The 283,336-nt window shown below is 40.3% G+C and overlaps 9 protein-coding genes, 95 non-coding genes and 1 pseudogene across 110 annotated transcripts; 9 read left to right on the top strand and 96 right to left on the bottom strand.

Annotated features, from left to right (window-relative positions):
* Positions 1–30,549: 30,549 nt before the first annotated feature.
* Positions 30,550–43,599, top strand: ogt.1 (O-linked N-acetylglucosamine (GlcNAc) transferase, tandem duplicate 1). 3 transcript variants are annotated; one of them, XM_088343342.1, is made up of 22 exons: positions 30,550–30,924; positions 32,309–32,489; positions 32,843–33,086; positions 33,160–33,228; positions 36,292–36,408; positions 36,513–36,592; positions 36,721–36,916; positions 36,997–37,137; positions 37,228–37,328; positions 37,525–37,678; positions 38,235–38,336; positions 38,440–38,619; positions 38,738–38,896; positions 39,014–39,103; positions 39,220–39,345; positions 39,914–40,084; positions 40,168–40,284; positions 40,415–40,585; positions 40,665–40,817; positions 41,641–41,893; positions 42,878–43,001; positions 43,108–43,599. In XM_088343342.1, the coding sequence occupies exons 1-22, from the start codon at positions 30,888–30,890 to the stop codon at positions 43,286–43,288; spliced, it is 3,147 nt and encodes a 1,048-aa protein (XP_088199468.1). In that variant the 5' UTR covers positions 30,550–30,887; the 3' UTR covers positions 43,289–43,599. The 3 variants fall into 3 exon arrangements, with proteins under 3 accessions (XP_088199468.1, XP_088199469.1, XP_088199470.1); XM_088343343.1 differs by having other exon boundaries at positions 30,551–30,924; positions 32,339–32,489; XM_088343344.1 differs by lacking the exons at positions 30,550–30,924; positions 32,309–32,489; positions 32,843–33,086; positions 33,160–33,228 and adding an exon at positions 33,264–35,052.
* Positions 43,600–45,879: 2,280 nt separating this feature from the next.
* atp5po (ATP synthase peripheral stalk subunit OSCP) lies at positions 45,880–52,849 on the top strand. The gene is made up of 7 exons (XM_088344061.1): positions 45,880–45,986; positions 46,238–46,288; positions 46,382–46,492; positions 46,566–46,695; positions 47,647–47,759; positions 47,856–47,942; positions 52,587–52,849. The coding sequence occupies exons 1-7, from the start codon at positions 45,960–45,962 to the stop codon at positions 52,695–52,697; spliced, it is 630 nt and encodes a 209-aa protein (XP_088200187.1). The 5' UTR covers positions 45,880–45,959; the 3' UTR covers positions 52,698–52,849.
* A 3,818-nt stretch (positions 52,850–56,667) lies between these two features.
* On the top strand, positions 56,668–58,948 carry LOC148359906 (UPF0461 protein C5orf24 homolog). Its single transcript, XM_088343341.1, has 2 exons — positions 56,668–56,859; positions 57,068–58,948. Exon 2 carries the CDS (start codon positions 57,071–57,073, stop codon positions 57,740–57,742), a length of 672 nt encoding a protein of 223 aa, XP_088199467.1. The 5' UTR covers positions 56,668–56,859; positions 57,068–57,070; the 3' UTR covers positions 57,743–58,948.
* A 5,150-nt stretch (positions 58,949–64,098) lies between these two features.
* Positions 64,099–90,682, top strand: LOC148359905 (histone-lysine N-methyltransferase, H3 lysine-36 specific-like). Its single transcript, XM_088343340.1, has 23 exons — positions 64,099–64,422; positions 66,863–67,620; positions 73,351–73,486; positions 73,566–73,738; positions 75,105–76,668; positions 76,750–76,874; positions 77,146–77,368; positions 77,445–77,545; positions 78,664–78,756; positions 78,832–79,008; positions 79,112–79,204; positions 79,386–79,509; positions 80,761–80,961; positions 82,090–82,269; positions 82,464–82,620; positions 83,422–83,627; positions 85,784–85,896; positions 85,972–86,241; positions 86,319–86,435; positions 88,233–88,374; positions 88,434–88,540; positions 88,733–88,931; positions 89,609–90,682. The coding sequence occupies exons 2-23, from the start codon at positions 66,880–66,882 to the stop codon at positions 90,271–90,273; spliced, it is 5,907 nt and encodes a 1,968-aa protein (XP_088199466.1). The 5' UTR covers positions 64,099–64,422; positions 66,863–66,879; the 3' UTR covers positions 90,274–90,682.
* A 3,582-nt stretch (positions 90,683–94,264) lies between these two features.
* slu7 (SLU7 homolog, splicing factor) lies at positions 94,265–110,662 on the top strand. The gene is made up of 15 exons (XM_088344060.1): positions 94,265–94,412; positions 94,600–94,762; positions 96,125–96,278; positions 96,360–96,440; positions 96,505–96,669; positions 96,750–96,815; positions 97,936–98,067; positions 98,149–98,246; positions 103,046–103,113; positions 103,220–103,359; positions 103,824–103,985; positions 104,065–104,166; positions 104,239–104,316; positions 109,538–109,678; positions 109,760–110,662. Exons 2-15 carry the CDS (start codon positions 94,608–94,610, stop codon positions 109,937–109,939), a joined length of 1,722 nt encoding a protein of 573 aa, XP_088200186.1. The 5' UTR covers positions 94,265–94,412; positions 94,600–94,607; the 3' UTR covers positions 109,940–110,662.
* Positions 105,010–108,845, top strand: LOC148359904 (uncharacterized). Its single transcript, XM_088343339.1, has 2 exons — positions 105,010–106,083; positions 106,665–108,845. Exons 1-2 carry the CDS (start codon positions 105,279–105,281, stop codon positions 108,077–108,079), a joined length of 2,220 nt encoding a protein of 739 aa, XP_088199465.1. The 5' UTR covers positions 105,010–105,278; the 3' UTR covers positions 108,080–108,845.
* On the top strand, positions 110,546–120,247 carry c1qtnf2 (C1q and TNF related 2). Its single transcript, XM_088344377.1, is given in 6 exon segments — positions 110,546–110,549; positions 111,667–111,822; positions 111,825–111,900; positions 115,548–115,926; positions 115,929–116,114; positions 120,008–120,247. Coding segments are annotated over 6 exon segments (1,041 nt in total).
* Positions 120,040–167,849, top strand: ccnjl (cyclin J-like). 3 transcript variants are annotated; one of them, XM_088343335.1, is made up of 7 exons: positions 120,040–120,329; positions 123,819–123,927; positions 135,235–135,445; positions 153,944–154,243; positions 154,322–154,481; positions 157,478–158,170; positions 164,730–167,849. In XM_088343335.1, exons 2-6 carry the CDS (start codon positions 123,859–123,861, stop codon positions 157,977–157,979), a joined length of 1,242 nt encoding a protein of 413 aa, XP_088199461.1. In that variant the 5' UTR covers positions 120,040–120,329; positions 123,819–123,858; the 3' UTR covers positions 157,980–158,170; positions 164,730–167,849. The 3 variants fall into 3 exon arrangements, with proteins under 3 accessions (XP_088199461.1, XP_088199462.1, XP_088199463.1); XM_088343336.1 differs by lacking the exon at positions 120,040–120,329 and adding an exon at positions 120,766–121,007; XM_088343337.1 differs by lacking the exons at positions 120,040–120,329; positions 123,819–123,927; positions 135,235–135,445 and adding an exon at positions 141,140–141,218.
* Positions 167,850–173,439: 5,590 nt separating this feature from the next.
* LOC148359900 (gastrotropin-like) lies at positions 173,440–175,220 on the bottom strand (annotated as a pseudogene).
* Positions 175,221–180,398: 5,178 nt separating this feature from the next.
* On the top strand, positions 180,399–283,100 carry LOC148359804 (uncharacterized). Of its 3 annotated transcripts, XR_015851254.1 has the most exons (17): positions 180,399–180,662; positions 185,894–185,935; positions 187,297–187,563; positions 187,673–187,738; positions 189,922–190,191; positions 247,211–247,474; positions 248,187–248,477; positions 249,383–249,626; positions 254,359–254,416; positions 254,565–254,659; positions 257,355–257,572; positions 258,244–258,506; positions 258,589–258,717; positions 259,970–260,099; positions 260,285–260,332; positions 262,746–264,963; positions 281,719–283,100. XR_015851254.1 is itself a non-coding variant. In XM_088343333.1 (16 exons), the coding sequence occupies exons 1-16, from the start codon at positions 180,431–180,433 to the stop codon at positions 263,021–263,023; spliced, it is 2,895 nt and encodes a 964-aa protein (XP_088199459.1). In that variant the 5' UTR covers positions 180,399–180,430; the 3' UTR covers positions 263,024–265,553. The 3 variants fall into 3 exon arrangements, 2 of the variants coding, with proteins under 2 accessions (XP_088199459.1, XP_088199460.1); XM_088343333.1 differs by lacking the exon at positions 281,719–283,100 and having other exon boundaries at positions 262,746–265,553; XM_088343334.1 differs by lacking the exons at positions 185,894–185,935; positions 281,719–283,100 and having other exon boundaries at positions 262,746–265,553.
* On the bottom strand, positions 192,323–192,404 carry trnal-cag (transfer RNA leucine (anticodon CAG)). Its single transcript has one exon. It is a non-coding gene; the product is annotated as a tRNA-Leu (tRNA).
* trnal-aag (transfer RNA leucine (anticodon AAG)) lies at positions 192,666–192,747 on the bottom strand. The gene has a single exon. It is a non-coding gene; the product is annotated as a tRNA-Leu (tRNA).
* Positions 194,014–194,095, bottom strand: trnal-aag (transfer RNA leucine (anticodon AAG)). The gene has a single exon. It is a non-coding gene; the product is annotated as a tRNA-Leu (tRNA).
* trnal-cag (transfer RNA leucine (anticodon CAG)) lies at positions 194,356–194,437 on the bottom strand. Its single transcript has one exon. It is a non-coding gene; the product is annotated as a tRNA-Leu (tRNA).
* Positions 195,392–195,473, bottom strand: trnal-aag (transfer RNA leucine (anticodon AAG)). The gene has a single exon. It is a non-coding gene; the product is annotated as a tRNA-Leu (tRNA).
* On the bottom strand, positions 196,081–196,162 carry trnal-aag (transfer RNA leucine (anticodon AAG)). Its single transcript has one exon. It is a non-coding gene; the product is annotated as a tRNA-Leu (tRNA).
* trnal-uag (transfer RNA leucine (anticodon UAG)) lies at positions 196,784–196,865 on the bottom strand. The gene has a single exon. It is a non-coding gene; the product is annotated as a tRNA-Leu (tRNA).
* trnal-aag (transfer RNA leucine (anticodon AAG)) lies at positions 197,126–197,207 on the bottom strand. The gene has a single exon. It is a non-coding gene; the product is annotated as a tRNA-Leu (tRNA).
* Positions 197,468–197,549, bottom strand: trnal-aag (transfer RNA leucine (anticodon AAG)). The gene has a single exon. It is a non-coding gene; the product is annotated as a tRNA-Leu (tRNA).
* trnal-cag (transfer RNA leucine (anticodon CAG)) lies at positions 197,810–197,891 on the bottom strand. Its single transcript has one exon. It is a non-coding gene; the product is annotated as a tRNA-Leu (tRNA).
* Positions 198,152–198,233, bottom strand: trnal-aag (transfer RNA leucine (anticodon AAG)). Its single transcript has one exon. It is a non-coding gene; the product is annotated as a tRNA-Leu (tRNA).
* On the bottom strand, positions 198,494–198,575 carry trnal-aag (transfer RNA leucine (anticodon AAG)). The gene has a single exon. It is a non-coding gene; the product is annotated as a tRNA-Leu (tRNA).
* On the bottom strand, positions 199,178–199,259 carry trnal-cag (transfer RNA leucine (anticodon CAG)). Its single transcript has one exon. It is a non-coding gene; the product is annotated as a tRNA-Leu (tRNA).
* Positions 199,525–199,606, bottom strand: trnal-aag (transfer RNA leucine (anticodon AAG)). The gene has a single exon. It is a non-coding gene; the product is annotated as a tRNA-Leu (tRNA).
* On the bottom strand, positions 199,868–199,949 carry trnal-cag (transfer RNA leucine (anticodon CAG)). The gene has a single exon. It is a non-coding gene; the product is annotated as a tRNA-Leu (tRNA).
* trnal-aag (transfer RNA leucine (anticodon AAG)) lies at positions 200,215–200,296 on the bottom strand. The gene has a single exon. It is a non-coding gene; the product is annotated as a tRNA-Leu (tRNA).
* Positions 200,557–200,638, bottom strand: trnal-cag (transfer RNA leucine (anticodon CAG)). The gene has a single exon. It is a non-coding gene; the product is annotated as a tRNA-Leu (tRNA).
* On the bottom strand, positions 201,260–201,341 carry trnal-aag (transfer RNA leucine (anticodon AAG)). Its single transcript has one exon. It is a non-coding gene; the product is annotated as a tRNA-Leu (tRNA).
* trnal-aag (transfer RNA leucine (anticodon AAG)) lies at positions 201,602–201,683 on the bottom strand. Its single transcript has one exon. It is a non-coding gene; the product is annotated as a tRNA-Leu (tRNA).
* Positions 201,944–202,025, bottom strand: trnal-aag (transfer RNA leucine (anticodon AAG)). The gene has a single exon. It is a non-coding gene; the product is annotated as a tRNA-Leu (tRNA).
* Positions 202,286–202,367, bottom strand: trnal-cag (transfer RNA leucine (anticodon CAG)). The gene has a single exon. It is a non-coding gene; the product is annotated as a tRNA-Leu (tRNA).
* trnal-aag (transfer RNA leucine (anticodon AAG)) lies at positions 202,633–202,714 on the bottom strand. Its single transcript has one exon. It is a non-coding gene; the product is annotated as a tRNA-Leu (tRNA).
* trnal-cag (transfer RNA leucine (anticodon CAG)) lies at positions 202,976–203,057 on the bottom strand. The gene has a single exon. It is a non-coding gene; the product is annotated as a tRNA-Leu (tRNA).
* trnal-cag (transfer RNA leucine (anticodon CAG)) lies at positions 203,665–203,746 on the bottom strand. The gene has a single exon. It is a non-coding gene; the product is annotated as a tRNA-Leu (tRNA).
* trnal-aag (transfer RNA leucine (anticodon AAG)) lies at positions 204,368–204,449 on the bottom strand. The gene has a single exon. It is a non-coding gene; the product is annotated as a tRNA-Leu (tRNA).
* Positions 204,710–204,791, bottom strand: trnal-aag (transfer RNA leucine (anticodon AAG)). The gene has a single exon. It is a non-coding gene; the product is annotated as a tRNA-Leu (tRNA).
* trnal-cag (transfer RNA leucine (anticodon CAG)) lies at positions 205,052–205,133 on the bottom strand. Its single transcript has one exon. It is a non-coding gene; the product is annotated as a tRNA-Leu (tRNA).
* Positions 205,399–205,480, bottom strand: trnal-aag (transfer RNA leucine (anticodon AAG)). Its single transcript has one exon. It is a non-coding gene; the product is annotated as a tRNA-Leu (tRNA).
* Positions 205,742–205,823, bottom strand: trnal-cag (transfer RNA leucine (anticodon CAG)). Its single transcript has one exon. It is a non-coding gene; the product is annotated as a tRNA-Leu (tRNA).
* trnal-aag (transfer RNA leucine (anticodon AAG)) lies at positions 206,089–206,170 on the bottom strand. Its single transcript has one exon. It is a non-coding gene; the product is annotated as a tRNA-Leu (tRNA).
* Positions 206,431–206,512, bottom strand: trnal-cag (transfer RNA leucine (anticodon CAG)). Its single transcript has one exon. It is a non-coding gene; the product is annotated as a tRNA-Leu (tRNA).
* On the bottom strand, positions 207,134–207,215 carry trnal-aag (transfer RNA leucine (anticodon AAG)). Its single transcript has one exon. It is a non-coding gene; the product is annotated as a tRNA-Leu (tRNA).
* Positions 207,476–207,557, bottom strand: trnal-aag (transfer RNA leucine (anticodon AAG)). Its single transcript has one exon. It is a non-coding gene; the product is annotated as a tRNA-Leu (tRNA).
* Positions 207,818–207,899, bottom strand: trnal-cag (transfer RNA leucine (anticodon CAG)). Its single transcript has one exon. It is a non-coding gene; the product is annotated as a tRNA-Leu (tRNA).
* On the bottom strand, positions 208,165–208,246 carry trnal-aag (transfer RNA leucine (anticodon AAG)). Its single transcript has one exon. It is a non-coding gene; the product is annotated as a tRNA-Leu (tRNA).
* Positions 208,508–208,589, bottom strand: trnal-cag (transfer RNA leucine (anticodon CAG)). The gene has a single exon. It is a non-coding gene; the product is annotated as a tRNA-Leu (tRNA).
* On the bottom strand, positions 208,855–208,936 carry trnal-aag (transfer RNA leucine (anticodon AAG)). The gene has a single exon. It is a non-coding gene; the product is annotated as a tRNA-Leu (tRNA).
* trnal-cag (transfer RNA leucine (anticodon CAG)) lies at positions 209,197–209,278 on the bottom strand. The gene has a single exon. It is a non-coding gene; the product is annotated as a tRNA-Leu (tRNA).
* On the bottom strand, positions 209,900–209,981 carry trnal-aag (transfer RNA leucine (anticodon AAG)). The gene has a single exon. It is a non-coding gene; the product is annotated as a tRNA-Leu (tRNA).
* On the bottom strand, positions 210,242–210,323 carry trnal-uag (transfer RNA leucine (anticodon UAG)). Its single transcript has one exon. It is a non-coding gene; the product is annotated as a tRNA-Leu (tRNA).
* trnal-aag (transfer RNA leucine (anticodon AAG)) lies at positions 210,584–210,665 on the bottom strand. The gene has a single exon. It is a non-coding gene; the product is annotated as a tRNA-Leu (tRNA).
* Positions 210,926–211,007, bottom strand: trnal-cag (transfer RNA leucine (anticodon CAG)). The gene has a single exon. It is a non-coding gene; the product is annotated as a tRNA-Leu (tRNA).
* On the bottom strand, positions 211,629–211,710 carry trnal-aag (transfer RNA leucine (anticodon AAG)). Its single transcript has one exon. It is a non-coding gene; the product is annotated as a tRNA-Leu (tRNA).
* On the bottom strand, positions 211,971–212,052 carry trnal-uag (transfer RNA leucine (anticodon UAG)). Its single transcript has one exon. It is a non-coding gene; the product is annotated as a tRNA-Leu (tRNA).
* On the bottom strand, positions 212,313–212,394 carry trnal-aag (transfer RNA leucine (anticodon AAG)). The gene has a single exon. It is a non-coding gene; the product is annotated as a tRNA-Leu (tRNA).
* Positions 212,655–212,736, bottom strand: trnal-cag (transfer RNA leucine (anticodon CAG)). Its single transcript has one exon. It is a non-coding gene; the product is annotated as a tRNA-Leu (tRNA).
* Positions 213,002–213,083, bottom strand: trnal-uag (transfer RNA leucine (anticodon UAG)). The gene has a single exon. It is a non-coding gene; the product is annotated as a tRNA-Leu (tRNA).
* Positions 213,344–213,425, bottom strand: trnal-cag (transfer RNA leucine (anticodon CAG)). Its single transcript has one exon. It is a non-coding gene; the product is annotated as a tRNA-Leu (tRNA).
* On the bottom strand, positions 213,691–213,772 carry trnal-aag (transfer RNA leucine (anticodon AAG)). Its single transcript has one exon. It is a non-coding gene; the product is annotated as a tRNA-Leu (tRNA).
* On the bottom strand, positions 215,763–215,844 carry trnal-aag (transfer RNA leucine (anticodon AAG)). The gene has a single exon. It is a non-coding gene; the product is annotated as a tRNA-Leu (tRNA).
* Positions 217,149–217,230, bottom strand: trnal-uag (transfer RNA leucine (anticodon UAG)). The gene has a single exon. It is a non-coding gene; the product is annotated as a tRNA-Leu (tRNA).
* trnal-aag (transfer RNA leucine (anticodon AAG)) lies at positions 217,852–217,933 on the bottom strand. The gene has a single exon. It is a non-coding gene; the product is annotated as a tRNA-Leu (tRNA).
* trnal-aag (transfer RNA leucine (anticodon AAG)) lies at positions 218,194–218,275 on the bottom strand. The gene has a single exon. It is a non-coding gene; the product is annotated as a tRNA-Leu (tRNA).
* Positions 218,536–218,617, bottom strand: trnal-cag (transfer RNA leucine (anticodon CAG)). The gene has a single exon. It is a non-coding gene; the product is annotated as a tRNA-Leu (tRNA).
* Positions 220,593–220,674, bottom strand: trnal-uag (transfer RNA leucine (anticodon UAG)). Its single transcript has one exon. It is a non-coding gene; the product is annotated as a tRNA-Leu (tRNA).
* Positions 221,296–221,377, bottom strand: trnal-aag (transfer RNA leucine (anticodon AAG)). Its single transcript has one exon. It is a non-coding gene; the product is annotated as a tRNA-Leu (tRNA).
* trnal-aag (transfer RNA leucine (anticodon AAG)) lies at positions 221,638–221,719 on the bottom strand. The gene has a single exon. It is a non-coding gene; the product is annotated as a tRNA-Leu (tRNA).
* trnal-cag (transfer RNA leucine (anticodon CAG)) lies at positions 221,980–222,061 on the bottom strand. The gene has a single exon. It is a non-coding gene; the product is annotated as a tRNA-Leu (tRNA).
* trnal-cag (transfer RNA leucine (anticodon CAG)) lies at positions 223,009–223,090 on the bottom strand. Its single transcript has one exon. It is a non-coding gene; the product is annotated as a tRNA-Leu (tRNA).
* On the bottom strand, positions 223,712–223,793 carry trnal-aag (transfer RNA leucine (anticodon AAG)). The gene has a single exon. It is a non-coding gene; the product is annotated as a tRNA-Leu (tRNA).
* Positions 224,054–224,135, bottom strand: trnal-aag (transfer RNA leucine (anticodon AAG)). The gene has a single exon. It is a non-coding gene; the product is annotated as a tRNA-Leu (tRNA).
* trnal-aag (transfer RNA leucine (anticodon AAG)) lies at positions 224,396–224,477 on the bottom strand. The gene has a single exon. It is a non-coding gene; the product is annotated as a tRNA-Leu (tRNA).
* On the bottom strand, positions 224,738–224,819 carry trnal-cag (transfer RNA leucine (anticodon CAG)). The gene has a single exon. It is a non-coding gene; the product is annotated as a tRNA-Leu (tRNA).
* On the bottom strand, positions 225,085–225,166 carry trnal-aag (transfer RNA leucine (anticodon AAG)). The gene has a single exon. It is a non-coding gene; the product is annotated as a tRNA-Leu (tRNA).
* On the bottom strand, positions 225,428–225,509 carry trnal-cag (transfer RNA leucine (anticodon CAG)). Its single transcript has one exon. It is a non-coding gene; the product is annotated as a tRNA-Leu (tRNA).
* On the bottom strand, positions 225,775–225,856 carry trnal-aag (transfer RNA leucine (anticodon AAG)). The gene has a single exon. It is a non-coding gene; the product is annotated as a tRNA-Leu (tRNA).
* trnal-cag (transfer RNA leucine (anticodon CAG)) lies at positions 226,117–226,198 on the bottom strand. The gene has a single exon. It is a non-coding gene; the product is annotated as a tRNA-Leu (tRNA).
* Positions 226,820–226,901, bottom strand: trnal-aag (transfer RNA leucine (anticodon AAG)). The gene has a single exon. It is a non-coding gene; the product is annotated as a tRNA-Leu (tRNA).
* On the bottom strand, positions 227,162–227,243 carry trnal-uag (transfer RNA leucine (anticodon UAG)). The gene has a single exon. It is a non-coding gene; the product is annotated as a tRNA-Leu (tRNA).
* trnal-aag (transfer RNA leucine (anticodon AAG)) lies at positions 227,504–227,585 on the bottom strand. The gene has a single exon. It is a non-coding gene; the product is annotated as a tRNA-Leu (tRNA).
* Positions 227,846–227,927, bottom strand: trnal-cag (transfer RNA leucine (anticodon CAG)). The gene has a single exon. It is a non-coding gene; the product is annotated as a tRNA-Leu (tRNA).
* trnal-uag (transfer RNA leucine (anticodon UAG)) lies at positions 228,193–228,274 on the bottom strand. The gene has a single exon. It is a non-coding gene; the product is annotated as a tRNA-Leu (tRNA).
* On the bottom strand, positions 228,535–228,616 carry trnal-cag (transfer RNA leucine (anticodon CAG)). The gene has a single exon. It is a non-coding gene; the product is annotated as a tRNA-Leu (tRNA).
* Positions 228,882–228,963, bottom strand: trnal-aag (transfer RNA leucine (anticodon AAG)). The gene has a single exon. It is a non-coding gene; the product is annotated as a tRNA-Leu (tRNA).
* Positions 230,971–231,052, bottom strand: trnal-cag (transfer RNA leucine (anticodon CAG)). The gene has a single exon. It is a non-coding gene; the product is annotated as a tRNA-Leu (tRNA).
* trnal-caa (transfer RNA leucine (anticodon CAA)) lies at positions 231,674–231,755 on the bottom strand. Its single transcript has one exon. It is a non-coding gene; the product is annotated as a tRNA-Leu (tRNA).
* On the bottom strand, positions 232,021–232,102 carry trnal-aag (transfer RNA leucine (anticodon AAG)). The gene has a single exon. It is a non-coding gene; the product is annotated as a tRNA-Leu (tRNA).
* Positions 232,363–232,444, bottom strand: trnal-uag (transfer RNA leucine (anticodon UAG)). The gene has a single exon. It is a non-coding gene; the product is annotated as a tRNA-Leu (tRNA).
* On the bottom strand, positions 232,705–232,786 carry trnal-aag (transfer RNA leucine (anticodon AAG)). The gene has a single exon. It is a non-coding gene; the product is annotated as a tRNA-Leu (tRNA).
* Positions 233,047–233,128, bottom strand: trnal-cag (transfer RNA leucine (anticodon CAG)). Its single transcript has one exon. It is a non-coding gene; the product is annotated as a tRNA-Leu (tRNA).
* Positions 233,394–233,475, bottom strand: trnal-uag (transfer RNA leucine (anticodon UAG)). Its single transcript has one exon. It is a non-coding gene; the product is annotated as a tRNA-Leu (tRNA).
* trnal-cag (transfer RNA leucine (anticodon CAG)) lies at positions 233,736–233,817 on the bottom strand. Its single transcript has one exon. It is a non-coding gene; the product is annotated as a tRNA-Leu (tRNA).
* On the bottom strand, positions 234,083–234,164 carry trnal-aag (transfer RNA leucine (anticodon AAG)). Its single transcript has one exon. It is a non-coding gene; the product is annotated as a tRNA-Leu (tRNA).
* On the bottom strand, positions 236,155–236,236 carry trnal-uag (transfer RNA leucine (anticodon UAG)). The gene has a single exon. It is a non-coding gene; the product is annotated as a tRNA-Leu (tRNA).
* trnal-aag (transfer RNA leucine (anticodon AAG)) lies at positions 237,200–237,281 on the bottom strand. Its single transcript has one exon. It is a non-coding gene; the product is annotated as a tRNA-Leu (tRNA).
* Positions 237,884–237,965, bottom strand: trnal-cag (transfer RNA leucine (anticodon CAG)). Its single transcript has one exon. It is a non-coding gene; the product is annotated as a tRNA-Leu (tRNA).
* trnal-cag (transfer RNA leucine (anticodon CAG)) lies at positions 238,231–238,312 on the bottom strand. The gene has a single exon. It is a non-coding gene; the product is annotated as a tRNA-Leu (tRNA).
* trnal-cag (transfer RNA leucine (anticodon CAG)) lies at positions 239,261–239,342 on the bottom strand. Its single transcript has one exon. It is a non-coding gene; the product is annotated as a tRNA-Leu (tRNA).
* On the bottom strand, positions 240,306–240,387 carry trnal-cag (transfer RNA leucine (anticodon CAG)). The gene has a single exon. It is a non-coding gene; the product is annotated as a tRNA-Leu (tRNA).
* trnal-caa (transfer RNA leucine (anticodon CAA)) lies at positions 241,009–241,090 on the bottom strand. The gene has a single exon. It is a non-coding gene; the product is annotated as a tRNA-Leu (tRNA).
* Positions 241,356–241,437, bottom strand: trnal-aag (transfer RNA leucine (anticodon AAG)). Its single transcript has one exon. It is a non-coding gene; the product is annotated as a tRNA-Leu (tRNA).
* trnal-cag (transfer RNA leucine (anticodon CAG)) lies at positions 241,698–241,779 on the bottom strand. The gene has a single exon. It is a non-coding gene; the product is annotated as a tRNA-Leu (tRNA).
* Positions 243,782–243,863, bottom strand: trnal-aag (transfer RNA leucine (anticodon AAG)). Its single transcript has one exon. It is a non-coding gene; the product is annotated as a tRNA-Leu (tRNA).
* Positions 244,124–244,205, bottom strand: trnal-aag (transfer RNA leucine (anticodon AAG)). The gene has a single exon. It is a non-coding gene; the product is annotated as a tRNA-Leu (tRNA).
* On the bottom strand, positions 245,838–245,919 carry trnal-cag (transfer RNA leucine (anticodon CAG)). Its single transcript has one exon. It is a non-coding gene; the product is annotated as a tRNA-Leu (tRNA).
* Positions 283,101–283,336: the final 236 nt, after the last annotated feature.

Here is a 283,336-nt window from a genome sequence, read left to right as displayed (position 1 = left end):
TGATTGCACAATGATTGATCAAATCGATAAAAATCGCTGACCTAAATTGCAAATTATCAGACGCAGCAGGACTCAAACTCCTGTAGTAGCAGGAAAAGCTTAGGGCTTATCTTATTTTCATACTGTTTTTACTTTCGGTGTCAGGAACACTGATTTGTATAGTGCATTCTGGTGGGTTAAACAGTAACTCCACTTCTTCACCAATGAATGTTGAAGAATGGAGAAAACAGAAAGTCTTTCAACAAAATACTATACAAGCTCGTTTACGTACCTATACATACTGAACCGGGAGGTTAATGACGCACAGGTGAAGAAGTGGAGTGACTGTTTAACCCATCAGAATGCACTATGCAAATCATTGTTTCTGGCACAGTGAGTAATATGAATTTGATAATGGGATAAGCCCTAATTCCTTTTTGTATGTAATTTGTACCAATGGTGGTCTAATGTTGTAATGTCAGCACTCTCACTGCCACTCCTCCCGTTTGATTACCTGTGCATGTTTTGCGACCATGGTCAGCGACGTATACTGACAGATCAAACATTGCATTAATGTGTATCGTAGTGTATGAAGAGCCCTAAGGTTGCACGCAAATACACACAGTAGCCCTTACTTTCGTCTCAATTTCATGCACCTTTTAGTCTTAATGTGTGAAACAAATATGACCAAAGACTATTTTTGGGGGGTGCGCCTTATAGTGCGGACAATACAATACATTGCTTCCACCGAATTGTGTGGACGGGCCGCTGCTAGGCCATCCGGAGAGAAAATGAGGGCCCTTTATAGCTGAGGTCATTGAAACATGCAGGGCCTCACGCAGATCAACCACTTTGCTGCTTTAGAAACGCCGCGATCGCCTCCAATTAGCATTATTATCCGCCTTGACTTGCAATCCCACTCCCTGAGCCTTTAGGAACCACTCAAGCCTGAGAGGATCTAAAGAACTCAACAACAGACTAAAGGGAAACCTGAAAAGATGCGAGCGATGTTGACAAATGTAGAGCATAAAAGGGACAGAGTTGGATTAAAAGTTATGGGGGCTGTACAGAGTTTGGAACTTCTTTACCTGCTGCCACCATTCCCTGGCTTATGTTGTCATTTCAGCCTCAGTCAGCTTGTTAATGATGTGGTTGCAAGTAAGGGCATTTCTTAGCCGCGCTAGAATAAACTTTTCCTTTTCTATCTTGGGGTTTGGGTTGGCGCGTGAACTCTACTTGAAGCCCTTTTTTATTTTCACCATTTTCATGTGTGACTATCAAATATAAATAAAACAATAAAGCCGCAGGTGCGAGCATGATGTAACTCTCCAGCACTCTCACCCTCCCTCCATTCCTTCTACCTAATGTGTTCCGTCGTGCTAAAATTAATTGTAAGAAGATAGGGGTGGTTGAAAAAAAGCATAAGTGCTCTTTGAACTCAGTTGGACATTTTTAACATATATGACAATATATTTAACATTGAATTTTTTTAAGCAAACCTCAAACACTTTCAGGTGATTATAATTATTGAGGTATTCATCATCATGTATTCATCGTATTAATGTCATGTATTTTAAATCTGTTGTTTTTTTCTGTGAAAAAAAAAAATCTTGTTTTTAACTTGTGACCTCCCTATCGCAAGTTTGAGACTCCTGTCCTAAATAGAAAAAAAATGTCGATTGCTGTCACGAGTGCTGAAAACATGAAATAAGGCCTGGCATAAGTCCGATATTGACACTGGGTTGAATACTTCCCCATTCCTGATAAAAGAAACTCTTCATATTAGCCGTTTCCACGCGGCCATCTACAGTACAGCTTATATCCCTTTATGACTTATATACAGAAACAAATTTAATCCTTGTATAAAGCATCGTGAGCCCATATAATACTGCATTGAGCGTAGGTACCATTTTTCCTGTGCATGAGAGACTGCTAGCTAAAAGCAGATGAGAACCACATACACAATCCTAAACATCTATTGATGTTTACTCCTTGCATGTAAGCCACACCAGCCCCTGGCAAAGTTTTGTAAAAACACTAGCCGGGCTCTAAAGGAAACAGACTAACTGGATTATCTCATGATGCCCCTGAAACCCAACCGAAGAGAGGAGAACCAGAGACATAAACAGAGAGAAAGAGCAAAATCGAGAAAGTCAAAAGAAACCTTTCCAAATATGCACGGCGAAATCCCTTGAGGCCAATATTTTGTTTGAAGAGCCCCAAGGTTGAGGTCAAATGTCACAGGTTAGGCTTGTAAGGTTATCACAGTTGGATAGGGGTTAACTGAAGTTACTTCTTCGGTCGGGTGGATTAACCCTGCAGAGGCTAACATTTTTGTTGCTACCCAGAGTGTGAGGGGAATCAGCGGGGAGCAAATGTGTTGAACCCTGTTGCCACTACTCACACCTGTCTGTGGTCGCCAGCTGAGAGCAGAGTTCACTAGGAATGTTTATTTTGATTGGGTCTAGTTTATCACTCCCTCACCAGAATAAATAATAAAAATGACTCATTTGTGATGTCAGAAAAGTCAGCGCCGATGCCCAATCCCCATAAATTTGAAAGTACGCCTTACATAACGCAGGTTAAATTGGAAAAGCATGCAGTATCTATAGACGTGGCTTTATAATATACTACCATGTTCAAGCAATGATTCATTAATTGACAATTATAGCTCATTGTTACTGGATTTGAGCTATAGTCATGATGGCGAGTCAAGTCAAGTCAAGTCATTTTTATTTGTATAGCCCTAAATCACGAAGAGTCTCAAAGGGCTTCACAGATTATTACACTATATTACACAGACTATTTTTCAGAATATTATTATACATTCCCCTGCTCCAGAGCCGACGAGAAGAGTAGGTTATTCATATGCTATAGAGTAGAAGTGAGTTTTAAGCTTAGATTTAAACATTTCCACTGAGGTTGCAGATCGGATCTCCAGGGGAAGAGCATTCCACAACACCGGTGCCCGGATGGAGAACGCTCTCGAACCAGCAGAACACTTCTTTGCTCTTGGGCTCACCAGAAGACCGGCACTCTCAGATCGTAGGCTTCGGACCGGGACATAGGGGGAAATCAGATCTGAAAGATAAGAGGGAGCAAGTCCATGTATGATTTTGTATAATACTAAGAGAACCTTGAAATCACATCTAAGGCTAACTGGGAGCCAATGCAGGTTAGCCAAAATTGGTGTGATATGATCAGACTTTTTTGTCCTAGTTAAAAGCCTCGCTGCGGCATTGGGATGCCAACACTTTACAACAGGACCAATAGTGGCACAGATTAAATATAAAAGGTCATTAGAGCTTATCTTATTATCACCCTATTTTACTCAGGGCTAGAAACACTGATTTGCATAGTCAAGTCATGTTTATTTGTACAGCCCTTAATCGCAGGAATTCTCAAAGGGCTGCACAGACCACAGACTATTAGAGACAACAGACTATTATTAAACCATTGCCTGATATAAAACCTACATAACGGCAAGAAAAAACTCAAAAACCTCAACATGAGGAAAATGAGGAAACCTTGAGAAGGGGCCGCACATGAGGTGTAATCCCTCTTCCAGGATGACCAGGCTGCAATGGATGCTGCAATAACAAATATACAAAGAAATGTTGTTCTGAATTCGGATAGCTTCAACAGTCTCTCCACTTGCTCACCTGTGCGTCAATAACTTTGAGAAAGACGGAAACAGGAAATAGAAAGTATTTCAACCAAATACTATATAAGCTCTTTTACATACGTATACATGTTAAACCGCAACGGTATTGATGCACAGGTTTATGTTATCTTTACCACCGGTGGTCGAGTGGTAACGTTTTGGCACCGTCACCCCTATGACACAGGTTCGACTTTCGTTGCAAACAATGTTTTGCAATTTTAAACAGGGACATTTACTGACTGATCAATCATTGCTCTATTATATGCTGTTTGTATAAAAGTAAAAGGAGCCCAAAAGTTATACATTAACAAAAACACGATAACTTATGGAAGGTTCAATATTATGCGCCTTTAGAGTCCGGTTCACATCATGTTTGAAAAATGTATGACAAAAGACTAATTTTTGTCTTTGCACCCTATTATCTGGTGTGCCTTTTAGTGTGAGGAAAACGGTATATTTATGTGAATGCCAAAGCTTGTGTTTGACACCTCCCTCATTGAGCATGACGGGGGATGGACTACTCCGCATTCTAAATGGTCTTCCAACTGTGACCCGAGCAAGACACGTAGGAGGATGGGGGCATGCGGGGGCTGTGTTTAAAAGAAAACCTTCATCCCTCACTGGTGCACTTCCAAAACGTGTTTTCCTTGTAGTATCGCAGATGGTGCCGTTTTGTGTTTGCTTTATGTGAGTGCAGATGGATTCCGTCTTCTTTCACTGACAGTGTTGACAGTTATTATGTCTATCTATATATACAACACAGCGAATCGCCTTCGCAGTTTTACCAATTAATGATCTTATTTATGGCTATACTTTCAAATGTTTGCATAGATTTCATAAGTAAAGCAAATGTCTTTTTCAATAGTAAATACAAGGGCGTAGATTTAGCTCTGGCATTGGTGGGGACATATTTTTAAGTGATCATATAATGATGGGGACAAAACAATGGTTGCACATTATTGGTGGCGACACGTCCCTTCAGTCCATGCTAAGACTAGGCCCTTGGTTAAAAATGTAGGACAAGGATGTGCCACTTATTTATCTTGTCTTAAATATGTCTTCAGCAGGGCAACTTCAAAAGCAAATAAACTTTTGAACTTCACAACACTTTACCACAAAACCAACATTGGGACTGATGAACTACAAAAGGTCATTAGAGTTGATCTCATTATTACCCTATTTTACTCAGGGCCAGAAACACTGACTTGCATAGTCAAGTCAAGTCATGTTTATTTGTATAGCCAGAAGTCGCAAAGGGCTGCACAGACCACAGACTATCAGAGACTACGGACGAATATCACATTGTTGCCTGATCTAAAACCTACATGAGAGCAAGAAAATTGGTTATTTTATTAGATTCAAGAGTGTGTGTGTGTAGCTAAATTGAATGCCCTCCACTTTAATTTAATTTTACTCACAAATGTATAAAATCAACATAATTTTGGTGGTAAAAATGCTAGCTGCGTCCATATTGGTAGCATAGCAGTTTGCGGGGGCTCCCTGTCACTTTCTTGTCATTAGATCAATATTTGTCTTAGTGAATATTTGCTTTAAGTCCCTGGGTTTCTCACTAGCTAGCATATGTAATAACTACCCCATGTGTGTTACTTGCTAGCTAGTGTGGCGTGAGAATCATTGTGCCTGCTTCAAACTGCACATGTGTCTAGCCCACCAAATACCTTTGAGGGCTGTGACTGTGGTTCATCTTCTGTGTCTCAATTTTATTATTAAAATACTTTTCCTTAGGCACTCATTGCAAGTTTCATGTTGTACTGTAAACTGATTTCAAGCTCAGACGGACGTAGTCTCCTTTTCTGCTACAACTACGCTGAGAGTCATAGGAAGGTATTTTTGAAAGAATACTTAGGGTTTTTTGACCCATTCTGTTACGCTTTGCAGGGTGGATCGGAGTAAAGAAAAGCAGGAACTGAGGCAGAGGTGCTCCAAATAAAGATGGTATTTGAAAAGAAATGCAGGAAAACAAGTAATAAACAAATAAGGGGTCTCAAAATAAATATTATGTCCAACCAAAACTTGACCTGACAACATCCAAACCAAAAAAACACAGACCGTAAACTGAAATGCAAGGAACAAAGTAACAAACTAGGTGTCACACAACAAATCACATCTCCAAATAAAATCAAACCTGACAATGTCTAAACCAGAAACAAAGACAGACACCAGAAATGAAAATGTAATGACCCAAAGCTGTGTGCTGTCCAAGCATTCAAAGCCTTGGTGGGGATGGAGTCCGGTTTGGGGGCCTCAGCATTGCGTCACTGCTTTTTGCAGATGACGTGGTGCTGTTGGCTTCCTCAGGCCGTGATCTTCAGCTTTCGCTGGAGCGATTCGCAGAGTGTGGAGCGGCCCGGATGAGGATCAGCACTTCTAAGTCCGAGACCATGGTACTCAGTCGGAAAAGGGTGGCATGCTCCCTCCGGGTTGGGGATGAGATCTTGCCCCAAGTGGAGGAGTTCAAGTATCTTGGGGTCTTGTTGAGGGTGGGATGGAACAGGAAATTGACAGACGGGTCGGTGCAGCGTCTGCCATCATTCGGACCCCGTACCGGTCCGTCGTGGTGAAGAGGGAGCTGAGCCGAAAGGCAAAGCTCTCGATCTACCGGTTGATCTAAGTTCCTACCCTCACCTATGGTCACGAACTTTGGGTTATGACCGAAAGAACACGACCCCGGATACAAGGGGCCGAAATGAGTTTCCTCCGCAGGGTGTCTGGGTTTTCCCTTAAACATAGGGTGAGAAGCTCAGTCATCCGGGAGGGACTCTGTGTAGAGCCACTGCTCTTCCGCATTGGGAGGTGCCAGTTGAGGTGGCTCGGGCATCTGATAAGGATGCCTCCTGGACGCCTCCCTCGGGAGGTGTTCCGGGCATGTCCCACCGGCAGGATGCCCTGAGGGCGACCCAGGACACGCTGGAGAGACTGTGTCTTTCGGCTGGCTTGGGAACGCCTCGGGATCCCGTCGGATGAGCTGGAGGAGGTGGCTGGGGATAGGGACGTCTGGGCTTCCCTTTTAAGGCTGCTGCCCCCGCGACCCGTCCCCAGATAAGCGGAAGATAATGGATGGATGGATGGAAAAAAATATTACTGAACCTACTGTGGTTAGTATAAAAATGAAATTATCTATAACCAATTGGGCACAGTGCTTAGTCAGTAGATACAAAAATCACCAAAAATCAAGGAAACATTCTTTATCCCTGTTAACCAAGAACAAGCTCATTAGCAGCAGTAAAACAGTGAATAAAAGAAATATTATGAGCATTTTGTGAAGTACATTCAGTAATCTACTGCAAAGTCTGTAACAAAAGTACTTAGCAATTCTCAATGGTTGGAAATCAAATGGTTTTAACAACCGATATTAGTTTTAACCACTGACCTTTGTACTTCAGACTAAATATATTCGTTTTCAGGCACCATCTGATGTAACTTTTAAGCTCTCTTTCATAGTGAATTATACGCATATTAAATGTACAATGCATGCCATCAATACCTCATTGGTTTGAATGTTACTTGAAGCTGACCAGAGCGAGTCAGATTCAGTTTCGTTCAACTGTCCAACATGCTTTCTCTTAAAAGTTGGTGCATCACGGAGTTACTGCCATGATACGCAAGGTCTGGTTTGCAAACTGTGCAAAAAGTCTTTTTTTTCACCGTATCTAGGCTAAAATGTTCCCAAATTTTAGAAGTTTTGGTACGAGGACTAGATATTGATGCAGTCAGTTCTGTATGTTACCGCTTCAGACAGGGACGCTATTCTACATGAGCGACTCTCAGCAAAGATTTTATCCATGTAGAGATAGATGCCTTACTCTGTGGGTAAAAGTGGCTAGTAACAATGGTCGACAATGGAATTCAACCATTATTTTTGTCGACAATGTCGAGTAATCGTTGCGGCTCTACTCGACAGAATATACTTTATTGATTTGTAGTGTGCAACTGTGTGAGTGCGGTGTTTATGGTCATCTCCTTGTTCGCTCGTTGACCCTCACTTCTGAATATGCAATCCAGAAGATTTTATTACCATGTCTGCTTCCTGGATAGACCCTCAAGGGAAGCTTTCTTATGTTCAGACCTGCTAGGTGAAACTCGAGCCAATCTTTATTATACCATCCTTGCGTCCTGTTAGAAAATTACCCTAAGTTCACATTGACTTTACTCATGGGAGAATTCCACGGAATAACCCCATATAAACTCTTATCTGAGCTAAGCAAAGCTGAGCCCAGAGAAGTTCCTGAACTTGGCCCCAGTTTTGAGTTCACATTGTTTTCACTTTTCATTCATGCAGTCAGCAAGACCGCGTCCGCGTCGCCAGTTCCTCTAATTGTTTTCCCCAGAGATAACGGCAAAGGGATGTAATCGTGTCAATCTGCAAATATGCAGAAATCAAAATAAAATCGACTTCCTGTGATGTTTCGACAAGGAAGGAACCTTTAGATTGAGTACACTGTAACATAAAAGGGCAATAACCTCTGATTTCTTCCTGTGACACCAACAACATTTGCAGTGTTGGGACGAATGTGTTAGAAAGAAACGTGTTCCTGGAACGCAATTGACTGTCTCTGTAACAAGCACTTTAACACGTTCCCAATAACAGTTAGTAACTCTACCAGTGTTACTACAGGATAGGGAATGTTTATATTTACATACGAAGTACAAATGAATAGTTACAGCAGTGCCGTTTCAAGCACAAAGCATGAGAACACTGAATTTCTCCTCATGGATATATTGTCTCTACTGTGTATACTTGCATGTAAGCGGAATTTATAACTATAAAAATACATAAATCAGGGGTTCAGCTTCAATGCGCATATTTGTGTCATCAGTAGCAGTCAGGCAGCATTTGGGGGAGGGAGCGTGGATTATACATAAACAACAAACCAACAGGTAATCAAAGCAGAAAACGTGAACACAGAATGTATGGGACCTAGCCGGACAAAATTAGAGCAACCGCGACACCTGCCCCAAAAAATACAAAAAAAAAACACAATCGCCCACCTCTGAGCAGTAATGAGTGGTTCACTAAAATTGCCGTCTGTTATGTAGCTTGCCTTACATGTTGTGTTAATGGGGTTCACTAATTTTAAAGTACAGTATTGTGTTCCTTTTGTGATGCCACAGCTCTACAGCAAACAAGCCAGATGGGTCAACTCCGAGACTCAAGTATTCAAATTGTCATGGTTGTCATGGTGCCCAATTGGTCCCCGCCGTGTGGCGCCAGGTTCTGTCACGGTTGCCACTGCGCCCAATTGGCCCTGCCCATTGACACCAGCTGAAACGTGTTGACAGATTGCTGCCGGACTATTTAAACGCGGTCTTATGAGTCGCCTGGTGTCAGAGCGTCTGCGAAACTCCTGCTAGACTCAGTGTGATATGCCAAGTCCTGTGAATCTCCGTTTTTGCCTGTGTTTTGATCCTGTTTTATTTTTAGCCTGATCGTTTGATTTTGACCACTCCTTAGTTCTGATTTCAATCTACTTCCGCGACCATCGATCCCCGGATCGATTCTGCGCTCATTCTTCCTCTCCCCAATAATACCAGCTCGGTGGACTAGATGGTAGGGCGCCCGCTCAGAGACTGGGAGGTCGCTGGTTCAAGCCTCGGCCGAGTCATATCTAAGACTTACAACATTGGTACCCATTGCCTCCCTGCTTGGCGCTTGGCATTAAGGGTTGGAATTGGCGGGTTTGGTTACCTAATGACTCCCAACACAGCAGTTGGGTCTAAAAACCCGGCGTCGATTGAAGGCGATGAGTCACGTCGATAGCTTCGCGTGACAAAATGATTTCCGGTAGATATCATGTTGATGGTTGATACTGGCTGAATAATAATATGAAACTGTGAGTAACGTTACGCGATTGGGTTCTCATTCCAGTTTCCTGTCCTGGTTCGTGACACAAATCCCCCTGCGCATGGAATATTTTGCACCATTTTTGCCTATTTGTTCGGAGGAAAACTGCACGTTATGTGCCTAATTAAAAAAAAAATGTTTAGGAGTACATTTAAGAATCTCAAGTCAAAGTGCTTTTTCCTCAGTCCAACTTACAACTGTTACTTGAAATGTATCCGCTAATGTAGAACTCATCCCAAACTCTTGAATTGTGGGGCAGATGATTATTTCCTTTTAGGAGAGTTGTGTCTATTGCCTGTTGTTTTACTGGCCCCCCTGGCAAGAGTTTGGGATGTAGTGGTCAAATGGTTGCAGTTACGCCTTTTCCTCCCAAATTCTTCCCTCTTCCTTTCACAGTCTGGCACTGCTCAGGCCCATTTTGGACAGATAATGAACACATTTTCGCTCTTTGCCCTGATATTTTTGGTTCAAAGCTAGAAAATCATCCCAAATTCTCTGTCAACGAGTTGAATTAGTCTCGCCAACAGCAAGTCCTGATTTCCGTTGCTTTTCTGTGACTGTGAGAATCATAAACAGGATATCTGGAAAGGAAGAGAAGTGGGTGGGAAAACGCTGATATGATTTGATTTGTGAGAGGCTCATAGTAGGTTTTTTGATGTCTGGTTCATTTGCTTCCAACCGATGAAAGTAAATGACATAAATACGTTAGGTATAAAACACCAAAGATCGAAAAACAGCTTCGGGTCACTTATTACCTGTCATAAAGCTTATCTTTTCAAAGACTTCCTAATCCTTTATTGTGGCAAATGGTGCGGTTATATAACTTGAAGCTGCATCAATAAGACAGAAAGCGAACAGTTCTCACGCCGACATGAAGAGCGTTATTAATCGCTGTTGACATAAAAACCGTCGACCTGGACAGAGCGCGTTTGCTGTTTAAGGTATTCCCGAACGGAATTTTGCTTTCCAGTTAGTAGTGTTTCCCAAAATTGTGCAAATATGTTGCAAATTATTCCAAGCCCCGGGGGACTCGAGAAATGTCATCTCAAATGTTGACCCATCTGGCTTGTTTGCTGTAAAGTTGTGATGTCATTGAAGGTACACAACACTATCAAAATGGCGAATCCCATTAACACAACATGTGAAGCAAAAAACAGACAGTGATTGCATACCACTCATTTCTGGTTGTAGGTAGGTGATTGCGGCTTTTTATTTTGTATTTTTCGGCGTGTGTGTCATGATTGGTATACTTTCAGTCCGGCTAGCTCCCTGTTTATGCCGGGGCTGCCGAGGGCTATGCTGTTTTGTTTGCTTCCAGTTGGCACTCATTGGCTGTCCACTGTGTGTTGTTTGACCGGCTAGACTGTCGTTAGAGCCTGTTTTGCCATGTTCCTTGGTATGTTTATTCCCGGCCGTCTTTGTGTTTATCGCTCTAGCCGTACCCACTTTTCGTCGTTGGTTCCCGGTTAACCTAGTTGCTCACTGCATGTTTTTTGACCAGGTAGCCTGACCATAGCAACAGTTTTGCCATGTTTCGTGGTTCGTCTATTTTTGTTTATTCTCGGCCGGCTTTGCGTTTTTCACCGTAGCCGCTGCAACTTTTCATTGTTGGTTCCCGGTAAGCCTGCCTGCCCACTGTGTGTTTTTTGATCGGCCAGCCTTGCATTTTCCCACCAAGCCTGCGACAGCCTTGGTTTTTACAAACCCGGTTACATTTAGCTTTTTATCTTAATTGATCAATTATTTGTTGAAATAATTGATTGACCAGCCAAACTTCACTATAGCTGGTAGCCAATGGTTGTACCATTACTGAATCCACCGGCAACACAACACCAAGGCACTCTCCATGAAAACTGCATAAACTTCACCTTAAACACCCATCGCCTTTTTGACTAGTTAACGCGTAAACATGGCGACTGGTTTACTCAGGTGCTGGTGTTCCTCCAAGGACGTCACAGCTCAAGATGGCAAAGACAAGACATGCAGTCTTCAAAATGTATTGTCTTGGAAAAATATTGGAATACCGATGAAATATATATTGATTTTGTGAAAACAAAAAATGTACTATTTCCTCACATTTTGCATGTTTAAGAATGGTGGATTACCTTTAACGCACCCTCGGCCGCACCCTCACAAGCGTAGTACGAAGGTGAGGAAGGATTTTAGGACAACAAAGTGGCGTTTTTTGCTAACAATCAAGTCAAGTCACATTTATTTATATAGCCCTTAATCACAAAAATGTCTCAAAGGACTGCACAGGATTACAATTACAAAATTGCACAATTACCTGATCTTAAACCAGCAATCCAATAAGAAGCTGACCTTTTTTGCGGACAAAAACCCCACTTCCCTACACCCCTCCCGACGACTGACTCACAAGGTAGGGCCTATTGTTACGTAACCCACGAGAGGAGAGGGGCACCAACAGGGAAACGGGACCAGTGACGGATGGCCCGTTTTTCCGCATAAAAGGTTTTGCAACGTTTTTATCGTGGTTCAACATTCGTCCTATTTGCTCAGGGCTGGACGCCGTTCAATCGCTGTATGCTGTAACTGTTACCGGTGTGCAGGGTCACTTGAATTGTGCAGAAAAGCTCATAGAATTTGGCAAAAGGTAATATCGTATTCATGTTTCAGTAGTACCAATTTTCTTTTATATGCCCCAAACAAGTGTGTTCTTTGATCTTACTGAGTACAATAAATGTACCATAACTAGCCCGAAACATTGAACAGGTTATACATTTTTATTTCAAGGATTGGTCATGATCGAATTCATAAAAAAATCGTATTTTCGCACCTTAAAAATAAAAAATTGCCAGAAATTCAAAAGTATGCTTTTAATCCAGTGCGCCTTACAGACCAAGATTTTGGTAAATAAAATCAGAGATGTAAAATACAGTGAAATACTTCAACATACGGTTACCATTAATGCATGAATTAGTTTGGTTATGAAACTAGATAATCTAATATCCATGTTCTATGAATAAGTACTATTAATGCAACCCGTGCTTTTAATTTCATCCGCCTCATAGTCCGGTGCGCCTTATATATTAAAAAATACCTCTTAGATGAATATTTTGAGGGAACGCCTTGTGGTCAGGTGCGCCTTAGAGTCCAGAAGATATAGTATATAATTGTACGTACTGTGGAAAAGTTGTGAATGAGATAAAATGTGAAAATAACTTTAAACAGTAAATATTCAGTGACATTAAGGCTCAAATGTCCACATTCCAGTTCACAATTTTTTTGGCAGAGTCTCCTTGCAGCCATATTTTAAAAACAAGTTTTATATACAGCACTCCTTTGAAACCATACGTTTTAACTTTGAGTTTACATCCATCCATCCATTATCAGCACCACATAGAGTCGCGGGGGTGCTGGAGCCCATCCCAGCTGTCTTCGGGCAGTTGGCAGGGGACAATAGATAAGACAAAAAAAGAAAAGAGGGGGGTACTATTAAAAAATCATAAAAATCATATAAATGAAAAGAAAACATCAAGCAAACAGTTAAAAGGCAATATCTTAACACAGGATTGGTTTGGCGATAAAACTGGCCAGGACATGACTCAGTCTGTAAGTATAATTTTGTTTGGCGTGACAAAAGCAAAACAAAACGCAATTGGGGCTATGGATCAAATAACCCAAAACCAAGACTGGAAAACAACACTCGGATATGATGCAATGATCACATAATCCAATATGCCACATAAAGCAAGACCAAGCTTGTGCAATCGAATAAAATAAGATTGTATAACAGTTTACGAAACAGCCTAAGCAACACAAAAATCCAAAAAACAGCAAGTGATTCTTGAGCAATTTACCGTGTACCCCTACAAAGGCATACAGGAGCCCCTCTATGGCTCCAGGTAGCCTGAGGGAGTCGACTTTAATCCCTCCCCAGCCCAGACAGAATGTCTCTGGGATTGCGCGCCATCCGATGCTCCCTCGGGTGGATCTAAATGAGATCTGGCAAAGCAGGGATGAGAAGACTTTTCTACCCGGGGAGAATTTTTACATGGTAGATACAATCTGAACTCCCCCATAGGGAAGGCCGCAGTTTCCATTAAAAATCTGTGGTGTACCGTGTTAAAATCAGCAGGTCTGTGGTTGAGATATTATTCCAAAACAGGATGTGTGTAGGTGTGACGCAATGATTTCCAGGTAAAAGTTAGACAAGGTACTGAAGTCAAGTCACAAGCAGTGACTGACCGTGCATTTCACAATTAGGCCTTCAGATTCAGATTCAGATTCAGATATACTTTATTGTCATTCTAGTACACGTGTATACAGAACGAAATGTCGATACATCTGATCCGCACAGTTTCCTTGAATGTACAGATATAAATAAAATGTTGTATTGAGTTGGAGTATTGAAGTACTAATAATATACTAAATAATTATGGCTATGTATAGTATTATACAATAGTGCAAAGAGTGCAAGAGTAGCAGCTAACCAGATGTGCAAAATGGGCGGTCAGGTAAACAAGTCACTAGAGTAGTGCTACATCTGAATCAATCCCACCCTCAATAAAAAAAAATGGCTCTAAAACATTTACTGCAGCTATAGCTGCACAAAAAGCATCATTGATACAAGAACAATACAATACAGCAATTGAGACAAGAAGTAACTAACGTAAGATTTAAAATCTCAGAACCAGATTGAGACAGCATCGGCCAAATTTGTGGTTTTGCGAAGATGAAAAAAAAAGCTATTTTAGAATTTTTTTTTCATGTGTAACTGAAACAACAGACTAGGCTCAAATATTGACATTCCATAAATTTTTGACCAAATCCCTCTTGGTGATTTCAAAGGAACATGGTTGTGTCAACCATTTGACGGGATTGATAAAGGCTGTCGTCACCTAGAGTGTTACTGGACCTTTTGCAACCATACTCAAAAACAAGAGGAAGAAGAATGAGGATTAACCCGGGTCAAGAAGTCATGATGATGAGTGACTTGATGGGACACTAAGATAGTGGCTCAGCAGACAGGCCCTGACACCTCGAAAAGGAGATCTAAAAATCTCAGCTCTAGGTAATATCCGGTCAATGGCCCAAAATTGTGGATCCGTTTACACACTGATGAAATACATTCATTTGTTTTCTGAACTATTTATCCTCACTTAGGGTCGCAGAGCCCAACCCGACTGACAAGGACTGATTTCCAGCCAACCATTGGGCACACATACATAAGGATAATTTGGAGTCACCAATAAACTTGGGATGTTTCTGGAATGTGGGAATAAACTGGAGTGCCGACAGAAAACCCACTCGGGCACAGGGAGAACATGCAAACTCCACACATCAAGGCTGAAACCCGAGAACCCGGGACCACTGAACTGTGAAGCGGACTTGTTAAACAGTCGTCCGCCTTGCCGCTCAATACAAAGCATTTGACAGAAAATATTTTAATTTTTTGTGATTAAAAAAAATTATTTGAATAAACAATAAATATCCTGGGCAGCACGGCAGCGCAGTGGTTAGCGCATGTGCACAGTTCATGTCTTGGGAACCTCCTGCGTGGGTTCAAATCCAGCTCCAGACTTCCTATGCGGAGTTTGTATGTTCTCCCCGTGCTTGCGTGGGTTTCCTCCGGGCACTCCGGTTTCCTCCCACATTCCAAAAACATGCATTTCAGGTGAATTGGACGGTCCAAATTGTCCCTAGGTGTAAATGAGCGAGTGAGTTGTCTGTCCCCGTGTGCCCTGCAATTGGTTGGCAACCAGTTCAGGGTGTCCCCTGCCCACTGCCCGATGATTGCTGGGATGGGCTCCAGCACCCCCGCGACCCTACTGAGGATAAGCGGTGTAGCTAATGAGATGAGATGAGAATAAATATGCTTAAAGGAGCTGTATGAAATTTTGAACATTTTTTACTCACAGAGTTCTGCCATCTCCTGGCTTATGTCATTATTGCAGCCTCTGTCATGCTCCTTATGATGTGTGCGCAAGTGCATTTTTTCTTAGATGTGCTCTAATAAACTCTTCTTTTTCTTTTTGGGGGGATTTGGGTTGGCGTTTTGACTGTACTTAAAACCGGCCTTTTCTTACTTTCACTATTTTCATGTTACACTAATAAATAGAAACGTAAAAAAATGCGGAACGAGCATGAAGTCACTCTCTTACCTTGATGTGGTCAGCCCCGAACAGCTTTGCTAAAAGTAAGATACAAGCAGATATGCGCGTTGGAAAATACTAAAATAAAGGCTCTTGGAACTCAGTTGGGCATTGTAAATAGAGAAAGTTTTCTATTTTCAACTTTTAAGGACACCTCAATTGACGCACCCCACCTTTAAAAATGGTCAAATTGTCAAATGTAATTAATGACAGATCATTTTACCAATAGTTTCTAACAAAATTTTTTAAAAATGTTCAAATGAGCAAACGATCTAGAATCTACTAGTTAAGGCAATTCTGCTTATTTAAAAAAATAAGCATTTTATGAGAAAAATAAGTCAAAATATATTACATTTTTTAAAGCATAAACTTAAAATACAATACACAAAATTGTCCGTCAAAATGGAGAGCCAACAACACAAATGCTGAGCCAGATATAGATGGAAATTAAAATAAATAAACAAATAAATACATAAATAAATAAGGACCCGTTAATTTTTGCCCGGCTGGCAATTTATGTTTGCAAGACATGGTTTTTAGAGGTGGTTATTTTAAAATGACTCTTCTGAGAGTCATTGTTTAATCTTCTCATAAAAAAATGACGCTTTTTGGGATTTTGAGTAAGAAAGCCACATTTGAAGCAATGCACACTGTTTGCACTGATTTTCAGGGATTGTCGACACTTTTTAAGATCAATACCAATCAATTTTATTTCTTACCCCTTTTTACGACTTAGACCGGTCTCAGGTTAATATTTAATATTATCTTATTTTTCTATTTCATGTCTTCGAATATATGTTTATCCTGCAGTGCCACATCCAATCTTATAAACAATTTTCACCAAGTTGTTATCAATGACAATAAAGACAATTCTAGTTTAACAAACAAATGTTGAGGAGCTATCTATACCAAAACCACATGGAGATACTATTTGTCAAAACCCACGCAGTCGGAGGACCCAGACGCGTAACGTTTTCATACAAGCTTTATTTTACGGGAATGGGGCAGTCATGCGCGTGAACACAAATGCCAGGGATGCGGCGATCGCTGGGCAAAAAAAGTGAGACAGAGAAGTCAGAGGAAGACGAGATCGAGGCCGCACAGAACAGATGGGATTGATACAGAACGCACAGGTAGATAACGGACGGGACAGACGGGATCGATACCGGATACTGGAGCAAGATACCGGACAGGATAAGACAAACGGGATCGATACCGGATACCGAAGACTGGAGCAAGATACCGGACAGGATGAGACCGGTGGGATCGTTATCGGATAATGGAGACTGGAGCAAGATACCGGACAGGAGGAGACAGACGGGGTCGATACCGGATACTGGAGACTGATGCAAGATACCGGACAGGACGAGAAAGACGGGGTCGATACCAGATACTGGAGACTGGAGCAAGATACCGGACAGGAGGAGAAAGACGGGATCGATACTGGATACTGGAGCAAGATACCAGACAGGACGAGACAGACGGGGTCGATACCAGACAATGGAGCAAGATACCGGACAGGACGAGACAGGCGGGATCGATACCAGATACTGGATACACGAGCAGGATACTACCGGACAGAGTCAAAACACAAGTCTCGCAAGTGCACAGGTTTGTTGACGGACTGACAAGGAGTGAATGAGAGCACTGAGTTTAAATAGGAGGGAAGCCAATCAGGCAACGAGCCGCAGCTGGCGCCCAACGGGCGGGGCCAAGTAAGGGCATTGGGCAACCGTGACAATTATTAGTATGTAAAATGTTGTTCCCTCTGCAAAATAAATATGCAAAATGTGTAAATTTCAATAAAATATTTTCTCAATTCATTAATTTACAATAAATTTATGATGCCTTCAATTTAAAGTTCCTGAATGATAAATGGCCACAAAAAGGCCGACGATGCTCGTATCACTTACCATCGTGAGTAATGATAACTTAAAAACTGCATCAGCAGCGATATAAATAGCTGTTATCTGTACTTGCTCATCCTAACTGAAGTGAATGCAAGAAAAATGCAAAAGTCAATGGTGTTTTTTCAATCACGGTTAATCTTTTTAATTCAAAATCGAATCTGACGTGAAAACGACTGCATGCCAGTCAAGTCAAGCTGGAGTCAGACCTATTGCATAACTGGCAACATCAAATAATATAAAGTTTATTTTGGGGGGGAACACCCTAAATTTTCAACACAGATCTCTGCATTTTTTCAGTCAAACATCAAAGAGTCCAGCTGTTTACGGGGGAGTTGGGTTTGCACGTCCCATCACGACTTCTAAGTACGAAATGTGCAGCTATAAACAACAGTCTGCAGCCAACAAACGGTTCAAATAAAGGCCCGGAACATGAATCAAACAGCCTTAGATGATTCACATGTCTGGGGAACATCCGAAAATTGTTGTCTTTTTGCACATTTTTTAAGTATTTGCAGGTCTTGTGAATTATTTTTACCATTTGAAACTGAAAACAAACATAAGCATGATGATACAATTGATATATTGTCAAATGGTACTGAGTATAGTCTCTACTCAGAAATGCAGCAGTGACGGACTCATCGTCCTGAGCAAGATAAGTGTCATGATAAACAGAGTGATGTTATTCGCAAGAAAAATGGAGTAGCCTTTCATTATGAATGTCTTTTAATCTCTTTGTTACATGTCAAGATGACAGTTCATGTTAAAGTTGAATAAACAAATGGGGCAGATCAGAGTAGGGGTGTAAATTGCAGTTTATTTGATACTGTTATATACATGGGGTGTGAAACGATTAAAGACTGGGTTGGATTTTTCAAATGACGTAATGATATGAAATGAAATGATCTGCATTTATATAGCGCTTTTCAAGTCAAGACTTCCCAAAGCGCTTTACATTGTGCTTCACATTTCCCAATAGCGGCCGTGCAGCCATGTAAGGCGCTAACCTGCTTATTGGGGGTATTAGGGGTTCAGTGTCTTACCCAAGGACACTTCGACATGTAATACGGAGGAGCCGGGATTCGAACTGCGATCTCTTGAACCCAAGACGAGCGCTCTACCTTCTGAGCCACTGCCCCCCATAATATAATATGATATAATAGAATGAGTTTGTTTCAAGACTGGCTAAAACAAGTACCATATTGTGATAAAAAAATCTTTATTTTCCGCCATGCATTTAAAAAAAAGTCACACGTCACAATTCAATTGTTTTTAGATTGCTGACTATGGCAAAAACTCAAACATTCACTCCCAAAATATGTGAAATATCATGAAAAAGTATATTAGTAGGCTGTAAGCAAAAATCAGCAATGGTGGACCTTCGAGGCCAGCAAGTTCTTCTCATTAACCAAATATCATTATCACAAGTGTAACAAAAGTCAATTTTATCTTAAATGTATGTTTCCAAAATGTATACATTTTTATAATTATTCTCAATAATTTTTACTTTTCATTATATATTTGTGACACTCCGTCCAGTAGTTTTAGGTCACAGTTTTTGGAATTCAGCTAGCCTGTGTCGTTAGCCTGTATGAAATCTGCCCAAGGCCTTCAGAACCAACAGTGCTGGCGTCTGAGCCCTGTAGGCAAATGATACATGTAGCTGATATATTGTTGCAATCGCCAATCAGATCCCGCGATGGCATCGGTAAGGCCAGCTACAAGACCTCCTGTTGAATTTGACAGGGGGCGGTAATGCACCAAAATAACGGTACCAACTGCCGTAAAACTTGAAGAAGTGACATGTACGCGTCTTGTAATTGGATAGTTACATCAGTTACAAGAAAGCAGCAATATGCAGATCAACCAAAATACATCATAGCTTTTTTAAAGTTTGTCATGTTCACAGTTTTAACCCACTATGGCTGAAGGATATGACAACAAAGATTTGGAAGATTTGGTCGCAGATAGATATACTTGCAGAGCCATGATCAAGACAGACCTTTCTAGAGAAGCAAGATATCGTGAGGAATTATTCAATTTTAAATGTTTGCATTAATATGTATCGTGATGCATTTTAATTACTGACTCGGGTTTATTGGTATTTAAAATTGCCTGTATTGCAGACGATTAAGGCCATGTTACTTCCAGCAGTGCGCATGTGTGCATCTGTGTAGGATTTCTAGAACCGTGATGCCCTAAATTATGGTATTTGATTGTCTATTTGTTCAAGCTAGACTAAGAAGGACATGACTCAAGACCTGGGAGTGAAACGAACAGTCCACCACTGCCTTTTAACATTTATTTTAACAAATGAAAGACTATTTGTAGTTCATTGTATTCAAGTTTTCGGTATATACCACATAAACTCTCTCAACCCTCAAATTAACCACGTTCACAAACAAAACGAGGGCTAAAAAATATGGGTCATCGTGCTGCGTTAGATTTTATCTGGCGGGTTGAAATCGAGGCCGCCTATTGAGAGGCACCAATTAAGCTCTTGACATCTCCAGCCAATGCACTTTAAAAACAACCACCGAGCTATTGAAACACCCGCTCTCACGTGCGACCAAAAATAGCCCATGTGAATGCAAAAGAAAGTTGGGTTTGCTGCGGGGGTGTTAATTGTCCCCCTCAATCGACCCTCTGGATGTGCAAGAGAAGATGCAACAAACGGCAGGCTTGCACAAAGATAAAGGTCGTCGGATGTAATCCCCACATACACATGGCATGACATCATCGGGCGGCAGAGTAAAGAGTGAGAGCAAAGGAGTGGAGCGTGTGGAAAGAAAACATGAGCCCTGAAGCCCTCACATGCTCTAGGCACACATGGCAAATCCAACAGGGGCGATGATGTCATTTGCTTTCCCACTGGGGAACCATATGGGAAAATGGGGACACCCCTTTTTATAAATACACAACATAGACAGGCAGCTATGTTAACCGGCCCGGAGAAACTGATAAAATGACTCCAGAAAAAAAAATCTTAGCATGGAGAATTCTACTTAACGACATACAATACATCAACTTTATTTGACAGTTTACTTTTCCCTACTTTTCGATCTACATCATTAGCATAATCAATGAGATTTACGTTTTTAATGATGTACATTTTTTAAAAACAAAATGCATTGTTGGGTTATGACGCTACTTAGTATTTGTAGCAACAGGAAAAATTACTGCCGATTGGTGCTGGGGTCAAACGCTTGAAACACGCCAATGAAAATCTCTGCTCATTCCTCTCATTAGCTATTTACACAGTGAACAATATACCTACCACTTTTCAAAACACTCCAGAAAACCCATAATGTTCCAATTTTCATCTTGCTGAAATGTTTTTTGTCATGATTACTAATGTGACTCACCTGTGCCCGCTCATTTGGCGCCAACCACCGCGGGTTCTGATTGGCTCCCTGTCACTATTTGAACCCAGTCCTGTCTGTCCCGTGTTGTCAGTCCGCCTGCAAACCTCAGTGTATACTAGGCAAACCTTTTTCGACCCTGACTCCCACCTGTCCCGTTTTTGCTCCCGTCTGTCTCCGGCTACGACCTGTTTTGCTCCTGACCACGTCTGTTCTCCCGTCCCGGCTTACAACCTCTTTTTGTCACTGACTACATCTACTCTCTCGTTCTGGCTTATGACTCGTTTCCGACCCGACCATGCCTTGCTCTGCCAGCCCCGGCTACCGACCAGTTTTTCCGTCCCTGACACCGCCATCGCTCATTACGGAAGATCCACTTCCGTGTTTGGATCCCAGTCCGAATCCGAGAGCGACTTGCTTCCGGCGTTCAGTGAACACCGGATCGTTTCTCTTTCTTTCACTAAAACTAGTGGTAAACGTCACGCAATTGGGTCCTGTTTGCGTTCTGGTCCTGACATTTTTATTAACTAAGTTTGAATGAATTTTGTTGTGTATTTATCAACCAATATTGCTTGTTTTTCTTTAAAATTATTCATGAATTTTTCCAAATAAATGAACCTCTTACAAGGAATACAATAGAACGCTCTTTCAAAAACTAATATGAGACTGATCGTTAATCTGAGATAACTGCAATTTGACACCCACAAATCCTCAAACTACTTCCTTCGAAACTTAGATAAAATGTCACATCATCCACACTTAACCAGAAGTTTTAAGCCTTAAACCCCTATGTGGGATATTTGACCACTAGACGGCACTGTGTTGTCTGGTACGGTAAGTGGGGGAATCCCCGGTGTAAATAGAATACAAAATTCCAATGTTTTCTTATTTAAAAAATAACATTAGTAGGATAGTGTGTGTATTTTTGGCCAGTATTCAAAAAAATGTTTGCTTTTTTTACTGAATTAAAGTTTTTTTGTACAACCAGGCAGCACTAAATATTACACACTGTCCCTTTATGTTTTGTTTACATGTATTTCAATTTGAGTTTGGTAAGTGTTGATTTATAGTGCATCTATAACCAGTTAAAAGAACATTGTATATTGTTTTGTGCCTCTTCGGAGTAAAAAAAAACAATAATAATTTAAATATTAAGCAGAAACGTATGTATTTTCAATGCTTTTAGACCCCTTGTGCCAAAGTTGTGCACAGTAATCAACTCTCGTTCGGTGCGATGGGAAATGACCCCATTTACTTGCCTGTGCGATCCAACGACTAAACTATCTTTGGTTTGGATTTACTTTTACTGGAGATGCAATGGCACCAACTGGTGGTATACCGCGGGATTTTTTGCTCAAAAACGGTTGAAAAACATTGTTTTAATGGGGCAGAATGGAATATAAAAAAAAATACAAAATAAAAATATACAAAATATAGAAATATACCAAAAACATTAATTAATTACCTAAAAAGCATTGATTTGAATACGAAACAAAAATATACAGTGGAACCTCGCTACTTCGCGGTTCGACGTTCACGGGTTCAAAGCTTCGCAGGTCTAAGAAATAATAATAATAAAATAAAATAATCTAAAAAATAAATAAATAAATACATTTGGTTTTTTGGGGGGGGGTTTTTTAAGCATTTTTGAAGGGGCGTCGCTACTTCGTGGTTCCACTTTCGCGGGTTCAGAGCTTCGCAGGTCTAAAAAATAATAATAATAAAATAAAACAATTTTTTTTTAAATTTAAACAATGGGGTTTTTTTAACCATTTTTGAAGGGGCATCGCTACTTCGCGGATTTTCACTCTTCGCGGGTGGTTTTGGTCCCCATTAACCACGATAATCAAGGGATTACTGTATACTGTATGCCAATGTTTACTTTCATTTAAAAAAAATCATAGGTAGAGAAATTTGTATTTATTTTACTTCTTGTCATCTCTTTCTAGAAGTTGCCGCCATGTTTGTCTCAGGTCTCACTACTACGGGCACTCAAAGCAACCAAGACTCGCCATGTGTTTGTCAACGCTCCAGTCTCGTCTGCAACATGGAGATACTACCATGAAGAACTATTTTAGTTCCTTGCTCAAAACATTGAGTCGCCTCATTGTTTTATTCAACTCATGTTTTAAACATTGTTTTTTGACCGCTACTGCTAGCCATGTTATTAGCCACTTATTTATACTCGGCTGGTCGAAATAGTTTGTTTGCGTTTTGGAAGAAAACATTATACAACTTTATTCTGAGTATATGTCTTTCTTTCTTTGTAGTAGTTGTTCGCAAAGCTAAATTATTCAAGCTAATGGTCAGTTTTAACCTTGACGTTTGTTTGATCTTGACATTGCCTTTGTTTTACATGAACACAATACCTTGGACAACGTAATCTAGTCATGTTTTACTTCGTATGACAATCGTTTGCGTGTGAGTGGTGTATGTGGTGACATGGACTGTGTTTTCAATATACGATATCAAGGCCTCTGCATAGAATGATGCCCAATCTCAAGCAGGCTCATCACAATATGCCTCAGTGCCTCACCGTTCAACATCACAGTCGTCCAGGCCTTTGCACCAACCTTAAAACACAGTGACAGAGGAACTGAGGACTTTCATTCCCAGGTTCAATACATCATTGACAAAGCACCAAAGAAATATATCATTATCCTGAAAGGCAACTGGAATGTACAAATTGTTGTGAATGCTCATAGAGAACGAAAGAAAACAAGTGGAACAAGCTCTAACTACAACCAATGAAAGAGGTCAACGGCTTCTTGAACTAGCTAGCCACAACAACTTGGTGCTGGCAAACTCTCTTGGCAAACACAAGAACTCCAGAAAATGGACATGGAAACCTGGATGAGATCCAACATAGTCAGGTTGACTACATCACAGTTCCACAACGTTTCCATAGTGGAATCAAGACAGCAAGCACGCACACATATCCAGAAGCCCATGTGGGAAGCGATCACAACCTAGTCATGATGAACTTCCTTATTTTACTCCAGAAGGTTTAGAAGTCAGGGAACCCACGGATCAAGTTTGACCTGGAGTGACTGAAAGACCCACAGGTAGTCCAGAGATTCCAGGCCTTTATCGGCCGCAAGTTTGCTCCTTTGCTCGCCTTGGAGTAAGATGACAAAATCCTGACAACCAAGTTCTCAGAGACAATGACTGAAGCAGCAAAAAAAAAATTGTAGGAAAACACAGGAAGAAGATAAAGCCCTGGGTTACAAAAGAAATTCTTTAGCAGTACGACACGGGGCGAGAACTAAAGAAGAAAAGAAGATTGCCTCAAGAAGAACTATTCAAAGAAAGCCTTTCAGATTGTAAAATACCTCACACAAATAAAACAGCCAAAAGTCAGCTGCATTTGGGATGACGCAGGGAATAAGCAAATTGAAGAAAAAGAGATTATGAAAAGATGGACAAAATACTGCTCCTTATCAATGGTACTTATCAATGGTTTCATTGGATCGTGGTTTCGAACCCCAGTCTGAGACAAGGCTGCATTCTCTCTCCAACTTATTCAACATCTTCCTGGAGAGGATCATGTCCGAAGCTCAGGAGCAACATGAAGGTACAGTTAGTATTGGGGGACACAACATCACTAACCTCCGGTTTGGCAGGGGGACCAACAGGAACTCAGAGAGGTCAATCGCTTCGACAAAGCATCAACCCAGTATGGGATGGAAACCAGCACAGAAAAAACAAAAGTAATGACCGACAATCCCCAAGGTAACACCACAAACGTCACCATCAACCACAGAAAGCTGGAACCTGTTACCAAATATAATATCTTGGAGCTGCCATATCAGAAAAGGGATCAGAACTAGAAATCATGGCCAGGATAGCTCAAACAACAGCTGCACTTGCCAAACCCATCTGGAGGGACAAGAACATAGCAGTGAAATCAAAGATCAGACTCATGCAAGCGCTGGTTACTCCCATCTTCCTCTACACTCGCAAGACATGGACTCTCACAGCAAATTGGAAAAGAAAATCGAGGCCATGGAGATGCAATGCTACAGGAAACTTCTAAGCATTGGCTCCTTCCCAAGCCTTTGGTGCACAATAATAATCGCTGGTGGAGTGTCACATAACCACACCATTCCAAACAGTGGTGCATTCATAAAAGTTAAACCTTTTTGCTAAACAAGAATTAGTAAGAAATGTGGGTCCCATCGAAAGCGTTTATTAGCATACATTTATTTTCATTGCACTATTGTTACAGTGCACAATTCTTTTTTGCATTATTATCATAACTTGGGCCAGTTTTCTAAGCACTATGTTGTCGTTATACATCTTTTTTAGGCCTATTCTATTTTTTTTATCTCTTACTTCTTCAAAGTCCCTATATTACATGTTTTATCCTGCAGTGCCATGTCTAATCTCGTGGCATACAATGTTTCACAATGTTGATATCAATAACAATAAAGACAATTTGTGTTCTAATATACTTAACAACTGCCACTGTGAGTATACACATATTATTTAGCTTTAATATATTGTCTGTAATGGGGGTTGTTTTTAAATCCTTTTTACACATTTTTACCTTTTCAATTTGTTTTAATTGCCCAAGAAAGAGAAGCCCTCTAGTTTTGCTGTACTTGTATAATGACAATAAAGGACACTCATTCATCCATTATCTACACCGCTTATACTCAGTAGGGTCACGAGGGTGCTGGAGCCCATCCCAGCCGTCTGCCATCGGGCAGTCGGCAAGGGACACCCTGAACTGGTTGCCAGCCAGTCGCAGGGCACACAGGGACAGACAATTCTGTCGCTCATTCACACCTAGGGAGAATTTAGACCAGCCAATTCACATGACATTGTCACGGTTGACACGGCGCCCAATTGGCCCGCCCATGTGGCGCCAGCTGCGGCTCGTTGACAGATTGGCTTTCCTTCTATTTTAAGATCAGTGCTCCTTTGTCAGTCTGTCAACGAACCTCTGCCCCGCAAGACGTGGGTTTTAATTCGGTCCTGTTTCCTGTTGGCATTTCCTGTCCGCACACGCGCCAACCGTGCTGCCAAGGACACTCATTGATTAATTAATTCATATTGTTTGTTGTGACTGCCTGTTGTGATGTTTCTAGTCAAGTAAATGAATATTGGGGCATTCAATGACACACTTGCATGTGACCCAAAAATAGTGTTTACTCTGGATAAAAAAAAGGAATACAATATATTATATTACTCATATTTACTTGTTGCTTTAGAATTGGATCCAGGTAAACTGGAAACTGGGTGTTTATTTCTCCAACACAGCAGCTTGGAAAACCATGCTGGTTCCCCGATTCCATGGTGAGTCAGCCAGAAGGTAAATGTACGTAGATTTTGCGAACAAACCTAAGCGTATAACGAAGGGAAGAACAAAATATTTAATAGCCATATGTAAACACTATGAAATAAATCGTGGATGAAGTGTCAGGACCAGAACGGAAACAAGACCCAATTGCGTAATGTTTACCAGAAGTTTTATTGAAAAAAAGAGGAAAGGCTGCGCCCACGATCCGGTGTTCGCTGGACGCGGGAAGCAAGTCGCTCTCGGACTCGGATTGTGATACGAACACGGAAGTGGGTCTTCCGTAGCAAGCAATGGGGGTGTCAGGGACGGAAAAAACTGGTCGGTAGCCGAGACTGGGAGAGCAAAGCATGGTCGGGGTCAGAAACGAGTCTTAAGACAGAACGGGAGAGTAGACGTAGTCGGGATCAAAAATGGGTCGTAAACGGGGATGGGAGAGGAGACATGCTAGGGATAAAAACAGGTCGTAGCCGGAACAAACGGGGGCAAAAACGGGACAGGCGGGAGTCAGGGTCGAAAAAGGCTTGCCTCGTATAAACAGAGGTTCGCAGAAGGACTGACAACAGGGGATTAACAGGACTGGGTTTAAGTAGAGACAGGGAGCCAATCAGAGCCCGCAGCAGTTGGCGCCAAATGAGCGGGCACAGGTAATCGTGACATGAAGTTTTTGCGCTTTAAACCAAAATGAAAGTTTGCTTACAAATTTGAATATGTTGTAAACAGATCACTGAAAACCAAATTGTTCAATATGATGGCTTTCGAATGTATTAATAGCCAAAAACACCACTTTGCTAAATGTACAGTATATCATTTACTTTCTCAAGGGATAAATGAGTACTGAATGTGTAACAAATATGATACTTTGAAGTATGATATTTCAGGTTAGTTGGCCGGTCTTAATTCTCCGAGGGTATGGCTGGCAAACCGGTTGAGGGTGTCCCCTGCCCACTGCCCGAAGATAGCTAGGATGGGCTCCAGCACCCTGAAAACCCTACTGAAGATAAGCGGTGCAGATAAAGGATGGATGGACCATGCCTGTTGGAAAAAAACCATCTTGGCTAGACCCTAGAAATTGAGAAGGAAATCTTTGTGTGGGTTGAAGCCCAGTTCAAAATGGATATGGAGTGCCTCGGCTGTGTTCGTTTACAAAGATTGCACAAGCCAAGAGATATGAAGGGTTCACTGCTTTTCTTATATTTATTTTATTACGTGGCTATTTTAAAGCAGTTTTAGGGGGTCCACTTCAATGCGAGAATGTACAGTAATTTGCATCTACTGTAGATAGTTACTTTAAAAGTTACGCACTACTTTAGGTTGTCGGTAATCTGAGCAGTAACGGAATTACTTTTTAAATGAAGTAATTCGTACTTGTGTAACGGGTGTAATAATAACTTTTATTTTATTGAAATTCCTGCTAAAATATGTGTATAGTTTTTGGTAAATGTCCTGCAATGATGAGTCACAACATTAGCTTTTTCTGCTGGGTCTGATCTCTTTGATCTCTACAAGGGGAATTAAGATTTAGTAAAACAGAAACAAAACGAAAATAAACCTAAACAGCTTGACAATATCAATCACATTACTATGCATGGTGAGAGATTTGTCAGCTGGGGTTATAAAGTTTAAAATTAACTTATTTTGTGGAGCACCAAAAGATATGTCTTACCTTTGTAGTACTCTGGTTAAACTGACAAAACCCCGCCTCCTGGTCACATGTTAGAAGCCAAAACCAAACCCCACCCATTATACTCATCCATTTGCAGAACTGTAATAATAAAAACCTCATCATCCAAAAAAAAAAAAAAAAAAAAAAAAAAAAAAAAAAAAAAAAAAAAAAAAAAAAAAAATAAAAAAAAAAAAAATCATTGCAGGACATTTACCAAAAACTATACACATATTTTAGCAGGAATTTCAATAAAATAAAAGTTATTATTACACCCGTTACACTTGTAACAAATCACAGTTTTTCAGTAACGTTCCCAACACTAGTAGTGGGTTTGTGCCATTCGCTTTCAGCTGAACAAACCGCGCAGATAAATAATTTTATTTGTCTGGGTTTTTGATCTACAATTACAATGACACAAATTCCTTCACGAGAAATCAGGCAATACCCGAGGCCAAATGATTCACGTAAATATGTATTACTCTTACGAAAACATTTTTAGGCTATCAACTTTTGAACAATGGAGAGTTTTGTGTGCTTGGTTTGGGAATTCTATGACTCATGCAGCACTCTCACTTATCGTCAAACGTGTTGTTGTTTTTTCCCATTCATTGTTTTATTTATGACCCGGTGGGGCATTTCGTAATAATATATTTTTCATTTTGAGCATGCACGTCGTTTTTGATTCAATAGAATTTATTCGTTTATAAAGGTTGCCCTCTGTTGACCATAATGTTGTACTTCATTCCATTTGAACAAAAGAAGTCGATCAGTGTTTTACGATATATTTTAAAGGGGCAATGTGTATTATTCAACGCCTCATAGTGGATAACAATGTCAAGTCAAGTCATTATTTGTAAAGCCCTTCATCGCAAGGAGTCTCAAAGGGCTGCCCACACCACAGATTATTGCAAACTACAGACTATTATCACACCGTCCCCTGATCTAAAACCTACATGAGGGCAAGGAAAACTCATTTAAAAAATAATATTGATTTTGGATTTTGGATAGCAAGCAAAAATACACGGACTATCACATATCACATATTACTATTATTATTATTACTACTACTATTTTCATTCGGAGAACGCAAGGTGACCCGCGATCATTTGTTTATAAAAAATCAAATATTTCTGTATATTATAATCATTATTATTATTCCTATTATTACTCATATCATTATCATCATTATTTTCATTCGGAGAACACAAAGGTGACCTGCTAGTTCTTGTTAACAGCACGTTTTCAGCCCTTAAAGCAGGGGTGTCAAACTCATTTTAACTGGGGGGCCACACGATAGAACAAACTTTCTGTCGGGGGGCGTACCAGTATATTAAAGAGAAAGAAAAAGAGAGAAAGAAATAAGAGAAAGAGGGAGTGGAAAAGGAGAGAGGGCGGGACAAAGAAAGAAAAAGAGAGAGAGGGGGAGAGCATGAGAAACAAAAGATAAAAAGTCTGAGAGAGGGGGAAAAGAAAGGGAGAGGAAGAAAGAAATCCAAAGAGAAATAGAAAGACAGAAGGAGAGAAAAGAGAAAAGAAAGCACAAAGGGTAGGAAAAGAGAAAGAGAAAAGAGAGAAAAGGAAAAAAGAAGTTAGAGCAAAAGAGGTTAAAAGACACAGAAAGAGAAAGAGACAAAGAGCAACAAAGGAAGAGAAAAAGAGAGACAAAGAGAGTGAAAGAGACAGAGAGTGGGAGAAAAGGGGTGGAAAAGAAAGAGAGAGAAATAAATAAAAGTACAGTGTCTTAGTGAGAGGCACTTGGCTTTGGCAACATCAAGTGGACCTATTTCAACCTGCAGCTTGTTTTTCTCTTGCGCTTCTCTGATTTTTGTCTCGCGGGCCGGATTCAATCCTTAGCGGGCCTGATCTGGCCCACGGGCCGCCTGTTTGACACCTGTGCCTTAAAGGGACAGTGTGTATTATTTACCACTTCCTAGTGATAGAAAAAAAACGTTTTCATTCAATGAAACAAATATTGATTTAAATAATAAGCAAAAGAACTTGATCAAATAAAAATACTTTTTTGTATAATACTCATAGGTCCAAAAATTGTATTAATTTTGCATTACATGATGCTCACCCTGAGGGAGCGGACGTGTCTGTACAATGTTGCTGCTACCTGTACTCAAAAACCTCCAAAAGACTGGGCAGACTTAGCATAAAAAGATATGACAAATGGTCCATTTTGAGTATCCTTAGTTTGTATTGTTCCTTGTGTTTTTTTGCACTCATTTTATTCAAGATTCCGATACTATTTATTCCATTGTTACAAAAATGTAAATCAGACACTTGAATGCTTTGTGTTGATAAATATATTCGCTACAATACATTACACTAAGTAATTACTTTTACAACAAAACTGAGCAGGTTTTTGTGCTTGGATCTTTGTTTGAGCGTATTTGCATGTCTTATTTTAGACTGTCACGTGATCACCTCGCGCATCAGTTTTACAGGCGTGTAACTTCACTTTTCTTTACTGCGCTAATGTATACATCCGCGTATTACAGTTCGCTATTGTTCTTTTGATTATTTATCAGTGATGTGTACTTGTGACTTGTATTTACACGGTAACTATGATAAGAAAGATGCGTATCATTAAATGATGTTCAACCGATACAATCGTTTTGTTTTTATTCGCATCAAATCGGCAAGGACCGGAACTACTTTCTGTCCAAATTTTAGTTACACCCACTTCGCCATTTTCTACTCGATGAGTGCGCTGTCACGAAGCTATTGCTAGCGCTAGCCGGAATAGCTTTTAAAACGCAATTAATGTCTCTTCAAATACATAATACGTATAGACTAGAGCTTCAATGCTATTATTTTAACCGGACATACGCTGCAAGATTCCCGTAGGAGCGCTTGACGCGAAGAAAAACAAAGGTTACGGTTCGCCTCCTGGCTGGCAACGTGTTTGCTGTCCCGTTTGTTCGACAAAGACGACTCTCCGGTCGTACATTTTCCTTTTTAAACTGTAAATCTGCCGGCTGACACATTGACGTCCAACGTGAAAGAATCGAAGACCGAGGAGATGGCGAGCTCCGTGGGAAACGTGGCCGACAGTACAGGTTAGTTCCCTTTTAAAAATCCAAAATGGCGTACTAAACCAGACATGGTCCATTCGCGCTTGAATTTGACCAATTTGATCAAATAATTGGATCTGCATCCTGTATTTGATCGATCGATTGCTTAACATTTAGCTGATGTTTTTTTATCAGATTGTTATACCGACAACCCTATCGGTAGAATTGAGAATGGTTATATAATACACTTTACCCTGCTATTGTTAATCTTGAGTTATTTGTCCTTCTTCTGCAGGTTTTAATATTTCTGTCTCTATTACCACCATGACATGTCCCGGGTCGATGCAGAAAACAGCACTAAATCAGTGTCTCAATATGTGCAAATGAATGATGTTTTTGGTGCTGTATCCCTCCCATACTTGTTTTCACCACATGCATGTATTGTTTTCACCATGCAGTAATTATTTGTAAGGCAGCATGCGTCTTTGGTACAAAAACAACTATGAGCTGTCTTGCTATCCAGCTTTCTTTTGAAGTGCTTATTCGTGCATGGGAAACTGTTCTTCTATATATATTTATATATAATGGCCAATTAATAGTTGTTTTCACTTTAGTTATCCCAACTTGAATTGTAAACAAAAGAAAAGGACAACCCTCCTCTTTTTTAGTTTAATATGCTGTACTTATTTGTGTATAATGTGCACCCGTGTTTAACGCGCACCTATTATTATTATAAATCTGTATAAAATGTATTTAGCATTTTCTCAGTTCGAACTTTGCGGTTGGGTGTAACAGTAATTGAACCCGGGTCACAGTTGCTGAGTGCCTAATCCTGACCATTGTACTACCAAAGGTATAGATTACATGTGAAAAGGTAGTTGATTCCATCTCATTATCACTCTATTTTAGTCATTGTATCAGGGACGAATGTTCATTTCATTGTGCACTTCACATGTTAATATAATAAAAAATTATATGCTAAGATTTGTGACAAATTTATTGTCATTGTGACTTGTGATATGCACAAAAAATCTGATATTGTGACTCAACATAATGTGATGAGATAAAAGCTAATGCCTTTGAATCTTTTCTATATCTCTGGTGGTTCAGTGATGAGGATTCATTGCTCCCACCGCCACAACCCGGGTTTGATTCCCGCTGATCCAATGGTTTTCGATTTTGGTCACCGATGTTTTTCACCTGATCAATTGGCAAAATCTATGATGCTCACCTGAATTTTTGAGTTCCTTATTAGGTTAAAAATTGCGTTATACACAAATAAAAACAGTACTAATTTTGTGTTCTATCAGCTTTCTCTTATCACTATTAAAATTAGTTTTTTTATTTGTTTGCCATTTTCATCCATCACATCTAATGTATTGTTTCCCCCCCCTCATCCCTGGCTCCTTGGGCTGTGTTGGTGCTCAAGAACCGACAAAACGTATTCTTTCCTTCCAAGGGTTGGCTGAGCTGGCACACCGGGAATACCAGTCGGGAGAATTTGAGGCAGCAGAACGCCACTGCATGCAGCTGTGGCGCCAGGAGCCTGATAATACAGGCGTACTGTTGCTTCTGTCTTCCATTCATTTCCAGTGTCGAAGACTGGACAGGTGAGCTGGACAAATTTAATGTTACGCTGTTTGAGCACACACGGTGTATGTTTGTCGTTTAAAAAGCTTTTTTTCCCCGGCTATGCAAAGTCATCTTTTAAACATATCTTCCCTCGGTTAAAGCAGTGGCTAAGAGGTTTCTTAAACTCAGATTTGTATACTTTGAGCTAGCTTCAGTTAAATGTTTTGTCATTCATTACATTAATACATTAATACAAGAAATTAAAGATGTGATTCCTAATCTGAAATTTTTTTGACAAAATTTATTATTTTGGTCAGTTTTTTTGAATATTATTATAGTTTTTTTGCATTCTTCCTCTTAAAAAAATGTGCAACCATTTCTGGCTCAACAGGTCAGCTCATTTCAGCACTCTGGCCATTAAACAAAACCCGATGCTAGCCGAAGCATATTCCAACCTGGGCAACGTGTACAAGGAGCAAGGACAGCTTCAAGAAGCTATTGAACATTACCGCCATGCTCTGCATTTGAAGCCAGATTTCATCGACGGTTACATCAATTTGGCCGCAGCTCTAGTCGCTGCAGGGGACATGGAAGGAGCAGTACAGGCTTATGTGTCGGCGTTACAGTACAACCCTGTGAGTCTAACACAGTTGGATCAAAACAAAAGTGTCATTGGCAAAATATTGACTAGTGGTTTGTCTGGTTTAGGATCTTTACTGTGTGCGCAGCGACTTGGGCAACTTGCTTAAAGCACTTGGGCGCTTGGAGGAGGCCAAGGTATGTAAACACCCCCTGGCGTTAGAAATGATGTGGATTTACCATTGCTTTTTCTGTGTGCTTCCATATCCCTCCTACAAAAATCATCCTTACACCAGTTTTTTTTTTTTGTAAATATAGATAAATACCCTAAGCCTAATAAGTTTCCCAAGAAAACAAGCCTTTTTCCTCTCACAGTAGAAGTGTGCATTGCATACTTGTTAATACTTTTACATTTTTGGGCCATGAATTGTCTAGAACCCATGTGAGAGACACCAAAACAATTAAATTCTATGTTTTTTGTTATTAAGTATTTTCTTTAAACAATGTATACATTTTTAGTTGTTCCTAGTTTTCCTTTCTACCCCTTTTATCACCATTTGTCATTATTTTTGCTTTATCCTGACCCTGTACAAAAGGTTGCTCCCTCCCTTTTGGAAGAAAGGCTCTATTAAGGCTAACACTTGACATCATTTTTCCATGCATTTGGCAGTTGACTACAGGGGGAAAATGCTGGCTCGGTCTATGATTAATATATGAACTGATTAGTAACTAGTTAATATTTGCAGTGCTAAAGATAAGATGGTTTGTAACCTAATCACTGTACTCCAGTATTATAGCTAGTGATTAGACAGTGTACTCATCCTCTCTCCTACTCCCATTTACAGACAGCTTAAGGCTTTTTCTATTTTGCCACTTCAAATTCTTTTCTGCATCTATTTGCCACTTCAATTCTTTTCCGATTACATGGGGCTCCTTGGGTCAGGTCAAATCTGGAGTTATGCAGTTGTCACTGTGGTTACAGGTCCTCTTATTTTATGCTAGTTGGGGGGTTACAAGGAGTGGGGATGGAGTATCAGGGAGTTCCATGCTCCACTGCTCTGTCGCTCTACCCCCCGCGCGCTTGCTAAGGTTTGGTGGAGCACGCGCGCCGAGAGCTGTCTTCCTGACCTTTCACTCATCTACCAAAACAGCCAGAAGGCTTTTCAGTAATGCTGTCCATGCGGACAGTTTTGTTATCTCACTGAAATACTTTCTATTGCACACATGGGAAGTCAGCCATATACATGAAAAAGTACGAACTTGGTACCTGTCAGTAGTGCCCCCTCATTGGTGTCCGGCAGACAGCTCACATTCTGTATTCCACCGCCTGCGTCAGATGCGGTTCCCAAAAGGACAGGCGCGCGCAGCAACAGCGATGACTTCTTCATTTCAGAGCTGTGGAGACTTCTAGATCATAATAAACCACAGACCTTTCTCCCTATCCCATTGGCCAGGATTCAAGAGAGCTGCCAAGCACTTAAAGCATTCAAATATTAGACAGAAATTCAATGATTATTTTTTTCTATATGCTTCAGACCTGTAATTTCCCCCAAAGCAATTGGGTCAGTTCATGATGGTAAGATCAAGCCAGTAATTGCCCTCCTCTAGTGACAGAAAATTGAACTCATACAATTTTGCTCGAACTTGAAATTGTTGACACACAAAGCCTTTCTTCCCCCACTGCTACCCGAAACATCTTTTTGTTTTTCTTATCAAGTACATTTATTTATTTTTTTGCATGGATGAATGCTAAATCTAGAAGGTTGTTTGTTGTGTTTTGGAAGAACCTCCTAAATTTCCATTTTGAAAGACAAATGCTTTGTTTATCAAATTTACTAACCATGTGGTTTCTGATTTTGTCTCTTTTGGTTTTTCCTCAAATGAAATTATTGTATAGAAGGTTTCAGGTGGGTGACACTATTCCTGCGTAGGTGCCCGGCGGAAAGGAACACTAGGGGCAGCCTCAGTCTTCTCTTCTTCCAGCCAGCCGCGGCCAGCACTCTGACAAAGTCCGAAAATATGGTAACGGGTTTGTAGCAGCCAGCCAAAGAAAAAAACACCTCACTTCACGCTTGAGTTCCTCTCTTGTGGCATCTCTTGAAGAGCAAATGAAAAAAGTAGCTAAAGAAAAGACAGTAAGCATTTTTAAAATATGCTTATACTAATTACTGAGTTCCATGTTAATTATAAAGAAACTTGGATTTGGAAGTCGTAATGGCGAAAAACAAGTAAGAATGTTCTAACTCTTGTATAACTCTTGATTATTTTTCCAGTTTTTGTTTTGTTTATCCCGTCTTTATTGCGTTGCAGCGCTCTGATGATGCAGATATTGCGCTGTGAGTCTACAGTAGCGCATGGGCTGCGCAGCGATGCCCACCAGGCAACTAAAACGCAAAGCGCGCCAGCATGCGAGCGACCCTTTCCCCAATCCCTATGGCCTCTTAGTAGCAGACCTGTCTATCCTTTAAGCCAGCCTTGCTCCCAAATGCCCCAATTTCTCTGTAGTTTGGCCTTAAAATAAAACAAAAATTCCCTCTTTTTTGTATTATAACTTCAGCTCTTGAAGCTTAGCAAATGAGAGCCCAATGGCAATTCTCCAAAGAGAAAAAGGGGGCGAGCGTGTGCCAGTCTGGTATGGCAGGTTCTCTGCCAGGGGGTGTTGATCTGTTGCTATTGCAGAAGGCTGTTCCGCGAGCGAAGCGAAATGCCTCTGCCAGGGGCAAGGCCGCGCAAGCGCAGCACGTTGTGGTGTGACAATTGGTGCACCCCGCGCGCCTGCATAATTTTGTTGCGCATGCTTTTCAGGGACCTTCACCTGCACAATCAGTTCCCCATCGCAGGTTGTGAGATGTTGTATAGCAGTTTGGCTTGTAGTTAATCTATGGTGGGTTGAAGGACTGAAAAATAAATTTGCCACTTGGCTTTTACAATTGTGGCCGTAACTGGGCGATGAGGGCCAATGTGAAGGTGTCGGTTGGATCTGCGCAGCGTAGGAAAAAGCAATGCAGCTTTGCGCAGCAGACTTATGCGCATGCGTGCCCGTACTGTAGACTCACTTTTTGATTTCTTGGAAATAAGTCACTAACTTGTTTTTCTTTTCCCTTTTTGTTTTTGTTTTTTTTATTTGTTTCCTTTTTTTCTTTTTCTCAACCTTTTTTTTATTTTTTTACAATCCCCAATCCTCTCCTCAACTCACCCCACCTCCCCTTTCTGTCTATCCTCTTCCTGTTTCTTTTTTTTGTCCCCTTTTGGGAACTCAAGGCTTGCTACCTGAAAGCCATTGAGACTCAGCCCAACTTTGCAGTGGCTTGGAGCAACCTGGGTTGTGTGTTCAATGCCCAGGGGGAGATATGGTTGGCCATACACCATTTTGAAAAGGTCAGTGACGTTTGATTTTCAAATATTATGAACTTGTAAAATCTGAAATCAAAAATAGATTGTTGATTCTCCTTGTATGTGTATTTGTTTTTCAATTTTTAAAGGCAGTGACACTGGACCCGAATTTCCTTGATGCCTACATCAATTTAGGAAATGTTTTGAAGGAAGCCAGAATCTTTGACAGGTCATTAATCTCAAACCTGCCAATTTAATACCATTTAGACAAAAGTTAACAATTGCACATAGTTACATGTGTTCTATACAGCCTCACTATTATACATATACAGTACATCAATTATTCTGTGTTTCCAGAGCTGTGGCTGGATATTTAAGAGCCCTGAATCTTAGTCCCAACCATGCTGTTGTCCATGGGAATCTGGCTTGTGTCTACTATGAGCAAGGCCTCATAGACTTGGCTATTGACACATATCGCCGAGCTATTGAGTTACAACCTCACTTTCCAGATGCCTACTGCAATTTGGCAAACGCATTGAAGGAGAAAGGGAATGTAAGCGTGTGGATGATTTTTACAACTATTGCATTAGTCGACTAATAATTGACTAACGATTGCCTGGCAAATATCTGCAGGTGTCCGAAGCGGAAGAGTGCTACAACACAGCTCTGCGTTTGTGCCCAACACACGCAGACTCCCTTAACAACTTAGCTAACATCAAACGTGAACAAGGAAATATTGAAGAAGCAGTTCAACTTTATAGGAAAGCGTTAGAGGTACTGTTTGATTAGATTGATTCATATACTTTTGGATAAAATTTTGATGGCAATGAGGGTCAGAATGGTCTAATAAATGTTTGTTTCTAGGTGTTCCCAGAGTTTGCCGCAGCTCATTCCAACCTGGCGAGTGTCCTCCAACAGCAGGGGAAGCTCCAGGAAGCCCTCATGCACTACAAGGAGGCCATCAGGTTTGTAGTCTTAATATACTCAATATTAGTGATAGTATAAATATGCCATATCTAAATGTCTTATCTGGGATTATGAGTGCAAAATGTTTTGTCATACAATTTTGCCTTGATACATTGTGGCCAAGATAGGCTTACTCTAAACCCTGCTTCACATGGGTGTGAGAACAGAAACTCTTAACACTGTCTTTGTTTGCAGAATTAGCCCCACATTTGCGGATGCCTACTCAAACATGGGCAACACGCTTAAGGAAATGCAAGATGTGCAAGGAGCGCTGCAGTGCTATACCCGTGCCATCCACATTAATCCTGCTTTTGCTGACGCCCACAGCAACTTGGCTTCAATACACAAAGTATGTGATACCAGTCAAGTCATTTTAATCTGTATAGCACTTAATCACTATAAGTCTCAAAGGGTTGTTCTGACTACAGACAACTATTACACTATCCCCTGACCTTAAACCAACATGCAGGCAAGGAAAAACTAAAAACCTCAGCACGAGGAAAATAAGAAACTTTGAGAAGGGGCCTCACATTTGTTTATCCGCCTTCCAGGATGACCAGGTTGTAATACATTTAGCATTGGATAACAGTACATAAAGCATAGTGAACATCAATAAAAGAAAACAATAAGTAATATGTTGAAATTCGTCCAGAAAGTGGATGACAGCAACGACGCATCAGGCCTGTAAAATAGTCCAGAAAGACCATGACAGCAAATAAAACATACATGAGGGCAAGAAAAAAATTGCAACACCTCAGCTTAACAATATTTCTTTCAGAACTTTTCAACTTATGTTATTACAAAACATGATAATATTAAACTAAAAGTAGGTTGATTTCTATTTATTTAGATACGAACGTACCATGCTACAAATATTGAACTGTTCTGGGGCTTTTGTCTTTTAGGATTCTGGAAACATCCCAGAGGCCATTGCATCTTACCGCACTGCATTGAAACTCAAGCCTGACTTCCCTGATGCATACTGTAACCTAGCACATTGCTTGCAGGTTTGTATAGTTTTTTTTTTTGTGCTTGTTTTTATTTCATTTATGTTGTTGTTGCTTTTATGACAGCATTGTTTGATTTTTTTTTTCCCTTTTTCCTTTTTAGATTGTGTGCGATTGGACTGATTATGATGAGCGGATGAAAAAACTAGTTAGCATTGTTGCTGACCAGCTGGAAAAGAATCGCTTGCCATCTGTGCACCCTCACCACAGTATGCTCTACCCACTGTCTCATGGTTTTCGCAAGGCCATCGCTGAGCGCCACGGAAACCTTTGTTTGGACAAGGTACACAGAAGTAATATTTTAATACAGTAGTATATAATAAAACTTATTTTATTCATTTAAAGCATCTATAAAGGCATCCTCTTACTTTCTTATTTCTAAACGTCTACTTATTGAACAGATCAATGCATTACACAAGCCTGCCTATGAGCATCCTAAAGAACTGACTGCTAACGGTGGACGTTTACGTGTTGGCTATGTCAGCTCAGACTTCGGAAACCACCCAACCTCCCACTTGATGCAGTCTATTCCAGGAATGCACAATCCAGAGAAATTTGAAGTGAGTCATCTTTGCCATTTTCGCTAACTTCATCAGTTTTAAATTACAGCCGCAAATGATTTGCAATCGGGTTTTGTCCAAAAGAATTAAGTAACATTTTTGTGTATTTTCCTCAAGGTGTTTTGTTACGCGCTGAGTCCTGACGACAGTACAAACTTCAGAGTGAAAGTAGTGGCAGAAGCGCATAATTTCACAGACCTCTCACAGGTGATTTATCTGTGCCTTTTACTGACTATCTGCTGCAACCAACCGGTTTGAAATGTTTAGGAACTAGAACAAGGCTCCCAAAAGATTAATAAAAACCACAATATCTCTATTTGTAGATTCCTTGTAATGGCAAGGCAGCTGATCGCATTCACCAAGACGGGGTCCACATTCTTGTCAACATGAATGGTTACACCAAAGGAGCCAGAAATGAGCTATTTGCTCTCCGCCCTGCTCCCATTCAGGTTGGGTCACTGTCTCCATGGTCATTCTCAAATTTGTTGTTGATGTCATGAAGAGTCAATCCTCAGGGTTTGTGCGGGTGCTTGAAATCCTTGAAAATGCTTGAATTTTAATGTGTATTCAAGGATTGATAAGTGCTTGAATTTTGGGTGAATTGCTTGTAAATGTTTGAAATTGTTGCCATGTTTCTTAACAAGTCTGCTCAAAAGCGACGTAGACACTCTGGTAGTTTTGTTTTGACATTGCATTCCTTCTTTCCTCGTGATAAACTGCTGCTGTCATTACTTTGTATGACATTATCCTATTAAGCATATCGTCTACGCTACTTACTCAAAATCCTAAAACATGTTGATAAATGCACACAAGTATATAATGTAAATAATACATGTATTTGTGGCGCTGTAAAATCTATGATCTACACTGATTTTTTTTTTTTGTAATACTGGATAAATTGGAAAGTTGGCTATTAAAGTCCTTAAAAAGTGTTTGAATTTGATTTGACTGTAAAAAAGGTATACAAACACTGAACGCTGCTAGTTTTTAATCATTTGGTTTTAATCCCTACATTAGGCTATGTGGCTAGGTTACCCCGGAACCAGCGGAGCTCCCTTTATGGACTACATCATTACAGATAAGGAGACGTCACCTGCAGAAGTAGTCGAGCAGTATTCTGAGAAAGTCGCCTACATGCCACATACGTTTTTCATTGGAGACCATGCCAACATGTTTCCTCATCTCAAGGTTGGTCCTGTACTGTCATTATTTTTGACATTTCAAAGTTTAAATATTTTAAATTGAAATGGCTTTCTCTTTTTGTTCTAAAGAAAAAAGCTGTGATTGATTTCAAATCAAATGGACACATCTTTGACAACCGCATTGTTCTAAATGGCATTGACCTGAAGGCATTCTTGGACAGTTTGCCAGATGTTAAAGTGATAAAGGTACGGTAATTCATGTTTTGGATGGTGGCCAAAAATGTATCTCAGGATTAAGCCTTGATATCTGAAAAAGGATGAATTCATTTGTCATCTATTTTAGACTAACATTTTCCCTGGGTTTTTTTTGGGCCAGATGAAATGCGACACCAATCAAGAACCTGCTGCAGACACTAATGGAGCACTGTCGATGCCTGTCATCCCTATGAACACAGCTGCTGAAGCAATCATCAATATGATCAACCAAGGCCAAATACAGGTCACCATCAACAGCTTCACTGTTAGCAATGGCCTTGCCACCACACAGGTATGAGGTGATCATCCATTCATGAATGCTCCAATGTGCTGTACTTCTGTTAGGTGATAATGTTTCACCATGTTTTCAGATCAACAATAAAGCTGCAACAGGGGAGGAGGTGCCGCGCACAATTGTTGTGACGACCCGCTCCCAGTATGGTCTCCCAGAGGACTCCATCGTTTATTGCAATTTTAACCAGCTCTACAAAATTGATCCGCCAACTCTTCAAATGTGGGCTAATGTAAGTCAGAGCCACCTCTATTCTGCAGTAGGGATGCAACTAATGACTATTTTAACTAGTCACTGAAAATTTATCTAATAACTTTTTTTAGCATGAAGTTAATATAATTGTGGTAGATGATATTGACATAAGAAAGATTGGAACAGTAAAAAATGCATCTTTTCTTGAACAATCTGTAGATTCGTACGATAATTAAATAAGAATGCCCTATCTAAATTAAATTAGGCACAATGCTCAGTCAAAAGGGACATTAATTCATAAATAAACCTGTCCACTTTTTAGGGACAGGAGAAGAAACAATAAATTAAAACCAAGTAGACATTTTTTATCCCTGTGAACCAATGCTCATTAGAAGAAGTAAAACAGTAAATAAAACACATATGCATTTTTGTGAAGTACATTGAGTGGTCAACTGCAAAGTCTGTGACATCTGAGATTATGTCTTAGTTCTGCATGCATTTGTTTTAAATATGTTTTTCAGGCACAGTGGCATAACGCTCAGGCTCTCTTTTGTAGCGATATATACCGGTTTTAAATGTTCAATTTGGCTTGTACGTTACTTTGTTTCGTTCAACTGACTTTTCTCTGCAAGTAGTCTTTTTGTTGGATGTAACCAGGCTAAATTGCTCAAACCTTAGAAGTTATGACACACATACTTAAACTTGTCCGACAATTGAATATATTGTCTAATTTTTATTGTCGATTTTTGTCAACAACATTGACCAATTTTTGCGACCTTACTCTTCAGTACACAAGAATAATTATTATTTCATTTAGATTGTGTGTATATAACATTTAAAACAATTTTCAATTCTTTGAACAGATCTTAAAACGTGTACAAAACAGTGTTTTGTGGCTCCTTCGGTTCCCTGCCGTGGGCGAGCCCAACATCCAGCAGTACGCTCAGAACATGGGGCTCCCCGCTTCTCGCATCATCTTCTCCCCGGTGGCCCCCAAAGAAGAACATGTTAGGAGGGGCCAGCTGGCTGACGTGTGCCTCGACACGCCTTTGTGCAACGGTCACACTACAGGCATGGATGTTTTGTGGGCTGGAACGCCCATGGTCACTATGCCAGGTGAGGGTTGGTTATTTTGGAACGAAAAAATAATTGCAAGATTATTTTAAGAATTCCTATAGACTATTTGTCACTCAATAATATCCTGGCAGGCATGAAAATCTCACATTTTGGCGAAATTTGCCCATTTCGAAAACGATAAAGGTGACTAAAATGAATTATGTAAATCCGAGGAGTAAATGTTTTGAGGGAAAGGGTGGGGGTATCGTGAGATTTCCATGAGATTTTTCATTGACCATTAAGAAAGAACAAACTTCTCTCAAATGAATGGGAAATAGGCCTATATATATGCTATAGTACGCTTGTAATTACTTTTTTTTTTTTGTCCCTTTTCAGAATTTCAAAAACATCAATAATATACATATTCATAAAAGTTCTGATGGCCATTTCACAAGCTTCCTTAATTGGAAAAGCCATTAAACACATGGTCTGACAGCAACAAAAATATTACATTAATGGCTTCAAAATGACTCTTGCAATTAAGCAGTCAACAGAGGTTAATGACATGACAATATAACCTACATGTTGGATGCAGGATAAATAAAATGCAACATATCGAGAAAATCAAATGAAATTTCGTAATGCCCATTCTTTTTACACAAGGCGGTAAAAGTGCCAGATGTTTCTCTGGGGATAATCTTAGCTTGGCTGTTGGCTTGGTCAGGAGCAGGCTAGCTGTGGAGAATAAATCACCATAGTAACTGAGCTGAGCTAAATTTAAACAGCTTTCATGCAACCGACTTGAGGATATATTGGTAAAAAAAAAAATATCCTGGCTCAATCTCTTATCTTGGTTTCATGCAATACCCCTAAGATGTACTGTATGTACAGTATGTGTGCGTGACACCTGCAGATCACTGAAAACCAGGGTGGGTCGACAGCTCAATATTTTTTGGGCTGTACCGGTTACTGTTACATATTTCCTCCACACCCATCTCATCTTTTTAACCCCTGAACCATTTTCATGCATGTATCCTGGTGAAGGTGAAACCCTTGCATCGCGAGTGGCCGCTTCACAACTCAGCTGCCTCGGCTGTCCGGAACTCATCGCTCATAGTCGGCAGGAGTATGAAGACATTGCAGTCAAGCTGGGCTCAGACATGGAATAGTAGGGATTTTCTAAAATTTTGTGCCTCATAAGAACGTTTATTTTTTTTTTATAATTTGTCAACATTGCATCTGATTTAACGCTTTTTTTCCCCATTTCCCCTCAGCCTAAAGATGATCAGGGCTCGAGTTTGGAAGCAACGCATTTGCAGTCCCCTTTTCAACACCAAGCAGTATACAATGGACTTGGAGCGGCTTTACCTGCAAATGTGGGATCATCACAGCAAAGGCAACAAGCCGGAACACATGTTTAAAGTCCACACAGTAGAAACTGGCGACAGTGCCTGAATTGGAGGGAGTCCCAGCTTTATGGCAAAATATATCAGTGTTTCCTCCTGATCATCTGTAATCCAAATCGTGATGAGTCTCACGGACCTCTTCCGTAAATTGTTGTTGCACACTCTTCAAAATGGGGCTCAATGTGCCAGGAGCATGGACACGTTTTTTTCCCCCACTCCGAGTCACCTTTTTTTCTTTAATCACGCAATCGTGATTAAAATGTCAGTAGAAGAAAAAGCATGAGACATTCGAGTGACCACTGAACACTTTCAACTACTTGTATCAGTAGCAGTACTGTTTGCGCGCGCATGCGCGCGCGTGTGTGTGTGTGTGTGTGTACAGGACAAAGTGGAGCTTGTGACGCTAAAATCCGACCTTTATATTTGTTTTATTTATAAAAGGATCCACGATGTTTATTTTGTATGAAAATATCCCACCAGTGAAAGTTGTAAGTCTTACTCAAGTTCTTTCAGCTTTAAAGGATTCATTTGAGCTAGGTTTACAGCTGACCTCCAGTTTATCTGGGTATATTGTGGCATGCCCTCCGCGCAAAATTAGTCTCATTTCGATGTTGTTAAGACTACCGTACTAACGTTATCGGTCGCTTGGAGAACATTCTTAATTGCAGAAAGAGGATTTGGTCTTGTTTTAAATCCCATGGAAGGAACTGCCTTGGTAAGTATTTTCTTAGCAGTTTTTTTGTATAGTTAATGCTGTCAGTTATGCACTACTCTGAATATGGGGAAAAATAAACATGGCGATTTGACAAAAATGATTTTGTGAAATCCTTTTTCGGTGGCAGGGGTATCAAACCCATTTTAGCTCTGGGTCCACTTGGTAGGAAAAAAAGTTCTCACGGGGGCCGGATTTGTAGATTAATGTGATAAAAAGTGTGCCTTAGCTGGAGGGCTGGGGGCCTTTTGGGAGTTTCACCATTAAACTGATTCAGGGATATAATATTTACTTATAAAACGAGTGGGTATTTTTCCTCAATAGTTTTTTTCTTACCTAAAATTAAATGCCTTATTGTGTTCATCAACTATGCGTTTGTACAAAAAAAAGCAAATTAATTTCCACTACATTTTATTTACAGGGGTTGCACGTATATGCCTCTTTTTAGACGCGGTTGAATAAACTTTCATCTTTAATAATAATAATAATAATTTCCTTTGTATTGTCATTCTTTGTAACAATGTACACAGAACGAAATGTCGATACACCTGACCCGTTGTAGCGGGTCGATGCAGCCGCAGCCAGAGGGCGCCGCCATTATACCAATTAGGTATGTCTCGGTCGAGGCGCGAACCAGCGACCTCCCAGTCTCAAAGCGGGCACACTACCATCTAGGCTACTGAGCTGGGTTTAGGTTGGAATTTTGACTATTTTTTTTTTTCTCTCACCATTTTCCTCTTATAATTAAAGAAAACCATGACCATGTGCTTGAAATCACTTCCCCCAACCCTTCCGCTGCCTTTCCTCGAGCCTAATGCGTCCTGTGGCCTGAAAAATGATAACAAAAGTAAGAAAAGCAGCTGAAAATAAATATATAAAGGCTATTTGAACACAGATGGACATTGATAACACGTACTTAAATGAAAATGTTTAATTTTAAACTTTACCAACACCTCATATTATGCACCCCACATTTAACTCGTGGAAGCTCATGCAGACTTAAAAGTGACAAAAATGGCATACAATGATATGTTTTTAAAATCTGCTTTTTATTTTTTCATGAAAATGTTCACCGAAAAGTAAAACTTAGCTGTTTTTCATATCTATTATCGAAAAGAGCTAAAGCTTTTATTTATTTATTCTATTGCCTTAAATATTGCGTCTGAAACTATTTAAGTAAAATAACATCAAGATGGGTTTATCAAATGTTCTCTGGTTGATTAATGGTAGTCAGCAAATACAGCTACATTTTGCAAGTAGTGCCTGGCTTTGGTGACATCCAGAGGACACATTTAAAACTGTCACATGGTAGCTATTTTTTCTCTTGTGCTTCTCACCATTGTCTCACAGGTTGCATAAAATTATGTGGTAGGCCTTATTCGGCCAGCAATCTGAGTTTGGCACATGTTGCTTATGAGGAATGGGGAAAAAATTTAACAATTGCAGCTGTGTGAAAGGCTGCACTGGTGGGTAAGAATCTATGTTAGGGGGGTATTTTAATACCATGTCCTCGCCATATTTGAAATTTGAGTGCAATAACTTAAATGTCAAGTCTTGCAAAATAACATTTCAAGATTATTTGTAAAGGCATTAAAATGAAAGTAATATATTTATTAAACTTTAATCTTTCATGGCAGCTGATGTGGTTAAAGCAACGTGGTATGCAAAGTGTTTCGTTAAGAATGTTTTATAAAAGAAATTATAATTCAATTTTAAATCTAATATAATGTCAATGTAAAATATTTGTTGTGCTTACCAATTTGAGCTTATGCCAATTGTGCTGGCAATGGCTTTATGTGAAATATTTATTTCTTCAAGAAATAAAACTCTTCTATCCTAGATATTTTAGTCTAGCAGTTCCTGGAATGTAAATAAATATGCTGACGACTTTAAATGACTGCATTGGGACTATAATACGACATCAGGACTACAACTCCCACAAATATTCCCCTTTTATGACTGCACATGCGCAGTCTGTGTTCCCCAGTCTGGACAGCTGGAGGAGAAAATGGCAGCCCTCATGCTAGGACAGCAGGTAAGACGAGGAGTGATTTTGTACTAATGATTATATTTACGACAATGAAATCTCTATTTCTGGGTGACAAAGTCATCTCAACATACCAAAACCTTAATGACTTATTCTTGTTTGAATTTGACTGCCACAAATCTTTAGACGCCGCTTTGCACTTGAATGACTGCTAACGTGCTAGCTTACGCGTTAGCGCCTTGAGCGTGTTTTATGTCAATAGAATAATTTGATCATTTTTGTCTCCTTATTTCATTCAGGCCCGCCAATTTAGCTCATCAGCTGTTAGGCCTGTAGCCAAATTGATCAAGGTAAATGTTTATCCGAAAGCATACAGTGAGCGTGGCTGACACTTTATTATGCAAATGTATTAAATAGTGACCTAATTTTGAATTTCCTTCAAGCCACCTATCCAGGTTTATGGTGTGGAAGGTCGCTATGCTACTGCTTTGTTTTCAGCTGCCAGTAAGCAGAAGAAACTGGACCAAGTGGAGCAGGAGCTGGGTAAAGTGAATGTGAGTGTATAAAGCTCTTCTGTAAATGAAGCAAAACACACTTTGTCAAGTGAATGCTGCTTTTTCTTAACAGACCCTCATCAAGGACCCCAAACTTTCAAGTATTGTCATGAACCCTCATGTGAAGCGCAGCCTCAAGCAGAAGACCTTTCAGGATGCCCTTGTAAAAGCAAAAGTCTCCCCGATCACGATGAACCTCATCAGTGAGTTGTAGTTTGAACAATACGGTTATGTCTCTATATACGAGCACCTCTAAACACGAGAATTTCGATATACGAGATTTATTCTTAATCGTGCTCTAAATTACAACCCAAAATCCATGTCATGAGCATTTTCAGAGGCTACCACTAGAGACCGCTCACTGGTCGAGCCACAGCTCTTTCATCAGGGTTCCCGCAGATCCTTAAAAGTTTTAAAAGGCATTGAATTCATTATTCTAAAATAAAGCCTTAACTGTAATTATAATTTATTAGATCAAATTTTGAAAGTCGTAAATGTGATCTCATTAAATGGTAAATGGGCTGCATTCATATAGTGCTTTTCAAGTCAATGAAGACCTCCCAAAGCGCTTTACAATGTGCTTCACACTTACCCATTCACACACAAACTCACACACCAATAATATTTATATTTTTTGGGTTTAAACGATTTGATTACATTGATCAGTTGTCTTATTTTAAATAATTAATGGAGACAAATCAGCTTGGATGTGTTAATTTTTTTTTTAGAAAGTTTTAAACTGTGAAATTGTTATTAGCACAGCTAAATGGGTGAATGAAAGTGATGAATGAAATCACACTACTGTTACGGCGACTCCCTCTTAATAAACTCAATCTGATTTCGTTATTATCTTATTATTGTATTTTTGTTTAATTGCTAAAGTGTTTTAGGCCATCAGGAAGATGTATTTCATATCTTTTTATTGTTCATTTGCGTTTTGAGAGCTCAGGAACAGACCAATTAGTTTTTCATTATTTTATATCAGAAAATCCGGGAATAACCTCTTATGAAGCGGTACCGCTCTTACCTTGTCATACAATAAATATGAGAAACACTGCGTTAAAGTTTGTTTGCATTGTGAAAGTAGACTGGATTAGGAGTCTAAATGACTTGCTAAATATGTACAGCTTTTGATGTATTTTGTGTTTCTGCAGCGGTCCTTTCTGACAACGGTCGCTTGACTCTAACTGGTGACGTCATTGCCGCTTTTGGCAAGATGATGAGTGCACACCGTGGAGAGGTCATCTGCACAGTAACAACCGCCCAGGTGAGTCAAACACATTTTGTTTTTAGCTAATATTAGCATATTTTCAACAAGTATAAATGATGTGTCTTACATGAAAACAAACTATATTCTTTTCAGCCTTTGGATCAGGCTAATCTTGCCGAGCTGAAAGTCGCACTTAATGGATTCCTTCAAAAGGGCGAAACTATCAAGCTGGAAACAAAGGTAGAATTTATTTTTATTTTTTTGATATTGCGCTTAAGTTTAAACTAGAGACTCAAAATAAGAAGAAAAGATATCAAATAATTTTGCACTTGAAAGTAGGACAGGGTGAGAAACCTTCAGATAAGGAATTCAAACCCCGTTTTAAGGCCCTTCCCTGAGCCTTCTTTTCCTATTAAATCTAAGGTTTCACAAAGCAGATAAGCTGTAATTTGTGGAAATCAAAGAACGGCAACATGATTGGCTGATAACGACATGATGTAATGGTCAAAACTAAGGGCAGATACCGATTATTATTGTTATTATTAAGAGAGAGTGATAACCGATATTTGGAACAGATGTTAATTTGCTGTAAAAGCTTATCAATTGGTTTTAAGAATTTTTTAACAAAGCAAAAAGAAACAAAGAATGTTTGTTATGAATTCAAATAAAACTAAGAGCTCTGAAACCTTTTACAGTAAATAAATTAAAATTTCAGCACAACATGACTAATCTTTCCCAGAATAATACGTGAGGTATTCCTCTAGGGTTGGGATGATATGTTTTGTTCACTGTTCGCTTGTATCACAATACTAAGGTGTAGATTCGATTTATATCTTGATTATTGTGATTCTACAACTATTGCGATTCGATATAATTGATTGCAAAGCGCTCGTCACGAGATCAAGAGGTCACAGGTTCGATTCCCGGCTCCTCCGTGTCATATGTCGAAATTTCCTTGGGCAAAGCGCTGAATCCCCAATGCCTCTTGATGAATGCCGTGCATGGCTGATGCTGCTATCGGTTAGTGTGTGTAAAAGGGAAAGCGTGAAGCACCTTGTAAAGCGCTTTGGGGGTCTTCATTGTCTTAAAAAGCACTATATAATTGCAAAAGATTTACATTGCATTTTCATTTTATTTTCTAAAAAAAACAAGCAACTTAAATCATACACTTCTGGGACAATGAACCATGAATGCTGTTCAACAATGCACACATCAGTCTGAGTCAGTCAGTCCGGAAGCTGACATTTATTTCAAAAGAGACAATGTAAACATAACATGTACACTGTGCAACAGGTTTATGGCCACAAAATGTCGTGAATTGAAATTTCAACGTAACACAAATGTGGTCCTTTTATGATCTGATTTACAAATTAAACGGTTTGCCTCTTCTTTACACTTCACACCAACCATATTGAATGGATGCACGAGATATTAAACAATAAAAAACGTCAAAATTAGTAATATGTTTACACATGAAGTAGGAAGTAAAAGCCAGATTTCTTTGGGATGGATGCTGGGTGACCTCTCACAGGGCCAACACATTGCCGGTAGCGGCGGAAAGAAGCACTACAGTAATTTTCTGTCCTCAGGAAAAGGTGTACACAATAAAAAAATCTAACTTGCAGAAATGTCCAAATATTTTTCGACGTCCTGAAAAAAATGTTCATATCCTAAGTCGAATGGTTGTAGTAGGGGAGCGTCTATATGAGGGGGAAAATGAAATCTAGTCCGACTCGAATCAGCCCGAGCCCGACAGATTAACTTGATTTAAGCGATCCAGCCAGACAAAAAAAAAATTTTCACATTTAATTTAAGGGAAGGTGATTTTTGCAATCTCCGACAACAAACAGCCCAGTGCCTGAAGTGCGTACACTTTGAAAAGTGCAGCATTCACGCTACCCATCCGACCTTGCAGAAATGATTTTTTTTTTTTTTTTTTCCATTTCCGAAAATGAACAGCCCGGTTTCAGATTGCACGCTTCGGTTTCGATGGGCACGCTTTGGTTCCGACGGGCACACTTCCGAGGTTGTCAAGGTGTCGTGCATGCTGTGCAGATCCTCAACTAAGAAAAGGAAAGTTGGAAGAGATGACGAGTGTATCATTTAAAAAAACTGCGAGAGAATCCCGGCCCGACTTGATGATTGACATTTTATGCCCGAACCCGACCCCAAACTCTTAGCTCTAATAAATGCATATACTGGACTGTCTCAGAAAATAAGAATATTGTGATAAAGTTCTTTATTTTCTGTAATGCAATTAAAAAAACAAAAATGTCATACATTCTGGACTCATTACACATCAACTGAACTATTTCAAGCCTTTTATTATTTGAATATTGCTGATTTTGGCTTACAGCTGAAAAAAAATAAAAAATCTTATCTCAAAATATTAGAATACTTCCTCAGACCAAGTAAAAAAAAATAATTTTATAACAGCAAAACTAAATCAAACATTTGAAAATGTCCATTGATGCACTCAGTACTTGGTTGGGAATCCTTTTGGACGGATTACTGCATCAATCCGGCGTGGCATGGATGCAATCAGCCTGTGGCATTGCTGAGGTGTTATTGATGCCCAGGATGCTTCGATAGCGGCCTTCAGCTCATTTGCATTTGTAGGTCTGGTGTCTTTCATCTTCTTCTTAACTATACCCCACAAATTCTCGATGGGGTTCAGGTCAGGGGAATTAGCAGGCCAATCAAGGGCAGTGATGCCATGGTCAGTGCACCAGTTACTGGTGGTTTTGGCACTGTGGACAGGTGCCAGATCATGCTGGAAAATGAAATACTCATCTCCATAGAGTTTTTCAGCAGATGGAAGCATGTAGTGCTTTAAAATCTCTTGGTACACAGTTGCATTTACTCTGGACTTGATGAAACACAGTGGACCAACACCAGCAGCTGACATGGCTCCCCAAACCATTGCTGACTGTGGGAACTTCACACTGGATTTCAAGCAACTTGGATTTTGCTCTTCTCCAGCCTTTCTCCAGACTCTGGCGCCTTGACTTCCAAATGAAATGCAAAACTTGCTTTCGTCTGAAAAGAGGACTTTGGACCACTCTGTAACTGTCCAGTGCTTCTTCTCCATAGCCCAAGTCAGACGCTTCTTCCGTTGTCTTGAGTTCAGAAGTGGCTTGACCATGGGAATACGGCTATTGTAGCCCATTTCCCGGACACGTCTGTGAACTGTGGCTTTTGATACCTGGACTCCAGCTTCAGCCCACTGTCTTTGAAGCTCCTTCAAATTCTGGAAGCGGCTCTTCTTCACAATTTTGTTAAGGCTGCGGTCATCTCTCTTGGTTGTGCAGTGTTTCCGGCCACATTTTTCCCTTCCAACAGACTTTTTGTGGATATGCTTTGAAACTGCACTCTGTGAACAGCCTGCTCTTTGAGAAATGTCTTTTTGTGTCTTACCCTCCTGATGGAGGGTATCAATGATGGTCCTCTGGACAGCAGTCAGATCAGCAGTCTTCCCCATACTTGTGATTTAGTTTACTGAACCAAGCTTGTGTTTTTAAGGCTCAGGAAACCCTCGCAAGGTGTTTCGAGTTAATTAGATGATTCAGGTGATTAGTTGAATAGCCTACTTGTATACTTTTTCATGATATTCTAATATTTTGAGATAGGATTTTTGAGTTTTCTTAAGCTGTAAGCCAAATTCAGCAATATTAAAATAATAAAAGGCTAGAAATAGTTCAGTTGATGTGTAATGAATCCAGAATGTATGACATTTTTGTTTTTTTAATTGCATTACAGAAAATAAAGAAGTTTATCACAATATTCTAATTTTCTGAGACAGTCCAGTATATATATATATATATATATATATATATAAATATCTCATCGCAGTGGTTAGCACATGTGCGGCACAGTTCATGTCTTGGGAACCTCCTGCGTGGGTTCAAATCCAGCTCCAGACTTCCTGTGCGGAGTTTGTATGTTCTCCCCGTGCTTGCGTGGGTTTCCTCCCACATTCCAAAAACATGCATTTCAGGTGAATTGGCTGGTCCAAATTGTCCCTAGGTGTGAATGAGCGAGTGAGTTGTCTGTCCCCGTGTGCCCTGCGATTAGCTGGCAACCAGTTCAGGGTGTTCCCTGCCCACTGCCCGGAGATGGCTGGGATGGGCTCCAGCCCCCCGCGACCCTAATGAGGATAAGCGGTACAGCTAATGAGATGAGATGTTTGCAAGCAGCCAAGACAGTTCAAAACTGGCTAAATTACTTTTGCTTTTAACCTGGGTAGATAGTATTTCTTGTACTTTTTTTTTTCTTTTAGTAAAAAAGTACTGAATCTGGGCAGCACAGAGGGTGTGTGGTTTCTACAGTTCTGAGCTCAAGAGATCGAACTTTCCTGTGTGGAGTTTGCATGTTCTCCCCTTGTCCGCGTGGGTTTCCTCCGGGCACTCGGTTTTCCTCCCCCATTCCAAAAACATGCATTTCAGGTTAATTGGCCGGTCCAAATTGTTCCTTGGTGTGAGTGAGTTATCTGTCTCTGTGTGCCCTGCGACTGGTTAGCAACCAGTTCAGGGTGTTCCCAGCTTACTGCCCAAAGATAGCTGGGATGGGCTCTGGCACTCCCGCAACCCTCCTGAGGATAAGCGTTGCAGATAAGAGATGGATGGACTGAATCATTTTATTTTCTAATTTGCAGTTTTTTAAATAGTACAAAACTGAAGAGATATAGTCAGATATTCAAATAAGCAATGATTTTTCTAATTATGGAGATGAACGTTATTTGCTTTTTTTGTCTTCATTAAAACCTTTTGTCTTTTAAATATCAGATTCCATAAACAATGCACTCAATTATGTCTTCCCAACCAATTCAATTTCATCATAGCCGTTACAAAAGGAACATGTGTTGAAACGTTTTTTTCTTTGCAGTCCGATCCCTCAATCCTGGGCGGTATGATCGTCAGCATCGGCGATAACTACGTGGACATGTCCACCAAGACGAAGATTACAAAACTGACCAAGCTGATGAGAGAATCCTAAATCTTGCGGACTTCACTTGTTTGAGAAACCAACATCAAGATGAAACGTGATAATCACGTGTAAATCGCTACCTGTCTAGCATAGCCGTTGCTCCAGAAATCCAGTGTCTGTATTTCACTTCATATGGATGTTATTAAAAACTCTCAATAATATATATTGGTGTGTGTTTTTTGATTCAGTGGCTACGTAATGACCGTTTACAGAAACACAAGCCCTTTTTTCTGAAGCTTTATTGGAATTCAATTTAGAACACAGTCTATTGTGACTGACATGGTAAGAACTCTGGCATTTGCCACAAAACATGTTTTGTTTGAAAAGAGAATGGTAGATATTGATTATACAGTACTTTTTTAAAATTGAAATTAGTAAGTAACAGTAACTGATAGTCTTAAGTTGATCTTGTGTATACCGGTATACTCATGTGCAACATAAACATTATTTTCTGGGGTAATGTTCTATTTTTTTTAAGTATATTATGACTCTAGTGTAGTACTTTAGTGTAGTGCACGGATATTCAATTAGTTTTCCGCAGGACACTTCATAATTCTATTTTTGCCTATAAAAACATGCTATTGTTTGGTATCTTTGCCAACTTTCTGTGATCAGCCTGTAAAATTCATCCATATCAGTAGGTGGCAGCAACTTACCATTTTTTTCTTTTATACTCCATCTCCTTAGTTGGCAATAATGGTTAACATTTAACAGCGTGTTTGGTCTAAGGCCATTTAAAGTTGTACTGCAAAATACAGTAAAACATTGATAAAATGTGCATAATATTTTAATTTTACTTTTTTAAGAATAAAACAGCGTTGTCAAAGAAGACCGAATCAAAATTTGTCTACAAGCAGAGGTGGGACTGACGGAATGTTTAAAACGAAAGATGCTAATGCTAGTTGCAAAAGTGTATCTTACAGCTTGTAATCCTTAAAGTGATGCTAAATAATAAAAAGCTAACGGCTAATCACTGTAAATTGAAGTATGAACTCCGTTAAGGCTGACGACCCAAAACTCGATACTTAAAAGAAAAATATTTATTTGCTGTGGATTAAATTTCAAATACCCGATGTTTTAATTGAGAGGAATGATGCATAAAGCTGTCTTAGCAATACCATTTGCTAATGCTAATGCAGCTAGTAGCAGCCCTGTCTGTGATGTCAGCTGCTTGAGCAAAGCTTGTTGCTAATGTGCTCTGATAGCAGCACTGCCAATACAAATACAGAAGCTACGGGTTTACCTCTAAAGCTAAATAATTGTTTTTGTGATGTGTTTTATACATTCATTATCAATCCTCCATTTTTTTTAAATTTATATGATTGATGCCAGAAGCTGCTTCAGCAGGTATTTTATCCAGGCGCCATCAGTAACCTATGATTTCTGTTTTAGCAAAAGTGGGCTAAAGTGATTTCCATGGAAAAACAATAGCAATTTTCCATCACTCATTCACTGAACACTTTTTTAAAAAATTTTATTAGATTGAAATACAATATAATAAAGTCCCAAATTCTGTCAACCACAAACCACTTTTATAAAGGAGAAGAACAGTGAAAAAACAGCAATACCTGGTGTATGATACAGTGTATCAAGAGCATCTCAGTGGCCGTAGGAAACCTTGTCCTGGACCACATAATTTGACACTTGCGATAGAAGATTATTTTTGCTCATTTTAAATATGTATTTTCTTCAAAATGTCATCTATTTGTATACAAATGCCCCCTCAGGCTAGAGGCAAGAACACAGTGACATTCTTCAAACATTCATTCTCCTTCGCTTGTCCCAACCTGACACCGAACATTAATCCCACAGTACAACAATGGGTCAGTTTCTGTGCCATGCAATCCTTCATCAGCAGAGAGACTGGTTTACCCCTTCCGCATCATATGCGCCGATATTAGTCATTCCTAACTATTCTTTGCCATTCACATCTATCCCTAGCACACACTCTTGCATCCATTTAATTAACTGACCTCACAACCCGTTTCACCCCATCCATCCAACCATATTTAGAATAGAATAGAATATACCTTTATTGTCATTGTTACAAATGGGCTAACATATTGTGACAACGAAATTGGGCATGACACTCCAGTTTTACACATTCATAGTGAGGTATGAGCAAGAAGATAAAGGAACAGAGAAGATAATGTTATAAGACAAGGGGGATAAGGCTATAGTTATAATTTACATGGTATTTACACAAGAAATGTCGGCATGTGGGATGTTACATACAGGGTTGTCGTGATAACGATATTTGGGCCTTCCTCCCATTCTATTTCCAACCACTTCTGCACTACATACTCTTAGACATATGAGAAACAGTTACAATAAATTCAAATAACAGGTTAAAATAATGTAAACTCTAAAATTAAAGCAAACTTTTTAACTAAGATGTATTACCAGTATTGCCTTTTTTGCCACACTGACAGACAATTGGAAAAACATACTGTCAGTCTAAACTTGAAAAAGAAAAAAACACAAAACTGGAGCTAACAAATTTTTTAAATTTTTTTGACGTACTGTACTGATATTTTTTTTTTCTACTGACAAAATAAATTTTACTAGAATTGAGGAAGGTTGAACATCATTAGGTGCCATTCTTCTCATGGTTAGTCCGATTTCTCTTACTATTTATTTGTTGCCGCCAAAAACGAGTGCTAAAACTACTACAGAAGAAGACCAAAGACGGAGACTTAAATGCTTTATTAATTTTGAAACAAGACAAATAGGAAAAAAATACCTGATATAAAAAAAGGAAACAAAAGAGGACAAAAAAGGAGAGAATAAAAAAGAAAAATACAAAATATGAAGATATAAACAAAAGAAATTGCATTTTTTGTCTTTTTTCTCTGACTTCTTTCTTTTCCTTTTGTTTCTTTTTCTCCATTTACCTTTTGTGCTTTCTTTTCCACTTCTGTTCTTTTCCTTTTTTGTCTCTTTTTTTATTTCTTCTTCCCTATTTTTAGTAATTTTGAAAATATATATTTTTCCATTCTCTTTGTCTTTCTTTGAGAAAGGTTGGGTAAAAGTTAAAAGAAAAAGGGTGCTTTTTGCTTACTTTCAGTCTCCCTAATTCGTAGTTTTCCTTGGGCTCTTTCGTTTTTAGTTGCACTGCACACTGCAGCGACATCTGATGGACAAATATAAAACATTGTCCCATTACATCCATTGCAGCCTGGTCAACATTGAAAAGAGATTACCTCATGTGCGGTCGCTTCTCAAGGTTTCTTCATTTTCCTCATGTTGAGGTTTTTGAGTTTTTCCTTGCCCTCATGTAGGTTTTAGATCAGGGGATGGTGTAATAATAGTCTGTGGTTTGCAATAATCTGTGGTCTGTGAAGCCTTTTGAGACTCCTTGTGATTTAGGGCTATACAAATAAACAGGGTTGGGTAGGGTTACTTTAACCGGATTACTTTCAATTACTTTTGGATTACTCCAATACCAAATATGCTGATAAAAGACAAAAGAAACTAAATATGATGACTCACAATACGTGGTAAGCTTTCTCTCCTGGCTTTGATCTCCGGCAAAACTAACATAAAATGCGACAGAAACAAAATGAAAATAAATCCAAACAGCTTGCCAACATCATTTTTGCCGTTCCATGTATTCCGTTACTCCCCAAGCCTGCACAAAATTTAGTAATTGTATTCATATTTAGTTTCTTTTGTCTTTTATTAGCATCTTTGGTATTGGAGTAATCCAAAAGTAATTGAAGGTAATCCAGGTAAAGTAACCCCACCCAACCCTGCAAATAAACATGACTTTACTTTAATTTTTATTTGATTTTAACCACTGTGTGTGTTTGTATGTTACGTGTTTCGGTTGTTAGGTGCGGTATTGTATATCGAATGTGTTTAAAAGCACATTCAGTGACAAATTTATTGGCTGAAAAGTACTTAAGAAATCAATTTTACTTAATTTAACTTACTTTCTTACCGGAAATGGGACGTCACATAAACTGCGCATGCGCTGTGGGTCTATCTTGCTACATATTTTTTCCCTACCCGAAAATGGCTTCCTGTCTCATCTCGCCGACTGTCTGAAGGATTAACAAAAAGGCCATTTTTTAGCTTTTATTTACGGACATCTGGACGTTCCTTGCCGAGATGAACGTTGCTAACAATACTATTGTAACATTTTGCCGTGTGTTATCCTAAGACTGAGGTGAGTCAAACCGCCCCCCTCCCGCCCCCCTCTTTATCGTAGGTTAGCGTTTATAATACAGTAGTAAACTACGTTTCTCGCACATGCTAGCGCGCATTGTTTGATTCACAATTCGAGAATAACGTGTTGGATATGAAGTTTATTGTTTCAGTGTTTACATCCCCTACCTCTTTTTTTGGATCCCCCGCCCCTTTTTTTTTGCCAACAGAAAATGATGCACCAAGTGACCTGCAGCAGCAACAGCAGTAGCAGTGACTTCTGTATGAGCGGGCCTGCAGACGACCTCCATCCTGCAAGCCGTTTTGATTTATGCAGCCTCCAATCCAACAAGTTCTACCCCTGCTCCCCTGCAAACTCCGGTTTGCACCTGTCATTCGCAGGCCTGGCCCCTTTGCCACAGAACATGCACAAATCCATGGCGGGTCCGACTCAGGAGTCCCAGAACGCCTTTCAGCTCCAGCCGCTAAACGTTAACAGCGGGGAAATTCCTGGACCGGACGGGGCCAAAAAAAGTACAGGCAAAGTGAAATCCGGGAGGAGAGGCCGACCGCAGGGGACGACTAAGTTAGCCGGGTACCGTACTAGTACGGGACGTCCCCCCGGGACCACAAGGGCTGCTGGTTTTAAAACCAGTCCGGGAAGGCCGCTCGGTACCACCAGAGCTGCTGGGTATAAGGTGAGCCCCGGTAGACCTCCTGGTAGCGTCAAGAACCCGGCCAAGCTCAAGGAGCAGCAAAATGCTGGGGAAGGTCCCAAGAAAATCGACTTCACACCGACAAAACTGGACTTCACTGGCTGTGATCTTCCGCTGCTCGCGTACGCCATGATGGAAAAGAGAAACTTGTGCGAGCCTCTCATCAAAACAAACGAAAACAGCTCGTAACGTTGGAGTGCAAGAAAAAAAAATGACGCTTGTACTTCCTACTTGTGTACAGTTTTATTTACATGGGTGATTCTCAACTGGTCTGACTTCGGGTGCCACCATCCCACCCTAATCACAAGCCGCGACCCAAATTTTAAAAAAAATAATTTCTCATATTGATTGAATAAAGTATTGTGCAGTTTAAACCCGAGATAGTAGAATGTATTCACACTTTTAAAAAACAAAACAAAATGACAAGCAAAATCAAAAGAACATAATGTTCTCCTCAATGCTTAATTAAAAATATTTTCAAAGAATTACAAACTTCAGTGGCTTTTTCTTTAAAATAATAAAATCCATATCTTATTTATTCTCTGCTCTATCTGTGTAAATAAATTGTCTTTTTCTGTGGTGTGAAATGGCAGATGACAATTCACATCTGGAGAAAATTATCGCCTTAGTTATTTTTTTTCATTGCATTATTTTACCAAATCAGAGGCCAGCGACCTAATGAAAACAGGTTCTCAACCCACTTTTGGGTCCTGGCCCACCAGTTGAGAAACACTGATCAACAAATTCCCTTTGAACAAAATGGACTTGGCAAGGGAACGTGCATGTTACCTTTTAGATGGTTGAAAAGTGAGTCTTTTGTCGTTATGTGATCCTGCTTTTCAAACATAGGACCAGTATTCTGTCGATTTTTCGATTTAAGTATTTTGTGATAAACAACCAATCACATCAACGATGTGTGAGTTTATGTATTTTTGTTATTTCTTTTGTTCTTTAAATAATACTTGTTTTCGGATTTATTGTCCAGTTTGCTGAAGTGTTAATATGGATGTTTATGATACTTGTACATAAACCAGCGTTCATAATCTCATTTGAGAGAGGAAAACGTTGCACCCAATCAAGATCACAGCTTATTCTGTCTTCTAGTCAAAATACTTTTCATTGTTCTGAAATGTCATAAATATTTGAAGATGAGACATGATTTTTTGGGGACCAAATAAAAAAAAATGTTGGTAATCACAGCATAAGCTACTTAGTTCAGTACATTCATGAAACTACTTCACTCAATACATTGTAGTTAACATGAAAGATGCCATGACCTTATTTGTCTGACTGTTTAACTACCCATTACGTATTTTTCACTCTGTCTTGTAACCATATAAAAGCGTATTGTTGCACTTTGTTGAAAAAAAATCAATAAAAAATGTCTTTATCACGAGCAAAGTGATTATGTTTTCATCTGAGATCCAAGTATAATATATATATATATATATATATATATATATATATATATATATATATATATATACCGCTTATCCTCAGTAGGGTCGCGGGGATGCTTGAGCCCAACTTGGCTGTCCTCGGGCAGTGGGCAGGGGACACCCTGAACTGGTTGCCAGCCAATCACAGGGCACACAGGGACAGACAATTCGCTCGCTCATTCACACCTAGGGACAATTTGGACTGGCCAATTAACCTGACACGCATGTTTTTGGAATGTGGGAGAAAACCGGAGTGCCCGGAGGAAACCTACGCAAGAACGGGGAGAACATGCAAACTCCACACAGGGAGGCTGTGGTAGCTGGACTTGAATCCCGAACCTCTGCACCGTGGGGCTCCGCACTAACCACCCATCTGCCGTGCCGCCCTATATATATATATATATATATATATATATATATATATATATATATATATATATATCATCTCATCAGCCGTACCGCTTAGGGCGGCGCAGTTCTAAGGTCTTGGAGGTATGTTCTCCCCGTGCTTGCGTGGGTTTCCTCCGGGCACCCGGGTTTCCACCCACATTCCAAAGATATGCATTTCAGGTGGATTGGCCGGTCCAAATTGTCCCTAGGTGTGAATGTCCCTGTGTGCCTTGCGATTGGCTGGCAACAAGTTCAGGGTGTCCCCTGCCCGATGATTGCTGGGATGGGCTCCTGCACCCCCGTGACCCTACTGAGGATAAGCGGTGCAGCTAATGAGATGAGATGAGATATTTATATTTATGTATATTGTATGTTTGTTTTGTCTGTCTATCAGAGAAAAGGGCCAAGAGGAGGACTGAACAGCTGCTTTTCGACTTCCAGTCTCCAGTTTTCTTTTGTTTTCTCCTCATAGCTTTACATACGACACCTAGAAGTCAATAACATGGCTTGCAAATAGCCCAGATCTCAACCCAATTGAAAACCTGTGGTGGAAATGGAAAAAAATGTCCACAGCAAGGCTCCGACCTGCAAAGATGATCTGGCAACTGCAATCAAAGAGAGTTTGCACCAGATTGATGAAGAATACTGATTGGCACATATCAAGTCCATGCCTCAGAGACTGCAAGCTGTCATAAAAGCAAAAGGTGGTGCAACTAAATACTAGTGATTGTTTTTGATTGTTATTTCTTTGTCAAGTCATGTTTATCTTTATAGCCCTTAATCACAGGAAGTCTCAAAGGGCTGAAAGTACTACAGACTATTATTACACCATCCCCTGATCTAATACATAGGTGAGGGCAAGGAAAAACTCAAAAACCTCAATATGGGTAAAATGAAGAAACCTTGAGAAGGGACCGCACATGTGGTAATCCCCCTGCAATGGATGTTGCAATAACAAATAATACACAGATATTGTCAACGTGAAATATACGTTATTCATAAGCTATGGAATAGAAGTGTGTTTTAAGCCTAGATTTAAACAGTTCCATTCAGGTTGCAGATTGAATCTCAGAGGGCAGAGTATTCCTCAGCACCGGGCCAGAAAAATAGTTCTCTCCCTGGATCTACACAATTCATCTAGGTCACGCATTTTGACTTCAAACCGGCAAATTTTCCTGATTGGTGAGGGATTTTCATGCCTGCAGTATTGTTTAACATGTGGCCACGCGATTAGATTTTCGAAGATATTAACTTTATGTTATTGGAATCTGTGAGGAACATGGTGAGGCGTTCGATGCCCATTCCTCAGCCGTCTGTAGACCGTATTCCTGTGTCGTGCAGAATGTCTCGTCAAGAAACATGGCCTCATCGTCACCCTCGGCTTTGGCTGTTTTTCATGATTCCATATTTTTTTCCTCACGATGGAGTGATTCCGTATTTATTTCCCTGCACTTGCTCTGTAAAAGTAATCTTTACTGACCATTGCGATGTTTTTTTTTAATTTCTTTTAGTGTTTCTCAATGCCAATATTGTCAAGACCAGAACAGGAAGAGGACCCAGATGCGTAACGTTACCTACAAGCTTATTGATATATAAAGGAAAAACAAACGCTAGCAATCCAGTGCTCGCTGGACGAGGGAAGCAAGCCGCTCACGGGATCGGAGCGTGTTCGAAATGCGGAAGTGGATCTTCCGGAGCGGGAGATCGTAGCGTGGTCAAACGGGAAAAACGTGGTCGGTAGTCAAAAATGGGTTGTTAGCCGGGACGGCAGATCAGAACGTGGTCGGTGGTCAAAAACGGGTCATAGCCGGGGACAAACAGGGAATCAGGACAGACAAGTGGGATACGGGTGAAAAAACAAGACCGACGGGAGTGAGAGTCAAAGAACTTGCCTTGTGTAAACAGACGTTCGCTGACGGACTGACAAAGGGCGAGTGAAAGCACTGAGCTTAAATAGGAGCGGGAACCAATCAGGTAACCAGCAGCACCTAGGTGTGAATAAGGGAGTGAGTTGTCAGTCTCTGTGTGTCCTGCGACTGGCTGGCAACCAGTTCAAGGTGTCCCCTGCCCACTGCCCGAAGATAGCTGGGATGAGCTCCAGCACCCCCGCGACCCTAATGAGGATAAGCGGTGCAGATAATGGATGGATGGATATCTGCATCATTAAATAACTATCATTGTTTAAGTACCTGTTTTACTTATATTTTGGGTACGAATTTCTTTTAGTATGTGGCTATTTTAAAGCAGTTTTGGGAGCTCGCTTATAAGCCTACATCGCATATATAAACGAGTATAAACGGTATTGCTGCTTCGGTTTTTCTTGTCATTTTGTTTTGGGGAGAAAAAAGGTGAATTGATCCTACCATTCCTGCTTTAGCAAGTCTTTTAATTCCATACATTTGACAGTGAATTATTTTTCTTTATTCGGGCCGCGGCTTGTACTCGGAGTGGGATGGTGGATCCTCAAGTCAAACCAGTTGAGAACCTCTCCTAGTTTTTCTCTTTGTTTATTGTCTAATGGAACATGTTAGTAGCCATGTTTCCGCTAGAGGGCACCCATCGATAGGAACGATTAACCTTTAAAAGTGCACTTTAATTTAATCAATTAACGATATATTTCGGTCAAGTCTTGGTAGTTTATCTCATGTGGTTAGCTTTAAGTGGGGTTTAATTTAATTAGGGAGGGTGGCGTGACGTATGCCCTGCGTGGAAAGATTAAGTACTTGTGTTTTCAGAAGATTCTCACATTTAAACGTGATTCAAACTCGGATTAGGACCGTTTTTGAGTTGATAATTCAAAATAATGGTGGGTAAGTCTTTGTGCCGAATACAGTCTGACTTGTCTTTGTCTTCCTTTTCACGCTGTGGCCCGCAGTCTTTTGGCTACGTTAGAAAACGTCGGGGGAAGTCACACCAGAAAAATAAGTGCCTTTCGTGGCTGTTGTTTGTCGTTTCTTTGTCGAAATGAATTTCCTTTATTCAGTATCTAGACCGGCCTCTCGTTCTTCTCCCCGTCGGGGTTGAGAAAGCAACATGGCCGCCGCATTTTTGGCGAGAAGCACTGAGGTGGAAGTACCCAACAGGTTTTTAGCGTTTTAGGAACACTCGTGAGGTTAAATTCTCACTTATGACTCAGTTTATTGACATATTTGTGGGTATTTTGTCTGGATAATTAAAATAGGTGCGCGCGGCCGACAAGGCTAGGGTGTCACGGCCTTGGGTGAAGAGCGGTAGAGGGGGGGTGGGGGTGGGGTCGGGGGGTAGATTGTGTGGCTTCGCCAATTGGCTCACCAACACTCGGTTTTAGTGATGGCAATTCCGACTCTTCTTAGAGAACCGGCCCGTTCGGCTCGGCTCAATGAAAAGAGTCGGTTCCTTTGTCTTCCAAACGGTTCTTTAGATTTTTGTTGCAATAATGATATGTTATCAACAATAATGGAACATTATGCACCAAAATATTTCATTTTGAGAATGTATTATGCTACTATATAGCCTTTATTGCTTGACCCCTTTCATATTGACCAGTCACGAGTGCTTTCAAGAGATATAGGAAGAGTAGATAGAAAAACAGAAAGGGACATTTAATATAATAAAGAGTAAGATAGTAATAAAAGGAGATAGAAACCAGAATAGAATAGAATATACCTTTATTTTCATTGTTACAAAATGGGTTAACATATTGTGACAACGAAATTGGGCATGACACTCCAGTGAGGTCAAAAAAAGCCAAGAAGATAAAGGAACAGATAAGGTTATAAAACAAGGAGTGACAGAATGAGGGAGAAACAGAGAGAAGAGAGATGGAAAGAGAATAAGAAAAATAGATGAAAGAGAAATGGAGTAAAATAATGGGGCAGCACGGCGGCGCAGTATAGCGTGTGTGCGGCACAGTTCTGAGGTCATGAGATCGAACCCCTGGTGTGGAGTTTGCATGTTCTCCCCGTGCTTGCGTGGGTTTCCTCCGGGCAGTCCGGTTTCCTCCCACATTCCAAAAACGTACATGTCAGGTTAATTGGCCAGTCCAAAATTGTCCCTAAATAAGGGACTGAGTTGTCTGTCCCTGTGTGTCCTGCGACTGGCTGGCAACCAGTTCAAGGTGTCCCCTGCCCACTGTCCGAAGATAGCTGGGATGGGCTCCAGCACCTCAGTGACCCTACTGAGGAAAAGCGGTGCAAATAATGAATGACTGAGTAAAAAAAAAGAGAGAAAGAAAAGATATAGAAAAATAGAGGAGATAGAAAAAAATAATAATGGAGAAATAATAGAGGAAAAGAAAAAGAGAAAATAAAGAGAAAGGGAGAGGGACATAAAGTGAGAGAAAGAAACATAGTGAGAGATAAAAAGAAAACAAACACAAGAGAGAGAGCAGGAGGAAAAGAGAAAGGGAGAGGGATATAAAGTGAGATAAAGAAACACAGTGAGAGATAAAAAGAAAACAAACGAGAGAGAGAGAGAGAGCAATAGAAAGATAAGCGAAATAGAGAAAACAAGTAAGGGAAAATGATTGAAAGAAAGAAGGTGAAAAAAAGAGGGAAAGAGAAAAGAGGGAGACAAAGAGAAAAAGAGAGAGAAAAGGGGGAGGTAGAATGGTATTTGATGGTAGCCGGTTCCAAATTGATGGGGAGCCGGCTCTCGTGCGTCACTTCAGAGAGCCAGCTCGTAGAGCTCTTTCGTTCACGAAAGAGCCATCCCTATCACCACCACATTCGCTGGGTTTGTTTTAACGCCAACCGGGAGGCCAACCAGGCGGGGGGATCATGTAGTCAATAAGCTAGCGGGAGTACCATAAGTGGTGGTGGGTCTTGCTGACACCAGCGAGTCGTTGCGGATCTCCGCTTTGTGTCTCCCCTCCTCCTTTCCCCAAATGCTACTTTTGTGTTTCCTGCAGTTGAGGCCCGCCGATTGCGGAGAATGAACGCCTCGCCTGAGTCGTTTCGGCCTACTTCTGCTGGGATTGTGCACATCTGCGCACTCAAGCCTCGCTTTGTGCCTCGCAATCACGCGCCCGGGTTTGGTTTCGTAGTGACCAAGCAGCACATGGTGAGTTTTTAGGGAAGGAGATCCCCCCTCTATTATCGTGCAAGCGTGGTTCGGTTTTGGTTGCTGTGTCGGTCTATTCCTATTTGTGTGTTTGGTTGAGTGTCAGCTCTGCAGTTGCCACTTCCTTCCTGCCACAGGCTCCTCCATTGAGACTTATCCGCCATAGCAAGGGGCCTCAGCAGTCAAGCCATGTTGTATGATCGTTCAGTTTTTTTATGAATGAAACGTGTCATACACAAGTTGGCTTTTGTTGTGACCCGCCTCCTTTCGACAAACCATTGAATGACAACTCCTCTCAAAACAAGTACTTGAAAAATACTTTCTCAACAGGGTTTTCAAAGACACATTTAATATTATTAGGGATGTTTGTTATCCGTGTTATATGTCGAAGTGTCCTTGGGCAAGACACTGAATCCCTAATGCCCCAAATAAGCAGGTTGGCGCCTTGCATGGCTGCACGGCCGCTGTTAGTGTGTAAGTGTGAAGCACATTGTAAAGCGCTTTGGGAAGTCTTCATTGACTTAAAAAGCGCTATATAAATGCAGACGAATAAAAAAAATACTTTGTAAAATTACTTTTTCTCTGAAGAAGTGACCTGTATTTCTTAAGGGACACTGTGTAATATTTATTCACTAGATGTTGTTTGGTGTAGTACAGGGTTCTCCAACCTTTCAGAAGCTGAAATCTACTTTTTGTTACTAATAAGCCCAAAAGGCACTGTTTAATATGCATTTCTAAAGCAACATATATCATGTTATTACCATGTTGTTGCTATGCATTTTAACAGGTTAACGATTGATAGAAGGGTTAAAAAGACTTTGTCAACCAGTAAAAAATTATTTTCCTAGAGAACCACAATGGCGCAGCATGGGTGAGCTATTTTCAGAACATGTCCGCGGGCACCTCAGATGTCCTTAGGGGGCAGTCACCATGTTGGAGACCCCTGCACTAGAACCCAAGACAAACTTGTGTTTGCTACAATTGCAAGTACTCATACCTAAAAAAAGGATATGATTCACAACTCAGCCGTTACCTGTAATCAGAACTGTTATATTCCTAATTATTTTAATCTGAATACCAAATTATTCTCAAAAGATCATTTCTGACATTTACAACCAAACACAAATTCCTTTTTTACTGGGAACGGTATTATAGGCATGGGTGAGGTTCGATACCAAGTATCAGTGCTTATACCAACCTTTTTAAGGACTTAATGAGTCTTACATACTCACCAACACTACAGGTTAATGCGTTAGACTACCGCTTTTCTCCACTTCAAGTTAATTACTGGTAAAAAGAAAAAGATGTACGTTTTTGTTTTTTTTTAAATGAAAGGGAAAAAAAATCTTGTCTCAAGACTAGACTTTTAGTCTACCACTGCTTCATTTTGAAATAAGACTAAGATTTTGTACGTACAGTACTGTACGTACAATTTGTGCTGTTAAATCAATTAAAAAATTACAGCTGACACAAATTGCAAAACATTGTATGAGTCAGGAATCGAACCCAGGTTGATATGAGTGCCTTTACTTATCTAGACAACTATTTGTGCGGATGACATGCGAAAAGGTAGTATATTTTATCTCATCTCATTATTTTTTCTCACAGTGCCAAAATCAAATCTTGGACAATAGAGAGAATAGAAAGTCGTCCTGAAAGATGTACTGTTAATTAACCCCAATTCTGATTAATCATCAGATACACCAAAAGTTGTTTCCCTTGCTCTTTGTTGCATTTACTTCCCTGAATATCTTTCAGACGACTTTGTTTTCTCTGATCTTAAACATTTGTATCTAGCACTGTTATTAAAAAAATAGTGTGATAAGGAGATCAAATATAATGCCTTTTTATATGTCATCTAGACCATTAATGGTTAAGTTTTGGCGCTTTCACCGCTACGACCCGGGTTCGATTCCCTTTGCATACAATGATTCTTAGTTTTAGTCAGAGACATTTTTCAGCTGATCAATCATTGCACTAATATGTGCCGAAAGTGTATAAAATGTGCAATGGTTATACTTGAATAAATATGGTAGCTCTTACTGTAGTTTTAATTCCATGCGCCTTGTGTATGGAAAAATATATGACAAAAGACGACTTTTGGCTTGGGCGCCCGAAAATAGTGCGAAGAATATGGTAATATGGTTTTAGAAATAAAAATTGAAGCATTTAAATTTGTATTTTAGATGAGTTACATTCAAGCCCTCTTGACTGCAATAAATACAATCACTATGCTAAAAAAAATTTTTTGCTTTCACTACATTTTTATTTTAGAATTCAAATTTTCTTTATTGTCATTGATATCAATGTTGTGGAACATTTTTTGCAACATGATTAGACAAGGCGCTTCAGGTTAAAACATGTAATATAGAAACTTTGAACAGAAAAGATATGGGGTATTGCAAAGATCTCTAAAACTGCACTCTTCCTTCCTCTACAGGGGCGAACCATGTCAACATGAGTCAGTCCTACAGACCGGCTTTCCTCTCAGCATTCAGCTCCACAAGCCAACCTGAGCCGGGGCCCCACAATGGCTCTGTCGGCCCTTCTTACGGAAGGCCGTGCGGCATGGCTCGACTTGAGTCGGAGCAGGCGGCCCAGTCCAACCTTTACAGCCCACTTTGCAACTTTAACTCGTCAAAAAAGACTGACCTCCGCGCAAGGAACTGCCTGCTCCCACTGAGCCCTGTCAGGGACGGCTACGAAGTTCAGCAACAGTCCGTCGTTTTTCCTCCCTCTCCCTGTAACGGTGGCGCATCATTCGGATCTCCGCCACCCTTCACCCGGAATGGGATCCAACCTGACATTACGGATACCGTTGACTGTTATTCTCCCATTGCAAATGGCTACCTCCATTTTGGTACTACATTGTTTGACAGCAGTGAGACACAGCAGCAGCATGAACGTGTCCCACACAAACGGAGCGAGGCCTTTGACCCGTATCAGCAAACTTGGGAGCGCGCTGTTACTGGCACTCGAACCTTAAACTTCTCGGACAAAAGAACGTACAAGCCTACTGTTTTTAACCTGATGTCAAAAACTTTGTCAGAACTCAACCCCACCCTGAGCCCTAGCGCATTGCCTGAAATTTCAATGAGGGACAAATGGAGCATTGATAAGGAATCTGAAAGTGATGGCGAACTAGCCTCTGCTGATCCTGGACTTATTTCACCATCTGGCAGCAACTATGATGCAGAGGTAAGATTTTAAGCACAAGCCGACCCGCCGAATTCCATGTCGGGCCTAAAATGTCAGTTAGGCCTGCGCGATTGTTATCATGATAAAACATCTCTTATCGGTCGATATCTATAATTATCGCAACAATCACACGTCTTTTTTTTTCTTTGACATTTTAAGTCTAATTTTTGCTCTTGTGTAAAAGTTATGAAAATCTGATGCTGGTTTACCAATCTTTAATGTCATAACAAAGACTCATTGTGACAAACTAATACACTGCATTTCACAAATATGAGGAACATTAATCAAGTCAATACCTTCTCGGGGGGGAGCCAGTTGCAGGGATACACAGGTAGCGCCTTGCTACCTAGTTCATTTGTGGGAAGATTTTTTTCCTCCGGGTTGATGCTTGTCCGCTAGCACGTGATTGGGACTGAATTGCATTTCTTTCAGAGTATTCTAGGAGGAAATACTGTTTTAAATGGTGGAATTAGTTTGTTGTGTTGCCCTTCTCTGTCAGCAAAGTTTTCAGTGATTGTCGGAGCTTTTTATCAGACTCTTAAGTGGTCAAAATACCTTTGAACAAATGAAGATGAGGGACCTCTCCTGTCTATGACTCTTTCATCAGGTTTTAAGTGGGTATGCTGGCTGTTAACCTTCGTCTCTTTATCACTCATTTAGACCGCATTGTAGCCCTTTGGCTTTCACTGTGTTTGAGCTGCTTTCCGTATCTTTCGTTCTATTTCGTCCCAACCAACCGGCTGCGTTTCAAGCATGGATTGAATTGCATGGATTGGCTGGACCAAAGACCACGCTGAGTGGTGTGTGGGGAAGCCACAAAAATGCTTGAGTCCCTGGCAAAATGGCTAGGCGAGGCCAAAGAGGCGGCAGCACAGATGGAAGGACACTGTCTTCAGGGCGGTTTGGCACGTTGCAATGTCCCTGGTAGAATGGCAGCGCACCCCTGAAGGTGACTGGACGAACAAAAACTTGCAGTGGCGACAATGTGGCAGCGCAACATACGCACGGCACACAACAGCCCCACCAACTGAATGCCTGCCTCAGGAAGTGGCACAAAGACCCCGAGATGAGACTCGAGGAACTGCACGGGACGAAGCCGCACTATGCCCTCGAGCGAGCAGAAGGTGTCCAGGTGCCAAGAATTGCGTGCCCTAGGCTGTGGCACAAACACTTGGTTCCGAGTCAAGCCCATTAGAGGCCAACACACGAGCAGAGGCGGCATGATTGGGACACCAAATTTGCCTCCCTCCCCCCGTCAGGATAACCGAGCCAGCCAGTTGGGGACAGGCCATGAAACTCCTAAGCACAGCCGGCGCAGAATGGGGAACCACGTGCAGGCCGACCAAAGTAAATGGCACCAGTGTGCAGTCCACAGTGGGCAGGCAAATGGGAGACCTGGCAGGCTGGGGTGTGCCAGCGCAACCACGCCCAGAGGACCGTCCACCACCACAAGCGAGGGCCCACCGAAGAACAGTGGGTCACCTCCCCGGAGGCAAAAAAGGCCATACCGAAGCGCCAAAGGCCCAGACTCACCACATCCAGATGAAGGAGCGACAGCCCGGAGGGACCCCGACAGAAAGGCAAACAACCAGACAATAATAAAAGCCGGGCAGAATGTACCGTGGGCCGAGGCGGCATCCCAGGGAACGATGGGAGACAGGACCGCCCATGAAAGAGTCAGGCAGACACCCAAAAAAGTGTGTTGGCCACCCACAACACCAAGGGGTGCTTGCGCACTAAAAGGGACTGCAAAAAGCAGTGGCTAGGCGTCAACACAATGCTAACCTCAAATCAAATACAAGGCATGCAACCACAAGAAAGCGAATGTTGAATATCACTCGTAAAGCCCCAACAAGAGGAGGGGCTAACCAGCACAGGGCGGTGGATACAGTAAGTCGAGGGAAGTGGACGCCAATGCCGCCTGCACTGCAAGCTCGGCAGTACACACAGCACAAAGAAGCGTCCATCGCAACCAGTGCAACAGGAACGAGGCGCAAGAAGTCAAGGGAAAGGGGCGAGAACGCCGCCCGCACGGTCCAAGTCCACACAGCAAAAAAGCGCAACAGGATGACGACATAGTAAGCTGAGGGAAGGGGGCGCTAACGCCGCCTGCATGGCGTACGCGTTACAAAATACATACGTAAAGGTGAAATTCTGTGCTTGAAGGACTGACTCTGGTGGTCAGAAGGGACGAAATATAACTTCATTGCATTAGTGCCCCCATCTTCTACTGTAATTGGGTGGTATCCACACTTTGAATTATTGACTTTTATCGAACGTGTTTATGTAGCGCAACAAGAATTCTATGACTATAAGAATTGTTATTGTTTTGTCGCCCAGGTGTAATGTTAGTTATTATGTTCAGGTCAGGCCATTTTTTTTCTCTTGCTGCTTTCTTTTTCATTGCTCTTCTTTGTCTCTCTGTCTCTACTTAAAAGTTTCGTGCTAGACTCTTAAAGGACATACTGCTGCTGTGGATTATGTCCTAATTTTCAACCCATCAAAATGACGGCCGTTTACATTTTCCTGTCAAATCTTAAAAAAATCATTCAATGATAGAAAATTGTTGGTTAATGTAACCTCTGCAGATGCAGAAATATAACATGTAAACGTTTATACAGTCTACTTTAACTCAGGTTTTGTTTCAAAAGAAGTAGTTTGTTTGTCATCATAAATCAAGTCCTCATAAATAAAATAGGACATTTTGGTTTGCTTTGAGCTTGGTCCTGCAAATCAAATTAATTTTTGGGCTCGGGCTGGCTCAGGTATTAGAATCCGCGGGTAGGGTCAGGCTGAATTCTTTTATTCCCGATCTTACCTCTGTTATGATGCGAGTTTCCAATACTGCAGATTTTTCGTCTTTCTTGTTTATGCACATTTGTTCAATATTTATTTTGCCCTCAAGCAACACAATATTTCTCCAGTTAAATCAACCCTTTCCAAATAGGTTATTCTTGAACCATTAAATAGTTTTGTTGATATAGAGTGGTGTTAAATCAAAAGTACAGAATTAGGAAATGAGCATTACTCAGACATCTGTTTTGACGTTCTAACTTTTCAGAGGTAATTTAAAACTAGGCGATCAACTTTGTGAAATAATGCCCACTTTACAAGTTACATAACTCTGAAATACTTAAAATTCCACAAGAGAGTTAAAATCAACAGCAATGTAACTTAACACTTTTTTAACACTCATTTTAACATTCCAATTATTTCTGTTCATTGAATCAACCTGCAACCAAAATAAATCCTAACCACAGTCAAATGAATCTAATCCAAATACAGGTGTGTTAAATATTGAAATTGCAAATGAAACCGAGAATTTGCAACGTCGTTCCAAAGACGGTGGAGAATTGTGGAAGTTATCTGGCATGGTTTTTAAAAAATTTAAATCTTGGTAAGGCTTACTTAATTGTTAGTACAAAGTTATCCCTAGTTACTGTCCGCTGTTGACAATGTGTAGTTATTTTATTGCAAAGTATGTAAACGAGTTATTTTGTCACCACAGCAGAATTGTACGGTACCAAAAAATATCAATGTTAAAATCTAAAGTTCGACACTACTTGTAATACACATGAATCTAGATAAAGGTTAGTTATTACTTTATAGCATTTTAATTTGCAGTATTTGAACAAAATCTAGTTTTTTTTTAAAAATGGTTGAAGAACAGATCGAAAAATGCGTGTTTGAGTAATACTGTTTGTTATATTTTTCAAGGAATTCTTCAAGGCCATTTGATCTGCATCTCTCGCTAAAGTTTTTTATCTAAGAGTGATTACACTGTTCTCGTATGACCGACAGCATTTTTCTAATCATGTCAAATTTGCTTCTCCTTTTGTTTAAGATGTTATAGAGGTATTACTGTGCTTGTGTTGTGATTCAGCTTCTGTCTGTTTTGTTACCAAAGCAAGCTTGGCTTCTGATCTTTTTAACTTAATCAGCCTTTTTCCATTTACTATTTGTTTTTGGAAATTTTACTGTGTGTGAATTACAGTGGAGGGAAAAGTAATCAGTCAACCATCAATTAAGAATATTCTCCCATTTAAAGATTAGAGACGCACCTGACAACATTGGTATACTTCAACCATGGCAGACACAATGAAAAAAGGAAAATCCAGACAATCACAAAGTGAGATTTTTGAAGAATTTATTTGAAAATTATGGTTGAAAATAAATACTTGATCGCCACAAACAAGCAAGATTTCTGTCTCTTACGCAGCATTCACTTCTTTGGAGATATTCCTCCGTCATCCACTAGTTACCTGTTTTAACTCCTTGACATTCTAGAGCACACATGTCCAAAACCTCAAACAGTCGCACTCCAAACTCAATTAAGGCAAACACTAAAGAGTTTTTAAAGGACACAAAAAATAAAGGCTGGAAAGACTGAATCTGCAATAGGTAAGTAGCCTTGAGTGAATAGGCTAGTGATGACCTGCGAGAGCTGGGCTCAAAATAACAAAGGACACTATCAGTAACGCGCTACAATGCCAGGGTCTCAGCCTTCAGTGCAACACGTGTCCGCCTGCTTACACCACCACAAGTCCACGCCCGTCTGAAGTTTTTAGAGACCTCTTGGATGAGCCAGAGGAAGACTCCTATGTTCAATTGTATCCAAAATATAACTTTTTTTGTAGGAACACAAATTCTCCTGTGTGGAGGAGAAACAACTTTTATCATTTACTTAATCCTTATTCTACACCATAATTAGCTAATTGATTCTTCAAACATCAAATTGTATGTCTATATGGATTTAGTCGTTGATAGTTGAAGTATACCAATACAACCCTCTCATCATGTGGGAGAACCTGCATGATTGATGGTTCCCTAAATATTTATGTATGCACTGTATCTTTACTCCAAACACATCAAGTGTTAATATGTGGTCTGGTGGATCAACATTTGACTATCGCAGGGGTCAGGAACGAATAGCTCACGAGCCTCTTTTCATGAGAATGGAGATAAAATAAGGACCATCTTACTCTTCTCTGTATCATCTCAACTCTAGTACATGCAAAGTCCACACCTATTTCGATCCAAAATACAAAGAGAAAGTGATCCAACTACCATTTACAGTCGCAGGGTTACTCCCAGATACCCCGTTATTATGAAATCCTGTATATGGATGCACATTCATCGATGTATATTTCCTGTTGAGACACTTAATGACGAAAACCGCAACTGTAAACACCCAAAAACACTAGCAAAGAACGCAGCGCAATTTGGGTGACCATTAGGGGTGAGCGAATTTCTGCACACATAATGCACACACACTCTGTCTGGCCCAGTGTACTCTAAGCAAAAGGTAAAAACATCCATATCTTTCTCATTTGCAGTATTTTGCGACATTTTTACAAAAGAACTGCTCGCTTGTTTTGCATCCATTATTTACAACGAAAATGTTCAAAATGAACCTCGACAATCTTAACTGTTACAGGGCGACAAATTTTACGTGTTATAGTCTTTGATATGGGACACAGGTAGTGCCATTATTATTATTATTGAATCAATTTTATCAAACACCACTAAGTGAAATAAAAGGCCCTGAAAAATTAGCTTTTGTCTATAGAGCAGGTTTGCAGGTTTTGTTGAATTTAGTCTTAAAAAATATGATATTTTTCTTTTATGGCTCTTTGAGTCAAAAAGAATCCCGACCCCTGGACTGAAATATAAGAATTTATTGTGTTTTAAATATTTCAAATGGCTATTTTATTTCTCACCTAATTCAAGAGTCCACACACAAAGCCTTCTCCATCAGTACTACATGCAGAAGGTGAGTTGGTGTGGGCAAAGTTCAACAGACGTCCTTGGTGGCCCTGCCGAGTTCTCTGCGACCCTCAGTTGGGGCTTCACACAAAGCTGAAAGGTGAGCTTTTCCAAGCGCTTGTGACAGAATGTTATTATTCAATTTCATCATCACAGCTCTTTGTTTTGTTTTGTTCCAGCGCCTAGTCCCCGCCCATGTCGCATGTACTTTGTGGAGACCATTGGCGAGATGGTGGAGTCCGCTTGGGTCCCGGGCAATGCCGTTCTGCCTTTCAAAGGGGGTTATCAGTTTGATGAGCTGCCCATGATGGGGCAGAGAAGGAAACCGAAAGGGAAAGACTACAAGTGCACGGTAAGTTGTACATGGATTGACAAAGCCGTGGCCACACCGATTATATGTCTAGTAAAGGACACACGAGCAAACATAAACAGTCAATCTGAACGTTTGCACTAGATGAAAAAAGATGACTCATGGTTGGTAGCCGCACAACAGGAAAAACCTTCTGAACCAATTCCTACCATTATTGCCAGGGTGTATCAAACTGAACAAATCACCTTTCAATGTTTTTTTTAAAGAAATAAACATCATACACATAAACCACGAGAGAATATATTTTAACTTTTTAACACATTAAAAAAAGAAGTCAGTGACCTACTTTTATTTCTGTTAGCCAAACACTATCATCAAAACAGTGATGCACATTAGAAATGCAGAAGTATCAAATTAAGACTGACCTACAGGAATGAGGTGCAATACTGCTGATTTATTTTTGTACTCATCTTACTTTAAACTTTGCTGCTATCATTTTTCAAAAGCTTGTGTTTTTCCTCCATGGGTTTGCCTTCCTCTTTGAGAAATGTAGTTTAAGACTGCAAGATATTGAAAAATGTAATTATTCGTCTCTTTAATAAATTAACAAGTGTAACATATCAAATTAGTCTGTAGTTTTATAATTTCCAAAAACATTGGACATCTCTATCATCGTAATGGCAAGCTGCCTCTTGATGCCAGAATGATGCCAAAGACATAGAACAACCCCATGAGCGAGTTGAGCTTGGCTGTTTGTTTGATAATCGTTGTAATCCAAAAATGCTTCTTTCAAATCCCGCTATCCTAAAACGGAACATTAGTTAATTTTATCATCTTGGAAAAAATGAATCATTGATCATTTAGTAACTGGCCAAACCCATACCCCTGTCAGAAAATAGATCAGAGTGTCCAATTTGTTTTTCCACAAAAAACTAAAATTGCTGTAATAAAGCTAAAAAATTGAATTTCTAAATTAATCATTTTAAAAGACACCTCTATGTCAGTAAATAATTTGTTAAAAAAACAAAACAAGTGCAGGCTCACAAATATTCCGAATTTTGAAAAAGGACATTTTGTAACAACATCAGCAAAATATTTAATTTCTATCAAAAACAAAGATAACCAATTCTCTATTGTGAAAAACAAAAGTCGGCAGATTTTTACAGTTGAAAAGATGAAATCCTGAAGATTTTGAGAATTTCCAAGCCATAATGTAGCTAAATGGTAAATGGACTGCATTTATATCGGGCTTTTCAACTCACTGAAGACCTCCCAAAGAGTTTTACTATATTAGTTGTTCTAAAATAGTTGCTTAACAATTATTTGTTGGACTATTTAAAAGAATATAAGTAATTAATATGTGACTATTAATTTCATAATTGATGATCCTTTCAAATGTTCTTTGCAGGTTCCCAAAAATTTGCAGTCTGCTTGGGAAATCGGAGTGATTCAAGCTGATCATTTGCTCTCTGTGCTACCACGCAATGCCCCGTGTTTGCCTGCCGTGTCCCTCAACCTAGAGGAGTCTGTACACTGTCCACCTCCGGAGAGCCCCTCCTGTGAGGATTCCGCTCGTCTCACATCCCCTAAAACCCCCGAACAACACGTTGTTAAAAGTTCACCTGGAACATTGTCCACTCAAAGCAGAACTTATAAAAAGAAAAAGAAATGTCTGTCAGACATATTTGGGCACATTATTGGTGGGCCGACGGGATCGTCAGGTTTCATGGACACGCAAGACCTGGGAACAAGCCAAGCACTGATAAAGGAACAGGAGTCTCCTTATGCAGATTTGGAAACGGTACCTGTGTTACACTGTCCAAAGCGCTTAACAAATTCCCCTGTGGGGCAATTACAAAATCCCTTAACACACGTCAAAACTATGTTGACAGAAACATCCCAGCAATCAACACATACTTCTGCTTTTATGGACATTTCTGATTATAAAAGTCAAAGATTAGTGAAAAATAATGGCAGTTGTCTAGAGCTTCAAGATGCTTTGGCCCTCACTTGCGGTTACCATCTAAGCGAACCAGTTTCTACAGCTGAGTTGAAAGCAGAACTGTCTCCCTGTTTGGAATCAAATACTGAACAGTCCTCGCGCCTTAATCACAGCACTCCGAAGAGGCCTACGAGGAAAATGGGCAAGAAAAAAAACATTGTCCCTCTGTTAACACCAAGCATGGATGCCTTTCCCCAACCTGTAGAACTCAAAACGGACAATTCCAACACGGACTTGTCATCTTCTTCCCTCTCCTCCTCTTCGTCAATGACTCCAATGGATGCTTTCAAGGACTTAAAAGAAGTCACTTTCAAGTCTCTCACGGATGAGAGTAGCGACTCCCGCTTGGCCACTTTTCACCCTGATTCCAAATACAAATTTAGTACCTTTCTCATGCTTCTTAAAGACGTTCATGATACAAGAGAAAAAGAGGGAAGACCCCTGGTTGTCCCGCCATCACCCAATCTGATCATGGAGGAGCCCTTGGTTATGCCTTCTGCATCGTGTGATCCACTGCCAGGGTCTTCTGGCACTTTGAGACAAGAAATTCAAACTGATCAATTGGGAAAACCTACAGCAGTAAAAACAGAATGCAGGACTAAAACTGCATTGTCTGGGGACACTTATCACTATAAAGATGCTCCGTCACAAATGGAAGACGCCGATAAAGAACGGCGAAAACGGAGACTTCACTGCAAACGTTCGTCCGGCGTGGCCAATTTGGGATCCGGCAAGGACTTTATCAGTGGCCACGCACACCTAGCCGAAACGGATCCCGTTCCCTTCGATACTGCTGCCGTCTACCTCGACAAAAGCTCTGAATCTCCCATCGCCCCAAAGAAACGTTGGCAGTTGGTTGAAGAAAATGACACGAATGGATCGTGCGTTTCGAGAAAATCCCCAGATGTTCCTCTCGAAGCTGAGAGGCTTTCAGACAGCAACTCATTCTCAGAAGAAAGCGGTGCACCTGGTAAGAGGAACATGATCTCACCTAATTCTGTAACCAAGTTTGTTTCAAATTAAGGAGGTTTTTTTTTGGGGATCCTTGCAGGTCATTCTGAGAACAAGCGCCTCAGGAAGCCGACCAAAAGGCTCATGGAGTCTATGGAGGAATATGAACAAATATTCTCCCAAAAAAGGAAATCCACAAAGCACAGTTTGAATTTATCTGACACGGTAACATGGTCATTACTTTAGTGGATTATGGACCACAATCATGCAATGTTATTCTGAACTATGACTTTATTAAGCCTATTATGAAATTATTTAAAGCAGCTTGATAAAATGGTTAGAATAGTCCAGTTCAGGTTTATTAATCCTATTCAGTGTTTCCTCCAATGCTTTATTTGGCTGACCAACCTCCTGACTAATTGTCACCCCATCTCACCTTCTTTAAAGAGTATTTGAGGCATAAAATAATTTGGTACATTCCATGTGTGCTTTTAAGGTTGTTAGTGAGAGTGTGTCACCGGGCTTGGATCTCGGCATCACATCAGAGGCACAAGCCTCACCATCAGCCTCCATAGTTCCCCCTACACCTCCAGCTACAGAAGCACACAGTCAGTCTCAGGAACAGAAACCCCATGAGGGGCCTTCTACCTCCCCAATCCAAACCGAACCCCTTCATGAAGAGGTCATGGCAGATGAAGCCAATCTACCTTCAAAATCTGGTATGGTACTGTTGAAACAATCCCATGTGTCATGTGTTGATATCAAATGTTGATATTTTTTTACTCCGGGTTACAGATTTAATATCGGAAGAAGAAAAGACTCAGAAGTTGTCTCATAAGGTTTTGGATTCCAACATTAAAGAATTGTTAGACCCTCCAAAGGAAGAAGTCAGAAAGGTAAAGTCACTTCTAAATTGTATGTTTAGCTTTCATACCTGTTAGCCTGAGAAAATTGCTCCCCTTATACATTATTGCAATACGCCTTATTATGCAATAATAAACATTACCAACACAACATGGCACCTATTTACTCATAGCAAGACAGAATATGAAGAAATCTGCGACTATTTTAAGATATGATGAACTGTTGAAATTATTCTTAGACAAAGCATTCAAAGTTATTTTGGGGACGGGTCTCTTTATAAGCCTATTGCTTCAACCGTTTTCCATTTTCAGGTGATTTGCTCAATTTGTGATGTTAAGTTTGTTGCAACATAATCACAAAGACAAAATAAACAAGAAATACAAATGTTAGCATCTACAATCTCTGCTTCCAGTGACCGAAATTATCCAGATTAGAGCCGAAATGGGCAAGATGAGGTCGGTCTAACAAAAAACGAGTTGAAAATGATTTGCCCATACAAATATTTTCATATGATGTCCACAATTTGAAATGATAACTTTTAAGTTGACAGGTAGGAGCTGTAAAACCTCAAAAATCTTTGTAAACACTGTACACTGAGGCTGCAAAGAGAATTGTGTTGGCATTTTATGTTTATGACAGTAAAGACAATCTTGCTCACAAAAAATGAGTAAAGGGAAAAAAGTAAGGTAGAAAAAAGAGGTATCCCTTTGTGACAATGCTACTACCATGGTTGGGAAGAGATACAAATCAATGTATGGCTTTTTGGTGTAATTATTTAGAGTAATATGCATTTTTACTAAAATAGTAATAAAATAATGCCAGTGGGTTCTAGTCAAGACCAAGGTCAACAAGTTACTTATGAGCCTTCTCCTAAAGTTGTTTGCCAATTGCATTGGTGCTTTTAAAAAGTAATTTAAAAATTATTAACATTTTTTTGTTTACAATTTACATGGTACACTAAATATCTAATTTTGTTTTTGAATTAATGTACACAATAGAAATACATTGACACCAGTCCAAAAATATGTCTTTACTTTTAAGTTCATTTAAAATACATTCAGTTACTATCCTCAAACACTGAGAAAATGTGACAACCATTTTTTGATGTACTCAATTTTTCTTTTTAAATTAATATTTTGTTTTTGCAAAGGAGCCAAAGTACCCTCCAAAGGTTTTCACACAAGTAAAAGTGCTGGTTAAGAAAACTGTGATACCTCAGCGGCTCAGACTTAAAGGACATATGGTGAGAATTTGTCATCACGGCCACTGATTTCATAGTGTTGTCGAATATTAATCAAAATCCATTTTTACTGAACAGCTTGCAACTGTGAAGAAAGAAAAACCCGCTCCCAGTTCCTTTTCCCCCCCTGTTACTACTCCTCCGCTCGCCTCCACTGAGGATGTCAGAATAGACTCTGCAGCCAAGTCTCCTATGTTGTTGCCTTGCAGCACTGAGGAAAAACATAGCACAGACAACGAAAGCCTTAAATCTGAGGTGATACTGCAAAACCTTTAGTCTTCTCAGAAACTGTCATTTTGTTATTTGGCATAGATGACAAAAAGCCTCCATCTGTAATGAGCCGTCTTGATTTCTGTAGGTGCTTGATGCCAGTTTGAACGACAGCCCATCTTACCAAGTGGATGGAAAAGGGAAAACAGGTGCTACTTCCTTAAAAGAGAATGTCTGCCTGGTAAGGAGCTCCACAACACCTTCTCCCAGAATGTGAGGCTATTGAGTCGGAAATGCCTCTTAATTTACAGACTCCAAAAACCGCATGTCCCAAACTAACTTGACAAATTCCTAATGTGAAAAAAATATCTGTAACTGTAAGTCAAGTTGCTTGGCCTTGATTTCCTGTGACTTTTATGCAGGTATGTGAGAGGACGGGAGATCTTCTTGTATGTGACGGCCACTGCTATGGAGCCTTTCACCTAGAATGTATTGGTTTGTCTGAGCCACCAAAGCGAAAATTTCTCTGTCAACAGTGCACCTCTGGTAAATGAAAGTCACAAATGACTAAGACTGCTTCAGATTGCCTGAAAATCACAAGATAAAGCTCCTTCACTGTAAATAGTAAATGAGGGATTGACATTGTATATATTGCCATTATTGGCACATGACATGTTTGACTATAGTAGTCATTAGAACTTAATGTGATTAGCGTACTTTCCACACCATAAGGGACACCGGATTACAAGGTGCACCCCAATGAAGTCTTTTGTCCTATTTCTTTTTTTTTAAATTCATAAGGCGCACCGGACTATATGTTGCAAGAAATTGAGACTGCAGTAAGATATTCTGTGTTACAGGGAACGTATTAATGCATTACACTAATATGTGCCGCTAACTCAAGTCACAACAAATTGTATATGATGAGTATTGAAACCAACTAGTGGCAGTTTTAGCACCAACACATTACCATTAGACCTCCAGTAGAACAAATGATGTATGAAAAGGACTTAGTGCTTACCTCATCATCACACTACTTTTACTCACGGTGACACAACACTGATTCGCCTAGTGCATTCTGAAAGGTTAAATGGTCTCTCAACTTCATCACATTTGCGTTAATAACCTCTCTGTTTGATATCTTTGCATACGTAAAAGAGCTTGAAGTAGAGGGATATTTTCAAACTAATCAGAATGCACGATGCAAATCTGAAAATTGGATAGGATTTTCAACCCATCAGAATTGTGATAATAAACCCATGCAGTTGTCTGTATGTAAATCTTCACCAATAAATATTAGAGACAGGAGAAAAAAAGTGTTTCAACAACTTTATACAAGCTCTTTTTTATTAAAACGAAGAGGTTATTGATGCACAGGTGAAAAAGTGGAGAGATTGATGAACCTATCGGAATGTACTTTAAAAAAATCTGTGTTGTGGCATAGAGAATAAAAACGGTGTTATAATGAGGAAAAAGTGTAATGCCTCGTCACATGTGATTTGTATAACTGGTGGTACCCTGTCGGCCCGAGTTAGATTCCTTTTGCATATAAATTTTGGACACTTTGGTCAGCGATGTTGATTAATTTAAACAGTCATTGCTCAAATACGATATTACCATAAAACCTTGTTTGGTAATACATAACAAGAATTACTGAATGCATTTCCAATATTATCTGCGGTATATAAGGTGCACCAGGTTATAAGGCGCATTTTAAATTTCTGGCCCAATTGAATTTTTTAGGTGCGCTTTCTAGTGCGTAAAACACGCTACATTATTCCTTTGCTTCTTTTTCAGGTGTTCACACATGCTTCGTATGCAAGAAGTCGAGCGATGGTGTGAAGCGTTGCATAATCCCATTATGCGGAAAGTTCTACCACACAGACTGCGTTATGGCATTATCAGCCACGGAGCGACATCACAAAAGCTTCCGATGCCCCTTACATGTTTGTCAGTCCTGTCACATCGCCAATCCTTTTAACGCCTGCAGCTCCAAAGGTGAGGAATTGCATATTTTATCAAGGAAGTGACAATAAAGTTGCTGAGAACGGCTTGTGATCCACCATAAATTCCAGACCACCGGAGCACCCTGTTAAAAACCGCCTTCTCAAATTAAAGAATGAAACAAAATTTTGTCCCTGGACAAGCCACTCTGGATTTTAAGCCGTAGACTTAAACAGCCATGAAAATGAACAAATTCACATCCATTTCTTACATTTTAAGCTAATTGCATACCTGTTGGCAACCGCATTGGGAATTTGGTATTGACGCATTTGGCTGCACAACGGTGCCATGCCCCCACACACCTGATGCTATAGTCCTGCTCTGTCCTGTTTAGGTCATGCGCACATATATACTACTACGCTGAAACAACTCGAATGAGTAATGCAATTTAAATTGTGAGCCTATGTTGCTAGACAACAGGGCTAGGGCAACCATACTGCGGAGAATAGTGCCAGATTGAATCGAAGCGTCGTCTTTTAGTGTTTTTAGTCATTGCCGCTTGGCGCGGTAATGGACCAAAGTGCATATGCTTGTTATCGTTCCTGATAATTAAAGGAAACTACAGCAACCTGACATTGACGCTGATGATACAGAAAGAGAATAGAAGCTATTTTGATGTGTAACTTCTACTGCTGTTCATTTTGGATTTATAAATTGACGACTCAATTTGTGGGTGAAAAAGTTGAAATATCCAGAGTAAGTCAAGTTGCTTGGCCCTGCGACTGGCTGGCAACCAGTTCAGGCTGTCCCCCGCCCACTGCACGAAGATGGCTGGGATGGGCTCCAGCACTCCCGCGACCCTACTGAGGATAAGCTGTGCAGATAATGGATGGATGTTGTTAATATTGAATAAAAAAAAGTCAAACTTCGGCTTTGCGGCTGTTATGTATTATAAGAATAATGTTGGCAAAAACTCAGAGGTTTGTAGAAATTATTGCGGTGTTTTGTCTTTAGAGCGCATTGGTTGTGAAAAAAAGCAGCTCCCTGTCTTCGGACCACCACAAGAATAAAATAAATAAGCAGCACAGTATTTACAGCTGCAGTGGTCAAAATGTAGCGTAAAAATAGCAGCCTATCGTGTGGAATTTACAATATTTATTCGTCTTTCGTCATACTTTGCAGGTCGTTTAGCTCGTTGTCTTCGCTGCCCTGTAGCCTACCATGCTAATGACAACTGCATGGCAGCTGGCAGCTTGGTGCTGACCAACAACGGGTTTCTCTGCCCAAATCACTTTACTCCTCGGAAAGGCTACAAGAACCATGAACACATCAATGTCAGCTGGTGTTTTGTGTGCTCGGAAGGTAACTGCCCCAATATTTTGGAGTCTTGAACACTGTGGATTATTAAAATGATTTTCCTAAGCACAAATTGTCTTTAAGTAATAATTGTTTCATAGTCCCAAATCAAAGTCAAAAGTCATTTGTGCACAAAAATAAATGTCAAAAAATGCAGCAGCCATGCAATGTTTACATTTGTTGCTGTTTTTTTTTTTCAGGAGGCAGTCTGCTTTGCTGTGAATCTTGTCCTGCTGCTTTTCATCAGGAATGTCTGAATATAGAGATGCCTCAAGGCAGCTGGTTCTGCAACGATTGCAAGGCTGGAAAGAAGCCGCGTGTCAAGGACATTCTTTGGGTCAAATGGGGACGCTACAGGTCAGTTTCAGTACTATTATAGACGTTTAAGGAATATTTTGGACACTACATCAGGATAGAGAGTGAGTCTTGATTTTGTATTCTGGTGCTGAGGAACTTTTTGATTTGTTGTAGATCAGATGTGGGTGAAGAAGTCTCTGGTAGTCATGGTTGAATGGAATTGTGCAGGAATTACAAATCAAGAAACATTTATTGATTTAAAATAGGGCCTTGTGACATGATCAAATAATTGAAATGTTAATAGTCAATCGAGACAATTACGATTTAAATAGATTTTTAAAAAATAAACCCATGTGGGTACACATTTTAAGTCAAGTCACATTTATTTGTTGTCACAATATGTTAACCCAACAAAATGTAACAATGACAATAAAGGTATATTCTATTCTATTCTATTTGTATAGCCCTTAATCACAAAATGTCTCAAAGGACTGCACAGGCCACAATTACACCATCCTCTAAACTGAAACCAACATTTTTTACATTTATCTTTAAAATAGGTCATCTACTGTGGAACAGAATCGTTTTCTTATCCCCAGCCGTCCTCATGAGAAATAAAAGATAATTGAAGTGTATTTAACTATTGTACTGGATGAGTAAGAAACAAATAAAATGCAGCTTTTATGAAATGCTATAAAGCCTTATCCTGAGGCCAATTTAGCTGTTATAAAGGAGCATCCTTTTAGCACTGAACTGAAAGTGAATTGAATATTTATAAATTACACATACATTGAATAACAATTCTTCTTATACATTGTGTGCCTTTTTTGCACTACTAAAACGAGATCGAACCCTTTTCAGGTGGTGGCCTGCCGAAGTGTGTATGTCTAAAGATGTCCCGGATAACATCATGAGGATGAGACACGGAGTCGGGGAGTTTCCGGTACAGTTTTTTGGCTCCAATGATTTTGTGTGGACTTATCAAGCCCGAGTGTTCCCCTACATGGAGGGCGACACACACAACATCGAGAAAATGGTCAAAGGGACGGACGTTGTCTACAAAACCGGTACGTTGGGCCTATCTCATTTTTAATACCGTAACTTCTGGACTACAGAGCGCACCTGATTAAAAGCCGAATACTTCAATTTGAGAACAAAACTTAATTTAGCAGATTAAACAGCCATAAAAACGAACAAATTTGCATCAATTACTTACATTTTAAATGTGGTGCACATCTGACACCAACAGCGCCGTGCCCCCTCAAACTTGACACCATTTTCAGCTTCGTCATTTTCAGTTTTGCTCCAGGTCGTTTACGTCATGTACTGTTAGACTTCTCATTCATCTTCTGTCATGTAGCCCAGTAATCCCTCGTTTTTTGCTGGGGTTGCACTCTGAAAGCCTCCTAGGATAGTAAATACCTGAGAAGAACATTCATGTATTTGTTTATTTAGTTATTAGATATCAGTTATATAGGACTGTAACAAAATAACAATATAGAGAAGCTTGAAGGTCAGTGTTTCCAACGTCGATGCTACCTCCTGTGGCTATGGACCCTAATTTTGAGCCACAGTCTCCCACAGGTGGAGCAGGAAAGTCCTAATGATTGACAGAGGTTGATATAAATAGTACAACGAAATTGGAGGGATTCTCCTTTCACTCTTAAGAATCAGACAGCTAGCTGCATGCTAGCATTGGGGGATCCTCGATTTGAGCCTAGTCTCGTGATGATTAAAATACAACAGTCATAATGTCGCGGTTTCTCACAAGGTGTAGCTGTAGGTCATCCTTTTAATGGGTAATGTATCTGGCGTTGGTGAGATAAAGGCTCGGCAAGGGTGCCTTTTGCCAGTTTATACATAACCGTAGGCTGAATCTGCGGCCCCGCTTTTGCTTTCTCTCCCGACGCCGCTTCAATCTTTTCCTAGACCGGATAAAAATCCACGGAGCACCTGGTGATTAGTATTTCATTGCGTTCTACTGACTTTTCCCAGGGTCCAATTTAATGAATGAATTTATTTTTAATGTAACAAGACATTAAAATACTACCTGTTGGCAAAATGGTAAATGGACTGCTTTTATACAGTGCTTTTTAAGTCACTGAAGACCTCCTAAATGAAATGAAAATGAAATGATCTGCATTTCTATAGCGCTTTTCAAGTCAAGACTTCCCAAAGCGCTTTACATTGTGCTTCACATTTCCCAATAGCGGCCGTGCAGCCATGTAAGGCGCTAACCTGCTTATTGGGGGTATTAGGGGTTCAGCGTCTTACCCAAGGACACTTCGACATGTAGTACGGAGGAGCCGGGATCGAACTGCGATCTCTTGATCCCAAGACGAGCGCTCTACCTCCTGAGCCACTGCTGCCAATTTATTTCACACTTATCCATTCACACTCACATACCAACCTTTAGTTTTATATATTCATATATATATATATATATATATATATATATATATATATATATATATATATTTATGCATAAGAAAGTATTATGTTCTGTCAGTCTACTTTACCTTTTCAGAGTATAGCCATAAGCAAGTAGAACACTTTAAGACCTGAATTTACCTTGCAGAGTATATTTAACCACAGGCATAAGCAAGAGGGAAATAGGGAGGGATGGTTTAGAGAACAAACTCTTGTCCGCAACTATTAACATTTCCTACAAGAACAGTCAAGGTGTTAGTGGCCATCTTGGGGGGCATGTTGGGCACTTTCCCACCCATGAGTCCTATGACACTGTACCATTTCAATCGGGTTGCTGAGCTTCGCATTATGTTTTTGAGGGCACACTGACTTGTGCGCCCGCCCCGGGTGTTTGACTGACAGCATAGATCAGCCTATCACAGTCACACACACAGTCACACCAATCCTGCACACACACACAGCCTGTCTTGGCCTGTCCCATGATAAATATCGAAAACTGGGTACTGTGAGGGATTACTGCACATGAATAATGTTGACAAAATGTTGACAAAAACATGGACTAATTTCTATCAAAGGGAGTCATAAATGTTTCCAGACGTCACAGGGGTGTTATGCATTTAGAGCGCATGCATTGTGGAAAAGAACAGGTTACAGTTTTCCTTGGTGCCGCCACGACAAAAATAAAAAGCCACAGCGTATTTAAAGTGACTGAGTTTCAAATAGGGCGAAAAATTTGTGACTTGGAATTTAAGGTCCTGTTTGAATGTGATCATCAAAATGTCTTTGTTTGCAGCCCTGATTGATGCTGCAGAGAGGTTCAAAGAGCTTCAAGCAGAGAAAGAAATGAAGCAGCTTCAAGAGGATAAAAAGATTCATAAGAAACCTCCACCATACAAACACATAAAGGTGTTAATTTTTACCCTGTGCATGCTTTCTCTTACATCGGCATAATCATAAAAGCGTGTAATTTTGGTGTCCTAGTTCAATAAGCCGATCGGGAAGGTGCAGATCATCACGGCTGATCTCTCCGAGGTCCCACGCTGCAACTGCAAAGCGTCCGATGAAAACCCCTGCGGCGTGGATTCGGAGTGCATAAATCGCATGTTGCTGTACGAATGCCACCCTCAGGTTTGCCCAGCGGGAGAGCAATGTCAGAACCAGACCTTCACCAAACGCCAGTACACCAATGTGGAGATATTCAGGACTCTGTCACGGGGGTGGGGTTTACGCAGTGTGTCAGACATTAAGAAGGTGAGTTGAGTTGTATCATTTGGGTTTTTTTTTTTAAATCGCTGACAATAATAATACTCTGTGTTTCTTTTTCCAAGGGTTTGTTCGTGAGTGAATATGTGGGCGAGGTGATTGATGAAGAAGAATGTCGGGCTCGAATCAAACAAGCTCAGGAAAAAGACATTTTTAATTTTTATATGCTTACGCTCGACAAGGTAAGATTCTGACACCCGTGGCCACTAAACTTAAACCATCTGTAATTTACGAAAAGCAAAAAATTTTTGACTCAATACTTTATTTCAAGATTAATATCAAATCAAAATTGCTTTCTTAAAATTACCAGTATCTTTGTTTAAAAAGTGAAATGCAGTAATCCCCGTTTTTCACGTGGGCTGCGTTTCTAAAAGGACCTGCAATAGTCTTAAGTAAAGTAGAAACCTTTATTTTTTATTGATTAAATACCTTACTATACATTGAAACCAAAGAACAAACCCTATTTACAGATTTATTTATAAAAGATACAAGCGTACGTAATAAAGGATCCTCAAGCTGTTTTATGTACGAGTACATCTTTGACAGCAACATTATTGACCCTTAGGCAGAAAAGGGGCGGGGTTTTTGTTGAGCCAATCAGAATACAGAACATAAAGCATGATGAAATTCTGTGAAGTAGAGAAACCCCAAAAAAGGAACTTCAATACGGCGAAGGGATACAATTTCTTACTTTAAAAAAGTACTTTTTTTTTTTAACTCAAAAAACTGCAGCACAAATACAAACGGAAAATAACTGGTTGTTGTTTTTTTATAATGCTATGCCCATTCGATACCAGCTTCACCTAAGAATTTTCTTTTAAATAGAGCTGCAGTTATCCAATATTTTGATAGATAGATAGATAGATACTTTATTCATCCCCGAAGGGAAATTCACATTTCCAGCAGCATCCCTGAGCTGAGAACAGTACAATAATAAAGCCAAAAGAATACAATATACAAATACCCAGTGTGACGTGCAAATGCCCACTGTAGCGTGTTATATAGAGTAACTAAATAGTGCTACACAGAATACATATTGCAGTATGATTCGGTAAAGGTGTGGTTTAATGTGGGCCTTTACTCTGCCGGGTGGAGTTAAAGAGCCTCATGGCATGAGGAAGAAAAGATCTCTTCAGTCTGTCCGTAGTACAAGACAGTGACAGCAGTCTGTCGCTGAAACTGCTCTTCTGTCTGGAGATAATGCTGTGTAGTGGATGCGATGGATTGTCCATGATTGACCTCAGCTTTTTCAGTGCTCGTCTCTCAGCTACTGTTGTTAGGCTGTCCAGCTCTTTGCCCACAACAGAGCTCGATATTCATATCTACATTATAATTTTAAGATACAAAAACAAAAGACTAAAAACATATTTGACTTGAAATTAAACAACCAACTGGGTTTCATTTTTTCGAGAGCTTGTTTTTTTTTGTTTTTGCCCTTGGTACCTATTTGCTTCCAATGGTGGCATAATTGACTACCTGCTACCGCTAAATGAAAAGAAAGCCAGGTTAGTAACCCTAACTTGTAAAACAAAGCTAGCTGCTTGTCTGAGTAGCAAAAATATGCTCTGAATAAAGCTGCAGTTATCCAATATTTTTATATTCATATATGCAATAGAATTTCAGCTTCACAAACAAGAGACCAAAAGACACATTAGACTTGATAATAAGTAACTAACTGCGTTTTATTTTTTAGAGAAAGCCTATTTTTTTGTATATTTTCACCCCTTGCACCTAATGCTAACGGTGGCTTAAGTGGCTACCTGCTAATGCTATTCGCTAAAGTGGCCGAGCTAACTTGTAAAGCGATGCTAGCTTCTTGTGAGTAGAGAAAATCTGCTCTGATTCGAGGCCTGAAGCTCGAACAAGAATAAGATGGGCATTAAAGATGAATGACTTCTCACGATCGCATCAAAGTCTATCACAATCTGATGGCGTCATATCGTCCGCGCATACTTGATGTGTCTGTTTTATCATTCAAGGACCGAATCATTGATGCAGGACCAAAGGGGAACCAAGCTCGCTTCATGAATCATAGCTGCCAACCAAACTGTGAAACTCAGAAATGGACTGTGAACGGGGACACCCGTGTTGGATTGTTTGCTCTGCAAGACATCCCAAAAGGTTTGAGTGTATCAAATCGCTTTATGAAAATACTGAACTGAAGGGCGTTGTATTTTCAGGCGTGGAGCTGACATTTAACTACAACCTGGAGTGTCTGGGCAATGGCAAGACCGCATGTAAATGCGGAGCACCGAACTGCAGCGGATTCCTCGGAGTTCGGCCCAAGGTAAGAATTCCAATTCCACTTAGGACATGAAAACTCTATTTGTTTTACTCCAGGTAAAATTTCAACACACAACAGTGCCCCTCAGAAAATCACATCCATGACAGCTGATCAATGTGAATGGAAGATTTATTGACAAAACGGTGATGGGCTGTCAATGTCTTACTTTGCCTTATAAATCGACCCTTTTTTTAGAACCAGCCGCCAGCTGAGAAAATGAAAGAGGGCAAGAAAAGAGGGTCCATGAAGAAGAAGACTAAACAGGAAGTAACCAAGTTAAGGGAGGATGAGTGCTTCAGCTGTGGCGACGGGGGCCAGATCGTGTCGTGTAAGAGGCCTGGTTGCCCCAAAGTTTACCATGCCGACTGCCTCAACTTGGCCAAGAGACCTGCAGGTAAGTAGTGATTACCTTTAGTTACTACCACCTTCTATATCAGGGGTTGGGAACCTATGGCTCTTTTCAGTGCAACTGGGTCCGAGATAAAATAAGTGTCAGGGTATTTCCTTCTGTGACTTTCCAATTTTAGTGAATGTGAAGTGAGAGCGTCACAGTTAACTGTTCATTCGGTCCAGAATATATTGTGCAAAGTTTCAACTACAGTTTTACACTTGCACTGTTATACCAACAGACCCCATTTGGCTGTACGTCTCTGAGGAATCCTTTTTATGGAAACTTATTAAAAAAATCTATGGTCACTGTTGAGACACTATATAATGAAAACCCTCAGAACAACCCTAGATACCCCCAAATGCCAGCCCAGAGCAATTTGATTGGGTGAGCGGTAGGAGGGGCGATCTCTGCACACAGATTGCACTCCCCTAATTACATTTGTATGCTTCTCGTTTGCACTTTTTTTGACGATTTTACAAAAGAGATTGTGGTCAACAGATCAATCTTTTCATCAATGTGGATGTATATTTACTGCCATAAGACCTCAAATGTAACAAGCATCCAAACTTAATTTCTGTTTTAAGTAAAAGAAAATGCTCGTTACACACAAATCAATATGGTAGTATACACATAAACTGAAGTTTTCAGTTATTATGATTGAAAAAAAATATTATTTCCAGGGCGATGGGAGTGTCCGCGGCACCAGTGCGACATCTGCGGCATTGAGGCGGCGTCTTTCTGCGAGATGTGCCCCAGCTCCTTCTGCAAAAAACATCTGGACGGCATGCTCTTCATCTCCAAGCTGGATGGCAAGCTATCCTGCAACGAGCATGACCCCTGTGGGCCTGACCCTCTAGAACCGGGCGAGATCCGCGAATACATGCCCGGCACCACCACCCCCAAACCTGCCTCTGTGCCTTGCGCAGTTTCAGAATCTGAAGGTTCTTTCCCTGGTGCCTTGCACGCTGGTCCAACTGACCAGGCCACTTTTGGGCCATCACCTTCAACCCCTCCTCCTCGTCTCTACATCAACACAAAGACTGCTACCTCCAGTTTCATTCCATCTTACCTCACAGACAGGACCGAAGAGCAAGTGTTTTCCAGCCCCGCGTCCTCCAACGGTCACAGTGAGGATGGGGAGATAGAGGAAGGGGAGGTCTACGGGATAGACGTAGACCTAGTTGATGAAGAGGATGACAGCGGCGATGACGATGATGGAGATGACGCCGTGCGTGAGAAACAGGTACATGGAAACGGCATCAAAGAGGACAAAACTGATGTTTACGGCAGTTGGGATGGTTACGCTGAAGAAGCTGGCGATGAAGACCTAGAGGAGGATGACTAGGGTGAAAAGTGACCCTCACGCCAACTACTGTTAAACGCAACATTGCTCTGTCCTCGGTGCAGAGTTCCCTTCTCACCCCAGACGACTGCAACGACATTTTCTATTTGTTATGGTGCCTCGTCCAGAAGGCGATTGTAGAGGGTCATCCACTTTTTTGACTTCTGTCGATATTTGTGTCTAGTGCGTTTAGCTTCATTTGTAAGTTCTCTTACACATTGTTTACATCTGTGTCTTTTTACATGAAATTATTTTTTTATCCTGCAAAAACCGTAATCACAAAAAGGTATTTTGTTACTGTTTTTTTTCATAATGTCTAGAAAAAAGGAGCAAGTGGCCACTGGTATGTGTGCACTTCATCATTTTCACTTTGCCCAAATGCAAAAATAAAGACACTGGAGTCATTACGGAATGAGATGTTGTTTTTTTTTTTTAAGACTGTATAGCTCATGTATCACCAGCCATTTTATGTGACATGTGAGAATGTGCTAAGAAGCACAAGAGAAAAATGGGCTTCATCGCATCAAACCAGTACATTTAAATATGTCCATTGGATGTCTCCAAAGTACCCACTGAAACTGTATTTGCTGACTACCATTAATCAACCAGACAACATTGAGGAAACCCTTCCTGATGCTATTTTACTTCAAATAAAAAGTCAAGGCTATACGAAAAATACAAAAACTGCACCTGAGTGTCTTGTAGAAGTTAAAAGAAGCTTTAGCTCCTTTCTATAAAATATATGAAATGTAACAGCAACATTCTTATATTTAAGTAAACATTTTGATTAAAAGCTGAAAGACTTTAATCATTAAATCAGTTGTTTAAATTAGTGTGTTGGCTGGTTTTGTCAATTCCCAGTCTGCATGAGTTTTCCCCAGTTAAATAAACTGTAGTGGAAAGTACTGTATTTCAATTATCATTTTGCTTTTTATAGGTCTTTATATTAGGGTGACCAAACGGCCTCTTTTGCCCTGACATGTCCACTTTTCACATCTTGGCAAGGTTTTACAAATTCATAAAAAAGGTCCGGTTTTAATTTTTTAAAAGACCATTTTGCGTTTGTTGAAATTGACTGCCGATTTGCACGGAAAATGACGGCACGGGGTTGCCTGTGACGTATTCCCTGGGAGCCTGCCTAGTGGTTGGTTCTGTTTTGCTCAGTAACCAAGAAAACGAGAATGCTTAAGCAAAAGTGCATTTTCACAGATCTGCAAAAGAAATTCCCCACATACCGCCCCGGTCAAAACAAATGGGACGCAGTGTCCCGTGTGCGAAGCTTGCACATATGTTTTGGTGTCTAACAAAGGTGCCGGAGACCTGACAGCTCACACAGACACAGAAAAACACAAAAAAACAGTGCGTGATGAGAATTATTCTGCTAAACTGACAGACTTCCTTGTAAGTCCCAAAAAAACAGGGGGAGCTGTAAACGCAGTGGAGGCTGTGTTTGCGTTTCACACTGTTAAACACCATAACAGATCAGTAATGAAGCCTAAGATTATATCCAGGTGCTGTTTGTATTCTTGCAACAATTTTATCCTCTTGGGGCCCGCTAACTATTAATCAAGATGACCTTCGCTTTGGTGATGGGAAGTCCAGGGAAGACCTTTGGGTGGCAGTAGCTCAGGAGGTAAACCGCTCGTCCTGGATCAAGATTCCCAGCTCCTTTTTGTTATATGTCGAAGTGTCCTTGGGCAAGACACTGCATCCCTAATGCCCTCGATAAGCAGGTAGTGGCCTTGCATGGCTGACGTTGTGTGTGAATGGGTAAGTGTGAAGCACATTGTAAAGTGCTCTGGTTGTCTTCATTGACTTGAAAAGTGCTACATAAATGCAGACCATTTACATCAGCTCTACTGCAAAATATGGATGGGCAGACAAGAAGGATTAAAAAAACAAGTATGAAGCAATGATGAGGAAGAAAAATAAAGACTTAAGTGGCGGTATTTGTTAAATTACTATCGGTGCTGTGGAATGCTCTTCCCACTGAGATTTCGATCTGCAACCCCAGTGGAAATGTTTAAATCTAAGCTTAAAACACACTTCTACTCTATAGCATATGAATAACCTATACTTTATGTTGATAAAATGTGTATCATTTGCCCTCATGTAGTTTAATAGTCTGTAATAATAGTTTGTAATAGTCTTTGATCTGTGCAGCCCTTTGAGACTCTTTGTGATTAAGGGTAATACAAATAAACATGACTACTGAAGAAGTATCTAAAACATTATTTCAGAATATTTTTTGCGGTAAGAATTCAAAAGACCGCTATTATTTGTTCAAGGTTGATCTGCTGGTACAGAGGCATTATTTTTATCAGTATTTCATTCCAGTTTTTATACGTTATTGTTTTACTATTTTAGGAATAATAAAGTCCGTTGAGAAACCTCTGAGAATTTGAATTTGCGTCTTTGGTTATATAGCTATTATTGTGGTATAAAACTGGATTTTTAATCCATATGGAGGAGGCTGACTGTAAATATAATACTGTGATAAGTCATCTTTGAGTGAACTTCAAGTATATTTTAAGTATCTCGAGGCCGGGCCGAGTGTCCTTTTTTTGGGAAATCAAAATATGGTCACCCTACTTTATATAAATGCAGTTTGTTTGCAGTTAAAACTTAATAAGAGTCTAAATCTTAGTGAAGGCAAACATATTGAAAGTCCATAATCGTTTTATAATCAAACCTTAAATCCCTACATCACTATTTAATTGGGAGCCTCCAAAAACACCCCCAACCCTCCAGCTAAGCCACACTTTTCAGCTGAAGACTCTTGATTCTGGACTTCAGGAGATCGGAGAGTAGTGCATTACAGTAATCAAGACGGGAGGTAACAAACGCGTGAATTATAATCTTCGTATCCGACTGAGACAGCATAGGACGAATTTTAGCAATGTTGCGAAGATGGAAGAAAGCGGTTCTAGTAATTTTCTTCACGTGTGTTTGAAAGGACAGATCGGGGTCAAATATGACACCTACATTTTTAACTGAGTTACTCTTTGTGATGTGACATTTGTCAATGTTTACAGCAGTTTTAGAGAATAAGTCCCCGCATTTAGATGGACCAATAACTAACATTTCGGTCTTTTCAGAGTTAAGACGCAAGAAATTGAGTGATATCCACTCTTTTATCTCGGTGAGGCAGGCTTCCGAATTTCCACAATTTAGTGTGGCAGATTCCTCCAACGGAAGATATAGTTAAGTCTCATCTGCGTAGCAGTGGAAACGGATATTATACTTGCGAATAATATCACCTAATGGAAGCATGTAAATGCTGAAAAGAAGGAGGCCAAGTACTGAACCCTGCGGAACACCACAGGTAACACTAAAAGGCTCAGACGTCAGTTCGCCATATTTAACACATTGAAACCAACATGAGGGCAAGGAAAAACTCAAAAATCTCAACATGAGGAAAATGAAGAAACCTTGAGAAGGTACCGCACATTTGGTAATCCCCCTTTCGGGATGACCAGGTTGCAATGGATGTTGCAAGTACAAATAGTACAGAGATATTGTCAACAAATAATATAGGTTATTCATATGCTGTGTGTTTTAAGCTTAGATTTAAACATTTCCACTGAGATTTTTGAGTTTTTCCTTGCCCTCATGTTGGTTTCAGATCAGGGGATGGTGTAATAATAGTCTGAAATAATAGTCTGCGCAATAACCTGTGCAGCCCTTCGAGACTCTTTGTGATCAAGGGCTATACAAATAAAAATGACTTGACTTGACTTTTTATGACCCCCGTGAAGATGATTTTTGTAACATGTGGCCGCCAACTAAAATTAGTTTGACACCCCTTCTGTAGCAGTAATAACCTGCTCCACCTGAACAATTGTATATCCTTGTTATCCTGATATAATCCTTACGTAATATTTCTAAATACTTGTAGTAAAAAGACCCACAACGAGATGAAAAGCGTAAGAACAAACCTTGCAGGTCGCACTGTTTTCAATACGCCACTAGATGTCGCTGTGTTATTTTTCAAATCTAATCACAGCACAGAGTAGGAAACGCGCTGACGTACTTTCCCTGACCTAAAATGGCGACGCTTGAAACCTAGCGCTGTGTTTATTTATGTTACGTATTTAAGACAAACGAACCAAATTCGACCCTTATTGTTGGAGTGAGCCAAGGTAATACATTTGTTTGTTATAAATAAATGTGACATGAGTCGTTCCTTTGCGCCATTGTCATCTTTTGGAGCCAATTCAAACATAATTACGTTCTGCGCTTCGGTGTGGAGACCTCCTCTGTTGTACTTTGATTATGTTATTTCTTTACTATTTGAATATTTGTTTGAACGTAAATGCCGTATCGCAGGTTGAGTCATGGAGCAGCAGGCCAGCGAAACCCCTGTCGCAGAGGGCGCCGTGGACCTGGATGAGCCCAAGAAGATGACCCGGGAGGACTGGAGGAAGAAGAAGGAACTCGAGGAACAGAGAAAGCTGGGAAACGCTCCAGCTGAGGTGGACGAGGAGGGAAAGTAAGCAAAGTCCACATTCATGTGTTTGCAAGCCTTATTATTTCTTGATTTTATTATATACCATACCTGTCATCCCCCGCCAATGCCTCCCATTTTTAATGATTGCAATTCCCCTTAAGCCATAATACACCTTTCAAACACAACGTTGCACCTATTTACCCACAGAAAGGCAAACAATGTAGAATAAATTGAAAAATAATGTATATTCTCAAGTTTATTTCTTTTATCAAACAAACAACACTAAGAATTTTCAGCATCTACCTCAATTCTTTCCCCTCTTGCAGTACTATTAGTATTGATTATTATACGCAACAGTGCAGGATTCTGCAGGCGTCTTTTCTACAGATGGTTGTACTCTAACAAAATCTGCCACAGTTTAGTTTGCAAAAGATGTCCGAGTATCAGTTCCCATTGTCTTCTTATATTCTTCTTAAACGTCTCTCACTGTTAACATTAGAGTGGAGAAAGCAGAGCAGAAATTTGTAAATGTCTTTCATCATTGAAAAGCGATCTTGCCCAAATGCACTTTTCAATTTTAATATGTATTTATTAGCAATCTACGATGACGTTGTCGTCTGATACCAGATTAGAGCCGAGATGGACAAGATGAGATCGGTCCAACAAAAATTTATTGAATTTTTCGCCGTACAAAGAATGTTATACGGCGTACACATTTGGAAATGATCAAAATAAAAAATACAGTACAGGGTAAACTTATAAGTTGAAAGTTATGGTATACATTATCAGTGATGGGTCTGTTACTGAAAATGCATTAATTAGTTAGTTTTTATTTACTTTGTTTAAAAAGTAATTCTGTTAAACCCCAGATTACCAACACCAAAAAGTAGCGTTTAACTCCAGAACTATCTAGTTACAAATTACCCTATGTACTCTCATTGAAGCATACGCTCTCAAATTGCTTTAAAATAGCCATGTTAAAAATTAATTGAAAGAAACGTGTACACCAACCTGTGGAAACAGTGAAGCCTTTATATTTCTTGGCTTGTGCAATCTTGAGAGCTTGCAAACGAACACTTAACTGAGACACTCCATATCCATTTTTTATCTGGGCTTCAAAGCACTCGGAAGATTTCCTTCTTCTGTATTGGCTCCCTAGCACTTTTTCAAAAGTATTGAGAATGGAAAATGAGGACAAACATTCTTAAAATTTCCAACAAATCTAAAAATATGCAGTATTTGATGCCTTCCTTGTAAGGCTTACATAAAACTTGACATTTTTTTTAGGCTTCAAACAAATGTTTTTGTGTTCAATATGGGGTCCAATATGGCTCTTTCAACATGTTGGGTTGCCAACCCCTGCTCGAGACATTTTGCTGGATCTTTCTTTGACAACTCTTCCAGGGACATCAACCCGCACATCCCACAGTATATTTCGTCAGTGCCGTGGTATATCGACCCATCCAAAAGGCCCACTTTAAAACATCAGAGACCACAGACAGAGTTGCAAGAGAACTTTTCTAACATTGGAGAATGGTATAAAAGAGGAGTGCAAGAGGTGAGAAGGAAAGAAAATGTGTCTATACATTGTAAAAATATATCACATTAAGCTGTCTAACGTGGGAACTTTCACCATCAGAACACAGTTGCTACAAAATTCCGCAAGGGAGCCTGTGAAAACTGCGGAGCAATGACACACAAGAAGAAAGACTGTTTGGAGGTAAAATTACTCCGACAGAATTGACAATAGATGCACTGAAACCTTTTGAATTCTCTTCTTTTAGCGACCCAGGAAAGTTGGGGCCAAGTTTACTGGCACCAGCATCGCTCCGGATGAACACGCTCAGATTCAACTCAAACTGGATTACGACGGAAAACGAGATCGTTGGAATGGCTATGATCCAGAGGAGCACCAGCGGATAGTGGAGGAGTATGCCAAAGTGGATCTGGTAAGCTCTTTCATCCGTGAAGTTTTATTGCCTTTTGCAATTGAAGATATGTTGTGATGTCCTATTTCTTTACTTCTTAGGCCAAAAGGACACTAAAGGCTCACAAGCTTCAGGATGAGTTGGCTTCAGGAAAGCTGGACCAATCTGTGAGTGTTTTGGATCAGCGGTTCTCAATAAAGACGTGACCCAATTGAAAGAAATTGAATTCCCCTTTACTAATTAATTGGACGAAAAGACTGCAGTTGAAACCACAAATAGACGACATCGTTTGTACGGGTGCTTGAAATCCTTGAAAATGCTTGAATTTGAAGGTTGTATTATCAAAGATTGAAAAGTGCATGAATTTTGGGTGAAGTGCTTGTAAATGTGTGAAGCTGTTTCCAAATATTACAACTCTGCTTAAAATTGATGCACACACTGCTCTCTCGTGGCTGCTTTGCCATTGCATTTCTTCCCTTTGTGAAACGGCAGCTTGCATTAGTTTTTCTGGCATTGTCCTATTGAGCGTCATCACCCCCTATGGGACGCACCCAAGAGGACAAGTGCATGCTAGACCTAATATAAGGCACTATGAAATGTGTAATAGAGCAAGGATTATTTATGAATTACGGATATTTATTATGGGGAAGTAAAAAAAATGAAGGTAACCTTTCCCAATGGTAAATTGTAATGGGAAAACTTGCAACTAAAAATGTCAGCTACAAATTACCATATTTTTACCCAACACCTATATGGGGAGATAATTGTCTTGAAAATACTTATTGTTAAGATACACATATATTTGCTCAAGATTTAAAAATGATGATTGATAAACGCACACGCAATATTAAAAATTGCATATGTAAATCACATCTATTTGTGGATCTGTAAAATACACGGTCCACACTGGATTTCTTCTACTGGTAAAGGAGAAATTTAAACAAATTGGCTTGGAAAGTCCAGTACTAGCACCTTTCTGCACAAAACACACTGAGGTTTTTGTCCTCTTTTATCTTCAAGATACATTCTTTGCCGTATCTGCGATTCACCATGCTAAATGTCTAAACAAGCTTTAACGGTCTTTTTCTTTTGCAATTGTCGCAATCTACTATTAAGAAGTGTGATTGACCCTCAGTTATTTTTTGTTTTATTTTGCCAAAGCAAAGGCCTTAGACCCACTGGGTACAGGTCCGCGACCCACCAGTTGAGAAACACTGTTCAAGATGGTGACATCCTGAAAATAAAAATTGAAATCCTTTATACATGTATGGCATTGTTTGACCATAGGAGCGGGAACATGACAGCGAGGATGAGGACGAAGATAAATACGCTGATGATATCGACATGCCCGGACAGAACTTTGACTCCAAGAGACGAATCACTGTCAGGAATTTGCGTATCAGGGAAGATACAGCTAAAGTAAGAGGCTCACGATCAAATTGTTTACGTCACTGTCATATTGTGTGCATAATAATTACTTAAAATCTCTCTTCCCCATAGTACTTGAGAAATCTAGATCCAAACTCAGCTTACTATGATCCAAAGACACGAGCGATGAGAGAGAACCCTTACTCCAACACTGGGATGAACCCTGATGAGTAAGTTCCTGGAAAGAAATAGTAGTAGAATTGTCTTTATTGATACTATTAACAAGGTAATGAACATCGTTTGCAACAAGATTAAACATGGCAATTGAGGATGAATTTATAATAATGATTTAAAAGAAATGAAAAGAATTACCGCTGCAACTAACAATTATTTTAATAATTGATGAATAGGTTGATTATTTTTTTCAATTAATCGATTAATCAGATTTTATAAAAAAACACTTTTTAATCACGCCCTCTTCATTAAAATGTTGAAGTTTTGGATGGATAGAAATTTTTGCTCAAAACAACAGAATATTTTATAATATACAACAATTAAAAACCCAAGTTTTCAAATAACAACAAAAACAAAAATACATAAGAATGTATGCTATACACCTGCAAATATGTAGGGTACTCTTCTATCTACCTCATCCAAAGCGCATATTACACTTGGACTTCCAAAACAAATATGAAAAAAGCAATACATTTAATTGTATGTGTAGCAATTTTTTTATGTAAAAAAAAAAAAAAAAATCAAAAACGTAAACCCACTTTTCAAAATGTTTCTAACAAATCAAATTTTTAGTTAAATCTTTGGGTATCATAAACATTCCCAATTTGCAGATGATATATAATATGCCTAAGAATATATTTAATTCTCTTTAAAAATTCTCTCTATGTCTGCAGTACTTTCTGTTCCTTTAAAAACGTTAACTTTGTAGTGTTTTTGACTGTTTCATGCCAATTTAGTTTTAATGATCCAATGTTAACCCCTTAAGTTGAGAAGCAAATACATGTCTGTACGATGTCAACAGTCACTGAAATATGTCATGCCACGTATCATTTGAAAGCGTAAAGGGATTCAAGATATGCATTTCAAAATGTACTCATCACAGAGACGTCTAGTGCAGGGGTCGGCAACCTATGACACGCATGGAGCATGGAAAAATAATAATGGATTTTCTTTTTTCAAGCGCATTTACCTGAAATTTAGACGTTTTCAGTTGTGCGCCATGTTGTTAAGAGACTTTACGGTCGCACCCCTCCTCCTCTGCTCCGTTTGTGAGATTGTCTGTGCTGTGTTTTAACCCAGCCAACGAAACACAGGCGCGCGATAAACGAATGAATCATGATGGCTCCTGCAGCGAAAAAATGTCGTTCTTTTCAGCCAGCGTGGGCAAATGACTGGGGCTTTGTGCAAAAAAATGACCGTGCTGTTTGTGCATTATGCCTCGAGAGCGTTGTACCTCGCATATCAAGGCTTAAATGTCAATACGTAACGAATCATGAACATGAATTCAAGGACGAGTTTGTCAAGGCTGAGACATTAAAACACGCTGTGTCCAGGTACGACAAACAAACAGACCCTGAAAACCATTGTCACTGCTAAAAACGTTATTGCTCACTGCATAGCGAAGCACGGAAAATCTTTTACTTACTGCGAATATATTAAAGACGTTTTCTTTTCGAGCTCAGAGGTTTTGTTTGGTGGCTTGCCTCACATATAGACAATCAAAAACAAGAATAAAACACATCCCCATGTCAGCCAGAAGTTTTGAACGTCATGAGGAGGGGCTGGCAAAAAGTGTGTGTGTGCGCACGTGTGTGTTTCAATTTGATATTTTCTGCTATAATATTTCATCGATGAATGGTATGATAGCTGTCCATATCACTTGTTTTTGATAGTATTTCATTGTTGATGAAGAATGGTTAAATCTTGTGGTCAAAAGTTGAAGTCATAGATGTCTGCAAGCCTTTCCACGCGTTGCTCACATTCATTTTTTAGTTTATTGATGATCAAGAATCATGCTAGGTAAATAGGTCGGTTACACGATTTCGATGTCTATCCATGTTGTATATTTGGACTGTGTAAAATGACAGCTCAGTTGGATATAAAAAAAGGTAGTGCGAATTAGACCTAAGATTTATGACCCGAACCCGAGGCAATTTCGGGCCGGGTCGGGCCTGAAATGTCAGTCATACGGTCGGGTCGGGTCGGGTTCGGTCCTGCTTTTTTTTTTTTTTTTTTTTTTTTTTAAATTAATTAATAATTATAAATATATGTTCATTAAAAATATATACTTAAACTATGTATGGATACTAGACCAAGGAATACTTGTTATAAAATAAATAATTTGGATAAAACGGAGAAGGAGCTGTAATTGCTTTTAACGGAGCCAGAGCATGCTCTGCTCTGTGCACGTGACGTGACGTGAATGCTGTCCTCTTAATAATCTTCCCCTCCGCAAATTCGCGTGATTTTGGCCTGGTATCCCCGATATGGAGTCGGACCAACAAGAAGTTAAGGATAAACTCAAGAGAGGAGAACTGACGAGGAAAACGCACTATAATTAGCTCGCTTTATTGTTTTAATAAGCGTTTTATATAGAATACGATCAGGGGGGGGGGAGGATTTGCATAGGAGTCGGAAAAGGGCACAACACGTCAAAATGACGGACGCCCTTAAATGTTTTCGCTACCTCAAAAAAAAAAAAACGTCAATGACAGATTGTCGCTTAATGTAACATCTGCAGTGCAGACACAGAAATATAAAAGATGTAAATGTTTATACAGTTTTATTTAACTTAGGCCTAGATGTTGTAACAAAAGGCAGAGTTTAATTTGTTATCATAAATCACCCCTCCTTATAAATAAAATATGTAATTTCGGGCCCCTTTCGGGCCGGGCCAGCAAATCCAGTTAATTAGTCGGGCTCGGTCCGGGTCGGGTTTAATACCCCTCGGGCCTGCGTCGGGCTCGGGTGCTTTTTTTTGGCCCGATCTTACCTCTAGTGCGAATACATTGAAGATGTCCTTATTGTATTCATATTAGACCCTGGAATAGTTTGTAACCCCACTATTGATTCATATTTATGCACAAGTGTGTACAAATGTGAATTTCCCTTTGGGGATGAATAAAGTATCTATCTATCTATCAATCATTGACTTGAGAATTCAAACATTTAAAACTCTTTAACAACGTCTACAAATATAGGCCAAAGCAAATTACACATTTGCAAATATTTTAGTGCTGTTAACTGGTTGCCTTTAAATTAGCATTTTTGGAAATGCCTAAACTTTCCCTTGGAAAGATTTGTCAAATACAATGTTTAGTTTTTCAGATGGTGATCAAATTTGGCAAGGTACCAGGCAAGGCTTCAAGCTACTGTATTGTATTCCTGCTAAGATACCCATGCTATACCCATCTCCAGGCATTTATTTTGCAAAACTAAATTCCAACAAGAATAAAAACCTTCTATTTATGTGTATATTAACTCTGATTACTCAATGTTAGTAGCACTTCCAGTGAATATTTGGGTTTGAGACAAAACTTCAGTGTCTTACCTTTCAAAGGAGACCAAAGCCGTCCATATTCTATGAATGGTTTAAGAACAGCATTCAATTTAATTTGAGTCGGTCTTATATTGGGATTTTAGGCAAAAATTGCTGGAACATTAGGGGCAAGAAGAAATTTTATACAAAATTGTGCATTTAGAGTTATCTTGCACTTAAAATTCCCCTGCCAAGTGCCTAAAATACAGTGAAGCATTTTTTTTTACTGAGCATAAGGTGGCATAAGAGTCAAGTCAAGTCATGTTTATTTGTGTAGCCCTTAATCACAAAGAGTCTCAAAGGGCTTCACAGACCACGGATTATTGCAGTCCACAGACTTATTACACCATCCCCTGATCTAAGACCTACATGAAGGCAAATAATACACAGATATTGTCACCATAAAATATAGGTTATTCATATGCTATAGAATAGAAGTGTGTTTTAAACTTGTATTTAAACATTTTCATTTTGAGGTTGCAGATCGAACCTCAGTGGGAAGAGCATTCCACAGCACCGGTATTCCAAAATGATAAGAAAAATATACTGAAGTTTGAAAATTTTCCGGATATATTTTATTGTTTTACTAGAAAAAAGGGTAAAATGTCTTTGAAAAAAATAAAATATATATCTAAAATAATATAGCATGTCTGCCAATAGGTATACTGTATATTTTGAAGTGCAGATACTGGTTTTGGCAACTGTTGCTATTACAGAGACCTTAAAAACGTTGGTTTTGAGACAGATACCCGTTACTCCACCATCTTGTCTCATCTAATCAAAAGATGTTAACAGCTCACGTTTTAAAGTTTGTTTCTTCACCCGCACCATTTGTTCCACCAACCCACATGAACGTGCTATCATCTCAATTTTCATAGCAAATTAACCTTTTCTGGTTTACCCGCCTCAGCCAACCGGCGCCCGGGTAGGAGGCCAAGCCTTGGGCCGAGTTGCAAGCTGGTCTCAGCCTGCCGGCACAGCCCCGGCTTGCCCTCTTTATGCTTAAAGCGCACCTCTGCTCTCGGTCCTTTACAAGTATAATGTTGGCTCTACTGCAGGATCACAAGCCAACAATGTCTTTCAAACTCGACAGAGAGGAGCCAATGATTTTCTGGGCTGTGTTGGTGACTTTCTGTATGTTTTCTGTATGCCTAACTGCGGTGTCAAAACATGACAAAGAAGACGTGAATTTGAATTATTTGGGCTACAAACTAATTTTACGTTTAAACTCACATGAGCTATACGAATGGAGTAGGTAGGATTTTGGCATTGGTGGGGACATGGAACATTCATCACATAATATTGGTAGGAGACAAAACAAAGCTCGATATTGGTAGGACACGTCACATTTTTTAAGTGATTACATATTATTGGTGGGGACAAAACAATAATGCCAAAACTACTCCCTTGAGCTGTATACAATGTTTAGCTAAGAAAATGATCTCTGATGATGTTCCTGGTGGGTTTTGCTTCCAGAGTGGGATATGCTGGAGATAACTTTGCCCGCTACAGCGGCGACACCATCACCATGGCTCAAACGCAAAGTAAGCCACTAAAACATCCAACTCTCAGTCATGATGAACCACAGAGAACATCAAATTGCATGTTCATTTACCGCATCCTGAAGTTCCATTTGCCTCCTCCTGCTAGTGTTTGCTTGGGAAGCCTACGAGCGGGGCTCGGAAGTGCATCTGCAAGCCGATCCCACGAAGCTGGAGCTGCTTCATCGCTCCTTTAAGGTCAAGAAAGAAGACTTCAAAGAGCAACAGCGGGAGGGCATCCTTGAGAAGGTACTACTAGACTGCTGTCAAATGGTTGAAATATTGACTCTCAATTTAACACTTTTTCTTGTAGTTTACTCAAATATAATCACATATTAAAGATAATGTAAACACTTTTTTACTCTCATGGTTTGCTTGATGGTAATTCTGTACAGGATTTTTTTTTCCCAGTCATCATCATCACTAACTACTACAGGGTTGAAGAACCTTTTTTGACCCAAAGAGCTATAATATATATATATCTATATATATATATATATAAAATACCTCATGTAGGTTTTATATCAGGTGATGGCATCATAATAGTCTGTTGTTTGCAATAATCTGTGATCTGTGCAGCCCTTTGATACTCTTTGTGATTAAGGGCTATACAAATTAACATGACTTGACTTGAATTGACTTATGCCCACGTCTCAAAAATGACGTTTGTCCAGTGTTATAGTTTTTTTTTTTAATTCTTGTGTGTTTATCAGTACGGTGGCCAGGAGCACTTGGACGCCCCTCCGCGGGAGCTGCTGCTGGCTCAGACTGAAGACTACGTGGAGTACTCCCGTCACGGTGCCGTCCTGAAAGGTCTGGAGAAGGCAGTGGCACGCTCCAAGTATGAAGAAGACGTGCTCATCAACAATCACACCGTAAGGACTGAAGATCGCCTTTCCAGGCTGGCTGCAGTTACTTTTGGTCTTAGTGGCTCTAAATATTTTCCTTATTCAGTGTATTTGGGGCTCCTACTGGAAGGACGGCTTCTGGGGGTACAAGTGCTGCCACTCTATGGTTAAACAAAGTTACTGCACCGGAGAAGCTGGCATTGGAATCGTGAGTAATGAGGACGTTTTTGGTGAACATGGACGTTGCAACTCATGTTTGTTATTTGTTTTTCTCATCAAGAACAACTCTGAGTGTGTTCCTTTTGAAGAGGATGTCAATGGACTAGAAGACCAAGAACAGCCTAAGTCTCTGCTTGAGGTAAAAGATACAAACAACTTGATGGCCTTGTTATCAAATTTGAAGCTTAGGGTGGCAGTAGCTCAGGAGGTAGAGCGCTCGTCTTGGGATCAAGGGATCCCAGTTCGAATCCCGGCTTGTCCGTGTTACATGTCGAAGTGTCCTTGGGTAAGACACTGAACTCCTATTACCCCCAATAAGCAGGTTAGCGCCTTACATGGCTGCAAGGCCGCTATTGGGAAATGTGAAGCACACTGTAAACCGCTTTGGGAAGTCATTGACTTGAAAAGCGCTATATAAATGCAAATCATTTCATTTTCATTTTAATCCTTATTTTCATATAGGGGTTATTAGATTTCAGGGTATTGGTACTCACAACAGCCATAATGGTATTGGAAACCAGGCTTAGGGCCAAATCGTATTAAACAAATTTTTTTTACATTCATTCTTATGTATACTCTATGCATAATGTTTTTTAAAAAATACAATTCAAGAAATCAAATACCAGAAAATTACCATTAAAATTTAGATTTTTTACAAAGAGATGTCCCATAATTAAAAACTGCAAGTACTGCCCCCAAATTTGACATGTAATCGTGTTTTTGAGTTGTCCTAATCGATTTTTTTTCGCTTCCAATACTTGACATTGTTTCTTAAATAAGAATATATAATACCTGTCACATACCTGCCAACTACTACGGTTCTGCCGTAATGAGTACGGTTTTCTTGAACCCACTACGGTGTTTCGGTTTCATTACAAAAACTACGGTTTTCCCCTTAAAAAAAAAAAAAAAAAATCGTAAATAAAGAACGAAAAACATTCCACCGCGAGATCGCGAAGTACCATTTCAAACAAAGGCTATCGGCACTGCCAGTCGTCTGCGCATGCGGGAGGTTTATTTTTAGCTCAATTGGAGCACTGCCATTGTTTAATCGGCAGCGAGAAGGAACCGAGATGTAGGTCACGGTGCTTTGAATAGATCATGGAATCTACCGGAGAAAAAGTGCAGAAAATTGTGAAACCGAAACGAAAATTACAGTGCTTTCGTGAAGAATATTTCAAAGCTTTCCCTGGAGTAATTATCAGATCGAGAAAAGGTGAAAATTACGCGAACTGCACACTGTGTAGACAAGACTTTTCTGTGGGTCATGGAGGAATTAGCGACGTTAAAGACCACGTTGGAACGAAAAAACACAAATCAAATGCCAATGACAGTAATTCCAGCGGCAAAATCTCCACTTTTTTTGTCGCCCCAACCGATTCTTTGGACGTCATAAATGCCGAAGTGTTATTTACTGAAGCGATCATTGAACATGGTGTTCCAATCGCTATGGCCGACCACATGGGACCGCTTTTCAGGAGAATGTTTCCCGATTCTAAGATCGCTAAAAAATATGGTTGTGGGAGAACGAAAACTTCGAACATCGTTCAGTGCCTTGGTGAAGAATCATCACAAAGCATCGTCGATGTCATCAAATCTTCGCCTTTTAGCATGTCTACTGATGGAAGTACAGACTACGACGATGTAAAACTTTATCCAATTTGTGTACGATTCTTCGATAACCAAACAGGAAAAGTTCTGTCAGTGCTTCTTTCGTTGAGAGAATGCAACACGGCATCGACGGGCGAGAACATTTTTAAGATTATCGAAAAAGAAATGAACTCGAACAACATTCCCTGGGATAATTTAGTGTGTTTTGCTGCCGACAACGCCGCTGTTATGCTTGGATCCAAGAAAGGAGTCGCGTCCTTCATCACAGAAAAATCTCCATCGGCATACATCGCAGGTAATTGACTATGCAATTTATTCAAAATTATTATTATTTCATATCGATGTGCCTATTACGAAAACGCTGCAAGCTGATTAATTTATGGTATCAAATATATCACTTGAAAATACAATTTTCCATAGATTCTTTTACAGTACTGATTTCAATTATAATATTGAGATATTTTAATTCAAGTAAAATTTGTCATTTAATTATTTTTATGTGCCCATAGTAATCACCTTGAGATGTGTGTTTGTATAGATGTAATTAATTAGTTATGTTTTACAAAGTAGTTTCAGGAAATGTCATGTTATTTCTTATACTCCTAATTTTTAAATATCAAAACTTCAGATAATGTTTTTAATAAAATATTACTAAAATTACATGATTTAAAGCAAATTACAATCCATCAGCCATAGGTATATGAGGACTTGCATTAACCATTACCACCAACATTACATCTCTTGACATTATGACTACAGTATTAATTTTTACTACACCATGACAACCTTGTTTTTATGCATTTAGATTATGTTCCAGAATTGGGGATATTATCTATTTATCCATGAACATTTACAATTTTTGCAATTAATTTGCAGGTTGTTCCTGCCATCTCATCCACTTGGCTGTTCAGAGAGGGGCGAAGCAATTGCCAGTGAAGCTAGATGATCTGCTTGTGGACGTGTTCTACTACTTGGAGAAGAGCAGCAAACGCAAGCAGGCACTCCGACAGTTCCAAGAAGAGGAAGGTCTACCCAAGGCCAAGATCCTGAAGCATGTGTCAACGAGATGGCTGTCCCTGGAGCATTGCTTGGACCGACTCCTTCAGCAGTGGACGGCTCTCATCAAGTTCTTTGAGGCAGAGGTGGGTCATGAGAAGAAGTCCAGCATGCCATCCAGCAGAGGAAGAAAGAGGCCCTACACTCCTGATGTGAAGAAGTCGGAGGAGAAGAAAAGGAAGCTGGACACGGCCGCTCCTCAGGCAACAGATGAGAAAGCAGACTCCTCCAAGACCTTCGACTTGGCCAGGTACATGTTCAAGGAGAAGGAAGTGGCGGACAAGTCTAAGAAGGTGAAGGAGAAGAAGAAAGAAGATGACACCAAGACCAGCAGCAGCAAAGCCAGCCTTATCCTCACCAAGATGAGTGACAAGAACACTTTGTTGTATGCCCATTTCTTGATGGCAGTCTTGCCAATCTTCAACGAGACCAACACCTTCCTCCAAAAAGATGAACCCTGCGTGCATCTCTTGCACCATGTGCTCTCGACTCAGTTCAGCAAGCTCATCATGTGCTTAATGAAGCCAAAGGTCATCATCGCTGCCAGTGACATCACAAAGGTGAACTTTAAGGACCGGGCCAACCAGAAGGACGACGAGGATCTCTTCATGGGAACCAACTGCAGGGACTATGTGGCTGAACATGCAAAGGAATGTGACCTCACCACTTTCTTTTCCAGTGTCAGGGCATTCTACAGCAGCACATGCAGCTACATGATCAGCGCATTTCCCTTTGGGGATGAAGTTCTGGTGAATGCCCGGATGCTGGATATCAGCTACAGGCAGGACTGCAAGTTCAGCCAGGTGAGATTCTTTGCTGAGAGGTACCCTCACCTCCTGACCAAGGATGACAAGAGGAGTCTGGAAGAGGAGTTCCTCGTATACCAGTGCGATCCACTCACCCCTGCCATCACAGAAGCTGAGCGAGTGGACACAGCGTGGAACGAGCTCTCAAAACTCAAGGACCCAGCCACTGGCAAGGCCAAGTTTGGAGCCCTCTTCAAAGTGGCCAAGTCTGTGTTGGTGATTTATCACAGCAACGCAGACTGTGAACGCATCTTCAGTCATGTCAACAAGAACAAGACGGAGTTCCGGGCAAGTCTATCGACCAAAGTGCTTGGCAGCCTGATGACTAGGAAAATGATGATGACATCATCTGGATACAAGTGCCACAGTGTGACCCATTCGAAAGACCAGTTGAAAAAATCAAAACGATGCACAATGGAAAACAAATAATGCTTAGGCTGTAGCTTGTATAACATGGAGAACATTTGGATATCATTAATTTTGCTAAAGTGAATCAACCCATGCATGTTTATGGCTTTTCAGTCTCTTATTATCTGCTTTTCAGCGGAGAAAAATCTTTTGGCCTCGCATGTTCAATTGACTCTGGTGTGCCTTGCTTCACTTTGAGAAGTGACTGATTCAATGGAGCAGTGACACTTAGAAATGTGCCAGTGAAATTGTTTGCATGATATATATAGATTTAGCCTTTAGTTTGTTTATTGCTTAAATATGTGCTGAAGTCAGTTAAGTGAAATTGGGAATTTCTAAGATGAGAAGTGACTGCCTCAATGGACATACACTTGTATGCAGTGCAGTGACACTTGGAAATGTGCCAGTGAAATGTTTTCTTAGTTAGATAATTAGTTTAATTATTGTTTGCCAAATTTTGTTTTATCTTCAACTGCTTCCAATAGTTAAATTGCATGTAAAATTTAACTATTAGTCAGTGTTGGGCCTGGTTGTTATTTTATTTATATAAAAACTGATCAAAATCAATTATATAATTATTCACTCACAAATATATTGGAATATCTCAAATAACAAGTTTCCAAACTAACCTGAAAACCAACCCAAGAACCAACACTGAATAATATTACTTCAATGATAAAAAATTAAATGTTTTGTTTCTTATTGTATCAAATATTGAAAAGAAAAGAAAACTATGAGGGTTTTCTATGACTTTGTTATATTAAATACATTGTTGAGCTTTAAAGAACTTTCTTTTGATTATTTCCATCAGTACAGTTTAGGTAAATTGACTGTAAACATGAGGTTGTGATTGTGAAAAAAATGTAAAATTTGTTACTTCTTAGCTGCATTTTAAGCCCTGAAAATGCTAAAAATCCTTTGACTTCAGGGGGGCTTCACCCCCCTGAACCCCCCACCGGACATCGTCCTGGACCTGACCAGGGCCTGCGGCCCCTGGACCCTAGCTACTAGGCTTTTTCACTTTCAAAAGTTGGCAGGTATGCTGTCAACCTGTACGGTTTTGCCGTACAAAGTACATTTTTTATGCATTTTAAGACGAGTACAACGTAGAAGGAAAAACGCAAATTTGTCAATTGCATGCGTCTGCCGCCTGGGGATTCCCCATCATGCATCATTCAGAAAAAAAAACGATACAGTGTAAGAGTATTTTGTACGGGAAAATACGACAGTTTGTACGGGCATGGAGCCGTGGAGGTTGACAGGTATGATATATTAACATAATATGAAATGCCATAGATAGGAATCCCTGTCAAAAGTAATACTTTTTAGAAGTGTTCATGTTCTTCACACTGCTAAGTAGTTGAGACTAACTCAACAGCACCCCTCTGGCATGGAGCTAGTACCGCAACCATCTTTTTGTCCTGCAGAAACCATATCATTTATTGTACTGTTTTTTTCTGTCTTTGTTTTATCTTTCAGATGCACCAACAAAAGATGAAAGACAAGAAAAAGAAAAAGAGGAATAGAAGGAAAAAGAAACACGTGACGAATGTCACCACTGTCAGCAGCGACAGCAGTGAATCTGAGGACGAGGAGAAAAAGAAGGAAAAGCTGAAGAAGGTAACGCGCTCGCTTGCACTTACTGGACCCCCCCTTGTCTTCTACCGTCTTGACTCTGCTTACTCGTTTCCATCCCGGCAGGCCCTGGAAGCAGAAGACAAGCGTGTGAAGCACGTAGATGCCCTGATGCAGCTGGATGAGCGGAAACGGCCGTATCACAGCCTGCAGGAAATCAAGGCCCCCACCGAGGAAGAGATCGAGGCCTTCCGAATGAAACGCTGCCGGCCCGACGACCCCATGGCTCCTTTTCTCGGACAGTGACCTGCGCTGTTGCTCGGTGAAACAATATTTCACAAAAGGGACTGAGTTTAGTCCGACAGCAAAACACAAATCTGTTTTTTTTTCCAGTATTATGTGGAAGACATGGTGACAGTTTTTCTCCATTACTAAAAAACAAACTACAGTCAAATAAATCAAGCATTTTTTTCTAATTAAAATCTATATATATACTTTATGGGTTCAAATCCAGCTACCGGACTTCCTGTGCGGAGTTTGTATGTTCTCCCCGTGCTTGCGTGGGTTTCCTCCGGGCACTCCGGTTTCTTCCCACATTCCAAAGACATGCACTTCAGGTGGATTGGCCGGTCCAAATTGTCCCTAGGTGTGAATGAGCGAGCGGGTTGTCAGTCTCTGTGTGCCCTGCGATTGGCTGGCAACCAGTTCAGGGTGTCCTCTGCCCACTGCCCGATGATTGGGATGGGCTCCAGCACCCCTGCGACCCTAACTGAGTATAAGCGGTGCAGCTAATGAGATGAGATGAGATATATACTTTACTGAATTTTAGTTGTCTAACTTTCTTCGGTAAATTTCAAACAGAAAAATATCTAATAGTCCATTTTAATATGGCACGGTTGGTTCAGAGTCGTGATGAGTACAGATTTGAATGCAATATTTTTTAAAACAGAACCTTTTTTTCTTAAGGTCACTCATCTGTACCATCTTATCTCATATACAGTCAGCCTAGTAAAGATTGATGAATTAATAGATTTACATTGTTTTTCCCCCCTGTTCATCCAAAATACAAGATTAGAGTGAATTCAAAATATACAACTTTAAAATGAAATTATTGAGAAAACGAAAAGGAAAAAATGGGCTGACGGGAAAAAGCTTATCTTGGTCATCCCAAATGCATTTTGGCAACCATAAGTGTCATTGGCACTGAGTTTCTAGTGAATCTCATCCTAATTATTCGATGAAAACGTTATATTTTGGTTAAATTCTGTAATTGTTCAACTACAGAGGTAACAGTGAATATTACCTTTGTTTCATTTGTTTGATACCTCCAGTGATTTTTAACTCCTGGGTTTTCCATCACACTTTGTGCGATTTACCTAGAAGTAAAAGAAAAGTACAGATGCAAATGATTCATTTCAACCTCTCTTCTTCTTGTTCCTAGTTGGTGATATCTTTATTGAACCACCAGACTTATCCAGGTTTTCTGGGAAAATCCTTTCTGATAGCAGTGTCTGAAACTCATGACAAAAAGTTACTGGACACCGGACATCTGAAAAGTTGCCTGCCCCATTTTTCACAACTTGAAACACAATAAGACAACTACTCGCAAACTGCCCCCCCCCCCCCCCCCCCGTTTTTGCAAAGTATTAAGGATTGATAATCAGAATATATAACAGAACAACTCTTTTTTTACAACATAATTGCTTCATTTTTGCAAAAGTGTTGCGTCGACCTGAATATAATGACCTCATGTTGAAAGCATTTGTTGTTTTTTGGGGGGAAGGGGTGGCTGGCTGGAGGGTAAGGACCAAATTACTGGATTGCACATTTCTGGTTAGTGCTTCTCTGAAATATTGCAGTCTTAACCCAAAAAGACTGAGGCTGAAGACGGACTGCGTGTTGCGAGACGCCTTCACTATTTTCAATTAGTGAGTTGTAGAAGATCCCTGAATGGAACCTCACTTCATTAAACTGCATTGCAGGTTTTTGTAAACTGCACTAAATATCAACTGATCTTGTCCATGACTCCTCAGAGGCTGCTGTGCTTCACGTATATGTGTCGTCCTGCTTTTTATCTGCGGTCCTCTCTCAGTCCTTGTATTCCTCACCCAGAAACTGACGCAACATCACAATCCACTCTTCCAATCTGGTTTGCAGTCTGCCTGGCCCCACAGGGCCTGCAGGGAATCTGAGGTGTTGGGGCCAAGGGACGCGCCTGGAAAGGATGGTCCTGATGGGCGGGATGAAGAGAAGGGAGAAAAAGAGAAGGAGGTTCTTGAGAATTGGGAAATATTGTTCTTCTGACCATTTATGTCCTAGAAAAAAAGAGTTATTAGAGGTTTTAAACACGCGTCAGTCGCAAGACCAGGGTTAGTTTATGGTCACAGGCTGAAAATGTTTTTGCAACAAGAAAAAGAAGTGTTAAAGGGACAGTGTATAATATTAAGTGCATCCTCGTGGTACAAAAAATATTGAATACCACACAAAAATACTTGAACTATTAAATCAATGTTAATTCTTTGATGTGAAAAAAACAGGTCGAGAAATTAGTTTCTTTTAGATGGTGGAATCCCTTAAATAAGGTCGCTCCCATGTTTGTCTTGCAACTTGCTGCTACACTGTGCTCTGTGACACTGGTTTTCTTTCGCACTGGACAACACAGTGCCATCTATTGGTAAAATATTACACACTGGGGCTTAAAGTGAAGATTTGGATATTGTAACATATTTGAACCAACCCTGACATCAAATAATGCCTCACGATAGATTCTGACTTGAGCCTGATGAAAAATACTGTAGATAAAAAGCATCCAAATTCTTCTCAATCGCTGCCTTCGTTGTGTAATATTTGTTTTAATTCAAGTACTACATAGGAACTTTTTGACATTCACATAATAATGTATGCCTCTTTTGATATAATTTCTACTTATGAATAACCCTAGTGTCTAAAAACTACAAACTTTCCAACTTTGCTTTACGACAAATATAACTGCTCTACGGTAAACGTCACTTCCTCATCTGGCATTACTAAGGCAGAAGTAGATTCGAACGTCTATGCGCAATTCTGTCATGGCTGAAACTACAAAAAACAACCAAAGGAAAATCAAATGTATCTGGGAATACGAATAAAAGATCTGCTACTTGAGTAAAAGGGTATTTAAGGATTCAGTCTGGTCAGGATTCTGGTGCCGTTACCAAAAATAACTTTTCGCAAGTACTCATGGGATATGTAGTTTTGCCCTCAGCAATAAACTGCTTTTGCCCGCAAGATACCGCCACCATTACCTCAAAGTAAAGTCTTTGGTGTGTTTTTTCTTGTAACCCAATTCAGACACAAATATTAAGAGGCAGAAAAGCGTTATAATGCTGCCAAGTCGGGTATGCAGGTCAGCAGTCAATGGTTCCCTTTTGCACACAAAACAATCCATCATTCTTTTGATTGTAATTAATACTGTATCTCTTGTTTGCCGGGGTTGCGTTTCAAAAAGGACCCTCGATAGTGCAAATCCGCAAGGTAGTAAGTGTTATTTATTCATTAAATATTCTAGTTTTCTTTGAAACCAAAAACACTGTTTACAAGCTCAAACATTTAACAAAAATATTGTACTTTTAAATATTTTTTAAAGAAGTAACTTCTGTACTGATTCCCAAAAAGGGGTGGAAGGATTTCAGGGCACTTTTTTATGTTGCCATTATGTGGATATTATTGGAAAACAAAAGATTGTCATTAATAACATTAAAATAATATTTAAAATAAGAAATAAAAAATAATGTACGTTGTCAAATGTTTTTGTTGTTTTTTTTTTTTTTTTTTTTTTTTAGTCAAAACCTCTTTACTGACAAATTATAATTTTCACAATGATTTTGCTACTATATTGCACTACAGATTCTGAAAAGGATGGGAAATTATTTTCGGACCCAACCTTTTCATCATTATTTTGTTCTCATGTATTTTATCTTTATTTCGCAGAAGTAAATGGAAGGACACCAAGAGGAAGGCCGCGATTGACGTGGATGGATAGTGTTATGAGTGCTCTGCAGGAAAGAGGTCTACATACAATGGAAGCTAGAGCTCTTGTTGGTGATAGTCAATGAATGGAGAGGTGTTGTGAAAGGATAGTGGGATGTTTAGACGCGTTCTAAGGGATGGGCAGAGCACCCATATGATGCGGCAGGGGTAAACCAGTGAAAGCTGTCGGGCCCTGCTGTTGAAGAGATGAGTGTTGTGTCACCCCGACCCAAGTGATATGGCTGCTTTCACGTGTCCCGTTTTATCTGGAGAGTCGAAAGCATGACCAACTTAGGTGCCGAGGTGCTTAACTTGTTTGGGCATTTGGGTTGGCCATGGTCCAAAAATGATTGTGTGTGTTTTTCGCTACCTTTTCCCTTTTTATTTTTTTTGTTTTGTATGTGTTTGTCATGCTGTCGGTCACCCCTCTCGAGGGATATGACAAGGGTAGAAAGATAGATAGACAGTTGATACGTTATTGGTAAACAAAAATGTGGCGTAAAATTAATTTAACTTCCTCAGTTTGGCATGCTGAGAGGTCCAACTTTGTCGGCGATAGAAAGCCTTTTTCTGGCTTTCGGACCCTAGCCGCATGTGCTTTTGTCGGTGTGGAGCGTTTTGATGACATGATGGCTTTGAAAGCTTGAAATTGTTATAGATTTGCTTGTGTGTAATGTAGGCTTGTCAGGCTGCTCTATGTACGTGTACAACTTAGACAACAACACTATTGACGGACAGACAGAAATGGGGGGGAGGGATTTTTAGCTAATCAGAATGTAGTACACAAGTCACCGTGAAAATCCACAAAGTAGCAAAACAGCGAAAGGTAAACCGCAATACAATGAGGGATCAGTTGTTCTCTAATAGTGAGGGTGTGAGAAGAGAATCGCTTTGGTAATACATCAAAAATTTGTCTACAGAAATACTACAAAAATACCACTTCATAATACTACAATACAAAAAAAAATACAGAAAAATATTACAGTACTACAGAAGTATTATAACAGAAACACTGCAAAAATACAACTAGAGCGATACTACAAAAATTCTCCTATGGAAATACAACAAAAATACTACAAAAATAAAACTACAGATGTACATCAAAAAATCTACGATAGAAATACGACAAAATACAACAGATTTAGTACAAAATTACGGAAAAATGATAGAGTATTTCTACAAAAAAAACAGTCATTTAAGTACTGTAATACTAGAGACATAACAACAAAAAATCTACTATGGAAATACAACAAAAATACTACAGAAATACTAAGAATTTACTGCCTTGGAAAAACTACTGCAGGAATAGTACAAAATAAAACTACAGTAATACTACAAAACTACTGAACTTCAACAAAAATCCGATTATAGAAATACTAAAAAAATACCATCGAAAAAGTAACTACTGTAACGCTTGAAAACTGATTATCAAATGTAACATTTTTTTTTCCTGTCCTAGAATAATGTGCAATTACACCTCCCCTACACTAAGGGGCAGTGACGCTCTTATTTGTAGAAGCTTGAACCTGTGACCGCCCAGTCCCGGTGATATTTAGCATCTGTTCTTTGCGCATAGCACCGAGTATGAGTCTGAAATGTAGACACGAAGGGTGGCAGACCCTTAAGTGACCGAGCAAAAATTTACTTAACACGGATGAGGAGAGAGGATTGAAGCCTGGTCATCCTGAAAGGGGGATTGCCTTCACAAGGTTTCTTAATTTTCCCCATGTTTTTTTCTTTTTAGTTTATCTTACCCTCATGCAAGTTTCGGATAAGGGGATGTTGTAATAATGGTCTGTTGAGTGGGGGAGCAAGAGGTTTTCTTCGGGCTGGTCATGACGTAAAATAAATGAGAAGCACTGTTGTAAATCAACTCTTTGGCCCTGAAATCATCCAGTGTCCTACCCTCGGGTGATCAAGGCAGGCCAGGAAATCCAGGCAAACCAGGGTTGAAAGGCCGTGCGGGCTTCATCGGCAAGGCTGGACTACGAGGTCCAAAGGGGCAAAGGGGGCCCCCAGGAACAGCTGGAAAACCGGGACCAAAAGGAGACGAAGGCGACGCGGGTCAGAAAGGAGAAGCGGGTGGCTACAAATGCGGCACCGCCGCCCGTTTGGCTTTTCTTGGTGGCCGCATCCTACTCAACGAAGGCGACCACTAATTCCAGCAGCGGCAAATTTGCATACCAGGAATTTATTACTTGACCTACGACATCGCTGTAGCCAACAAGCACCTCGCCATCGGCCTGGTGCACAACGGACAATACAAGATCAAGATGTTCAAGATCAAGACCCAAATACCGGGAACCACGATGTGGCGTCTGGTGCCACGGTTCTCCACCTCTAACCTTTGGACCAGGTCTGGTTGCAGATCTTTGACTCGGAGCAGAACGGACTCTACTATGACCCCTTCTGGACCGAATGTACATTCACTGGAGTTCACGTTCACAGCCTCACGCAAAAACTAGTTTACTGGGTGACGAGGCTTGATTTTATACAGGGTTGGGTAGCGTTACTTTAACTGGATTACTTTCAATTACTTTTGGATTACTCCAATACCAAATATGCTAATAAAAGACAAAAGAAACTAAATATGAATACAATTATGACTCGCAACACGTGGTAAGCTTTCTCTCCTGGCTTTGATCTCCGGCAAAACTAACATAAAATGCGACAGAAACAAAATGAAAATAAATCCAAACAGCTTGCCAACATCATTTTTGCCGTTCCATGTATTCCGTTACTCCCCAAGCCTGCACAAAATTTAGTAATTTTATTCATATTTAGTTTTTTTTTTTATTTTATTAGCATATTTGGTATTGGAGTAATCCAAAAGTAATTGAAAGTAATCCAGTTAAAGTAACCCTATCCAACCCTGATTTTATATACATACAGTACACACGGATTTTTTTGTAATTGTACATTGAATGCTTTTATACAGCACTTTGTGTTGAAGTCGTTGCCGAAAAGTGCTTTACAAATACATTTTGATTTGATTTGTTTTGATATTTCAGTTTGCTGAGTTATTTTGTCACTCTTTAATTTTTTATACCACTACACCAACACCTCGTTTTCCCCCGGTTCCCTAAAGCAATACGCAAAATCCGCAAAGAAGAAACCTTATTAGAGATGTTGGACAGTTCGTGGAATCTCCACGAGAGGGTGCGCTTTCACCGTCTATTGTTCTGGGTTCATTTTTAAGGGAAGCGGGTGAAAAGACTTGTCCTTATGGACAGGGTTGGGTAGGGTTACTTTAACTGGATTACTTTCAATTACTTTTGGATTACTCCAATGCCAAATATGCTAATGAAAGACAAAACAAACTAAATATGAGTAAAATGACTAAATTTTGTGCAGGCTTGGAGTAACGGAACACATGGAACGGCAAAAATGATGTTGGCAAGCTGTTTGGATTTATTTTCATTTTGTTTCTGTCGCATTTTATGTAAGTTTTGCCGGAGATCAAAGAGATCAAAGCCAGGAGAGAAAGCTTACCACGTGTTGTGAGTCATCATTGTATTCATATTTAGTTTTTTTTGTCTTTTATTAGCATATTTGGTATTGTAGTAATCCAAAAGTAATTAAAAGTAATCCAGTTAAAGTAACCCTACCCAACCCTGCTTATGGACAGTGATTAACTAGCACCTGGGCGTGGACCCTCAGATCGTGAGTGGTTTGGTACTGGGCTCTTCACAGAAAGAAATAAAAAGTGTTTTATTTTTTGTTTATACCATATATCTACACGTAAAGACTTCTCATCTCATTAGCTCCACTGCTTATCCTCAGTAGGGTCGCGGGGGTGCTGGATACATATCTGCAATCATCGGGCAGTGGACACCCTGAACTGGTTGCCAGCCAATCGCAGGGCACACGGGGGACAGACAATTCACTCGCTCATTCACACCTAGGGCCAATTTGGACCGGCCAATTCACCTGAAATGCATGTTTTTGGAATGTGGGAGGAAGCTGGAGTGCCTGCAGGAAACCCACACAAGCACGGGGAGAACATACAAACTCCGCACAGGAAGGCTGGAGCTGGATTTGAACCCACGCAGGAGGTTCCCAAGACATGAACTGTGCTGCACATGCGCTAACCACTGCGCCGCCGTGCTGCCCACTGTAAAGACTTATGGTAGTATTTTACTTTATCTGAGCGGTTATGAATGAAATTAAATGATCTGCATTTATACCTGTATAGCGCCATTCAAGTCAAAGTGCTTTACAATTTACTCATTCACACACTCACACACCAATAGTGGCCGTGCAGCCATGCTTATTGGGGGCATTAGGAGTTCAGTGTCTTACCCACATGGAGGAGCCGGGATTCAAACTGCAATTTCTTGATCCCAAACGGAGCGCTCTACCTCCTGAGCTACTGCCACCCAATGAACAATGTCTCATGTTTAAGATGTCTGTGAAGTGTTTGTTGATGCTCTTCAACGTCCATTGCAACCTGGTCATCCTGAAAGAGGAATTACCTCATACGTGGTCCCTTTTCAAGGTTTCTTCATTCTCCTCATGCTGAGGTTTTGAGTTTTTCCTTGTTATCATGTAGGTTTTAGATCAGGGGATGGTGTAATAATAGTCTGTGGTTTGCAATAATCTGTGCAGCCCTTTGTCAGAGAGAGTCATTATTAAGACTCTTTGGTGGCTGTATTTACACAGATAAAATACATATATTGTTAAAAACTAAATCGTGATAGCAGGAGCAACTACTTACACGAGGCTTCCATGTGGTGTGGTTTATTATTCGTCAGTGTAAACAGCACACACATGAGCACGACTTCAAAATAAAAGAATATAAGATTGATAAACGTACAAGAAATATAATTAGACTGATTATTGAAACGTTGTTTTATGTGTGTGTGTGTGTGTGAGAGAAAGATTGTTTTTGTATTTAGGAATATAGAAACAAGTTATTTACATAATGGAAAATTCTGAGAGATTTACATCCAAAACGGCCACCTTGACACCCTTTGAGACTCTTTGTGATTAAGGGCTATACAAATAAACATAACTCGATGATTGATCAGTCGAAAAACATTAGCAATGTTGAATTCAATGGGAATTGAACCTGGATCACAGCGGTGAGAGTACTGAAATCTTACCACTGGACCATTCAGGGTGTAGAAGTAACATGGTAAAAGGTATTCGTATTTATCTCATGACACTATTTTACGCACGTTGCCACGTGGTTGAATACGTGAGGCCTTGATTACATTTGTTGTCGACATATTTTGGTATTGCATTGACGATAAATAATTTTAAGTGGTAGTCTAACGCACACAGATGTAGAGTCGGCCGGTATGGTAAGACTACTGCTTTTTTCCCCTTAAAAGCATGAACTGATTAAAAACAAACAAACCGCTTTTTCAAATTTAAACAAGAATAAAGAAAATTGACCTAATAGTAATATTTTAGTCTATGGCTGCTTTATTTTGAAGTGAGACTTGGTCTTTGTGCATTTTCTGTTTTAGTAAAAGTTTGCCACATCCAGTTTGTCTTTCACGTGTTAAACCGAGTGCACCATAAAATCTACCACTACTTAATGCCAAAAGGTCAACATGTATATAAATATTGGAAATAAAACAATATCTGGAGCTTAAGTAACATCATATAATTACGGTAATACAATGTTTTTGGGAAATAAATCAAATTCGTGCATTTTGGCTGTCCATCCATCCATTATCTGCACCGCTTATCCCCAGTAGGGTCACGGGGTTGCAGGAGTCCATCCCAGCTATCCTGAACTGGTTACCAGGCAGTCGCAGGGCACACAGAGACAGACAACTGACTCGCTAATTCACACCTAGGGACAATTTGGACCGGGCAATTAACCTAACACCGAACTTCGTGATTCTGAGTTCACGGGTTCAGAGCTTCGCAGGTCTAAAAAAAAAATAATAATAAAAACAATCAAAAAACAAATACTTCGCGGATTTTCACTTTTCGTGGGTGGTTTTGGCCCCCATTAACCGCGATAACCGAGGGATTACTGTAAAACTGTCGAACAACTCAGCATCTCACAACAAAATGTTAATTAATAATATATATGATATAACGAAACACATGTACAATACAACATGTTAAACTACATATATAAACACGTTTGAAAAAAAATATGGTGAAAGATTATTAAGTATTTTCTAAGGGAAAATACGACAGTTTGTAAGGGCATGGGGCCCTGGAGCTTGACAGGTATGGAAACGTCCGACATTGAATGAATTAAAATTTTTTGAATGATTTTGGCGCACTATACACGGAAAAAACGGCTACGACATTGTATTCAAAGCCATCGTTCAGTAAAGCGATTGAAAAAAGAGAAAAACCGGAAATCTGTAGTCCTTTCCCGGCACCCACACACAAAAGGACTACATTTCCCAATCTGAGAGGAAGGACTCTCCAGCCAAGCGCACGATCCTCACGCCGCTACGGCGGCAGCTGGTGCAGCCGAGCAGGCGACTTTGTCACAGCGGCAGACCCTCGCCCGCAAAAACGCCCGCTAAAGTGGCAACAAGACCCACAAAACCGCTTCGGAAGGATTCCAAACCGGGCCGCTTTTGGGGCGAACTTATCCGAGTTCTCCGAGTCGGCCCCAGCATTCTTTGAAGTTGAGCTGGAGCCGAGTTGTTTCATTCAGGATGTCGGACTGAGACAAAGGGGTCTTTGGGGGGGCATTCCCGACCGAGCGGTGAGTGGCACGGCGACGAGCTCCGAAACAGAAAAGTTTCGTTTATGATTTGAAAACTCAATGAAATGAGGCAAAAACGGTACCGCGACGTGATTTTTGGCATTTTGCCACGGTTTTTAAAACACGAGTGTTGGGGTGCTCTTTAAACTCTCGTGGCTTAAGGTGTTGCTAACACGTCACAACAGCCCAATCCAACGTGGACCGTTTTCTCTTTTAACTTAAGACTTTTAAAAAGCTTTCATCAAAAGTGTCTGTGATGTTTCATAAGCTAAAAACTAACTTTTTTTTTGTTACACTGGGACGTTTTGACATCCTTTGATGAAGTGCTGACAGTATATACTTCAAAGACTCACGTATGATATAATAAAGTGGTTCCTAACGTTTTTATTTCGTGATGATTTTAAAGCTTCCACCGATGAGGATGGTTTTCCCTTTATAAGATTTCCTCCACCTACGTATTTTTATTAATATCCCGATTTTTGATTGGTTACGGCCATGCAACTTAGCAAGGGTAGCTATTCATGTGCCCCTTTTCTATTTATTTTCTATGGTTATTATGTTTTACTCGCTACCATCACTGCACGTCTTAGGACCCATAGCTAGCAAAGAAATCAGTATTGTATCACTGACAAAGCAGACAACATTCTGACCTGAAAGGAGAGGAAGCCATTGTGGGAGGTAATTCAGCCAATTGTTTATAAACATTTTCATAATACCATGAGGCGAACCAATAGCATTTTGTATGACATCGACCAATAACTAGTCAAGCATTTTATAGGCTCTTAGGCACTTTGTCATATGAATCAATGCAAAACTTGAATTTTAAACATTTTAGAGCTTGTGAAATAACTGGTTCTTGATGTGGTATAGTGAGGGTCAAAAATATTCCACACTTTAAAGCGAAAATGTCTTTAAACAGGGTTGTGTATCCCAGTGGTGTACTGTTTTGTCATTGGGGTTTTAAAAATAATCTGGCATTAATAGTTTATTTAATCACCAATATTATGCAGGGGTATTCTAATCAATCAAACGTACCATGCATAATTGAGCAAAATGGTTTTATTTTACATTGATTGGGTTATTCTAAATATGGGTACATGTGAAGCACTTGTAAAGCGCTTTGGAACGTCTTTAGTGACTTGAAAAGCGCTATATAAATGCAACCATTTACATTTAAGAATTGTCTTTTATTGTCATCGATATTAACGAAGTGAACATTTTTATATGACATTAAACGATAAACACGTAATAACGATTTAACCCTGTGAGACCCAGATTTTGAAAAGCACAGAAATCCGGCCTGTTGTATTATTTAATCAGACCAGCTGTAAATATGTGAGTATGTTTAAAAAAAGCAAGTCTTTAGATCATTTATATCAAAAGTTATGATTTTATTTAAATAAATAAATACAGACCAAATGCTCCTTCCTGCTGCTAGAGGGCAGTAAACATAAAACCCAGCCTAGGAGTTTGACGTTATTGCCTGTTCACTGCTAAAACTCTTGTATTTGTTTTTGTTTATTTCAAAGCAGTATGACAATTAGGGCAAGTATTTTTTTTTTAATTCATAGCTCCCTCAATAGTTTGTTTATATTTGTACTGAATTGTTTTACATGTAAAACTGATTTCACTCATTTGTTAAAAAAACAGTTAACAAATTCAGTGCCAAACATGAAAATCATTTTTTTTTTGCCCACTGTTTGTGAATAATTCTGTTCTGCTTAGAAAAGATCCCTTGTCATCCGTGGTAATAATATGTAGGGCAGGCTACTAAAGTGATAAAATGACAAAACATGATACCGAAAAAGAAAGTTACAATTTTTTATTTGAAACGTCTGTACTTTTTTTTTGTTTGTTTATTGATTTTTCATTTAGACACGGCACAAAAAACATCAATCATTAATTTACAAAATGTGTTGGCGCTTGCTTGCTTTGTATACTAATAATAGGGATTTAAGTTTCCCTTATATCTTCAAATTTTAAGATTTATTAACTTTTATGCACAATTCTTTTCTCAATAGCTTTTTCTGTAATAGGATAAGCTATTCTATATTGCTCTTAATTGTATTTCCACAGGCAGCACGGCGGCGCAGTGGTTACCGTGTGTGCAGCACAGTTCTGAGGTCATGAGATCGAACCTCCTGTGTGGAGTTTGCATGTTCTCCCCGTGCTTTTGTGGGTTTCCTCGGGGCACTCCGGGTTCCTCCCACATTCCAAAAACATGCATGTCAGGTTGATTGGCCGGTCCAAATTGTCCCTAGATGTGAATGAGCTAGTGAATTGTCTGTCCCTGTGTGCCCTGCAACTGGCTGGCAACCAATTAAGGGTGTCCCCTGCCCACTGCCCGAAGATAGCTGGGATGGGCTCCAGCGACCTTACTGAGGATAAGTGGTGCAGATAATGGATGGATGGATGGCTTGATACTGGACAATGGATAGATATATTTCCAAAAATCTCTATACCGGCGGTCTCCAATGTGGTGCCCCTTTAGAACCACATTGGAGGTAGTTGTATTTGTTGTCAGAAAATATTGATTGTTTGATCAAGTATTAAACACAAATATATAATTTTAAAAGTGTTGTTCAGCCAACATTTTGCAGAATGTTAAAGTTGTACACCTGTGGGCCGGGCTTATATACAAAGGTCCCAGGTAAAGTCATTGTGAGTCTGAACAATAGCATCCAATGACTGTTAATGTGAAGAAAGTCAACAACAAAAACATTTCTACCACAATTCTACACCTGACTTGCAGGTTCTAAGGGACAGTGTTTATTATTAGACCACTTGATGATGCTGTATTGTCACGCAACAAGCACAAAAATATATAAAATGGTGACTCTAAGAGACTAAAATGAACATTTTGTAATTTTTTGCCAGGGTACCCGTAGCAGCAAGATGGTGGACAATTATGTCAGCTCCATTTAAGTGAGGCTCAAAAATGTATGAACTGTTATACTAACATGCTTTTAAAAATTTTACTCATCAGTCGAGACATTTTCATTTCTTTATATCCTATGAGCTTTACCTAGACTCTAGGTAGCTGACATATTTTTCCACCATCTTTCCTCTTCGGTTATCCAAAAAACAAAAAAAATCATAAAAGGTCAGGCAGAAACTAAAAGAAAACCATTGCTTGTTTCACCATACATCTTCACAGTTTGTGTTCTCCCTTTTGTATTTTAGTACTCGTTTTTGGTTGCGTGACACAATATAGCGACATTTAGTGGTCAGATAATACACACGGTCCCTCATCAATTAATAACTTATATTAACTTATACTAAAAAATGATTAGCATTCTGAATATACATTTATGTACAGGGCCTCTATTTTCCTGAAATAATACCATTATTTCAATGATTAAACTATAATGCTCCCTCTTTAAGGTCCCGTACCCCTTGGAATGCCCCCATGTCGAACCGGGCGTAACTGTAACCCAGTTATCCCATGCAAACTTGACATTTGACGTTTTGGAATATGTGTGTTTGCAGGTCCAAACAGATCCTGCAAGTCTCCTCTGGATGGGAAAAGATGGAAAGGGAGTTGCAATGGTGGAAAGGACAGCTGGCTGCAGACATTCATCAGTCCCTCCGCATCAAGGTAAGCTCACCTTGCCTAGCGCCTTTTATCTTTTCGGCACCTGAATACACCTGAATACAACATGTATAGCCTTGTAGCCTGATGATTATAAGAATAAACAACCTTGATTTATCCACAAATTAATGTAGATTAGGTAAAATTCTTGCAAATGATCTTAGAAGATCATAATAAGCACTCGTTAACCCTTTAATGTTCCGAGAGCTTAAACTCTTTCTTGGGATCCAAGATATGCCGGCCATTTCAAAATCTACTCATCACAAAAACATCACGATCAGTCTGAAACAAGAAGTCTGTGTAGCTTACCGATTAGGACCCCTTGCAGTCATCAATGGGGCTGAATTTAAGTAAGCATGGAGTCGTTACTTCCAGGACCGTCCAGTGAATCCAACTGTGTAAATGATTTACTCCTAAACACACGCTATTGAGAAATGAAAAAAAAATGCGCCTAAAAGCATTTCTGCTTCGTTGTACGTTCCCTGTCGTAATCCATCCGTTTCGCCACATAATTTCTGTTTGCAAATAAACAGACTCGTAAAATGACTCCCAATACAGCAGTTAGCGCTGTGGTTTTGATTCACCCCACTCTCGGCCAGCATCTTTGGATGTGTATACAAATTAGAGCTGAAAATAAAGTGCGCAAATGCAACTTTGGATCTATTTTTATGCACCATTATTGCGCGCATGTGAAAACAATCATTGTTTGACTTCTGGAAAGAGAAGTCAAACATTTACAACTCATTCAAAATGTCTAAAAAAAATGGCCAAAGTAAAATACCCATTTGCAAAAGTTTTAGTGTTGTAAACTGGTCATCTCCAAATGGCCATTTCTGGAAATGCCCAAACCTACTCTTTACATGAACTATCATATAAACATGTGTTTTAAATAATTGTAGATTGAGAAAATAGCACTTATTCTACAAAACTGAGGCTTACTTTATGAGTAAAAATGAGTCAAATGGGTTTTGGTCTATTTGAGTCGCTGTACTTTGTATTCTTACTTGCGCTTTTTCGTACTTGTTTTAAGTTTTGACCATTTGGTGGTCCAATATAACACACTATTCCTTTGTGCAATGCTGTTAGTTGCATCTCGGAAATAACACTACGTTTTTATTTATTTTTTTATTATCCGCCCCCCATCCCCACAAAAAAGCTGAAACGTTAACAATAAGGAAATATAAATGGAAAATTATGTTGCACTACACCATATGATGATCAAATAATACAAACTGTCCCTTTAACAAGACTATAAAACAGTCAATCACTGTTAAGAAATTCTTGAAAGTTATACACTGATTATCTGAACAATATTAGGAATTTAGGAAACTTTGTGATCAATGTTGCTAAGTGAAATGTATGTTTTTAATTTAAATAAGGGGGATCAGTCTTTTAAAAGAAAGTCAATGAAAAAAAAAATGTTACTGTTGAGAAGAGGAAAATCTTGAGGATTCTTGATCGTCCGAGGTAAAAAAATCACATAATCTAATTGTGTATTCAAAACGGTTTAAACGGGATAAAACGGATGAGTTGAGGCTCATTCATCGTGGATGTCGTAATTAAGCTTAATTGCGGTCATATTTCTTCCCCTGTGCCACTTTAATGGACTCATCTGTCTCTTGACTGGCACCTTGAAGCCCACGCCAACATTGCACTGTCCCAAAATGATATATGACTATTTCAGATATCCTGCATGTCTTAATTAAAATGAAGCCGTCCGTATTCGCAATTCATAAATGTCAGCGCAAAAGTAGATGTTCTGTCGCACAATTCTCAATTCAGAAACACTGGGTGCGATTCATAGTGAGCTGTCAGCCGGCGAGCTGCAAATAAATGGTACTGTCCGAGATATCGCGCCCGGGATCTTTTGCGTTAAGCCGCTATGGCTGCAGAGTAGGCAAGGCATGGCAAGGCAAGTTTATTTGTATAGGACAATTATAGGCAATTCAAAGTGCTTTACAGAAATGGCAAAGAGAAAAACACAATTACAGTTAAAACATAGAAGAAAAGACATTGAAAATTAAAAATTTGGTTTTTAAAATGCTTTAAAACCACAGATAAAACATAATAAAATCAATGAGTAGGGCTGCAACTAACAACAATTTTGATTGCTAGTCACAGACTATGGAAACAATAAGTCGAATAATAATTTAGCAGAAATAAACCTCTGTCCATTCTTTTAGAGACAAATAATTAATAAATTAAAATCATTTAAAATGTCTTTTTATCCTTTTAAAACAATGAGCAGCAGTAGAACAGTTAAAAAAAAACAAATATGTGCATTTTGTGTGGTACATTTAGCAGTCAACTGCAAAGTCGGTAATGAGGGTATGTACTGTATGTACTGTGATTATACCGGAGCCATATCCCCCTGGTGAGAGGTGGCTAAAGTCAAGAACACGCTCACATTCTTCACTCTTTCTGGTAGATTGGTACTTAGGAGGGGATTCCCAGCTCCCTCACTTAACCCAACCAATGTAGAAGGAAGGTACTCAACAATTCCAAACAGTTTGAAATCAAATGGTTTCAATCGCGGAAGTTTGCATTTTTTAACATTTTATCTGCTGACGTCTGTTCTTCGGACTGCATACATTTCAGTTTTTATTTGTGTATCTATAGTTGATATTTTGCAACAGTCCAATACTCTGTCTCTAAGTACGTGATTTCAAGTTATGTTTGCATGTCACCATGTTTACGTTCTCAAAATCGCATCGAAATCTCAATTTAGGTCTGAAAAATCGCAATTACTTTTTTTTTTTTCCAAAATCGCGCAGTGCTATTGGCCGTATCTAGGCTAAGATACTCCCAAACTTTAGTAGTTTCGGTACATTGTCATTTTTATGTTACGGACAGAGATGCTATTACGCATGAGCCTCTCTTAGCAGAGATTATAATCATTTAAGATGCCTCACTCTGTTGGAAAAACGTGTCTAGTCAACGATTTAAATCATTGTTGACTCTTTCCATGATCTCTTTTTGACGACAAAGTCGACTAATCGTTGCAGCCCTTATTGTAAAGAACCGTCGTATGCATACAAGAGGGTATGGAAGACAAAATGTCGTTAAACCCGTGTGTGAGACACAGGTTCCCTTGCGTCTATTTTGAAAGCACGCTATTTCACAAGTCTTCACTTCGGCTGAAAATAATTTAATGACACTGTCTTCAGAAAAAGTGAAGACATGTTTTAGTTTTGAGATTTACATCTTACTCATTTGAACAGCATTCGTTTGCAAATTAGATCTGTAATGACTAATCGAAAACTACGCGTACCCCTAATTCTTTTTAATTAAAAGTCTGGTTAAAAAGGCTTGTTTCAATTTTTCTCAACTCAAACCAAACATAAGCGACACCTTGTTTAGTATGTCCGGCCATGGTTAAAATAGTTTATTGATAACGTAAACTATGAACACAAAAACTTATTACAATGTATGTATTTAATATCCTTCAAAGTTCGATTCATCATCAGATACACCAAAGAGTTGTTTCCCTTGGTGTGCTTTTTTTGCGTTTATTTACATCTTTCGGGACAACTTACAGTTTTCTCCATTTTCTAACCTTTGTCTCTGTTACCTGAATAAAAATACTGTGATAATGAGAAAAACCAATGCCTTTATTTTTATGTTAGCTATATCACCGCTGGTTTAGTGGTTAAGATTAGGCACTGCCACGACCCGAGTATAATTCCCATTGCATCCCATGTTTTACGATTGTCGTCAGTGATATTTCTCCACGGATCATTCATTGCACAAATACAGAAATATATACTACCATAAAACCTTGTATAAAACGTGCACCCAAACTGGTTCTTTTTAGGTTAAAAAAATGCGCGTACACTGAAAAATATTGTAATTGGTTGTCAAATGAATCCCTATTTTTCTGTTAGATTTAAAAAAAACAGGTTTGCTCAATTACAGTTTTCAAACAAAAAATAATTTTAGATTTTAATTTTCCATTGTAGATGACGTGATTACTTAAAATTTAAATATTCAATTTTTCTATAGTTTGACCCATTACAAACAAAATAGATGCCATTTATTTCCTACAATGTTGATTAGTTGAGCAGTTTGCAAGGAAGAGTCATGGAGATCACATGCGTGTCAACTTATACATTTTCCCCATATGTTATACAATATTTGTTCATTTCCCATTGTGTACGCTATATGACAATTTTTAGCCGTTTTTATTTTTATTTTTAAAAGACCGAGCTCTTCTTCGGGTCGTCTCGGTCACCGGTAGCAGACAACAACGTCATCGTAGATGCTAATATTGTCGCCGTATTCTACATAGTCTGTCTTTCTGTGTGGAAATAGGTGCTGCGTTGTGTTTGTAGGGTAGATTATTGCTTAATAAAGGCAATTGCAACCCTTAATAGGTGGAGCAATTGGTGGATGTTGACAAATATGAGATCGAAAGACTGCTGTTGATATGTAAGCACTTACTGTACATTTAAAATATAAGTTACTGTAAATTTAAATGGAAATGTTTTTTACAGCATGTTTTTAATTTTTTGGGCTGTAGTAGTTTGCATGTGCAAACTGGACGAGTTGATGCTGGCGTAAGCGGTCACGAGCAGTCGTGAACGGTGTCCGGTGGTAGCCTCTGGGACTGCTCATGAACTGGATTTTCCTTTGTTGAGCAAGCAAGACTTAGTTTCTTAAGAGAAACTGGTATACCGAAATACTCCTGTTTAGAGGTGTTCGCACAAAGAGGTACCACTGTTTATTGGAACCTGGATCATTAAAGTCATGCAACATTCCGGTTTCCTTCATGATGCTGATTTTCCTCACAAACTGCCCCGACTTTTATGCTAATGTCCACCGATGTGGGAGATGGCGGCACCGCCGAGCATGTGGCAAATTATCAGACATGCAAATAAGCCACAAGCAGCTGTGGAATCTTTAATTACGGTGCAGGTCCCCCCCCCACAAAGGCACCTCCTGCTCCCCCTCCGAGACCCCTCTAAGACTTTGACCCCCACCCTCAGCCCCCTTTTCGTCCCTCCTCCTGGAACACCCACCTCAATTCCGCAAGTCTTGTACCCCCAGACAGACAGACAGATGGACGGGAGGAAGGCAATAGTCGAAGAAGTGGGAGGAGAGTTTGGGGGTAACTGGTTGGTACGGTGGATTCTGGCACAAGGGGGTGGGGTTTCTTTATGTGGATTTGTGGGTGTAGGGGTGCTATGTGAAGAGTGTTTATTTTTGGATTCCGTTAATTAAAAAGTTGCTCCAAGGATCTGTTTGGTTTTTTGTTCTATTTGAGATAGGCAGCAATAGAAGTTCATGTTATCCTGCCATCCAACGTATTCCTCTTTTGAAATTTACACAACAATTTGAACGTTTGGGGTTACCCAGACAGTTATCTATTTTTCATGTAAAAGTCACATGTGTATTTACCAAATCAGTTGTCAAATGTCTGTGTTCTTTCCCCCATATTAATCTTTCTTTTTTTATTGGGCCAGTCGCAGATATAGTTTTTTCTTTGTCACTCTGCCTTGAAAGGCCACATCTCTGAGTTGCCTCCTCACTCTAGATGTTGACACTGGTGTTATGCGCATTCTATTTACCAGGCTGCTAGTTGAGGCCTCTATTCCTCAAACTATACTCTGTAATGTGCTTGTCCTCTTTTCTTTGTTTTGTAGTGAGACTTCCCAGTTCTCTTTCTACTCTGGATGGAGCCAGTTTTGGATACATTTATGGAGATTAGAAAATAACATCTACGTTAATGCATATTATATGGGCTGTATTTCGAATTAGCTTTGTGTTATTTTCCTTGAAAAAAAACAGTGCTTTTCCTAAAAAATAAGGACATTTCTAAGTGACCCCAAATTTTTGAACGAAAGTGTATGTTCATTTATAATTTGTATTCGGCTTAACTCATGCTTGCTCCTAATGTTTTTTCCCCATATAGTGGACCCTTCACAAATTCCAATAGGATTACTCAAAATGTCTCAAATCTCCTCATAATTCCAACTCAAAAGCTTTTGTTTTTCACCCATTTATAACAGAATATAGAAAAATATTTTTCTTTCGCTAAGCACTTGGTCAATTTGGTGTTGCAAACCTCTTGACATCAAAATATGGTAGATTTTATAGCACACTCCGTTTCAATGCGAGAAACACAATCTGTCCCATTTCAAAATGAAGCAGACGAAGAATAAAATACTATACTCAAGTAAAGAGTTTTTGTTGTTGTTCAAAAGTGATGCATGGTTTGAGGTGTCCTTTAAAAATTGAAATTAGAGTATTCCGTTTTTTCTTTTAAAAAAAAAAAAAAATCGCGATATTTGATATTCGCTTTAAATACAATATCCTAGCCATGTTTGGATTTTTCTGTTGAATTTGACAAGGCAACGTTTTAAATGGTGTTCCTGAAAAATAGTCAACAAATATTTAATGAATATTGACTGAACAAACCTGAAATTATCGAGTTTGACTTGGGTACCCAAAATATTGGAATACTTTAATTATATAACCAATGACATTACTTAACGTTAGTGTCCTTAACTTCAAAAATATTCTACTTTCTGACGTCATTATCCGTCTAATTATAATTACAGATCTTTTTGTTGCCCGTGCAAGTATGTGAAATTCTTAGACGCACTTGTAATAAACTCGTCCTTTTTTTGGGTTCGAGTTGCAGTCGTTCTCTTCATTTCGCCTTTTTTCTCCTACAATGATGGAAAACCTCTATCAAGCGCGTGATATCACCCCTGACTCCTTCGTTTCAGCGTAATGCATTTGTGGCCAGAACACCAATGACAAAAGTAAAATAAAATAAATATATTTAAAGGCCCTTTAAACTCAGTTGGGCATTGTTGACACATACTTAATAAAAAAAAGTATTTACATTTAAAGTTTTTAAGGAGAGCCCCAATTGTAACTCATTCACATACTCACCAACTTTTTGTCATTAAAAGTGGTAGTTTCCATTGTGCACACTATTTTTACTTAGAAAACGCAATCTGTCTCCAGAAAATGAAAAAAAAAATAAAAAAAATAAGCACAGGCTTGTTTAAAACGAGAAGTGGCAAACTTATGCAAGCTTAAACTCTAGTGCGATCGTCAGGAGCAGTTTATTCACGCACAAAGACTTAGCCTCGCTTCAAAATAAAGCAGCCGTCGATTTAAAAAGCTAATCTCGAGTCAATATTTTTTGTTGTTGTTGAAATAGCAGTACATTTTAAAAGATAAAATTGGTTGGCGGTTTTAAAAGGAAAAAAGGTGTAGTCTATCAGCTAAAGCGGTAGTTTTGGTGAGCATGTGCTCCTCTTTGAGTTTGCTGTGCGCAAAAAATAAAATGCCCTTTAAATACTCAAGGGGGAAGACAGACATACCGGGGGGCTGCGCATCTTCACTTTGTTTTTCTTTTGGTTGAGCGCGGAGACGCTGAGACTGATTCAATGCTAATGCTCCTTGAGGATCTTCCTTCCACTTTGAAACTCACGCAACTAATTGGACATGAAAAGGAGATGTGCTAGAGGTGAAATCTAATCCCCTCTGCTCTTCAATCTCTGAGAACCCCCTCCCCCCAACATATCCCACCACACAAACAACAATACAGTTTCATTGACCCAAATTAGCTTCTCCTTGCTGCAATGTGGGAGAAATAACCTAAACCAATATGAGTTGGCACTCTGGGTCACCCCTTCTTCAGGTTTCCTGCTTTTTTTTCAAGTTTTTTAGGTTTTCCTTGCCTTCATGTGGGTTTCAAATCAGGAGATGTCATAATGGTGGTCTGTGCAGCCCTTTTAGATGTATAAATAAAGAAAAAAACAACTGACTTGACTTGACACACTCTCTTAAATCAATCCATCCATTTTCTGCGCTGCTTTTCCTCAGCATAGTCACAATGGTGCTGAAGCCTTCCGAGCCATCTCTGGCAATGGGCAGAGGACACCTTGAACTGGTTGCCAGCCAGTCACATGACACACAGATAAATACTACCATTCACTCACACAATTATGATTCATTCATACCTAGCGACAATTTGGAGTCACCAATTGTCAATTATCAATCATGCATACCTTTGGTACCTGGAAGTAACCCACACAGGCATTAGAGAACATGCAAACTCCGCACGGGGAGGCTGGTAGCTGGAATTGAACTCTGGACCTGTGCATTGTGGGGATGACGTGCAAACCACACAGCCGCTGCGTCATCCTTTCTTAAATCACTTGAGTCAAAACACCCTAAAAAAAGTAAAAGTATAAATAAAAATAGAACAAGCAACTACTTGGATAACATGGGGTTAGTCTGTACATATCTTTGGGGTTCTAAGACTAAATTACCTTTTTGTTTTTCAGGCATGGTGGTTGTATCATATCATAAAAGTAACATTTTTAGGCTCCTATAAACAGGGTTTGTACGGGTACTTGAAATCCTTGATATGCTTTAATTTTAATGTTATGTTTTCATGGTTTGAAAAGTGCTTGCATTTTGGGTGAATTGCTTGTAAAATGCTTGAAATTGTTGCCATATTTTACGTCAGTCTGACACGATTGACCAAACATTAAATTACGAAAAATAAATCAAGTCTGCTTAAAAATGACACCGACGTGGCTGCACTGGTTGCTTTGTTTCACCATTGAATTTCTTCCCTCGTGAATAATGGCAGCTGAATTAGTATTAGTATGTCATGTGAAGTGTGATCGCCCCCTTCCGGTCACGCCGAAGGGGACAGGGGAGGAGACCAAGATGGCTGGGGAAGTTAAAAAATTGGTTTTGCAAGTGCTTTGAGTTTTACCATGAAAAAGGCCTACAAACCCAGTATAAACATTACAATCTTTTTAGGGAGTTTTTATCACAAAGCTGCACAGTATAAGGTTTCTTTGTGTGTGTTACATAAAAAAACCCTAATTTATTTAAACTTATTTGGGACAAAAGACTTATTTTAGTTGTTTTTTTTTTGTATTAAATGACTTGACTTTTATAAATAAATGACGACATAGTTTTTGTAGCTTTAAGATAGAACTTCTCAGTTTGGGAGGGTTGGATTAAACAATACCAATTTTTAAGAATTTTTTTTTGCGTGAAAAGGTTATCATTTTCATCTCAACAACAAAACAATTGAAGAGAATTTTGTGGCATTAAAAGAAAACGACACCATTTTGTTGGCAACTTTAAATCATTTTTTTGGTTTTGCTTCGGCAAAGTAACAAAAGAACCTGGATTAACTAATCTCAATTAGTGAATTTTGTCCAGTATCAATTTTGGGTTATTTTTCACAATATCCAAGTTCCTATATGTGCAACATTTTGTGGGTGTTATAACCAAACAGGGCTTCTCTGGAGAGTTTCTTTGGTTATTCTATGTTATAGGAGTCACTAGCAATAATATTGTAAGTTTGAAATGTAATTTATTCGTTTTTTTAATATCCCTTTTTGGGGGAAAGGTTTTGTTTTCTTGTTTTTATTTTAAATATGTCATCCCTGCAAAGAATAAATGGAATAGGGGTAAGGACTTTAAAGCTTCGGCTTCAGCCTACTCCCTTTAGGCAAATTTGTATGTATTACATTATTGTATTGCACAACTGTTTTTCGGGGGCAAATATTCTCATGTTCCTTTTGTTTACTCGTGGTTGATGTTTTTTTTTTGTGCTGTGCCTAACTAAAAAGCCACAAACAAAAGCTTTAGGCCAGGGGTCGGGAACCTATGGCTCGCGAGCCATATATGGCTCTTTCTATGAATACCTGTGGCCCGGAGACAAATTTGATTGCATGCAAATTTTCTCCATCTCGTCCAACACGTAAACTACTATGCCTGTTTAGATACACACAAAGACAGACCAAAGCTGACTTTGTAATAGTGCTTGGCAGAATATATAGGGCACGTTTTTCACTACAATTTATAGTCAAGGTGTCACACGAAAAAAAAAAAAAAAAACTTGTTCTGGCTGTACATCGCTAAAGAATCCGTTATATAAAACCTCACTATATTATCTGTCTTCAGTGTTCAGATACCTTATGATGAATCCACAGAACACACTGTAAATACGCCAAAACACCGGAAGAGATCTTAGTTTTTTGATTGGGTGAGTGGGAGGGATGGGTGGAGCTATGCAAAAAGTGCAAGCACTCCCTCCCATCTCTCGCCCTACGCCGTCTGCGCCATAGATAAGCACATCAGGCTCCCTGTTTGCAGAATGTTGTGACGTTTTTACAAAATAACTGCTTACATCTGGTTTTGAAACCAATATGTATGAAAAAAAAGGGTCAAAATGAGTTTAACCGATCTTGAATAATTGCAAGAAAGACACAAGTTTAAAGTGGTATGTTTGTTGATTTTGGGACACGGGCTCTGGCATTATTCTCTTTTCATAATTTTTATCAAATCGTCAAAAATAAATGTGCTGAAGACTAAGCTTTTGTCTGGGGCGCGGGTTTAGCAATTTAGTAAATTTGTCTCATAATATATGGTGTGGCTCTTTCCCAAAATAAAATTAATATATTTTGCTTTTATGGCTCTTTGAGTCAAAAAGGTTCCCGACCCCTGCTTTAGGCAGTTGACAAAAGCATTGTTGTGCATTTTATTCCCCCGCCCCATCCCTCTTCTGTTGCTTCCTATACAACCTGCCGCAAGGTTAGTACGGGTGCTTAAAATCTTTGAAAACGCTTAAATTATTGTGTTTCAAGGATTGAAAAGTGCTTCAATTTTGGGTGAAATGCTTTAAACAGTTGCCATGTTTCTCAACAAGTCTGCCTAAAAATAAAGCCGACACTGCCCTCTGATGGCTTCAGTTTGTCATGACATTTCTTCTTCTTTTGTGATTAACAGCAGCTGTTATTAGTTTGTAGGACATTGTCCTATGAAGTGTCATTACACCTACGCGTAGCACCCAGAGGACAAGTGCATGCTACACCTAAACGGGGAATTATGAAAAGTGTATTAGGAGAACATATCAGTTCTCGGCATTTATTAGGCGCCATGCCAAAAAATGAAAGCCTCTCCCAGTAGTAAATGGTTACGGAAGGAACTTCCAAAAATGTAGGCTACATATAATTTTTACCCAACATCTACTGTATATTTTCACAGGTACTGTTCAGTTCCGCAAATATATTTGCATTTTACTGAAGATCCAAAGATCATATGTCTTGATGCAAGATTAAAAAAGGCAAATGTACGGTAAATCAGATATATATGTGGATCTTGAGGCAGGATTATCTCTTTTAATGGTACTGAGGAAAATGGGAAATTGTCTTTGAAAGTCCTTAAAAAGTGTTTGACTTTGGCCATGAAAATGGTCTACGATCCCTCCTGCAAACACTACCTTGTCATTTACACGTTTTTTTTTCCCTTCGCTCTCTTGTCCAGGAGTTGAAGTTGCCCGCTTACCGAGCACACTCACCGCAGATCGGCATGCGTCGCTACTTTGCAGACTTGCTAGCCATCCTGAGCAATCGCTACCAGTTGTGTCCTACGGCGCGCCACCTTGCCGTTTACCTGCTGGACCTTTTCATGGACCATTACGACGTGGCCGTCAAGCAGCTTTATGTCATCGCCCTCTCCTGTTTGCTTTTAGCCAGTAAGTCCCCACACAGATTTAGAATTTGTATAATTAGTGTTATCACAATTGTTCTCACTAGCTGCTATGTTTCAACTCAAGCTCTCATAGACCTGAGTTATGGTGGACTATGACTCATGCCATTCTTGGTCCACCACTCTTATAGTGGTCCAAGGCATGAACTAAGAAAAGTGTTTCATATATATAGGGTTCATGCGGCTGCTTGAAATCCATGAAAATGCTTTGAATTTTAGTACTGTGTTTTCAAGGATGGAAAAGTGCTTGATTTATGGGTGAATTGCTTGTAAATGCTTGAAGTAGTTGCTATGTTTACATAAGTATATTTTTCTTTATTTTACTGGAGAAATTGGCTCTGAAAGCCTTTAAAAGTGCATGAATTTGGACATGGAATCAGCTTGTGTCTCAAACTCAATTTACTGGGTGAGGTTAGGACAAAGTCAGATTTTCCACAAGAAAAGCGCGTAAAAAAACACTGAAAAACACTGTTCCCAATTTTTGTTTGTTTGTAATTTGCCTTTCAAAATAACATCTAAAATACAACTTATTAATTATCATGCACTTACATCAACTGTGTATATTATTTGAGCACTATTTTTTTGCCTATTGGTTCTTGTCAGAGACTGCTAAAATCACCCTTCCTCCTCACGAATAAATGTGAAAATTCGGGTTAACCTCGGGTTTTCTCCCTCAAATCAAGTTAATCGGTCAGACTTGGGCGGGTTCGGGATTTTATACGCACGGGTAGGGTCAAGCTGGATTTTGTAGGCCTGCTCTTACCTCTACCTCGTATACATATTTTTTTAATACTGGTTACAATTAAACATAGGGGTTCGGTAGTTGAAATGTGTTGACATGTGAGGGAAGAGTAAATTGACAGATTGACGTTGACTATTGACAAAATTAAATGGCACTTTTTTTTTAACCCCAAGAGTTCAACATGCATTCACGATCCTGCCAAACAAGTGTAAAACAATTAAAATCTTTCTGCAAAAATTATACTAAAGATGCTGCCCTACTTACGAACAAGACGATCGTTCGTGAATAGGTTCTGGACGATCGTTCGTAAGTTTCGTGTTTTTAAGGTTTATATAAGTATGTTTAAGGCTTGTACAAGTAACCTATATTGTTTTGTGCTAAAAATAAACATTTCATAAAAGAATATGCTCTATAAAGATAAAGTTTAACTTACTTTTGGGAGATGAGCTTCAAGAGTTAGGCGACTTCCTCCTCCGTGGAAAAAGTGGACGAAAAAAAAGCGATCAGACAATTTTCTCAACCCCGTCAAGCTTTTTTTATTCCACTTTCATTTAAAAAGAAACGGCTTGCCTCTTCTTTATACTTTACACCAACCATATTGAATGGATGCACGAGATATTAAACAATAAAAACTTCAAGTCCTTAGCGCGCTAGAGATACAGTACACGTTGTATGTTTGCACACGAACTAGGAAGTAGAAGCTGGATTTTTTCTTCGGGTTGGATGCTGACCTCTCACAGCGCCACACGCCGGTAGCGGTGGAAAGAAGCACTACAGTACTGTCCTGTACTTGGAAAAAGGTGCACAATTCAATATCTAACCTACAGCATTGTCCAGACATTTTTCGACTTCCTGAAAATAATGTTCGTATCTACTGTTTTTCGAATGGTCGTACGTAGGGGAGTGTCCGTATTTCTTTCTGTTAGCTGTGGAACTGAGCTGAGTTTTTTGGTCTTCTACACCACAACCTCTGGCTAATGTTGGTGTCTGGAATGGGACCCAATAACTTGGGAAGGTGCAGTTGTGTTTTTTTTTTTTTTTTTTGCGACTTGCAAGTAAAGATGCTTAGGCAGGATTTACCATGCGTCTTTATTTGGTAGGATTTATTACAATACGACAAAGACAGTTGGATATGAATTAAGTGCTTTGGGAGTACTTTTAGATATTGTCGGGGAAATCCGAGTCTGTTGACCGGGGCAATCTGAGTCTGTCCTTTTTAATGGAATGTTTTGATGGACTCACTCTTCTTTGCTCCACTGCCAACTACCTGGTAGTCTTGATTGATGAAGGTAAACAGGGTGTTGGATTTTGTGTTGACTTAACGTTATCTGTTGCCTCTGAATCTGGCCCAACCGTCACACTGCCTCCTGCCGTCAGATGGAGTCGGGACAGCTCCTCTCATTCAGTCTTGTAAATGTTTTGGGTAATTAATCTCTACCTCCTTTGTGCTCCCCCATTTGTTGCATCTTAATCCCGTTACTCCATTGTGTCCTTGTGGGTGGATGTTTGTTAATAGGCGAGCTTCTTTTGCTGAAATAAGATTATAGTCTGAGTTTCAGGCGCCGATGGGAATAAGCATTATTGGCTGTTGGAAACATTTATTTAGCGATTATGGTATTTTTCCTCAAACACCCCTGAGGAATCTTACTTTTTTTCTACAGGCTGTGATGTCCTGGAATGATTACACTTTCGCAGTATGTGCGTCGCACCTACACAGTCTGGTTTCCGTTTCTTATCAATTTAAAATAGTTTTTAGTTAAGCATGACACATTCTTTGGAATAAATGTATATCAAAGATGCAAAAATAATTATTTTAATATTAGAATATTGGTTTGATTACTCTGTAAATCAATTTTAAATTTTATAAACTTATCTGCTATACCAGTCATTTTAAGCATTTTGATAATGATCTGATGCATTTTTTTAGTAGAGAAACACGTTAATATAAAATAAGGATTAAAAAAAGTTCATACATTGAGCAAGGTTACATTCCAGTCAATTTATTTTTTTCACTGTGCTACATAAAAGAAGCAAAACGATGGCATCAGGCCAAAAAAAACCAACTTCACCACCTTATTTGCCCAGCTAAAAATGAAATACACAGATCTCAAACTTGACTCAAGTCAAGTCATGTTTATCTGTATAGCCCTTAATAACAATGCGTCTCAAGGGCTGCACAGACCAGATTATTGCCAACCACAGACTATTATTTCTCCATCCCCTGATCTAAAACCTACATGAGGGCAAGGAAAAACTCAAAAACCTCAAACCTCACCCAAAAGTGTGAACCTGAATTTTAAATCAAGTTTGCATGCAACAAAGAACACAAAAAGTTAATCATACTTCTATTATGAAAGAGAGTAAAAATGTGTGAATGCTTTTAGGAAACGAAAATACAAATAATTTTCCGGAATTCCTAATCAGAATGGTGTCTAAATGATTCATCAATGTTAAACATATTTTGCAATTGATTTTTTATTTTTAGATGGCTATAAATCAATAAAGTTTTACATGTGTATCTCATATGGGCTGTAGGTGGCAGGTATCAATCGCAAAAATATTAGTATGAGCCACAAAACCCAAATCACTGTATTTTCCTGATTATAAGGGGCATCTTAAAACCCCAATTTTGCCACAAATTTAAATGTGCACCGAGAGCTTGCCTTATCTACGATAGAATATAGTCGATAAGATTGGAAATGCATACAGTATGTATAGGTGTCAATTAACATTTATATAGCCCTTAATCATAAAACGTCTCAAAGGACTGCAACGTCCCCTGATCTGAAAACTGCATGCAGGCGAGGAAACACTAAAAACCTCAGCCCAAGGAAAATAAAAAAAACTTTAGTAGGTCCCACACAAGAGAGAGGATAGTATGCTGACCATAATCACAAAACTTCGTTTGCCATGGGATTCCACCTCGGTTGTGGCGATGAGAGCGGCAACACTTTACCCCGCTAGACAAACTGTGGTATTGAAGGCATATGAAGAGGCATTTGAGTTTATCTCAATATCACAGGACTTTAAATGTTGCCAGAAACAAATGTTAGTGAATGGAGAGAACAAAGTCTTTCAACAAAATACTATTAAAGCTTTTTTACATACGTATACATACTAAACCATAACATTAATGATGCACAGATGAAGTGGAGAGACTGTTTAACCCAGGGGTCACCAACATGGTGCCCAGAGTGCCCCCTAAGGACAGATGAGGTTTCGCCGACCTGTTCTAAAAAATAGCACACCAGTGATCGGTCATTGTGATTTTATAATCAAAAAAATGGCATAAGGGTCACATAGACTAGGTCAACCATTAAAACAATTATAAACCTGGTAATACATAGTAATAACGTGATAAGTTTTTGTATGAGAAATGCAGATCAAAATAGGTGCCCTTTGTTCTAATTAGTAACAAACAGTATGTTCTAATTAGTAACAAACAGTAGCTCTCGGATTAAAAAAGGTTGGAGACCCCTGGTTTAACCTGTCAGGACACGGAACAAAATGCTCTATGCAAATCCGTGTGTCTGACACAAGGAGTAAAAACTGTGATAATGAGATCAAATCCAATGCCTTTTTGTATGTCATCTGTTATCTGGTGGTCTAGTGCTTAAGTGTCAAGCTCTTAAAGCAACAACCCTGGTCTGATTCCCGTTGAATACAATGTTTTGCGATTATGGTCAGCGAGACTTAGTTGACGGAACAATCATTGCACTAATATATACCGTAACTGAAAAAAGAGCCTAACGGTTATACATGGATCGACACGGGAGCTCTTACTGTAGTCTCAATTCCGTGTTTTATATTCCAGTGTGCCTCGTATATGAAAACTAAATAACAAAATGCTATTTTTGGGGTGTGTGCTTTATAATTCAGTGCGCCTCATAGTGCGGAAAATACGGTACTTCATTTCATGCAACTGGAATCAAATCCAGCATTTTCTTCATGAATGCAAACATTTCGATTCGGCACACTGAAATTGAATCCCAAACCGCAAACAAAAAAGAGCATTCTGTGGAGTCGACTGCACGCTTTTCTCCTCCGAGCTCGGGGTGGGGAAGAACCGAGGGCCGAGGGGGCACCTGCCATATGCTCCCCGAGTCAGGCCTCAAACAAAAGCCTGTCAATGCGAGCAGGACATGCAACCAGAAAGGGGGGAGGGGAAAGCAGACTGAGAGCAGGGTGAATGCATTTGCGCTTGTATGGCAGAGACTTAAAGCTAACATTGGCAAATGAAAGGACACGGCAGTTGCCAGGGCAACCTTGGGACCAATACGAAGAGATCAATTCATATTCCTTATGATGTTTGCAGTTAAAAAATCTTTGAGCTTCTGCCTTGTAATTGGTCCTTTTAACTACTCCCTTCTAGGTCTGCAACTAACGACTATTTTAAGTAATTCAGTGCCAAAACCCCAAAAATATGTTTTAATAAGCATTGTCCCTAAGTGACAAAACGTAAAAAAATATTTTTGTTGCATTAAAAAAAAACGAATATAAAGGCTTTGGTGCTGCTGATCAAGTATCAAGCTTCTGAGAATTTCATTAAGTCAAGTCATGTTTATTTGTATAGCCCTTAATCACAAAGAGTCTCAAAGGGCTGCACAGACCATTGCAAACTACAGACTATTATTACACCATCGCCTGATCTAAAACCTACATGAGGGCAAGAAAAAACTCAAAAACCTCAACATGGAGAAAATGAAGAAACCTTGAGAAGGGGGACCGGACCGCACATGAGGTAATCCCCCTTCCAAGATGACCAGGTTGCAATGGATGTTGCCATAACAAGTAATACACGGATATTGTCAACATGAAATATAGATAAATATGACAAAATACCACTAGACGGCTTAAATGGCTTTGATCACATCTTCGTCCACTTATCAGGGAGCCCCCACTTTCTTGTGTTGCTTCCTCTAGCTACAGTTTGAGAGTGTGTAGGCGACCCTTGAGTGACCGAAACTGTGCGCTGAAATGTTTTCAAAGTTGCAAGGAAAGTCCCCTTGTGTTTATGGTAAGCATTGTTTACATATTGAAGTTATCACAAATACAGAAAAAAAAGAATCACTGAAGTGAAAGTTCTGCATGAAATGCATCCTTTCCCAAAAGGCTTTTTCCTCTGAAGTTTTCTAGGAAACAAATGAAGCTTAGTAATGTTCATCTATTGTTTACTAAACCATGGTAAAGTTTAGAAACACACTTTTCCCCTAAATAAAGACAAGGGTAAAAGCTTTTTATATCCTATGTCTAAAATGAGTCAAAATGGCAACAATTGGCTGGCACCTCCCGCACTCCCCTTTTGTGAGAAATGTCTGGCTTTATATAAGTTAAAAGTCACGAGTCACCGACTATAGAAATGATTAGTCAAATAATTGGCTAACAATCATTTTCTTATATTTAGCCAGGAGTTTATTTATTTATATCAAAAATGATAATAATCCCAAGAAAATTGGGTAAAATTAAAAATACATATGTTATTGAACATACTACAGATTTGTACAAAAAATTAAAATCCAAAACCAGGCACAGTGCTCAGTCAGTAGAGACATAAATTTATTAATAAACCTAACATTTTTTAGGGAAAGGCAAACAAACAAATATCCTGTAAACATTTGTATCTCTGTAAACTATGGATGTGGCCCAATCTTGGCTTTCTGTTCTCAGTCAGGCTTGATCATTAAAAATAATGTTATTTTATTTTTTTAGCATAACTTATTTTTTCATTATTAGTCTTTAATATTCATTACCCTACATATGATAATCACAGGTGTCAAGGTATCTTTTCTGAGCATTTATTTACAAACAACGGGAACAAATGATTTTCATTATTAGCATTGAATGTGTTAACTGGTTTCTTTAAACTTTTGAGTTGATGTAGTTTTACCCATGAAGCAACTCCCCATGCTATACAACTCATGTGGAAGCTATGAAAACATGTATAATTTTTGCCTTATTGTCCTACTGGTTTGAAATGAATAGAAAATTAATACAAAATAAAAGTTTTAGCAGTGCATGGACCCTAGGATTAGACTGAATCAAATCAAACTACTAGGCTGGGCTTACTCAAGCTGGGAATATATCTGACCAGAGTGAACGTTTGATTTGCATGTATTAAAAAATAATAACCTCTGATAGAAATGGCCTAGAGACTTTTTCAGAGTCATTTTTGGCATACTCAGAGCTTTATGGCAGGCCAGATTAAATCATTCAACGGGGCGGGTGCAGCCTGCGTATCGTAGGTCTGACATTATTCATCATTCTTAACAGTTTGAAATCAAACGGTTTTAAAAACTGACTTTTGTTCTTCGAACTGCAAGCTTTTGATTTTAAGGTTTCTTTTTTCCTCATGCTGAGGTTTTGAGTTTTTCCTTGCCCGCAGGTTGGTTTAAGATCAGGTAATGGTGTAATTGTAATCCTGTGCAGTCCTTTGAGACACTTTTGTGATTAAGGGCTATATAAATAAATGTGACTTGACTTAATTATGTTTGTCAGACACGGACGGTCTGGCATAACGCACAAGCTCTCCTTTTTAGCGAAATATACATGTATAAAATGTGCAGTGCATGCCATCAAAACCCTATTGCTTGATTGTAACTTAAATCTTAAGAGAGGAGTCAGACTCTGTTTCGTTCAACTGTCCAAAGTGCTCTCTAAATGTTCATGCATCACCAAGGCAATGCCATGAAACCCAATGTCTGCTTTGCAAACTTTTTATTCACCCCCTCCAGGCTAAAATGTTCCCAAACCTCATAAGTTTTGGTACACGCACTTGGTATTGGCTCCGGCATTTCTGTATGTTACGGCATTTCTGTATGTTATGGCATTTCTGTATGTTATGACTCGAGATGGACACTATTGCGCATAAAAGACTCAGGAGAGTTTATAATAATTTAAGATGCCTCACTCTGGTGGAAAACGGTGTCTGGTGACAAGTCAACAAAGAAATTAATTGTTGACAATTTTTTCATCGATTTTGGGCGACAACATCGACTAATCGTTTTAGCTCTACTTGCTATTCTACCCGGGTCTGTTTTTACTTTAATACCCTCACTTCGTTTCGGACACTTCGTTTTGTTTTGGGACTGGGCAGCCAGTGAAAAGCAGCCCACCTTTTTTGGGGTGCTTGGGAAAATGAGCAGAGCGCTACTTCAAAGGCAAGACTGCGGCTGATGTTGAGCAGGGAGGGGGCCGAAAAGCGGGAGATGTTAGAGGTGAACCACGCAGTGGGGTCTCCTAAAATGTATATCAAAGGAACCCACCACCGCAGTTCTGTATTCTTTCGTACAATAGGACCCACAAAGATGTTAGTAAGACTTCTGGGTATCGTTTTAAATGTTATCTTTTATTTTTGCTGACCCTAACCCAGACAATTTTTTTGTTTTCAATTAGACACTTAACGTGTTGTGTTCCTTCCCACAATTAGGCAAATGTTTTGCAAAATATACCATATGGCGGGGTATCCGAGAAACTTGGTCTCAAAGTTGACCCATCTGGCCTGTGACTTCATTGAAGTCAGACATTTTCAACACAACGAACCCCATTAACACTACATGTGAGGCGAGCTCCAAAACACAGTGATTGTAGCGAAAAGTATTTTATGGCCGATTATGACCCAAAAAAAGGTCCTTGACAGATATATCTAAACAAAATAACTGTAAGTGCCAGATAATCAAATATAAAGCCTTCTCAATTCAAACCATCGGTTGAGGCGAGTGACGAGGACGAGGGTGATCTTGACATTCGCAACGAGGAGAGAAGCATCGTTTCCTGATCACTGATGAGTAGGATGTGTTCAAGACTGTTCTTTAATGATAGTGTTTGATCTAATTACCCGTTTCTATCCCTTTGCATGGAGATAATATAGCATATTTTCATTATGAAGCGCAGATGGCTAATCAGTCAGGAACACACAGTTGGGAACGAGCCATACTAAAGACTGGTGGAGTGAATATATTCACGGTTGTAAAATATAGATGCTTTACTGCATGTATTCCATCAACCATGTCTAGATGTATTGTTTACCCTTCTAAGCAGTCCTCCTCTAAAGGCACGGAGCACAACAACGACTACTTTGAAAGGCCTTTCCACACTCATGTGTTCCTCACAAATCTTGTCAAATTTTCTGCAACATTTTTGTCTTTCGGACAGCAAAAAAGACTAACACCGTGAGCCGTACTGTTAATGCATTCACCTGTGACATAACGTCAAGGAATCCTCCACAAAAAACTACCAAAACTGCGCTTGAAACAGCTTTTGTGTAACATGTAAATCAATGTGGCGACTGGCTTGCTTGGGTGCTGGTGTTCCTCTGGTTACGTTACTGCTCAGAATGACGAGACAAGACATGCTGCCTTTACAATGCAAGTAAATGGTATATACCAATAAAATATTTATTGAGATGATGCAAAAGCCATGTACTATTACTTCACATTTTGCATGTTTAAGTATTAGGGATTACCTTGAAGGATATCGGGTGTCATTGATGGAAATAGACGTCAAGCCTCCAAAGTTGACTGGCAGTGGATAAATTAAGTAAAAAACTGATTCGGTACTTCGGATAAGAGTTTTCATGCTTTGTGGCAGATTCTGAGCCACCAGACACACACACACACATTTACATGGGGCGTTTCTTAGCTTTTCTCGTGGCTACTTCACTGGCGATTAGCATCAGGGGTCAGGGGTCGACCTGGACCTGCATTGTGAGAGCTGCCACTGCCAGGGGTGACTATTGGAGATTCTATGATTGAGCTGTGAGTAATTTCACCCTCCCGATGAAAGATGAGGCGGTAAATACAAGGGATCATAGGAGGGCAACGGAAATTCCTCCACAGACGTTAACACAAAGAGGAAAAAGGGAGCTGAGCACCGAATGAACATTTATCAAGAAAACACATTTGAATGTGATATTCATGGATCCGATTACAGTGCCATGAACCAAACATGTTGGGTCATCTAATTATGCTATGTTACGGTGTTCCATACATTTCTTAGTACAGTGGTACCTTTAAATACACATTTTATTCGTTCTGGGATTGGCTTTGTAACCTAAAACATTTGTAAGTAGAGATGCCTTTTGAATGTAAGTGTGCTAATCCGTTCCAATCCTCACAAAAGCATGAGCTGTTTTTCAATATATCATAAAAGAGCATCAGAACATATACATGTTAAAATTAGATTACCACACAATAAACATAAAAAGAATCACACGTAATGTGAAAAAACAAATTAAGGAAAAAAATTAAAATAATAATTTACCTTTCAACCTTCCTCTTTGTTTACTGGTCCTCAGCAGTGTTTTGCCTCGCCTTTCTTGAAAAACGGATCCAATGATGTCTGCTTTGTTGGCTTTTAACATTCCCTCAGAAATGCACGAGGCAGTCGAAAAATATGATGAGCAATAGCCCGACCGGTCAACACTTTTTCTGGGTGATTCCTTTCCACAAACTGAACCTTCTTGAAATTTTACCAAAACGTCTTTAATTTGGGCTGATACAATAATGGCTCTATCCTCCTGTAACTAGAGGCAATATTTTCCCGTTCAGGTACTTTTATATGTGGAGACATTTTAAGTAGAGGTACCACTGTACAGACGTTGCCCTACTTATGTTCAAGCGTTCGTAAGTTGAATTTGTCCGTAAGTTGCTTCAGTGCTATTTTTTTATGTTTAAGGTTTATATAAGTATGTTTAAGGCTTGTATAAGTAACCTGTATTGTTTTGTGCTAAAAAATAAACATTTCATAAAATAATATCCTCTATAAAAATAAATAAAGTTAAGTGTAACTTACTTTTGGAAAGATAAGCTTCAAGAGCTCCTCCTCCGTTACAGGGTGGCCTCAAAAAAGCGATCCAGCCATTTTCTCAACCGCATCAAAGCTTTCTTATTCCACTTTCGGTTCGCCTCTTCATTACACCTTACACCAACCATATTGTTTGGATGCACGAGATATTAAACAATAAAAACGTCAAAGTTCTGAGCGCGCTGGAGATTTAGTATACGTAGCACTGTATGTTTACACACGAACTAGGAAATAGAAGCCAGATTTCTTCTTTGGGGTGGATGCTCGGTGGCTTCTCTGTGCGCCATCACATGCCGATAGCGGCGGAAAGAAGCACTACAGTACTGTCCTTTACTCTGAAAAAGGTGGTCACAATACAAAATCTAACTCGCAGCAATTCTCAGATATTTTCCGACATCCCGAAAAAAATGTTCGCATCTACCGTTTATTTTAAGTCGAATAGTCGTAAGTAGGGGAGCGTCTGTATGTCCCCAAAAGTAGCGAGCCTCTAGGTTATTTTTATGAAAAGTTGTGATTTTTTTTCAATTCTCTCTTTGGCCACTAGAAGGTATTGTTTGTAGAGCAGAGAAGCACTACAGTACTGTCCTTTACTCGAAAAAAAAGTGGTCACAATACAAAATCTAACTCACAGCAATTCCAGGATATTTTCCGACATCCCTAAAAAAATGTTCGCATGTACCGTTTATCGTAAGTCGAATATTCGTAGTAGGGGAGCGTCTGTATGTCCCAAAAAGTAGCAAGACTCTAGGTTATTTCTATGAAAAGTTTTTTTTTTTTTTAAATTCTCTCTTTGGCCACAAGAAGGCATTGTTTGTAGAGCATGGTGAGTTTGTTCAGGTGTAAACTGCATTCACTCAATTATTAAAATAAAGCAGTTAACACAATAAATGCCAAACTTGAACAACTTCCCCCCTGTTGTTTTTCGAATAAATGCATAAATGCCGACCTTTTGATAAAAAGCAGTTGATTTTATTGCTCACGTCATTTTTTAGCGCAAAACACAATCCGTTACCAGAATATAAAAAAATTATAATAACAACAAAATGGGCTTGTATAAAACAGAAAGCGGCCAACTTTTACCAAAACAAATCTCATGCGATTATCTGACGCACAAAGACTTTTAGTCTTGCTTCAAATCAACCAGCCAAAGATTAAAATACTAGTCCCTAGTCAGGATTTCTTTTTTGCGGTAAAAATTTAAGAAAGTGGTTAAAAAAAGCGGTCAGCATTTTTAAGGGACGAAAAGCGGTAGTCTAATGCTTAAAGCGGTAGTGTTGGCAAGTATGTAAATGTAATCTGTTTAGAAAAGATCCCTTGTCATCTGATCCGGCCCTCCTAAGAACAGAAAGTCTGGATCCAGCCGTAGTGCCAAACTGTCACCTGATCTAATTAGATTGATCAAGCTACATATTAAGAATATAGAATAGAATTTACTTTTATTGTCATTCTTTGTAACCATGCACACAGAATGAAATGTTGATACACCTGACCCGTACAGTTAAACTGTAGCGAGCCGATGCAGCCGCAGCCAAACAGGGCGCCGCCATTTTAGACCCAACTGCTGTGTTGGCAGTCATTAGGTGACCACACCCCCCCCAATTGAACCCTTAATGCCGAGGGAGGCAATGAGTACAAATGTTGTAAGTCTTAGGTATGAATCAGCCGAGGCTTGAACCAGCGACCTCCCAGTCTCGGTGCGGTCGCCCTACCATCTAGGCTACCGAGCTGGTGTTTAATTTCCGACAGCTTGTTCAGAATATCCCCAATCTCCTTTTCAGAAAGAAAGCTTTTTGTTTTTAATCCACCCACCCCCAAACTGCACACCTGGGAAGAGACCCCGCATCTTTTCTAACCCCTAACCTTTAACCCCACCTGTTCGTCACCTGTGGACGTTGTGAGAATGACAGAGGAGAGGTGTTGTTCCGTTGAAGTAGGCGGACGTTTCGAAAATAGGTCGAGCTGTTGACTGCTGATAGCATCATCTTGTCGCTCGCATTCCAGGTAGGCTCAACTAACTGGATAGGAATGCACCAGCCAAACAAGGCTGGTCTTTGTCTTACTTTAGATACTGTTTTATAATGTGTATTACTTGTAGTATAAATAATGAAGTTGAAAAGCTAAATACATCTACTTTTATACGCTAACCCTTTAAAAACTGAATTATTGGCAATTTCTGTAGTTATGTTAACATGTTGAATTTAAAAAAAAAACTCAAGTTACCCATATTTAATTTAAGTAGTTGTGGTCATCCATGCAATTTCTCCTTTGAGCAGATTTTAGTCTATTGTTGCAAGAAGGAATCTTGTTTTTTATACCTAACCCTTTGAAAACAGGATTATTGGCAATAGCAGGTTGGATTAGTTTACAGTAAACATGTTTACAGTAAAAAACCTCATATTACCCAAATTCAATTTTATTGCAAGAACACTGAACATGCATGAACGATGCCCGAACTTTGCAAGAACTTTTCAGCGCCCTGGGTTTCCGGTGTCGTAATCACATGATTTTGGTGACCATGGCTTTCGCGGATGTGCACGAAATGTCATCCCTTCTGCTCCGACAATGACAAAGACACTTCGTCACCTTTTTTTAAAACAAAGTTTTTTTTAAAGGGTTAACTTTCTGTATCTATATGTTCGCTTTTTTTACCACACTGCTTCGCTGCGCCTACTCGCTATACGGGCTGCCTACACTCTCCAATCAGCTGGATATATAGGAAGCAACTCAAGGAAGTGGGGGCTTTGTCAATGTGTGGACAATGATCTGATCACAGCCACTCCTGCCCAGTGTTGGGTACATTACTGTAAAAACAAATTAGTTACTTCTTCCAAAAAGTAACTGAGTTAATAACTGAATTACTCTACAGTAAAAGTAACTACCAGGGAAAGTAACTATTTCCGTAACTTCAAAAATAAGTTGAATGTCACAAAATTTGAAATTTTCTGAGCAGTATTAGTCAGTTGAATAAGTTATCGAATCTCTTAATATTTATTGCACCTCACCAGCAACACACTTATCCTACACTTGAAGTGCAGCAAATGTAAACAGTAAACAATATGATAACATAACAATCAGCAGTAAACAACATAAAGTGAGTTTAATAAATGTAAAAAAGAAAAAGAAAATACAATTAAAAGATAAATACAAATAAAAGGTAAAAGGAGATAAAAGAGGAAAATAAGAATACGCTTCACACACACGACATTTTTATATAAGAATATTAATTATTTATGTTAAATTATGATTCTACAATAAAAGATGAAATATAAAACAATTTTAACCTTTTTTATGCGCAACAAATTTAAAATCAACAACACCGAATCCCCCTAAAAATGCTTATACTCAATCATAAGAGGAAACAAGGCATCTGGGAGGGAACCAGTTGATTGGTGGGGAGCCGGCTCTCCACGTTCTCTACCGAGAGCTTTCACGTATAGATGTTTTATGTGCAAATGACACGAATCAGATGCTGCGGCACTGGTGCTGTCAAATATGGGGCTCACATTTTTTTTCGACTCATTCGTCTTTTGGTGCATTAGCAAATACTATATTTGTAATTGCTCTCTAATTAAATGGTATTTTCTTTTTTGAACGGTGAAATGATCCGAAAAGTGACGTAAACAACTTGGAGGAAAGGCGATAACCCTGTTGCTGAAAATTGTATCAAGTTTGCGGGCGCACGCCGCCGTTGAGGCTCTGCAGCCAAAGTAACGCACCGCTTTTGACCGTCAGTAACGGTAACTGCGGGGGAAAATAGTTAGTTGGATTACCCCGTTACTGAAGGAATAATGCGGTTACGTAACAGTGTTATTCCCAACATTGCTTTTTCTGTCTAATAGTGATTTTCAGACTGAAATTATTCCCAGAGGCTTGATAATTACGAGTGGCAAAAGTTTTATAGTTTAAAAAAAAACCCACTAGGAACCATTACAAAAATGCACACTGTCCCTTTAAACTACATATTTTGAAAGGTACAAATACATAAAAGCTGAGTGCGTTTTGTCCTTCGACTTTTCAAATTTGCCCAATACCTTTTTTCCCTTTTAAGCTCATGCATATTTTTTAATTGGCAGCCAATTTATCTCAGGAGCCGGAAAGTCAAAGAACACAAAAAGACTGACTTGCCGTGTCCCCTAAGATCAAAGAGAAGGTGGTTCCGGAGATTTGTGGTGGGGTATCAATGTCCTTTTTTATGGCACTATCTGTGTAGACAGCAGTCTGGCAGTAGACAGACAGCTCCTTGCTTAAAAAAGGGGGATATGAGGGTGACAGAATGCGCATGGTGCAAAGAGCGCTGCAGAGTGTAAACGGCCTCGTCTCGCTGCGCTTCCTGTTTGGGCGGCCATTACTAGCTAGCCGCTAATTACCCCAACAACCACTTGGGCTGCAGTTTTGCTCATGCTTGCACACGTACACTTAACAGTAGGTCAGTGCCAAAATTCACACTTGCTGGGAGGGAGCAGACTCCCTTGCTTGATGGTAAACGAGACCTGTTTTGTATACAGTATTTGAAATTAGAACTAGTAGGGGCTGAAACTAATGACTATTTTAATAATGGACTACTCACCAACTATTGAAACGATTCTTTGAATCGGATAGTTATTCATTTTTCCTTTAAGGTACATTGTGTTATATTTACCGTTAGATGGTACTGGATTGTCTAATGCAAATGAAAACCAGTGCAAAATGAGCACAGCGTAGTCGCAAGATGCCAGACAAACATGTCAGTGAATACTAGATATGGATGCCGCTATGTAAAAGAAATACACATTTCTCGACCTATGAATTTTTTTGAAATTAACGTTGGAACGATGGTTGATGTATTTTTGCCCATTATTCTAATCAATGTTTATTTTATTAAATGAAAGTTTTTTTGTAGCACTAGGAGGCACTAAATATAACACACTGTCCATTTAACCCCTTAACTTTCCTGTAATATGTGCCCTATATCCCAATCCAAGACATAGCCGAAGTAAATTGAGTGCTGTAGTGAGAAACTGGAGTTTTGTCCCAAATTGAAATTATCACTTCAATTGCTACTAACATTGAGTAATCAAAGTTAGAACACACGGAAATAGGTTTTTGATTCTCGCCTGGATTTTTTTTTTGCAATTAAACGCCAGCAGATGAGTGTAGCATGGGCTTCTTATTTGGAATTCAGGCAAGACAATAGTTTTAAGCCTTACCTGGTACCTTGTCAAATTTGATTATGAACTGAAAAACTAAACATTGTATTTCACACATTTTCTTAAGTCGGTTGAGGCATTTCCAAAAGTGGCCATTTTGAGACGACCAATTTACAGCACCAAAACCTCTGCAAATTTGTATTTTACTTTTGCCATTTTGTCAGAGTTGTAAATGTTTGACTTCTCTTTCAATTAGTCAAATCAATGATTGTGCAGATTATGTGAAATAATAGTGTGTAAAATGAATCTAAAATGGCTTTGTGCAAGTTAAATCTAGCCTCTGATTCGAATATATATATATCGAAAAATTGTGTAAATTTATGTGGCAAATTTCATTGGCTGACCAATGTGTCCATCATCATTCGAATCGATTACTACTGGCTGAAGATATTTGGACCTACTGGAGGCGATCTTCTTTCTATCAAAACAACCCGTATAGGCTAATGCGGGCTGTGGACATCAAAAGAAGCCTTCTATTGGCCGAGAAAGGTGTCAATCTAAAGGTCAAAGGATAACCACCATATTACTGTCTACTACTGCTATGGTATGAAAGGTCTGCTTTGCAAGTAGTGTTTTTATTCACCCTATCCAGGCTAAAATACCCCCAAACTTCAGAAGTTTTGTTACACCTACCTAATCTTGGCGGCGCCCTTTCTGCATGTTTGTTACTCCTCGAAACATAGACACTTTTGCGCATGAGCGACGTTCAGCAGTGATTATATTCTTTTAGCAACAATTGTCGACTATGGACTTTATTGTCAACTATTTATATTATCGATTTTTGTTCACACTGACGACAAATCGTTGCAGCCTTAGAACCGGTGTCTTATAATGAAGCCTGGCTGTTTGACCTTACTATTGAAGGGTGAATCGTCCCTGCCTCATTGGTAACGCAGACCCAGAGGCTTTCGACAGTTGCTATGGAAATAAGAAGAGGGGGTGAGGGGTGTCTATAGTTGGAACGGGTGCGCTCAGTGATCCACTGCTGTAATTTCCACGATAATGTGGAGTGGCCGAGGATGTTGTTCATTGACAGCGTCAGGCTTGTGTTATCCTTAGCGGGAATTATCGCTTCCTCGATTGCTGGCTGCTGGCTTAAAGGCTTTGCTTTGAAGCCAGATGTTCAGTGCTTGGTAACCGATCGTCTCATGCCAAGAGGACGCTTGGTTTGTGATAGCTGGCTGATCATGCTAAAGCATGTTGGAACTTTGTCGATTGTCATATGGCCTGCAACTAACGACTATTTTAATAGTCGACTAGTCAACGACTATTAAAACGATTAGTTGACTAATCGGATGATAATTGATAAAACAAAACAAATACTAGGTATATAATGTCAAGTATAGTCAGTGTTCAACTGCACAGTCTGTACCAGAGGTACTTAACGATTCCCAAAAGCTTGAAATCAAACGGTTTTAACTACTGGCGGTTGTTCTTCAGGCGAGATCATGCATTTCCAAAGTCCGTCCCAGGGGCCAGTTAATGCTTGTGATCGAATTTTTACTGGCTCGCTGCCTCTTTTATGAAATAATAATATGTGGCCCGCCAGTAATGTTGACCACAGAATAAAATTTGTACAGATGATGGCAGTAGCTCTACTGCCACCCCATTTCCGACATAACTACTGTAAATAACAAAAATGAATGTTGACTTTGGGGGCCTCCGCTTCCAGGACAAGTGGAAAATGGAGTGTTTCTTTCACCGAAATCCCAAAAAATGGCATCTGTCTGATTTGCCAAGAGACTGTCTCTGTTTTCAAATAATGTGATATCAAAAGGTACTGCCAGACAAACCAAAAAGCTAACTGGAAAGGAACTCTGTGAAAAGGTGAAGCAACTGGAAGCTGTTTTAACGATGGGTGAATTTATTACACTGTTCAATGAATAAATAAATGGTCTTCCCTCACACATTTTTAGCTTACCAAATCTGTCCCGCTTTTCTGAAAGGTTTGAACTAGATATATTTAATTTCATAACGCTCAAGCTCTCTTTTAATGCAACATATATGCATTGACTTGTACAATGCATGTTATCTAAATCCTTTTTGCTTGAATGTTTCTTGAATCTTACTAAGGCAAGTTAAACTCCATTTAAAGTTTAAAAATGATGCCCCTTCCTCGTCCTGCCTTTTGGTTCAACCTTCAGAATTATGCATCTAATTTTACGACACGTGTATTGTTATAGAGCAGTGGTCCCCATCCTATTCTGTACCACGGACCGGTTTAATGTTTTCATGGCCCGGCCCAATACAATATAAATAGTAACAACAATAAGCGCAAATTTACTATGTAATCATGTGCATTATTTTGGGTCTCCTAAGATTCATCAACATCATATGACATGGGCAAATGTGCAAAGTGAATAATATTTCCTTTTTTTTTTAAAATAAGTATATTCTGTTTTTAATATTGACACCTACAAAGCAGATTGCATAGGATGCTAGTTTATTATTTTGACTATTATTTCTCACCATTGTTGTTTACATCAGTGTCACGGTCAGCCAATCAAAGTGCTGTTTATTAATTCACACACCCTTAAAGGAATATCTGCTTTTGCAACCAAGGAGATTTAATAAAAAGAAAGGAATCAGGGGAGGGCTTTTGAAAGAGGTCTACAAAACAATAAATTTATCAGCTTACCCGTTCAGTTCTTATCACTGTGCCATATAGTCATCTAATGCTAATAATAAATGACCACTACTAAATCCCATGCAAAATGTTCTCTGTAATTGTGATATAATTATTTTTTTGTTTTAGGTAAATTTGAAGAGAAAGAGGACCGAGTTCCCAAACTGGAACAACTGAACTCACTGGGTTTCATGTGTAATTTAAACATGGTCCTCAACAAAAAGGATCTCATCAGAATGGAGCTGCTTCTGCTGGAGACATTTGGCTGGAATCTGTGCATGCCCACACCGGCGCACTTCATCGACTACTACCTCAACGCCTCGGTACAAGAGGGAGATCTGTACAACGGTTGGCCCCTCTCGTCCCTCTCCAAAACCAAGGCTTTCATGGACAAATACACACACTACTTCCTGGAAGTCTCACTGCAAGGTGGGTGGGACGGTCGGTAACGGGCTGTTCTCGACCGAGAACTGACAAAACTTCCCCTTTGCGTTTTTTTTTTTTTAGATCACACATTCCTCAGTTTCCGACCATCCCAAGTCGCTGCTGCATGCGTGGCAGCGTCACGCATTTGCCTGCAGATTTCTCCGAGCTGGACGACTGCACTGCATCTACTGACCGGCTACACATGGGACCACCTGACCCAGTGCATTGAACTCATGCTGCTGTAAGAGTCACAATGCAAACACACTGACTGGTTGCAATTGTTTTATTTGGGGACTCACTTGTAACCAATTTTGGCCGTGTCACGGAAAAACGGTTCTTAGTTACAGTTACTAGTAATTTCACTTAAAAAGTAATTCTATTACCCCCTGATTTATTGATGCAAAAGTAGCTCATTACCCTGAAAGTAAGTCCAGTTACAAATGACGATATACAATGACCATATGCTCTCATTAAAGCCCCTTAAAACAGCTTCAAAATGTCCACATGATAAAAAAAATCGAAGAATACGTGTACACCAACTTGTGGAAGCAGTGAGGCCTTCATATTGTTTGGCTTGTGCAGTCTTGGCCTCGACACTCTATATCCATTTTGTCCTTGGACTTAAAACCACTCGAAGATCTCTTACATTTTATTCTATTTCTGGGTACGTTTTCTTTTTTCTTCAGGCATGGTTTGCCTCCTTAACTTTATTGTTGCTAGACTTACTGTTTTAATGATGAAATTAATTTGGATATTGTTACTAAAAATAAACTTTAGGTGTCTTTTGGGTTAAGAGAGACGGTTGCATTCAATGTTTTTCTATTGTGGTCAGTGATTTTTTTCGATTGACTTAATCATTATGCAAATACTGGAATATATTAGTGTAAAACCTTGTTTATAATGTGCAACAATACCGTGAGTTATTTTTAGGTTAAAAAGACAAAACGTGTTGTACACAAATGAATACGGTATAAAAGGTATTCCAAAAGTCTTGGGTCGATTTTGCCATTGTTTATTCCTGAAACTATTAAGGATACAAAAATACATATGATAAATTCAGGAAGCGGGTAATCTCAATTTTTACATGGAATATTCAAAGATATTCATTGTGAACACCATTGGTCACATTACCCACATCAACGCGTCTCAGCATTGCATTGTCAATGGCTGCAACAGCTTCTGTTATTTGTGCCTCCAATTCAACAACAGCTCTTGAAATAGGTGGCGCATGGACCAATGCTTTCACAATTCCCACAAAAATAAGTCACATAGTGTGAGATCTGAGTGGCCACGACATGAGATATGATCATTCTGTCTTGACTTTTCAATCCATCTGTCTGGCAGTGTTATGTTCAGAAACTGTCTACCCTGAGGCTCCAGTGTGGTGGCACCTCATCCTGTTGGAAAATGGAGCCACCAGACACTGTCTCACTCAATTTATCCATGACTCAGTTTTCCAGCATCTCAAGGTACCTGTGACCATTGACTGTTTCTCTTTCAAAGAATGGTCCTTAGGCATCTTTCATCAACATAAAACAAACCAGTAAAGCACAGATAACAGAAGCTGTTGCGCAAGCATTGACAATGCATTTCTGGGACGCGTTCGGCCAATTTTTGATGTGTGTCATGCAATGTTCCCTCTAATTTTCCACGGGTCTGAGCGTTCACACAAAGTCGGTAAGCAACGCTTGAAACAACAGTGAGCCACCATAATTCCAAATGTGGCAAGATAATTAATTATCAAACATGTCCAAAACTTGACATCAAGTTACATTTTGCTGAGTTTTCGGCAATGCAAAATTATTTTTCTCTTTTGAATGAATTGACTCATGTACTATTGCAAAGGTTGTACGGCCTACATATGTCGTTTGTTCTTACAATTCTTTCACAAGATATCCACTTATTTTTATTTCCAGATATATTTTGTCGCATAATATTAACATGTTTGGGGGCTTATTTATTCGGTTGTAAGATAAGACTTAATCACATTTTTTTAGTGGAAGTACAATGTTGGCAACACGATTCACTTGATATAATTGGAAATTATTTGAATGCAACACAAACTTTTTATTCTTTTTTCTGTGTTTTTTTCTACTTTTTTTTTTAGTTCCTTCAAAAAATCTCATTGTGTTTATTTTTTCCGAGCTGTTAATTTTTTTCTTTTTGTTCTACCATTTCTTTTTTCTGGCTTTTTTCTACATTTTCCCTTCTTTTTTTCTCTTCCTTTTGTTTCTTTTTTTCCTCAGCTTTTCACTACTTTTTCATTTTGGTATTTTTTCTTTTTTGTTCTATTCCCCCCTTCCTTTAGGTCATTTTCTGCATAATTGTACTTAATATTTGGTCATGTTGGGATTAAAGAAGCAAAAACAACCTGAAGAGCCGTTTAGGACCCTTTTTAGTGAGCCGAGCCGAGGAGCCGGTTCTCGAAATACTCTACTTAACTTCACTCAACTTGGTTCGACTTCAAAATACCGCATTTAGGACACAACGTCAGGGGAACCCGTGTATTTTTACCTTCATGCACTGTAACTTTGACTTAAGTCGCTTCTTAATAAGTCATTTTGAGTCCTCACTTTTGTGCGCTGGCTAGATTTTCTTGTGCGCCGAGAATGTGCAAGCAGTGCGCACGCGCGCAGCTTAGAGGGAACACTGGTGTCATGTGACAAATAGTGCTCATATTGACCATTCCAGGTGTAAAAAATGAGATTAGATAGATAGATAGATAGATAGATACTTTGTTCATCCCCGAAGGGAAATTCACATTTCCAGCAGCATCCCTGAGCTGAGAACAATCGAGAACAATCGAAAATAACACGGGAGCTGCTGGAGTGGCTGCCATTCGTGACGGCGCCGGAAGAAAAGATTCAATTTGAATCATGTACAAACAAACAAACAATTGAATCATGTACAAACAAACAAACAAAATATTCATGTTTCAATAAGTGGAGTGTTAATAAAATGGGGGGAAAATAATTTCTGATACTGATATAACCAGGTAAAACCAAACATTCTGAATTTGCAAGATGTGTTTTTATATCCCTAATAGTTTCGAAGATATTCAATGTCAACATTTGCCCAAGATTTTTGAAACACCCTTATTGTTTTTTACCATTTCTTTACGCAATATGAACAATTTTTGTAATTAGTTTTACAATAAAATAATGGAGATTATTCAAATGGCTACAGGCTGCCAATGGTCCATCCTGTCTTCACAAATGTGTATTTTTCTTCCGCCAGCGCTCACGACAACGACGTCAAAGAGGCCAACAAAACGAAATGCGCCACCCCTCATCGGGCTTCCTCTCTGCAATCTCAGGGCCAAACCTCTCACCTCTCCACGGCATCCGTCGTGCAACGGCAACCGCCTTCGTCGTCGTCCGCACCCACCACGCCGCAGCTGCTCTTTCAACCGGACCGCTTTGCAGCACTCTCTCAAAACTCGCCGACGCTTTCTCAGCTGCAAACGCTTGCCGAGGCACAGGCCCTCGGTCCCGTAGTCGGCGTGTCACAAGACTTTTTTCCCAGCCATCGGATGGGGCTCCTCAACGGGGCCGGTAGCGGTTTTCCTTCCTATTCCAGCCTCCAAGCGGCGGGGGCCCGGGCTCTGCCGCTGCAGGGCCCCATCTCTGTTCAGGTGGCCCTCGCCGGAGAGGCGCACCACTGCTTGAGTGTGGCCTACGCCGGCAGCTACCTGGGGGCCCACCACGCCCCTTTTGCAACCGGTTGTTTCGACAGGTGACGCCAGGAGACGGAGAGGGAGAGCGCGGCGACCGCCGCCGCTACGCTAGCTGACTTGTCCTCCCTCTCCGTCGGCACGGCCACGCCTTCGCCACGACCCGCCCTGCTTCCCCTCTCGCAGAGACATCTCAAACGCAAGCAGAGACCCAAAGACAAAAGAGAGCCAGTGGAAGTTATCACTCTGACGTAGAGGTAAGATCGGGGCCTAAAAATTCTGACCCAGGCCTGCGGTACGTCACATTACAAATTTAATCGGTTCTAGCAGTAACGCTGTATAATGAAACCATTGTGAATCGAAACACGTTTTTCCATTGAAATGAATTGAAATGGGATTAATCTCTTCTAAGGCCATCAAATGCAACCAAAACCCGTTAAATCAACTGCAACTGCCCTTTAGGTACACTAATGTTCAGTCAACGTTCATAAATAAATCCACAAATTGGAACTAATACAAAGAAATAAGGCAAAAGAAATACTAAAGTTAGTATATAGTACAAAGCTTAATTAGCCAAAAACAGTTCACAAAACAAAATAAAAGGTAAAAAGTCAATTAAATGTCATCCGTTTGGCTAGCCTCACGATGTGGTTTGTTGGTCCACCTCTTAAATTTTGTTTCTGGCAGAAAAAGACGTCCCCGGCTGGTCCTTTTATAATTCCCTATAGTTAACGCAGGCCTTCTCGCTTATGATGGCTTGCATGATTGTGTTCCCAGCTATTTTTCCCCTATTCAAATCATAAGATGCTCTTCCATATTTTCTTTTTTTCCTGTTCTTCAGCTCGATAGAACAGTGATACCTATCGCCACTGTACAGTGGAGATTGTGGACATCCTTCGCCCATATTCCCTTGCCAATTCTGCAACTTCACCTACAGTTTCATATTTTGCGATAATATTTTGCTTCTTTTCAGTTGTAAGTTGAGCCCTGGCTCTTTTTCTCTCCTCTTTTCGCAAGACCCATGGATGGAAAGTAAATACTATACTGCAACTAGCTATAAACAATGCGGAATGGTAAAAGAGAACTGATCTGTGGTGGCAGCAATCAATGAATTAACTGACTAAACCATTTGGCATCTTAATGCATGGGCGTTGCAAGGGTCTCATCTAGCTAATAAACCACGCAGGATGTTGGTAGTGCGTACCTGTACGAACCTTTAGCGGTGGTGTCAATGGTTTCAGATACTGAAAAACTGATTGTTTAACAACAAAGATTTGAATCTGACGCGAACTCCGGATACCGAATCCGGTCGCCGTCTTTGCCGTCCTTGTTCCGTTTTTATCTTCTTTCCAGCAAACTGGAAATCTAATCTCAGGTTGCTCTTGGTTTGTTTATTCCCTGCCTGCTTTGTGTGCCGCTTTTTGTTGTTGGTTACCGGTTAGCCTGGCTGCTCATTGCGTGTCTTTTGGTAAGATAGCCTTGCGTTTGCGCAGGGTTTACTGTGTCCCTTAGTTTATTCCTGGATGGCTTTGCGTCTATCGCCATAGCTGTAGCCGCCTTTAATTGTTAGTTCTTGGCTAGCCTGACCGTTCACTGCATGTTTTTTGGGTTGGCCAGCTTCATTTTCTTCTGCCGAGACTTAAGCCACCTTTTGTTGGTCAGCCTCTGTTAGCCCCGCATTGGCGGCTCTCTGTTGTTCTTTTTTTGCTACTTAACCCCTTTTTGGCTGCTCGCCCTATGTTGTACTCAGTGTCTGGAGGATTACCGTATTTTCCGCACTATAAGGCGCACCTAAAAGCCTTTGTTTTTGTCAAAAGTTGACCATGCGCCTTATAATACAGTGCGCCTTATATATGGATCAATATTAAGTCGCAAAGTCTTGCAACTAAAGCAAGCAGCCGCCGACTAGATTTTCCCCCGAAGGCGAAGTCGTCCGGGGTGTATGCTGGGATTTATATACCGGCGTTTCATTTCCTAACCAATGTGTCAATCATCATTTGAATCAGCCACTATTGGCTAAAGTTATTCGGAGGTAAAGGGGGCGGATCCTTTTTAATCATTTACAGGCTCACATAGGCTAAAGGGGCAAAACAAAGCCTGCAATTGGCCGAAAAAGATGAATGTAAATTACACGTTGGTTGGGTTGCACTACGACATAGAGAAAGCATTTTTTAATATTCTGTATTTGTAAATATTTGGCCCTTCTGGATTTACTACACTCATGGTTGTAAGAAGACCATGGTTACGTATCATTAATGAACGTGAAGGCTGCAAGAAAACTTAGGTGAGCTATGCGGATTTATATTTCCCCGGTATCTTGTTTTAGAACGATCTTGATGTTTCTGTGATGAGTCTATTTTTAAACAAAATTCAATTCAAAGTGTTTATTGTCAGATGCACAGTAAAGAACCCCGTTTCCCTGCACAATTAAAATTCTTACGTTGCTGTCCACACAGTTGCCAGCAAAAAATAAAATGGAAACTAAGAAATGTTTGTTTGGTGACATCGTACAGACGTCGCATCCGCTCGTGTCTACGACACGTATTTGCTTCTTTGCAAGCTTTCGGAATGTTAAGGGGGTAATAAGTTTGACTGAACTATCTGACTGTTTTGTCGACGTTCCCATTGTAGCGCCTTATAATCCGGTGCGCCTTATGTATGGAAAATATAGAACCAAAAATGAGTTTTTTGGGGGTGCGCCCTATAACCCGGTGCGCCTTATAGTGCGGAAAAAACGGTACTTTAAATATGTAATCCGATCTAGTTACTACTTACCCGGCAAAAAATCTAATAAGTAATGTAATCACATTGAAGTAATGGATTACTCCAATACCAAATATGCTAATAAAAGACGAAAACAATATAAATACAATGACTTAATTTTATTTAACATAAATGAACACTGTAACCCTGTACAAGAATTGGAGGAAACCAAGGTTAGGTAGTTGCTTGTAGTCCTACTTAAAAGTGCTCAAATTTTTACATCCATCCATTATCTGCACCACTTATCCTCAGTAGTGTCGCGGGGGTGCTGGAGCCCATCCCAGCTGTCTTCGGGCAGTGGACAGGGGACACCCTGAACCGGTTGCCAGCCAGTTGCAGGGCACACAGAGACAGACAACTCACCTGCTCATTCACACCGAGGGACAATTTGGACCGGCTAATTCACCTGACATGCATGTTTTTGGAATGTGGGAGGAAAGCGAAGTGCCCGGAGAAAACCCACGCAAGCCCGGGGAGAACATGCTAACGGCATACAGGAGGTTCGATCTCATGACCTCAGAACTGTGCTGCACACGCGCTAACTACTGCGCCGCCGTGCTGCCCCAAATTCTAACAACGTAGGATACTTTTTTTTAAGCAAATACAATATGGTGTCTTTCACATGGTAGACAAGATATGCTGTTTTATTTTACACTAGGAGGACTTGAAAAAGCCAATGTGTTTTTAAATACACCAATTGTTCAGTTTCTAAATTTCCCAAAAACTTTTTTACCTGTTTGAATAGGGGATGCCAAACCTCTTGAAATTATTTAGATTTACTAGGCTAAGTTAATCATTCTCAAATCACAACAATACAGTGGTCACAGGATGTATTTTGAGCAACAATTAACTGCAAAATAGTCAAGTCATGTCTATTTGCATAGCCCTTAATCACAATAAGTCTCAAAGGGCTGCACAGATCACAGACTATTCCAAACTACACCATCTCCTGATCTAAAATCTTCATGAGGGCCAGGCAAAACTCCTCAACATGAGGAGATTGAAGGAAACTTGAAAACGGACCGCACATGAGGTTATCCCCCTTCCAGGATGACCAAGCTGCAATGGATGTTGCAATACACATACACAACTTGAAACATAGTTCGTTTATGAACTATAGAACAGAAGTGTGTTTTAAGCTTTGATTTAAACAGTTCCTCTAAGGTTGCAGATCAAATCTGAGGGGGGAGGATGGAGAACGCTCTTGAACTGCGGATTTCTTCTTAGCTCATGGGGCACTAGCAGACCAGCATTTTTCGAGCGAAGGCTCTGAGCAGGAACATCTGGGGAAAAATATATCTGAAAGATATAAGGGGGCAAGTCCATACACAATGTTGTATAATACCAACGGAACCTTAAAATCACATCCTAATATGACATGGAGCCAAAGGAAGATGCACATTATATTTACTAAATGTCCCTGAACGCATCACTAGCAAGTAACTTTGCTGCCCATGCACGTTAGTAGCTTGCGCCAAATCAACTAGAGTGCTACGTTGAAGGAGAAATAAAAAACTGACAAAAAGAAAAGTGATTTTACCTGCAACACAGGTAAAATTGTGGTGGTGAGGTGCAATCTGTGCATTACAGACAGGACCGACCAAAGCCTTCATGGGGCCCTAAGCAAAATTAGATTTGGGGCCCCCTCTTACTTGTTAATTTGAATACCTTCTGGAATTCATTCCATGCTATACTCCAGGGGTGGGCAACTATTTGGAGTTGGGGGCCGCCATGTGGCATGTTATACTTCTTTTTAAATAGATTAGTTTCATCAAATTGGTTTTAAAAAGACAACAATTACAGCAAAATAGTATATTAGTTCCCTGTTTTAAGCACTTACTGAAGTTGTCGTTTGTTTTGAAGTATTACTGTAGGTTTTTTTCTTTTTTAGTTTTTTTTTCTAGTATTTCTGAAGTCGCCTTTTTATTGAAGTTCTGTAGTTTTTTGTAGTGTTACTATAGTTTTATTTTTGTACTGTTTCTGTAGTATTTCCGTAGGCGTATTTTTTTGTATTTCTGTAGATTTTTTTTTTAGTAATTTTGTCCCATTTCTGTTGTATTTTGTAGTATTTCCGTATAAGAATGTTTGTTGTATATCTTTTGTATTTCTGTAGTATTTTTTGTAGTACAGTGTTACTGTAGTTTTATTTTTGTAGTTTTTTTTTTTTACATTTCCATAGAATATTTGTATTATCGCTATAGGTGTAATTGCAGTATTTTTGTTGTAAACCTCTTGTAGTAGTATTTTTGTAATAATATTTCTCTAGTAGTTTTTTCCATTATATATATTTTTAGTATTTCAATAGAAGTATTATTGATGTACAGTAATCCCTCGGTTATTGCGGTTAATGGGGACCAAAACTACCCCCGAAAAGTGAAAATCCGCGAAGTAGCGACGCCCCTTCAAAAATGCTTAAAAAAAAAAACTTTAAAAAAATAAAATTATTTTATTTAATTATTATTTTTTAGACCTGGTTAATGGGGCCCAAAACCACCCGCGAAAAGTGAAAATCTGCGAAGTAGTGACGCCCCTTCAAAAATGCTTAAAAAAAAAATATATATTTTTTTTATTATTTCATTCTATTTTTTTTTTTTTTTTTCAGACCCGCGAAGCTCTGAACGCGCGAACGTGGAACCGCGAAGTAGCGAGGTCCCACTGTATTTCCAAAGCAGTATTTTAGTATTATTTTTGTAGAATGTTTGAAGTATTTCCATAGTAGTATTTTTCTCATTTCTTTCGTATTTTTGTAATATTACTGTATTTTTCTTTTTGTATTATTTTTGGAGTAAATCAGTAGTAGTATTTTGTAATATAGTATTATTGTAGTAGTATTTTTGTAGTAATTCTATCCTTTTTTTTTTAATTTTCAGAATTAAAGCAAAATAACATGAGGTCCCTGTTTTAAGCAATATATTTGATATTTAGTTTTGTAGTTAATGTGCAGTATTTTTGTTGTATTTCTGTAGAAGTATTTTTGAGTGGACACACAAAGTGACTATGTTGGCACCAAAAAAAGTTAACAAAACCTGGGGGGCCCCCTAGTGGTTGTGGGACCCGAAGCAGCCGTTTAGCTCGCTTATGTCTTGACTACAGATACAGCCAGCGAAAGTAGCTCCTGTTTGTGTGCTCACCTAATTTCTTTCTGTCTCTCCCATGTCAGTGTTTGAAGTTATGACACAATCGGCGCATTGTGTATACGAAATATAGTTTAAAAAAAAATAATTGTTTTCTTGCAACGTAATCCTTATTTTAACTAAATGTACCTGTGATTTGATTCCGTCTTTTTTTCTTTATCTTGATTACGTAACGCCGTAACATGTATTCCATCCATAACTACCCAACCTTGGTTGTACCATTCTGCATCCACCTCAGCCACAAAAACTACCAAAACATTGCTTAAAACACTGGTTCCTTCTTGGACTTATTAACATGTAAAATAATATGGCGACCGGCTTGCTGGGGTGCTCCGATGGCGTAAAGATGACAAAGAGATGCTGTCTTCAAAATGCGTAACCTCGGAAATTAATCGGAACATACAGATGAAATGTCTACAGATTCAATCCCAAAACCATATACCGTATTTTCTGGACTATAAGGCGCACCTAAAAAAACAACTTTGCCAAAAATTAGAAAGCACGCCTTATTATCTGATGCGCCTTGTAGACTGGAAATACAGTAAATAAAATCAGTAATACATAACAATACAAATAAATTCTTCATAAATTAACCACTTATGGACAAATCAAGTTAATTTTGCTGTAAAATTCGATTTCCAATTTTTGAACTATGTTTTTTTTTTTTAAGTTTTCAGATTTTTTTTTTTAATGTAGTTTTAATTTTATACACCTAATAGTCACAGATAGGCTTAAAAAATGAAATAAATAGCTCACAGATGAATATTTTAAAGGTGCGCCTTATAATCAAGTGCGCCTTATAGTCCAAAAATACGGTACTATTTCCTCACATTTTGCATTTTTAAGAATTTGTAATTACCTTCAAGGATAGTATTTCTTGTTCAAGAAACAAGTTATTTATTTTTATTTTATTTTGCAGTGGGCCAGCCAACATTGACTCAACATGCCAAGGCCGAAGGGGGGACCCTCCGGGAATTCCTGCATCGGCCCCCTAGGGTCGGAACAATTCCTTGTTTGCTGCACCGCAGGTGACGTCCACATCGTAAAAATGTTTAAAAAAAAAAAATCCTGCACTGGCCTGCTTTAGTTCCCACCCCCACCAGTCTTCAAAAATCTCCTGAAGCAGGTTTTCAAGACTCTGGACCGGAACAAGGGAATTGGACCTAGTACCGATGCGGTGTACATATCCAAATGCTGCTGCTGCCTTGTGTTGAACTGCTGGTTCTGTTTGTGTTAATAATGTTTACGTGAACCACTCGAGTATCAGGGACTTGAAGATTACTTGAATATTACATTGGAACATGCCATAGCTTTTTTTGGTATTTATAATCTTTTGGTTTTTATATTTTTGTACCGTCATGCAGGCTCAGGTTACAAGCTATAACGTGCGCTAGAATGCTTGAAATCCGGGTTAAGGCACTGACCAGTCGTGCGTTTCCAAAAATATTGAGGAGGGATTGTTATGAAATCATTTACTGCCAGCTAACACTGTGAAGACAAATTCTAGCATAGTTAAAGGGACAGTTTGTGTTATTTTGCGCTGCCTAGGGGGAAAAAACAACCATTCATTAAAAAAGACAGTATCGTTTTGAATACTCTAATAAGGAAAATACATCAACCATCTTATAAAACTGCATTTTGTTTAACTACTTGGAAGTTGAGAAATTTGCCTTAATTTTACATACATTAGGCTTTTCCTTCTGTGTTTTCTCCTTTTTAATTATCTTCTTTTTTACTTTTTCTTTTTCTCGACTTTTTCTTATTTTTCTCTTTTCTTCACAAACAGCTGGGCAAAAAAATGGTCACTTTGAATTTCAGTAAATTGTGTTCTCCCATGTGCTTTTTAGCACTCGTTTTTCAGTTACATGACACAATACAGTGACTTCTAGTGGTCAAATGTTACACACTTTCCCTTTAACTTATTTACTGCTTGCTCATAATGTGAAAAATAATCTTAAAACATAGTTATCATCTGATTTGGCGGATCATTATGCTCATTTTAAACATTTTAATTGATGTCATTTTCGCTATTCCCTCTTCTTGGGGGCGGGGTTGTTTTAATTTATTCCTTTAAAGTGACAGCGTGTATTTTTTGACCACCAGAGGCACTGTATCATGTCATGTAACAAAAAAAGAGTGCTTTAGAGCAAAAAGAAGAATACCTTCCTAGGCGGGATGTGTTGTAGGCGTCGGGTCGTGCAAAACAAAAGCTGTGGAGATGAGCAGATATTTCATAGTTTTTATTACAGAATATTCTGGGCAAATTAGCTACAAATGAATGGCTGCATTTTCACGAGGGCACAGTCAAATTGGCTAACAATTTCTATAGTGACACGGCGGTCCATGACAGTGTACTCTTTAACAACTAGAGGTTGCTGTATTGCTTCGCAAAGCAGGAAATAAGTGCTAAAAAGCACAAGGAAGAATACAAAGTACAGCGACTCAAAGTGACCAAACCACTAAATTTTACTTTTCATTTTTTTCCCCAGCCTTTTTTAAGTTTTGGGGTGTTTGTCGCAACAAGATGGCAGACACTCTTATCGGCTCCTTTTAGGTGAGGCTCGTGTTGTGTAATAATTTCTCAGTATTTTTCAAAATGCACGATTAAATTATGGTATATATATTTTAGCTTGTTTTCTGAATCAATATTGTTTTTTCTCTATGAATGAAGTTTTTTTAAACCACTGAGAGGCGCCAAATAATACATACTGTCCCTTTAAACTAATTTTTACTATCTAATACCTATTTTTGTTCTTATTAATTCCATTAAATATTTCTTATATTTTTTCTCTTATTTTAAGAATGACTTTTAGTAAAGTTGGTAAACGAGCAGCAAAGTAAATAGAATTATAAAATAAATATTGAAAAATTATCTGTCAGCTGAACATTTTTACTTTGAAAGATCATTATTTGACTCCCTGTTTCAATACAATTTTTTAGAAGTATTGTTAAAATGGCATCTTAAGCAGTGAACGATTGAAAATATGTTATTTGACATCTGAGTCATTCAGTCGTCTTAACGGCCAACTGAGTATTGTAATTCTGTCCTGCGTTCATAAAGCCCCCCATTTTCGACGTCCTGTTCGTTTAAACACATCCAGATTTTCAAATGTTTGTTTCCTTCCTGTCTCACGGTTTATTTTCAATTTTGCCGCTGTGGATGTCATTGACCTTTAAAGAAAACCCTTTTTTAAATAACGTTTTTTGTCGCTTTCATTAAAAAATTGATTCCAGATTAATATCATGTTTTCCAAATATAGATAAGTAGCAAAATACTCTTGTTTCTTCCACCATGTGTGGAAAAATCAGTCAAGTAACTGAAAGCTCAGCAGGCAAGTCAGCTGGGATTGGTTGTTGAGCTTCTTTTGATTATGTCATGACTGCGTAACAGATTAAAAAGGGGGATTTAGCTAACTCGTTTACCAAACAAACATATAGTTAGGTTTTTTTTCTTTTTTCCAATCAGACCCCCCCCCAGATAAAAAGTAGCAGTTTTATTATTTACTATTGTACTGTTTTACAGTCACTTCTGACCAGTGTTAGCCTTGTTACTGAAAACCAGTATTTAGTTCCAGTTACTAGTAACTTCATGTAATAGGTAATTCCGTATACCCCTAGATTACAGACACCCAAAAGTTGTGTGTTACTCTGAAAGGAACTATCTAGTTTCGAATTACCGTATATAGTCCCATTGAAGCCGACCGCCTAAAGTGCTTTCAAAAATCAGAAATAGCCGCATAAAAAATACAGGGAAACATGTACACCCACAGTTCAGTATAACAAAAGTAATACAAATATTTCTATTACAACTGTTTCAGAACAAGAGAGTCAAACCAGAATGGAGCAATGTAACAAAAAACAAATACTGTAAAACTTAACCATTCTACATGAATAACAAGCTGCGACCCAAATCATGAAAAAAAATCTCACTTCTCTAATGTATCCCATGAAAAGATTGTACAGTTTAACTACAGATAGTAGAATCTCATTTCAAACATCAAACATTCCGGTTGTATCCAGCAACTCTGTTTGACCCTCACCCCCCTCATCAACACCCCCCCCCCCCCCCCCCCCCCCGGAGGAAAACAAAACCTACTTACAACAAAGTCAGTTAGTTCTTTGTTCCTTTATCTCTTTGTTTCCTTATCCTCACTGTAAATGTGGAACTGGAGTCGTCCAATTTTGTTGTCACAGCATAGCCCATGTTGTAACAATGACAATAAAGGCATATTCTATTCTATTTATTTTTTTACCCCAAAACGAGATGACCAGCAAAATCAAAATGACTTGTACAGTACATACTTGCTAGAGGTAAAATCTTACGCCTGAGTCCGACCAGAGGCTGACATGAAATTGGAGTCGGGCCTTAAATGTTAATCATGTTCGGGTGCGGGATGGGCCGGGCTTCTCTCTTACGGCCTTTTTTTTTCTTAAATTATCTACTTGTCATTGTTTTTTGTTTCTTTTTCTGTGTGGAGGATCTGCGTGATGAATTCCGCCGCCCCCATCTGCACGCTCGGACCCTCCACAAAGAAAAATACTAAGAACAATGACAGGTGGATCATTTTTCTCAAAAGTCAATTAAGACTTAATAAAACATTTCCCACAAATAGAATATTACAATTTGTGTTTGCTTGGTCCCCCAAATTAAGTGAATTTTTCCGAATCTACCTGGTTCAGGCTTTAATGCTCTAGGGCCGCCTTGGGCTGGATTTGTTGTGACCTAATTTTACCCTTCAAAAGCCCTAAATCGTATATAAGCAACCCCCTAAAACTGCTGAAAAAAGCCACATAATAAAAGAAATTCAAAATATTAAAAAGGCTGTAAGGTGTAAACACAGAGAATTATTTAATTATGTCTTTAATAAAGATTCAAATACTGATAAAAAGCTAAAAATACAACATTTTCATACAATTTACTGTACTTTCTACTAGCGCTCTTACACCAATTTCGTATTTCGCAGTCATTTCCTTCTTCGACTCGATCGTTGTTGTCACGGTGTTCCACTTTTCCTTCCCCTTATCACTAACTTTCTTGGGACCCATTATTACGGGCGCCAAAAAAGGAAATAAAACCAATCAAATTAGATGTGGTCCCTCTCAAAAGGACCGATTGACTGGACAGGTAAACGAAATTGAGCAGGACATCACTGCCGACCACTGTTAAGAAGTGTAATTCACCCTCAGTTTTTTTATTCTGCCAGGGAAAACGCCCACGACCCAATTTTTGTTCCTGACACCAGTTGATGACACCGGTTTAAATGATGTTAAACATTTCTGTAGAGGGCGCTCCAAGAACAAAGCAACTGTGTTGCATATTGCAGCTGCCAGCTTTAAAGGCAAAGTGACTGGAAGGTTTTTAGATTAGCATGTGACCGCATGTTCTCATTGGTGCAGTTCTTTCTAGCACCAAACCACACAGACATCACCACAAGTTTGTATTATTTTTTATTGTAGATTATTTTTAATGTACCAACTAATAGTTTCCTCTGTCACACTGAACTGTAAAATTGTGTATTTTTGAAAATCACGTGACATTGAAAGAATAAATCGATTGAAAATATTTTTGACTGGATGTTCTGATGACTAAGGCTACACTTTCAACTGTGTTAAAAAATCTTAAAGGGACAGTGTTTGCGATTTGAGTACTAGATGTAGCTTTAATGTGTATTGCAGGGGTGCTCACACTTTCAGCACGCGAGCTACTTACAAGTCCGAACGATCTACCCACCTCAAAAACTGCAGATTAGAAGAGCAGTCTAGTCATTTTTAAAAAAGTGTCACGGTTAGTAGAATTGAGTGCTCACAATATTTTCTCACGCCTAAATAAATCAAATATGTTTAATCAACATCAAAAATGGAACACAATAGTTAATTAGTATTAAGTGTTAACTCCTTTATCTGATTTAAGTTGTTTGTTTTTTTGTTGCCATTGTTTGTTGCCTATGCTACTGTTCGGCCGTACCCTCCACCTTTGACTTTGAAGTGCATGAAATAAAAATATTGTTTATTTTATGTTGGAATTGTGTTCATAGTTTTCAGATTCAGATATACTTTATTGTCATTCTTGTACACGTGTATACAGAACGAAATGTCGATACATCTGACCCGCACAGTTTTCTTGAATGTACAGATTTTAATAAATGTTGTACTGAGTTAGAGTATTGGAGTACTAATAATATGCTAAATAATTTATAGCTATGTATAGTATTATACAGTAGTGCAAAGAGTGCAAGAGGAGCAGCTAACCAGATGTGCAAAATGGGCAGTCAGGTAAACAAGTCATTATACAATAACAATAAATGATTTGAGAACAAGTCAGGCAAAATTTAAATTTTATTATCAAAAATTAGGAGTACGCGTCACACCCAAATATAGTATTTCCTTCACTCTCTTCTCAACTAATTAAGCCCAGACCCGTTCTCTATCCATCCATCCATTATCTGCACAGCTTATCCTCAGTAGAGTCACGGGGTTGCTGGAGCCATCCCAGCTATCTTTGGGCAAAACCATGAATGTCAGGTCGAAGATAGCTGGGATGAGCCCTAGCACCCCCGGGGTCCTAATGAGGATAATGCAGATGATGGCTGGATGGGGGAAAATGAAATAAAATAGGTGTTGCAAAAATATTGGCCCCCTGTTCTCCCAACTTGGGCAACTAGCTTCAGAAGTTAGCTGATGATTTTTGAATGACATGTCAACCTAAATGACTGACAAGCACAAACAAGAGAGCATTTATGTGTCATTAAGTCTCGGTTCAAATGCACCTGATTTGTGATGGGCTCAGATGGCAGTGAAAATGGAACGTTGAGAACAGACAGCATTATGAAAACCATTATGAACTCCTTTTAAACCCCCGGCTGTCAAGAGATCCCTGTCAGATTGTTATGCGAACCGTTGCTCCCAGCTCGGCAAGCTCTCACGTTCAGACTCTGTTCCTGCCCTGTTTTCTCTGCCTGATCCTAGTTGCCAACCTGTTTCCGGACCTGACTCTGCCCCGTTCTGCCTTCCCGTTATCCGATCTGTTTTGCCCCGCTACCTGCCTAACACCCGTTGCCGACCTCGTTTCCGAACTTGACACACCTTCCTTATCTCATCGTCCCAGCTAACGAGTTGTATTTCCTACCTGTCTTCGACCATCCTCGCTGAACACGGAAGTGCCACTTTCGCGTCTCCTGCTACCTTTTTTCGTCAACCATCGGATCGTGGAAGCAAGCCCTACTCTCCCTCTTTATTGATAAAAACTGAGAAAACGGCAGCTATTGGGTCCTGTGTCTGTTTCTTGTCTGTGACACACCTGCCAGGTCCCGGATAAAGATGCGGAAAAGTTCAAAGCTGGAATGGGATACTGGACAATTCGGCAACATTCACACATCTCTGGGAGCACTGTGCAAGCAATAATATACGGAGAGAGCATAAAACCTCTGCAAACCTACCAAAAACCGTTAGGTGTTTGCAAGAAGCTACACGGGGACACAAATAACATCTAGAAAAAGGTTCTCTGGACACTTGTATCCTGGAAGGGGAATAATCATGTGCGGTTCCTTCTCTCTTCATTTTCCTCATGTTGAGGTTTTTGAGTTTTTCCTTATCCTCGTGTAGATTTTAGATCAGGGGATGGTATAATAATAGCCTGTGGTGTGGGCAGCCCTTTGAGACTCCTTGTGATTAAGGGCTATACAAAAAACATGACTCTACCTAGTGTGAGTTCTGGGTGTCTATTTGTGCTGCATTTATGTTCTATTTTTTGCAAATATTCCTAACTATACGACGAGAGGGCCAGAGACATTCTTGCGTGCCCTTGGTGGGAGAACGCGTCTCCATCCATTGATCCAGTGTGGACTCTGATTTTTACCTTTATTTTGAAACTTTGTATTAAATGTCCTCAACTGCACTTCTTCAAAGTCCAAATACTCGGTCTGGTCCCGGAAAACAACATGGGAATGTCCTTTCACCTTCAGTAGGTAGTGATAGGAAATAAATATTAAAAATGCACCGTTTACCAAATTGTTCTAATTAGTTATCTGACTCCATTAACCAAACACAACCTGAATTCACCTAACAATGCGTGCGCGTTTCTTGATGGGGAAATATGGACAAGAGACTGTAATTTCCACACAGGGGCAGATTAAATTTCTTAGGCAATTTAACTGAGTGAACTCCATCGAATATATGGCAGAATTAGCCGGATTAGTGTCGCTCGAGTGTCTGTCAAGACTCCTCTCTTGATCTTCTCGCTACCTTCTCCTGGCCCACAATTTCCCCCCCGCAAGCTGGTGTGCCGGCTCCTTCCATGGGCGTGCCAGGAAAGCCTCCTCGCCTCGATGTCTGAAATGGTCAAAACATCCCCGAGTGTTTCTACGTCACCAGGGCCATCTGCGTCGAGAAGTGCTGATTATCTTATCAGCTCTTTGTCCCAGTTCCCCGCGGTTCCTGTAAACATCATTCTTCACTAGGTTGCATTGACCTCACCCCACAGCTCAGCCAGTGAATATCTTTTGCATTTAAAGGTAATTTATATTTGATCGTACAAAATCCTTTATAGTCAAATGTGTAAAAGTCTTCAGTAGGTAGGAATGTTGGTAGGCAGGCCCTAGGTAGATAGGTCAGTATGTCTGGGTGGTTTGGTTTGTGTGATTAGGTGGGCATGGAAGTAGGTAGATACCATAAATTCCGGACTATAAGCCGCTACTTTTTTCCCAAACTTTCAACCCTGCGGCTTATTCAGTGATGCGGCTTATTTATGTAATTTTTCTAACGGCCGCCAGCGGCGCTCGAGTACAAAAGGTAAGATTTAAACTCCAACTTCTTAGCTTGTGCACAAATTAAATTAGCGTAGACATATCCTCATCATGCAAATTGCAAAGAGAAAGGCACATGGCGCAACTTTCAAGCTAAACGCAATCAGGCAGTCCGGTAAAGAAGGAAACAGAGTTACGCACGTAAACTTTACTTTGCGAGCGTGATGCTAGCATGTTTTTGATTAAGGGAGTGTGGGACGACATCTATATGCCAAAGTCTCTTTCCCATACTGAAGGAAGACGTCTTTGATGATGTCAGTTATAAGGAGGAAGATGAGAACGGTTTACCGTGCTTACTACAAGCACAGTAAGTTTTTTTTAACAGAGCTGTTTACTGTATTGCGAGCGTTTTGCTAGTAGCGTTTTGCTACCCTTCACAAGCACGGTTTGAGATGACAGGTATAATATTATTATTAAAGCTTCGAAAACTCTCTCGGTGTACCGTCTTTCTTTGTAAATATATGTAACCATGTATAATATGTATTTGCAACTGTATATTTTTGTAATGTATTTATTTTAGAAACTTATTCTGATATGTTTTGTACGAGCAAATGAGAAAGAAGGGGCGGGGCAAACGCGGGCTGACAGGAAGTGGAGTAAAGGTGAGACGTGTTTGTGGACGTGGCCGACAATAGTGGATATATATTTTTCCCACCCTTACCTTTGGAAATATACCCTTTTTTTCCTTGGATTACTTTCAATGGGCACCTGGACTAATGTGGTGGGTGCGGCTTATAATCAGGTGCGCTCTATAGTCCGGAATTTAGGGTAGATATTCTCTGGGGTTCCGTTTTTACAAAGTTTTCCATCAAAAAAATTGAAAACAAATCAGTCTCTTGATGTTTTATTGATACAAAACAAAATGCTGGTTTTACAGATTTACTAACGGACCTTATGCAATTTGAACTCTCCTCAAACGTGTTTGGTCTTGCACTCAGTCGGATGTCCTCTTGCTCACTCGCGTGAAAGTCACGCCCTTTTCTCCTGGAGTGGTACACTTCTGAACAAATCAAGAAGGGAAAACAAAAGCTCTGGGAATGGTTTGATCCGAATGTCTTCATCTGTTTCGTCATCTGATGAAGTCTGAAATGTAAGTTGTTAAAATGAACGATACTCACCATGACCAACTTATCGTTCACCATTTCAGCTGAGAAGAGATACTGAGGGAATTGGACTGAGATCTTCCCACTTTCCATACTGACAGGAGCCTGAAAAAACCCAGAAAAGGTTTTTTGTTCTAATTCTGATAAGTTTGTCTTAGAACAGGGGTGGGCAAACTACGGCCCGGGGGCCACATGCGGTTATTAGGGCTTTTTCATTCGGCCTGCAAAATTAAAATTGTCAAAATATAATGTGTGTATATATATATATATATATATATATATATATATATATATATATAGAATAAATAGAATACTACTAATACAAATATTTTTATGGTGCCAAATTGGTCCCTATTGTCCCTTTATGTGTGTGTGTGTGTGTCTACAAACGAAAACACTTAAAAGAAATACTGCAAAAATGCTACAAAACCACAACAAAACTTAAAAATCTAATTTAGCGCTAAAAACAGGGACTGCATATTTTATTTTGCTTTAATTCTGAAAATAAAAAATATACAAAGATACTACTACAGTAGTGCAATTAATAAAAAAAAATACTACAGAAATATTTAACCAAAATGAAACTACAGTAATTTTATAGAAATACTAAAAGAATACTACAAAAAATCCAACTCAAAAATACTTCTACAGAAATATTAAGTCAGAAATACTACTAAAATGCTATGAGAGAAATACAACAAAATACTACTACACAAATATTAAATCAAACATTCCACTGTAGTAATACTACATATATACTTCAAAAAAATCTGCCAGATCCTACAGAAATGCCGCAAAAGTATTACTATGGAAATACTACAAAAATAAAACTACAGTAATGCTACAAAAATACCACAGAAATTCGACAAAAATACGACTGCAGAAATACCACACAAATACCAAAAAAGTACAACCAAAGTAACACTAAGAAACTATCCAATTCAGTGCTTTAAACGGAGACCTTTTATATCGTTTTGCTTAAAGTGTGAGTCCTATAAAGAAATACAACATGTAGATCTTTCCATGTATATTTACCATTAAATGAAAAAATTGTATAGGGTTCCAGGTTCGGCTCCTCGGCCAAGATTTCCCACCCCAGGCGGCCCACGACTCCATATAGTTGCCCACCCCTGTATTTGAAAGTCCCACCTTGAACTTGGATCCAGTCATTGTCAGCAGCTCACATTCCTGACCAGTAGTGAACTTATTAGACCAAGTCCAGTTGGGGATGCTTTGAGTCCACAGAAAGTTGTTCCCATCCTGAAGAACTTCAGTTACGACTTTACTGTCAGTCTTGGCACTAAGAAGTCCTAAAATCCAAAACAGTAGTATTGAACAAAAGGTTAGATTCTTATATTCCAGATGTAGGAAGAACTGAATCCAATACCGATTGCTTGGAGGAATTCTTCATAGTTTTCCTGACTCTCTAGCTCATACTTGCCCGTGAAAGACATTCTGGTGAAGGAAAAGAGAAGCGGAAGTGTCAGAAGGTGTGTACAAGACAATTCAAAAACAGGAGTGGCCGTCGACAGATTCTCCACTCTCGTTGAAACACAGCCAACTAAAACGGCATTGTGCGTACTGTGTCAGTCAGACAGCCAGGGAAAACAAACATATATTTGTATTTTTTCGTTTCTTTTTAAACATGTCGCATCAAACATCACTGTTATGATTACCGATGTGAATCACCTGTGCCCAGTCATTTGACGCCAGCCGCTGCAGGCTCTAATTGGCTCCCTGTCCCTATTTAAACCCCAGTCCTGTCACTCTCCGGTTGTCAGTCCGTCTGTGAACCTCTGTTGATACAAGGCAGGCTTTTTGATCCTGACTCCCGCCTGTCCCGTTTTTGCTCCCGTTTTTCCATCTGTCCGTTCCTGATCTCCCCGTCTGTCTCCAGCTACGACCTATTTTTGATCCCAACCACGTCTGTTCTTCCGTCCTGGCTTACGACCCGTTTCTGACCCGACCACGTTTTTGCTCTCCTGTCAACCTGTTTTCCCGTCCCTGACACCGCCATTGCCCGCTACGGAAGATCCACTTCCGTATTCGGATCACAATCCGAGAGCGACTTGCCTGCCGCGTCCAGCGAACACTGGATCGTGGGCGCAGCACTTCCTCTTTCTTTCAATAAAACTTGTGGTAAACGTTACGCAATTGGGTCCTGATTCCTTTCTGGTCGTGACGATCACATCACAAAATGAACAAATCACCTAAAAAGGGAAAAAGGGGATGACAGGTTAAAGCCACAGGCGTATAAGACTTACATTCCAAAAATAAGTTTGGACGCTTCTTTTATCAATTATACTAACAAATTATTATATCTTATATCATTAGAACAACCCTTCCTGTAAAATTCTCCTAGAATCCAAATCCAAGGCATACCCGAAGTAAATTGAATGCTGTTTTAACGGAAAAATATGCACGGTTTAGGCCTCTTTTGGAAGGTAACACTAAGACGTTTTTCGCAAACTGAAATAATCATTGCACCGCCACTAATAATGAGAAATCTCAATGAACAGAAACAGAAGGGTGTTATTATCACCCGATTTTCTTCTGCAATGAGATGTCTGCAGATGAGTGTAGCATGCGCATCTTACTGGAAAACATGTAAGACAATAGCTTGAAGGCATAACGAGTACCTTGTCAAATTTGATCACAATCTGAAAAACGTAACATTGTATTTTACACTTATTGCTAATGGTAAGTCTAGGTGTTTCCAAAATTGGCCATTTCGAGACGACCATTTCGAAGCTTGAACCACACAAACGGGTTACTTATAACCAATGTTCCCTCTAATTTTCCACGGGTCTGAGCATTCACACAAAGTCTGTGAGCAATGCTTGAAACAACAGTGAGCAACAGCAATCCCAAATGTGGCAACTAATCCATTATCAAACATGTCCAAAACTTGACATCAAGTGACATTTTGCCGAGTTTCCGGCAATGCAAAATGATTTTTCTCTTTTGAATGAATTGACTCATGTACTATTGCAAAGGTTGTACAGCCTACAAACGTCGTTTGTTCTTACAATTCTTTCACAAGATATCCATTTCTTTTTATTTCCTAACATATTTTGTCGCATAATATTAACATTTTTGGGGGCTTATTTAGTCGGTTGTAATATACAGAACTGTACTTAATCACATTTTTTAGTGGAAGTACAATGTTGGCAACAAGATTCACTTGATATAATTGGAAATTATTTGAATGCAACACAAACTTTTTATTCTTTTTTCCGTGGGTTTTTTCTACTTTTAAAAAAAATCTCATTGTGTTTATTTTTTCAGAGCTGTTACTTTTTTCTTTTTGTTCTCTATTTACCCTTTTCCTACATATCTTTCTTTTCTTTCTTTCTGGCTTTTTTCTAAATTCTTCCTTCTTTTTTTCTCTTCCTTTTGTTTCTTTTTTTTCTCAGCTTTTCACTACTTTTTCATTTTGGTATTTTTTTTCTTTTATGTTTTATTCCCCCCTTCCTTTAAGTCATTTTGTGCATAATTTTACATAATATTTGGTCATGTTGGGATTAAAGAAGCAAAAATAACCTGAAGAGCCGTTTAGGACCCGAAAGAGCCGGTTCTTTTTAGTGAGCCGAGCCGAAGAAGCCGGTTCTTGACAAATTCTACTGACTTTACTTTTCAACTTCGTTCGACATTGACTTCAAAATACCGCATTTAGGACACAACGTCAGGGGAACTCATGTATTTTTACCGTCATGCACTGTAACTTTGACTTAAAAGCGACTTAAGTTAGTAAGTTAAATAAGTAATTTTGAGCCCTCATTTTTTTGCGCTGGCTAGATTTTCTTGTGCGCTGTGAATGTGCGAGCAGTGCACAATTGCGCACGCGCACAGCTTAGAGGGAACACTGCTTATAACATACACAAATTAGTGCTACTCTTAACAGTCACTCCAAAAGTGACTGTAGCTTTCAACCAGGAGAAGATGTCATCAGGTGGTGTCCAACTGTCATTGGGCGTTTCGACCCTGAACCACTACGCCCTCAAGTTGGCAGGCCGGCAGTGAGGGCCAGTCACTGCCCATCTTCTCTTGGTCCCCAGATAAACTTCTCCCTCCTAATCCAGAGCTTACCCGGTTTACCCCACCAGGGTTGTGTAACAGGGGACTCTGTGCTTTACAGAAATGGCAAAGAGACAGGTTGAAAACACATAATTAAATTAGTGCTACTCTTAACAGTCACTCCAAAAGTGACTGTAGCTTTCAACCAGGAGAAGATGTCATCAGGTGGTGTCCAACTGTGAATGGGCGTTTTGACCCTAAACCACAACGCTCTCGAGTTGGCGGGCCTGCAGTGATGGTCAGTCACTGGCCTTCTTCTCATGGTCCCCAGCTAAACTTCTCCCTCCTAATCCAGAGGCGGCTTACCCCACCAGGGTTGTGTAACAGGGGACTCTGTGGTCGAGGGGTGCGGCAGATGCGGAGAGGTCTCCTGTACTGTGTGGTGCTTCCTGACTGGAGTCCTCCTACGTCTCACTGAGTGTTTCCACCATGCGCTGCATATATTTTCCCCTTTCCCACAGATAGTCCTGGGTTGATGTAGCTTGAGGCGCCTTGCGTTTTTGCTGATTTTCCCGCAGTGGCACTTTGCTTCTAACACATCCCCTGGAAGTGTGGTTTGGGTAAGCCGTCTCGTCGTCTGTATTCGTGCCATAGCCGTTGCCATTCAATCCGTCCTCCTGAGTCTCTCCGGAAAACAACTCGAAAACGCAACTGCACAATTTTTGACTAAATGGAAATAAAAGTAAAAGTATATAATATCGTATAAAAGGCACACTCGGACCATAATTTTCCTTACAACTGCGGTTCCTTCTTAAGGTTTCTTTATTTTCCTCATGCTGAGGTTTTTTTTCGAGTTTTTCCCTGCCCTCATGTAGGTTTCAGATCAGTGGAGGGTATAATAATAGTCTGTAGTTTGCAATAGTCTGTGCAGCCCTTTTGAGGCTCCTTGTGATTATGGGCTATACAAATAAACATGAATAGACGAATGATGAATAACGCTAGACAATGCTACCCAAAGGCAAAACATGCTGTCACAATGAACAAAAGAAAACGGAAAAAAAAAAATCTGTGGGGGCTCCGGTGTATTACAGTTAGAGTATGTTATAAAGTGGTTGTATGAAATATTTTACCACCCAATATCATGATAGTAGTCTTCATTTGAGCTGCATTGAATCAAATGCAACAATGATTTGTGTAATGTGATGTTCTCAATTGGAAAGAAGTGTCCACTGATCCTAAATCACTTTAAGTCAAGTCATGTTTATTTGTATAGCCCTTAATCACAAGAAGTCTCAAATGGCTTTACAGACTAGTAATACACCATCAATAATAATATTTATGACAACAAAAAAAGAAAAAAAATACTATAGAAAAACTACAAAACTACTACTACAGTGGTACTATAATAAAAAATACTACTATAAAACTACTAAAGAAATACTACAGAAAACTATGATATTAAAATACATAGGGAGGTCATAATTTTATGACAGAAATGGTACAAAAAATACTATGGAAATACTACAAAAACACTACAGAAATACTACGAAAATACTACTTTGGAAACACTTCTACAAAAAATTGTACAAAAATACACTGCAATCATAGTATTATACAAAAATACTACTAAATAATTACTAACAAAATAGTAGTACATTAAGACTGAAAAATACTATAAAAGATGAAACTACAGTAATACTAAAAATACTGTACTACAAAACTAGTAAAGAAATACTACAGAAAACCATGATAATAAAAATACACCATCACAAATTTTATGACAGAAATAGTACAAAAGATATTATGGAAATACTACAGTAATCCTACGAAAATGCCACTATGGAAACACTTCTACAGAAAATTCTACAAAAATACATTACAGTCATAGTATTATACAAAAACATTACTAAATAATTACTAACAAAATAGTAGTATATTAATACTGAGAAAATACTGCTGCAGAAATACTGCAGTACTTGCTCCCACGTTCCAAAAACATGCATTTCAGGTGAATTGGCCGGTCCAAATTGTCCCTAGGTGTGAATGAGCGAATGAGTTGTCTGTGTGTGCCCTGCGATTGGCTGGCAACCAGTTCAGGGTGTCCCCTGCCCACTGCCCGAAGATTGCTGGGATGGGCTCCAGCACCCCCGCGACCCTACTGAGGATAAGCGGTGTAGCTGATGAGATGAGACTATTAAAAAATGAATGAAAAACTATATTACTACAAAAAGATACTGTACTACAAAACTACTAAAGAAATACTACAGAAAACTCATCTCATCTCATCTCATCAGCCGTACCGCTTATCCTCACTGCGCCGCCGTGCTGCCCACTACAGAAAACTATGATACTAAAATACACCAACACAAATTTTATGACAGAAATAGTACAAAAATATATTATGGATATACTACAGAAATACTACGAAAACACTTCTACAGAGAATTCTACAAAAATACACTACATTCATAGTATTATACAAAAATACTACTAAATAATTCCTAACAAAATAGTAGTACATTAACACTGAAAAATACTATAAAAAATGAAACTACAGAAATACTAAAAATACTGTACCACAAAAATACTACAAAAATACACAAGCCAGTAGTATCGATGCACCACAGGCTCCTTCCCTGTATCGACAATATCGATATTTGAATCGACCCGCCCTTCGTCCTTCAAGTCGGTGAGCAGCAATGGCTTCAAGTTCGGCCAGAGCAACTCAAGCACTGTCGACTTTGAAAAGCGACGAGTTGCAGAAGATAGTCCAACTATTGCGGAGCCGAAAATTGTTGATAGAAGGAACGTACAGTTCGACGGAGGAGCTCCTGGCTGTCTTAACTTCTTTGCTGGGCGAGGAAGAAGCTTTCACCGTTATCAGTACTTCGCTGAAGGAGATACGTCACCCGGCAGAGGAAGAAAGTATTGGTAAATACTCTTTTGGATTTTAGCGAGTAGATTAAGTCACAGCGTATTACACAATTTATTATTACTATTTTTTGGGTAGTTAACTTAATTCTTATTTTTTGGCGGTAGTTTACTTTCACTTTCGACTACGTGACGTCACTCTGAACATTGTGAGGTGGACATGAACACCGGAGATCAAATTTTGAGAGCTATTTATCAAGTCAAGTCATGTTAATTCGTATAGCCCCATCCCCTGATCTAAAACCTACATGAGGGCAAGGAACAACTCAAAAACCTCAACATGAGGTAAACGAAGAAACCTTGAGAAGGGACCGCACATGAGGTCATCCCCCTTCCAGGATACAAGTGTTTATCAATTCATTTGACAATAAACATAAAAACATGGAATTGTATGCTATACAACTACAAATATGTCTTTTCCTACCACTTTATCAGAAAACCATTTTAAATTTGGACTTACCATGCAAACAAAAAAGAAAGATCAATACATTTCAATTCATTGTAAAAAGAATAGCCACAAAAATATATGAAAAAATGTAAGCAAACCCACTTTTCAAAATTGTCAACACATTAGTTTTTTGGGTTACATTTTGGAATGTGGTCAACATTCCCAATATGAAAATGATATATGCTCATAATTTTTTTTATTTTTAAATGATTGCTCCCTCATATCTTTCAGATTTGATTTCCCCCTATGTTCCGGTCCGGAGCCTTCTCTCTGAAAATGCTGGTCTACTAGTGATCCCAAGAGCCAAGAAGAGATGGCTTAAAACACACTCATATTCTATAGTTTATGAATGACCTGTATTTCACGTTGACAATGTCTGTGTATTATTTGTTATTGCAACATCTGTTGCAGCCTGATCATCCTGGAAGCGGGATTACCTTATGTGGGTCCCTTCTCAAGGTTTCCTCATTTTCTTCATGTTGAGGTTTTTGAGTTTTTCCTTGCCCTCGTCTAGGTTTTAGATCAGGGGATGGTGTAATAATAGTCTGTAGTTTGCAATAATTTGTGATCTGTACAGCCCTTTGAGACTCCTTGTGATTTAAGGGCTATACAAATAAACATAACTTGACTTGACTTGATACAATCCTCACTGTTCCACGGTTGAATTATATTTTGTTGTGTCTATATGTGACGGGGTGTGCCTCCAACTATGGTGTGTGCAGCAACACAACGCGGTTGAGTTTGTTGGATGGATGACAAATTTCAGGTGAAAAGCACATGTTCGTCTTTTTTTATATACAGCAACTCTATTTCCAACACTAAGTAACATGAAATCTAACGTTGTAACAATATAGTGATCGAATAGTGCAAGGGTGTCAAACTCAACTGCACAGAGGGCCAAAACTCGAACCACACATTTGGTCGCAGGGTAGAACAAGGTAAATGTTTATGGAATACGCTAGAACTTGAGTTTTTTTTTTTTTAAACATGAACATGAATTCATAACAGGAGGGCCCAGCGGCTGGGTGGTTAGCGCGCAACTCCACGGTACAGGGGTTCAGGGTTCAAGTCCAGCTACCGCAACCTCCCCATGTGGAGTTTGCATGTTGTCTGTGCGTGCGTGGGTTTCCTCTGGGTACTCGGGTTTCCTCCCACATTCCAAAAAACATGCATGTCAGGTTAATTGGCCGGTCCAAATTGTCCCTAAGTGTGAATGAGCGAGTGAATTGTCTGTCTCTGTGTGCCCTGTGACTGGCTGGCAACCAGTTCAGAGTGTCCCCTGCCCACTGCCTGAAGATGGCTGGGATGGGCTCCAGCAACCCCGCGACCCTACTGAGGATAAGGGGTGAAGATAATGGATGGATGGATTGATAACAGACAGGAATATTATTGCTGAACAAACAAAATTAAACGTTAAATAACTTAACATACTATGTTCTCCAAAGGAATATATTTTGTCAAAACTAAACAACTTAAAAATATGACCGAAATATAAATGCAAATAAAATGTGCGCTTTTCACCAGAAATGTCTTTAGTTAACATGAATATGAATTCAAAACAGACAAAAATATTATTCCAGAATAAACAAATGTAAAAATTAAATAACTTGACATACTTCTCCATAAAATTACATCCTATCAAAACTATACAAATTTGAAATATGAAGGAAAAAAAACAGAAATACAAATACAATTTGTCCTTTTCACCCAAAATGTGTGCTTTTAACATGAACATAAATACAAAACAGACAAGATTATTATTCCATAATAAATGTAAAATTGTAAACATTTAATAACTTCACATACTTTGTTCTACATAAAAAAATGTATCCTATTGAAAGGTTCTGTTTTCTGCATTCTTATCTCTTTTGGCCAGTGTAATGGTTTAGCATCCAGATTATCCACGCCCCGAGAAATGCCCCCTGCTTGTCTCTTTTAGCCTTCCTTTGCAACGTCATGTATAGATGCTTGTCCCCGGGCATCACGTTGCCGCTCCCTGACACTTAAAATTCACTTTTAACGGCCAACGTGTTGTTTGATAGTAGACTAGTTTGTTAGTTCCAACAGTTCGTCGGGCTCAAGCTAATCGATCGATGCGTGAACGTTTCCGGGAAGTCTTGGGGCGGCATCTTGCAAAGACAACAGGAGAGAACCCAAACCTAAGAGAAGAAAATTCCAACCTGTTCGAAAAGACATCCCCTTTATAATAATAATAATAATAATTTCCTTTGTATTGTCATTATTTGTAACAATGTACACAGAACGAAATGTCGATACACCTGACCCGTTGTTGCGAGCTGATGCAGCCGCAGCCAACAGAGTGCGCCGCCATTTTAACCAATGTTATAAGTCTTAGGTATGACTCGGCCGAGAACCAGCGACCTCCCAGTCTCAAAGCGGGCGCCCTACCATCTAGGCTAGCCCTGTTTATTAAATTTCCTAGGTTACAAAAGCAGATCCGCCCTGAAGGGTGTGAAATCAAGGAACATCAACATGATTGGCTGACAGTGACAATGACATGAACAGTGCATAATAGTCAAAACAACGGACAACCATGAGGTTAAATAGTAAAAATAACAAACTGGCATGCAATGCAAAATGCTTTGCAGGTTTCCAATATTTAAAAACAGAATCCACTTATCAGGGTTTGGCAAGCTAAAATGTTAAAAGAGCCATATTCGACCATAAAACAAAAACAAAAAAACAAAAAAAAAATAGTCTAATGAATGCAAAGCATGCTGTCTGTATCTATATTACCAATATTAGCCTCCTATCAAAATAAAGTTGGATGCAGCACTTCCTGTGGATGCACTTCTCGACTACTCTGTTCTAGATACCGCCTCAAGTTCAACTTCATTAAGATCTTGATAAATTACACTATGTTTCATTGCTTTGATAAAATTAAAGAAATGCAATAGAAAAATAAATATTTAATGTCATCTTTATTTTGAAGATTCAAAAAACAACAAAAGTTAAAGTGCAATAAAACGCAGCATATATTTATAGAAACAAAATGGCAAAAAATAGCAGCTTGTGATGCTGCCCCTTTAAATGCACAGCTCTTTGAACATGGGACAGTGGAGAGAGAGGAAGAGGAGTGCAGCCCCGTAGTTTAGCATTACATCTAAGTTCTCCAGGCAGGAGTTCAAGCCAGAGAACTACGACTTCTCTTCACAATATATGACTTTGCTGCATATGAGGGGTTAACCAGGTACAAGTTGTTTGGTTTGGTTTGATTTCATACTAAGTTTGCACTCCAACTTGCAAGTTACAACTCAGTCTTTTTCCCTTCTTTGTTTTTTATTGAAATTTAAGGTGGGATGAAGGGGTTCCCGGTTGACAGTAATTGACAGGAAATTTATCAGTGGGTTGAAAGGGAGTTATCAGGTTGAAAACATCAAACACAAGAGCGGAAAAGCGACTTGTTAAGAGTACAACTTGCTTCAAGTTATATAAAAAAACAAATAAATTGCTAATTATTGTAATTACAAATAACCACAAATGAAATAGATTGGCATCCAAAGCTTAGCATCAGGTGGGTTCATGGCAGACATCTCAGGTTTGAGATTGAACTAAACTAGAAGGCAAGTAACTCAAATAACCATTAAACATAAGGATTACTAATTTAACCAAAATGTACATTGAAGTAATTCAATTGATTATATTTAAACATGAGCCAAACTACAGCACGGCGGCGCAGTGGTTAGCACGTGTGCGGCACAGTTCTGAGGTCGTGGGAACCTCCTGCGTGGGTTCGAATCCAGCTCCCGGCCTTACTGTGCGGAGTTTGTATGTTCTCCCCGTGCTTGCGTGGGTTTCCTCCGGGCACTCCGGTTTCCTCCCACATTCCAAAGACATGCATTTCAGGTGGATTGGCCGGTCCAAATTGTCCCTAGGTGTGACTGAGTGAGTGAGTTGTCTGTCACCGTGTGCCCAGCGATTGGCTGGCAACCAGTTCAGGGTGTCCCCTGCCCACTGCCCAATGATTGCTGGGATGGGCTCCAGCACCCCCGCGACCCTATTGAGGATAAGTGGTGCAGCTGATGAGATAAGATGAGCCAAACTAATATCTGGCCTCAACTTTCAAGGATCCCAAATAATCTGAGCCATCAAACAGTATTAGTTCTTCAAACTAAACATGTCAGTAAAACTACAAACCAAATAAAGTGAAATATTTGTAATATTTAACTTAAGTAACCAATTGCAAACACAACCTGAACACACATCTTCCACATAAGTGATTAAAAGCAAAATAAAAGCTCTTAATTTTGTCATTCATCAACAGTCAATCTGAGGATTTTGCTGTTAGATTCTTCAAGCTGTGCTTGATAAACTTTTGGTTGCATTGTCTCTCGAGCACATGTTGGGTTTGAAGTCTGTATATGGTGGTTTATCAGGACGTTTCTGTCACCTGACAAGAAGTTGGGAACTTTTGTTCACGGTTGTACTGACCTCTGCAGGTCCGGATGAAGACATAAGTGTTGTGAATGAAGATGTGGGGAGTTTTCCTTGTTCAGCCAGTTGATGAACTAGTATTCCATGTTTTTACAACCCGATACCAGGAAAAGAGCCAAACAAAAATATATTTCCTAGCCCCATCTTTTTCAATTTGTAAAACTTTTCGAGAAAAGCGCCTGGGAGCCACTCAGTAGCTGCATGCGGCTCCTGAGCCAGTCGTGGGTTACACACCAAAGTACTAACCTAAATACTTTAAACATATTTACCTGCTAACTTAATTTTTTGGTTCATAATTTGTAAATGTCTGTTTTTTTGGGACGAGAAGCAGGCACCAGTGGGACCAGTACTACAAGCAAAGCCAGCGGCTGTAAGTTGTATTCATTTTCTTCAATGACTCTTGCTGAGCAATCATTAAAGTGAGATCACATTTTATTGACATTTTATTATAATAAAGAAGTTCAGCCACATGTTTCAAATTTTGAGTCAACAGGGACTTGGTAAGGAAATCCCAAAACACTAACCGATTCGGTGCTGTATAGCAGTGGTTGGCAACCACCGTGCCGTGGACCGATAAAGTCCGTGTGCGCGTCAAACCAAGCTATATCGGGGAGAACATGCAAACTCCACACAGGAGGTTTGATCTCATGACCTCAGAACTGTGCCACACACGCGCTAACCACTGCACCGCCGTGCTGCCCTCTTGTAAGATTACACTTACATTTTGAATTTCTAGTTCAATCCAATTGTGATTTCATTTTATTTGGACTACTGATATTGTATCCGAATATTGTGCAACAAAAAATGCCATATTTTTTTCACGATAAGACGCACCAAAAGTACCCCATTGTCAAAAATCTTTTCATATATTAAGTTGCATCGAACTAAAAGGCACATAAGACTAAAACAGATGATAAAAAAATATATTTCATATTTAAATATTAGGGAATAATAAAATTGAATCTGTTACTTCTTAAATGGTTATCATGTGTGGTAACATTTCATTATAATTACGCATCACCGAATTTATTTACCGTTTTTACAACTGTCCAGTTCTTTGAGACATTTTGTGATTAAGGGCTATACAAATCAATTTAACTTGACTTGATTGAAAAGCGACACTTTCTGATCTCAGGCAAAATTGGAGTTTTCGTGTGCCCATCATAGTCCAGAAATTACAGTATTTTAGTTTGTACAGTTTTTATATTATTTGTTACATTGCTGTTTGTTTCAATTGTTCAATGATCGGGACATTTCCAAGCAAAAAGAATCTCAAACCGATCATTATACCACCATGCATTTACTTTGTTCCTAAATTTCCCAGTATCGCCCACTCCTAGTTGTAATGAAGCATAAACGGAAAGACTTCAGTCAAAACAACATTGTCCAACGTGGGTCGGTGTGATGATGAGATAAAATGTAATGCCTTTTCCTGTTTTATCTAGATCCCTGTGGTCTAGTGATTAAACAGTGGATTTGGGGTGCTTCTTCTTCTTCTTCTCATTATTGTTGTCGTTGTTGTTACTAAAGATTATGGGGCCTGGCAGCATAAATATGGTCAGACATTAAACCTGTTGGTAGAGAAAAGGTTGCCGATTACTGCTGAATAGAGCTACCAACATTAACTTCAACACGTCTTTGTTTTCGATTGTTTACAAGCACTCGGAAGATTCATATCTAACTATCTAAGATTCTCTGTTGGACTTTTATTTTTATTGTTATGCTTTACAGATGACTACGTACAAATGCAACTTCAACGCTTGAGGCCGAAGATTTCATCACAGTTGTCTATGTCAGATTTACATGAGCTCATGGGTGATCTTGAAGGTGCCCAGGTCTTGAACTTCAGTGAAATATATGAGATGATGCGGAAGAATCCTGACCTGACACAACAAACAGAGTGCCTGATTGATCAGATTCTTCGGAAAGGCTCAGAAGCAAGCAGCAAAATGCTGTTTTTTCTCAAGCAAATAGATCCTAGTGTTTTTAAAGCGCCCGGTGAGTTGACACTTACCGTTAATAAGCATGCGTATTCATGACTGAGCCGATATTGTCATTATTTACAAAAAAAGCAACTGCAATGAATTTGTAACTGCATCTTTTTCAGTTCAAGAACCAGGCACTAGTGCAACCAGTGGAACCAGCAGCCCAAGTGACACTAGTAAGACCAAAGGTAAGTTTTCTGAATGACTTCGGCTGGGCAAAATATAAAGTGAATATATATTTGTACAGTGTTTTACAAACTATTTGGCCCCCTTAAACTTTGTGACCTTTTGCCACATTTCAGACTTCAAAGAAAGATATAAAACTGTAATTTCTTGTGAAGAATCAACAATAAGTGGGACACAATCATGAAGTGGAACACACTTTATTGGATATTTTAAACTTTTGTAACAAATAAAAAAACGAAAAAGTGGGTGTGTAAAATTATTCAGCCCTTTTTCTTTCAGTGCAGTAAACTGTCCAGAAGTTCAGTGAGGATCTCTGAATTATTCAATGTCTATCTAAATGACTAACGATGATAAATGGACTGAATCTGTGTGCAATCAAGTCTCTGTATAAATGCACCTGCACTGTGACAGTGTTCATTTTACCTCTAAAAAGTGATGGGTCCCGGGGACTCGCATGCTCAAAAATCTATGGGTCCCACCAGAGATCTATGGGTCCCCAAAATTTAGTGTTATCGAGGTTGAAATTGTAAATCGGCGACAAATATATAAATAAATATATAAATCTATATATTCATTCAGTTGTAATCATCACACTTAATTGGTAATACAAAGACAGCAGTTATCACTTCAAATTTTTTAGTTCACAAAAATATTGTACATTATACAAAATAATATTGCTGAAATATTAGTCTATATATTTATGCAGTTTTAAGCACTTCAGATTTTTCAGTTCATAAATTCTTCGTGGTTTGCCGTCCCGCCACAGTTGTAATGCCCTCTCAAGGTCCAAATGCAGCAACGGAATTTCCATAGCTAATTTGTGGTTTTCATTGTCGTTGTGCCAATCCAATGTGCTTTTCTGAAAGTTCGTATTGCGAAATGACTTATGTAAACCATTTTTTTTGTCACGCTGGGTACACGCATCACAGAACATGTAGCCTCTATTATCATCCGCCTCATAGCGTAACCAGGAATATAATTGAGTCCATTTTGGCAGAAGAGTCCTTTTCTTGCTAGGAGTATTCTTTTGTTTCTCTTTCGTTGAATTGTTCGCTTCAAAACACGTGTTTTCCTTGCCTTCGCGGTCTTCTGAAGAATTTCTCCGACGTTTTTTCGTGCCGGAATTATTGCCGTTGTTACCACTTTCTGTATTATGTTTCGACTTATTACCGACACTGAAGAAATTACCAATTTTTTGTTGATTTGCACCTAATACCAACTGTTTTTACGGAGGCTTATTTCTCTTTCACTCGACAACCACCAAAACAATGACGTTATCTCGAAGCAACGAGATCTCGTTTGCCGAGATCGGCGCGAGACCAAAACAACAATGGCGGATCTGCCTGACGAAAAGTTTGGAGTGCGGTAAATCTTTGTTAAAAAAAAAAGTAATAATGACAATTTGGTGTCAAAAAAGTTGCATCCCGGGGACGCACGTCGATTTGACACAATGCGTCCCCAGGAAAAATGATGTGCCTAGGACGCAGGGACGCGGGCAAACCAGAACACTGTGTGATAGTCTCAGGGATCTGTTTAAAGCGCAGAGAGCGTCATGAAGAACGATTTTATATATATATATATATATATATATATATATATATATAAAACATACCTAAACAACACTAATTACCTAATTGTGTAGGTAATAAAGGTCAATATACTGGCAAATATAAAATGTTTAAACGTTTTTTTGTACCTTCAAGCAGTGGTTCAGACACTCGTACAATATTTTCATATTTCGCTATCATTTCCTTCTTTGACTCTATCCTTGTTTTCACTGTTCCCCACTTTTCATTGCTGTAATCACTAACTTTCTTGGGACCCGTTACAATTGGCAGAAGAAAAAAAAATCACCATTAAATGAAATATTGTCCTTCTCAAACACAATTGGGACAGAGGCGATTGACTTAAAGAGAAGAGATCTAACGATCTTTTCTTCTTAGCATTATCTTGCCTGGGCAGAGGCCCGCAACCCACTGAGAATGGATCCGTGACACACTTTTGTGTCCTGACCCACCAGTTGAGAAATACCGACGCAGAGGCTCCGAAACGGCTAAACCGATTTTTGCGAAAATTGACACAGTTGTACTCTAGACCTCTGCGAATGTCTTTCCTGGGGATGATTGTATGTTCTGCCTGTCTGAAATATCTAATCTGTTTTTTCCTGATTGCATCTATTTTTCAGGCTTTTCAGATTCTGCTCAAATGGAGCTTCAGAAGTTGTGGCCCGAGTTTATTTCTCAGTCGTCGTTTTCACTTTTATGTGAACTATTGGACGATCTTGACGAGGCTCATGTCTTGACTGGCAGGGAAAGGCAAGGAATCATTGTGAAGATCTCTGAAACGAGACATCAAGCTGAGTCTCTCTTTGATCTGGTCCTCCAAAAAGGTGCAAAAACTAGCAGGAAGTTGCTGTCTTTTCTAGAGCAAAGAGATCCTGCTTATTTTAAAGTCGGTATGTATTATTTTTGTTCATATTTTTGTGTATATGCCTTAATATTGCATGTTATTACACCACTGTACCTGTGGTATTGTTTCTACATCTACACGAAGAAATACTCTTTTTGAAAGTTTTAACTGCTTGAATCAGAGTACGGTTACTAGTTCTGACATTTGTTAATACAATAGTAGAAATGTCACTTATGTCCCCCATTATAGCAAAATTTGACTTTCTATTAGTTCTGACCAAAGAATTTGCTATATTTATTTTTTTTTTGGTGCCCTGAAAAGGTTTTTTACTTCATGTCCGTTGCTTTTATATCTAATGATATGACATTATCGAGCTTTGTTACACTGCAAGTGATAAATTCTTGCCCCGTTTGCATGTGATTTTGCTAAATTTAAGTCAATATTTTCTTATTTTAAGATTGTGATCTTTCTTTAATGAAAAGCCCTTGCTTTTAAGTGGGATTTGAACCCACATCTCCGGAGAGACTGCGACCTTAACGCAGCGCTTTAGACCACTCGGCCATTCTGACTGATTTAAAGTTGAGTACACCGAACTGCACTCACTGTACGTTAGATCTAGTTGATTCCAAAACATGATTTCAGTAGTGGGAATGAACCATTCTGAAGTATTTTCAGAGCCTATTTTGAACTCGCGTAAACAGAGGAGTGCTGTTGACTACTCATTCTCCATGTGACCGAGCTCAGCCACATTAGATGTCTACCTCCATTATGTGCCATGGTCTGTTGAGTAAGAAATTCTACAACATTGTGACGTGTGTCAGAAGTGCGATTTGAACCCATGCCTCCAGAGAGACTGCGACCTGAACACAGCGCCACAGACCAATCAGCCATTCTGACTTATTTTCATGAATCTTTTTACAATTGAATACACCGGACTGCACGGGCTGTACGTTAGATCGAGTTGATTCCAAAACACGAATACAGTACTCGGAATGAACCATTCTGAAGTACTTTTAGAGATTATTTTGAACTCGTGTAAATACAGTAGAGTGGTGCTGTTGACTACTCAGCCTCCCTGTGACCGAGCTCAGCCACATTAGATGTCTACCTCCATTATGTGCCATGGTCTGTTGAGTAAGAAATTCTACAACATTGTGACGTGTGTCAGAAGTGCGATTTGAACCCATGCCTCCAGAGAGACTGCGACCTGAACACAGCGCCACAGACCAATCAGCCATTCTGACTTATTTTCATGAATCTTTTTACAATTGAATACACCGGACTGCACGGGCTGTACGTTAGATCGAGTTGATTCCAAAACACGAATACAGTACTCGGAATGAACCATTCTGAAGTACTTTTAGAGATTATTTTGAACTCGTGTAAATACAGTAGAGTGGTGCTGTTGACTACTCAGCCTCCCTGTGACCGAGCTCAGCCACATTAGATGTCTACCTCCATTATGTGCCATGGTCTGTTGAGTAAGAAATTCTACAACATTGTGACGTGTGTCAGAAGTGCGATTTGAACCCATGCCTCCAGAGAGACTGCGACCTGAACACAGCGCCACAGACCAATCAGCCATTCTGACTTATTTTCATGAATCTTTTTACAATTGAATACAACGGACTGCACGGGCTGTACGTTAGATCGAGTTGATTCCAAAACACGAATACAGTACTCGGAATGAACCATTCTGAAGTACTTTTAGAGATTATTTTGAACTCGTGCAAATACAGTAGAGTGGTGCTGTTGACTACTCAGCCTCCCTGTGACCGAGCTCAGCCACATTAGATGTCAACCTCTGTTATGTGCCATGGTAATTTGAGTGAGAAATTCTACAACACTGCGATGTGTGCCAGAAGTGGGATTTGAACCCACGCCTCCAGAGAAACTGCGACCTGAACTCAGCACCTTAGACCACTTGGGCATTCTGACTTATTTTCAAGAATCTTTTTACAATTGAATACACCGGACTGCACGGGCTGTAAGTTAGATCGAGTTGATTCCAAAACACGAATACAGTACTGGGAACGAACCATTCTGAATTATGTTCATAGATTACTTTGAACTCGTGCTAGAAGAATGGTGCTGTTGACTACTCAGCCAAATTAGATGTCAACCTCCATTATGTGCCATGGTCTGTTGAGTAAGAAATTCTACAACACTGTGATGTGTGTCAGAAGTGGGATTTGAACCCACGCCTCCAGAGAGACTGCGACCTGAACGCAGCGCCTTAGACGACTCGGCCATTCTGACTTATCTTCAATAAATTTTTTTACAATTGAATACACCGGACTGCACGGGCTGTACGTTAGATCGAGTTGATACCAAAATATGAATTAAATACTGGGAATGAACCATACTGAAGTATTTTCAGGGCCTATTTTGAACTCGTGTAAACAGAGGAGTGCTGTGGACTACTCAGCCTCCCTGTGACCAAGCTCACCCAAATTAGATGTCAACCTCCATTATATGCCATGGTCTTTTGAGTAAGAAATTCTACAACACTGTGATGTGTGTCAGAAGTGGGATTTGAACCCACGCCTCCAGAGAGACTGCGACCTTAACGCAGCGCCTTAGACCGCTCGGCCATTCTGACCTGTTTTCAAAGATCTTTTCATAATTGAGTACACCGAATTGCATTTGCTGTACGTTAGATCGAGTTGTTTCCCAAACATGATTTCAGTAGTGGGAATGAACCATACTGAAGTATTTTCAGAGCCTATTTTGAACTCGTGTAAAGAGAGGAGTGCTGTGGACTACTCAGCCTCCCTGTGAGCGAGCTCAGCCAAATTAGATGTCAACTTCCATTATATGCCATGGTCTTTTGAGTAAGAAATTCTACAACACTGTGATGTGTGTCAGAAGTGGGATTTGAACCCACGCCTCAAGAGAGACTGCGACTTGAACGCAGCGCCTTAGACCACTCGGCCAATCTTACTTGTTTTTAAGAGCCTTTTTACAATTGAATACACCGGACCGCACGGGCTGTAAGTTAGATCGAGTTGATTCCAAAACACGAATACAGTACTCGGAATGAACCATTCTGAATTATGTTCATAGATTACTTTGAACTCGTGCTAGAAGACTGGTGCTGTTGACTACTCAGCCAAATTAGATGTCAACCTCCATTATGTGCCATGGTCTGTTGAGTAACAAATTCTACAACACTGTGATGTGTGTCAGAAGGGGGATTTGAACCCACGCCTCCAGAGAGACTGCGACCTGAACGCAGCGCCTTAGACGACTCGGCCATTCTGACTTATCTTCAATAAATTTTTTTACAATTGAATACACCGGACTGCACGGGCTGTACGTTAGATCGAGTTGATACCAAAATATGAATTAAATACTGGGAATGAACCATACTGAAGTATTTTCAGGGCCTATTTTGAACTCGTGTAAACAGAGGAGTGCTGTGGACTACTCAGCCTCCTTGTGACCGAGCTCAGCCAAATTAGATGTCAACCTCCATTATATGCCATGGTCTTTTGAGTAAGAAATTCTACAACACTGTGATGTGTGTCAGAAGTGGGATTTGAACCCACGCCTCCAGAGAGACTGCGACCTTAACGCAGCGCCTTAGACCGCTCGGCCATTCTTACCTGTTTTCAAAGATCTTTTCATAATTGAGTACACCGTATTGCATTTGCTGTACGTTAGATCGAGTTGTTTCCGAAACATGATTTCAGTTGTGGGAATCAACCATACTGAAATATTTTCAGAGCCTATTTTGAATTCGTGTAAACAGAGGAGTGCTGTGGACTACTCAGCCTCCCTGTGGCCGAGCTCAGCCAAATTAGATGTCAACCTCCATTATATGCCATGGTCTTTTGAGTAAGACATTTTACAACACTGTGATGTGTGTCAGAAGTGGGATTTGAACCCACGCCTCCAGAGAGACTGCGACCTTAACGCAGCGCCTTAGACCGCTCGGCCATTCTGACCTGTTTTCAAAGATCTTTTCATAATTGAGTACACCGAATTGCATTTGCTGTACGTTAGATCGAGTTGTTTCCCAAACATGATTTCAGTTGTGGGAATCAACCATACTGAAATATTTTCAGAGCCTATTTTGAACTCGTGTAAACAGAGGAGTGCTGTGGACTACTCAGCCTCCCTGTGAGCGAGCTCAGCCAAATTAGATGTCAACCTCCATTATATGCCATGGTCTTTTGAGTAAGAAATTCTACAACACTGTGATGTGTGTCAGAAGTGGGATTTGAACCCACGCCTCCAGAGAGACTGCGATCTGAACGCAGCGCCTTAGACCACTCGGCCATTCTGACTTATTTTCAAGAATTTTTTTACAATTGAATACACCGGACTGCACCGGCTGTAAGTTAGATCGAGTTGATTCCAAAACACGAATACAGTACTCGGAATGAACCATTCTGAAGTACTTTTAGAGATTATTTTGAACTCGTGTAAATACAGTAGAGTGGTGCTGTTGACTACTCAGCCTCCCTGTGACCGAGCTCAGCCACATTAGATGTCTACCTCCATTGTCTGCCATGGCCTTTTGAGTAAGAAAATATACAACACTGCAATGTGTGTCAGAAGTGGGATTTGAACCCACGCCTGCAGAGAGACTGCGACCTTAATACAGCGCCTTAGACCGCTCGGCCATTCTGACCTGTTTTCAAAGATCTTTTCATAATTGAGTACACCGAATTGCATTTGCTGTACGTTAGATAGAGTTGTTTCCCAAACATGATTTCAGTAGTGGGAATGAACCATACTGAAGTATTTTCAGAGCCTATTTTGAACTCGAGTAAAGAGAGGAATGCTGTGGACTACTCAGCCTCCTTGTGACCGAGCTCAGCCAAATTAGATGTCAACCTCCATTATATGCCATGGTCTTTTGAGTAAGAAATTCTACAACACTGTGATGTGTGTCAGAAGTGGGATTTGAACCCACGCCTCCAGAGAGACTGCAACCTGATCGCAGCGCCTTAGACCACTCGGCCATTCTGACTTAATTTCAAGAACCTTTTTACAATTGAATACACCGGACTGCACGGGCTGTAAGTTAGATCGAGTTGATTCCAAAACACGAATACAGTACTCGGAATGAACCATTCTGAAGTACTTTTAGAGATTATTTTGAACTCGTGTAAATACAGTAGAGTGGTGCTGTTGACTACTCAGCCTCCCTGTGACCGAGCTCAGCCACATTAGATGTCTACCTCCATTGTCTGCCATGGCCTTTTGAGTAAGAAAATATACAACACTGCGATGTGTGTCAGAAGTGGGATTTGAACCCACGCCTCCAGAGAGACTGCGACCTTAGCGCAGCGCCTTAGGCCGCTCGGCCATTCTGACCTGTTTTCAAAGATCTTTTCATAATTGAGTACACCGAATTGCATTTGCTGTACGTTAGATCGAGTTGTTTCCCAAACATGATTTCAGTAGTGGGAATGAACCATACTGAAGTATTTTAAGAGCCTATTTTGAACTCGTGTAAAGAGGGGAGTGCTGTGGACTACTCAGCCTCCCTGTGAGCGAGCTCAGCCAAATTAGATGTCAACTTCCATTATATGCCATGGTCTTTTGAGTAAGAAATTCTACAACACTGTGATGTGTGTCAGAAGTGGGATTTGAACCCACGCCTCCAGAGAGACTGCAACCTGAACGCAGCGCCTTAGACCACTCGGCCATTCTGTCTTATTTTCAAGAACCTTTTTACAATTGAATACACCGGACTGCACGGGCTGTAAGTTAGATCGAGTTGATTCCAAAACACGAATACAGTACTCGGAATGAACCATTCTGAAGTACTTTTAGAGATTATTTTGAACTCGTGTAAATACAGTAGAGTGGTGCTGTTGACTACTCAGCCTCCCTGTGACCGAGCTCAGCCACATTAGATGTCTACCTCCATTGTCTGCCATGGCCTTTTGAGTAAGAAAATATACACCACTGTGATGTATGTCAGAAGTGGGATTTGAACCCACGCCTCCAGAGAGACTGCGACCTTAACGCAGCGCCTTTGACCGCTCGGCCATTCTGACATATTTTCAAAAACCTTTTTACAATTTAATACACCGGACTGCACGGGCTGTAAGTTAGATCGAGTTGATTCCAAAACACGAATACAGTACTCGGAATGAACCATTCTGAAGTACTTTTAGAGATTATTTTGAACTCGTGTAAATACAGTAGAGTGGTGCTGTTGACTACTCAGCCTCCCTGCGACCGAGCTCAGCCAAATTAGATGTCAACCTCCATTATATGCCATGGTCTTTTGAGTAAGAAATGAACCAATCTGAAGTATTTTCAGAGCCTATTTTGAACTCGTGTAAACAGAGTAGTGCTGTTGACTACTCAGCCTCCCTCTGAACGCAGCGCCTTAGACCACCCGGCCATTCTGACTTGTTTTCAATGTCTGTTTTAAAGTTGAGTACATCGAACTGCACGGGCTGTACGTTAGATCGAATTGATTCCAAAACACGAATCCAGTACTGGGAATGAACCATTCTGAAGTATGTTCATAGATTATTTTGAACTCGTGTAAAAAGAGGGGTGCTGTTGACTACTCAGCCTCCCTGTGACCGAGCTCAGCCATATTAGATGTCTACCTCCATCATCTGCCATGGCCTTTTGAGTAAGACATTTTACAACACTGTGATGTGTGTCAGAAGTGGGATTTGAACCCACGCCTCCAGAGAGACTGCGACCTAAACGCAGCGCCTTAGACCGCTCGGCCATTCTTACCTGTTTTCAAAGATCTTTTCATAATTGAGTACACCGTATTGCATTTGCTGTACGTTAGATCGAGTTGTTTCCCAAACATGATTTCAGTTGTGGGAATCAACCATACTGAAATATTTTCAGAGCCTATTTTGAATTCGTGTAAACAGAGGAGTGCTGTGGACTACTCAGCCTCCCTGTGGCCGAGCTCAGCCAAATTAGATGTCAACCTCCATTATATGCCATGGTCTTTTGAGTAAGACATTTTACAACACTGTGATGTGTGTCAGAAGTGGGATTTGAACCCACGCCTCCAGAGAGACTGCGACCTTAACGCAGCGCCTTAGACCGCTCGGCCATTCTGACCTGTTTTCAAAGATCTTTTCATAATTGAGTACACCGAATTGCATTTGCTGTACGTTAGATCGAGTTGTTTCCCAAACATGATTTCAGTTGAGGGAATCAACCATACTGAAATATTTTCAGAGCCTATTTTGAACTCGTGTAAACAGAGGAGTGCTGTGGACTACTCAGCCTCCCTGTGAGCGAGCTCAGCCAAATTAGATGTCAACCTCCATTATATGCCATGGTCTTTTGAGGAAGAAATTCTACAACACTGTGATGTGTGTCAGAAGTGGGATTTGAACCCACACCTCCAGAGAGACTGCGACCTTAACGCAGCGCCTTAGACCGCTCGGCCATTCTGACCTGTTTCCAAAGATCTTTTCATAATTGAGTACACCGAATTGCATTTGCTGTACGTTAGATCGAGTTGTTTCCCAAACATGATTTCAGTAGTGGGAATGAACCATACTGAAGTATTTTCAGAGCCTATTTTGAACTCGTGTAAAGAGAGGAGTGCTGTGGACTACTCAGCCTCCCTGTGGCCGAGCTCAGCCAAATTAGATGTCAACCTCCATTATATGCCATGGTCTTTTGAGTAAGAAATTCTACAACACTGTGATGTGTGTCAGAAGTGGGATTTGAACCCACGCCTCCAGAGAGACTGCGACCTGAACGCAGCGCCTTAGACCACTCGGCCATTCTGACTTGTTTTCAATGTCTGTTTTAAAGTTGAGTACATCGAACTGCACGGGCTGTACGTTAGATCGAATTGATTCCAAAACACGAATCCAGTACTGGGAATGAACCATTCTGAAGTATGTTCATAGATTATTTTGAACTCGTGTAAAAAGAGTGGTGCTGTTGACTACTCAGCCTCCCTGTGACCGAGCTCAGCCATATTAGATGTCTACCTCCATTATCTGCCATGGCCTTTAGAGTAAGACATTTTACAACACTGTGATGTGTGTCAGAAGTGGGATTTGAACCCACGCCTCCAGAGAGACTGCGACCTTAACACAGCGCCTTAGACCGCTCGGCCATTCTGACCTGTTTTCAAGGACCTTTTCATAATTGAGTACACCGAATTGCATTTGCTGTACGTTAGATCGAGTTGTTTCCCAAACATGATTTCAGTTGTGGGAATCAACCATACTGAAATATTTTCAGAGCCTATTTTGAATTTGTGTAAACAGAGGAGTGCTGTGGACTACTCAGCCTCCCTGTGGCCGAGCTCAGCCAAATTAGATGTCAACCTCCATTATATGCCATGGTCTTTTGAGTAAGACATTTTACAACACTGTGATGTGTGTCAGAAGTGGGATTTGAACCCACGCCTCCAGAGAGACTGCGACCTTAACGCAGCGCCTTAGACCGCTCGGCCATTCTGACCTGTTTTCAAGGACCTTTTCATAATTGAGTACACCGAATTGCATTTGCTGTACGTTAGATTTAGTTGTTTCCCAAACATGATTTCAGTAGTGGGAACGAACCATACTGAAGTATTTTCAGGGCCTATTTTGAACTTGTGTAAACAGAGGAGTGCTGTGGACTACTCAGCCTCCCTGTGACCGAGCTCAGCCAAATTATATTTTAACCTCCATTATATGCCATGGTCTTTTGAGGAAGAAATTCTACAACACTGTGATGTGTGTCAGAAGTGGGATTTGAACCCACACCTCCAGAGAGACTGTGACCTTAACGCAGCGCCTTAGACCGCTCGGCCATTCTGACCTGTTTTCAAAGATCTTTTCATAATTGAGTACACCGAATTGCATTTGCTGTACGTTAGATCGAGTTGTTTCCCAAACATGATTTCAGTAGTGGGAATGAACCATACTGAAGTATTTTCAGAGCCTATTTTGAACTCGTGTAAAGAGAGGAGTGCTGTGGACTACTCAGCCTCCCTGTGAGCGGGCTCAGCCAAATTAGATGTCAACCTCCATTATATGCCATGGTCTTTTGAGTAAGAAATTCTACAACACTGTGATGTGTGTCAGAAGTGGGATTTGAACCCACGCCTCCAGAGAGACTGCGACCTGAACGCAGCGCCTTAGACCACTCGGCCATTCTGACTTATTTTCAAGAACCTTTTTACAATTGAATACACCGGACTGCACGGGCTGTAAGTTAGATCGGGTTGATTCCAAAACACGAATACAGTACTCGGAATGAACCATTCTGAAGTACTTTTAGAGATTATTTTGAACTCGTGTAAATACAGTAGAGTGGTGCTGTTGACTACTCAGCCTCCCTGTGACCGAGCTCAGCCACATTAGATGTCTACCTCCATTGTCTGCCATGGCCTTTTGAGTAAGAAAATATACAACACTGCGATGTGTGTCAGAAGTGGGATTTGAACCCACGCCTCCAGAGAGACTGCGACCTTAACGCAGCGCCTTAGACCGCTCGGCCATTCTGACCTGTTTTCAAAGATCTTTTCATAATTGAGTACACCGAATTGCATTTGCTGTACGTTAGATCGAGGTTGTTTCCCAAACATGATTTCAGTAGTGGGAATGAACCATACTGAAGTATTTTAAGAGCCTATTTTGAACTCGTGTAAAGAGGGGAGTGCTGTGGACTACTCAGCCTCCCTGTGAGCGAGCTCAGCCAAATTAGATGTCAACTTCCATTATATGCCATGGTCTTTTGAGTAAGAAATTCTACAACACTGTGATGTGTGTCAGAAGTGGGATTTGAACCCACGCCTCCAGAGAGACTGCAACCTGAACGCAGCGCCTTAGACCACTCGGCCATTCTGACTTATTTTCAAGAACCTTTTTACAATTGAATACACCGGACTGCACGGGCTGTAAGTTAGATCGAGTTGATTCCAAAACACGAATACAGTACTCGGAATGAACCATTCTGAAGTACTTTTAGAGATTATTTTGAACTCGTGTAAATACAGTAGAGTGGTGCTGTTGACTACTCAGCCTCCCTGTGACCGAGCTCAGCCACATTAGATGTCTACCTCCATTGTCCACCATGGCCTTTTGAGTAAGAAAATATACAACACTGTGATGTGTGTCAGAAGTGGGATTTGAACCCACGCCTCCAGAGAGACTGCGACCTTAACGCAGCGCCTTAGACCGCTCGGCCATTCTGACCTGTTTTCAAAGATCTTTTAATAATTGAGTACACCGAATTGCATTTGCTGTACGTTAGATCGAGTTGTTTCCCAAACATGATTTCAGTAGTGGGAATGAACCATACTGAAGTATTTTCAGAGCCTATTTTGAACTCGTGTAAAGAGAGGAGTGCTGTGGACTACTCAGCCTCCCTGTGAGCGAGCTCAGCCAAATTAGATGTCAACTTCCATTATATGCCATGGTCTTTTGAGTAAGAAATTCTACAACACTGTGATGTGTGTCAGAAGTGGGACTTGAACCCACGCCTCCAGAGAGACTGTGACCTGAACGCAGCGCCTTAGACCACTCGGCCATTCTGACTTATTTTCAAGAACCTTTTTACAATTTAATACACCGGACTGCACGGGCTGTAAGTTAGATCGAGTTGATTCCAAAACACGAATACAGTACTCGGAATGAACCATTCTGAAGTACTTTTAGAGATTATTTTGAACTCGTGTAAATACAGTAGAGTGGTGCTGTTGACTACTCAGCCTCCCTGCGACCGAGCTCAGCCAAATTAGATGTCAACCTCCATTATATGCCATGGTCTTTTGAGTAAGAAATGAACCAATCTGAAGTATTTTCAGAGCCTATTTTGAACTCGTGTAAACAGAGTAGTGCTGTTGACTACTCAGCCTCCCTCTGAACGCAGCGCCTTAGACCACCCGGCCATTCTGACTTGTTTTCAATGTCTGTTTTAAAGTTGAGTACATCGAACTGCACGGGCTGTACGTTAGATCGAATTGATTCCAAAACACGAATCCAGTACTGGGAATGAACCATTCTGAAGTATGTTCATAGATTATTTTGAACTCGTGTAAAAAGAGTGGTGCTGTTGACTACTCAGCCTCCCTGTGACCGAGCTCAGCCATATTAGATGTCTACCTCCATTATCTGCCATGGCCTTTAGAGTAAGACATTTTACAACACTGTGATGTGTGTCAGAAGTGGGATTTGAACCCACGCCTCCAGAGAGACTGCGACCTTAACACAGCGCCTTAGACCGCTCGGCCATTCTGACCTGTTTTCAAGGACCTTTTCATAATTGAGTACACCGAATTGCATTTGCTGTACGTTAGATCGAGTTGTTTCCCAAACATGATTTCAGTTGTGGGAATCAACCATACTGAAATATTTTCAGAGCCTATTTTGAATTCGTGTAAACAGAGGAGTGCTGTGGACTACTCAGCCTCCCTGTGGCCGAGCTCAGCCAAATTAGATGTCAACCTCCATTATATGCCATGGTCTTTTGAGTAAGACATTTTACAACACTGTGATGTGTGTCAGAAGTGGGATTTGAACCCACGCCTCCAGAGAGACTGCGACCTTAACGCAGCGCCTTAGACCGCTCGGCCATTCTGACCTGTTTTCAAGGACCTTTTCATAATTGAGTACACCGAATTGCATTTGCTGTACGTTAGATTTAGTTGTTTCCCAAACATGATTTCAGTAGTGGGAACGAACCATACTGAAGTATTTTCAGGGCCTATTTTGAACTTGTGTAAACAGAGGAGTGCTGTGGACTACTCAGCCTCCCTGTGACCGAGCTCAGCCAAATTAGATGTCAACCTCCATTATATGCCATGGTCTTTTGAGTGAGAAATTCTACAATACTGTGATGTGTGTCAGAAGTGGGATTTGAACCCACACCTCCAGAGAGACTGCGACCTTAACGCAGCGCCTTAGACCGCTCGGCCATTCTGACCTGTTTTCAAAGATCTTTTCATAATTGAGTACACCGAATTGCATTTGCTGTACGTTAGATCGAGTTGTTTCCCAAACATGATTTCAGTAGTGGGAATGAACCATACTGAAGTATTTTCAGGGCCTATTTTGAACTCGTGTAAACAGAGGAGTGCTGTGGACTACTCAGCCTCCTTGTGACCGAGCTCAGCCAAATTAGATGTCAACCTCCATTATATGCCATGGTCTTTTGAGTAAGAAATTCTACAACACTGTGATGTGTGTCAGAAGTGGGATTTGAACCCACGCCTCCAGAGAGACTGCGACCTGAACGCAGCGCCTTAGACCACTCGGCCATTCTGACTTATTTTCAAGAACCTTTTTACAATTGAATACACCGGACTGCACGGGCTGTAAGTTAGATCGGGTTGATTCCAAAACACGAATACAGTACTCGGAATGAACCATTCTGAAGTACTTTTAGAGATTATTTTGAACTCGTGTAAATACAGTAGAGTGGTGCTGTTGACTACTCAGCCTCCCTGTGACCGAGCTCAGCCACATTAGATGTCTACCTCCATTGTCTGCCATGGCCTTTTGAGTAAGAAAATATACAACACTGCGATGTGTGTCAGAAGTGGGATTTGAACCCACGCCTCCAGAGAGACTGCGACCTTAACGCAGCGCCTTAGACCGCTCGGCCATTCTGACCTGTTTTCAAAGATCTTTTCATAATTGAGTACACCGAATTGCATTTGCTGTACGTTAGATCGAGGTTGTTTCCCAAACATGATTTCAGTAGTGGGAATGAACCATACTGAAGTATTTTAAGAGCCTATTTTGAACTCGTGTAAAGAGGGGAGTGCTGTGGACTACTCAGCCTCCCTGTGAGCGAGCTCAGCCAAATTAGATGTCAACTTCCATTATATGCCATGGTCTTTTGAGTAAGAAATTCTACAACACTGTGATGTGTGTCAGAAGTGGGATTTGAACCCACGCCTCCAGAGAGACTGCAACCTGAACGCAGCGCCTTAGACCACTCGGCCATTCTGACTTATTTTCAAGAACCTTTTTACAATTGAATACACCGGACTGCACGGGCTGTAAGTTAGATCGAGTTGATTCCAAAACACGAATACAGTACTCGGAATGAACCATTCTGAAGTACTTTTAGAGATTATTTTGAACTCGTGTAAATACAGTAGAGTGGTGCTGTTGACTACTCAGCCTCCCTGTGACCGAGCTCAGCCACATTAGATGTCTACCTCCATTGTCTGCCATGGCCTTTTGAGTAAGAAAATATACAACACTGTGATGTGTGTCAGAAGTGGGATTTGAACCCACGCCTCCAGAGAGACTGCGACCTTAACGCAGCGTCTTAGACCGCTCGGCCATTCTGACCTGTTTTCAAAGATCTTTTAATAATTGAGTACACCGAATTGCATTTGCTGTACGTTAGATCGAGTTGTTTTCCAAACATGATTTCAGTAGTGGGAATGAACCATACTGAAGTATTTTCAGAGCCTATTTTGAACTCGTGTAAAGAGAGGAGTGCTGTGGACTACTCAGCCTCCCTGTGAGCGAGCTCAGCCAAATTAGATGTCAACTTCCATTATATGCCATGGTCTTTTGAGTAAGAAATTCTACAACACTGTGATGTGTGTCAGAAGTGGGACTTGAACCCACGCCTCCAGAGAGACTGTGACCTGAACGCAGCGCCTTAGACCACTCGGCCATTCTGACTTATTTTCAAGAACCTTTTTACAATTTAATACACCGGACTGCACGGGCTGTAAGTTAGATCGAGTTGATTCCAAAACACGAATACAGTACTCGGAATGAACCATTCTGAAGTACTTTTAGAGATTATTTTGAACTCGTGTAAATACAGTAGAGTGGTGCTGTTGACTACTCAGCTTCCCTGCGACCGAGCTCAGCCAAATTAGATGTCAACCTCCATTATATGCCATGGTCTTTTGAGTAAGAAATGAACCAATCTGAAGTATTTTCAGAGCCTATTTTGAACTCGTGTAAACAGAGTAGTGCTGTTGACTACTCAGCCTCCCTCTGAACGCAGCGCCTTAGACCACCCGGCCATTCTGACTTGTTTTCAATGTCTGTTTTAAAGTTGAGTACATCGAACTGCACGGGCTGTACGTTAGATCGAATTGATTCCAAAACACGAATCCAGTACTGGGAATGAACCATTCTGAAGTATGTTCATAGATTATTTTGAACTCGTGTAAAAAGAGTGGTGCTGTTGACTACTCAGCCTCCCTGTGGCCGAGCTCAGCCAAATTAGATGTCAACCTCCATTATATGCCATGGTCTTTTGAGTAAGACATTTTACAACACTGTGATGTGTGTCAGAAGTGGGATTTGAACCCACGCCTCCAGAGAGACTGCGACCTTAACGCAGCGCCTTAGACCGCTCGGCCATTCTGACCTGTTTTCAAGGACCTTTTCATAATTGAGTACACCGAATTGCATTTGCTGTACGTTAGATTTAGTTGTTTCCCAAACATGATTTCAGTAGTGGGAACGAACCATACTGAAGTATTTTCAGGGCCTATTTTGAACTTGTGTAAACAGAGGAGTGCTGTGGACTACTCAGCCTCCCTGTGACCGAGCTCAGCCAAATTATATTTTAACCTCCATTATATGCCATGGTCTTTTGAGGAAGAAATTCTACAACACTGTGATGTGTGTCAGAAGTGGGATTTGAACCCACACCTCCAGAGAGACTGCGACCTTAACGCAGCGCCTTAGACCGCTCGGCCATTCTGACCTGTTTTCAAAGATCTTTTCATAATTGAGTACACCGAATTGCATTTGCTGTACGTTAGATCGAGTTGTTTCCCAAACATGATTTCAGTAGTGGGAATGAACCATACTGAAGTATTTTCAGGGCCTATTTTGAACTCGTGTAAACAGAGGAGTGCTGTGGACTACTCAGCCTCCTTGTGACCGAGCTCAGCCAAATTAGATGTCAACCTCCATTATATGCCATGGTCTTTTGAGTAAGAAATTCTACAACACTGTGATGTGTGTCAGAAGTGGGATTTGAACCCACGCCTCCAGAGAGACTGCGACCTGAACGCAGCGCCTTAGACCACTCGGCCATTCTGACTTATTTTCAAGAACCTTTTTACAATTGAATACACCGGACTGCACGGGCTGTAAGTTAGATCGGGTTGATTCCAAAACACGAATACAGTACTCGGAATGAACCATTCTGAAGTACTTTTAGAGATTATTTTGAACTCGTGTAAATACAGTAGAGTGGTGCTGTTGACTACTCAGCCTCCCTGTGACCGAGCTCAGCCACATTAGATGTCTACCTCCATTGTCTGCCATGGCCTTTTGAGTAAGAAAATATACAACACTGCGATGTGTGTCAGAAGTGGGATTTGAACCCACGCCTCCAGAGAGACTGCGACCTTAACGCAGCGCCTTAGACCGCTCGGCCATTCTGACCTGTTTTCAAAGATCTTTTCATAATTGAGTACACCGAATTGCATTTGCTGTACGTTAGATCGAGGTTGTTTCCCAAACATGATTTCAGTAGTGGGAATGAACCATACTGAAGTATTTTAAGAGCCTATTTTGAACTCGTGTAAAGAGGGGAGTGCTGTGGACTACTCAGCCTCCCTGTGAGCGAGCTCAGCCAAATTAGATGTCAACTTCCATTATATGCCATGGTCTTTTGAGTAAGAAATTCTACAACACTGTGATGTGTGTCAGAAGTGGGATTTGAACCCACGCCTCCAGAGAGACTGCAACCTGAACGCAGCGCCTTAGACCACTCGGCCATTCTGACTTATTTTCAAGAACCTTTTTACAATTGAATACACCGGACTGCACGGGCTGTAAGTTAGATCGAGTTGATTCCAAAACACGAATACAGTACTCGGAATGAACCATTCTGAAGTACTTTTAGAGATTATTTTGAACTCGTGTAAATACAGTAGAGTGGTGCTGTTGACTACTCAGCCTCCCTGTGACCGAGCTCAGCCACATTAGATGTCTACCTCCATTGTCTGCCATGGCCTTTTGAGTAAGAAAATATACAACACTGTGATGTGTGTCAGAAGTGGGATTTGAACCCACGCCTCCAGAGAGACTGCGACCTTAACGCAGCGCCTTAGACCGCTCGGCCATTCTGACCTGTTTTCAAAGATCTTTTAATAATTGAGTACACCGAATTGCATTTGCTGTACGTTAGATCGAGTTGTTTTCCAAACATGATTTCAGTAGTGGGAATGAACCATACTGAAGTATTTTCAGAGCCTATTTTGAACTCGTGTAAAGAGAGGAGTGCTGTGGACTACTCAGCCTCCCTGTGAGCGAGCTCAGCCAAATTAGATGTCAACTTCCATTATATGCCATGGTCTTTTGAGTAAGAAATTCTACAACACTGTGATGTGTGTCAGAAGTGGGACTTGAACCCACGCCTCCAGAGAGACTGTGACCTGAACGCAGCGCCTTAGACCACTCGGCCATTCTGACTTATTTTCAAGAACCTTTTTACAATTTAATACACCGGACTGCACGGGCTGTAAGTTAGATCGAGTTGATTCCAAAACACGAATACAGTACTCGGAATGAACCATTCTGAAGTACTTTTAGAGATTATTTTGAACTCGTGTAAATACAGTAGAGTGGTGCTGTTGACTACTCAGCTTCCCTGCGACCGAGCTCAGCCAAATTAGATGTCAACCTCCATTATATGCCATGGTCTTTTGAGTAAGAAATGAACCAATCTGAAGTATTTTCAGAGCCTATTTTGAACTCGTGTAAACAGAGTAGTGCTGTTGACTACTCAGCCTCCCTCTGAACGCAGCGCCTTAGACCACCCGGCCATTCTGACTTGTTTTCAATGTCTGTTTTAAAGTTGAGTACATCGAACTGCACGGGCTGTACGTTAGATCGAATTGATTCCAAAACACGAATCCAGTACTGGGAATGAACCATTCTGAAGTATGTTCATAGATTATTTTGAACTCGTGTAAAAAGAGTGGTGCTGTTGACTACTCAGCCTCCCTGTGGCCGAGCTCAGCCAAATTAGATGTCAACCTCCATTATATGCCATGGTCTTTTGAGTAAGACATTTTACAACACTGTGATGTGTGTCAGAAGTGGGATTTGAACCCACGCCTCCAGAGAGACTGCGACCTTAACGCAGCGCCTTAGACCGCTCGGCCATTCTGACCTGTTTTCAAGGACCTTTTCATAATTGAGTACACCGAATTGCATTTGCTGTACGTTAGATTTAGTTGTTTCCCAAACATGATTTCAGTAGTGGGAACGAACCATACTGAAGTATTTTCAGGGCCTATTTTGAACTTGTGTAAACAGAGGAGTGCTGTGGACTACTCAGCCTCCCTGTGACCGAGCTCAGCCAAATTATATTTTAACCTCCATTATATGCCATGGTCTTTTGAGGAAGAAATTCTACAACACTGTGATGTGTGTCAGAAGTGGGATTTGAACCCACACCTCCAGAGAGACTGCGACCTTAACGCAGCGCCTTAGACCGCTCGGCCATTCTGACCTGTTTTCAAAGATCTTTTCATAATTGAGTACACCGAATTGCATTTGCTGTACGTTAGATCGAGTTGTTTCCCAAACATGATTTCAGTAGTGGGAATGAACCATACTGAAGTATTTTCAGAGCCTATTTTGAACTCGTGTAAAGAGAGGAGTGCTGTGGACTACTCAGCCTCCCTGTGAGCGGGCTCAGCCAAATTAGATGTCAACCTCCATTATATGCCATGGTCTTTTGAGTAAGAAATTCTACAACACTGTGATGTGTGTCAGAAGTGGGATTTGAACCCACGCCTCCAGAGAGACTGCGACCTGAACGCAGCGCCTTAGACCACTCGGCCATTCTGACTTATTTTCAAGAACCTTTTTACAATTGAATACACCGGACTGCACGGGCTGTAAGTTAGATCGGGTTGATTCCAAAACACGAATACAGTACTCGGAATGAACCATTCTGAAGTACTTTTAGAGATTATTTTGAACTCGTGTAAATACAGTAGAGTGGTGCTGTTGACTACTCAGCCTCCCTGTGACCGAGCTCAGCCACATTAGATGTCTACCTCCATTGTCTGCCATGGCCTTTTGAGTAAGAAAATATACAACACTGCGATGTGTGTCAGAAGTGGGATTTGAACCCACGCCTCCAGAGAGACTGCGACCTTAACGCAGCGCCTTAGACCGCTCGGCCATTCTGACCTGTTTTCAAAGATCTTTTCATAATTGAGTACACCGAATTGCATTTGCTGTACGTTAGATCGAGGTTGTTTCCCAAACATGATTTCAGTAGTGGGAATGAACCATACTGAAGTATTTTAAGAGCCTATTTTGAACTCGTGTAAAGAGGGGAGTGCTGTGGACTACTCAGCCTCCCTGTGAGCGAGCTCAGCCAAATTAGATGTCAACTTCCATTATATGCCATGGTCTTTTGAGTAAGAAATTCTACAACACTGTGATGTGTGTCAGAAGTGGGATTTGAACCCACGCCTCCAGAGAGACTGCAACCTGAACGCAGCGCCTTAGACCACTCGGCCATTCTGACTTATTTTCAAGAACCTTTTTACAATTGAATACACCGGACTGCACGGGCTGTAAGTTAGATCGAGTTGATTCCAAAACACGAATACAGTACTCGGAATGAACCATTCTGAAGTACTTTTAGAGATTATTTTGAACTCGTGTAAATACAGTAGAGTGGTGCTGTTGACTACTCAGCCTCCCTGTGACCGAGCTCAGCCACATTAGATGTCTACCTCCATTGTCTGCCATGGCCTTTTGAGTAAGAAAATATACAACACTGTGATGTGTGTCAGAAGTGGGATTTGAACCCACGCCTCCAGAGAGACTGCGACCTTAACGCAGCGCCTTAGACCGCTCGGCCATTCTGACCTGTTTTCAAAGACCTTTTCATAATTGAGTACACCGAACTGCATTTGCTGTACGTTAGATCGAGTTGTTTCCCAAACATGATTTCAGTTGTGGGAATCAACCATACTGAAGTATTTTCAGAGCCTATTTTGAACTCGTGTAAAGAGAGGAGTGCTGTGGACTACTCAGCCTCCCTGTGAGCGAGCTCAGCCAAATTAGATGTCAACTTCCATTATATGCCATGGTCTTTTGAGTAAGAAATTCTACAACACTGTGATGTGTGTCAGAAGTGGGACTTGAACCCACGCCTCCAGAGAGACTGTGACCTGAACGCAGCGCCTTAGACCACTCGGCCATTCTGACTTATTTTCAAGAACCTTTTTACAATTTAATACACCGGACTGCACGGGCTGTAAGTTAGATCGAGTTGATTCCAAAACACGAATACAGTACTCGGAATGAACCATTCTGAAGTACTTTTAGAGATTATTTTGAACTCGTGTAAATACAGTAGAGTGGTGCTGTTGACTACTCAGCCTCCCTGCGACCGAGCTCAGCCAAATTAGATGTCAACCTCCATTATATGCCATGGTCTTTTGAGTAAGAAATGAACCAATCTGAAGTATTTTCAGAGCCTATTTTGAACTCGTGTAAACAGAGTAGTGCTGTTGACTACTCAGCCTCCCTCTGAACGCAGCGCCTTAGACCACCCGGCCATTCTGACTTGTTTTCAATGTCTGTTTTAAAGTTGAGTACATCGAACTGCACGGGCTGTACGTTAGATCGAATTGATTCCAAAACACGAATCCAGTACTGGGAATGAACCATTCTGAAGTATGTTCATAGATTATTTTGAACTCGTGTAAAAAGAGTGGTGCTGTTGACTACTCAGCCTCCCTGTGACCGAGCTCAGCCATATTAGATGTCTACCTCCATTATCTGCCATGGCCTTTTGAGTAAGACATTTTACAACACTGTGATGTGTGTCAGAAGCGGGATTTGAACCCACGCCTCCAGAGAGACTGCGACCTTAACGCAGCGCCTTAGACCGCTCGGCCATTCTGACCTGTTTTCAAAGACCTTTTCATAATTGAGTACACCGAATTGCATTTGCTGTACGTTAGATCGAGTTGTTTCCCAAACATGATTTCAGTTGTGGGAATCAACCATACTGAAATATTTTCAGAGCCTATTTTGAATTCGTGTAAACAAAGGAGTGCTGTGGACTACTCAGCCTCCCTGTGAGCGAGCTCAGCCAAATTAGATGTCAACCTCCATTATATGCCATGGTCTTTTGAGTAAGAAATTCTACAACACTGTGATGTGTGTCAGAAGTGGGATTTGAACCCACGCCTCCAGAGAGACTGCGACCTAAACGCAGCGCCTTAGACCGCTCGGCCATTCTGACCTGTTTTCAAGGATCTTTTCATAATTGAGTACACCGAATTGCATTTGCTGTACGTTAGATCGAGTTGTTTCCCAAACATGATTTCAGGAGTGGGAATGAACCATACTGAAGTATTTTCAGAGCCTATTTTGAACTCGTGTAAAGAGAGGAGTGCTGTGGACTACTCAGCCTCCCTGTGGCCGAGCTCAGCCAAATTAGATGTCAACCTCCATTATATGCCATGGTCTTTTGAGTGAGAAATTCTACAATACTGTGATGTGTGTCAGAAGTGGGATTTGAACCCACACCTCCAGAGAGACTGCGACCTTAACGCAGCGCCTTAGACCGCTCGGCCATTCTGACCTGTTTTCAAAGATCTTTTCATAATTGAGTACACCGAATTGCATTTGCTGTACGTTAGATCGAGTTGTTTCCCAAACATGATTTCAGTAGTGGGAATGAACCATACTGAAGTATTTTCAGAGCCTATTTTGAACTCGTGTAAAGAGAGGAGTGCTGTGGACTACTCAGCCTCCCTGTGAGCGAGCTCAGCCAAATTAGATGTCAACTTCCATTATATGCCATGGTCTTTTGAGTAAGAAATTCTACAACACTGTGATGTGTGTCAGAAGTGGGACTTGAACCCACGCCTCCAGAGAGACTGTGACCTGAACGCAGCGCCTTAGACCACTCGGCCATTCTGACTTACTTTCAAAAACCTTTTTACAATTTAATACACCGGACTGCACGGGCTGTAAGTTAGATCGAGTTGATTCCAAAACACGAATACAGTACTCGGAATGAACCATTCTGAAGTACTTTTAGAGATTATTTTGAACTCGTGTAAATACAGTAGAGTGGTGCTGTTGACTACTCAGCCTCCCTGCGACCGAGCTCAGCCAAATTAGATGTCAACCTCCATTATATGCCATGGTCTTTTGAGTAAGAAATGAACCAATCTGAAGTATTTTCAGAGCCTATTTTGAACTCGTGTAAACAGAGTAGTGCTGTTGACTACTCAGCCTCCCTCTGAACGCAGCGCCTTAGACCACCCGGCCATTCTGACTTGTTTTCAATGTCTGTTTTAAAGTTGAGTACATCGAACTGCACGGGCTGTACGTTAGATCGAATTGATTCCAAAACACGAATCCAGTACTGGGAATGAACCATTCTGAAGTATGTTCATAGATTATTTTGAACTCGTGTAAAAAGAGTGGTGCTGTTGACTACTCAGCCTCCCTGTGACCGAGCTCAGCCATATTAGATGTCTACCTCCATTATCTGCCATGGCCTTTCGAGTAAGACATTTTACAACACTGTGATGTGTGTCAGAAGCGGGATTTGAACCCACGCCTCCAGAGAGACTGCGACCTTAACGCAGCGCCTTAGACCGCTCGGCCATTCTGACCTGTTTTCAAAGACCTTTTCATAATTGAGTACACCGAATTGCATTTGCTGTACGTTAGATCGAGTTGTTTCCCAAACATGATTTCAGTTGTGGGAATCAACCATACTGAAATATTTTCAGAGCCTATTTTGAATTCGTGTAAACAAAGGAGTGCTGTGGACTACTCAGCCTCCCTGTGAGCGAGCTCAGCCAAATTAGATGTCAACCTCCATTATATGCCATGGTCTTTTGAGTAAGAAATTCTACAACACTGTGATGTGTGTCAGAAGTGGGATTTGAACCCACGCCTCCAGAGAGACTGCGACCTAAACGCAGCGCCTTAGACCGCTCGGCCATTCTGACCTGTTTTCAAGGATCTTTTCATAATTGAGTACACCGAATTGCATTTGCTGTACGTTAGATCGAGTTGTTTCCCAAACATGATTTCAGGAGTGGGAATGAACCATACTGAAGTATTTTCAGAGCCTATTTTGAACTCGTGTAAAGAGAGGAGTGCTGTGGACTACTCAGCCTCCCTGTGGCCGAGCTCAGCCAAATTAGATGTCAACCTCCATTATATGCCATGGTCTTTTGAGTGAGAAATTCTACAATACTGTGATGTGTGTCAGAAGTGGGATTTGAACCCACACCTCCAGAGAGACTGCGACCTTAACGCAGCGCCTTAGACCGCTCGGCCATTCTGACCTGTTTTAAAAGATCTTTTCATAATTGAGTACACCGAATTGCATTTGCTGTACGTTAGATCGAGTTGTTTCCCAAACATGATTTCAGTAGTGGGAATGAACCATACTGAAGTATTTTCAGAGCCTATTTTGAACTCGTGTAAAGAGAGGAGTGCTGTGGACTACTCAGCCTCCCTGTGAGCGAGCTCAGCCAAATTAGATGTCAACTTCCATTATATGCCATGGTCTTTTGAGTAAGAAATTCTACAACACTGTGATGTGTGTCAGAAGTGGGATTTGAACCCACGCCTCAAGAGAGACTGCGACCTGAACGCAGCGCCTTAGACCACTCGGCCATTCTGACTTGTTTTTAACAACCTTTTTACAATTGAATACACCGGACCGCACGGGCTGTAAGTTAGATCGAGTTGATTCCAAAACACGAATACAGTACTCGGAATGAACCATTCTGAAGTACTTTTAGAGATTATTTTGAACTCGTGTAAATACAGTAGAGTGGTGCTGTTGACTACTCAGCCTCCCTGTGACCGAGCTCAGCCACATTAGATGTCTACCTCCATTGTCTGCCATGGCCTTTTGAGTAAGAAAATTTACACCACTGTGATGTATGTCAGAAGTGGGATTTGAACCCACGCCTCCAGAGAGACTGCGACCTAAACGCAGCGCCTTAGACTGCTCGGCCATTCTGACCTGTTTTCAAGGATCTTTTCATAATTGAGTACACCGAATTGCATTTGCTGTACGTTAGATCGAGTTGTTTCCCAAACATGATTTCAGGAGTGGGAATGAACCATACTGAAGTATTTTCAGAGCCTATTTTGAACTCGTGTAAACAGAGGAGTGCTGTGGACTACTCAGCCTCCCTGTGGCCGAGCTCAGCCAAATTAGATGTCAACCTCCATTATATGCCATGGTCTTTTGAGTGAGAAATTCTACAATACTGTGATGTGTGTCAGAAGTGGGATTTGAACCCACGCCTCCAGAGAGACTGCGACCTGAACGCAGCGCCTTAGACCACTCGGCCATTCTGACTTATTTTCAAGAACCTTTTTACAATTGAATACACCGGACTGCACGGGCTGTAAGTTAGATCGAGTTGATTCCAAAACACGAATACAGTACTCGGAATGAACCATTCTGAAGTACTTTTAGAGATTATTTTGAACTCGTGTAAATACAGTAGAGTGGTGCTGTTGACTACTCAGCCTCCCTGTGACCGAGCTCAGCCACATTAGATGTCTACCTCCATTGTCTGCCATGGCCTTTTGAGTAAGAAAACATACACCACTGTGATGTATGTCAGAAGTGGGATTTGAACCCACGCCTCCAGAGAGACTGCGACCTTAACGCAGCGCCTTAGACCGCTCGGCCATTCTGACTTATTTTCAAGAACCTTTTTACAATTTAATACACCGGACTGCACGGGCTGTAAGTTAGATCGAGTTGATTCCAAAACACGAATACAGTACTCGGAATGAACCATTCTGAAGTACTTTTAGAGATTATTTTGAACTCGTGTAAATACAGTAGAGTGGTGCTGTTGACTACTCAGCGTCCCTGCGACCGAGCTCAGCCAAATTAGATGTCAACCTCCATTATATGCCATGGTCTTTTGAGTAAGAAATGAACCAATCTGAAGTATTTTCAGAGCCTATTTTGAACTCGTGTAAACAGAGTAGTGCTGTTGACTACTCAGCCTCCCTCTGAACGCAGCGCCTTAGACCACCCGGCCATTCTGACTTGTTTTCAATGTCTGTTTTAAAGTTGAGTACATCGAACTGCACGGGCTGTACGTTAGATCGAATTGATTCCAAAACACGAATCCAGTACTGGGAATGAACCATTCTGAAGTATGTTCATAGATTATTTTGAACTCGTGTAAAAAGAGTGGTGCTGTTGACTACTCAGCCTCCCTGTGACCGAGCTCAGCCTTATTAGATGTCTACCTCCATCATCTGCCATGGCCTTTTGAGTAAGACATTTTACAACACTGTGATGTGTGTCAGAAGTGGGATTTGAACCCACGCCTCCAGAGAGACTACGACCTTAACGCAGCGCTTAGACCGCTCGGCCATTCTGACCTGTTTTCAAGGATCTTTTCATAATTGAGTACACCGAATTGCATTTGCTGTACGTTAGATCGAGTTGTTTCCCAAACATGATTTCAGTAGTGGGAATGAACCATACTGAAGTATTTTCAGAGCCTATTTTGAACTCGTGTAAACAGAGGAGTGCTGTGGACTACTCAGCCTCCCTGTGACCGAGCTCAGCCAAATTATATTTTAACCTCCATTATATGCCATGGTCTTTTGAGTAAGAAATTCTACAACACTGTGACGTGTGTCAGAAGTGGGATTTGAACCCACGCCTCCAGAGAGACTACGACCTTAACGCAGCGCCTTAGACCGCTCGCCCATTCTCACCTGTTTTCAAAGATCTTTTCATAATTGAGTACACCGAATTGCATTTGCTGTACGTTAGATCGAGTTGTTTCCAAAACACGAATACAGTACTCGGAATGAACCATTCTGAAGTACTTTTAGAGATTATTTTGAACTCGTGTAAATACAGTAGAGTGGTGCTGTTGACTACTCAGCCTCCCTGTGACCGAGCTCAGCCACATTAGATGTCTACCTCCATTGTCTGCCATGGCCTTTTGAGTAAGAAAATATACAACACTGTGATGTGTGTCAGAAGTGGGATTTGAACCCACGCCTCCAGAGAGACTGGGACCTTAACGCAGCGCCTTAGACCGCTCGGCCATTCTGACCTGTTTTCAAAGATCTTTTCAAATTGAGTACACCGAATTGCATTTGCTGTACGTTAGATCGAGTTGATTCCAAAACACGAATACAGTACTCGGAATGAACCATTCTGAAGTATGTTCATAGATTATTTTGAACTCGTGTAAAAAGAGTGGTGCTGTTGACTACTCAGCCTCCCTGTGACCGAGCTCAGCCATATTAGATGTCTACCTCCATCATCTGCCATGGCCTTTTGAGTAAGACATTTTACAACACTGTGATGTGTGTCAGAAGTGGGATTAGAACCCACGCCTCCAGAGAGACTGCGACCTTAACGCAGCGCCTTAGACCGCTCGGCCATTCTGACCTGTTTAAGGATCTTTTCATAATTGAGTACACCGAATTGCATTTGCTGTACGTTAGATCGAGTTGTTTCCCAAACATGATTTAAGGAGTGGGAATGAACCATACTGAAGTATTTTCAGAGCCTATTTTGAACTCGTGTAAACAGAGGAGTGCTGTGGACTACTCAGCTTCCCTGTGGCCGAGCTCAGCCACATTAGATGTCAACCTCCATTGTCTGCCATGGCCTTTTGAGTAAGAAAACATACACCACTGTGATGTATGTCAGAAGTGGGATTTGAACCCACGCCTCCAGAGAGACTGCGACCTTAACGCAGCGCCTTAGACCGCTCGGCCATTCTGACTTATTTTCAAGAACCTTTTTACAATTTAATACACCGGACTGCACGGGCTGTAAGTTAGATCGAGTTGATTCCAAAACACGAATACAGTACTCGGAATGAACCATTCTGAAGTACTTTTAGAGATTATTTTGAACTCGTGTAAATACAGTAGAGTGGTGCTGTTGACTACTCAGCGTCCCTGCGACCGAGCTCAGCCAAATTAGATGTCAACCTCCATTATATGCCATGGTCTTTTGAGTAAGAAATGAACCAATCTGAAGTATTTTCAGAGCCTATTTTGAACTCGTGTAAACAGAGTAGTGCTGTTGACTACTCAGCCTCCCTCTGAACGCAGCGCCTTAGACCACCCGGCCATTCTGACTTGTTTTCAATGTCTGTTTTAAAGTTGAGTACATCGAACTGCACGGGCTGTACGTTAGATCGAATTGATTCCAAAACACGAATCCAGTACTGGGAATGAACCATTCTGAAGTATGTTCATAGATTATTTTGAACTCGTGTAAAAAGAGTGGTGCTGTTGACTACTCAGCCTCCCTGTGACCGAGCTCAGCCTTATTAGATGTCTACCTCCATCATCTGCCATGGCCTTTTGAGTAAGACATTTTACAACACTGTGATGTGTGTCAGAAGTGGGATTTGAACCCACGCCTCCAGAGAGACTACGACCTTAACGCAGCGCTTAGACCGCTCGGCCATTCTGACCTGTTTTCAAGGATCTTTTCATAATTGAGTACACCGAATTGCATTTGCTGTACGTTAGATCGAGTTGTTTCCCAAACATGATTTCAGTAGTGGGAATGAACCATACTGAAGTATTTTCAGAGCCTATTTTGAACTCGTGTAAACAGAGGAGTGCTGTGGACTACTCAGCCTCCCTGTGACCGAGCTCAGCCAAATTATATTTTAACCTCCATTATATGCCATGGTCTTTTGAGTAAGAAATTCTACAACACTGTGACGTGTGTCAGAAGTGGGATTTGAACCCACGCCTCCAGAGAGACTACGACCTTAACGCAGCGCCTTAGACCGCTCGCCCATTCTCACCTGTTTTCAAAGATCTTTTCATAATTGAGTACACCGAATTGCATTTGCTGTACGTTAGATCGAGTTGTTTCCCAAACATGATTTAAGGAGTGGGAATGAACCATACTGAAGTATTTTCAGAGCCTATTTTGAACTCGTGTAAACAGAGGAGTGCTGTGGACTACTCAGCTTCCCTGTGGCCGAGCTCAGCCAAATTAGATGTCAACCTCCATTATATGCCATGGTCTTTTGTGTAAGAAATTCTACAACACTGTGATGTGTGTCAGAAGTGGGATTTGAACCCACGCCTCCAGAGAGACTGCGACCTAAACGCAGCGCCTTAGACCGCTCGGCCATTCTGACTTATTTTCAAGAACCTTTTTACAATTTAATACACCGGACTGCACGGGCTGTAAGTTAGATCGAGTTGATTCCAAAACACGAATACAGTACTCGGAATGAACCATTCTGAAGTACTTTTAGAGATTATTTTGAACTCGTGTAAATACAGTAGAGTGGTGCTGTTGACTACTCAGCCTCCCTGCGACCGAGCTCAGCCAAATTAGATGTCAACCTCCATTATATGCCATGGTCTTTTGAGTAAGAAATGAACCAATCTGAAGTATTTTCAGAGCCTATTTTGAACTCCTGTAAACAGAGTAGTGCTGTTGACTACTCAGCCTCCCTCTGAACGCAGCGCCTTAGACCACCCGGCCATTCTGACTTGTTTTCAATGTCTGTTTTAAAGTTGAGTACATCGAACTGCACGGGCTGTACGTTAGATCGAATTGATTCCAAAACACGAATCCAGTACTGGGAATGAACCATTCTGAAGTATGTTCATAGATTATTTTGAACTCGTGTAAAAAGAGTGGTGCTGTTGACTACTCAGCCTCCCTGTGACCGAGCTCAGCCATATTAGATGTCTACCTCCATTATCTGCCATGGCCTTTTGAGTAAGACATTTTACAACACTGTGATGTGTGTCAGAAGTGGGATTTGAACCCACGCCTCCAGAGAGACTGCGACCTTAACGCAGCGCCTTAGACCGCTCGGCCATTCTGACCTGTTTTCAAGGACCTTTTCATAATTGAGTACACCGAATTGCATTTGCTGTACGTTAGATTGAGTTGTTTCCCAAACATGATTTCAGTAGTGGGAATGAACCATACTGAAGTATTTTCAGGGCCTATTTTGAACTCGTGTAAACAGAGGAGTGCTGTGGACTACTCAGCCTCCTTGTGACCGAGCTCAGCCAAATTAGATGTCAACCTCCATTATATGCCATGGTCTTTTGAGTAAGAAATTCTACAACACTGTGATGTGTGTCAGAAGTGGGATTTGAACCCACGCCTCCAGAGAGACTGCGACCTTAACGCAGCGCCTTAGACCGCTCGGCCATTCTGACCTGTTTTCAAGGACCTTTTTATAATTGAGTACACCGAATTGCATTTGCTGTACGTTAGATTGAGTTGTTTCCCAAACATGATTTCAGTAGTGGGAATGAACCATACTGAAGTATTTTCAGGGCCTATTTTGAACTCGTGTAAACAGAGGAGTGCTGTGGACTACTCAGCCTCCCTGTGACCGAGCTCAGCCAAATTATATTTTAACCTCCATTATATGCCATGGTCTTTTGAGTAAGAAATTCTACAACACTGTGATGTGTGTCAGAAGTGGGATTTGAACCCACGCCTCCAGAGAGACTGCGACCTGAACGCAGCGCCTTAGACCACTCGGCCATTCTGACTTATTTTCAAGAACCTTTTTACAATTGAATACACCGGACTGCACGGGCTGTAAGTTAGATCGAGTTGATTCCAAAACACGAATACAGTACTCGGAATGAACCATTCTGAAGTACTTTTAGAGATTATTTTGAACTCGTGTAAATACAGTAGAGTGGTGCTGTTGACTACTCAGCCTCCCTGTGACCGAGCTCAGCCACATTAGATGTCTACCTCCATTGTCTGCCATGGCCTTTTGAGTAAGAAAATATACAACACTACGATGTGTGTCAGAAGTGGGATTTGAACCCACGCCTGCAGAGAGACTGCGACCTTAACACAGCACCTTAGACCGCTCGGCCATTCTGACCTGTTTTCAAAGATCTTTTCATAATTGAGTACACCGAATTGCATTTGCTGTACGTTAGATCGAGTTGTTTCCCAAACATGATTTAAGGAGTGGGAATGAACCATACTGAAGTATTTTCAGAGCCTATTTTGAACTCGAGTAAAGAGAGGAGTGCTGTGGACTACTCAGCCTCCCTGTGAGCGAGCTCAGCCAAATTAGATGTCAACCTCCATTATATGCCATGGTCTTTTGAGTAAGAAATTCTACAACACTGTGATGTGTGTCAGAAGTGGGATTTGAACCCTCGCCTCCAGAGAGACTGCGACCTTAACGCAGCGCCTTAGACCGCTCGGCCATTCTGACCTGTTTAAGGATCTTTTCATAATTGAGTACACCGAATTGCATTTGCTGTACGTTAGATCGAGTTGTTTCCCAAACATGATTTAAGGAGTGGGAATGAACCATACTGAAGTATTTTCAGAGCCTATTTTGAACTCGTGTAAACAGAGGAGTGCTGTGGACTACTCAGCTTCCCTGTGGCCGAGCTCAGCCAAATTAGATGTCAACCTCCATTATATGCCATGGTCTTTTGTGTAAGAAATTCTACAACACTGTGATGTGTGTCAGAAGTGGGATTTGAACCCACGCCTCCAGAGAGACTGCGACCTTAACGCAGCGCCTTAGACCGCTCGCCCATTCTCACCTGTTTTCAAAGATCATTTCATAATTGAGTACACCGAATTGCATTTGCTGTACGTTAGATCGAGTTGTTTCCAAAACACGAATACAGTACTCCGAATGAACCATTCTGAAGTACTTTTAGAGATTATTTTGAACTCGTGTAAATACAGTAGAGTGGTGCTGTTGACTACTCAGCCTCCCTGTGACCGAGCTCAGCCACATTAGATGTCTACCTCCATTGTCTGCCATGGCCTTTTGAGTAAGAAAATATACAACACTGTGATGTGTGTCAGAAGTGGGATTTGAACCCACGCCTCCAGAGAGACTGGGACCTTAACGCAGCGCCTTAGACCGCTCGGCCATTCTGACCTGTTTTCAAAGATCTTTTCAAATTGAGTACACCGAATTGCATTTGCTGTACGTTAGATCGAGTTGATTCCAAAACACGAATACAGTACTCGGAATGAACCATTCTGAAGTATGTTCATAGATTATTTTGAACTCGTGTAAAAAGAGTGGTGCTGTTGACTACTCAGCCTCCCTGTGACCGAGCTCAGCCATATTAGATGTCTACCTCCATCATCTGCCATGGCCTTTTGAGTAAGACATTTTACAACACTGTGATGTGTGTCAGAAGTGGGATTAGAACCCACGCCTCCAGAGAGACTGCGACCTTAACGCAGCGCCTTAGACCGCTCGGCCATTCTGACCTGTTTAAGGATCTTTTCATAATTGAGTACACCGAATTGCATTTGCTGTACGTTAGATCGAGTTGTTTCCCAAACATGATTTAAGGAGTGGGAATGAACCATACTGAAGTATTTTCAGAGCCTATTTTGAACTCGTGTAAACAGAGGAGTGCTGTGGACTACTCAGCTTCCCTGTGGCCGAGCTCAGCCAAATTAGATGTCAACCTCCATTATATGCCATGGTCTTTTGTGTAAGAAATTCTACATCACTGTGATGTGTGTCAGAAGTGGGATTTGAACCCACGCCTCCAGAGAGACTGCGACCTAAACGCAGCGCCTTAGACCGCTCGGCCATTCTGACTTATTTTCAAGAACCTTTTTACAATTTAATACACCGGACTGCACGGGCTGTAAGTTAGATCGAGTTGATTCCAAAACACGAATACAGTACTCGGAATGAACCATTCTGAAGTACTTTTAGAGATTATTTTGAACTCGTGTAAATACAGTAGAGTGGTGCTGTTGACTACTCAGCCTCCCTGCGACCGAGCTCAGCCAAATTAGATGTCAACCTCCATTATATGCCATGGTCTTTTGAGTAAGAAATGAACCAATCTGAAGTATTTTCAGAGCCTATTTTGAACTCCTGTAAACAGAGTAGTGCTGTTGACTACTCAGCCTCCCTCTGAACGCAGCGCCTTAGACCACCCGGCCATTCTGACTTGTTTTCAATGTCTGTTTTAAAGTTGAGTACATCGAACTGCACGGGCTGTACGTTAGATCGAATTGATTCCAAAACACGAATCCAGTACTGGGAATGAACCATTCTGAAGTATGTTCATAGATTATTTTGAACTCGTGTAAAAAGAGTGGTGCTGTTGACTACTCAGCCTCCCTGTGACCGAGCTCAGCCATATTAGATGTCTACCTCCATTATCTGCCATGGCCTTTTGAGTAAGACATTTTACAACACTGTGATGTGTGTCAGAAGTGGGATTTGAACCCACGCCTCCAGAGAGACTGCGACCTTAACGCAGCGCCTTAGACCGCTCGGCCATTCTGACCTGTTTTCAAGGACCTTTTCATAATTGAGTACACCGAATTGCATTTGCTGTACGTTAGATTGAGTTGTTTCCCAAACATGATTTCAGTAGTGGGAATGAACCATACTGAAGTATTTTCAGGGCCTATTTTGAACTCGTGTAAACAGAGGAGTGCTGTGGACTACTCAGCCTCCTTGTGACCGAGCTCAGCCAAATTAGATGTCAACCTCCATTATATGCCATGGTCTTTTGAGTAAGAAATTCTACAACACTGTGATGTGTGTCAGAAGTGGGATTTGAACCCACGCCTCCAGAGAGACTGCGACCTTAACGCAGCGCCTTAGACCGCTCGGCCATTCTGACCTGTTTTCAAGGACCTTTTTATAATTGAGTACACCGAATTGCATTTGCTGTACGTTAGATTGAGTTGTTTCCCAAACATGATTTCAGTAGTGGGAATGAACCATACTGAAGTATTTTCAGGGCCTATTTTGAACTCGTGTAAACAGAGGAGTGCTGTGGACTACTCAGCCTCCCTGTGACCGAGCTCAGCCAAATTATATTTTAACCTCCATTATATGCCATGGTCTTTTGAGTAAGAAATTCTACAACACTGTGATGTGTGTCAGAAGTGGGATTTGAACCCACGCCTCCAGAGAGACTGCGACCTGAACGCAGCGCCTTAGACCACTCGGCCATTCTGACTTATTTTCAAGAACCTTTTTACAATTGAATACACCGGACTGCACGGGCTGTAAGTTAGATCGAGTTGATTCCAAAACACGAATACAGTACTCGGAATGAACCATTCTGAAGTACTTTTAGAGATTATTTTGAACTCGTGTAAATACAGTAGAGTGGTGCTGTTGACTACTCAGCCTCCCTGTGACCGAGCTCAGCCACATTAGATGTCTACCTCCATTGTCTGCCATGGCCTTTTGAGTAAGAAAATATACAACACTGCGATGTGTGTCAGAAGTGGGATTTGAACCCACGCCTGCAGAGAGACTGCGACCTTAACACAGCACCTTAGACCGCTCGGCCATTCTGACCTGTTTTCAAAGTTCTTTTCATAATTGAGTACACCGAATTGCATTTGCTGTACGTTAGATCGAGTTGTTTCCCAAACATGATTTAAGGAGTGGGAATGAACCATACTGAAGTATTTTCAGAGCCTATTTTGAACTCGAGTAAAGAGAGGAGTGCTGTGGACTACTCAGCCTCCCTGTGAGCGAGCTCAGCCAAATTAGATGTCAACCTCCATTATATGCCATGGTCTTTTGAGTAAGAAATTCTACAACACTGTGATGTGTGTCAGAAGTGGGATTTGAACCCTCGCCTCCAGAGAGACTGCGACCTTAACGCAGCGCCTTAGACCGCTCGGCCATTCTGACCTGTTTAAGGATCTTTTCATAATTGAGTACACCGAATTGCATTTGCTGTACGTTAGATCGAGTTGTTTCCCAAACATGATTTAAGGAGTGGGAATGAACCATACTGAAGTATTTTCAGAGCCTATTTTGAACTCGTGTAAACAGAGGAGTGCTGTGGACTACTCAGCTTCCCTGTGGCCGAGCTCAGCCAAATTAGATGTCAACCTCCATTATATGCCATGGTCTTTTGTGTAAGAAATTCTACAACACTGTGATGTGTGTCAGAAGTGGGATTTGAACCCACGCCTCCAGAGAGACTGCGACCTGAACGCAGCGCCTTAGACCGCTCGGCCACCCTGACTTATTTTCAAGAACCTTTTTACAATTTAATACACCGGACTGCACGGGCTGTAAGTTAGATCGAGTTGATTCCAAAACACGAATACAGTACTCGGAATGAACCATTCTGAAGTACTTTTAGAGATTATTTTGAACTCGTGTAAATACAGTAGAGTGGTGCTGTTGACTACTCAGCCTCCCTGCGACCGAGCTCAGCCAAATTAGATGTCAACCTCCATTATATGCCATGGTCTTTTGAGTAAGAAATGAACCAATCTGAAGTATTTTCAGAGCCTATTTTGAACTCGTGTAAACAGAGTAGTGCTGTTGACTACTCAGCCTCCCTCTGAACGCAGCGCCTTAGACCACCCGGCCATTCTGACTTGTTTTCAATGTCTGTTTTAAAGTTGAGTACATCGAACTGCACGGGCTGTACGTTAGATCGAATTGATTCCAAAACACGAATCCAGTACTGGGAATGAACCATTCTGAAGTATGTTCATAGATTATTTTGAACTCGTGTAAAAAGAGTGGTGCTGTTGACTACTCAGCCTCCCTGTGACCGAGCTCAGCCATATTAGATGTCTACCTCCATTATCTGCCATGGCCTTTAGAGTAAGACATTTTACAACACTGTGATGTGTGTCAGAAGTGGGATTTGAACCCACGCCTCCAGAGAGACTGCGACCTTAACACAGCGCCTTAGACCGCTCGGCCATTCTGACCTGTTTTCAAGGACCTTTTCATAATTGAGTACACCGAATTGCATTTGCTGTACGTTAGATCGAGTTGTTTCCCAAACATGATTTCAGTTGTGGGAATCAACCATACTGAAATATTTTCAGAGCCTATTTTGAATTCGTGTAAACAGAGGAGTGCTGTGGACTACTCAGCCTCCCTGTGGCCGAGCTCAGCCAAATTAGATGTCAACCTCCATTATATGCCATGGTCTTTTGAGTAAGACATTTTACAACACTGTGATGTGTGTCAGAAGTGGGATTTGAACCCACGCCTCCAGAGAGACTGCGACCTTAACGCAGCGCCTTAGACCGCTCGGCCATTCTGACCTGTTTTCAAGGACCTTTTCATAATTGAGTACACCGAATTGCATTTGCTGTACGTTAGATTTAGTTGTTTCCCAAACATGATTTCAGTAGTGGGAACGAACCATACTGAAGTATTTTCAGGGCCTATTTTGAACTCGTGTAAACAGAGGAGTGCTGTGGACTACTCAGCCTCCCTGTGACCGAGCTCAGCCAAATTATATTTTAACCTCCATTATATGCCATGGTCTTTTGAGGAAGAAATTCTACAACACTGTGATGTGTGTCAGAAGTGGGATTTGAACCCACACCTCCAGAGAGACTGCGACCTTAACGCAGCGCCTTAGACCGCTCGGCCATTCTGACCTGTTTTCAAAGATCTTTTCATAATTGAGTACACCGAATTGCATTTGCTGTACGTTAGATCGAGTTGTTTTCCAAACATGATTTCAGTAGTGGGAATGAACCATACTGAAGTATTTTCAGAGCCTATTTTGAACTCGTGTAAAGAGAGGAGTGCTGTGGACTACTCAGCCTCCCTGTGAGCGGGCTCAGCCAAATTAGATGTCAACCTCCATTATATGCCATGGTCTTTTGAGTAAGAAATTCTACAACACTGTGATGTGTGTCAGAAGTGGGATTTGAACCCACGCCTCCAGAGAGACTGCGACCTGAACGCAGCGCCTTAAACCACTCGGCCATTCTGACTTATTTTCAAGAACCTTTTTACAATTGAATACACCGGACTGCACGGGCTGTAAGTTAGATCGGGTTGATTCCAAAACACGAATACAGTACTCGGAATGAACCATTCTGAAGTACTTTTAGAGATTATTTTGAACTCGTGTAAATACAGTAGAGTGGTGCTGTTGACTACTCAGCCTCCCTGTGACCGAGCTCAGCCACATTAGATGTCTACCTCCATTGTCTGCCATGGCCTTTTGAGTAAGAAAATATACAACACTGCGATGTGTGTCAGAAGTGGGATTTGAACCCACGCCTCCAGAGAGACTGCGACCTTAACGCAGCACCTTAGACCGCTCGGCCATTCTGACCTGTTTTCAAAGATCTTTTCATAATTGAGTACACCGAATTGCATTTGCTGTACGTTAGATCGAGGTTGTTTCCCAAACATGATTTCAGTAGTGGGAATGAACCATACTGAAGTATTTTAAGAGCCTATTTTGAACTCGTGTAAAGAGGGGAGTGCTGTGGACTACTCAGCCTCCCTGTGAGCGAGCTCAGCCAAATTAGATGTCAACTTCCATTATATGCCATGGTCTTTTGAGTAAGAAATTCTACAACACTGTGATGTGTGTCAGAAGTGGGATTTGAACCCACGCCTCCAGAGAGACTGCAACCTGAACGCAGCGCCTTAGACCACTCGGCCATTCTGACTTATTTTCAAGAACCTTTTTACAATTGAATACACCGGACTGCACGGGCTGTAAGTTAGATCGAGTTGATTCCAAAACACGAATACAGTACTCGGAATGAACCATTCTGAAGTACTTTTAGAGATTATTTTGAACTCGTGTAAATACAGTAGAGTGGTGCTGTTGACTACTCAGCCTCCCTGTGACCGAGCTCAGCCACATTAGATGTCTACCTCCATTGTCTGCCATGGCCTTTTGAGTAAGAAAATATACAACACTGTGATGTGTGTCAGAAGTGGGATTTGAACCCACGCCTCCAGAGAGACTGCGACCTTAACGCAGCGCCTTAGACCGCTCGGCCATTCTGACCTGTTTTCAAAGATCTTTTAATAATTGAGTACACCGAATTGCATTTGCTGTACGTTAGATCGAGTTGTTTCCCAAACATGATTTCAGTAGTGGGAATGAACCATACTGAAGTATTTTCAGAGCCTATTTTGAACTCGTGTAAAGAGAGGAGTGCTGTGGACTACTCAGCCTCCCTGTGAGCGAGCTCAGCCAAATTAGATGTCAACTTCCATTATATGCCATGGTCTTTTGAGTAAGAAATTCTACAACACTGTGATGTGTGTCAGAAGTGGGACTTGAACCCACGCCTCCAGAGAGACTGTGACCTGAACGCAGCGCCTTAGACCACTCGGCCATTCTGACTTACTTTCAAAAACCTTTTTACAATTTAATACACCGGACTGCACGGGCTGTAAGTTAGATCGAGTTGATTCCAAAACACGAATACAGTACTCGGAATGAACCATTCTGAAGTACTTTTAGAGATTATTTTGAACTCGTGTAAATACATTAGAGTGGTGCTGTTGACTACTCAGCCTCCCTGCGACCGAGCTCAGCCAAATTAGATGTCAACCTCCATTATATGCCATGGTCTTTTGAGTAAGAAATGAACCAATCTGAAGTATTTTCAGAGCCTATTTTGAACTCGTGTAAACAGAGTAGTGCTGTTGACTACTCAGCCTCCCTCTGAACGCAGCGCCTTAGACCACCCGGCCATTCTGACTTGTTTTCAATGTCTGTTTTAAAGTTGAGTACATCGAACTGCACGGGCTGTACGTTAGATCGAATTGATTCCAAAACACGAATCCAGTACTGGGAATGAACCATTCTGAAGTATGTTCATAGATTATTTTGAACTCGTGTAAAAAGAGTGGTGCTGTTGACTACTCAGCCTCCCTGTGACCGAGCTCAGCCATATTAGATGTCTACCTCCATTATCTGCCATGGCCTTTAGAGTAAGACATTTTACAACACTGTGATGTGTGTCAGAAGTGGGATTTGAACCCACGCCTCCAGAGAGACTGCGACCTTAACGCAGCGCCTTAGACCGCTCGGCCATTCTGACCTGTTTTCAAAGACCTTTTCATAATTGAGTACACCGAATTGCATTTGCTGTACGTTAGATCGAGTTGTTTCCCAAACATGATTTCAGTTGTGGGAATCAACCATACTGAAATATTTTCAGAGCCTATTTTGAATTCGTGTAAACAAAGGAGTGCTGTGGACTACTCAGCGTCCCTGTGAGCGAGCTCAGCCAAATTAGATGTCAACCTCCATTATATGCCATGGTCTTTTGAGTAAGAAATTCTACAACACTGTGATGTGTGTCAGAAGTGGGATTTGAACCCACGCCTCCAGAGAGACTGCGACCTAAACGCAGCGCCTTAGACCGCTCGGCCATTCTGACCTGTTTTCAAGGATCTTTTCATAATTGAGTACACCGAATTGCATTTGCTGTACGTTAGATCGAGTTGTTTCCCAAACATGATTTCAGGAGTGGGAATGAACCATACTGAAGTATTTTCAGAGCCTATTTTGAACTCGTGTAAACAGAGGAGTGCTGTGGACTACTCAGCCTCCCTGTGGCCGAGCTCAGCCAAATTAGATGTCAACCTCCATTATATGCCATGGTCTTTTGAGTGAGAAATTCTACAATACTGTGATGTGTGTCAGAAGTGGGATTTGAACCCACGCCCCCAGAGAGACTGCGACCTTAACGCAGCGCCTTAGACCGCTCGGCCATTCTGACCTGTTTTCAAAGATCTTTTCATAATTGAGTACACCGAATTGCATTTGCTGTACGTTAGATCGAGTTGTTTCCCAAACATGATTTCAGTAGTGGGAATGAACCATACTGAAGTATTTTCAGAGCCTATTTTGAACTCGTGTAAAGAGAGGAGTGCTGTGGACTACTCAGCCTCCCTGTGAGCGAGCTCAGCCAAATTAGATGTCAACTTCCATTATATGCCATGGTCTTTTGAGTAAGAAATTCTACAACACTGTGATGTGTGTCAGAAGTGGGATTTGAACCCACGCCTCAAGAGAGACTGCGACCTGAACGCAGCGCCTTAGACCACTCGGCCATTCTGACTTGTTTTTAAGAACCTTTTTACAATTGAATACACCGGACCGCACGGGCTGTAAGTTAGATCGAGTTGATTCCAAAACACGAATACAGTACTCGGAATGAACCATTATGAAGTACTTTTAGAGATTATTTTGAACTCGTGTAAATACAGTAGAGTGGTGCTGTTGACTACTCAGCCTCCCTGTGACCGAGCTCAGCCACATTAGATGTCTACCTCCATTGTCTGCCATGGCCTTTTGAGTAAGAAAATTTACACCACTGTGATGTATGTCAGAAGTGGGATTTGAACCCACGCCTCCAGAGAGACTGCGACCTAAACGCAGCGCCTTAGACCGCTCGGCCATTCTGACCTGTTTTCAAGGATCTTTTCATAATTGAGTACACCGAATTGCATTTGCTGTACGTTAGATCGAGTTGTTTCCCAAACATGATTTCAGGAGTGGGAATGAACCATACTGAAGTATTTTCAGAGCCTATTTTGAACTCGTGTAAACAGAGGAGTGCTGTGGACTACTCAGCCTCCCTGTGGCCGAGCTCAGCCAAATTAGATGTCAACCTCCATTATATGCCATGGTCTTTTGAGTGAGAAATTCTACAATACTGTGATGTGTGTCAGAAGTGAGATTTGAACCCACGCCTCCAGAGAGACTGCGACCTGAACGCAGCGCCTTAGACCACTCGGCCATTCTGACTTATTTTCAAGAACCTTTTTACAATTGAATACACCGGACTGCACGGGCTGTAAGTTAGATCGAGTTGATTCCAAAACACGAATACAGTACTCGGAATGAACCATTCTGAAGTACTTTTAGAGATTATTTTGAACTCGTGTAAATACAGTAGAGTGGTGCTGTTGACTACTCAGCCTCCCTGTGACCGAGCTCAGCCACATTAGATGTCTACCTCCATTGTCTGCCATGGCCTTTTGAGTAAGAAAACATACACCACTGTGATGTATGTCGGAAGTGGGATTTGAACCCACGCCTCCAGAGAGACTGCGACCTTAACGCAGCGCCTTAGACCGCTCGGCCATTCTGACTTATTTTCAAGAACCTTTTTACAATTTAATACACAGGACTGCACGGGCTGTAAGTTAGATCGAGTTGATTCCAAAACACGAATACAGTACTCGGAATGAACCATTCTGAAGTACTTTTAGAGATTATTTTAAACTCGTGTAAATACAGTAGAGTGGTGCTGTTGACTACTCAGCCTCCCTGCGACCGAGCTCAGCCAAATTAGATGTCAACCTCCATTATATGCCATGGTCTTTTGAGTAAGAAATGAACCAATCTGAAGTATTTTCAGAGCCTATTTTGAACTCGTGTAAACAGAGTAGTGCTGTTGACTACTCAGCCTCCCTCTGAACGCAGCGCCTTAGACCACCCGGCCATTCTGACTTGTTTTCAATGTCTGTTTTAAAGTTGAGTACATCGAACTGCACGGGCTGTACGTTAGATCGAATTGATTCCAAAACACGAATCCAGTACTGGGAATGAACCATTCTGAAGTATGTTCATAGATTATTTTGAACTCGTGTAAAAAGAGTGGTGCTGTTGACTACTCAGCCTCCCTGTGACCGAGCTCAGCCATATTAGATGTCTACCTCCATCATCTGCCATGGCCTTTTGAGTAAGACATTTTACAACACTGTGATGTGTGTCAGAAGTGGGATTTGAACCCACGCCTCCAGAGAGACTACGACCTTAACGCAGCGCTTAGACCGCTCGGCCATTCTGACCTGTTTTCAAGGATCTTTTCATAATTGAGTACACCGAATTGCATTTGCTGTACGTTAGATCGAGTTGTTTCCCAAACATGATTTCAGTTGTGGGAATGAACCATACTGAAATATTTTCAGAGCCTATTTTGAATTCGTGTAAACAGAGGAGTGCTGTGGACTACTCAGCCGCCCTGTGACCGAGCTCAGCCAAATTATAATTTAACCTCCATTATATGCCATGGTCTTTTGAGTAAGAAATTCTACAACACTGTGATGTGTTTCAGAAGTGGGATTTGAACCCACGCCTCCAGAGAGACTGCGACCTTAACGCAGCGCCTTAGACCGCTCGCCCATTCTCACCTGTTTTCAAAAATCTTTTCATAATTGAGTACACCGAATTGCAATTGCTGTACGTTAGATCGAGTTGTTTCCAAAACACGAATACAGTACTCGGAATGAACCATTCTGAAGTACTTTTAGAGATTATTTTGAACTCGTGTAAATACAGTAGAGTGGTGCTGTTGACTACTCAGCCTCCCTGCGACCGAGCTCAGCCAAATTAGATGTCAACCTCCATTATATGCCATGGTCTTTTGAGTAAGAAATGAACCAATCTGAAGTATTTTCAGAGCCTATTTTGAACTCGTGTAAACAGAGTAGTGCTATTGACTACTCAGCCTCCCTCTGAACGCAGCGCCTTAGACCACCCGGCCATTCTGACTTGTTTTCAATGTCTGTTTTAAAGTTGAGTACATCGAACTGCACGGGCTGTACGTTAGATCGAATTGATTCCAAAACACGAATCCAGTACTGGGAATGAACCATTCTGAAGTATGTTCATAGATTATTTTGAACTCGTGTAAAAAGAGTGGTGCTGTTGACCACTCAGCCTCCCTGTGACCGAGCTCAGCCATATTAGATGTCTACCTCCATTATCTGCCATGGCCTTTTGAGTAAGACATTTTACAACACTGTGAAGTGTGTCAGAAGTGGGATATGAACCCACGCCTCCAGAGAGACTGCGACCTTAACGCAGCGCCTTAGACCGCTCGGCCATTCTGACCTGTTTTCAAAGATCTTTTCATAATTGAGTACACCGAATTGCATTTGCTGTACGTTAGATCGAGTTGTTTCCCAAACATGATTTCAGTTGTGGGAATCAACCATACTGAAATATTTTCAGAGCCTATTTTGAATTCGTGTAAACAGAGGAGTGCTGTGGACTACTCAGCCTCCCTGTGGCCGAGCTCAGCCAAATTAGATGTCAACCTCCATTATATGCCATGGTCTTTTGAGTAAGAAATTCTACAACACTGTGATGTGTGTCAGAAGTGGGACTTGAACCCACGCCTCCAGAGAGACTGCGATCTGAACGCAGCGCCTTAGACCACTCGGCCATTCTGACTTCTTTTCAAGAACCTTTTTACAATTTAATACACCGGACTGCACGGGCTGTAAGTTAGATCGAGTTGATTCCAAAACACGAATACAGTACTCGGAATGAACCATTCTGAAGTACTTTTAGAGATTATTTTGAACTCGTGTAAATACAGTAGAGTGGTGCTGTTGACTACTCAGCCTCCCTGCGACCGAGCTCAGCCAAATTAGATGTCAACCTCCATTATATGCCATGGTCTTTTGAGTAAGAAATGAACCAATCTGAAGTATTTTCAGAGCCTATTTTGAACTCGTGTAAACAGAGTAGTGCTGTTGACTACTCAGCCTCCCTCTGAACGCAGCGCCTTAGACCACCCGGCCATTCTGACTTGTTTTCAATGTCTGTTTTAAAGTTGAGTACATCGAACTGCACGGGCTGTACGTTAGATCGAATTGATTCCAAAACACGAATCCAGTACTGGGAATGAACCATTCTGAAGTATGTTCATAGATTATTTTGAACTCGTGTAAAAAGAGTGGTGCTGTTGACTACTCAGCCTCCCTGTGACCGAGCTCAGCCATATTAGATGTCTCCCTCCATTATCTGCCATGGCCTTTTGAGTAAGACATTTTACAACACTGTGATGTGTGTCAGAAGTGGGATTTGAACCCACGCCTCTAGAGAGACTGCGACTTGAACGCAGCGCCTTAGACCACTCGGCCATTCTGACTTATTTTCAAGAACCTTTTTACAATTGAATACACCGGACTGCACGGGCTGTAAGTTAGATCGAGTTGATTCCAAAACACGAATACAGTACTCGGAATGAACCATTCTGAAGTACTTTTAGAGATTATTTTGAACTCGTGTAAATACAGAAGAGTGGTGCTGTTGACTACTCAGCCTCCCTGTGACCGAGCTCAGCCACATTAGATGTCTACCTCCATTGTCTGCCATGGCCTTTTGAGTAAGAAAATATACAACACTGCGATGTGTGTCAGAAGTGGGATTTGAACCCACGCCTCCAGAGAGACTGCGACCTTAGCGCAGCGCCTTAGACCGCTCGGCCATTCTGACCTGTTTTCAAAGACCTTTTCATAATTGAGTACACCGAATTGCATTTGCTGTACGTTAGATCGAGTTGTTTCCCAAACATGATTTCAGTTGTGGGAATCAACCATACTGAAATATTTTCAGAGCCTATTTTGAATTCGTGTAAACAAAGGAGTGCTGTGGACTACTCAGCGTCCCTGTGAGCGAGCTCAGCCAAATTAGATGTCAACCTCCATTATATGCCATGGTCTTTTGAGTAAGAAATTCTACAACACTGTGATGTGTGTCAGAAGTGGGATTTGAACCCACGCCTCCAGAGAGACTGCGACCTAAACGCAGCGCCTTAGACCGCTCGGCCATTCTGACCTGTTTTCAAGGATCTTTTCATAATTGAGTACACCGAATTGCATTTGCTGTACGTTAGATCGAGTTGTTTCCCAAACATGATTTCAGGAGTGGGAATGAACCATACTGAAGTATTTTCAGAGCCTATTTTGAACTCGTGTAAACAGAGGAGTGCTGTGGACTACTCAGCCTCCCTGTGGCCGAGCTCAGCCAAATTAGATGTCAACCTCCATTATATGCCATGGTCTTTTGAGTGAGAAATTCTACAATACTGTGATGTGTGTCAGAAGTGGGATTTGAACCCACGCCTCCAGAGAGACTGCGACCTTAACGCAGCGCCTTAGACCGCTCGGCCATTCTGACCTGTTTTCAAAGATCTTTTCATAATTGAGTACACCGAATTGCATTTGCTGTACGTTAGATCGAGTTGTTTCCCAAACATGATTTCAGTAGTGGGAATGAACCATACTGAAGTATTTTCAGAGCCTATTTTGAACTCGTGTAAAGAGAGGAGTGCTGTGGACTACTCAGCCTCCCTGTGAGCGAGCTCAGCCAAATTAGATGTCAACTTCCATTATATGCCATGGTCTTTTGAGTAAGAAATTCTACAACACTGTGATGTGTGTCAGAAGTGGGATTTGAACCCACGCCTCAAGAGAGACTGCGACCTGAACGCAGCGCCTTAGACCACTCGGCCATTCTGACTTGTTTTTAAGAACCTTTTTACAATTGAATACACCGGACCGCACGGGCTGTAAGTTAGATCGAGTTGATTCCAAAACACGAATACAGTACTCGGAATGAACCATTATGAAGTACTTTTAGAGATTATTTTGAACTCGTGTAAATACAGTAGAGTGGTGCTGTTGACTACTCAGCCTCCCTGTGACCGAGCTCAGCCACATTAGATGTCTACCTCCATTGTCTGCCATGGCCTTTTGAGTAAGAAAATTTACACCACTGTGATGTATGTCAGAAGTGGGATTTGAACCCACGCCTCCAGAGAGACTGCGACCTAAACGCAGCGCCTTAGACCGCTCGGCCATTCTGACCTGTTTTCAAGGATCTTTTCATAATTGAGTACACCGAATTGCATTTGCTGTACGTTAGATCGAGTTGTTTCCCAAACATGATTTCAGGAGTGGGAATGAACCATACTGAAGTATTTTCAGAGCCTATTTTGAACTCGTGTAAACAGAGGAGTGCTGTGGACTACTCAGCCTCCCTGTGGCCGAGCTCAGCCAAATTAGATGTCAACCTCCATTATATGCCATGGTCTTTTGAGTGAGAAATTCTACAATACTGTGATGTGTGTCAGAAGTGAGATTTGAACCCACGCCTCCAGAGAGACTGCGACCTGAACGCAGCGCCTTAGACCACTCGGCCATTCTGACTTATTTTCAAGAACCTTTTTACAATTGAATACACCGGACTGCACGGGCTGTAAGTTAGATCGAGTTGATTCCAAAACACGAATACAGTACTCGGAATGAACCATTCTGAAGTACTTTTAGAGATTATTTTGAACTCGTGTAAATACAGTAGAGTGGTGCTGTTGACTACTCAGCCTCCCTGTGACCGAGCTCAGCCACATTAGATGTCTACCTCCATTGTCTGCCATGGCCTTTTGAGTAAGAAAACATACACCACTGTGATGTATGTCGGAAGTGGGATTTGAACCCACGCCTCCAGAGAGACTGCGACCTTAACGCAGCGCCTTAGACCGCTCGGCCATTCTGACTTATTTTCAAGAACCTTTTTACAATTTAATACACAGGACTGCACGGGCTGTAAGTTAGATCGAGTTGATTCCAAAACACGAATACAGTACTCGGAATGAACCATTCTGAAGTACTTTTAGAGATTATTTTAAACTCGTGTAAATACAGTAGAGTGGTGCTGTTGACTACTCAGCCTCCCTGCGACCGAGCTCAGCCAAATTAGATGTCAACCTCCATTATATGCCATGGTCTTTTGAGTAAGAAATGAACCAATCTGAAGTATTTTCAGAGCCTATTTTGAACTCGTGTAAACAGAGTAGTGCTGTTGACTACTCAGCCTCCCTCTGAACGCAGCGCCTTAGACCACCCGGCCATTCTGACTTGTTTTCAATGTCTGTTTTAAAGTTGAGTACATCGAACTGCACGGGCTGTACGTTAGATCGAATTGATTCCAAAACACGAATCCAGTACTGGGAATGAACCATTCTGAAGTATGTTCATAGATTATTTTGAACTCGTGTAAAAAGAGTGGTGCTGTTGACTACTCAGCCTCCCTGTGACCGAGCTCAGCCATATTAGATGTCTACCTCCATCATCTGCCATGGCCTTTTGAGTAAGACATATTACAACACTGTGATGTGTGTCAGAAGTGGGATTTGAACCCACGCCTCCAGAGAGACTACGACCTTAACGCAGCGCTTAGACCGCTCGGCCATTCTGACCTGTTTTCAAGGATATTTTCATAATTGAGTACACCGAATTGCATTTGCTGTACGTTAGATCGAGTTGTTTCCCAAACATGATTTCAGTAGTGGGAATGAACCATACTGAAGTATTTTCAGAGCCTATTTTGAACTCGTGTAAACAGAGGAGTGCTGTGGACTACTCAGCCGCCCTGTGACCGAGCTCAGCCAAATTATAATTTAACCTCCATTATATGCCATGGTCTTTTGAGTAAGAAATTCTACAACACTGTGATGTGTTTCAGAAGTGGGATTTGAACCCACGCCTCCAGAGAGACTGCGACCTTAACGCAGCGCCTTAGACCGCTCGCCCATTCTCACCTGTTTTCAAAAATCTTTTCATAATTGAGTACACCGAATTGCAATTGCTGTACGTTAGATCGAGTTGTTTCCAAAACACGAATACAGTACTCGGAATGAACCATTCTGAAGTACTTTTAGAGATTATTTTGAACTCGTGTAAATACAGTAGAGTGGTGCTGTTGACTACTCAGCCTCCCTGTGACCGAGCTCAGCCACATTAGATGTCTACCTCCATTGTCTGCCATGGCCTTTTGAGTAAGAAAATATACAACACTGTGATGTGTGTCAGAAGTGGGATTTGAACCCACGCCTCCAGAGAGACTGGGACCTTAACGCAGCGCCTTAGACCGCTCGGCCATTCTGACCTGTTTTCAAAGATCTTTTCAAATTGAGTACACCGAATTGCATTTGCTGTACGTTAGATCGAGTTGATTCCAAAACACGATTACAGTACTCGGAATGAACCATTCTGAAGTATGTTCATAGATTATTTTGAACTCGTGTAAAAAGAGTGGTGCTGTTGACTACTCAGCCTCCCTGTGACCGAGCTCAGCCATATTAGATGTCTACCTCCATCATCTGCCATGGCCTTTTGAGTAAGACATTTTACAACACTGTGATGTGTGTCAGAAGTGGGATTAGAACCCACGCCTCCAGAGAGACTGCGACCTTAACGCAGCGCCTTAGACCGCTCGGCCATTCTGACCTGTTCAAGGATCTTTTCATAATTGAGTACACCGAATTGCATTTGCTGTACGTTAGATCGAGTTGTTTCCCAAACATGATTTAAGGAGTGGGAATGAACCATACTGAAGTATTTTCAGAGCCTATTTTGAACTCGTGTAAACAGAGGAGTGCTGTGGACTACTCAGCTTCCCTGTGGCCGAGCTCAGCCAAATTAGATGTCAACCTCCATTATATGCCATGGTCTTTTGTGTAAGAAATTCTACAACACTGTGATGTGTGTCAGAAGTGGGATTTGAACCCACGCCTCCAGAGAGACTGCGACCTAAACGCAGCGCCTTAGACCGCTCGGCCATTCTGACTTATTTTCAAGAACCTTTTTACAATTTAATACACCGGACTGCACGGGCTGTAAGTTAGATCGAGTTGATTCCAAAACATGAATACAGTACTCGGAATGAACCATTCTGAAGTACTTTTAGAGATTATTTTGAACTCGTGTAAATACAGTAGAGTGGTGCTGTTGACTACTCAGCCTCCCTGCGACCGAGCTCAGCCAAATTAGATGTCAACCTCCATTATATGCCATGGTCTTTTGAGTAAGAAATGAACCAATCTGAAGTATTTTCAGAGCCTATTTTGAACTCGTGTAAACAGAGTAGTGCTGTTGACTACTCAGCCTCCCTCTGAACGCAGCGCCTTAGACCACCCGGCCATTCTGACTTGTTTTCAATGTCTGTTTTAAAGTTGAGTACATCGAACTGCACGGGCTGTACGTTAGATCGAATTGATTCCAAAACACGAATCCAGTACTGGGAATGAACCATTCTGAAGTATGTTCATAGATTATTTTGAACTCGTGTAAAAAGAGTGTTGCTGTTGACTACTCAGCCTCCCTGTGACCGAGCTCAGCCATATTAGATGTCTACCTCCATTATCTGCCATGGCCTTTTGAGTAAGACATTTTACAACACTGTGATGTGTGTCAGAAGTGGGATTTGAACCCACGCCTCCAGAGAGACTGCGACCTTAACGCAGCGCCTTAGACTGCTCGGCCATTCTGACCTGTTTTCAAGGACCTTTTCATAATTGAGTACACCGAATTGCATTTGCTGTACGTTAGATTGAGTTGTTTCCCAAACATGATTTCAGTAGTGGGAATGAACCATACTGAAGTATTTTCAGGGCCTATTTTGAACTCGTGTAAACAGAGGAGTGCTGTGGACTACTCAGCCTCCTTGTGACCGAGCTCAGCCAAATTAGATGTCAACCTCCATTATATGCCATGGTCTTTTGAGTAAGAAATTCTACAACACTGTGATGTGTGTCAGAAGTGGGATTTGAACCCACGCCTCCAGAGAGACTGCGACCTTAACGCAGCGCCTTAGACCGCTCGGCCATTCTGACCTGTTTTCAAGGATCTTTTCATAATTGAGTACACCGAATTGCATTTGCTGTACGTTAGATTGAGTTGTTTCCCAAACATGATTTCAGTAGTGGGAATGAACCATACTGAAGTATTTTCAGGGCCTATTTTGAACTCGTGTAAACAGAGGAGTGCTGTGGACTACTCAGCCTCCCTGTGACCGAGCTCAGCCAAATTATATTTTAACCTCCATTATATGCCATGGTCTTTTGAGTAAGAAATTCTACAACACTGTGATGTGTGTCAGAAGTGGGATTTGAACCCACACCTCCAGAGAGACTGCGACCTTAACGCAGCGCCTTAGACCGCTTGGCCATTCTGACCTGTTTTCAAAGATCTTTTCATAATTGAGTACACCGAATTGCATTTGCTGTACGTTAGATCGAGTTGTTTCCCAAACATGATTTCAGTAGTGGGAATGAACCATACTGAAGTATTTTCAGAGCCTATTTTGAACTCGTGTAAAGAGAGGAGTGCTGTGGACTACTCAGCCTCCCTGTGAGCGAGCTCAGCCAAATTAGATGTCAACCTCCATTATATGCCATGGTCTTTTGAGTAAGAAATTCTACAACACTGTGATGTGTGTCAGAAGTGGGATTTGAACCCACGCCTCCAGAGAGACTGCGACCTGAACGCAGCGCCTTAGACCACTCGGCCATTCTGACTTATTTTCAAGAACCTTTTTACAATTGAATACACCGGACTGCACGGGCTGTAAGTTAGATCGAATTGATTCCAAAACACGAATACAGTACTCGGAATGAACCATTCTGAAGTACTTTTAGAGATTATTTTGAACTCGTGTAAATACAGAAGAGTGGTGCTGTTGACTACTCAGCCTCCCTGTGACCGAGCTCAGCCACATTAGATGTCTACCTCCATTGTCTGCCATGGCCTTTTGAGTAAGAAAATATACAACACTGCGATGTGTGTCAGAAGTGGGATTTGAACCCACGCCTCCAGAGAGACTGCAACCTGAACGCAGCGCCTTAGACCACTCGGCCATTCTGACTTATTTTCAAGAACCTTTTTACAATTTAATACACCGGACTGCACGGGCTGTAAGTTAGATCGAGTTGATTCCAAAACACGAATACAGTACTCGGAATGAACCATTCTGAAGTACTTTTAGAGATTATTTTGAACTCGTGTAAATACAGTAGAGTGGTGCTGTTGACTACTCAGCCTCCCTGCGACCGAGCTCAGCAAAATTAGATGTCAACCTCCATTATATGCCATGGTCTTTTGAGTAAGAAATGAACCAATCTGAAGTATTTTCAGAGCCTATTTTGAACTCGTGTAAACAGAGTAGTGCTGTTGACTACTCAGCCTCCCTCTGAACGCAGCGCCTTAGACCACCCGGCCATTCTGACTTGTTTTCAATGTCTGTTTTAAAGTTGAGTACATCGAACTGCACGGGCTGTACGTTAGATCGAATTGATTCCAAAACACGAATCCAGTACTGGGAATGAACCATTCTGAAGTATGTTCATAGATTATTTTGAACTCGTGTAAAAAGAGTGGTGCTGTTGACTACTCAGCCTCCCTGTGACCGAGCTCAGCCATATTAGATGTCTACCTCCATTATCTGCCATGGCCTTTTGAGTAAGACATTTTACAACACTGTGATGTGTGTCAGAAGTGGGATTTAAACCCACGCGACCTTAACGCAGCGCCTTAGAGCGCTCGGCCATTCTGACCTGTTTTCAAAGATCTTTTCATAATTGAGTACACCGAATTGCATTTGCTGTACGTTAGATCGAGTTGTTTCCCAAACATGATTTCAGTTGTGGGAATCAACCATACTGAAATATTTTCAGAGCCTATTTTGAATTCGTGTAAACAGAGGAGTGCTGTGGACTACTCAGCCTCCCTGTGGCCGAGCTCAGCCAAATTAGATGTCAACCTCCATTATATGCCATGGTCTTTTGAGTAAGAAATTCTACAACACTGTGAAGTGTGTCAGAAGTGGGACTTGAACCCACGCCTCCAGAGAGACTGCGACCTGAACGCAGCGCCTTAGACCACTCGGCCATTCTGACTTATTTTCAAGATCCTTTTTACAATTTAATACACCAGACTGCACGGGCTGTAAGTTAGATCGAGTTGATTCCAAAACACGAATACAGTACTCGGAATGAACCATTCTGAAGTACTTTTAGAGATTATTTTGAACTCGTGTAAATACAGTAGAATGGTGCTGTTGACTACTCAGCCTCCCTGCGACCGAGCTCAGCCAAATTAGATGTCAACCTCCATTATATGCCATGGTCTTTTGAGTAAGAAATGAACCAATCTGAAGTATTTTCAGAGCCTATTTTGAACTCGTGTAAACAGAGTAGTGCTATTGACTACTCAGCCTCCCTCTGAACGCAGCGCCTTAGACCACCCGGCCATTCTGACTTGTTTTCAATGTCTGTTTTAAAGTTGAGTACATCGAACTGCACGGGCTGTACGTTAGATCGAATTGATTCCAAAACACGAATCCAGTACTGGGAATGAACCATTCTGAAGTATGTTCATAGATTATTTTGAACTCGTGTAAAAAGAGTGGTGCTGTTGACCACTCAGCCTCCCTGTGACCGAGCTCAGCCATATTAGATGTCTACCTCCATTATCTGCCATGGCCTTTTGAGTAAGACATTTTACAACACTGTGATGTGTGTCAGAAGTGGGATATGAACCCACGCCTCCAGAGAGACTGCGACCTTAACGCAGCGCCTTAGACCGCTCGGCCATTCTGACCTGTTTTCAAAGATCTTTTCATAATTGAGTACACCGAATTGCATTTGCTGTACGTTAGATCGAGTTGTTTCCCAAACATGATTTCAGTTGTGGGAATCAACCATACTGAAATATTTTCAGAGCCTATTTTGAATTCGTGTAAACAGAGGAGTGCTGTGGACTACTCAGCCTCCCTGTGGCCGAGCTCAGCCAAATTAGATGTCAACCTCCATTATATGCCATGGTCTTTTGAGTAAGAAATTCTACAACACTGTGATGTGTGTCAGAAGTGGGACTTGAACCCACGCCTCCAGAGAGACTGCGATCTGAACGCAGCGCCTTAGACCACTCGGCCATTCTGACTTCTTTTCAAGAACCTTTTTACAATTTAATACACCGGACTGCACGGGCTGTAAGTTAGATCGAGTTGATTCCAAAACACGAATACAGTACTCGGAATGAACCATTCTGAAGTACTTTTAGAGATTATTTTGAACTCGTGTAAATACAGTAGAGTGGTGCTGTTGACTACTCAGCCTCCCTGCGACCGAGCTCAGCCAAATTAGATGTCAACCTCCATTATATGCCATGGTCTTTTGAGTAAGAAATGAACCAATCTGAAGTATTTTCAGAGCCTATTTTGAACTCGTGTAAACAGAGTAGTGCTGTTGACTACTCAGCCTCCCTCTGAACGCAGCGCCTTAGACCACCCGGCCATTCTGACTTGTTTTCAATGTCTGTTTTAAAGTTGAGTACATCGAACTGCACGGGCTGTACGTTAGATCGAATTGATTCCAAAACACGAATCCAGTACTGGGAATGAACCATTCTGAAGTATGTTCATAGATTATTTTGAACTCGTGTAAAAAGAGTGGTGCTGTTGACTACTCAGCCTCCCTGTGACCGAGCTCAGCCATATTAGATGTCTCCCTCCATTATCTGCCATGGCCTTTTGAGTAAGACATTTTACAACACTGTGATGTGTGTCAGAAGTGGGATTTGAACCCACGCCTCTAGAGAGACTGCGACTTGAACGCAGCGCCTTAGACCACTCGGCCATTCTGACTTATTTTCAAGAACCTTTTTACAATTGAATACACCGGACTGCACGGGCTGTAAGTTAGATCGAGTTGATTCCAAAACACGAATACAGTACTCGGAATGAACCATTCTGAAGTACTTTTAGAGATTATTTTGAACTCGTGTAAATACAGAAGAGTGGTGCTGTTGACTACTCAGCCTCCCTGTGACCGAGCTCAGCCACATTAGATGTCTACCTCCATTGTCTGCCATGGCCTTTTGAGTAAGAAAATATACAACACTGCGATGTGTGTCAGAAGTGGGATTTGAACCCACGCCTCCAGAGAGACTGCGACCTTAGCGCAGCGCCTTAGACCGCTCGGCCATTCTGACCTGTTTTCAAAGATCTTTTCATAATTGAGTACACCGAATTGCATTTGCTGTACGTTAGATCGAGTTGTTTCCCAAACATGATTTCAGTAGTGGGAATGAACCATACTGAAGTTTTTTAAGAGCCTATTTTGAACTCGTGTAAAGAGGGGAGTGCTGTGGACTACTCAGCCTCCCTGTGAGCGAGCTCAGCCAAATTAGATGTCAACTTCCATTATATGCCATGGTCTTTTGAGTAAGAAATTCTACAACACTGTGATGTGTGTCAGAAGTGGGATTTGAACCCACGCCTCCAGAGAGACTGCAACCTGAACGCAGCGCCTTAGACCACTCGGCCATTCTGACTTATTTTCAAGAACCTTTTTACAATTTAATACACCGGACTGCACGGGCTGTAAGTTAGATCGAGTTGATTCCAAAACACGAATACAGTACTCGGAATGAACCATTCTGAAGTACTTTTAGAGATTATTTTGAACTCGTGTAAATACAGTAGAGTGGTGCTGTTGACTACTCAGCCTCCCTGCGACCGAGCTCAGCAAAATTAGATGTCAACCTCCATTATATGCCATGGTCTTTTGAGTAAGAAATGAACCAATCTGAAGTATTTTCAGAGCCTATTTTGAACTCGTGTAAACAGAGTAGTGCTGTTGACTACTCAGCCTCCCTCTGAACGCAGCGCCTTAGACCACCCGGCCATTCTGACTTGTTTTCAATGTCTGTTTTAAAGTTGAGTACATCGAACTGCACGGGCTGTACGTTAGATCGAATTGATTCCAAAACACGAATCCAGTACTGGGAATGAACCATTCTGAAGTATGTTCATAGATTATTTTGAACTCGTGTAAAAAGAGTGGTGCTGTTGACTACTCAGCCTCCCTGTGACCGAGCTCAGCCATATTAGATGTCTACCTCCATTATCTGCCATGGCCTTTTGAGTAAGACATTTTACAACACTGTGATGTGTGTCAGAAGTGGGATTTAAACCCACGCCTCCAGAGAGACTGCGACCTTAACGCAGCGCCTTAGAGCGCTCGGCCATTCTGACCTGTTTTCAAAGATCTTTTCATAATTGAGTACACCGAATTGCATTTGCTGTACGTTAGATCGAGTTGTTTCCCAAACATGATTTCAGTTGTGGGAATCAACCATACTGAAATATTTTCAGAGCCTATTTTGAATTCGTGTAAACAGAGGAGTGCTGTGGACTACTCAGCCTCCCTGTGACGGAGCTCAGCCAAATTAGATGTCAATTCCATTATATGCCATGGTCTTTTAAGTAAGAAATTCTACAACACTGTGATGTGTGTCAAAAGTGGGATTTGTACCCACGCCTCCAGAGAGACTGCGACCTTAATGCAGCGCCTTAGACCGCTCGGCCATTTTGACCTGTTTTCCATGATCTTTTCATAATTGAGTACACCGAATTGCATTTGCTGTACGTTAGATCGAGTTGTTTCCCAAACATGATTTCAGTTGTGGGAATCAACCATACTAAAATATTTTCAGAGCCTATTTTGAATTCGTGTAAACAGAGGAGTGCTGTGGACTACTCAGCCTCCCTGTGGCCGAGCTCAGCCAAATTATATTTTAACCTCCATTATATGCCATGGTCTTTTGAGTAAGAAATTCTACAACACTGTGATGTGTGTCAGAAGTGGGATTTGAACCCACGCCTCCAGAGAGACTGCGACCTTAACGCAGCGCCTTAGACTGCTCGGCCATTCTGACCTGTTTTCAAAGATCTTTTCATAATTGAGTACACCGAATTGCATTTGCTGTACGTTAGATTGAGTTGTTTCCCAAACATGATTTCAGTAGTGGGAATGAACCATACTGAAGTATTTTCAGTGCCTATTTTGAACTCGTGTAAAGAGAGGAGTGCTGTGGACTACTCAGCCTCCCTGTGAGCGAGCTCAGCCAAATTAGATGTCAACCTCCATTATATGCCATGGTCTTTTGAGTAAGAAATGAACCAATCTGAAGTATTTTCAGAGCCTATTTTGAACTCGTGTAATCAGAGTAGTGCTGTTGACTACTCAGCCTCCCTCTGAACGCAGCGCCTTAGACCACCCGGCCATTCTGACTTGTTTTCAATGTCTGTTTTAAAGTTGAGTACATCGAACTGCACGGGCTGTACGTTAGATCGAATTGATTCCAAAACACGAATCCAGTACTGGGAATGAACCATTCTGAAGTATGTTCATAGATTATTTTGAACTCGTGTAAAAAGAGTGGTGCTGTTGACTACTCAGCCTCCCTGTGACCGAGCTCAGCCATATTAGATGTCTACCTCCATTATCTGCCATGGCCTTTTGAGTAAGACATTTTACAACACTGTGATGTGTGTCAGAAGTGGGATTTGAACCCACGCCTCCAGAGAGACTGCGACCTTAACGCAGCGCCTTAGACCGCTCGGCCATTCTGACCTGTTTTCAAGGACCTTTTCATAATTGAGTACACCGAATTGCATTTGCTGTACGTTAGATTGAGTTGTTTCCCAAACATGATTTCAGTAGTGGGAATGAACCATTCTGAAGTATTTTCAGGGCCTATTTTGAATTCGTGTAAACAGAGGAGTGCTGTGGACTACTCAGCCTCCTTGTGACCGAGCTCAGCCAAATTAGATGTCAACCTCCATTATATGCCATGGTCTTTTGAGTAAGAAATTCTACAACACTGTGATGTGTGTCAGAAGTGGGATTTGAACCCACGCCTCCAGAGAGACTGCGACCTTAACGCAGCGCCTTAGACCGCTCGGCCATTCTGACCTGTTTTCAAAGATCTTTTCATAATTGAGTACACCGAATTGCATTTGCTGTACGTTAGATCGAGTTGTTTCCCAAACATGATTTCAGTTGTGGGAATCAACCATACTGAAATATTTTCAGAGCCTATTTTGAATTCGTGTAAACAGAGGAGTGCTGTGTACTACTCAGCCTCCCTGTGGCCGAGCTCAGCCAAATTAGATGTCAACCTCCATTATATGCCATGGTCTTTTGAGTAAGACATTTTACAACACTGTGATGTGTGTCCGAAGTGGGATTTGAACCCACGCCTCCAGAGAGACTGCGACCTTAACGCAGCGCCTTAGACCGCTCGGCCATTCTGACCTGTTTTCAAGGACCTTTTCATAATTGAGTACACCGAATTGCATTTGCTGTACGTTAGATTGAGTTGTTTCCCAAACATGATTTCAGTAGTGGGAATGAACCATACTGAAGTATTTTCAGGGCCTATTTTGAACTCGTGTAAACAGAGGAGTGCTGTGGACTACTCAGCCTCCCTGTGACCGAGCTCAGCCAAATTATATTTTAACCTCCATTATTTGCCATGGTCTTTTCAGTAAGAAATTCTACAACACTGTGATGTGTGTCAGAAGTGGGATTTGAACCCACCTCTCCAGAGAGACTGCGACCTTATTGCAGCGCCTTAGACCGCTCGGCCATTCTGACCTGTTTTCAAGGATTTTTTCATAATTGAGTACACCGAATTGCATTTGCTGTACGTTAGATTGAGTTGTTTCCCAAACATGATTTCAGTAGTGGGAATGAACCATACTGAAGTATTTTCAGGGCCTATTTTCAACTCGTGTAAACAGAGGAGTGCTGTGGACTACTCAGCCTCCCTGTGACCGAGCTCAGCCAAATTAGATGTCAATCTCCATTATATGCCATGGTCTTTTGAGTAAGAAATTCTACAACACTGTGATATGTGTCAGAAGTGGCATTTGAACCCACGCCTCCAGAGAGACTGCGACCTGAACGCAGCGCCTTAGACCACTCGGCCATTCTGCCTTATTTTCAAGAACCTTTTTACAATTGAATACACCGGACTGCACGGGCTGTAAGTTAGATCGAGTTGATTCCAAAACATGAATACAGTACTCGGAATGAACCATTCTGAAGTACTTTTAGAGATTATTTTGAACTCGTGTAAATACAGTAGAGTGGTGCTGTTGACGACTCAGCCTCCCTGTGACCGAGCTCAGCCACATTAGATGTCTCCCTCCATTGTCTGCCATGGCCTTTTGAGTAAGAAAATGTACACCACTGTGATGTATGTCAGAAGTGGGATTTGAACCCACGCCTCCAGAGAGACTGCAACCTAAACCAACGCCTTAGACCGCTCGGCCATTCTGACCTGTTTTCAAGGAGCTTTTCATAATCGAGTACACCGAATTGCATTTGCTGTACGTTAGATTGAGTTGTTTCCAAAACATGATTTCAGTAGTGGGAATGAACCATACTGAAGTATTTTCAGAGCCTATTTTGAACTCGTGTAAAGAGAGGAGTGCTGTGGACTAGTCAGCCTCCCTGTGACCGAGCTCAGCCAAATTAGATGTCAACATCCATTATATGCCATGGTCTTTTGATGAAGAAATTCCACAACACTGTGATGTGTGTCAGAAGTGGGATTTGAACCCACGCCTCCAGAGAGAATGCGACCTGAACGCAGCGCCTTAGACCACTCGGCCATTCTGACTTATTTTCAAGAACTTTTTTACAATTGAATACACCGGACTGCACGGGCTGTAAGTTAAATCGAGTTGATTCCAAAACACAAATACACTACTGGGAATGAACCATTCTAAAGTACTTTTAGAGATTATTTTGAACTCGTGTAAAGAGAGTGGTGCTGTTGACTACTCAGCCTCCCTGTGACCGAGCTCAGCCACATTAGATGTCTACCTCCATTATGTGCCATGGCCTTTTGAGTAAGAAAATTTACAACACTGTGATGTGTGTCAGAAGTGGGATTTGAACCAGCGCCTCCAGAGAGACCACGACCTGAACGCAGCGCCTTAGACCGCCCGGCTATTCTGCCTTGTTTTCAATGTATGTCTTAAAGTTGAGTACACCGAACTGCACGGGCTGTACGTTAGATCGAATTGATTCCAAAACACGAATTCAGTACTGGGAATGAACCATTCTGAAGTATGTTCATAGATTATTTTGAACTCGTGTAAAAAGAGTGGTGCTGTTGACTACTCAGCCACAATAGATGTCTATCTTTTATGTGCCATGGCCTTTTGAGTAAGAAAATCTACAACACTATGATGTGTGTCAGAAGTGGGATTTGAACCCACGCCTCCAGAGAGACCACAACCTGAACGCAGCGCCTTAGACCGCTCGACCATTCTGACCTGTTTTCTACGATCTTTTCAAAATTGAGTACACCGAATTGCATTTGCTGTACGTGAGCTCAAGTTGATTCCAAAACATGATTTCAGTAGTGGGAATGAACCATTCTGAAGTATTTTCAGAGCCTATTTTGAACTCGTGTAAACAGAGTGGTGCTGTTGACTACTTAGCCTCCCTCTGAACGGGTTCAGCCACATTAGATGTAAACCTCCATTATGTGCCCTCGCCTTTTACACATATTTACAAAGAAAGACGGCACACCGAGAGAGTTTTCAAAGCTTTAATAATAATAATATAACTTTCATCCCAAACGGTGGCTGTGACAGGGCAGTTAATGGTAGCAATACTCGAGCGCCGCTGGTGGACGTTAGAAAAATTACATAAATTGGCCGCATCACTGAATAAGCCGCAGGGTTGAAAGTTAGGGAAAAAAGTAGCGGCTCATAATCCGGAATTTACGGTAATTCCTCAACCTATCTACTGTATGGGATGGTTTATTTATGCTCATCTTCGAGTTAACACTATTTATCACATATGGACCAAATTTGTGTCATAGGTGCAAAATCCTTGCTTTTAAAACTCAAATCAGTGAGAACGGAACATTATCCATATCTTTCTGTATTGTTTTTCAGATGCCCCTGGACCAACCAAGCTTAAACAGATGAAGCCTGTGTTCTTCTCTCGGGTGTCATTTTCACTTTTGTTTGACTTGTTGCTCCACCTTTCTACGGCTAATGTCGTAAATGTCCACGAAAGGACACACATTCTTTTTGAGATTGCTCGTAGGAGAGAACAAGCTGAGTATCTGATTGATCTGGTCCTTAGCAAAGGTCCAGAAGCAAGCAGGAAGATGTTGTTTCTCCTAAAACAAAGAAATCCTGCTTATTTAAATGTCGGTAAGTATGTTTCTCAGTTTGTTTTAGTTTACACTAAAAAGCATGCATTATTACCTCCACTTCTAGTACTAATAATCTATCATTATTTGATTGCAAGAGCAAGAAAGCAATATACAAACTGTAGCACAGGAAAATAAGTTTTATTGTCTTACCACAACTTATGAATGAAGTTTATGTGCTGCTCCTTTTGAATAATAGTATCCATAGATAGGTAATTTTCCATTTTGAGTAAATTTCAATGCAACTAGAAATAATTTACAGGATGGCTTGACTTGCTGTTAGCTTGCTATCCAGCTCAGTAGCCTAGATGGTAAGGCGCCCGCTTTGAGACTGGGAGGTCGCTGGTTCGCGCCTCGGCCGAGTCATACCTAAGACTTATAACATTGGTAAAAATGGCGGCGCCCTCTGTTGGCTGCGGCTGCATCGGCTCGCTACAATGGGTCAGGTGTATCGACATTTCGTTCTGTGTACATTGTTACAAAGAATGACAATACAAAGGAAATTATTATTATTATTATTATTATTAATACTATCACTAATTCTATTGTGTGGGGCTCAGGTGTGCTCTAAATCAGAATCATTGGTCTCACTATCGCCCTCTGCTGTGAGGCAAGAGAATTGCGTGCTTTACTCTACTTACGCTTCTGCAGACTCTTAAAGTAGGATTTGGAAATATCTGAAACAACCCTCTTTGTTTAAAATTGTTTTTCAGAAGACTGTATCCATGGACAATTGCTGACACAAGACTTGATAAAGCAGCAACAACTTCAAGAGATTCCAGAATTTAGGCCTGATTTGATGTCTCAGAGGGTTTTGTATAAGCTGATGAATGATCTTGAAGACGATAATTTATTGAGTTACGGGCAAAAAAGTATGATCATCTCTTCCAATCCTGACATCAGAAGCATGGCTTTTCATCTGAACCATGTAGTACACCTTAAAGGGCCAAAAGCAAGTCAGAAGATGATGTCTCACCTTAATCGCATAGAGCCTCGAATATACGGTGAGTTTTAAATTTCCTTGGCCGTCTCATTTAACTCATTTAATGCCATAATGTAGAAATACTTTTCAGAAGCATTGTCACTGAGTGCCAAAATTTTAAAATATGTTTATTTTTGTTTTCATTTATTATTAAAAAAAAACTTAGAAAGGGTTAGGCACAGCTCATCGGTAAGTATCAAGCTTCTGGGAATGTTTTCAGTATTAAAAATCACTGTTAGATGGACAGTACAGTGGTGGGTTAATCTCAGGTAGCGACCCTAAACATACAGTCAGCTAAAATATAAAATTTAACGTTTTGAAACTAACAATAAACATAGGTAAGCCAAGATCCAGACCTCAAGCCTAGAGAGCATTTGTGGAAAGATCTATAAATGCTATGCACAAAAGATCATCAAACAGTAAGGAACTTGAGCTGTTTTGTTAGAAAGATTAGACAAATACTTATGTTTCAAGATGTGCAATACCCAAAACGTCTTGTGGTTATGATGGCATCAAAAGTAGATTGCACAAAGTATTCACTCAAAGGGTGCTGATACTTTAGCAATGCCTACTATTATTTTTTTAAATTTATTAGCACAATACAAAATGTTAAATCAATTTAGTTTATTTTCACAATTGTGTCTCACTTGTTGTTGAATCTTCAATTGTTTTTCTTGTTCTTTTAATCAATTCTTAAAAAGCCTGAAACATGGCAAGACTTTTTCAAGGCACTGTTTATACAGTTCCTACTTCATGGAGATTCACCTAATTTGGGGGTGGTTCTGGAGTGGATCAACCGCGAAAATGAGAATGTTGTGAAAATGCTACCAGTTTGGAAAAGGTTATGTTTGGAACACTGATAAAAACTAATTTGAGCATATTCTATTCATAATTAGGAAATATAATATTTTCTCCCTCTTTCCACAGCGCATTGCCTTGTTGACCATTATAAAAGCATGCTGATCTCCATGGTCGAAAATGTCGACATTATTGTAAACGATCTCATTGCGAGGGGAGTGGAAGTGAGCGAGGATATCAAAGCCATCTGCAGCCCAAGCGAGAAGATGACCAAAGTCATTGAGAATCTTAAATCAGTGGAACAGAAGCGGGTCTTTTACAGCATCCTTGAGGAACGGGAGCCAAGAACATTTAAAACAATATCCAAGAAAATGTAAGTCTGTAAGTGTAAGGCTTATACTTTTTAGATGTCCTCTTATAAATTTTAGCTTTGAGCTGCATCATTCAGGGTTCATAAGATGCTTGGAATCCTTGATAATGCTTGAATTTTAATGTTGTGTTTTCAACGTCTAAAAAGTGCTTGAATTTTTGGTGAAGTGCTTATAATTGCTTGGAATTGTTTGTTTCTCAACCACTCTGCTTGAAATGACCCAGACACGGCTCTTTATTCGCTTCGCTTTGCCATTGCATTTCTTCTTTGCCTATGATTAACGGCAGCTGGTATTAGTTTGTATGGTATTGTCCTATGAAGCGTCATCGCCCTCTTCAGGTCGCCCCCAAGAGCACATGTGTATGCTACACCTAATTGGGGCACTATAAAATGTGTGTTAGCGCAAGGATTACATATCAAATATGGACATTTGTAATGGGCCATGGAATAAATGAATGAATGAAGCATTTCCCAGCGGTCATTTTTTTCGGTAAGAACTTTCTGCAACTGAAAATGTAGGCTACATTATATTGGTCGGCGGCGCCCTCTGTTGGCTGCGGCTGCATCGGCTCGCTACAATGGGTCAGGTGCAATCGACATTTCGTTCTGTGTACATTGTTACGCAGAATGACAATACAAGGAAATTATTATTATTATTATTATTATTATTATTGCCGTTTTTACACAACACCTGTACAGGGAGATATTTGTTTTAACAATATTTACACACAAATATTTTCACGATTTACTCGATTTAAAAATCATATGTCTTGTTAAATGCACACGCAAAAATAAAAATTGCATATGTAAATCGCAGATACATTAGTGGCTCTGCAAATTTTTTTTCCAGTACCATTACACGAATCGTAATTCACACTAGATTTCTTTGTTTAATGGTACTGGAGAAATTGAAAAATTGGCTTTGAAATTCCTGAAAAAGTGCTTGAATTTCGCCATGTGTTGGCATAAGAATATATTAAACACATAAAATATTTTTTGGCTCATTTGTTTTTCTTGTTTTATGAAATGTTTTTGCTTGTTTTCCTCAGAAAATAAGAAAAACAACATAAAATGTGAAAGCTTTTCTAAAAGAGCACATGTCAGATGATTTTGCCCATTTTAAGATTTGTTTTTCATATTTCACAAGATAAATATAGTAAATACATAAAAACGGCACATTAAAATAATCTGAAAACGAATAAACACATTTAATCATTGCTCACGTATTTAATTAAGTCATTTTCCATATGAACTACATGCAGTCCTATTTTCTAAAAACACTTATAAGGACATTGTGTATTATTTAACACCTCCTAGTGGCAAAAAAATGTATGTACATTGATTTAAATACTACACGAAAACATGAATTATTATGCAGATTTTTAAATACCCGTAGGTTGACCAATTAGTGTTTACCGTAAATTCCGGACTATAAGCCGCTACTTTTTTCCCAAACTTTCAACCCTGCGGCTTATTCAGTGATGCGGCCAATTTATGTAATTTTTCTAACGGCCACCAGCGGCGCTCGAGTACAAAAGGTAAGATTTAGACTGCAACTTCTTAGCTTGTGCACAAATTAAATTAGCGTAGACATATCCTCATCATGCAAATTGTAAAAAGAAAGGCACATGACGCAACTTTCAAGCCGAACGCAATCGAGCAGTCCGATATAGAAGGAAACAGAGCTACCGCACATAAACTTTACTTTGCGAGCGTGATACTAGCGTGTTTTTGAATAAGGGAGCGTGGGACAACGTCTATATGACCATACTGAAGGAAGACGACTGATGACGTCAGTTATAAGGAGGAAGATGAGGACGCTTTACCGTGCTTACTACAAGTACGGTATGTTTTTTTAACAGAGCTGTTTACTGTGTTGCGAGCGTGTTGCTAGTAGCGTTTTGCTACCCTTCACAGGCACGGTTTGGGATGAAAGTTATAATATTATTATTAAAGCTTTGAAAACTCTCGGTGTACCGTCTTTCTTTGTAAATATGTGTAACCATGTATAATATGTATTTGCAACTGTATATTTTTGTAATTTATTTATTTTAGAAACTTATTCTGATATGTTTTTTACGAACAAATGAGAAAGAAGGGGCGGGGCAAACGCGGGCTGACGGGAAGTGGAGTAAAGGTGAGACGTGTTTGTGGACGCGGCCGACAATAGTGGATATATATTTTTCCCACTCTTACCTTTGGAAATATACAGTATTTTTCCTTGGATTACTTTCAACCGGCACCCGGACTCTGCAGGTCTGCATTAAATCTTAAGTACCGGTATCATTTTCCCTTCACTTTGCCGGCTGTGTTATTTGGACTGTATCGGGTATGGGTTAATCTCGTGTTTGTATTGCGGTTTTCAATGTGGGCGCGTGCGGCTAATATACAGGTGCGGCTTGTGTATGTACAAAATCGGTTTTCGTCCCGAAATGTGGTGGCTGTAGCTTATAATCAGGTGCGCTCTATAGTCCGGAATTTACGGTATTTTATATATGATGACTTTAGTTTTTAGTACAACCTCAAAATAAAGAGAGAAGGCATCAATAGATAATGAACTTGCAAGAAAAACAAGGGAGAGCCCAAACCTCTAATAAGAAATTCTAACATGTTCTAAAAGACCTCCCCTGAGCCCTGTTTTTAAAATATCCTAGGTTACAAAAGCAGATCCGCCCTGAAGGGTGTGGAAATCCAAGAACAGCAACGTGGTTGGCCGATAGTGACAATTAGGTTAACAATGCATAATGGTCAAAACAACAGTGAGGTAAAATAGTCAACAAATGTACTGGCATCCTATGCAATCACCTATAGGTGTCCAATATCAAAAACTGAATAAACTTATCAATAGAACATGAGCCTCCCCTAAAGTGAGCTGACATAACTGCCCGCCATCTTGCTACTGCGGATAACCAAAACCCTCAAAAGGGCTTGACAAAAAAAGAGATGTAGAATAGTGTGTTTTAGTCACTTTAAGGCTGCGTAATTTGTGATTTTTCTTTTTTTTCTGTTGCAATAAACAACAGCAACATCTAGTGGTCAAATAATAGACATTGTCTCTTTTAAGATACCAAAACTGCCTACAGGGTGCTGTACATTGTGCAATAATTAGTATTCATCCTTCAACAACAATAATAAAAAAAATGTTAAAAAGTTTCATGGTGTGCCAAAGAATATAAATATCTTTTTAGCTAAGTTTTTAGGCTTGAACTCAATCTACCGTATTTTCCGCACTATATGGCGCACCATGTTATAAGGCGCACCTTCAATGAATGATATATTTTAAAACTTATGCCATACATAAGACGCACCCCATTATAAGGCGCTATAAGTGCATGCTGGTTTAAGATCAGGTAATTGTGCAATTTTGTAATTGTAATCCTGTGCAGTCCTTCGAGACATTTTTGGGATTAAGGGCTATTTACGGTAAATAAATGTGACGACTTGACTACAGTAGAGAATGTAGTTACTTTATGCAACCTCTAGATGTTGCCACGCTCAAGGGAATGTCAACAAAATATTCAAAAAGGTCAAACTTTATTAACAAACAAGCTTTCCACAACTCCATTCACTCCCAAAATAAATAAACAGCCGTTTTATTATTTTCTCTGAGGTAAAGCATTTTCGTGACACATCTTTGAACAACATCGACATATCATTTTATTTTTTGTCCATTTAGTCAACACGCAAAGAAAAAAACGTCTGATACTGTTATTTTAAATGAAACGTTAGTGCAATCGCAATAAAGTGACACTCGTAATGTGCAAAAACAACGAGTGCAAAGCAATAACATAATAACTGTAAAATGTAAAACGTAAACACACAAAAGAAAAACAAAGATCACTCTATAAGCTCCTCATCGACGAATCCCTCGAATTCTTCTTCTGCTGTGTTCGAATTGACCATATCTCAGTGAATGGGCCATCCAACACGTCCGGTGTTTTTGTGCCAGCGCTGTTGCCTTCATACGTATAGTTATCGTACTGACACTTCTGCTTGCCGCTCTTTGTTGAACAACCCACTGTTCAAGTGTCTCCTCTAACTCTGGCCATCTTGCTTTATTGCCACGGAAACTTTGTTGAGTTTTCCTTACTTGGCGGAGCTTATCTTCATCCTTTCTCCACTTCCGTACCATCGATTCATTTAAGTTTAACTCTCTCGCTGCCGCTCTATTGCCGTGTTGTGCTGCGTGACTGATCGCTTTGAGTTTAAACTCGGCGTTGTACGCGTGTCTCTTAACAGGAGCCATTTTCTTATACAAATGCACGTATGAAAGAGAATCTCGCGCTCTCTCTCTCTCTCTCGCTCTCTCTCTCTCTCAAACGTGACATTCTGAATAATTCTGCGTTTGTTTAAGGTAAATTGTGCTTTACATCTTCACCAGTCATAACCCTGGATTCAGACAAATACTGTATTTGTTGAATATGAATTAAGCAGTTTAATGGGGTAGCCATTTTGCCACTTAGTAAACAAATACAACACGAGCCCCGGCAACTACCAATCGTTTAATATTTCCCAGTATGCACAGCGCGAAAAATGGAGTCGGCGGCTGTTTCTCGTAGTTGCGAGACCTTGCGAATTTAATATTGAGCCATATATAAGGCGCACTGTGTTATAAGGCGCATGGTCAGCTTTTGAAAAAAAAACAAGACTTTTAGGTGCGCCTTATAGTGCGGAAAATACGGTACGTGTTTTTTTTGTTTTCAATAGTGTCATTGTCATTTTTAAACACTTTCAGGAAAACTGAATTTTCATGGATGGAGGACGACAAAAGGACACATTTTGAAATGGACATGGTACGTATATTCTTGACCAAATGTCTTCTTTGATTCGGATCATTCACATGCTCGTAAATCACAGTAGAATACAATTTCATTTTGTAAAATTAAAGTCTGAAAAAAAAAATCCTTTGTAACTCCTGTTATTGATTTTTTCTTTAACTAGGTGGAGTGGTTTACTGAAACGACAGTATTTGCTGAGGAAGGCTGGACTAAACTTGAGCCGTCAGTAAGCCAGGATGGTGGCTTGACCTGGTACAGGTAAAACACATTTGAAGTATTTACGGTCTGCTTCGAAAGAAAGACAATATGTGTGGTGGCAGAAATGAAAATAAACAGCTTTCTTGTTCTTGTATTTTATGTACAATATGTGCGGCGCAGTGGTTAGCGCTTGTGCGGCACAGTTCATGTCATGGGAACCTGTTGTGGGTTCAAATCCATCTCAAGACTTCCTGTGCGGAGTTTGTATGTTCTCCCCGTGCTTGCGTGGGTTTCCTCCGGGCAGTCCGGTTTCCTCCCACGTTCCAAAATCCTGCATTTCAGGTGAATTGGCCGGTCCAAATTGTCCCTAGGTGTGAATGAGCGAATGAGTTGTCTGTCCCTGTGTGCCCTGCGATTGGCTGGCAACCAGTTCAGGGTGTCCCCTGCCCACTGCCCGGATATGGCTGGGATGGGCTCCAGCCCCCCCCGCGACCCTAATGAGGATAAGCGGTACGGCTAATGAGATGAGATGAGATGAGATGTATTAAAAAAAACTGTTATTTAGCTCATTGTTTCTTATAAAACATTGCCCACCCGTTGGCCTTTACTCGTTGTTGAATTTATTTATTAAGGTTTCCTTAAAATTATTATATTTTATTTACATTCACTAGATTTATGTCGTCCATTTTAGGAGCGTCCATTTTACCACTGAAAACTGAATACCACACAGTGTTTCTGGCAAGACGGCAGGGTTTGATTCGTCATGCCAGAGTCTCATAAACTTGTATTATTGAAAAAGATATACCATATTTTTTATCATACATAAATGTGAAGTTAATTAAAATAGCTTTTAGATTTGTTATTATATACAGCAGTGTCTGAAATAACGTCTGCCCGGACGCCCGAGGCGTGCATCTTTTAAGTCGGGCGTACAACTTATAAAACGTCTCTGCTCTGGTGGCCAACAACTTTAAAAAAAAAAAAAAAAAAAAATATATATATATATATATATATATATATATATTTTTTTTTTTTCTTTAAATTTATTTATATTTTAAATCAAACGTTTGCTTTATTCCGAGTTCAAAATCTTCGTTCGGTTTGGAAATTTCAGAATTTCGGTTCGTTTGTCAATTTGCATACTTGGCAGCCAATCAGAAGCCTGCATCGAATAACTTCCTGCTACCGGAATTTCCAGAGCCTTATAAGGTCGTACATTTGCATATCATTTTCCAAAGTAGACGCACAGAGAACACAAGAAAAATGGATTAGTGGTTAGGAATCAAGCCAAAACTTCAGCCCCAGAAGAAAGATTTAAAAGAAGCCAACAAAATTTATGGCGCTACAAACCGTAAACGTACATTAAAAGCATCGTGGAAAGAGGTGTTCACATGGCTTTTAGCAGACGACGCAACGCAAACATTGCATGAATGAAGATGAGTAAATACAGGTACATACTGATGGCAGATGGAAAACAGCGATGTCATTCACATGCAATGAATGTTATAAGTAGATTTATAACAAACCTAATTTTAAAGAGTTGCTCTGTTATATATTCTGATTATAAATCCCTAATACTTTGCAACAATGTTTCTTTTTTTGCGATTAGTCGTCTTTTTGCGTTTCAAGTTGGGAAAAATAGGGCAGGCAACTTTATGGCTGGGCAGGCAACTTTTTCAGAGTTGTCTGCCATGGTGTCCGGTAACTTTATGTCATGAGTTTCAGATATTGGTATACAGTAAATGATCGCAAACACAATGGTGTTTATTTGTGCTACATAGCTCTGACAGTCAGAAGGAATCTTGTTCATTTAGCCCCGACCCCTGCAGTAGTTGCGGTCTTTGTCCCGCCCAACCTGCACTGTGATTAGACGGCTGGGAAAAATGTGACATTGACAAGTGTCCCGTATTCCCCAATTTGAACATTTTTCACCACTTGGTGACTAGATAAAAAGGTTTGGTGCGTCGTTGCACTGTTTGGGTTTGCAAAATAGCCGAAAAATGCTGCGCTGCCTTTGTTAGCAATTAGAAACATGAGCTCAGAGCAGGAAAAAGCTTTGGCAAACACGGACTTTAACTCTGGCTCGTAACTTGCCCGTTACAATAACCTACTGTACACCATATAATAATATCGATGATTTGGTCGCTTTACCTGCCGATTTGGAACCTTAAGTTAGTCCAGCATTGGCATCGGAACAACACAAATTATTTTTTTTCTCCTTTGTGGCGGAACTGCACAGCATGCACTTACTTTTACTCAGGTAATTATTGAGATAAAGAAAATGCTTACCAAACTCAAAATCACAAAATCCAAAGACATTTTCCCTCCTCTGTGTTGAGGTAAAAGACGCAAGGCTTCCCCCTTCCACCTCCCTCACGTCAGATGTCATTTCTGCTTCTTGCCAGTAGCTTACAAGCTTTACAAACCTTCTTTCTGATTTTGGGCCAAATATATAGTTGCAGCTTGTAATTTTCAGAGTTTGATTTTCTTTTCAGTGGCATATTGTTCAGTTTCATTTCCTTTCGCCGCAGGTCACCAAGATGTTCATTTGATGTGAGGGACTAAAGCTTTGGGAGTAAAGCTTTGTGTTTACTTTAGAGGCAAATTAAAGCTCCAGGTTTTTTTCGGGCTCGTTCATCAAATCAAGTTATTCCGTCAGGCTCGGGCGGGTTCAGGTTTATATACCCGCGACTCGTTTTTGGTCTAACTGAATTTTCTTTTAGGCCATATCTTACCTCTACTTGTGTCCCACCAGCTACCGCTGTTCACCAGGTAAATATGAGTGCCGTGTCTCGGGCATGCGCTGGATTTGTAAGGATTCCTCTTTAAGCTTCAAGTACCATTTTGGCAAATGGTGGGAGCACAAGGACACAATCGAGGCCTTGCAGTACATGCCTGCGGGACCCCTACTGGACGTCACAGTCACTGACGGGCGATTTGATGAAGTCTATCTGCCACATTGGATCCGCATAAGTCAGTGAGAAAAACAAAGACGGTGACTATGTTTACATGCAGGCAATAGTACGACTCGGATCAGATGTCAATTTTTTGGAGCAATCTGAATGAATACTTCACATAACTAGAAGCAATAACTCCATTTCCATGGCGTTTGCGAGTATTCCGATTTACAAGTGCAAGTGAGAGCGATGTCATTATGCAAATTAATGTTTTTCCACAACTTTTGACATAAAAGGGACACTCTGTAATATTTGATCAGTAGATGTTGCTGTATTGAGTAGTTCAACTAAAAAAAAAGGGCTACAAAGTACAAGTAAGAATACAAACGTCTGGCCAAAGTAGACCATTTTCTTCTTTTTTTGGGCCAGCTTTTTAGAATAGAATAGAATAGAATATACGTTTATTGTCATTGTTACAAAATGGGTTAACATATTGTGACAACGAATTTTCACAAGGTTTTGGGGTTTTAGGGGTACCCATTGCAGCAAAAGGGCGTACAATCATGGGCCTCATATTATTTAGATACCTTTATCTTAAATGCTAATTTCTTGAGCAACAAGTATTTGAAAACAGTGTGCGTTTAAATGATAGTTAATGTAATTTTGCTTATTACTCAAATCAATATAGTATATATGTCTGGTAGTGCAGAAATTAACAATGGAATATTATTTGTTTTTCTTTTGTAGCTGATGATCCCGCAATTGTTAATAAGTTTGCAGTTCTGCATTCAAATTCTGATGGAGCTACAGTGGAGAACGTGTCTGATGTCACACCATCCCATGCCAAGCTTCCAAAACCAGTTTTCACTGAAAACGGAATAGTGTTTCGGTTATTTCGCTGGTTTGGTTTACCATTGTCTCTGAAGTGCAAAGTGATGGTATACAAGACCAGAAAAGCATTTCTGACGTTGCACGTGTATTTGATCCCGAGCAACCCTTCTCTTGAAACGGTAATTATCGATTTTGATGTGTTTTTTTTCTTCGTCTGATTTTAAAGTATCTTTATGATTGGTGTGTGGTTGTTCATAACAGAATCTACACGAAGCAGCAGAAAAGAAAGGCTTTGAATGGATTGAGAAATCTCAATATCAGGGGACCTTGAAGATGGGCGACCAGTTCGAACTGAAGACCAATGTGGATGGGGCATCGATAATTCCAAATGTATGGTTAAGCACATTTCATATATGGATAAGACTGCCTGGAAATAACACTCAACATTCTTACTCTTGGTTTCTTACTGGAAGTGCTACATTCAGGGTTAAACCCTCAAAACACAATCATATCATCGCTCTCTGCTGACAACGCTTACCACCCCGTGCACTCTTTTATATCATTTCTAACATTGTGATTTCCCCAAATTCAAAGTACTGCACTGTTGACCGAGATTTTCTGCTCGAATTGCAAATGTTTGTCCTGTTTGGAGCATTTTTTTTACAGATGATTTTTTTCGACTGATAAACGATAAAATCCTGGCTCTCGACTAGAGGCTGATACAGATGACCGATAACTTATACTATTAATACTATGTCCTCACCCAAAATCCAATTTTTTAATCTTTGTCTCTATTTTTCTTTAAAATTACAATACAATTGCAAAGGTCCAGTAAACATGTCTCCCCGGTGTTGGAGAGATTAAAGATTGACTTCAATCAATTGACTTCAATCGACTGACCGATTGATCGATCAATCAATGAACCAACCAACCAACCCTCCAACCAACCCTATCTTTGTCAATTTAATATACGTATACCAACCCTAACTTTGTCAATTTAATATATACCAACCAACCAACCCTAACTTTGTCAATTTAATATATACCAACCAAACAACCTTAACTTTTGTCAATTTAATATTTACCAACCAACCAATCCTATCTTTGTCAATCTGATATATACCAACCAACCCTAACTTTGTCAATTTAATATACACCAGTATTATTTACAAATGTATGCCAGTGATGAGAAAAGAGTCCAGAGCATAGAAACATTTTTGCCAAATATTTTTGACAGCTTTGAACAGATGTCCAGAACAGAAAAGTACCGTGCTTGTCCCCAACAAACTCCAAAAGTGTGCTCCAGTGATAGACTTACACTATATATGGATGGATACAACTCTGGTATCTACTATGTATAGATAATTCCACCTGTAGCATTTTTGCCTTGGGGACATCTCGTTCGTTAATAGGGCTGCATCTGTATTGGTTGGATAATTATCGTGCATCTCTAATTTATTGATCACGTGATGCAATATTGCATGTTGCATTCATCAGTTAGACCTACAAACATTAAGTTTACACAGATAAGGAAACAGTGTTTGGGACCCTGAGTGCTTGTTTATGTTGATGACTTGATTGTTTTTGTTTTATTTTTTTCCTACCCAGATGTGCGTGTTTTTTAAAAATGTATTGTTTACAGAAATTCCTGTTCACAAATGAAGATGGAGATCCTAACTTCATTGAGGTGTTCCTGCAGAATCCTGGGTATACATTCTCTCTAACACTGAATAATAATGGTGAAAAAGTGTGGAGATGTGAAATCCGACAAGGTAAAATAACACGACCAACATTAACCACTTAGCATTAACTCATTCACCATAATTGAATGCTGTGGACGTCAAAGATTTAAGTTAAATCACGTTCCATTGACGGCCATGGACATCAATCCTCCATGAGTTAACTGGGTGGGCAGGAAAAGAGTTAGGATAGTTACTAATCTTTTTTTCTCCCCCAGGTGATTACTCAGGTCCTGGACCTATTGTGTCTGAAATGATGAAATATGGTAATGGTATTTTTATGTTTTTGCTTTTGCTGGATTCTATTCATTATTATTGCATTATTATTATCATTATTAGTGCTCTAGTTTTTCAGTGGCCTGCATGTGTTTTATAAATTATATAAAGAGTTTTTCAAATATCCAGACAGGCAAATTTCTATTTTTACTCTTGAAATTGATGGCTAGTTCTTTCCTGGGGCGGCACGGCAGGTGAGTGGTTAGTGCTCTGCGGCACAGTACTGGGTCAAATCGGAGCTACTAGCCTTCCGGTGCGGGGTTTGCATAATTCTCCCCATGCTTGGATGGGTTTCCTCCAGTTCAGGGTGTCCCCTGTCCACTGGCCGAAGACGGCTTGGATTTGCTCCAGCATGTCTACCAAAAAAGCATTGGAAAACTCGCGTGCCAGTATTTTATAAGACATGGGTGTGGTTTGAAAGAGAGTAAATGCAGAGTAAATATTGAGAATGTTCTGGCAAAGGTCCAGATACAACTCATTAGTAAATGTTTCTTTTAAATACATAGGTAATCAGGTAGTGTATTAACTACAACCAAATTAATAATATAATTATTGAAATTGTCATATGGATATAACTGAAAAAGTCGTACAATTATGACTAGATACAGTGACATTTTACAGTATTCAAGCATAATCAGGTTTCTCTCATCCTTTTCTGTTGAAATTCTTGTCTATCCCTATAGAAAGTTTTGTGTTTAGGAAAACCAAATCAATAAAGGGTTTAGTCCAGTTGAATTTTCCAAAAGGAAAATTACTTTACAACTTGTGACATCATAGCTCACCTTGGTAGCATTTTTATTTGACTCGGAGGGTTTCGTGAAAAAGCACTGCTGTGCCATTAAAACAGCTTCCAGTTGCTTCATCTTTTCACAGCGTTCGTTTCCTGATAGCTTTTTGTAGTCGGCATGCTTCTTATGTCAGTGCCTCTTGATATTATAACCAATGAAAACATCCACAAACTCTTGGCAAATTAAGGAGCTGCAGTTGTTTCAGATTTCGGTGAAAAAACACTCCAATTTCCACTGGAAGTGGTAGCCCTCACAGTCAACGTTCCTTTTTTTAAATATACAGTCGCCATGTCGGAAATGGGGTGGGCTAAAATTCTTACAGAAAACCAAGAGCAAGGTGGTCAAAGGGCTACCTATTATTATCTGGTGAAATGGTAATTTTTTTTTTTTTACAACATTAACATTCCATACACATGGTCAACATTACTGTCCGGCCACATATTATTGATTTTATGACACAGTCTGCATGCCAGTAAAATTTTTATCAAGCGCGGTAATTGGCCCCCGCTCCTGACTTTGGACCTGCATAGTCTAAACCTTCGGAACAACCAAGGAGAAAACTAATCAAACAAGAAACCGAGAGGGCGCATGATCACATAGGATGTCCTGCAGGCAAACACAGCTGAGGTGTGACAATCAGTGCATAAGTCACTTAGAACTTATTCTGCATAAATATGCCCTTTATGAAAGAGTGGCAAGAAGAAAGCCCACTCTGAAAGAATTTCATCAAAAGGCCCCTTTGGACATGTGAAACAAGGTGCTCTGGTCTGATGAGAAAAAAAATAAACTTTTTGAGCTGAATGCAAAGCGTTACAATTGGCGTAAAGGTAACACTGCACATCACCCTGAAAACACCATACCCACTGTCAAACATGGCTGTGGCAGCATCAATCTCTGGGGTTGCTTTACTGTAGCAAAGCACAGGAAAATAGTTAGAGATGATGGGAAGATGAATGGAGCCAAGTACAAGTCCTTTCTGGCAGAAATTATGTTGTAGTCTGCAAGAGACCTGAGAATAGGGCTCAGGTTCACTTTCCAACAGGACAATTAACCAGAGCTCAAATCGAAATATACAATGGAATGGTTTAAAACTAACAATATAAAGGTGTTAGAATGATAAAGGTAAAGTCAAGACCTCAATCCTATAGAGCCGGGGTCGGGATGCTTTCTCCTCTCTTGCACCCGCCTACTGTGCTTAAGGGAAATGAAGCAGGAAACTTTATTGTTTGCAGTATTTTGTGATATTTTTTACAAAAGAACTGCTTGCACCTTTTTTTGAAACCATTATTTACGAAAATAAAATGAAGGTCGAAGTGAGCCTCAATGATCTTAAGTAACTGCGGGAGAGAGACAGTACTAAAGGCAAGGCACTGTACATAACATTAACCTCACTTAGAGGTAGGTGACATATTTGTCTGACATCTTGCTGCTACAGGTACCCAAAAACCAAGCTAAAAGCTGGGCAAATTTCGCATGGTTTGGTCACTTTGAGCTCCTTAGTGGTATTTTTCCTCATGATTTTAAGGACTACACAATACAGTGATATCTAGTAGTCAAGTAACACTGTCCCTGATGAAGTATTAAAATTTAAGGAAACTTCATTTTCTGCTTCCAGATGACAAGCTTCTCAGTGTGAGGACCAACTTTCTGGACCGAGTCAACCTGGAAATTACTAATCAGTTGTTGGACGATCTTTTAGGTGTACCTCTGAATAAAGGTGAGAGAGAGGCAATAATAGCCAAAAATGAAATCCCCAGGAACAGAGCAAGCGCACTTATCGACACTATATGGAGTAAAGGACCCGAAGCTTCACGGATGATGATCTATCATCTCCAGCGCAGGGACCCCACCCTTCACGGCTTTCTGGGATTGCCCTCCGTCTTGCGCCTCTGAAAGATCAGCATGCTTGTTCTGCCCCCAAGAATTAGTCAAGAATAGATGCAATTTACTTTTTGACAAAGCGAGAAAGCAAATCAAAGGTCCTCAGAATGCTCCCTTTGGGAGCGAGTGATAAGCCAGAATAGGAGAGAAGAGTTAGTCGGGGGCAAAAAGAGGTCGGAAGCCGGGACGGGAGAGCAGACGTGGTCAGGATAAAAAATGGGTCGAAGCCAGGGACAGACGGGAGCAAAAAACGGGACAGGTGGGAGTCAGGGTTGAAAAAGGCTTGCCTAGTGTTCACTGAGGTTCGCAGGTGGACTGACCACAGGGGATTGACAGGACTGGGTTCAAATAGTTACAGGGAGCCAATCCGAACCCGCGGCGGGTGGTGCCAAATGAGTGGGCACAGGTGAGTCACATCAGTAATCATGACAAAGGATCATCTTTAGCACTGTGCAAAGAGAGGAAACAAGTCAACAAGAGAAAAGAGCCTCACCATCATAGAGGATGGTGTCATAGATATTGGAGGACATCTAAGATATTCCTCTCTTGATCTGGAGGTCAAGAATAACATCATCCTCCCAAAGGAACATCATCTAAAGAAAATATAAAGCATTTTCACAAAAAAAAAAAAATAAAGCACTAAGGGCAAAAACTCACGTAAGGAACAATCAGAGACTCTGGCTAGTGGATTATCTCCGGGAAAAGATTATTTGGCTCAATCATTAATCAGGACATTGTTTGGCAGAAGGTAAGAGGCAAGATGGCAGAACAAAATATGGCACATCTTCCACCCGAGCGCTTGAGCACTTCCCCTCCTTTCACATACCCAGGTCTGGACATTTTTGGCCCATGGCCAGTGGTTACCAGACGCACCAGAGGAGGTTCTCCTCAAAGCAAACGGTAGGCCGTACTGTTCACATGTATGAGTAACAATGGGGTACACATTGAAGTCATCAAGTCCATGGACACCACCAGCTGCATAAATGCCCTGCAAAGATTCTTGGCTGTAAAAAAGACCAGCAAAACAGCTGAGATCTGATTGAGGGACTAATTTCATTGGGGCTATCCAAGAACTGGGCATGGGACACAAAAGACAGGCACCAAACCAAAATCTTGAAATACTAGCTGGCATGACACCGGCTGTACGTGTGTATTTAACTTGCCGCATGCATTACTCATGATTGGCGTGTCTCGCAAGATACTCGATTCCATGTTGCAGCAGAATAAACACACTCTTACTCACGACGTTCTTAGCACTCTGACGGCCAATGTGTCAGCAACGCAGGATTGGTGTCCTCCGATCCTGCTCCCTCCTTCCTGTTGACTCCAGCTATGTTGCTAACGCAAAAACTGGGACTACCTGCTCTAACCATCGATGTAACAAGGAAGGATCTCTTCATGTGTTAATGGAAACAAGCACTGGCATGAGTTCTGGTCCCGCTGGAGAAGGAAATCACCTCAGCACGCTCCAACCAAGAAGCAAGTATTATGAAGAAAAAAGGAACATCCAAGATGGTGTTACTGAAAGAGAGTCACTTGCCTCAAAATGCGTGATCTATTGGAGTTGATACCTCAACTTTTCCAAGCAGTAAGGGGAAGGTCTGGAAGGTAGAAGTAAGAATAACATCTCAAGGAATAGCAAAGACATACCTCAGACCAATTTCAGAAGTCGTTCAACTCCTTCAAAAGGACGATTTTAGGTTTTTGAGAGACTCTTAATTTAGTGGCATCTGAAACTGCCAGGCAGGGAGCGTTCTGCCCCCAAGAATTTATCAAGAATAGATGGCATTTACGTTTTGAACGCTAGGTGGTGGTATAGCCTCTTTTTGAAATATTACATTTTGCACCGGAAAGAAGATAAAAAAACCGCAAGTATTCGATCTCAGTGGAACGTTTTCATGTGCTGCTTCAATATATTTTATTATCGTTTGAAGCCACTGAAAGCAATGCATGTAAGTTTGTTTTTATACATTATCTTTTTGGCGATCTGTATTGACAAGTTCTATCTATCTATCTATCTATCTATCTATCTATCTATCTATCTACCCTGGTCATATCACTCAAGAGGGGTGACTGACAGCAAGACAAACACATAGAAAAACAAAGAAAATAAAAAAAGGGAAGAAGTAGCAAAAAACACACAAAACATTATTTGGACCATGGCCAACCCAATTGCCCTCTTGGTCTCCTTCCATCTACTTCTGCTCTGTAGATCCTCTTCAACATTCACTCCTCATCCATCATCTCCATGTGTCCAAACCAACTGAGTAATCTCTTATATTGACAAGTTCACTTTGATAATATGTTATGTTTGCTTGCCAAGAGAAAAATGCCATATCTGTTATAGTTTTCTATGTAAGCTAAAATATCCTGTCTGACTGAATTGCTTGATAATTTATATTTGAACACATTTAGGTTTAATGTCAATCTCTGATGCAAAAAAATGTATCTTTGTTATATTTACAGTTTCACTCTCTGTCATTTGTTAAGAATTATATTTTGAGATATCATTAAAGTACGCTCGTTCCCTGGCTCTTGAAGAGAGTTTGGCTTGCTGTTTATCCGCGTTCAACACTTACTAAAATTAAACACGTAGAGGAAACCGTACAATGCTTCCAGGTAGTCTGGGAATCAAAGAGGAAATGTTTACCATATGATGACTAGTGATAGAGACACAGTGTGAAGGGTTAGCAATATTGATCCTGACTGAAATAGCTTGTATAATATTTTTCTTATTAGGAATGTTTTTTTTCATGTTTTTACAAATGACATGAGCCACATTAAATAGAAATGGTTTTATTGTCATTGATAAAACATAGTGAACATTGCACGTCATAATGTGCTGTGCTGAGCCACCTGGAAAAACCGCGAGCTATGTCAGGATGTTCTTCTTGGTCTTCAGGCCAGCTTTTTACACCACCATACCAGAGATCCTGGTGGAAAAAGTTTCCCAATTAGGGTCCTCCTTCTTTATCTGCCGCTGGATTATGGACTTTCTGTCTGATCACCCACAGTCTTTCAAATTTGGCCACAGACACGCTATATCAGTATGCTCTTCCTGGACTTCAGATACGTGTTCAACATGATCATTCCGGAGATCCTGGTGGAGAAACTCCTATCTAAGGCTCTCCTCCCTCTGCAGATGGATTATGTACTTTCTTCTTAACTTCCCACAGTCGTTGAAACCTGGCAACGACATCTGTTCCACCCTAATTCTGAGCACTAGCTCCTCCAAGGATGTGTGCTGAGTCCTCTGCTGTTTTACCCTCTATATCTTGATTTGTTCCCCCGACCCGCTGTAAACAATGTGCATTATGTTGTTTTCAATGACATTATATTAGACAATTCTAAATACGAGATTAGTTATGGCAGTCCGGGATTAACATGTAATAAAATACTTAAAAAAAAAAGTAAGATCAAATATATTTAGTGTGAATAGTCATACATCAACAAGCTAGTATTTGAGGACTGTTATAAAAGTTATAAATGCATCAGAACAGTAGTGCAATGAAAACTATTTGTATGACATTAGCAGCAACATATTTCCAAATTAAGAGTTTCAAAATTAAATCGGAATATACCTTTGTCTATACACATGCAAATACATTATTTTAAAATCTAAATCGGTATGGTCACGACCGGAACAGAAGTAGGACACAGGTGAGTAGCGTTACTCACAAGTTTATTGAAATATAGACGAAAGCCAGCGCCAGCGATCCGGTGCTCGCTGGACGCGGGAAGCAAGCCGCTCACAGGGTCGCAGCGTTTTCCGAATGCGGAAGTGGATCTTCCAGAGCGGGAGATCGTAGCGTAGTTAGACGGAAAAACAGGTCGTTAGCCGGGACGGGAGATCAGGACGTGGTCGGGGTCAAAAAACGGGTCGTAGCAAGAGACAAACGGGGAAATCAGGAATGGAAGAGTGGAAAACGGGTGACAAAACGGGATTGACTGGAGTCAAAAATGCTTGCCATGTGAAAACAGGGTCGCTGACGGACTGACAACAGGCGAGTGAAAGGACTGAGCTTAAATAAGACGGGGAACCAATCAGGTAACTAGCAGCAACTGGCGCCAAACGAGTAGGCACAGGTGAGTGTCATGAGTAATCATGACAGGTATATATATCTTGTGAAAAGAAATTCATTAGTAGTTGTACCTATTTCATGTGTGTAAATGTATACCTTTTTCAGTGTATTTATCAGACTGCTCACTTATTTTACAGATTTGATGATTATTTTCATTTTTAGAAAAGGGAAATAATACATAAGGTGCCCATCTAATGTGGCAGAGCTCAGAATAGTTGGCTCATTTTAGGTGAAATTTGTTTTATTTTACTAAAGGTATTTTAGTGCTCCTATTTCAAAAAGAGGTATCTCCATTTTTGGGGGCTTGCAATTTTTTCAATTTTAATATTCCATTCTTGCAAAAGACTAAAATGGAGATCAGTCATTTTAAAATGGAATGATTCAAAATAAATCGTATGCCTATTGAACGAGTCGATCTTAATTGGAAAGATTATCAATTCACTTAATTTACCACCCTTTTCCCCACAATTTTCTAATTGGACATTTTGCAGTGTTACTTTTTCCTGTATATGCTGCAGGCCTTTCAAATATGCTCAGCAGCCAGCAAATGGCCCTGGACCGTAGATTGAGCACAGCTTTTACACGAAAGTCAAAAGACTGCAAGATACTCAATAAGTTATTGCGTGATGGCAATTGTGTCATCCTTATTAGTGGCTTGTGTGAAAATTACCTCTCAGTAAAAAGTGAAAAGTTCAGTATCAGACGGGGGATTTACGCTTTTTTTAAAATCATTTAATAAAAATATAAACTACTACTTCTTTACTCGCATACATTTTATAATACCATGATTTAAGCAACGGATAGAGGAAGAAGTAAATTGTAAATTTCGTTCAGTTGAGTTTTACTACTTTGACCTATAAAGAATGCAATGTTATTAGTTTATATTGAGTTCTTATGGTACCATTTTAATGATTATACTGGGTTATTTATGGGTATTGGGTTTTATCGATTTTTTCCTGATACTTGTTTTGTGGATCTTTGCATTTTCTTCTTACTGGAAATGAATGACTGGACTACATACTCCAAACTGTTTCGTTGCCCTTTTTACAATTACAATAAATACTCTGAATCTAATATATGTTTTTATTTAAAATATATTTGCGGTTGGAATATTTTGTTCTAGGGCCTGCAATACTTGGTTTAATCTCATATGCACATACCTGCATAAATATTCTATTTTTAACACCCCAAACTAGATTTCAAGATCTAAATACTAATAATACTGCAGATAGAAATGTCTTTGCCAGACACACGAGGGCGCTGTTTGATAATGTTTGAGACCCCTGAGTCGCTCTCGCCTCTTTCCTCTCTTCCTGTGTTTTGTTTTTGTTTTGGACTGTTATTTTGTTAGCAGTGCAAAAGCAGACCCCACAAAAATGTGATCAAGAGTCAATTTCAATCAGATTAAGCACAAAAATCACTGATCACTTTTTTAAGTTTTATTTTTTTAAAGGTGTCTGGTTCAGCATTTCACACCTATGGCTTCAGTAGTGTTATGTCTGAATCAATCCAACCTTCAAGAACTATTTTATGGCTATAAAACATTTACTGCAGCTAAAAGTGAAGTACATCTATAAAGCACCAATAACAAACTCATGAAATTGCTCTATTATTTAGAAATATAACCACATTTTACACTCAGAGAAAATTCTTTATTTGTGCACAAAATCTATCCCCCTTTCTTACTGCAAAATTTTTAATTGCCCTGTCATAGAGATTATCTGTACGTAGTCAAGAAGTTGTTTTCTATCGCCAACGAGGCTAATGCTGAAAGTCAACCCTTTCATGTCATATTTCTGGAATAAGTTCTTATTCCATTTGCGGCTGAAAAAGTCCTTTTGGGAGAAGCAGTGGACACAGGGATTTTTGTCTTTTCATTTTGATGCTTCCATTGCTGCCATCTAGGCAATCATAGTTGGTGAAACCGTTTCCCAAGGCCTGCTAGCAGGCGGTGACCCTCCAATTTTGAATCTAATTGGCTCAACCAAACGCTTTATTGAACATTGATGTCATGCTACCAGACCTTCAGAATTGTTTTTGAAGGCTTCCGGGTAAATTTCCGAGCCTGGCAACAAGAAATGGCTGAAAAGTGATTGGTTAAATGCTTAAATATGAAACACACATCTGAAAGGGGCTCAACCAGAGAAAAAGCAAGGTAAGGGAGCCGACGATTTGGAATTATTTAATAAGTATTGACGGAGAAAATAAAATCAATGTCACATGACTCAGATATTTTTTAAAGAAAGCAGAGAAGGCTTTGAAGACCCTCACGGCCTATGGCTGTGTGAATCAAAAATGCCATTCAGCCCAAACTCATCTTCCAGTAGATACTATTTATTATATTTGGCTTAATGTCAACCTTTTTGAAGCGGAGAGCTATTTTTTTGTTAATATTTAGTGGGAAAGCAAAATTTGACAAACATAATTGGCTGTACTTTTATCTTAAAACCTAGCTTTATGTGTTGATAACGATTCACATCCAGTTGCTGTCATGATTACTGATGTGATTCATCTGCGCCCGCTCATTTGGCGCCAACTGCTGCGGGCTCTGATTGGCTCCCTGTCCCTATTTAAACCCAGTCCTGTCAATCCCCTGTTGTCAGTCCGTTTGCGAAGCTCAGTACTAGGCAAGCCTTTTTCGACCCTGACTCCCACCTGTCCCGTTTTTGCTCCCGTCTGTCTCTGGCTACGACCCGTTTTGATCCTTATCACGTCTACTCTCCCGTTCTGGCTTACGACTCGTTTCTGACCCGACCACGCCGTGCTCTCCCAGTCCCGGCTACTGACCCGTTTTTCCGTCCCTGACACTGCCATCGCTCGCTACTGAAAATCCACTTCCGAGTACAAGAGCGACTTATTTCCGGCGTTAGTGGGCGCAGCCCTTCCTCTCTCCTTCAATAAAACTTATGAGAAACGTAACGCAATTGGGTCCTGTTTCCGTTCTGGTCCGGACAGCTAACTGAAAATGGAAGTGGTCCGCAACCCGGCACTTTGACACTCCTTAGTGGCTCCCTGGCACACTTTCAAAAATGTTTGATAATAGGAAATTGTCATGTCCTGCACGGTCGTCATGGCACCCAGCTGGCCCCGCCCCTTGACACCGGCTGAGACGCATTGAATTGATTGCTTGTGGAGTACTTAAACGCTCCTTTTGGGACTGCCCGTTGCCAGACCATTGCTTAACGTTGAGGAAAACCTGTTCATGCCTGTTTGTTCTGAGTAAATGCCTAGTTTGTAATTTTGATTGCCTTTAAGCCTGTTTTGTTTTGTCTTTGGTCCGTTTGTGTTGGACAACTTTTCTTTCCTAAATTAAAGTGACAGATCGTCTACGCATTTGAGTTCATACTTCCTGCTTCCTGGCCCGTTTCTTGACAGGAAATTATATGATCTCTGTAGGAGGACAAAATTACATGAATATTAACGTTTTCAAATGAATATAGATGTATTCAGTATGTTTTGTCTTCTTCACGATGTTTATATAAGCGGCACAGCAGCGCAGTGGTTAGCGTGTGTGTGGCACAGTTGAGTGAGTTGTCTGTCTCTGTGTGCCCTGCAATTGGCTGGCAACCAGTTCAGGGTGTCCCCTGCCCACCGCCCGAAGATAGCTGGGATGGGCTCCAGAACCCCTGCCACCCTACTGAGGATAAGTGGTGCAGATAACGGATGATGATGTTTATATCAAGCTTTTAATTTTTTGCCACTCAAAACATGTTTTATTCCTGGGTCCACTTTGGCTCTTTCAACATTTTGGCTACACTAAGCAAACACTGGCCCCATCTAACAACGGCAGCGCAGTGGTTAGCGCATGTGCGGCACAGTTCATGTCTTGGGAACCCACTTGCGTGGGTTCAAGTCCAGCTCCAGACTTCCTGTGCGGAGTTTGTATGTTCTCCCCGTGCTTGTGTGGGTTTCCTCCGGGCACTCCGGTTTCCTCCCACATTCCAAAAACATGCATTTCAGGTGAATTGGCCGGTCTAAATTGTCCCTAGGTGTGAATGAGCGAGTGAGTTGTCTGTCCCTGTGTGTCCTGCGATTGGCTGGCAACCAGTTCAGGGTGTCCTCTGCCCACTGCCCGATGATTGCTGGGATGGGCTCCAGCACCCCCGCGACCCTACTGAGGATAAGCGGTGTAGCTAATGAGATATCTATATATATATATATATATATATATATATATATATATATACATCGGCTCATTGCGTTCTGTGTGCATGGTTACAAAGAATGACAATAAAAGTAAATTATATTCTATTTTGTAACACACCTTGAGTCTTTATATTTCTTTCTGATCGGTCCCTACGAAAAATAGGACGTTTGAATTTGCAAAACAAAATCTTGGCTCGTCCTCTGTACACGTTCAAAGGTTGTTTGCATTAATAGACACATTAGCCTATGTTCGCAAAACTCTCACAATAGAAGGATGAAGGTTAATATGATAATTGCGGTAATATGCTAATTGTTAAAACTAATTTTCTTTCACAGCGAGGGACCTTAAAGGCCCTGGAGGTGAATACAAGGTACAGGGCATTTGTCATTGTTTTCCCTTGTGCCTTATGCATCAGCATTCTTGTCAAGTTAAAACATATATATTACAGTGCCTTGCAAAAAAATTGGCCCACCAAGAAATTGTTGACATATTGCCATATTTCAAGCTTGTCCTAAATAAAAAACGCAAAATATTTTCCAAGATTCAACAAGATGGGAGACACGATCGTGAAAAGGAACCAAATTTATTCAACATTTTGAAATATTTGGGATATATATATATATATATATCTATATATATCTATATATATATATATATATATATAAATGGGGCAGCACGGCGGTGTAGTGGTTAGCGCTTGTGCGGTACAGTTCTGAGGTCATGGGATCGAACCTCCTGTGTAGAGTTTGCATGTTCTCCCTGTGCCTGGGCATGGGTTTTCACCGGTCACTCCAGTTCCCTCCCACATTCCAAAAAACATGTTTGTCAGGTTAATTGGCCTGTCCAAAAATGTCCCTAAAACGCAACAAACCTCTGCCCCGCAAGACGTGGGTTCTGACTCGGTCCTGTCTCCTGTTGGTATTTCTTGTCCGGTATTGTTCCCGTTTATTTTGTCCTGTTTAATATCAGTTTCCAGTTTTCGTTCCCGTCTAGTTTGTCCTGCTTAATTTCGATATCCTGTTTCAATATCAATCCTGTCTGTCCCGTCCTGTCCGGTATCGACCCCATCTGTCCGATATCTGCTCGGGCAATTGGTGTCGATCACGCCGGTCTCTGGCTTCCTGTCTTTCCACCCCAGACCACTGCCTAACTTGCATGACTCCCCATTTCCCGTAAAATAAAAGCTTGTGTGCGAAAGGTCACGCATTTGGGTCCTGATCCTGTTCCGGTTCATGACAGCATGTGTATATTTAAATATGTGTATGTGAACATGTATGCATATATATATATATATATATATATATATATATATATATATATATATATATATATATTTATCCATGTGAAAGTATACATATAGGATTATATGAGTTTATATACATGTAGGATTGTATATGTTTTTATGCATGTATTTCGGTGTATATATGTACATATATTCATATTTGTTTTGTTTTTGTTAAAGGGTGAGAGGTAATAAGCTATGCTTCTCACTCTTTTCTGAATATGTCTTTTGTTTTCTATTACTTCGTTTTGTGGTCTATGTAGCTTTCCCATGTTCTCAATTTTTTTTCCCCATTTGTACATGTTTTCATTTACCGAACTTTTTTGACAATGATCAGGATGCCTTGCACTGCTTGTGATGCATATTAAGAATAAATAAATGACAAGAAGAAAAAGAAGTCTGTTTTGGGTATGTTTTGCACATCTTGAAATGGAAATATTTGCCCATTCTTCCTTAAAATATACCTTAAGGTTAATAGTGATCATTTGCAGATCTTTCCACAATTGCTCTATAGCAGGAGTCGGAAACCAATGGCTCGTGAGCCATATATGGCTCTTCTCATAAGAACGTACGTTTCGGCGAACAATTAGAACTAGTGCATTTTTTAAAAATATTGTTACGTGCACAGAGCTGATTGTCGCTCATGCGAAGCCGAGACATTACTGATGCGCTAAAGGTTTGGTCCAGTATACATAGGACACGATTTTAACGACAGTTTACATTCAGGCTGTCACACCAGCAGACCTCGTGGAGGCTGTAAATGCTAAATAAGGTCATTAAACAATCCATTTTCATTGTTGAGACACTTTATGATGAAAAACCACAGAACCAACTTTAACACAAAACAAAATTTTTACCTAAAAACTCGAGCAAAGCACCTAGAGTAATAAAAAACAAACAAAAAAAAAACTTAGTGGTTGTATATACAGTAAAACTCAGTTAATCCGGATTAAAATGGACTGGAAAAATTACCTGGATTGTCCGAGTATCCGGATTACATTCCGGGGCGGGTACTTAGGGAGTGTGCCGATCAGCTGGCTTGTGTACTAACAGACATTTTCAACACCTCGCTAGACCAAGCCAAAGTACCATCATGCTTCAAATTTGCCAACATCATCCCAGTGCCAAAGAAACCCCAGATCTTATCACTCAACGATTACCGGCCCGTTGCACTGACTCCTATCATAATGAAGTGCTTTGAGAGACTGGTTAAAGAGCACATCACCTCCAGTCTCCCCTCCTCATTCGACCCCTTTCAGTTTGCCTACAGGACAAACCGCTCCACCAGGGATGCCATCTCCTCTGCGCTTCACCTGAGCCTGACACATCTAGAGGAGAAGAACACCCATGTGCGGATGCTGTTCCTGGACTTCAGTTCAGCATTCAACACCATCATCCCACAACATCTGGTAGACAAGATGAGACTCCTGGGTTTCAACACCCCCCTGCGGAACTGGCTGCTGGACTTCCTCTGTGACAGACCCCAATCAGTGCGGATAGGTCAGAACAGTTCAGATGTCATCTACCTCAGCACGGGCTCCCCCCAAGGCTGCGTCCTAAGCCCCTTGCTGTTCACCTTGATGACACACGACTGCGTCCCTAGGTCCGCCACAAACCACATCGTGAAGTATGCTGACGACACAACAGTGGTGGGCCTCATCAGGGATGACAACGACCTGGCCTACAGAGAGGAGGTGGAGCAGTTGGTGGGCTGGTGCAGGGACAACAGCCTGGTCCTGAATGTCGACAAAACTAAAGAGATCATTGTCGACTTTAGGAAAAACCAGCCCAACCATGCCCCACTTTGCATCAACAACAAGGCTGTGGAGGTTGTCAGCAGTATCAAGTTCCTAGGGGTGCACATTACAAACAAACTCACCTGGTCCGTAAACACTGCATCACTGGTGAAGAGGGCACAGCAGCGCCTGTACTTCCTGCGGAGGATGAGGAGAGCCCACCTGCCCCCACCCTCCCTCATTACATTCTACAGGGGCACCATAGAGAGTATCCTGACCAGCTGTATCTCTGTGTGGTGTGGAGGCTGCAGCGCTACCGACTGGGGTAGTGTGAGGAGGGTAACGAGGACAGCAGAGAAAATAATCGGGACTACACTTCCCTCCATTCAGGACATTGGCCAGAAGCACTGCCTATCCCATGCTAAAAACATTACCGGGGACCCCTCTCACCCCCATCATGGACTGTTCACTCTGCTAGCCTCTGGGAAGAGGTACTGCAGTGTGCGGTGCAGGACCACCAGGCTCCGCAATAGTCTAGTCCCCCTGGCCATTAGACTGTTAAATGGTCAATCTAACATATAGTTAACTTAAATCTAAACGGCTGCTAATCTGACTTTTGCACTACTGGCAGTTTTTTTTATAGCTTGCCACTCCTTGCACATTGCTCTCTGCACTATTGTAATTACAGCGTTATTGTTACAGTGTTAATGTTACTGTGTACCTGACTTGTTAACCTGACTGCCCATATTGCACATCTGGTTAGCTACTCTTCTTGCACTATCGGCACTATGGTAAAATACTACACGTAGCCAAAATACAATACAACATTATTTATATCTGTACATTCAAGGAAACTGTGGGGGTCAGATGCATCGACATTTCGTTCTGTATACACGTGTACTAGAATGACAATAAAGTAGATCTGAATCTGAATCTGAATCTGATTAGCCGATGTTCAGTTATCCCAGACCCCGTGACCTCAAAATGATGATTAGTATAAAATACATGAATAACCCATCTGGTTCTGATTGAACATGAATTCACGCATTTATATTCACACAGAATAAATGAGAATTGTTTCGTGTAAGAACGGAAGTCTGAGGCGGAGTAATAAATGTTGGAGCAAACAAGAAGAGCTTTATATACATACATACCTGTCAAGCTCCAGGGCTCCATGCCCTTACAAACTCGTATTTTCCCTTACGAAATAATCTTACCCCATTTTTTTCCCAAACGTGTTTCTTTATGTCGTTTAACATGTTATAGCCACAAACCTGTCTTTTTTTTCTTTTTTCCTTTTATACTTCCTCTTTTTTTAACTTCTTTATACAACATAATAATTTGTAGAGCAAGTGAGCCGTTTGAGAGCCGGCTCTCTTTAATGATTCGAGCCGGAAAAGCCGGTTCCCCAAAAAGAGACGGACTTCCTTTCACTACATAACTAACACATGAAATCCGAGGCGACAGATGCATGGGCACAGTAGCATCAAACCACCTGCTTCGTTTGCAACGAAAACAAACGATACCGAGATAGAGGCTACCGCGGCAAACTCGTTTGACTTGATTGATTTGCCGTTTCGTCATAGTCGGTGTGTACCGGAGGGTATCCATAATTGATAAATTTGCGTTTTTCCTTACAGATTTTCTTGTACGTCATACACGTCTTAAAATGCATGATAAACTTTGTACGACAAAAATGTACAGGTTGACAGGTATGTAATTGACAAATTTGTGTTTTTCCGTCCAGAATTTCTCTTAAGTCAAACACGTCTTAAAATGCTAATAAGCGTACTTTGTACGGCAAAAACGTACAGGCTGACAGGTATGTACATAGCTCTTCAAAACAGGGCACTACAACAATAGCATGTTGCAGTCTCTTAAACAGGAAAAAGGGACAGCGCAACTTCCTAACCTGTCCCACTGGAACTCTCTACTCAACGACTGTTCCGTGGGTGAATTATGTAAACTCACTAGAGAATATTAATGACACATACATACCGCGTTTTTCACCATATCCGACAATGTTTCATGTGAAAATAAGCCGTTATATCTTTCTTCTTCATGCCAGTGTGATCGTTCCATTATTGTATGATCTTTAACTTTTCTTCTAATGTTTGGTTCTCTCAACTCCTCTTCTTCACTGATGATGTGACAGCGTAGTTTCCTTCAATGTAGTTTTGCACGGATCGATCACAACTTTAATCGAAGCACAATGAGATAGAGTCAGTCAGTAACCGGAAAGACGTCCCACGAAGACGAAAGCATAGAGAAACGTGTTTGTCTTTGGACAAAAGGATGGCATACACTTTCCGGGAAAGTTGCGTCATCCAGCCTCAAAGACGTCAAAGACGGCATGTCTATATAGAATACAACTCTGGAATAGACATGGCAAAATGCATAGGAATGGATCGAAATGACTAAGATTTTCATCAGGAATACTTGAAGACCCTTGATAATGAAATGAGGAATATGCATAGATTTTTCTTAAGAAATACATCCAGACTCAACATTTTATCCAGATTTCACAAAGATCCCAATAAACCGAATCTGGATTAACCGAGTTTTACTATTATGTTCAGGGTTGGGTAGGGTTACTTTAACTGTATTACTTTCAATTACTTTTGGATTACTCCAATACCAAATATGCTAATAAAAGACAAAAGAAACAAAATATGAATAAAATTACTAAATTTTGCGCAGGCTTGGGGAGTAACGGAATACATGGAACGGCAAAAATGATGTTGGCAAGCTGTTTGGATTTATTTTCATTTTGTTTCTGTCGCATTTTATGTTAGTTTTGCCGGAGATCAAAGAGATCAAAGCCAGGAGATAAAGCTTACCACGTGTTGTGAGTCATCATTTTATTCATATTTAGTTTTTTTTGTCTTTTATTAGCATATTTGGTATTGGACTAATCCAAAAGTAATTGAAAGTAATCTAGTTAAAGTAACCCTACCCAACCCTGATTATGTTATATGTTTTCCCCGTATTTTAGACGTTTTTTTGACCGTTTTAAATTGTAACTTTGTACAGAAAAATTTTCTCGTCTTGCACTTTTCAGCTGTAATCCAGATCGTCACGGTCACTTGTAGCGGATGACAACATTATCGTAGGTTGCTTATATTCTCGTTGTATTATACATAGTCTGTCTTGCTGCAAACAGGTGCCATGTTGTGATTGTAAGGTTTATTATTGCTCAACTCATTCAATGCCAGATGTTTCTCATTGATGGGAAGTGCGGGTGGCCAGCCAATTTTGGCTGTTTTACTTCTGCATAGGACATATAATAAGAAAGCTTGTACTCTTATATTTCATTAGAAAAAAGTATGTTTCTAGCTTTTTCTAGCTTTTTCTAGCCATTGTTTAGTAAACAATGATTGAACATTGGGAAGTTTCTTGAAAATACTCGTTTACAAAAAAAAAAAAGTTTTTGGGTGAAAGGGTGCATTTCAAGTAGAACATTTACTTCAATATTTTTGGGGGGGGATCAGTCATACCTCCGATATCTAAACAATGCTTTTCATAAAGATATGGGCACTGTGCTTGCAAAATAAACTTTATTGCGAGAACACTTAATTTATGCATGAACTTTGCAAAAACTTTTAGCACCGATGTTTCCAGTGATGTGATCACATGATTTTGGTCACCATGGCGATCATTTTCCTGCAGACGTGCACGGAACATCATCCCTCTCCGTCCCGACGGTGAGAAAATCATCTTTTTTTTTTTTTTTAGAAAGAAAAAGCTCTGTTGACGCGTTAACTGTCTGTACTTATCAATATTGGGCTGCTCATACACTTCAATCGGCAGTTATAGGAAGTAACACTAAGAAGAGGGGGCTTCCTCGATGTGTGGACAAAGCTCTGATCAGAGCCACTCTTGCCATCTAATGGTAATTTATCGTATTGAAATAATTAACAATGCTTGATACTTACCGATTAGCTGTGTCAAACCCTTTGTAATATTTAAATAAAAAAGAAAACAAAATTTATTTTATTATTTTGGCCACTTCAAGCCCCAGTGTGTAATGTTTGACCACTAAAGGGAACTGTTATCTAATATGAAGGTAAATATAATATAATATAATGTGTTTTTAAATACACCAATTGTTCAGTTTCTAAATTTCCCAAAAACTTTTTTACCTGTTTGAATAGGGGATGCCAAACCTCTTGAAATTATTTAGATTTACTAGGCTAAGTTAATCATTCTCAAATCACAACAATACAGTGGTCACAGGATGTATTTTGAGCAACAATTAACTGCAAAATAGTCAAGTCATGTCTATTTGCATAGCCCTTAATCACAATAAGTCTCAAAGGGCTGCACAGATCACAGACTATTCCAAACTACACCATCTCCTGATCTAAAATCTTCATGAGGGCCAGGCAAAACTCCTCAACATGAGGAGATTGAAGAAAACTTGAAAACGGACCGCACATGAGGTTATCCCCCTTCCAGGATGACCAAGCTGCAATGGATGTTGCAATACACATACACAACTTGAAACATAGTTCGTTTATGAACTATAGAATAGAAGTGTGTTTTAAGCTTTGATTTAAACAGTTCCTCTAAGGTTGCAGATCAAATCTGAGGGGGGAGGATGGAGAACGCTCTTGAACTGCGGATTTCTTCTTAGCTCATGGGGCACTAGCAGACCAGCATTTTTCGAGCGAAGGCTCTGAGCAGGAACATCTGGGGAAAAATATATCTGAAAGATATAAGGGGGCAAGTCCATACACAATGTTGTATAATACCAACGGAACCTTAAAATCACATCCTAATATGACATGGAGCCAAAGGAAGATGCACATTATATTTACTAAATGTCCCTGAACGCATCACTAGCAAGTAACTTTGCTGCCCATGCACGTTAGTAGCTTGCGCCAATTCAACTAGAGTGCTACGTTGAAGGAGAAATAAAAAACTGACAAAAAGAAAAGTGATTTTACCTGCAACACAGGTAAAATTGTGGTGGTGAGGTGCAATCTGTGCATTACAGACAGGACCGACCAAAGCCTTCATGGGGCCCTAAGCAAAATTAGATTTGCGGCCCCCTCTTACTTGTTAATTTGAATACCTTCTGGAATTCATTCCATGCTATACTCCAGGGGTGGGCAACTATTTGGAGTTGGGGGCCGCCATGTGGCATGTTATACTTCTTTTTAAATAGATTAGTTTCATCAAATTGGTTTTAAAAAGACAACAATTACAGCAAAATAGTATATTAGTTCCCTGTTTTAAGCACTTACTGAAGTTGTCGTTCGTTTTGAAGTATTACTGTAGGTTTTTTTCTTTTTTAGTTTTTTTTTCTAGTATTTCTGAAGTCGCCTTTTTATTGAAGTTCTGTAGTTTTTTGTAGTGTTACTATAGTTTTATTTTTGTACTGTTTCTGTAGTATTTCCGTAGGCGTATTTTTTTGTATTTCTGTAGATTTTTTTTTTAGTAATTTTGTCCCATTTCTGTTGTATTTTGTAGTATTTCCGTATAAGAATGTTTGTTGTATATCTTTTGTATTTCTGTAGTATTTTTTGTAGTACAGTGTTACTGTAGTTTTATTTTTGTAGTTTTTTTTTTTTACATTTCCATAGAATATTTGTATTATCGCTATAGGTGTAATTGCAGTATTTTTGTTGTAAACCTCTTGTAGTAGTATTTTTGTAATAATATTTCTCTAGTAGTTTTTTCCATTATATATATTTTTAGTATTTCAATAGAAGTATTATTGATGTACAGTAATCCCTCGGTTATTGCGGTTAATGGGGACCAAAACTACCCCCGAAAAGTGAAAATCCGCGAAGTAGCGACGCCCCTTCAAAAATGCTTAAAAAAAAAAACTTTAAAAAAATAAAATTATTTTATTTAATTATTATTTTTTAGACCTGGTTAATGGGGCCCAAAACCACCCGCGAAAAGTGAAAATCTGCGAAGTAGTGACGCCCCTTCAAAAATGCTTAAAAAAAATATATATTTTTTTTTTATTATTTCATTCTATTATTTTTTTTTTTTTTCAGACCCGCGAAGCTCTGAACGCGCGAACGTGGAACCGCGAAGTAGCGAGGTCCCACTGTATTTCCAAAGCAGTATTTTAGTATTATTTTTGTAGAATGTTTGAAGTATTTCCATAGTAGTATTTTTCTCATTTCTTTCGTATTTTTGTAATATTACTGTATTTTTCTTTTTGTATTATTTTTGGAGTAAATCAGTAGTAGTATTTTGTAATATAGTATTATTGTAGTAGTATTTTTGTAGTAATTCTATCCTTTTTTTTTAATTTTCAGAATTAAAGCAAAATAACATGAGGTCCCTGTTTTAAGCAATATATTTGATATTTAGTTTTGTAGTTAATGTGCAGTATTTTTGTTGTATTTCTGTAGAAGTATTTTTGAGTGGACACACAAAGTGACTATGTTGGCACCAAAAAAAGTTAACAAAACCTGGGGGGCCCCCTAGTGGTTGTGGGGCCCGAAGCAGCCGTTTAGCTCGCTTATGTCTTGACTACAGATACAGCCAGCGAAAGTAGCTCCTGTTTGTGTGCTCACCTAAATTCTTTCTGTCTCTCCCATGTCAGTGTTTGAAGTTATGACACAATCGGCGCATTGTGTATACGAAATATAGTTTAAAAAAAAATAATTGTTTTCTTGCAACGTAATCCTTATTTTAACTAAATGTACCTGTGATTTGATTCCGTCTTTTTTTCTTTATCTTGATTACGTAACGCCGTAACATGTATTCCATCCATAACTACCCAACCTTGGTTGTACCATTCTGCATCCACCTCAGCCACAAAAACTACCAAAACATTGCTTAAAACACTGGTTCCTTCTTGGACTTGTTAACATGTAAAATAATATGGCGACCGGCTTGCTGGGGTGCTCCGATGGCGTAAAGATGACAAAGAGATGCTGTCTTCAAAATGCGTAACCTCGGAAATTAATCGGAACATACAGATGAAATGTCTACAGATTCAATCCCAAAACCATATACCGTATTTTCTGGACTATAAGGCGCACCTAAAAAAACAACTTTGCCAAAAATTAGAAAGCACGCCTTATTATCTGATGCGCCTTGTAGACTGGAAATACAGTAAATAAAATCAGTAATACATAACAATACAAATAAATTCTTCATAAATTAACCACTTATGGACAAATCAAGTTAATTTTGCTGTAAAATTCGATTTCCAATTTTTGAACTATGTTTTTTTTTTTAAGTTTTCAGATTTTTTTTTTTTATGTAGTTTTAATTTTATACACCTAATAGTCACAGATAGGCTTAAAAAATGAAATAAATAGCTCACAGATGAATATTTTAAAGGTGCGCCTTATAATCAAGTGCGCCTTATAGTCCAAAAATACGGTACTATTTCCTCACATTTTGCATTTTTAAGAATTTGTAATTACCTTCAAGGATAGTATTTCTTGTTCAAGAAACAAGTTATTTATTTTTATTTTATTTTGCAGTGGGCCAGCCAACATTGACTCAACATGCCAAGGCCGAAGGGGGGACCCTCCGGGAATTCCTGCATCGGCCCCCTAGGGTCGGAACAATTCCTTGTTTGCTGCACCGCAGGTGACGTCCACATCGTAAAAATGTTTAAAAAAAAAAAATCCTGCACTGGCCTGCTTTAGTTCCCACCCCCACCAGTCTTCAAAAATCTCCTGAAGCAGGTTTTCAAGACTCTGGACCGGAACAAGGGAATTGGACCTAGTACCGATGCGGTGTACATATCCAAATGCTGCTGCTGCCTTGTGTTGAACTGCTGGTTCTGTTTGTGTTAATAATGTTTACGTGAACCACTCGAGTATCAGGGACTTGAAGATTACTTGAATATTACATTGGAACATGCCATAGCTTTTTTTGGTATTTATAATCTTTTGGTTTTTATATTTTTGTACCGTCATGCAGGCTCAGGTTACAAGCTATAACGTGCGCTAGAATGCTTGAAATCCGGGTTAAGGCACTGACCAGTCGTGCGTTTCCAAAAATATTGAGGAGGGATTGTTATGAAATCATTTACTGCCAGCTAACACTGTGAAGACAAATTCTAGCATAGTTAAAGGGACAGTTTGTGTTATTTTGTGCTGCCTAGGGGGAAAAAACAACCATTCATTAAAAAAGACAGTATTGTTTTAAATACTTTAATAAGCAAAATACATCAACCATCTTATAAAACTGCATTTTGTTTAACTACTTGGAAGTTGAGAAATTTGCCTTAATTTTACATACATTAGGCTTTTCCTTCTGTGTTTTCTCCTTTTTAATTATCTTCTTTTTTACTTTTTCTTTTTCTCGACTTTTTCTTATTTTTCTCTTTTCTTCACAAACAGCTGGGCAAAAAAATGGTCACTTTGAATTTCAGTAAATTGTGTTCTCCCATGTGCTTTTTAGCACTCGTTTTTCAGTTACATGACACAATACAGTGACTTCTAGTGGTCAAATGTTACACACTTTCCCTTTAACTTATTTACTGCTTGCTCATAATGTGAAAAATAATCTTAAAACATAGTTATCATCTGATTTGGCGGATCATTATGCTCATTTTAAACATTTTAATTGATGTCATTTTCGCTATTCCCTCTTCTTGGGGGCGGGGTTGTTTTAATTTATTCCTTTAAAGTGACAGCGTGTATTTTTTGACCACCAGAGGCACTGTATCATGTCATGTAACAAAAAAAGAGTGCTTTAGAGCAAAAAGAAGAATACCTTCCTAGGCGGGATGTGTTGTAGGCGTCGGGTCGTGCAAAACAAAAGCTGTGGAGATGAGCAGATATTTCATAGTTTTTATTACAGAATATTCTGGGCAAATTAGCTACAAATGAATGGCTGCATTTTCACGAGGGCACAGTCAAATTGGCTTAAATTTCTATAGTGACACGGCGGTCCATGACAGTGTACTCTTTAACAACTAGAGGTTGCTGTATTGCTTCGCAAAGCAGGAAATAAGTGCTAAAAAGCACAAGGAAGAATACAAAGTACAGCGACTCAAAGTGACCAAACCACTTAATTTTACTTTTCATTTTTTCCCCCAGCCTTTTTTAAGTTTTGGGGTGTTTGTCGCAACAAGATGGCAGACACTCT

The sequence above is a fragment of the Urocampus carinirostris genome, chromosome 9, assembly GCF_059441175.1.
Source record: "Urocampus carinirostris isolate Australia breed hairy pipefish chromosome 9, RoL_Ucar_1.0, whole genome shotgun sequence".
Lineage (NCBI taxonomy): Eukaryota > Metazoa > Chordata > Actinopteri > Syngnathiformes > Syngnathidae > Urocampus > Urocampus carinirostris.
Note: the sequence above shows the minus strand (reverse complement) of the source record. Positions and strands in the feature narration are given on the sequence as shown.

Excerpts from the sequence above, each read along its gene's own strand:
- ogt.1 (XM_088343342.1), top strand. The coding sequence starts at position 30,888 with ATGGCGAGCTCCGTGGGAAACGTGGCCGACAGTACAG. Across the intron at positions 37,138-37,227 it reads TTTATAGGAAAGCGTTAGAG|GTGTTCCCAGAGTTTGCCGC; the intron begins GTACTGTTTGAT and ends GTTTGTTTCTAG. Across the intron at positions 40,085-40,167 it reads ACATGTTTCCTCATCTCAAG|AAAAAAGCTGTGATTGATTT; the intron begins GTTGGTCCTGTA and ends TTTGTTCTAAAG.
- atp5po (XM_088344061.1), top strand. The coding sequence starts at position 45,960 with ATGGCAGCCCTCATGCTAGGACAGCAG. Across the intron at positions 47,760-47,855 it reads GCACAGTAACAACCGCCCAG|CCTTTGGATCAGGCTAATCT; the intron begins GTGAGTCAAACA and ends TATTCTTTTCAG. Across the intron at positions 47,943-52,586 it reads CTATCAAGCTGGAAACAAAG|TCCGATCCCTCAATCCTGGG; the intron begins GTAGAATTTATT and ends TTTTCTTTGCAG.
- LOC148359906 (XM_088343341.1), top strand. The coding sequence starts at position 57,071 with ATGATGCACCAAGTGACCTGCAGCAGCAACAGCAGTAGCAGTGACTTC.
- LOC148359905 (XM_088343340.1), top strand. The coding sequence starts at position 66,880 with ATGAGTCAGTCCTACAGACCGGCTTTCCTCTCAGCATTCAGCTCCACA. Across the intron at positions 73,487-73,565 it reads GCTTCACACAAAGCTGAAAG|CGCCTAGTCCCCGCCCATGT; the intron begins GTGAGCTTTTCC and ends GTTTTGTTCCAG. Across the intron at positions 79,009-79,111 it reads ACGAAAGCCTTAAATCTGAG|GTGCTTGATGCCAGTTTGAA; the intron begins GTGATACTGCAA and ends TGATTTCTGTAG.
- slu7 (XM_088344060.1), top strand. The coding sequence starts at position 94,608 with ATGGAGCAGCAGGCCAGCGAAACCCCTGTCGCAGAGGGCGCCGTGGAC. Across the intron at positions 96,670-96,749 it reads AGTATGCCAAAGTGGATCTG|GCCAAAAGGACACTAAAGGC; the intron begins GTAAGCTCTTTC and ends TTTACTTCTTAG. Across the intron at positions 104,167-104,238 it reads GAGAAGCTGGCATTGGAATC|AACAACTCTGAGTGTGTTCC; the intron begins GTGAGTAATGAG and ends TTTCTCATCAAG.
- LOC148359904 (XM_088343339.1), top strand. The coding sequence starts at position 105,279 with ATGGAATCTACCGGAGAAAAAGTGCAGAAAATTGTGAAACCGAAACGA. Across the intron at positions 106,084-106,664 it reads TCCATCGGCATACATCGCAG|GTTGTTCCTGCCATCTCATC; the intron begins GTAATTGACTAT and ends ATTAATTTGCAG.
- ccnjl (XM_088343335.1), top strand. The coding sequence starts at position 123,859 with ATGGAAAGGGAGTTGCAATGGTGGAAAGGACAGCTGGCTGCAGACATT. Across the intron at positions 135,446-153,943 it reads CTCCTGTTTGCTTTTAGCCA|GTAAATTTGAAGAGAAAGAG; the intron begins GTAAGTCCCCAC and ends TTTTTGTTTTAG. Across the intron at positions 154,482-157,477 it reads TGCATTGAACTCATGCTGCT|CGCTCACGACAACGACGTCA; the intron begins GTAAGAGTCACA and ends TTCTTCCGCCAG.
- LOC148359804 (XM_088343333.1), top strand. The coding sequence starts at position 180,431 with ATGGCTTCAAGTTCGGCCAGAGCAACTCAAGCACTGTCGACTTTGAAA. Across the intron at positions 187,564-187,672 it reads TAGTGTTTTTAAAGCGCCCG|TTCAAGAACCAGGCACTAGT; the intron begins GTGAGTTGACAC and ends CATCTTTTTCAG. Across the intron at positions 260,333-262,745 it reads GTCTGAAATGATGAAATATG|ATGACAAGCTTCTCAGTGTG; the intron begins GTAATGGTATTT and ends TTCTGCTTCCAG.